The 288,358-nt window shown below is 40.6% G+C and overlaps 2 long non-coding RNA genes across 3 annotated transcripts; one reads left to right on the top strand and one right to left on the bottom strand.

Annotated features, from left to right (window-relative positions):
- Nucleotides 1-68,114: 68,114 nt before the first annotated feature.
- On the bottom strand, nt 68,115-75,998 carry LOC138422489 (uncharacterized). The gene is made up of 4 exons (XR_011249897.1): nt 75,905-75,998; nt 70,696-70,761; nt 70,186-70,556; nt 68,115-69,426 (listed from the first exon to the last, which is right to left on the bottom strand). It is a non-coding gene; the product is annotated as an uncharacterized lncRNA (long non-coding RNA).
- A 65-nt stretch (nt 75,999-76,063) lies between these two features.
- Nucleotides 76,064-273,438, top strand: LOC138422488 (uncharacterized). 2 transcript variants are annotated; one of them, XR_011249895.1, is made up of 5 exons: nt 76,089-76,680; nt 162,874-162,955; nt 178,770-178,849; nt 225,766-225,817; nt 272,894-273,438. It is a non-coding gene; the product is annotated as an uncharacterized lncRNA (long non-coding RNA). The 2 variants fall into 2 exon arrangements; XR_011249896.1 differs by lacking the exon at nt 162,874-162,955 and having other exon boundaries at nt 76,064-76,680.
- Nucleotides 273,439-288,358: the final 14,920 nt, after the last annotated feature.

Here is a 288,358-nt window from a genome sequence, read left to right as displayed (position 1 = left end):
AGTTGCTTTTTTGAGCTTTTAAAGAAATAATTCATGGAAATGCATCATTTTTTTTCTTGGACCTATCTAAAGTTGTGAGTGTGTGTGTGTGTGTGTGTGTGTGTGTGTGAAAAATGTTCCTAGGATCAGCTCTATTTGCATTGGTATTTCCAGTGGAAATGTCAAGTGTGACCTTTTTCTTGTTTGGGTGTCTAATCCTATTTTAAAACCCTGTCACGCCCCTGCTGAGGGTCAGTGCCCTTGTGAATAGAACTTCTGCACCTGCTCCCCCTTTCTTCTCTTCTTCTTCCCCTCTGCGTGGAACCGGAGGATGTGCCGGATGGCAAACAAAACAAAACTATGCTTCAGTGACTGCAGTGGCAGAAAATAACTCCAGACTTGGGAATTTGGTCGAGTAAGTTTTGAAACCATGAGAAAATAAACACAAAAATCAGCAAACCTGAAAAGAAGAAAGAAAAAAAGTGCAGTAGCATTGCATTTCATTGCTACAGACATCAGGGCTAACATGCCCTTGAATGTTTCAATTCATAAGACAGGGGCTCTGATAAAACATCAGCTCTTGCAAAAACAGGATGCTAAAATCAGTGGCACTGACATTTCACTTGTAGGGAAAAAAATTATTAACACGAAAGAACTGAGGGAAATATAACCAAGGAAGCCCCAGCTACCATAGTGATGGGATTTGGTTTGCCTATTTACCAAAGTAGAATTTCAGATAATTATGCTTGGGGATGCCGAATTAAGCACTAAATGAATATAGACAGTTTGAATAGTGTAAGGCTTGTACCTTCAGGCTTATTGTCATTTAAAAATAATGTTCAAAAATCAGCTCTTTTTTCCAGTGCTTGGGTTGAATTATAATTTCCCATCCCAGGAATTACTAGGTGATAAGCAAAGAATTTCTTATTAGATCTTAACCAAAGTTAAATACATAATTTGCCATTATACTGCATTCATTTTAAAGCTAACCAGGAGGGGAAGAAAGTCCCATGGACGGAGGGCCTGGTGGGCTGCAGTCCATGGGGTCGCTAAGAGTTGAACACAACTGAGGGACTTCACTTTCACTTTTCACTTTTCACTTTCATGCATTGGAGAAGGAAATGGCAACCCACTCCAGTGTTCTTGCCTGGAGAATCCCAGGGAAAGGGGAGCCTGGTGGGCTGCTGTCTATGGGGTTGCACAGAGTCAGACACGACTGAAGCGACTTTTCTGCGTATAAGTTAAATAAGCAGGGTGACAATATACAGCCTTGACAGACTCCTTTTCCTATTTGCAACCAGTCTGTTGTACCACGTCCAGTTCTAACTGTTGCTTCCTGACCTGCCTGTAGATAGTTTTTAAAAAAGAATTTTATTCCTTTACTTGTTTTTGGCCATGCTGGGTTTGCGTTGCTGCGTGCAGGCTTTTCTCTAGCTGTGGCGCGGCAAGCGGGGGCTCCTCTCTGGTTTCTGAGCCTGGGGCTTCTCACTGCGATGGCTTCTCTTGTGGAGCACAGGCTCTAGGGCATGTGGGCTTCAGCAGTTGCGCTCGCGGGGTGCAGAGCACAGGCTCAGCAGTGGTGGTGCTCTGGCTCAAATGGTCTGAGGTATGTGGGACCTTCTTGGACTGGGGATCAAACCCATTTCTCCTGAACTGGCAGGCAGATTCTTTACCACTGAGCCACCAGGGTGCGTGCATGCTAAGTCACTTCAGTCATGCTCAGCTCTTTGTGCCTCCATGGACTGTAGCCCACCAGGCTCCTTTGTCCGTGGGATTTTCCAGGCAAGAATGCTGGCGTGGGTTGCCCTGCCCTCCTCCAGGAAATCTTTCCAACCCAGAGATCAAACCCAGGTCTCCGCATTGCAGGCGGATTCTTTACCATCTGAGCTGCTAGGGAAGCCACCAGGGAAAAAGCTCGTCACATACATACAAAACCCCAGATCCTTCTCCTGGCTGCTCTGTTTCTCCTACTCATCGAACTTGAAATCTTAAGAATCATTTTTCAATCTGTTCCCTCGTAACCATTTAATTTCCAAATCCTATCAGTACTTCCTTGCCACTGTCTCTCATATCTGTCTTCACTTTCTTCTTCTCACTGTCTTCACCTAATCAAGGCCTTGACACACACCTAGAACATAGAAGCTATCTCCTAACCAGTTTCTCTGCCTTTAATATTCCACCCCCACCCTATCTATCCCGTACATTTCATGTAAATGAGTCTTGCCATGTGATAATATCAGCCCCCTGCCCAGACATCTTCCATGGCTTCCCCAAACCTGAAGACAAATATCTATAACCTGGGCTTCCCAGCTTATAGATGTCCTTATGGACAGAGAAGCCTGGTGGGCTACTGTCTATGGGGTCGCAAAGAGTTGGACACGACTGAACAACTAAGCACAGCACAACACAATGAGCTTTTTCAGATGTGATGTTTAAAATGACTGTAATTCATTTCATTGTCAATATCTCATCAGTGGTTTGGGAAGCAGGATTTTAATTCCAGAGGGAGTCCTGGCTAGAAATGCACATTTGGAAATGATATTAAGTGCTAGTTGAAGTCTTAGAAAAGAATAAGATTACTCAACAAGGACAAGCTGAGACACCAGGGAAGCCCAAGAATACTGGAGTGGGTAGCCTATTCCTTCTCCAGAAGATCTTCCCAACCCAGGAGTCGAACTGGGGTCTCCTGCATTGCAGGCGGAGTTTTTACCAGCTGAGCTACAAGGGAAGCCCAACAAGGACTAGAGGACTAGATTTGGGAAAGTACTCATTTTCTTTTTTTCTTCGGCCACGCCACGCGACTTGTATGATTTTAATTCCCTGACCATGGATTGAACCTTGGGCCCTTGGCAGTGAGAACACGGACTTCTAACCACTGGACTGTCAGAAAATTTCCAGAAAGTACTTATTTTCTGAGATGGGAAAGAAAAGGAGAAAGTAAGGAAAGAGATTAGACATATGTAGGACCTAGGTGAGCATTGTTCAATAAAGGGGGAAAAAAAAACTGGCAGAAAGGAGGATGGTACAAGTAAAGACCAAGAAAAAAAAGAAAAAAACCCTCAGAGAGGTTTGCTGTAGAGAGAAGGATGCTTGTGAATAGACCATTGCATTCATAAGCTAAAGACCAAGAAAAAAAAGAAAAAAACCCTCAGAGAGGTTCGCTGTGGAGAGAAGGATGCTTGTGAATAGACCATTACATTTATAAGCTGGAAGACCATAACTGGCTTTTCAAAGTATAGGGTTGCTGCTGCTGCTGCTGCTAAGTTGCTTCAGTCGTGTCCAATTCTGTGCGACCCCATAGATGACAGCCCACCAGGCTCCACCATCCCTGGGATTCTCCAGGCAAGAACACTAGAGTGGGGTGCCATTTCCTTCTCCAATGCATGAAAGTGGAAAGTGAAAATTGAAAGTGAAGTCGCTCAGTTGTGTCCAACTCTTTTCGACCTCATGGACTGCAGCCTACCAGGCTCCTCCGTCTATGGGATTTTCCAGGCAAGAGTACTGGAGTGGGGTGCCATTGCCTTCTCCTAAAGTATAGGGTTAGAAGCCACATTATGAATGGCTTAGGAGAGAAAGTAGAGGCAGCAATTGTGAAAACTTAAGAACCATGGTAGGAAACGGAAGAAGACTGGGGTGGACAGGGCACCCAGCTCCTATGGCAGACACTAGATGGGGCAGGCATGTGGCTGTTTGAAATCAGAGCATCAAAAGCCAGGAGACAGAAAGGACTGAAGATGTCAGAGATAACAGCTTGGGGCTGAGAAAGCACGTGTGAATGAGTATTTCCTGTGTATGAGTAATGGAGTGAATGTGATGTGTAACTGGGTAGATGTGAGGTTTGAGGTAACTACTGAAGTTTGTCCCTGCAGGAGCGTGTTTGTGCACACGTGTGTGCATGCAAGTGTTTAGGGGACAATGATGCAGGTGGGAATGAGTGTCACTGCTGAACAAATCAGAGTGGAATGTACAGAGGTGGGTGGAGTGGGTTGTCTCAGCTTGGAAAGGCAGAAGTGTTCATTTGCGCCCACAGGTGCTGACTCCCTGAGCCTTGACAAATGACAGTGAAAGTGTTGGTTGCTTGGTTGTGTTCGACTCTTCGTCACCCCATGGCTCCTCTGTCCATGGAATTTTCCAGGCAAGAATACTGGAGTGGGTAGATATTTCCTTCTCCAGGGGATCTTCCTGACCCAGGGATCAAACCCAGATCTCCTGCATTGTAGGCAGATTGTTTGCCATCTGAGCCAGCAGGGAAACCCCCTCAACACCCCCCACCCCCCACCCCACACTGTGACTTAGGATACTGGCAAATCTGCTGTGTTCCTAAACTGCAAACAGAATCCAGGTGAGTTGACCCTAGAAGGCAGAAGTTTCATTTTTAGGTGGTCTTGTCTTTGGTGTGATAAGATGGAAGGACAGAAAATCATACTGCATTGCTGGCTGGTTTTTTGTTTGGTTGATTTTGTTTTGTTGGTCTCTTAAGTTTCCAGTCCTCCTAATGCAGACCTCATTGTGTTTGCTCAACCATCTCCTCCCAACTAACTCCTCAAGGCAAAGCCTAGGTCTTTTAGCTCTGAATCACTAGGACTGTGGATGTTCCTGGCACAAAATAAGAAGCTGATGATGCCCATTAAACACATTAGGGAGAGAATGGAGGGGTTGGCTCTGGATGGGAGAGATGTGTCTTCCTCCAAGGCAGGAGAGAAATAAGAGAGGAATATAGGAACATAATTTTGAAAGTTTAATCAAAGGAAGACACAACTCATGCAAGATGTTTCTGTTTCCTCAATAAAGTGGTACCCAAGAAGGTTTTTGATGGGAGAGATGGCAGGGCCTGAGGAAAGTCATTGAATGTCTTTAATGTTCTAGGGACTATATAGACACTTCACATACACTTTCATTTAAATTCTACAACAGCACTATAAAGTTATTATTATTCCCATTTTGCTGATAAGGAAATTGAGGCTTAAATGGTAATAAACTCACTTACTAAAATTCAAGTCTCTTGATTGCAAAACCTGTATTTTCTTCCACATACCCATTATTAGAGGAGTTTTAGGAAGCGTGAAAGGATTCACAAGATGAAGCAAAATATTATTGAGCTAGGGTCTAGTGAGGGTGAGTGAACTTGAATTTGCTTATAGTGGAGGTGGAAAAGTTCCAGGACTGAGAAAAACAGAGGACGCAAGAAGCTGTCCTTATACCTAATGTGGTAGAGGAAGTTAAATGAGGAGTATGTGACCAAGGACAGCGCTGAAGGGGCTGTTCAATAATCGGTTCAGGTGATTAAATCTAGTCTCCTAAAGAAGACTGGAAGCCCCTGAAATGTTTTCTCATTGTGCCTTACAGGGTGTTAAGGGCTGACTGAATACTCAGGAGCTGCTTGTGACCTGATCAACATAAAACACTGTGGAAATGGAGATTAAAACGGAGATTGGGCTAAATAAACTGGACATTGTTTAGAGTTGTGTGCCTTGCCTATTAAGGGACAATGAAGCCAAACAGTGATTTTAATAATCATAATAAACAATAAAGCTCTTCATGAAGGTAAAACCAGCTGAATAGACATGCCCAGATCAGACAGACCGACTGCAAGAAATGAAATAACCAGTCTTTGGGGAAAGAAGACTTTGGCTAATGGGTCCCCTCATGTTGTGTTGCTCTAGGAAAGGAGATAATAATAACCAATATTTTTGAATACCTGTTTGTTCCAGGCAGTGTTCTAAGTACTTCACCTACACTAGTTCCTTTAATCCTCATTACTACTCTAGTAGAGTAAACCACTATTCTAGAGGTAAGTAGTGTGATTCTTATTGTACAGATAAGGAAACTGAGGCCACAGAAGTTAAGTGCCCAAGAATACACAGCAAATTAGTAGCAAATTTAGAATTTAAACCTGATGGTTGTCTCCCAAGTCCACATTCCTAACCCACTTTGCCGTTCTCCAGATTCTGACATGTTCTGATTTATGGCACAAGCAGCTTCTTTGTGTTTGATGAGAAACATGAGTAGCCTTGGACAAATGTGAAGTGCGTCCTTCCTTGGCAGTCGGGTAAATTCCATTTTATCCAGCACCTGTTCTGTCAATTGTGTTCAGAAGGAAATCCTCTGTCTTACTCATTTGTGTGACATTTGTATCTCAGTGATTCTTTGGCAAAAACGTCCAAAACCTAGAGAAAACTACTCTGACAAAGGATGCCTTCGTATGTTTCTCCATAAATAGCAGCGTGGTTGAGGGTAGGAGTTGTCAGATGTCTGTCTCCCTTCTCTCAGCTTTGACTGGTTCCCACTCATATGGCTTTAGAAATGGTATTTGAGAAATCTTTTAAAAAGGAAGTTTGTCTGATGACCATGATAAAATAATTCTTTAAAAATTAGGTAATTAATAATTTTCCTAGCTTTATTGAGGGACAATTAGCATAACATTGTGTATTTAGGGTGTTCAGTGTGATGATTTGATACATGTATATATTGCAACATGATTCACAATATGTTAACATTCCCAATGTTAACACATCCAGCTTTTCACAGTTTAATTTTGTGTGTGTGTGTGGTGAGAATATTTAAGTTTTACTCTCCTAGATAGTTTCAAAGTATGTCTTACAGTATTGTTAACTATAGACACCATGCTAAGTATCACATACCCAGAACTTACTATCTTATCACTGGACATTTGTACCCTTTGACCAAGAAGTAATTCTTTATAAATGAATTGTGAAATATGTCATGTTTATCTAAAAGAATTTCAGTTGTGGGGGGAATCATACATTTGGGTTATCTTTATTTGTATGTCCAGGGGATAGATGACATGCTGGGTGGTTCTAAAGGAGAGCTTTTATAGCTTATGTTTATTTTCTTAGAGGAATAAGTAGAAATCAAGGACCAACTCTTGGCTTCTTCCATTCCCACATGTATTACCCAAAGATGATTCAGAGAAATTTAGATTCAGTTTTGTTCAGAGAAATTTAGATTCAGTTTTGAACACTAATGTGAAGTGTGTATTTTGTCACTGTGTCTGTCAAAGTTTGCCTTTATAGACTGGACAGTAGGAGGCATAATATTAATAAAAATTTATATTACAGAATAGTTCTCTCAAGTGATTTAAAGTTATTAAGTTCTTATCAAATACTCTTAAATATCCCACACAGTGTTCGAAATTCAATTTCAAATTAAAGGAAACTTATTTGAGTTGCTCACACTACCTTCTAGAATGATTAATACATATATGTAACAAACTTATTTCCAGTCATAATTTGCTTGTTGAATTTCCAAAGCAGAGCATTATGTCTGACATAAGTAAGGATTTGGTCACAACTGTTATCTACTGAAGAGTTTGTAGAACAAATTACATTCTGTTGGCCAGATCGTTGCCAATGGAAAGTGTCTTTTCATCTTGAAGACCTTTTAAAATTTGTTTGATTTGCATTGCTAAATTTATACCCTTTAGGAACAATTTTATAAGACGGATCCTCTTAACAGTACCAACATACCCACAGCCAGTGTGCCCACATGTGCAAATGTGTTTGTGTTTCTAATAGACCCACGAGCACATGCACAAGTCTCTCATTCTGTATCATTAACACACAAATTTATTGTTTCTATTTGCCTATGTACTTAAACCTTTAAGTATGATTCATAAATAAAAATTACATGCTCAGATTTTTGTCATAAACACTTTTTTTTTTGTCCCAGTGGCATGTGGGATCTTAGTTCCCTGCCCAGGGACTGAACCCATGGCCCCTGCATCAGATGCACAGAATCTTAACCACTGGATAGCCAGGGAAGTCCCTGGAATAAGCACTGAAGTTTAACACATATTTAAGTCTTTTTCCCTAAAACTTCTAAAGACACAAAACATTCGACAAATAGTGCTAAGTAATCGATAAGGTAAACACTGAATCACCTGACAAATAGGATCCCCCCACCCCAAGTTTCTTAATTTTATACTGGAATGATTTTAAACATATGTGGTTATAAGCTTATCAGATTTCCAAAATTGAACCTTCTCTAAAAATCACACTGGGCCCCTCAGCTGTGTTTTCTTTCATTATTTATAGACAAATCGAAAACAAATGTTCTTTAAGAAAAAGTACAATGAACTGAAACCATCTGTCAGGATGACTTTTTCTCTCAAATTCATCTGTAATTCAGACGTGTAAGTGAACCAGAGCCTAAGTCTCATGAAATCATGCCATATTTAATGGTAGTTTTAGTGTCATTTCAGAGACAAAAGTGTTAATGTCTGTTGTAACAAGACCTAAATGGCTCATTTAATTCATGAAGGTTATGATTAAATAAGCTAGAGACATGGGGCAAATGCAAATATTTTCATTTCGAAGGTCTTAATTTCAAATATATTTTGAAAATAAGATACTTTTGGAAACCTCACTTGAAAAATTTAATGAATATTATAAAAATGGTTCTGGATGTTTCCCTCCCACAGATATTGTAGGCTAGTGAATAGACCCTAGCTACTGAATGCTTGATCACAAAACAAAATCACAGAAAGTGCAGTCAACAGAAAACCTCAGAAAATAAATCCATAGCATGTTGGTTTGCTGGCTTGTTCTAAACATAAAAAATTAAGTAAAGAAAACATTTCACTTCATTTAGAAAAAACATATAAATTAGCAGGATATTATTTTTAAATGGAATATTTAGTCTTTTAGGGCACTGTGATTTTTTTTTTTAACTTAAAAAGTATCATCCTTTCTGGATGTGATACCTTGAGAAGAACATAACATCAGTTTCTAAAATTCCTGCCAGAAATGCATAATCTGAGTTTAATCATGAGGAAACACCAGACAATTCTAAATGAAAACCATTCCATTAGGAAAAGTCGAGGAAAAGGGCTTCACTGGTGGCTCGGTGGTTAAGAATCTGCCTGCCAATGCAGGAGCTCGATTGCTAATCCTGGAAGGTTCCACATACCAAGGGAAAACTAAGTCTGTAGGCCTCCACTATTGAGCCTGGGCTCTAGAGCAGGGGAACCACAGCTGCTGAAGCCTGCCTGCCCTAAAGCCCGTGCTCCACGATGAGAGAAGCCGCTGCAGGGAGGAGGCCGTGCACTGCAGCCAGAGGAAAGCCCATGCAGCAGCAAAGAGCTAGCACAGCCAACATACAGATGTGAATACATAAAGTTATACAAGAGGGAGAGTGCATTCTTCAAAAATGCCAACATCATGCAAGACAAAAGCTAAAGGAACTTTCAATCAAACGACTCTAAAGGGACATGACAACTAAATATGACACTTGATCTTAGACTGGATTCCCTTCTGAAGGAAAAAGAAAGGTTATAAAAGACATTTTGGGGTCAAGTGACAAATTTGGAATGCAGATGATAGATTAGCTAGAATATTGCATCAATGTTAAATTTACAAAAGTTGGTAACTGGACTGTGATTGTGTAAGAGAATATCCTTATTCTTAGGAAACACATACTGAAGTGTCTAGGGTAAAGGACTGTGAGATAGGTAAATAAGTCTCAAACAGTTCAGAATGATAAAGGAAATGGGGCAAAATTATAACAATAGGAGAATCTGGGTAAAAGGTGCATGGTGCTCTTTGTGCTATTGCAATTTATTTCCAAATAAAAGTTAAAATTTAAAATTAAAAAGTTACCTGACTTGGGAAAGAATTTCTGAGGAACATGAACTCTTTTTTAGATAACTGCTCTTCTAGAAATACCATGCCTGCAATATGTTTGATAGCATTCAGCCATGTCTGATAACATTAGGTGTTATCAGACATGGCTAAATGAATCTTTGATTGAAGAACACAATTGACATAGTTTGAATTAATAAACAGATTTGGTTTCTAATTCCATGGTAACTGACATGAGAGAAAAAGCAGAATGTATTGACTCAGTCTTTCAGTGACCAAAGAGCTTATTTTACTGTACACCTCCTTTTGTTGTGTCAGAGGTCTCAAAGGATCTCTGTCATTTCACTCATCTGGTCATTAAGTCCTGAAGGAGTGTGCTGCTGCTGCTGCTGCTAAGTCACTTCAGTCGTGTCCGACTCTGTGCAACCCCATAGACGGCAGCCCACCAGGCTCCCCCGTCCCTGGGATTCTCCAGGCAAGAACACTGGAGTGGGTTGCCATTTCCTTCTCCAATGTGTAAAAGTGAAAAGTGAAAGTGAAGTCACTCAGTTGCATCCAACTCGTAGCCACCCCATGGACTGCAGCCTACCAGGCTCCTCCATCCATGGGATTTTCCAGGCAAGAGTACTGGAGTGGCTTGCCATTGCCTTCTCCATGAAGGAGTGTAGTAGCCATCAAATTTCTCTCCAGGAAATAAGCATAGATCCTGTTTCATATGGTCACATCTTCTTTACTATCTTATCAGAAAGTATTTGTCTATAACATAGCTCATGAGTGCAAATTTTAAGTATTTTAAATTACATCAGATTTGCCACCTAAGAAACCCGAAGTCCTTCCCCCAGAAAATAGTAGTTGGGAGTGTTGTCCCTATCACAAGACACTGGAAGTAAAGGACCACTTTACCTACTTTCCTGCTTTATTTTTGTTTCACCAATTGCTGCATGCTCAACTATCTTCCCCGGTGACTCAGTCGATAAAGAATCTGCCTGCAGTGCAGGAGATGCAGCTTTGATCTCAGGTCTAGGAAGATCCCCTGGAGGAGGAAATGGCACCCCACTCCAGTATTTGTGCCTGGGAAATCCAGGCCTGGTGGGCTACAGTGGAAACTCCAAGAGGCAGACACACCATGGCGACTAAATATCAGTTTAAAGGTTCAGAAACATTAAAAAATACATTTTATGCGTGGTATAAAATTGGCTTGTAATTAATGATGAAAGGATTATGGAATGAGAAAACATTGTTGGGTTTGTCCATATGATTTAATTTTGTACATGATTGGATGGGCAGGCTGTATGACAGTTTCTTCTAAAGCTTCCTACACAAAATGTCTACAGATTAACAGTGTCAGCATCATCTGGGACCTTTTTAGAAATGCAGACTCTCCCAGGCCCCAAACCAGAAGTTTAGGTAGGAATCTGCACTTTAGCAAGAGCCCCAGGTCTCCCATATGCAGGAACACTGATAAAACTACAAATACATTCCTTAAAAATGTTCCTGAAGAATCTAGAGGATCCAGTGACCTGCAGTGTTATCAGATGTATCATTACTGGGATCCTTTGAGAAAAATAAAAATAGAGGCTCTTGTATCTCCTTCCTAGAACCTCTCTTTTTAGCTGATTATTTACTATCATTTTTTTTCCTTCTAAGACTTCTCAGTCTTTTTTAGTTCATTTTTCCCTCATAAATTATTTTTGTTGCTCATCCTAATCTTAATGTTTTTTTTTTTTTCCTGGACACAATTATCTTGAATGTTTTTTGATTACCTGTCCACATAAACCCTTGATATTATTTCTTTTCCACTGTGGCCAGAAAACATTTGCTGTAAGATTTAAACATTTGAAAACTGGATGAATTATATGCTGTGACTCAGCATGTGACCTACCTAGGTGGTGATTCCATGTGCTCTAGAAAGCAAATGTGTATTCAGTAGTTGTTTGGGGTAGTGTTCAGTATTTGTTACTTAGGTTAATATGTTTGACTGCAAGGAGAGATAAGAAAGCCTTTCTCAGTGATCAGTGCAAAGAAATAGAAGAAAACAATAGAATGGGAAAGACTAGAGATCTCTTCAAGAAAATTAGAGATACCAAGGGAACATTTCATGCAAAACATAGGCTCAATAAAGGACAGAAATGGTATGGACCTGACAGAAGCAGAAGCTATTAAGAAGAGGTGGCAAGAATACACAGAAGAGCTGTACAAAAAAGATCTTCACGACCCAGTTAGTCATGATGGTGTGGCATCCTGGAATGTGAAGTCAAGTGGGCCTTAGGAAGCATCACTATGAACAAAGCTAGTGGAGGTGATGGAATTCCAGCTGAGCTATTTCAAATCCTGAAAGATGACGCTGTGAAAGTGCTGCACTCAATATGCCAGCAAATATGGAAAACTCAGCAGTGGCCACAGGACTTGAAAAGGTCAATTTTCATCCCAGTCCCAAAGAAAGGCAATGCCAAATAATGCTCAAACTACTGCATAATTGTACTCATCTCACACACTAGTAAAGTAATACTTAAAATTCTCCAAGCCAGGCTTCAGCAATATGTGAACCATGAACTTCCAGATGTTCAAGCTGGTTTTAGGAAAGGCAGAGGAACCAGAGATCAAATAGCCAACATCCGCTGGATCATCGAAAAAGCAAGAGAGTTCCAGAAAAATACATATTTCTGGCTTTATTGACTGTGTCAAAGCCTTTGACTGTGTGGATCACAATAAACTGTGGAAAATTCTGAAAGCGATGAGAATACCAGACCACCTGACCTGCCTCTTGAGAAATCTGTATGCAGGTCAGGAAGCAACAGATAGAACTGGACATGGTACAACAGACTGGTTCCAAATAGGAAAAGGAGTACATCAAGGCTATATATTGTCACCCTGCTTATTTACCTTATATGCAGAATACATCATGAGAAACACTGGGCTGGATGAAGCACAAGCTGGAATCAAGATTGCCAGGAGTAATATCAATAACCTCAGATATGCAGATGACACCACCCTTATGGCAGAGAGCGAAGAAGAACTAAAGAGCCTCTTGATAAAAGTGAAAAAGGAGAGTGAAAAAGTTGGCTTAAAGCTCAACATTCAGAAAACGAAGATCATGGCATCTGGTCCTGTCACTTTGTGACAAATAGATGGGGAAACAGTGGAAACAGTAGCTGGTTTTATTTTTTTGGGCCCCAAAATCACTGCAGATGGAGATTGCAGCCATGAAATTAAAAGACGCTTACTCCTTGGAAGAAAAGTTATGACCAACCTAGATAGCATATTAAAAAGCAGAGACATTACTTTGTCAACAAAGGTCCGTCTAGTCAAGGCTGTGGTTTTTCCAGTAGTCATGTATGGATGTGAGTTGGACTATAAAGAAAGCTGAGCGCCAAAGAATTGATGCTTTAGAACTGTGATGTTGGAGAAGACTCTTGAGAGTCCCTTGGACAGCAAGGAAATTTAACCAGTACATCCTAAAGGAGATCAGTCCTGGGTGTTCATTGGATGGACTGATGCTGAAGCTGAAGCTCTAATACTTTTGGCCACCTGATGCAAAGAACTGACTTCTTGGAAAAGCCCCTGATGCTGGGAAAGATTGAAAGCAGGAGGAGAAGGGGATGATAGAGGATGAGATGGTTGGATGGCATCACCCACTCAATGGACATGAGTTTGGGTAGGCCCTGGGAATTGGTGATGGACAGGGAGGCCTGGTGTGCAGCAGTCCATGAGGTTGCAAAGAGTCGGACACGACTGAGCGACTGAACTGAACTGGTGGTTGGCTGTGTCACTTAGGTAATCTATATCTATCCATCACAAGTTTGCTTATACTAGTTCTATCAAGTACACTGAAAGAGGAGTATTAAAATCTCTGACTCTATGGATTGGTCTGTTTTTCCCTTTGAGTCTGTCAGTTTTTGCTTCATGAATTTTCATGTTCTGGAATTAGGTACACATTAAATATTTTAAATTAAACATAAGAGTTTCTGTAAAGGTTAAATTCATTCTTATATGAATAAAGGAATACTATAATTGAAAGTATATGTATATGTTGCATAATGTTTGCAATTGTGTAAGTTATTGGACTTCTGAGGCCAAAGTATCTAAGAACCTCTCATCAAATTTCTCCATTGTTTCAGGGGGGATTTGCAGCCTCCCTGTGAAAATGGGCGTCTTTAAGAAGCCAGTTCCCCCATGCCTTGCTTCCAGGATTCTCATGTTTCTAAGGAGAACTGAAATACCTGGTGTACGTAACTGGTGTGAGCCTCGTATGATGAGCTCTGAATCTTCATAAATTACTGCCTAACTTTGGCTTCTGACACTAGATTTGAAATAGGGCTATTGCCCAAGCGTCTCTGCAGAGGTTTTACATGCAACTGAAGGTGAAATGAAGTAGGTGGGTGGCTCTGGTTGATACATATTTTCTGGAGGGTGACAGATGAAAAAAAAGTTTTAAAAATGTTTATGTTCAAGAATGTATATCACACAGTTGTTTATAGTAAAGAAAAATCTTAAACAACTGAATGATGGGGATTATTATATTGTCAGAGAATATTAAATAGCATGGGGAAATGCTTCTAATACACCATCTATGTTTTAAGAAATTTGGATCTAAAAACTTTATTTAGCATTAGAATTTTGATAAAATTCAAAATAACAGTTTAGAATATTATATACAGCTCTCCATTAACATGTGTAATGCCAGTCTATCTATCTACGTATCCAACTATCCATCTGTCTATCCATCCATCTACCCACCTATCCATCCATCTATCCATCTATCTACCCACCTATCCACCTATCCATCTATCTATCCACCTGTCCATCTATCTATCCATCTATCTATATCTTTGGATAGATATTTTAAAATCATGGGATTTAAAGAGGATTTGTTTAGTAAGGAATACTCCAAAATATCCAGCACAAATAATAATCCACTTGTGGATCTCTAGGGATGGAAATTCTGTAACTATTTGTAGTGGTTTTTTAACTGAAAAGTCTCTGATGGTTAAGAATGTTTTTTCCTTAAGCTTAACTGAAATCTCTCTGATTTAATTTAAATCCACATCCTCTTGCTCGGTCTGATCTTCAGAGCCATAAAAACATTTTTTTTTCTTATAAAGACACAAATAAAACTGCATTAGACATATCTTTTATCAGATTAAATATCTTAATTATCAAATTTTCTCGTTATTTAGAATTTACCATTTGTAAATGTCTTTCTCCCTTGAACCTGCTTTGATCCTATAAATTCACAGGTAGCCTGTATCTTAAGAAGGATTAGAAATCAGCAGTAAAAGAATTCATTCATTTGTTGTGAACCCCTATCTCTTTGGGGCTTCCCAGTGGCCCTAGTGGTAAAAGAACCCACCTGCCACTGCAGGAGACGTAAGAGATGGGAGTTCAGTCCCTGGGTCGGGAAGATCCCCTGGAGGAGGAAATGGCAACCCACTCCAGTATTCTTGCCTGGAGAATCCCATGGATAGAGGGGTCAAAAAGAGTCAGACATGACTGGACCACTTAGTACACCTATCCCTTCTTACTCCTTCACATTTATTTCCTGCCTTTGCTGGGACATTGAAGACTTTAAGGGGATCTCAGGAATAGTTGCAGTAATGACAATTTGGTTCTTTTAAATTTCTTACTTATTCTGGGTAATTTGACTGTCTGAGGCTGTAAGGGTGAATTGCTGGTTGCTGGAAACATGCTGGAAACACTGTGCAAGATGCTTTCTGTGTGTCGCCTTGAACAATTCTACAGCCACATTGTCGAGTAGGGATGCTCATTCCTATGTGAAGAAAAGGACACTGATACCCACGCAGATAGGTGACTGGCCAGCCAAACAGCAAGTCTACATCAGACTGGATACCATCTCAGTTCTCTCTGAGTTCATGCCACTGCACAATGCAGTTTTGTTATTTTAAAGAATAAAAATGCAACTGATTCTTTCTAGCTTGATCTGGCATATTAAATGAGCATGTTTAGTATATCATTAAAGCTTTCAATTAGACAGAATTTACTTTTTGCCAACTTGGTAAGGAATGAGTTGAAACTCAAACCAATGACAGCTTCCACTTCATTTTTCCATAAGTCTTTCCCTGGTGGTTACATAGAACCTTGAGGTTCATATACAGCTGTCTTCCATGGCAAATGGCAAACTATGAACCAACTAGAAGGATTTGAAATATGACTTCTGGAACAGTCTCATTGTGGATCCCTCAGGAAGATCTTGGTGAAGTTCAAAGTCAGGGATGTCACAGATTTCTCCAAATTGTTCAGAAGGGGGACATAGAGGTGGCAATGGTGGTGAATGATGGGGTCCATCCCAGGCCACAGCATCTCTTCCTTCCCTATCTTTAATAACTGAGAATGACACTAACGCTGCAGAAACAGTACTTTAAAAGTTATTTTGTAAAACTTGTTATTATGAATGAATTATGCATACATAAAAGCATACATGGGGCTTCCCTGGTGACTCACATGGTAAAAGAATCTTCCTGCAACGTGGGAGACCCAGGCTCAATCCCTGGTTTGGGAAGACTCCCTGGAGAAGGAAATGGCAACCCACTCCAGTATTCTTGTTTGGAAAATCCCATGGACAGAGGAACCTGGTGGATACAGTCCACGGGGTCCCAAAGAGTCCCCAACATGACTGAGTGACTAACACTTTCACTTTTTTTCCCCACAAAAACACAGTAATGGAATATTTACTGGCATTCTAGCATTCTATTTAAGAAACAGAGCATTACAAATACAAGTGAAAACTCTTTCTGGGTCCACCCCAATCCTATCCCCATCTTCCCTCTTTTCCCAGGGGTAATATATGTTTAAGATTTAGGCATTATAGCTTTCATTCATTCACTTTCACTGATTTGTAGTGTTCTACTATGTGAATATACTGTAATGTATTTACTTTCAAATTGATGGACAATTAGGAGATGGAGAAGTTTAGTAGGAACGTATCTGATTAGATGTGAGTCACTTTCTAGCTTTCTTTTCGTTTTGGGAGATGGGTTCAACAGACGTTTGCTACATTATTAAAAATAAGTAGATGAGTATAAGCTGAACATGTGTCATGAACCAAGTGAAAGTGAAAGTTGTGTTCAGTTGTGTCCGACTCTTTGTGACTCCATGGACCATATAGTCCATGGAATTTTCCAGGCCAGAATACTGGAGTGGGTAGCCTTTCTCTTCTCCAGGGGATCTTCCCAACCCAGGGATCAAACCCAGGCCTCCTGCATTACATGTGGATTCTTTACCAGTTGAGACACAAGGGAAGCCCATCATGAACCAAGGATCATGATTAATTCAATTAAGATACACCAGATTATGAATAAGAATAACAGCTATATTTGTTTGTTAAGGTTGCCATACTAAGTACCAGGGATGGGTTAACTTAATAGAAATTTATTTTCTTACAATCATGGGGGACTAGAGGTTCAAGATGAAGGTTGGTTTCTTCTGAGGCTTCTCTCCTTGGTTTGTAGAAGCTGTCTTTTCCTTCCTGTGTCCTCCCATGGTCTTTCCTCTGTGTGTGTGTCTGATTCCTATTCTTTTTCTTATACAAATACCAGTCATACAGGGTTTGGGCCCACACCAATGACCTTGTTTTAACTTAGAGGCCTTTAAAGACCCTATCTCCACATACAGCCACATTCTCCAGTACTGGGATTTAGGGCTTCAACTTATGAATTTTGGGGCATGTAATCAAGTCCCTAACAACTGTTACAGACAGTGCTTCAAAGACATTCCCGTAATGTTCTCCCTGTTCTTATACAAGTAAGTGCAAGTCTCCCTGGGAAATCCACTTAAGTATGGAAGGGTGAAGTTGTATTAGGGAGTACTATGAAGTAACCAGATAATGAGGATGTATGCAGGGTGAAACAAGTGAGAGCTGGAACATAAAGAAGGCTGGGTGTCAAAGAATTGATGCTTTTGAACTGTGGTGTTGGAGAAGACTGTTGAGAGTCCCTTGGACTGCAAGATCAAACCAGTCCATCCTAAAGGAAATCAGTCTTCATTGGAAGAACTGATGCTGAAGCTGAAACTCCAATACTATGGCCACCTGATGCAAAGAACTGACTCCTTAGAAAAGACCCTGATGCTGGGAAAGATTGAAGGCAGGAGGAGAAGGGGATAACTGAGGACAAGATGATTGGATGGCTTCACCGACTCAATGGACATAAGTTTGAGCAAGCTCTGGGAGATGGTGAGGGACAGGGAAGCCTGGTGTTCTGCAGTCCATGGGGTCACAACTGAGCAACTCAACAATGCATGGTGAAAGTCTGAAAAAACAGCAATAAGAGTAGCTAGCATTTTTCACCCACTCCAGTGTTCTTGCCTTGAGAATCCTAGGGAAGGGGGAGCCTGGTGGGCTGCTGTCTATGGGGTCACACAGAGTCGGACACAACTGAAGTGACTTAGCAGCAGCAGCAGCAGCAGCATTTTTCAAATGACAATAACTTATTGTTGTTGCTATTCAATCACTAAGTCGTGTCCGATTCTTTGCAACTCCATGGACTGTAGCCCACCAGGCTCCTTTATCCATGGGATTTTCCAGGCCGGAATACTGTAGTGGGCTGCTATTTCCTTTTCCAGGGAATCTTCCCAACTCAAGGATCAAATCTGCATCTCCTGCACTGGCAGGTAGATTCTTTACCACTAAGCCACCAGAAACTTTATTTAATTTTTACAACATCTATTTCAGGTGAATATTATCATTATTCCCATTTTATCGATAAGGAAACTGAGGCTTAAGGAAATGAGGTAATCTTTCTAAGGGTCCAGAGGAGCCAGTGATAAAGCTGGGATTTTAACCCAGGTCTGTTTGATTCCAAAGTCTGTGCTTTGTAGGCTGTAGCTTCATTCGGAGAGCATACACACACACACACACACACACACACACACACACACACACACACACACAACCTCCATGAAGTGTTTCCCTGCAGCACAGTTAGCCACCAGTTCAAAAATCTCTTCATCAAGCTGCACTACACGTGTCTAGAAAATGAATGACAAGCATGTGAAAACAGCCCAGGAAAAGAAAGGAGGTACAAATTCCCTGGAAAACAACTCCCAGAAAGGCCCATCTGTGTTGACTGATAAAAACAGAAAAGGGTAGAGTCCTTGCAGCTGTGGATCCCTTGTCTTTGGAGCAGGGCACAAGCGACAACCTGTGACGCCAAGAGGTGAAGGAAGTGGCTGCGAACAATGGCCATAGATGCCAGCCGAGGAGATGGCGCTGCAGCGTGGGGGCGGTCACCCGCAGCTGCGGGACATGCACAGGAAGGAAGTGCAGGACCGGGGCAGCGTGGCCTCCCTCCAGGGGTTGCTGTGCCCCCAGTGACCTCAGAGATGCAGGGCACCGGGCACATGCCCACTGTCAGCACAGGTGCTTCATCATCATTGTTGTTATTCCCGTCACGTGGCCCGTTTCCCGCAGACACACAAGACAGAAACAGTAGCCTCTTTGAAAGAAGAGATAAGAATTAGATTAATAAGCCTGCCATTAACATCCCAGGCGCGCAGCGGAGGAGTTGAGGGGAGGAGGCAGTTGGGGGAAGGGGTCTGCTCCATCCCCAATGAACACAACCTTCAAATAACACTTGTGCCAATAGTCCCCGGACAACCTTTGGGAGGGAAATGTGCCATTCTTTTTTTCAACTTTTAAACGAAAATCAGAATATGCTGGTCTTGTCACCCTAAAACAAGCTCCCAAAGGGAAATTCAGATCTCACTTGAAGCATAAGCAAAAGTGATCTTCCATAAATGAAGATGCAGTTCTTAGGGTGGGGCTACTAATTACACAAGGTCAAGGGCATGTGGCCGGTGCCCTGCATCTCTGAGGTCACTGGGGCGCACAGCAACCCTGGGAGGGAGGCCACGCTGCCCCTGGTCCTGCACTTCCTTCCTGTGCACGTCCCGCAGCTGAGAGGTGACCACCCCCATGCCGTAGCACCCTTCTAGGCTGGCATCTGTGGCCATTGTTCGTAGCCACTTCCTTCACCTCTTTGAAGGTGAAAAGGCTTTAACTCTTTGTTTTTTTTTTTTTTTCCTCTCCTTCCATCTCCTCAGCCCAATTGGAATTTCTTCCCTTGAAAAGTTCTAAAGGATCATATATAATGAGAGGTACGAATGAACCCTTGTTTGTACTTCGGAGATAGTCCGTTGGTACAATCTGTAATGCTTTTCCTAGTGTGGTTTAGAACAATGTGGCTTTGAGTGGAGCTGGACGCTTGTGCTTCTGTCCAGGGCAGGTATGGCCCAGGGAGGAACGAGGAAGAGACACCTCCTGCACCGGCTGACCTGCTGGCTTGGAACTCAGAAGGGAGGAAGGGTGGTGGGGACTCCACTTTGATGTGGTTTGCTTTTAGGCCAGTTGCTGTATGGTTGTGTGTGTATGTGTGTGTGCTCTGGGGGCAGGGCGAGGGTGATAAATACTGGGGAGAGTTTTGTAACGCATGCCTATCAGCTGAGCGCTGGACAAACATTTTTTACCAGCAGCTCCTTCCCTGGGGCTGCTGACAGTTTGTGCGACTTGTGTAAGACATTCCTGAAAGAGAGGCGCATTTGTTCAACTTATATAACTTCTTTTTCTATCATAAGACTCAAGCAGGCCTTCCGGGCCCATGTCCTGTTGAATGGAGTCCAATTGAAACTCCTTTCCTTTCTGCACTCAGAAACCTGACGACCTGTTTCAGTTCTGCCTGATAGCATGGCTTACCGTTTGCCTGCAGTACTTCTCTGGCCCTCCCATACAGCGTAGATTTCGTAATGACATTCCTTCTTCCTCTTGCAATTCCAATTGTCAAAAAAAACAAAAAAACAAACAAAAAAACACCCCACCAAATCTCTAGATTAACAATCTCTGCAATGTATTCTTAAATTGAGTTTGTGTATGTGAATATATGCAGGTACCTATCTATATACATACATATGTGTATAGATTTTATTAAATAAAGGGCTTTCCTGGTGGCTCAGATGGTAAAGAATCCACCTGCAATGCGGGAGACATGAGTTCGGTCCCTGGGTTGGGACGATCCCTTGGAGAAAGGCATGGCAACCCACTCCAGTATTCTTGCCTGGAGAATCCCCATGGATAGAGGAGCCTGGTGGGCTACAGTCCATACAGTCACAAATAGTCGGACACAACTGAGCAACTAAGCACAGCACATATATAATAAAATATAATATATATTTTAGAATTTTAATTTTGTTGGAGTATAATTGCTTTATAATGTTGTGTTAGTTTCTGCTATACAAGGGATGAATCAGCTATATGAATACATATATCCCATTCATCTTGGGCCTCTCTCCCAAGCCCCCCTCCCACCCCCCAGTCTCACCCATCTAGGCCAGCACAGAGCACCCAGCTGAGCTCCCAGTGCTATATTTTTAAAGCATAGGGGAGACTGTATGATTCTGGAATTGCAAGGAAAGAGTTTAGCTTGTGAAGTTTGTGGGGTATCACCATGTGTACACAGCTGGGCACACTGCTGCTCAGGAATATGGTTTTTTTTTTTTTTACTCATGCACCTCCTGCCCTTGGTTAAAGAGTTTAAATATTTGGTATAGAGTTCCTTATATTTGGTATAGCTTTTATTTTTTTCCCTGTCCATTTCTTTTTTTTTTTTTGACAAAAATGCTGATAAGTTATGCTTTGATTTGTCTTTATTTAGAGGTTTTCAATACAAATTGGTTTAAGGCATTATGATTAAATACAAGTAATCGGATCATCGTTATTCTACCTCAGTGCTTCTCAATACTTCCAATTCTGTGGCCTCGTAAGATTTCCAATTCAGCAAAGCAAGCTTGGCAGGTAGGGGACTGACTGACCCAGGCTGTCTTTTGTTTCGAGGTGTACCGTTTACAGGGCACCTTCACAGAAGTATTGCCTTGCCCGGCAGCCCTTGAGTAAACAGCATGGGTGTTGTTCGAGTTAGCTGACAGATGAGGCCACAGGGCTCCAGCCCAAGTCACAGTTGGTTAAGTCGCATAGCAAGTCTCCTTTCCCCCAAAGCGCTTCTTGCTCAATCAGTGCTGGTTTCCACTTGTGCTGCGGTTGTTCGCAAGTGCCAGTCAGTGTGTGTGGTGCTCCACGTGTGTGAGTCCAGTCTCTACTCACTACTGCTGCAAGAGTGGGCATTAACTGGAACAGAAGAGGGCTGATTTCATGTGGCCCAGTCTTCTCATTTGGAATGAGGTCACCTGATACACGTCTGGTACCCTTTAATTCCAACACTCTCGTGAACATCACCCTGTGTCTCACCAAACATTTCATCCCTTTCTCCTCTCCATCACCCGCTGGGGCTGGGCCAGGCCTTGCTTTAGGGTAATAACGATGAAGGAAAGTGAACGCATGGCACGCACATCGTGGAGGAGCTTCGGCTGTCACACAGATGCACACTGAGGGGCTCTGAACATCTATGCATAGGAAGCCAAGCACGGTAGACACTGGTGCAGCCTGGGATAAGATGTGAGGGAGACATGCGTCATCTGTGGACAGGTACAGCAGTTCCCAAAGGAAAGAGGCCAGTGGGAACCTCAAAAAGTCAGGCTCTCAGTGCTGCACTGCTCTGTATTTATAACACCCTGATGTTCTTAACAGCCTGCCTGGAGAAACCTGTTCCCTAAATCCACAAAAAAAGGGCCAACTTGGGGTAATCTTTAAAAAAAATGCTTTTTTTTTTTTTTCGATATTGTTGCTATTGCTGCCCCCTTGGCATTATCTGTGAGTAATCTTGTGGATTTGGCAGACATGGGGACCAACTTGCCTTGGGAAATGCCAGAAGTGGAAAATTTGTGTAAAAATTTCAGGAAAATACAATAAAATATTCCTGAGAGTTAAAATCATTCACTCAAATATGTGTGCTTATATAAGTTTAAAGTTTCGTTTCAAGGTGTGGTCCCTTAAAGCATTCATATAAAAATTACCATTAGTTTTGAAAGTTTCTGTTTCGAATGACATTGGGATTTTAGTATTATTCCAAAGTAAGGAATGTGATATATTAGAGTTCTTGCTCTCACATGTCTCAGCTTTTCCTATTGTTGTTGTTCAGTCGTTGAGTTGTGTCCTATTCTTCGTGACCCCATGGACTGCAGCATGCCAGGCTTCCCTGTCCTTCACTATCTCCTGGGGTTTACTCAGACTCATCATTGAGCCAGTGATGCCATCCAACGCTCTGGTCCTCTGTCACCCTCTTCTCCTTTGGCTTTTCCTATTAGTGGGATAAAAAGATACCCACTAAAAGATAAGGATATAAGTTATTGGTGATGCCCAACTGAAATCTCGGGCTTCCCAGGTGATGCCGTTTCTAAAGAATCTGACCCCAGTGCAGGAGATGTGGGTGCCGTCCCTGGGTTGGGAAGATCTCCTGGAGAAGGTAATGGCAGCCCACACCAGTATGCTTGCCAGGTAACTCATGGATAGAGGAGCCTGGCGGCTGCAGTCCATGGAGTCACAAAGAGTCCAGCACGACTGAGCAAACACACACACACATCCGCAACTAAAGTATCATCATGAATCAAAGCACATTATCATTCAGAAACGCTGAATGTTTAGGAACCATAACCAGCTTAATATCTCAAATATTAATTGACAGAAAATCAATTATCTTATGTGAAAATAAGTTCTTTTCCCTTTGAGACTGACTTCCTTTTGTGCAAAAGGAAAATCAATCTGGAATCACTGAGATGGAATGTTCCAGAAATACACTGTTCATGTATGTAGGGGCAGGGTAAACTCACACTCCCTAATTGAATGGACAAGTCAGGGTCTGGCCAGGAAAACAGAAGCTGCTCTTTGTGTTCTACATATAAAGAAGTTAATTGAGAATTAGGAACTTAGACAACTTTTAGAAGAACTAGGGTTGGGGATGATGAAGTGGGACGCACCAGTGCCAAGCTTGCAAAGCTACCCTTGAAGGTCAGGGGAATCGACACTGGAGCCCATTGGAGTGGTTTTCAAAAGCTTGTCTGCAAGCTGCCATACTTCTTGGGAATTTCTGAGACACTCTTTAACTGCCTCAGTCTGCTGGGCCAAGTGGGTGGTTCTGAGACTTGCCCATGTGTGCAGGGGCCTCTAGAGAATCAGAGAATTGGATTCACCTTTCACCCTTGCACATCTCTTCCAAGTCCTCTCCAAAACTGCAAGATTCTGGGGCAATTCCTAGGCTTAGGGGCAGTTGGTGGTGGTGCCAACTTGGCAGTGGTCAATTCAGCATACAGCCTACTTCTTTAAACTCTCCCAGGAAAAGAAAATTTGAAAACAAATCACAGGACAAAAATAGACCCTTATAGGCATAAGTTCATTCCTTCCTTCCTTCATTCATTCAACAAAATATGCTTTGAATGGTTAGGGTATGTGCTGTGTCCTGAGAATCCTATTGTATAGAGGGAGACTAATCCTTGCTTCGGAGAAGGCAATAGCAACCCACTCCAGTACTCTTGCCTGGAAAATCCCATGGACCGAGGAGCCTGCAGTCCATGGGTTGCAAAGTTTATGCTAGCCAGGAAGTCCATTGACATGCAAGTAACACCCCCACAAAAAATGATAGGTTTAGATGGTGTGAAGGACATAGTTGCTTTATGGTCTATAAAAGATCATAGATGGTCTTTTATATTGAGAGCTCCTCTGTTGGCACTTTCACATGATGGCTTGTATTAGACTTACCAGGATATATTTCTTATGTCCTCTGTGAGGTTTTAAGCCCTTGGAGGACATGATGGTAGACGACCTATAATTTTACTCTTTTTAAGTCTTGTATAATCCAGGGCTTCCCTTGTGGCTCAGTTGGTAAAGAATCTGCCTGCAATGCAGGGGACCCATGTTCAATCCCTGAGTCAGGAAGATCCCTGGAGAAGAAAATGGCAAGCCACTCCAGTATTCTTGCCTGGAGAATTCCATGGAAAGAGCAGTTTGGCAGGCCACAGTCTATGGCGTTGCAAAAGAGTTAGACACGAATAAGTGACTAACACTTGGTATTACACTTACTTGGATATATTTCTTACTTTCTCTGTGAGGTTTTAAGCCCTTGGAGGACAGGAAAGGTAGCCTAATTATAATTTTACTCTTTATAAGTCTTGTATAGGCACTAAGTAAATACTAGACAAATGTAGGACATGGTTTAGAATTCCATACAGAGTCAGGAGGTTGCAGGCCAATCAGATGGGTGAATGTTTTAGTTTTGTGTGTGATTCACATATTTATGTGGACAACGGGTCATGGTAGGGGTTGGTTACATGTCCCTCTGATTCCTCTGTTGCATACTTGGGCTCTAAGCCTTGGCAGTCTGGTTCTCAGAGTTCTGAGAAAATTCTGTGAGGGGATGGAGTCCTCCAGTCTAACTGCCTGAAGGGGTCAGAGTCAAAGGCAACAGATACTATCAGAAGGTAAGAGACATTGATTAATATATTAGACTAGTATTCCATTACACTGGCATCCGAAAAGATGCACGTGAACATTTAAAGCCCATCACAAGTTCAAGAGAAGAAATATTTCAGTTTGAACTATTCAGATTAAACATCTATATCCGACTATGACATGTTGCTGCTGCTGCTAAGTCGCTTCAGTCTTGTCCAACTCTGTGTGACCCCATAGACGGCAGCCCACCAGGCTCCCCCATCCCTGGGATTCTCCAGGCAAGAACACTGGAGTGGGTTGCCATTTCCTTTTAGTGGACTAATTTTGTACCTCTCAGGAGAATGACCCATAGAGTGAAACTTACAAACAGCATAAATGTAGGTTTGTTTAAGGTTACTTTTTGGGGATAATGTCAAAAGCCCACATCCTGGGACTTTCTGGGTAGTCCAGTGGTTGAGACTCCTAGCACTGAATTCAGAGGGTACAGGTTCAGTCCCCGGTTGGGGAACTAAGATCCCACATGCAGCATGGCAAACACACACACACACACACACACCACATCTTCCTGAAAAGCAGATTATATAATGAATTACCTGTTGAGAATTCTTCTCACCTGTTGTTTGAAAATGTAAATCAGATTTTTAGTCTCTTCTATTTTATCAAAATTGAGCCAATCAGAAGGAGAAATATGCCAAATTAAGTCTCTTGTTTTTTGGGCTATGTCTCCACAGAAACATATCCCAAAGCATCTCTTCTCCATAGGGTCTCAAAGTGTTGAACACGACTGAGCAACTAAGCAGAGCACAGTAAGAAATAAGCAATCTTGGTACCCAAGATTGATTGGGAAGAGAAAGAGAAAGTGAGAAAGTGTTAGTTGCTCAGACGTGTCTAACTCTTGGCCACCGCATGGACTGCAGCCAGCCAGGCTCCTCTGTCCATGGGATTTTCCAGGCAAGCATACTGGGGTGGTTTGCCATTTCCTTTTCCAGGGGATCTTCCCAACCCAGAGATTGAACCTGGGTCTCCTGTACTGCAGGTAGATTCTTTACCAACTGAGCCACCAGGAAGAATAAGTTGTAAATTTTGCTGCTGTCTGTACATAGATTATTAAAAGTGTCTGGTTAGAAGGCAGCTAACTCGGGGGACCTTTCTGTGGCTCACCATTTCCTCTTCTGCTTCCCAATCACCCCAAAACTATTAATGCCACATTTTGCCCCAGCCTGTGTTGCATCCAATGATAAACAGATGAATCCCAGCCACAGTATGAACATGGGAAATCTGTTTGGGACTGTATGTTTCATATTTCTCCCCAGCTGCCTCCTGCTTCAGTCTTCATAAAGTCTGCAAAAAATTTAGGATTTCTCACTGTGATCTATGAAGGAGTGTCCTCCACCCCATCCCCCCTTTTCCTCTTCTGCCACTATAAATTATGTCTTCAGTAGTGATTTATGTAGTGTCTCTAAGAAAGAAAGTCTGTGATAGCAACACAAAGAGAAATATGCTCCAGATGAAAAGTCACCCATGCTCCCCCATCCCACCAGGGAAGTGTCCCAGAGCATTAAACCATAGTTTTCTTTGATTTTTTTGACTGTGAAAGAAAAGAGAAAAACTTACTCCCTCTCCCACATCCTTCTCATCATTTCAGACTGAAGTGCACTTAATTACCTCTCAGTGTCATGTTAAGATGTGCTGATAATTATTATGGAAAAGATGAGCTTAGACACAAGATCAGTGGTACCAGATTAGGCCCATGTATCACAGTCTGCATGTCTCTTTCAAGCATGTGGAAAGAGATGTTCAACATGAACCATTTAACTTATTAATTTGGCTTGACTTAATTTGTCTCTACTAGTTATATTGTGAAAGTAATATGGTAAAGAAATATTTCTGGGGAATTTCAATATTTGAAAATAATGAATTGCTATGTTTTTATTTGCTGTGACAATCAATCAAAATGTTGTTGTGAAATCTACACCATAGTCCGGAATGGCAATCTAAGATAACTCATTGGTTGTCTTGTAGATTCTTATTCTGTAATGTAGAGACCTATCGCCTCCTTCAGATTTAGCATATTGTAAGCAATTGTGATTGGAAGATGTCATATGGGGCACAGAAATAATCTTACTTTCTAGAGATTAACATGAAAAGCTGAATTTCCAGTCCCCATAGTGAATGAACATAGGGTTGGCACAAAGGGAAATAGTTTCAAATAGAAGAGTTCAAATGTGACAAAGCAGAAGAGTTGCTACTTTAAGAAAGTCAGATGGTTGTCTGTCAGGGGGCCTCACAAGGTGGGATTTACTTTCATGAATTTATAATGATGTGAACTTGTAGGGTTGGAAAGTTGACTTTATCATTGTGTTGAAAATGTGTTCTTTCCATGGAAGCTGACTCATCTTCGTCAGTCTCATAGAGACTGATGTAAAATCACAATGTCAGTTTATTAATTTAGATTAAGAAATAATTGGCAGAGAGACCCAGATTCAAATTCATCCATTTAAAGTTGTTCAACATAATGATTTTTAGTAAATTTATTAAACTGTACAAATATCATGATGGTAGTTTTAGAATATTTCTCCTTAAAATATCCTTCTAGCCCACCTGCAGTGATCCCTGTTTCCATCCTTATTGATCTTTGTACTCTTCATCCACCATTTCAGAGAGGTATAAATGTGAAGTGGTGTTGTCAACTTCCCTTTGCAATACTATAAATTTTTGCTTTACATATTTGGTGGTTTAAGTACATACAAACTTAAAATTATTATATTTGGTAGGCAAAAATTTTACTTAACCATTATATAGTATCTATCTCTAAAAATTCCTTTTCTCTTAAAGTCTATTTTGTTGGCTATTAATCTGGCTACAACAACCTTCTTTGGATTAACATTTACTTGATATACCTTTCTCATTGTGCGTGCATGCTAAGTCACCTCAGTTGTGTCCGACTCTTTGCGACCCCAAGGACCGTGGCCCGTCAAGCTCTTCTGTCCATGGGATTCTCCAGGCAAGAATACTGGAATGGATTGCCATTCCTTTCTCCAATCTTTCTCATCACATTAGTTTAAATTTTCATGTTTTAAATTACAGATATGTTTGTTGGAATCAGCATATAATTGAATTTGGTCTTTTTATCTAGTCTATCTTAGTCTTTTAATAGGTTAGCTTAAACTATATACATTCAATGTGATTGTTGGCATATTTGCATTTATTTCTGTGTATTATTTTATGCCTTTTATTTACCATGCATTTTCCTTTCCTCTTGTTTCTTTACTCCCTTCCCCTTTCCTTTTCTGCCTTTTTCACTTGACTGAACTTATCCCCCAGTTCTCTGCCAATTCTGGTTTGGAACTGATTCCTTCTATATGTATACATACATACATGTGCATATATATACTTTGTGTGTGTGTGTGTGTGTGTGTGAGCATATAAATGCATGTGTGTGTATGTGTATATAAAATCCTTGAAAAGTCTTTTATTATAAAAGTTATCATCATGTACCATTTTAGTTCCATCTTGATTTTTAGATTTACACACATTTACCATTTTTGGCATAAAACTATCTCTTGCATCTTATTTTTTCCTTCTGAGTTCAGTCACTTCTTTCTGAAGTACACACTTTAGATGTTTTTCAGTGAGACTGGTATTAGTAAAGATTTTGATTCTTGTGTGTTTGGAAATGTCTATTTCATTCTTACTATTGAATAGAAATTTGGTTGGCAATAGAATCCTGAATTATCTGGTATTTCATCTCAGCATGTTGAAATTATATTCCATTGTCAGTTTATTTCTTTTGCTAAGAAGTCTGATACAAGTCTATTTATCATTCCCCTATCAGGTTTTTAATCTCTGCTTGCTTTCATGATCTCCCTTTACCTAGATTTAATTTATACTTATTTACTCAGCTCAGCACTCACCATGCTTTCTGAATATGAGAATTAATGTCATTTATCTATTCTTGAAAAGCCTTAGCCATTATGACTCTCCCTCGTTCTTTTGTATTTCTGGAAATCCCATGATGAGCTTTTGCATTCTCTATTCTGTGTCTCTTACACTCTCATATTTTAAAATCTTTTTCTCTGTTGAATTCTGAGTAGCTTTTCATAGAGTCTTGTTATTTGAATGTTTTAAATTATTTACTTTATGGCTTTAGTCAATTTAAGTATATTTATTGATAGTAACTTAGAGTTTTCCATTATTTGAATTTTGCTGTTATATTCTGTTGTATGTTGTGTTCGCCGACTCCCAAATGGGATTCCGTAAATTTCTGTCTTTGCAGACTGTGAGATCACTGTTAGTTGGGCTCTCTCTATGTGAATTTTGTGCATCTTGTGTTGAGGGTATATTTCTCCATACTTCCCTTTCAGAGGTTCCAGGCATTTAAAGGCTTGGGGGCAACTTTTATGTTAATTTTATGGTTTAAGATTCTGAGACTGAATCAGTAGTACACAAACCCTAATTTCTAGTTATGTGTGATATAGACTAATGGTTATTAATATATGGAATAGATCGTGAATACTAGTTGAGCTGGTTAGTGGGTTTTCTAGCTGGGTTTTTCCAGCTACTTTAATTATCTTTTTTTTTTCTTCCTGTAACCTTAACTCCCACACTGACTGTTTCTACTGGGAGGCCGAGACCCTTATTCACATTGCCAGCCCAAGAACAATGATGTGTCTGAATGGCCTGTTGCAGTACCCCAGTTGGTTGATTACCATGTAGCTTGTCCTTTCTTCTAGTACTTCCAAATGTGAGGATGCTGTTTAATTCCAGAGTAGTAGCCTCCTGGCCATGTTCTGGAGCATGCTGAAACAACTTAATAGTCATTCCAACTTCAAAGCAAAGGACAAATTATTGCATCTCACAGCTCCCATCACAAAAAAGTAAGCATAATACTAGGTAGTCTTGAATGAGTTTGGAAACATCGTATTTCACGTCTGGCAATTCTACTCTTGTCTGTACTTTAGGTGACCCAAAATTCTTTCAGCTTTGAGTGGGATTTGCAGTAGGTCCAGGTTACAGAACAAGTGGCCTTGCCATTTGGACGACATGGTCCAGCAAATCCTATAACATTGGAGGAATCTGTGGTGGGACTTGCTTGTGGCTGAAACTCCCCAAATGGAGATGCCTGGCTCCCCTGCCATGCCTGTGTGCTCAGTCACTTCAGTTGTGTCTGACTCTTTGTGACCCCATGGACTGCAGCCCACCAGGCTCCTGTGTCCATGGGGAGTCTCCAGGCAAGAATATTGGAGTGGATTGCTGTGCCCTCCTCCAGGGGACCCTCCCTACCTAGGGACTGCATTAGCAGGGGGATTCTTTACCGCTGAGCCACCAGGGAAACCCCCCTTGCCTCAAGACAATTCTGAAGAACCATCTGAGTTTCAGAGCTTCTCCATAGGGTCAGCTGAGGCCTTAGATGACACTAAATGGAAGTCCTACTTTGCCCTCTGCCTAATCCTACAGATGCTGACCCTGAGAGTGCTCCTGATTAACTTTCTATATGCTAGCCTTCATTGCAGAGTCAGCTGCTCGGGGAAACTTGAAACAGGAGTAGATGCTAGCTGCTGCCCAGGAGAACCAGATCTGCCACTGTCCTTGCCAGAAGAGCTGATCTCTGTGTGTATGGCCACTGCCTCACCCTGCTTACTTCTGTATCCAGCTCTCAGGTTGGGGTGACTGCTTGGGGGAACTGTAGTTAAAGAGAGTCTTATAAACTTAGTATTTAGCTCTCCATCCTAGAAGAGTTTGGATGTGTGAAAGTTGGGTGAGACAATGTACAATATCTGGCACAGTCTATCCCTATACTATTCAGCGCCTATTTATCCTCCCATACTTAGACATCCGCATGATAATAGCAAGAGCAATGTGCTCCTGACTGATGAAATGCAATGATTCCTCCTACAAATGCACTCTTACCTTCTCTTCAAAAGAGGGGAGGAAAAAAGCCAATCATCAAATGTTCTCTGAGTAATGTTCATTTCTATTTTAATTCAGTCACAATCCTATTTCTCCCTATAGCATAGGAGCTAAATTATAAAATTATCTATCCAAGATAATGGAGAAAGGGAGCTTGACTAAAAAGTTGGAGAAGATAATGAAGCAAAGCCATTCTTATCTTTTTCTTTGGTTTTAAGTTGGTTATAGAATTTTATACTTTCTTCTACTAAGCATTTCATTTTCTGTGCTTTCATCGTCCCATTTCAGGATTTAATCATCCTCATTTAAATAAGAAAGCCAATTTCAACAGGATTTTCTTCCACCAAGCAATCTAAAATTTCACATCAGAAAACTAATATGAATGTAAATTTCACTTATGTCATAATTCAAAACCCATAAGATCAGACTCTATCTCATTTTTGGTTATGTCAGAATAAAAAATGTGGCTGTCAAGAGATCAGTTGTCTTCAGGGAAATTACAGTAACCTCTTGTTCTCTGACCAGGCCTTCAACTAAGAACTTAAAACCTTGATGTTATCTTCTTCTTTCTTTAAGCATTCTAGTACAATTAGAATTAGTCAATCCACCACACAGACTATTTTGTTCTGTATTAGCAGCATTCCAGTGTGTCTGGCGACTGTGTGCAAATGTTTAGGCATCTTTCACTACTGAGCTCCATCCTCTGATCGTAATTAGATCCTCAGTGTCTTCACATCCAACCAAGTCAGACAACCAATTTCAGCTTTCTACTCCCCTCACCCGAGAAGCCATCCCTGTTACTAATTACTTTATCCATCAGAATTCACTCTAATCAGTTTAAGGAGCTACTAGGTAGTTTAAGGGCTTCCCTGGTGGCTCAGACAGTAAAGAATCCACCTGCAGTGCAGGAGACCTGGGTCAGTCCCTGGGTTGGGAAGATCCCCTGAAGAAGGGCATGGCAATCCACTCCATTATTCTTGCTTAGAGAATTCCATGGACAAGAAGAGCCTAGTAGGCTACAGCTCAGGGGATGCAAAGAGTCGGACATGACTGAGTGACTGAGCATGCACACAGTTAGTCTAAAGAATCTTCAGGAGGGTCAGAGAAATAGGCGTGGGTGACTGCTACATATTGAGGAATGGAACAGCCTTGAGAAATGCGTAACTCCTACATAAACATGCTTTGAAGAAGACACTCCTGGTATTACCTTCTGTCATTTGGAATCTATAACTATAGGAACTATACTCCAGAAACTCTACTATAGCTGGCATGGAAGAACTGAATGTTTCTGCTTTCGGGAGATCAGATCTCTTCATGTCCACTGCTCACAATGCTCATGTTCACCTTTGAGTTCTGAGTGGTCATGTCTGCTTGGCAGAAGTTAGATCTCATGAGGACCCCTGAGCTGCAAGGGAGTCTGGGAAACGTGGAGTTCAGTTTCTGGATTCGAGTACAGGAAGTCAAGCTACAAGGAGGTTATATAAGTGCTTAAGTGCTCAAATCACTGTTTCACGTTTGTTAAAGGAGCTGTGAAACCTCTGACCCTTTTCTCCAGCTGATTAAACTTCACAGATAGCATAGGCAGGTCGGGTGGGAGTCAGGGCAACTGAATTAGCTGTGGGTCATTTCTTCTTAAATATCAGTATTAGGAATTTCAAAGGAGGAGTGGAGCTATCAACAAGATACTAAAACTATGATATAAAGTAGAAAGCAGATATATTAAACATTACAGCAAGGAAAGAAGTCAATATTTACAAAACAAAGAACTAAGGGCATTTTCTTCTCAGTCTTCTAAGGTATGGCAATGGTACAGCCAAGAATAACAAAGAACAGGAACTAGGAAAAATGAATTGAAGTTTCTTTTAATTTTCATTCATATATAAATCCTCTGTTCTTAGATTTTAAAATGAAAACAGCAACAGGAACTTAGCTTTGGGCAAAAACTGGATATAATTCAGGTGGTTATACTTCTTTGGATAAGATTTAATTTTTCAGGTCCAAATAAACATACTTCAGAGTAATGTAATGATAATCTTGTATGAATGATAAGTGGGAGAGCATGATGATAACATTTTAAACTGATAATAAGATAGTAATTATTTCAGGGTGGGGAGGCAAGTTCCTATCTGCTACATCTACAAATTTAGAATCATAAAATCAGGATATGAAAATTAAAAGAAAACTCAAAACCAGTCTAATTGTTCACTGCAAGGCAGAATTCTTTCTACTGTCCCCTGACACATGATTCATCTTCTGTCATCTATTTGAATATTTCTGGAAACAAAGAACAAATTGCTACATTGGTTATCAAATGAGAAATCCCTTTGACTTGGTATAAATTTTTCTTAGTGAAGTCTTACCATTTATTATCCAGTGATTATTGTTTTCTAAGTTCTCATAATCTATGTGATCAGCTCTTTTATATATTCAGGTACTTGACAAATTTATTAAACTTCTCAATAGGGGTGAAAAGATTTTTAAAAATCAATTTCAATGTGTCATATATCTTCTACTTACAATCTAAATTAAACATTTTAAGAGGATTAGCTCCTTGGGTTATTTTCAGCCTTCCCACCTAAACCCCCATTTAGTTCTCCAACATTATTAAACAATTGGCATTGCTGAAAATTTTCAAATCCCCAAAGAAAATAAAAATCCATTCATGTATTTTATTTTAATGCAATATATACTGAAGAAGAAGAAAAAGCATTTTAATGCATTGTATACTAGAGAAGAAAAGGCAATGATTATTTATAAGATTGATTTATACTGATTTACCTGTTACTGAAAGGATTAGGAACTGCACTGATGTCAAAATACCAGATAAATTCAGTTACATAAATACCATCAATTGTAAGATTTATCTCTTCCTGCTGTGACAATCATTCTGGTTAAGATTTTTTTGGCTTGTAAATGACAGAGAATCATTAAACTGGCTTATTCAAAAGAAAGAATTTATTGGCTTTTAAACATAACTGAAAAGGTGATTTGATTCAGACATGACTGAATCCAGGTATTCATAGGATACGATTCATAATCTCTCACTGATTCCATCTCATGCGCCTTTTGCTGACTCTTCCTCATTGATGATGATGATGATAGTCAAGTGCAGCTCCAAATCTGTATGCCAGCATTTAATCATTCCACCAGAAAGTAAGAATGCCTCGTTTCTATAATTCCAGCTAAAGTTCTCTGGCTAACTTTCATAAGCTCAACTCAGTTCTGAAACTCTTTACTGTGGTCTGAGAAGTTGAATGGGCTGATTGGCCAGTGTGAGTAAGTGTACTGCTGCAAATGAGAAGGACTGAGGCTAATCATGAACCATGTAAAACTCCAGCTGACCAGGCAGTGCAGCACGAGTTATTTGCTGGGCAAGCCTGGTGTTCTGCCTGGAGGAAGAGATGTATGACTTAAATTTGCACAAAGGTATCCTATGGACTAGTTGTGGCCTTGCAGCCATATATGTCAATCCCTTGGACAGTGAGTAGGGGAGGGTGATCCTCTGGTTGCAACTCAGGTGGTGTTTTTATGCTAAGGGAAAATGGACACACTGGGCAAACAGAGCTATCAGATGTACTACAGAAAAAATGCCATTACACTACTGCTGTTAGTGCAATTCTGAATGTTTTGTAGGTTCAACTCTATTCAATTTAAATCTACTCAACTCAACTCAATCCAATCCAACAGTTATTGATCTATTACAGGCCAAAAACTCTGTGTATGTGTGTGTGTTGGGAACGTTGGTAAAGAGGCACTACCAAAAACAACAGCAACAACAGAAAAACAAAAGACAGAAGAGATCTGTTCCTTCAGTTCAGTTCCAGCTCTTTGAGACCCCATGGACTGCAGCATGCCAGGCTTCCCTGTCTTTCACTGTCTCCTGGAGTTTGCTCAAACTCATGTTGGATGGTGATGCCATCCAACCATCTCATCCTCTGTCATCCCCTTCTCCCACCTTCAGTCTTTCCCAGCATCAGGGTCTTTTCAAATGAGTCCTTTCTTTGAATCAGGTGGCCAAAGTATCTGTTCCTTAAGGAGTATAAAATATTCTAACTTTATATCAACTTTGAAATCTCTTTTTTTAAAGTCTACTTTGACATAATAATTTGAAAAATTCTCATGTAAAATCAAAGATGGTAGAGTGTAAATGTTCCTTTAGTTGCTTTTTAGAAAAATTATCTGCACTGTTAACTGAATTACACATCTATGGTATGTTCAAATATGATTACACTCTGGTGAATTTATAAAATTAAGGGAAAAATAAGTATTTACTTAATTATATTTGTTGGGTTATATCAATCCTTACTTCCTAATGTTACTGAGTGTTTGTACTGCTTGCCACATGCCAGGCCAATAAATCAAGAGATGAGGTATTGGGGCAAGGAACAGCGACTCTATTTGGAAAGCCAGCAGGCCAAGAAAACAGCCCAAAGAACCATATTAACCAGTTAGAATCCAGGCCTGTTTTATACTAAAAGGGGAGGGGGTGTCCTTGCAAACTTCTTGGTGCAAACTCCTTTGTTCTTGCAGCTGTCCCCATGTGATGCAATGCTTTAAAAACCTCAAACAACACAATCATTATTTTCTGTTCAGCAGCTTTCCCCCTCTGTTATGAAGGGGGAAGTGCTATATCTTGAAATGTCAGAGCCTTGAGAGGGGGCTATCCTGTATATTTCAGCTTATAGGTAATAGCTATTTCAGGAAGGCTCAGAGTCAGCATGACTCAGCACAGAGCTCAATGTTGGGGGTAAGAAAGCAGATCCAACATGGAGTCAGGTTTGTTCTTGGTTACACTTACCAGTCTGAAACAGCAGCTGAATAGGCAGCTGCTAGAAGGTTATTTTATGTTTTCAAGTGATCGTTTACGGTTTAGCTTTAAGATTATTGCTAGTAACTCAGAGTTCGCTTTAAAAATTGAATTAAGCCTTTTATTTCTGTGAAGAAAAAAACTTACCTGTGTTCCCGCCACACGCTGGCCGCCCCCCACCCCCCACCAACACACACAACACAAGTATTAACTTTCAACTTTGGGGAAAGCAAAACAAAAAACACCCAAGCTTAATATTATCTAGTCAAAGTAAAACAATGGACTAGGGGCATGAGGAGAGAGGAAGCAGTAACCAAATGCCAAATGAGATCTGTTTTTATTCCAGCATTTAGGGAGTATCGGTGAGACATACCTCCTTCTAAGCCAAAAACTACCTAGCACCCGAAAAAATTTGTCCAGTTCCTCCTGGATTAAAGAGAACAGGATTTAAGTGAGTACATACTTAAGGTTAAGTGAGTAAATACTTGCGGCGGGGAGGAGGTAACCACCACGGTGGAACTTTGGGGACTTTTGTTTGTTTTTTGCTTTCAACGCAGCAGCCCAGTGCATGTTTCACTTCCTTGGCCAGTAATAGGGAGAACCGGCATTTAAGGCCACGGTCAACCTGGCTGGGTCTGGGAGCGAGGGAGATGAGGATGCGGGAGGATGCGATGACGGTGTGCAGAATGAAAGCGATGACAAAAGCTCCCGAGGCCTGAGCGCCCCGGCAGGTCCCATCCCGCGCCCGCAGAGGCCCCCGGGCGGCCGGGCCACCGCGCGGCGGGGCGGGCGGCCGGGCGCGTCAATGGACCCATTCAGGCCGGCGCGGCGCGGGGGTTGAGAAGTTAAGGGGCGGGAGGTGGCGCGCCGGGGCCGCGGCCGCGGCATTTGCATTTCAATGAAACCCGCCTGTTGACTCAGTGCCCGGCGCTTCCGCAGCTCCCACCAGAATCTGCCTTTGTTGGTTTTAGCTCCGGTCAAGTCCACTTCTTGCAACGGGGGAGTCGCGCGCATTGAGTTTGTGTAGTCAGGCAGAACACTCGACAGGAAGGAAGGAGGAAGGGGTGCTCCGCGCGGCCATTGTCTGGGCAACCGGGCTTAAGCAGCCGAGTGACTATTTAATCTATAAGGTGCACTTGAATCCCTTGCAAATCCTCTCAGTGTGGAGCAGGGAGCACCCAGACAGGGACAGATGGTGCAGAACCCCTTTGTGTAAAAATATGGAAATACGTTTTCTTTCATTTACCTAATGTGGCCCCGCTCTTTTAACTTACTATTCCCCCGTGTTGCATCTTCCAGGAGAGACCCGAAGATGCTCTTAGGTCTGATCAGCCCGGCCTGAGCGTCCCTGCTCTTTTTTTTTTTTTTTTTTTAATTTAATGTAATAGTTAGGAGTGAGTTTGCTGTGTTTGGCAGAATTACAGCAAGGATCCCTCTTACCTTTTCGGTGTCTTCTGAGCTTAGCCAGAGTGCATCCGAGGACGTTTGCTTAAAAGTCTCGCAAGATCTCTTTTCAGAGGCTCCCTTCCTTTCTTTTTTCACAGTAAACATCAAATTCGTAGGCCTCCGGGTGCTTCACCTGCAACTGGGAGTGAATGGAGAATGCTCTGCTCCCGGGGCCACCTGCTGCTTTGCAGCGACTTCTTGGGCCAAGAAGCATAGTGAAGGGTGACCCGCTTGGGTTTCCAGAGCCGGAAGGATGCTGTGGCTCGGGGCCTCACGTGGTTCAGCTTCCACAGCTGTAATTTAGAGGATGTTCAACATCAGCCTGTGGAAAAGTGCACATGCTTGCAGTATCTTAGAAAAGTGAAAGGCTCTGCCTACAGAGCCCTTGAGCTTGCTGACATGTCACCAGACGGATTTTCTGATCATCCTGACGACAGGCAGGACTACACTTTTATCTTGTCTTGGAGCGCACTTGGAAACATTAGAACCAACCCACCTTAGTCTAAAATGAGGTCAACCAACTGTACACACGGGCTTACTCTGGTGGCTCGGTGGTAAAGAACACATCTGCCAATGCAGGCGACCTGGGTTCAATCCCTGGTCCAGGAAGATTCCCTAGATAAGGAAATGGCAACCCACTCCAGTATTCTTGCCTGGGAGATCCCATGATCAGAGGAGCCTGGCAGGCTACAGTCTGTGCTGTGCTGTGCTTAGTTGCTCAGTTGTGTCTGACACTTTTTGACCCCATGGACTGTAGCTGCTAGGCTCCTCTGTCCATGGGATTTTCCAGGCAAGAATATTGGAGTGGGTTGCCATGCTCTTCTCCAGGGGATCTTCCTGATAACAGAGATCACACTGGGGTCTCCTGCATTGCAGGTGGATTCTTTACCATCTACTGCTGCTGCTGCTGCTAAGTCACTTCAGTCGTGTCCGACTCTGTGTGACCCCATAGATGGCAGCCCACCAGGCTCCCCGTCCCTGGGATTCTCCAGGCAAGAACACTGGAGTGGGTTGCCATTTCCTTCTCCAATGCATGAAAGTGAAAAGTGAAAGGGAAGTTGCTCGGTCGTATCTGACTCTTTGCGACTCCATGGACTGCAGCCTACCAGGCTCCTCCATCTGTGAGATTTTCCAGGCAAGAGTACTGGAGTGGGGTGCCATTGCCTTCTCCACTTTACCATCTGAGCTATCAGCAAAGCCCAGGATATAGTCTGTGGGGTTGCAACAGAGTCGGAGGCGACTTAGTGAGTAAGCAACAACAGCAGCAAACTGTCCACATTATGACCTCTTTCTGGCTCTGGCTTTGGTTTAAAAGGTGGCAGTCGGGGTCCTGCTGGACCTTTCTATCTATGGTAATATGAATCAATTAAAGGAAAAGTTTTGAATGGATAGCTGGTAAAAAATCAGATAATTTTCGATTTCAGCACAGATTACACAGGAAGCAGATTATTGGCTTGCGGTTTTGAAGGTAGGATGAAACCGACACATTAGAAAATAGATTATTGAAGTATTTTAATCTTGAGGTGCTTATAAATCTTGGGCATCTTAATACATTTATATAAAGAGACAGATGTCTGTTTGGTCTGTAATTCTAATGCAAACATTTGACTATGTGAAATGCTTACAAGCCAGCTGTTTTTTACCTGCCATATGACTGCAGAATCTTTGCCCTCCAGTTTTTCTGACACGCTCTAAGAATATAGACAACATACATGCAACACCTGGACCTGTGAATTAATTAAATTACTATCTCTGCCACCATCAAGAGGCTTCCTAAGTGGCCAAGTGCAAGGATCTTCTGTTTCTTATCCCAGTATCAAAACCCCAAGTCCATGAATTGATCCTTCACTATGAATTCCTACTTCATTTCTACTTCAGCCATTTTAGAGCAGAAAAGAGCCAGAATAAGGTGTCAGCCAGCAGAATAGCTTACACTTTATATTTTTTGAAGAAAAACCTATCTAAACTGGTTTCAGGTTACCTTGTTAGAAATTAATTAAGACTGTGGGGGGTGGGGTGGGGCAATGTTTTTACACGCCTGAGCATTGCGCAGTAAACAAATTTGTTTAGAATTTTAAAAGTTAAATGAGAGCTTTGCTTGGAGTTTAAAGATTTTCCAGGTTTTTCTTCCAAATGGTGAGAAATAGAATAAAATATTATTATTCCATGGGCAGGTGTGAGCTTGAGCATGTTAAGTTCCTTGGCTTTCTTTTGATTTTATATAATGAGCCTTTTGTTGGACTTCGTTACAGTGATGGTGTCCCTCTCTGATTCTGATTAAACCATGAAACCCCACATACTCACTGATATTTGTCATTTCGTTTTGGTTGGTAAGTGAATTTTGGTGATGAAACTGTGAAGCCACAAGTTCCCCAAAGCATTGGAATGCAGTTAAAAGAAAACTGCCCCATGGAACAAAGAGTTTTGATTTAAGTTGAACCTGTGGCTTCATGCTCACTCATGTAAATGGTGCCCATTCATCTAGATTGGGGATTATCAGGATTCTCTGAAGTCCAATGTGTTGTATTGTGCCTTGGTCGAAGATCAGAGAATGAGACTATGTATTCTCATAGGAAAATGAACTTCAGCAACTGACCCTATTTATAGGAGAGGATTTGGCCAGCTGGGACATGAATTCAGAGGCTTTAGTTATGAATCAACTCCTGTGAGACTATCGTGATCGGCTTGAAGGTGTTCGGATTGAACCTTTAGTTTCTGCATCACTTGGGTTTGTCCGAAGTGAAAGTTCTTATGGTGACCTTCCATCCCAGACAGAGGATTGTTTAGAAGTGTGCACCAAAATTTCTATTCAGGCGTAGACTTAGCTTAGGAAAGTTCAAGTCATAGCTGTTTCCCGCTGCTCGCAGGATACATTCCCAGATCCCAGTGGTATAAGATTGGTGTTGTGTGCTTCGTGATCTCTGCAATGGTTGACAATATTAACTGCTTCCTGTTTGAGAAGCTCGCTTCTTGGCGATAGAACTCTGGGGCTTTTTTCCCTGCCTCCCTGGCCTCTCCTTCTTAGTCTTCTTGCAGACCCTTTGCCCCTTCCTTGCAGGCTCTTTTCCTGTACTGTGCTCTCATGCGGGTTCTGTCTTTGTTCTCATTTCTTCTGTGTATTCTCCTTGGTGAGATTTCTAGGAGACCTTTCTTTTTTTTTTTTTAGGAGACCTTTCTTAAATGCACTGTGTGTCCTCCAGCCTCAGGGCCTTTGCACATGTGGTTCTCTCCACTTAGAATGTTCTTTCCCTGGATTGGGGATACCTGGCTTATTTCTTTATTTGGTTCTCTACTCAAATGTCACCTTTCAAATGAAGCTTCCCTGGTTATCCATAGAAAATAGCTGGTATCCAGCCAGGGTCAGACAAGGATGAGGCAGGCAAGGAAGGTGTCCAGGGCACACAGGAGGCAGGTTCAGGGTCACACCTGAGAATGCGTGCTTCATTACACATTTCCCTGGGAATCTTGCTTGCCTCACCTGTCCTATCAGTACTCAGTCAGTCTCTAGTCTCTTTATCTTTCTTCACAGAATCTATTATAACTAACACATATATCACTGATAATTGTCTTGTCTCTCCACTCTTGACCCACTCACACCATTAGAATGTAGGCCATGTTGGAGCAAGGGCCTTGTCTATTCTGTTTTTTGCTGTATCTTCAGAGCCCAGAACAGAGCTCAGGATGTAGTAGGTTTTCATCGTTTATTTTTAAATGAATATAGTGTATAAATGCCTCCTACTCCTATCATTGAGACTCTCCAGTGCAGAAAACCAGGTTTGTAAATGAACCTCGCCCTTTGGACGTCCCACAAGCTTTTCAAACTCAGTGTGTCCAAAATTGCACTTATCACCTTTCACTCCCAAACCTACCTCCCACTTCAATTTTCTCTTCTGATGAATAGGACCTCCATCCAGCTCAGATGAAAATGCTAGAGATGTGGTAACTCAGGACTATCAAGTGCACTCCCTAAATAGTTCCTCCCTTCCTCCATTTCCCTCCCTGCTGCCCTGCTTTAATTCAGGCTCTCCTCCCTTCCTCCCGGAAAATCTGCCAAGCCCTTTCCAGCTGAACTCGTAGCAAATAGCATGTTCTCTGCTTAAAACTTCTGGCATACTGCTGTAATGTGAACCCTCTAAACCACATACCTGATCATGCCACTTCCTTATCTTCAGATCCTTCCCTGTAGCCCTAGAGTTTTAAAGATACAATTCGGATTTCATAGAAAGAGAGGCGATGGGTTAGCTGACTCTGGCCTGGATCCCTAGAGTCTCTTGCCTGTGCCCACCCTGTCTTCCTGCTCCTGTGATCTTACCCTCTCTCCCCCACACAATGCACACACTTGGTGCTCCAGTCTCAGAGTACTTGAAATTTTGGAGTAATCTATCCTTCTAAATGTTGCTGTACCGTTGCAAGGCTAACCTCTACCTATCCATTCATCCTAGGTGGAACGGGCAATTTGAACTTCCCTCCATCTGTCAGGTTATTTTGTAATTTTCTGTTTACTTACCCTGTTCCCCATCCTACTGTGAGCACCTTAAGGCTGGAACTGGGTCTTTCATTTTTGCACACCAAGCATAGAGTTGGCCCTTCATGCTGTTTGTTGAATGAATGTATGTGTGTGTGTATTCAATCACCAAGTTGACCCCATGGACTGTAGCCCCACCAGGCTCCTCCATCCATGGGATTTTCCAGGCAAGAATACTGGAGTGGGTTGCCATTTTCTCTATAAACTCACTTAAAGGTTATTTTGTTATGTGGGGTAAGGTATGGGTCACAGTGACTCTTTCCTTACTTGATATCTGTTTATTCCAACATTATTTTCAAAAAAATCCTTCCTTACTCCCTTGTGTGAGGAGCTTACTTTGTCATATATTACATTCTTACAAATAGTTGGATGTAATTTCAGTTTTCCGTTGTGTCATCTTGATTTACACATCCATTCCTGCATCAGTAACACACCAGTTTAGACTTCTTCAGCCACTTCTTTACCAGAATGTGTATATGTGTGTGTGCACGCTCGCACACACACACACATGCTCAGTGGTGTCCAGCTCTTCGCGGCCCCATGGACTATAATTCGCCAGGCTCCTCTGTCCATGGAATTTTCTAGGCAAGAATACTGGAGTGGGTTCCCATTTCCTCCTTCATTTACCAGAATATTCTGAGTGTTTTGTCTGTGTTTATTTTCCTATGTACATTTTGGTATCGAGTGTTTTATTGATTTTTCAATACAAAAATCCAGTGAGAGTTTTAATTGGAGTAGTTATCTGAAAATTAATTTTGAAAAAACAGAACTGTTCCTCACTATATTCTCATCATGAAGTTGGTAGTTGCTAGTTTAAGAGTAATCAGATAATAACAAAAAATAATCAGATAAGAAGAACACCACATCAAAAACTAGTGTCAAGGTATAGCTACATTTTTAAGCTACACTCTACTTCCTCATGAGAGAATTCAGGGATTCATGTTTCTCATTTCATTATGTGCTCTTCCTTTCCCAGGAAAAGATGACCTGTCCAACAAGCTAACTTGTTTGTCTTTTAAAACTCCCTCATGGAGATAGGCAGTATCTTTCATATACCATTTCAGTGTTAGATGGACTATTGTGAGTGGAATATTTTTCCCTTTGTTTGATCCTAGTATTTGAAAACAGATTCATCCTATTTTCTTGAGAAACAGCTGGCTACTATACCATTTCCACAGACTTTCCTTATACTTTCAACTGGTAACAGGGAAATATATCTCTAGCTCAGTTTGTCTGAAAATTTATTTTGTGGGACCTTCTAAACATCCATAAATTTTACACAAACCATTCAAGCATTTTGCATGATTAATCTTCTGTTGTTTATCTAATGTGGGACGCTGCACACTACCCCGAACTCTGATTATAAAGAGGGGGCCATAACCTTGGGGGAGTCTGGGCTTAGTGTTCACTGTGTCATCAGCCTTTCTCATCCCCATGTTTGTATTATGGGATTAAAATCATCGTCATTTTGTTTTTGGCCTTGTTCAAGTCTCTAGTGTCTTTTTTTTTTTTTTTTCCTTTTTTACTGGCAATAGAGTCTAAACTTTCTAATTTAAGTGAAGGGGTTTATGAGCCCCTGGGGCAAAGATTTCATTCCATAGCCCTCAAGTTGGAAGCAGGGAGATGATTCGGTTCATTGATTTCTCTTCTGTTTCTTTCCAGTTCTCTAGCCCCTGATCCCTATCTGCTGGGGGAGTAGTTAATAATTTTTACTTCTATCCTCTGGCTTTCAATTAATACTCAGGTGATCTGATTTAAGGCATGCTTTAAGGTTGTTTAGCCCTTCCATGAGCCCTTAGCTACAGTGTGTTTCAGTTAAAGTCATTAATAGTGTATAAGGATGACAAAACTTGTTTTACATTATCATGAAATTATTTAATTTTTAAACCTGGTAAATTTTATAAAAATAGATATGTTTTAAAAAGGTTACCTAGAACCATAGCCATGTAAGTTTATTCTCACTCCAACTGATTTCTGTGCATTTTTTTAAACTGCTGGACACAGCTGAGTTTTAAGCCGCTGTCAATCAAAAACAAACAAACGAACCCAACTTACCCAGTTGGACCATGGTTTTCTTGCTTTTCCTCCGTTTCTCTGGCAGGACAAAACAGCCTCCTATGCAGAAACATGAACAGAGCAGGTCAGTTTTTGAACAGAAAACAACTTTTTAAAACAGCAAATACACTCAGAGTGCACGTCCTGGCCTTCAGAGGTCCAGCCCAGCGCACGTGCAGAGGTTGTAGGAGACAAAAGGTAACATAATATGTTTGTCTTCTACAGAAATGACTTTGGAGAGCTCTACCCTTATTTCAGGGATGCTGCTGTTACTGAGGATTCTTGTGCTTTGGTTTTGGAACTCTTCTTTAGGAAATGCTTTTAAACTGTCTAACCGCATGTGTTTCCCTAGTCTGTCCATTTATTGTCAGCCCTGCATCCTGTGTCCTAAATGTCCTTACTGTCTCTTAATCTTGCCTAGGGAAACATTTTCTCACTAGTTTTATGCCCAGTTATTATACTTCTAAAATTAATTTTTGTATGGTTGCTAAAATTATCTCTTTCTCCCCCCTGACCATATCCGTTAGCATGTCATGACATTCAAGGCTTTCCACAGTCTGGTCATGTTCTACTTTTCTAGCCTTTTCTCCTCTCCGTCCCCTCCATAAATCCTATTCCCAGCCAGTTATTAAAATTTAGACTGACCTTGTATCTCCATTTGTCTGGCACAGTCTAGGTTTCTGTCTGTCCTGGGATCCTGTCTCATTTCACCTTTTTAGCACTTTCAAAGGTGTCCTGCTTTGGATGACAAATTATATGGTTACTCCTTTGTATTTTTAAACCAATTTATTGAGACATAATTACATACCATTAAGTTTACCTGCTTAAAGTGTACAATTCAGTGTACATGTACAGAGTTGTGAGACCATTACTTTGATGCAATTTTCAAATATTTTTATCACCTCCGAAAGAAACGTTGACCCCCATTAGCAGCGATTTCTCATCTTACCCCCATTCTCCCCATCTCACCTCCCAGCCTTAGGCAACCACCAATCTACTTTTTCCTTCTACGCATTTGTCTATTGTGAATATTTAACATACATAGTATTTTATAATATGTGTTTTGTGTGTGTGTGTGGGGGGGGTTTCCTTCGCTTAGCATAATGTTTTTGGTGTAATATGTAGCATGTGTCAGTATTTCATTCGTTTCTATGACCAAATAATGTTTCATTGAATACTCTGTATGACACTTTATTTATCCATTAATTATTTGAAGGACATTTTCGTTGTTTCCAGTTTTTGATCACTATGAATAATGCTGCTATGAACATTAGTGTACAAGCTTTGGTTAGATATATGTTTTAATTTCTCTTGAGCATATCCCTAGGATTGGAATTGCTTGGTCATATGCTATCTATTGGACACGACTGAGCGACTTCCCTTTCACTTTTCACTTTCGTGCATTGGAGAAGGAAATGGCAACCCACTCCAGTGTTCTTGCCTGGAGAATCCCAGGGATGGAGGAGCCTGGTGGGCTGCTGTCTATGGGGTCGCACAGAGTCAGACACGACTGAAGTGACTTAGCAGCAGCATTGTATCTATATGTTTAGCGGTTTGAGGAATTGCCAAACTTTTCCAAAGTATCTGCTGCTCCATTTTACATTCCCACTGGCAATGTGTGAGGATTCCAGTTTCTCCACATCCTCCCTGACTTTTGTTGTTGTGTCTTCTTTATTGTAGCCATCTTACATGTGAAGTAATACCTCACTGTGATTTTGATTTACATTTCCTTAAAAAGTAATGATGTTGAGTATCTTTTCATATGCTCATTAGACATACGTTTACTTTCTTTAGAGAAATGTATATTCAAATTTTTTGCCTATTTTTAAATTGGGTCATTTGTCTTTTAACTGGGGCTTCCCTGGTCGCTCAGAGGTAAAGAATCTGCCTGCAATGCAGGGAGACCTGAGTTTGATCCCTTGGTCAGGAAGATCCCCTGGAGAAGAGAATGGCTACCCACTCTGGTATTCTTGCCTGGAGAATTCCACAAACAGAGGAGCCTGGTGGGCTACAGGCTTCATGGGTCTCATAATTATTGTGTTGTAAGAATTCTTTATGTAGTCTAAGTCCCTTATCAGATATATGGTTTGCAAATATTTTCTTTCAGTCTGTGGGTTGCCTTTTCATTTTCTTGATGGTGTCCTTTGAAATTCAAATGCTTTTCATTTTGGGTTAGTCTGACTTAACAACCTTCTGTTTGACAGTTTGTGCGTTTGGTATCATATCTAAGAAATCATTGCCTAACCCAATATCACAGAAATTTATTGCTGAATTTTCTTCTAAGAGTTTTATAATTTTAGAACTTTCATTTAAGTGTATGATTCACTTTGAGTTAGTTTTTGTGTATGATGTAAAGTTAGGAGTCCAGATTCTTATTTTGCTTGTGGATTTTCAGTTGTTTTAGCCTATTTGTTGAACAGACAATTCTTCTTCCATTAAATTGTCTTGACCTCCTACCTCTATGCATTTTAATAGTTTAATTATTTATATTATTGCCTTGGCTTAGAATTGTTTTATGTTATTCTCTTCCTGTTGACCTCTTAATAATTAACTGCTTCAAGATTTTATATATGCATATATGTGCATCTATATACACACACACACACATATATGCACATCTCCTTTATCCATTCATCCATTGTTAGGTTGTTTCCATATCTTGGCTATTGTAAATTATGCTAATGATGCTACAATAGACATAGGGGTGCGTGTATCTTTTCAAATTAGTGTTTTTGTATTCTTTGAATGGGCTTCCCTGGTGGCTCAATGGTAAAAATATCTGCCTGCCAGTGCGGGAGATGCAGGTTCAAATCCTGGTCCAGGAAGATCCCCAGGAGAAGGAAATGCAACCCACTCTAGTATTCTTGCCAGGAGAACCCCATGGACAGAGGAGCCTGGTGGGCTACAGTCCACAGGGTTGCAAAGAGTCAAACACGACTTAGCGACCGAACAACAACAAATTCGTTGGATAAAAATGCCCAGAAGTGCTAATTTTTGAGAAATCTCCATACTTTTTTCCACTGGGCACTACTCAGTGATAGCACTTTTGAAAGAATTTCTCCAGATTTCCTCACTAAGGAAGACAACATGTAACACCAGGGCAGGGGTTATGACTGAGGGATATTGCAGGGCATCTGTAACTCACCTCATATGGTGCTTCCCTCCCTACTGTTTGGCCCATGAACCCAGGTTTAGTGTCAGGATTCCACGTGGGACACCAGAAGCTGAGGCAGCATCTCTAGGAGGTCACAATTAGAAAACCAAACCACCAGTAGGAAAGCACATTCTTCTGGGGCTGCTCCTTGGTTATTAGCAGAGCTTAGCTGGTTACACTAGGCTGTCATTTCTTAGGTTACTTTGAAGGACAGGAGGAGGCAGAAGTCTGAGGGGACTTTGTGTCCTGTATGGATGTTATACAAAAAAAGAAAATAGACTGCTCTTTTGCAGGCTTCTATGATCTCCCGGTCCACAGCTCTAAAGGCAGACCTAAAGAGCTAATGGTCAGGAAAATCAGGCTCAGCTCTAAGCCAGTGCTTAACCAGGACTTGTCGTATAAGGCAACCAGTGCTGAGACAGTAGAATTCCATTGTGACCTATTGTCCAGAGATGAGAAAACACCCATGTTACTGGGTTCCAGCGTCACAATGAGAGAGCTCACTTTACATGCCTGCAGCCCCTGGGGATGTGATTTAATCTGCAATATTACTGAATCCCTGGAAAAGTCAGTTGTGGTTCTCCTATGGACTTTTACTGTATTTATTCCAAATAAAAGCAACAAAAGTTCATAAGACTTTTATAGATTGTCAAAAGAAGAGGTAGTCAAGTGTCAGTGTTGTATAATCACATTCTTCTCAAAGTATGTATGTGGCCTTTGAACGCTGGAAAGGCAGTGTTACAATGAGGGGGGTGGAGGGGGAGTTTGTTGTTTTGGAAAGAGTGAGTGGAGGCCAGATCATAAATGGTAATGAAAACTTTCAGCTCAGAGATGCACAGATGGGCTTTCTGCTGAAATGATTAACAGCTCTTGTCAGATCAGCAAGTACTAACCACAAAACACATGTTCTGTGTGTTTAAATTCACATTGATTAAGTTAAATAATTGCTAATTTACATAACAAAAATTTAATTCTCATATTTTTCAGAATTGATACAAGGCTTAACATAGTCAAAAACTATAGTCAGTTGAGTAACATATATCTTTATTAAAATTAAATATCAAATGCTAATCATTATCCACAGGTGGAAAGGATAATTGGGCAATTATCAAAATGTTTAGGATTCTCCTGTTCTGATTTACATAAGTTAGGATATCGAAATTGATTAAAAGTGTGTAGTACATAAAAGAAAGCCTGGATGATTTTCACAAATCTTGCTATTTATCCAAGTATGGCATGCTTAGCAAACCTGATCAGGGAACAAGTTCTCATGTAACGAAAGTAAAAATAAAGCAATTCATACATTTCTGTTTACTTAAAGAATAATTTTCTATTTGTTTACTGATATCAAGAAGATCTCGTTAGGCATATAGATACATAGGAAGAAAGACATATCCTGCACATTGGATTACTTTGTGAACTTCCACTATTTACCAGCTGTCCAATATTATTTCACATTTCTTGAATTGTTCTGGAGAGCCAGTGAGGAATGGTCTCTCACTAAATGTATGAAGGTGCCTGCAGGAGACAGGACCTGAGGCTAGACTAGCCAGTCTCAAATGTTGGGATGGAGCTTGTTCAAAACATAGATGTCCTGGCCCCTGAGCATCTGTATTTTGACCAAGCTCACCTAATGATTCCTTCGTGCATCTGTTGTGAATTACTGATACAGGCTATCTATAAGATCTTTTTCAATTCTGAAGTCATATGATCCTGCAAAACAGCAAATAAAATGATCCCTCAGTATTGCAGCAGGGGATGGAGTGGGGGGAATTGGTTCCAGGACCACCCCCTAGCTCTCTCCCTGCCAATCCTGCCCACCCCCCAACCATAAAAATTCCCAGGTGCTCGAGTCCCTTCTATAAAATGCCCTAGAACAGTTGGCCCTCTGCATCAGGGTTCAGCATCTATAGGATCATCCATGGTTGGTTGAATCCAAGGATGTGGAATCTACTAATATGGTGGGCTGGGGGTGGGGGTGGGGGTGTGTGTGGAGGGACGCCCAGCTGTATGTGTCTTGAAATATCTCGAGATATAGAAGCTCAATCCAAGAAAATAACACTTACTTTGAAAGTCTCTTATAAAGGAAACCAACATTTTGCCCTTCTCCTCTCTACTGACTTGGTATCACCTTTCACAGTCTGAGTCCTACTTATATGTAATTCACATGACCCAAAGTTTAAGGGCATATAGGATAAGCGTCATAAAATGGCTCAGTTTAGGGCTCAACTGCCCTCCCCTCCAATGTGTCAACCCACCACCTGGAAAATGTTAGGGTTAGTTGCTCCGTCATGTCTGACTTGTCGCAACTCCATGGACTGTAGCCCTCTAGGCTCCTCTGTGGAATTCAGGAATACTGGCGTGGGTTGCCGTTCCCTTCTCCAGGTGATCTTCCCCACCCAAGGATTGAACCCCGGTCTCCTGCATTGCAGGCAGATTCTCTATCATCTGAGCCACCACCACCACCTGGAAAGGGATAAGGCTAATTCACTGAGAGCTGTTCAGAAGGTTTTTGTGAAACAAAGCAAAAGTGTTCCTTGCTTTTGAAAGTGTTGTTTTCCCCATTCTTAAGACCTCGTTATGGTCATAGCAAACTGCAGGGGATTCAAATCAGAGACCTTAGGTGGTTGAGGGGCCAGGCCTGAGCAAGCCCAGTCTATTCTGCCAAAGCCCACACGGAAGGGGATACCTTTCCTCCGTTTGCTCCTTTCCAGAGCGCTAGGACCTGTTTTCCGTATTAGCGGAAATCAAATCCATAAGAGAGGGCAGTGTAAAATAAAACTCCAAGAGGGAGGGTCAACTTAAAATAATACCCATTTTCTAATTTAACCTTTTATTGCCTGGGCAATAAGGATATAACCCCAGTGAAACCAACAGTGCATCTGGAGTGAAATTCTTTCATGAAGCTTGGAGAAGAGAACCATCCATTTTTAAATGTTGAATATGTCTTTGCCACAGAGGTAAGACTTGCATGGCCTTGCTAGTAAGGAACAACATTGCTGTTAGTTTTTAAATTATTGACATGCAGTGATTGTATGTGGACTTGCTGGCAGAAGATGAGAAATACCTGATTCTGAACAGATCACACTTTGCTCATTCTGTAAAATGGTTAGTTCTCTGGTTTCACTGGTAGAGTTTCAGAATATTATGCCTGTTTTAATTCCTCCTCATCACAGCTTATCTTTCACTTCTTACTGCATTCATCTTAAGATGTTAGAGAATCTCTTACGGCAGAAGTCTTCATGTGGAAAGTCAAGTTTCCAGAAAACAAAATTGTGTGTGTATATGTGTGTGCGCACATAATTCAGAGAGAAGGAGAGAGAAACAAGGCTGAAAGCTGTTGCTAAGAGAGGATTATGCTAGGTTATTATCTCTATTTCTGCACCTATGTCATCAACAAGTTGTACTGATTTGACTTAAAAGAACATTCATTATAGAAAGGAAACAAGTCTAGCCTGTGGCTGCTTAGCTCATGAATAACACAAACAGGATAATTTCAAACTGATGAAAGAAGACTGTATATAGTAAGAATGCTAGACCATATGAAAGAGACATCAGAATCTCTCAGTCCAGTCTACCTAAGACATTACCTTTTTCTTTAATCTTGTATTATGGGACATGATTCTTAGAATGAATGTGCTACTGCATTAAGTAGAGTAAAATTTCATAAATTTAAACTAAGAGTTTAAACTAAGAAGGAAGAGCTTTGATATGAATAGTAAGACCTACTTTAAAACTTTTAATATAAAAAATAGATAAAACTGACTATAAAATGCTTTTAATTGTTGCTAAACAGACATGAGCCAGAACATATTGGACTTAATTTGGGGGCTTTTTGAACCTGACAGTCCTCCACCCTCTTGCACCTGGTTTAGAATCGCTGCCAGGTGAGTGGATTACTGATGGGAGTGTGTCATACCTGCACTTGGGTGGGGCAGGAAACAAGACTTGGAACTACTGACCCAGACTGGAAGGTCTTAAACATCTTCCAGACAGTCTTATTTGTACCATTCACTTTCTTTCTAATGTGGTACAAAAGAAAACCTCAACTGGCTGCTGAATTTAAATGGTTATAAATAGAGTTTTAGTTTAAAATTTCATTTTTGTTTTCAAAGCATATCATATAATATAGAAAATATAGAAAAGTCATATAAAAGAAAACACATTTCACCCATAACCTCATCACCTAGAGTCATTGTTGTCATTTTGGGTGTACATCTTTGGCAGCTAGTCTGAGACTAACTGTCCCAGTTTGTCCAGGACTTAGGAGAGTATCCTGGACATGGACGTCCTGAGCTACAACTGAGAAAGTCCTGAGCACAGCAAGATGAGTTGGTTGCCTGTGCGTGTGTGTGCATGCGTGCATGTTCGGTTGCTCAGTCGTGTCCAGCTCTTTGAGACCCTCTGGAGCCCTGCCAGGCTCCTCTGTCCATGGAATTTTCTAGGTAAGAAAAGTGGGTGTCATTTCCTCCTCCAGGGGATGTAGTATTCTCCAAATTGAGAGTAACACAAGAATTGCTTGTTTAGGCCTGTCATCTCAGGCAACCAATAAAAAGAAACAGAATAAACTAGTTGTTTTGGCTACTAAATTTGGGAGTGGTTTGGTTCTATCTATCTATCCATCCATTCATCCATCTATCATTTATCTAAAATTATTCACAGAGCTCTGTAACAGGATTTTAAAAATAACAGTATATTATGAATATTTTCATGTTTTAAAATTGTTCTCTGTGACATCAGTTTTAACGGCTGCATGGAATTCCACTGAAGGGGCAACCACAATCTATTTGGCAACTACCATATCACTGGACATTTCTGTTTCTTCCTATTTTTCACTCTGGCAAACAGTGCTAACCCAAACATCCTTGTAGTTAAATGTTGGCATACAAACTCCGTGACCACTTTTTAAAGATTCTTCGAAACATAATATCAAAAGATATTATTATGAAGGCTTTTGATGAATATTTCCAAGTTGCTCTTCCTAAATGTGCCAGTTTGCAGACCCACTGACCATATAGGATGCTCATTTTGCAAACAGTGGCTTTGCCACAGCTAAATAAACTCCCGAACTCTGTCAACTTGACAAGTTAATGGGACTTTCTTATATTTTACACTTCATCTCAGACACACCAGAGTGAGATACCTCTGGTCAGTTTAAAACTATGCCACGAGAATATGTGCTGTGCAGCAGGTCCTGATATTTACATAAATCATCACTTAAGCACTCAACATCATCAAATATTTATTTAACGTCCATCGTGGGTTAAGAATTGCAACCATGAGCCCAGATGCAACTTAGAATCTAGAGGAGAGAACAGAGGCACAGTTCATTGTCTTTGCCTTGGGAATATTTTTAGTAATGTACTTCTTTTTCTTTCCTTTTCATAGCTTTATAGAATCAAAATATGGGAAGACAGTCCTGCAGTTTGGAAAATTAAGCAATTTGCAGTGTGAAATATAAAATAACTTTCATGAAAGAGCATAGCACCTATGTATGTGTTAATAAAAGGTGAAAGATTGAATTTCCATGTAACAACCAAACGACTCAAGAAATAGAGCATTACCAACACCTGAACCTCCATCCCACCCTCCTATGGGTCCTTATGGAATTGCAGTCCTCTTCCTGCAACCAAAGGGCAACCACCATTGTAACTTCATGGTAATCATTTCCTTTCTTTTCTTTCTTGCTCTTCCATTGTTTAGTTTGCCTGCTTTTAACTTTGTGTCAAGAATATCACAATGAATTACTATTCTGATTTTCTGTCTTTGCTCAACATTATGTAAGATTCATCTGGTTTTTTTTTTTTTTTGCCAGTAGTTGCATAATATTCCACAGTATAAATATGCCATAAATTTTAATCCATTCTCCTGTTAATGGATTTGGATTGTTACCAATTTGAGGCTTTTGAGCCAGCCGAGGATTCATGATGAAACCATGGAGCAGATGCTGGGATGTAATAGACTTCAGATTAGATACATAGATAAATCTAATTTTTAAAAGATAGTACTTCCTTTGTGATGAATTTTTCTCTTCCAGTGCTTTCAGCTTCGATGACTCACTTAGTATATAGTTCTGACTGGGAATCGTGTGAATTTGATTCTCTTTAGTTATAGCTGTTTAATGAGGGTTGTTGCCTTTGCGCCTATGGCACTGTGTCAGTGCAGGAAATAGTCACGTGGATGGAGACCCCTGCAGACTGCCTGGGTGCCCCACTCCCACGGCAGCTGCCGTTCTTTGTGAAAAGCTTGGAGTCCCTGGAAAAGCTACGAGTTCAGAATTAGGATGGTGTTAAAGGAACTGACCCAGGAAAAGAAAGTAGATCCACCAAGTTAGAGATTTATTTAGATTAGAAAACATTATATTTTAAGGGAGCAGCTGGCTCTTGGACGGTTGGGGCATCGTCTGTATGTAGTCAAAAAGGGATTGTTTTTCCTGATTCAACATGAGTTCAAATCTGTTTCCACCACATAGATGTTATGTGATAATGAGTGATTTTACTCACCTGAGAATTATTCTTCTTTTGTAAAGCCAGGAAGGTAAAAGTTTTTTTAAAATTTAGATGTACTCACACACTATTGTACTCACACACTATTTCACTCCCCATGCTCAAGTTATTGTATAAATACTACCACTGAATTACAAATGTGAAAGATCAACTTGACCATATTTTTAAACTTGAAATAGGTGATTTTACCATATGAAGTATACAGAGCTGCTTTTGGCTTTGTTCTGACTAATATATCGGAAGACTATCTTTCTTACACCTCTTTGGGAAAACCATATAGACTTATTTTTGAAAAAGCATTACGGAAAAAAGTATATGTGGAAAAATCTCACAAGTACCTGAAACAGAAATATACTTTTCTGATTATTAGAGCAGCCATCAAATTGGTATATTGATGTTGATTGAGGCTTGACATAATCATACTAAATTCTGACTGAAGTGGATTTATTTTTCTTCATTGGTTTGTAATTGCAATCCATTTGGTTGTGGCTTAGACCAGGCAGACTTTACTTATTAAGGTATATGCACAATCTAATAAAGCAATATGGGATACACTAGAAAAAAATTAAAGAGTGACTACAAGTGGTTACCTCAGATATGCAGATGACCACCCTTATGGCAGAAAGCAAAGAAGAATAAAGAACCTCTTGATGAAAGTGGAAGAGGACAGTGAAAAAGTTGGCTTAAAACTCAACATTCAGAAAACAAAGATCATGGCATCTGGTCCCATCACTTCATGGCAAATAGATGGGCAAATAATGGAAACAGGGACAGACTTTATTTTGGGGGGCTCCAAAATCACTGCAGATGGTGAGTGCAGCCATGAAATTCAAAGACGCTTACTCCTTGGAAGAAAAGCTATGACCAACCTAGACAGCATATTAAAAAGCAGAGACATTACCTTGCCAACAAAGGTCCATATAGTCAAAGCTATGGTTTTTCCAGTAGTCATGTATGGATGTGAGAGTTGGACTATAAAGAAAGCTGTCAGTCTGTCAGTTCAGTCGCTCAGCTGGTCCAACTCTTTGCGACCCCATGAATCACAGCACGCCAGGCCTCCCTGTCCATCACCAACTCCTGGAGTTCACTCAGACTCACGTCCATTGAGTCAGTGATGCCATCCAGCCATCTTATCCTCTGTCGTCCCCTTCTCCTCCTGCCCCCAATCCCTCCCAGCATCGGAGTCTTTTCCAGTGAGTCAACTCATGGCATGAGGTGGCCAAAGTACTGGAGTTTCAGCTTTAGCATCATTCCTTCCAAAGAAATCCCAGGACTGATCTCCTTCAGAATGGACTGGTTGGATCTCCTTGCAGTCCAAGGGACCCTTAAGAGTCTTCTCCAACACCACAGTTCAAAAGAAAGCTGAGCGCCAAAGAATTGATGCTTTTGAACTGTGGTGTTGGAGAAGACTCTTGAGAGTCCCTTGGACAGCAAGGAAATTTAACCAGCCCATCCTAAAGGAGATCAGTCCTGGGTGTTCATTGGATGGACTGATGCTGAAGCTGAAACTCTAATACTTTTGGCCACTTGATGCAAAGAACTGACTTTTTGGAAAAGCCCCTGATGCTGGGAAAGATTGAAAGCAGGAGGAGAAGGGGATGATAGAGGATGAGATGGTTGAATGACATCACTGGCTCAATGGACATGAGTTTGAGCAGGCTCTGGGAGTTGGTGATGGACAGGGAAGCCTGGCGTGCTGCAGTCCATGGGGTCACAAAGAGTCAGACACAACTGAGTGAGTGACTGAACTGAACTGAACAAATGGTTAAAATGTAGTATTAATATTTCTGACCTGAAATATAGCCTGTTAATAGTCAGAATGGCTGCGATCCAAAAATCTGCAAGCAATAAATGCTGGAGAGGGTGTGGAGAAAAGGGAACCCTCCTACACTGTTGGTGGGAATGCAAACTAGTACAGCCACTATGGAGAACAGTGTGGAGATTCCTTTAAAAATTGCAAATAGAACTACCTTATGACCCAGCAATCCCACTGCTGGGCATACACACCGAGGAAACCAGAATTGAAAGAGACACATGTACCCCAATGTTCATCGCAGCACTGTTTATAATAGCCAGGACATGGAAACAACCTAGATGTCTATCAGCAGATGAATGGATAAGAAAGCTGTGGTACATATACACAATGGAGTATTACTCAGCTGTTAAAAAGAATTCATTTGAATCCGTTCTGATGAGATGGATGAAACTGGAGCTGATTATACAGAGTGAAGTAAGCCAGAAAGAAAAACACCAATACAGTGTACTAACACATATATATGGAATTTAGAAAGATGGCAATGACGACCCTGTATGCAAGACAGCAAAAAAGACACAGATGTGTATAACGGACTTTTGGACTCAGAGGGAGAGGGAGAGGGTGGGATGATTTGGGAGAATGGCATTCTAACATGTATACTATCATGTAAGAATCGAATCGCCAGTCTATGTCTGACGCAGGATGCAGCATGCTTGGGGCTGGTGCATGGGGATGACCCAGAGAGATGTTATGGGGAGGGAGGTGGGAGGGGGGTTCATGTTTGGGAACGCATGTAAGAATTAAAGATTTTAAAATTAAAAAAAAAAACTTTCAAGGCTTAAGGAATTGTAGATATAAAAATGACATAACTGAATTTAGGCTTAGATTCTTCTGATGAGGCATTTGAAAGTACCTTTAAATCTGTCACACTGAAAAGACTATTGCTCTGTGCCTTTTATTTTCATCTCCTTAAGTTGAATATTATACTTATCATTAGGAACTTCAATAATTCAGTGGGCAGATTCTCCACCAGAAAATTGTTAGAATGTAAGATTAAAATACAGCATTAAATACAGATGAAAACTTTGTATATAAGAGATAGTATCCATTTTATTGTACTTGTTTCTTTCCCTGTCTTAAAAATAATACACGTTTGTACAATACACTTAAAACTAATGCAAAGTTAGTGTGGTAATGGGAACATATGAAATATCTCAGATTTAAGCAGTTATATACAAACAGGGTTTCTTCTTTTTCCTTCTTTTTGTGAGATAATTAATATCTGATTAAATGTGTTCACTCCTCTTCAGTTGTTTGGAAAGGTTTGAGAAGGATAGATGTTACTCTACTTTAAATATTTGATATAATTTCCCTGTGAAGCTGTCTGATCTTGGACTTTTGATTTTTTGGGGTTTTTTGACTACTAATTCAATGTAATTACTAGTAATCAGTATGTTCAGCTTTCTATTTTTTTTTTTGATTCAGTCTTGAAAGATTTTTTTTTCTAGAAATTTATTTCTTCTAGGATGTCCAATTTGCTGGCATATCATATCTTTAATGATAGTTTGCATTTTTGTGATATCAGTTGAAACTTCTGTTTCTAACTTTATTTAGTTGAGCCCTCTATCTTTTTAAATTGATGAGTCTGCCTATTTTTGTTCACATTTTATCAATTATGTTTACCTTTTTAAAGAATTAACTCAGTTTCATTGGTCTTTCCTGTTTAATTTATTTCTGCTCTGATCTGTATTATTTCCTTTCCTCTACTAATTCTGAAATTTTGCTTTTGTTGTTTTTTTTTTCTCTAGTTCCTTTGGGTGTAAAGTTAGGTTGCTTATTTGAAATTTTTCATTTCTTGAGGGAAGCTGGTATCACTATAAACTTCCCTCTTAAAACTGCTTTGCTGCATCACATAGGTTCTGGATTATCATGTTTCTTTTCCAAGGTTAGGGAGTTTTTCAGCTACTCTTCCATAAAATATGTTTTCTACCCCTTCTCCTTCTGGGACCCCTATAATGCAAACATTGGTACATTCTTATGTTGTCTCCGAGGTCTCTTAAACCATCTTCAGTTTTAAAAATTTATTTTTCTTTTTGCTCTTTTAATTAGGTGATTTCCACTATCTTGTCTTCCAGGTCACTTATGCATTCTTTTGTATCATCTAATTTGCTATGAATTCCCTCAGTCGGTGTATTTCTATTTTACATATTGCGTCCTTCAGCTCTGATTTTTTAAAATGTTTCCTCTTTGTACCTCCATTGTTCTCCCAAGTTCAGTGAGCATCTTTATGATCATTGGTTTAAAATGTTTATCAGATGAGTTACTTTGTTTCATTAGAGGTTTTTTTTTTTTTTTTTTTCCTGGAGTCTTATCTTCTTCTTTTGTTTGGAGCAGACTGCTCTGTCTTCTCGTTTTGTCTGATTTTGTGTTTGTTTCTATGAACTAGGCAAAACAGTTATCTCTCCTGGTCTTGTGAAGGAAGACGCTGTGTATGCTGGGTGGCTTCAGTGGGAAGCTCCAACTGGAGTGAGCAAGAAAGTGGGGGAAATCTGTTTTCTCTTTTCTTTTTCAAAAAGTTTTTCTTGAGTGGTGTAGCATTAATTCAAGGGCTTTCCCAATGGCTCACCTGCAGCACTGGAGATGCAGGAAACCTGGGTTCAATCCCTGGGTCGGAAAGATACCCTGGAGGAGGGCATGGCAACCCACTCCAGTATTTTGCCTGGAGAATTCCATGGACAGAGGAGCCTGGTGGGCTATGATCCGTGGGGTTGTACAGAGTCAGACACGACTGCAGCGACTGAGCAGAGCACAGCATTGATTCTAAAAGTTGAGAATTCCTATTGCTCTGAGTTTCCTCGAACACCTAAATTGTGAATTAAGTAAGAATTGGGGAGCTAACCCCTAGAACTCCCATGTCACTGAAAAAGCTCTTGTCTCTGTCTGAATTCCCCATGAAAACCAAAAAGTTATCCAGCAGCTCAAAACAGGTCAAACACCATAGTCGATACCATGTTAGGGCAGCATACCCTGTATATGGAGAGGAACAGACTCACTTAATATGCCAGGGTCAGAAATGGACCGCACTTTCAGAATGCTGGGTGCTGTTCAGATGCATGATGAGGGGTGTGGTGAGGGGGTGGGTGAGGGGTGGGCGGGGTTCAGTATGAGGGGAACACATGTATACCTGTGGCTGACTCATGTTGATGTATGGCAGAAACCATCACAATATTGTAATTATCCTCCAATTAAAATAAATAATAAAAAAGATGTGTGACAAACACGCTAGTGAACGTGAATGTGTCTGCATAGGAGAAGCAGCAGAAACTGGCTGGGCCAGCGGGTGTTCACTCAGACTCACAAACTGTGGATCTTGTGTCCCTTTAAAGTGTGGAAGAAATGTCAGTATTTTAGTTCTGGTCCTGTTTTAATTCAGTTTCTTCTGGCTTCTATTCACCTTTAACCATCTGCTCACATCACCATTGGGGGGATTAGAGGAGCATGGGCTTTTAAATCAGGATGCACATAGCATTTTCACCATATTTTTGTGGTTAGGTAGGCTTTTTTGTTTTTAAACTCTCTTTTTCCAAAGATAGGGATAGCAGAGAAAAATTTCGAAATTTTATCACATTCAATTTCCAATACTGGTCGGGATTCTTGATGGAAAATTTGTTGCATGGGATCTATGTCCAATGAACTTGGCAGGAAGATTGACGTGAATTAGCAACTGTTCCCCTGGGACTCGCTAAACTTACTTCAGATGGTTTCCATTATGTGGGGTGTGCCACTAACAGCCCTTGTAAAATGAGGATAGTGGTGTCTGTCCTATTGGAGGCTTAAAGGACATAATGTATGTAGAACACTTAGCACAATGCCTCAAACGAAAAACATTTGTTACTAATATATTTGGGACCTAATAATCTATCTTCACTGTTGGTAAGGATAGGCAGGACTTGTGAATAACTATTAGATAAATAGCTGATAAACCTAGCTTGAAAGCTAGACAGAAGACGTGCAGCTGGACAGCCATGCTGTTGTTTCGCTGGCAGTCTCTCTGGTCCAGTGATGACCTAAGTGGGCTTAGTCTTGCTTGCAGGTCTCCCAGATGTGCAGCAGCAGCTGGCTTTCTGTCCCTTTTTATTCCTTCCTTTCAGAGCTGCTCTTATGTGGCCTTGTAACCAGGCAGGAGTATTTGACAATCCCAGTGGTGGATGAATCTCCTACGTGTGTGTGTAGTGTTCCTATGTGCATGTTGGTGCATGAACTTAGTCTTCGTTATGTCTGTATCCCCTCATCCAGAGCAATATGCTGACTCCTAAAAAAAGGCCAGTGATACCTGAAATGGGCTCCAGCAGAGTATATTTATGTGTGCAGTAAGCCCAGGGTCCTGAGTGACGTGCTCATGAATGTTAGACCATGTTTATAGCTTGAAATGCAAAAGTTTTACAGATGGACTTTTTTTCATGTGCCTTAGACTCCCAGGGAGTCAAACTTTTTCTGCAAATGACTGGATAATAAATACTTCGGACTTCGTGGACTACGTACCGTTTCTGTCACATAGCCTTTCTTCCTCCTCTCTCCTTTCCTTCCTTCCTCCCTCCCTTTGACCTGCTCTTCCTTGCTTCCTTCTTTCTTTTGTAAAAAGACAATGCTGAAAATACATAAAAATCATTCACGGAGGGTGGGGTGGGGAATAGGGAGGTGTCAGGTGAGAAGTCGTGTATAAGACTGAGGCCAGAGGCTCCCAGGATGTTACGTGCCTACCTTTCCCCTGTATGACATCAAAGTAGGACATACTGAAAACATGTGATCTCGTGGGCTTTGGGGAATCAGGCTGATTGATGTCCTCTACTTGAGTCATTCTTTTGCTGATGGGGAGTTGAATTGGTTAAGTCACCACCACCAATTCTTTGTAGCCACATCATTACAGAGTAAACTTGCTGCTGCTGCTGCTGCTGCTAAGTCGCTGCAGTCGTGTCCGACTCTGTGCAACCCCATAAACAGCAGTCCACCAGGCTCCCCCATCCCTGGGATTCTCCAGGCAAGAACACTAGAGTGGGTTGCCATTTCCTTCTCCAAAGCATGAAAGTGAAAAGTGAAAGTGAAGTCGCTCAGTCATATCCGACCCTCAGCGACCCCATGGACTGCAGCCCACCAGGCTCCTCCATCCATGGGATTTTCCAGGCAACAGTACTGGAGTGGGGTGCCATTGCCTTCTCCGGAGTAAACTTGAGGTGGTGGTAAATTTCTCTACTGGACTGAGCAGTACATCATTAGTGAGTGTCATGAGTGCTATGGTAAAACTTTGTGAAGTCCTTTGAGGTGAAAGGCAGAATCATAAATATTAATTATAGCTATTGTTTTGATGAAATGAGGTTTACTGGAGGCACAGAAGTCTCTAAATCTACCTATTAAACTACACTCCAGCTCTTCAGTTCTTGAACGAAGAGGTTAAATTATACTAGAGAAGAAGTCCATGGGATTCTGCAATGGTCTGAAATCTAATAAAAAGTTGATTTTTCATATATGATACTATTTTAGAAATGCCTTCCAAAACCTTTCAGAGTCATTTTGATGAGAAAAAAAATTCAATAAAGAAACATTTTAAGCTATTAGTGCTTTTTATCAGGAATGCAGTAACAAAGTCAAGTTATTGGTGCAAACCCCCAGATAAAACCCCATCTACAGGGTGAAATTTTTAAAGAGGGATAAAACACACTTATGGCCTTTTGAAATATTTATGAAAGAGGAGAAGAAAGCTTGAATAAACATATTTTTCATATTTTATATGTGTTACTATGGAGAAAGATAATTAGAAAGTTATTGAGTATTTCATTTAGATCAAAATGTTTCCTTTGTGCATTGCTGTACTAGCCCCAAAGCCATAAACTATGAAGGTGGAAGGTGCTGATTATTTACCATCCTTATAAATGTCATCTTTTAAAGTCCCAATGTTTGAAAAAGAAACGGGACAATGTGTCACCATGTTAAAGGAAACTTATTTAGAAATAAAGGGACATGGTAAAACTCAAAGTGAATCTGTGGGTGATTGTTTTAATTTGTACATAGACCTGTAAAAAAAAAGAGACCCAAAGGCTTGCTTTTTAGTGTAATATTTCTTATTCTAAAGTAAAAATTATAAGGAAAGCGATTTAAAAGATCATATATCCTAATATTCAGGGAAAAAAAAACCTCTATAAAATGTTATCTTTATTTATCTACCTATTTTGAAAATAATTAGTTGATATTGTGAATTTTTTTTGACAGGTTGTTGATTAGCCATGTTTCAGGTATACAGAAAGGTGATTTAGTTTTATATACATGTAAATATATTCTTTCATATTATAGGTTATTAAAAGATTGAATATAGTTCCCTGTGCTTTACAGTAGGTCCTTGTTGCTTATCTATTTTATCAATATTGTTTTATAACCAGTTTTTTCACTTAATATACCAGATCATCTTTGCATGCCATCTATTCATTTAATTTTTATAGAGTTACACTTTGGTAAGACAATTTTAATGGCCACACAATTTTGAGACTATGGTTTGCTTAACCAATCCTGTTGGACATATAGGTGCATTTGTCAGAATGCCTTGGGTGGCAATGACAGAAACTGATATCAAATATGTTTATCCAAAAAGGGGAATTTGCCATCTCTTGCTATATGGAAAAAAGGGGTGGGGTTGTCCTCAGAATCGTTTGGATCCAGAACTGGGAGTATAAGGACTGTCTTTCCATTTCTCTGCCTCAAGTCTTGGGTTCTTTGGTGCAGTTGCATTCTCTGTCACTTCAGATGGCCCCTTGAATGGAGATGACCGTTAGTAGCACCAGAGTTACAGGACAGTCCCTGGGGAAGGCTTAGCAATGCCAAAGGAGAAAGAACTCTTTCTCTCTGGTTGTGGAGAAAAAGGTTGGGGAGTCTCTGCAAAAGAAAGGCTCCCCTTTGGGCAGTTGCTCACTCCTGGACCAATTGCTAGAGCTAGCAGGCATCGCTCTAGTAGCCTGGTCCTTGGTCATGGACCTCCCTGTGGTCAACGGGACAGGTGGGAGTTATAGGCCTAATCAAATGCGGAAGGTACAGTGTTCCCTTATATGAAGTTGGGGGAGGTTGGTCCCAGGAATCAGAAAGATAAAGTGCTATCAAGATAAATATAAGCCTGGTCTATGTGAAGGGTATATCCCTAGTCTGTGCTGAGCTATTTATTATAAGCAATTGACTCGTGCCTCTAGAGACACAGATCAACGCTCCTGAGATAAGTTCCAGATGCACTCTGTCACAGATCACTCATTCAGTTAAACCTATGGTGAGCAAGGGCAGTGGGGGTGGCCACTGCACCGTTCTCCACCTTCCTAGGGAAAAGAATTGAGCTTGTTCTTTTTATCCTGCTGGAGAAGGGAGTGACTTACCACTCCAGGATTCTTGCCTGGATAATCCCATGGAGAGAGGAGCCTGGCGGGCTATAGTCCCCGGGGTTGCAAAGAGTTGGACAACTATTGAGCAGCTAACACTTTCACTTTCTATTATGTCGGCTGTTACCAGTTCATGCAATTAAATGCTTGTGTTTACAGCTAAACATTAAGCTAAAATTTAAAAATATATGTCAAGTTGTTTTCTTCAGATCTCTGTTGCATTTTTCTCAACAACTTCAGAGGATTAGAACAGATTATTAGATTGATCAGTTCAGGTCAGTTCAGTTGCTCAGTCATGTCCAACTCTTTGCGACCCCATGGACTGCAGAATGCCAGGCTTCCCTGTCCATCACCAACTCCTGGAGCTTACTCAAATTCATACCTGTTGAGTTGGTGATGCCATCCAACCATCTCATCCTCTGTCCTCCCCTTCTCCTGCCTTCAATCTTTCCCAGCATCAGGGGCTTTGCAAATGAGTCAGTTCTTCGCACCAGGTGGCCAAAGTATTGGAGTTTCAGCTTCAGCATCATCCTTCCAATGAATATTCAGGCCTGATTTCCTTTAGGATGGACTGGTTTGATCTTCTTGCTGTCCAAGGGACTCTCAAGAGTCTTCTGCAACATCACAGTTCAAAAGCATCAATTCTTCGGTGCTCAGCTTTCTTTATAGTCCGACTCTCACATCCATACATGACTACTGGAAAAACTATAGCTTTGACTAGATGGACTTTGTTGGCAAAGTAATGTCTCTGCTTTTTAATATGCTATCTAGGTTGGTCACAACTTTTCTTTCAAGGAGCAAGCATCTTTGAATTTTATGGCTGCAATTACCATCTGCAGGGATTTTGGAGCCCCTCAAAATAAAGTCTGTCCCTGTTTCCATTGTTTCCCCATCTATTTGTTATGAAGTGATGGGACCAGATGACATGATCTTAGTTTTCTGAATGTTGAGCTTAAAGCCAACTTTTTCACTCTCCTCTTTCACTTTCATCAAGAGGCTCTTTAGTTCTTCTTCAGTTTCTGCCATAAATGTGGTGTCATCTGCATATCTGAGGTTATTGATATTTCTCCCAGCAATCTTGATTCCAGCTTGTGCTTCATCCAGTCCAGAATTTCTCATGATGTACTCTGCATATAAGTTAAATAAGCAGGGTGACAATATACAGCCTTGAAGTACTCCTTTCCCAATTTGGAACCAGTCTGTTGTTCCATGTCCAGTTCTAACTGTTGGTTCTTGACCTGCATACAGATTTCTCAGGAGGCAGGTCAGGTGGTCTGGTATTCCCATCTCTTTAAGAATTTTCCACAGTTTGTTGTGATCCATACATTCAAAGGCTTTGGCATAGTCAATAAAGCAGAAGTAAATGTTTCTCTGAAACTCTCTTGCTTTTTTGATGATCCAGCAGATGTTGGCAATTTGATCTCTGATTCCTCTGCCTTTTCTAAAACCAGCTTGAACATCTGGAAGTTCATAGTTCACGTACTGTCACAACTGCACTCATCTTACACTCTAGCATTACTTTGCTAGAGTGTGAGATGAGTGCAATTGTGCAGTAGTTTGAGTATTCTTTGGCATTGCCTTTCTTTGGGATTGGAATGAAAACTGACTGTTTCCAGTCCCGTGGCCACTGCTGAGTTTTCCAGATTTGCTGGCATATTGAGTGCAGCACTTTCACAGCATCATCTTTGAGGATTTGAAATAGCTCAGCTGGAATTCCATCACCTCCACTAGCTTTGTTCATAGTGATGCTTCCTAAGGCCTCTGTGACTTCATATTCCAGGATGTCTGGCTCTAGGTGAGTGATCACACCATCATGGTTATCTGGGTCATGAAGATCTTTTTTGTGTAGTTCTTCTGTGTATTCTTGCCACCTCTTCTTAACATCTTTTGCTACTGTGAGGCCCATACCATTTCTGTTCTTTATTGAGCCCATCTTTGCATGAAATGTTCCCTTGTTATCTCTCATTTTCTTGAAGAGATCTCTAGTCTTTCCCATTCTATTGTTTTCCTCTATTTCTTTGCATTGATCACTGAGGAAGGCTTTCTTATCTCTCTATGCTATTCTTTGGAACTCTGCATTCAAATAAGTATATCTTTCCTTTTCTTCTTTGCCTTTAGATTCTCTTCTTTTTACAGCTATTTGTAAAGCCTTCTCAGACAACCATTTTGTCTTTTTGCATTTCTTTTTCTTGGGAATGGTCTTGATCACTGCCTCCTGTACAATGTCATGAACTTCCATGCATAGTTCATCAGGCACTCTGTCTAACAGATCTAATCCTTTGAATCTATTTCTCACTTCCACTGTATAATAAAGGATTTGATTTAGGTCATACCTGAATGATCTAGTGGTTTTCCCTACTTTCTTCAATTTAAGTCTGAATTTGGCAATAAGGAGTTCATGATCTGAGCCACAGTCACCTCCAGATCTTGTTTTTGCTGACTGTATATAACTTCTCCATCTTTGGCTGCAAAGAATATAATCAGTCTGATTTCAGTATTGACCATCTGGTGATGTCCATGTGTAGAGTCTTCTCTTGTGTTGTTGGAAGAGGGTGTTTGCTATGACCAGTGCATTCTCTTGGCAAAAGTCTATTAGCCTTTGCCCTGGTTCATTCTGTACTCCAAGGCCAAATTTGGCTGTTACTCCAGGTATTTCTTGACTTCCTACTTTTGCATTCCAGCCCCCTATAATAAAAGGACATCTTTTTTGGGTGTTAGTTCTAGAAGGTCTTGTAGGTCTTCATAAAACCGTTCAACTTCAGCTTCTTCAGCATTACTGGTTGGGGCATAGACTTGGATTACCGTGATACTGGATGTTTTGCCTTGGAAACGAACAGAGATCATTCTGTCATTTTTGATACTGGATCCAAGTACTGCATTTTGGACTCTGTTGTTGACCGTGATGGCTACTCCATTTCTTCTGAGGGATTCCTGCCCTCAGTAGTAGATATGTCATCTGAGTTAAATTCGCCCATTCCAGTCCATTTTAGTTCGCTGATTCCTAGAATGTTGACGTTCACTCTTGCCATCTCCTGTTTGGCCACTTCCAATTTGCCTTGATTCATGGATCTAACATTCCAGGTTCCTAAGCAATATTGTTCTTTATAGCATCGGACTTTACTTCCATCACCAGTCACATCCACAACTGGGTGTTGTTTTTGCTTTGGCTCCATTTCTTCATTCTTTCTGGGGTTATTTCTCCACTGATCTCCAGTAGCATATTGGGCACCTGCCAACATGGGGAGGTCATCTTTCAGTGTCCTTTTTTGTTTTTTCACCTTTTCATATTGTTCACGGGATTCTCAAGGCAAGAATACTGAAGTGCTTTGCCACCATCAGGGTGATAGTACAGTATGAAAACTGAAGAACTGTAGTGCCCAGGCTATTCTGTTTCAGACCTCAGTACTGAGTGTTCTAGCTTCCAAGTACTTGGCTGTATGTGCTTTTCCTTTTATTTAATACATTGGTTTCAATTTCACTAAGTCCTGATTCCTGAATTAAGAATTTACTGCATGAAGAAGTTCATTATCTAAACTACAACTTGCTATAATTGTTGCACATACAAGCCAGTAACACTTTAAGTTGTCCTGGAGTCTGAGCAAGACTCCTTTCATTTGTTCTTTCAAGAGAACTGAGTTTAAATGTATTGTGCATTACTTGCTCTCATCTTAACCACATTATTAAGCTAAATCTCTTTGAAGATCATGCAAAAGTCTATGAGGAAATTGGGTGAGACCCAGAAAACAAAAAGAAACTGTTGTTGTTGTTCAGTCCCTAAGTTGTGTCCTATTCTTTGTGACCCCATGAACTGCAGCACACCAGACTCCTCTGTCCTCCATTACCTTCCTGAGTTTGCTCAAATTCATGTCCATTAAGTTAGTGATGCTATCTAAAAAAAGCTGTATCTTAGAGAAGAGGCTGGCTGTGATGAAGAATGCCTCATAGACTCCTCACCTTCTTGTAAGTCCAAAAGGCACTGGCAACCACAGACTGACTCCTGTTGCTTGCCACAAACTTTCAAGCAATAGCCATTTCAAAATAGTTATCTTGGTTATTTTGCTGAGTCTTATTTGAACTTTTATGTATCTTTAACCTGTTACCCCATTGTTTATTTAGCTTACAGTGCATGTTTGTGGCAGTGCAGAAGGAAAAACATAACTCATATCTGATTCTGTACAGTATCATTAAATACTGCATACAAATATACCCTCTAATGAGTTCATTAAGTGTTAAATAATTAGATAATTGGTGTTTTTAAATGTTCTGCAGCATGCAGGAATCCTTGATGCATTGTTATGTAGATGTCTAAGAGTGTTTCAGTAACGTTTGGGAAAATTAGTTGGGATTTTCAGAGACACTGGGAACATATTATTTTTCACATTAAAAATAATGGATTTATAGTCTTGGTCATCTAAAAATTAGCTAGTCCATTTTGGGGAAAGGATTAACCTTACTATGCAACATATTTTTCAGAGTCGGCTAATGAGGCATTCCTGTCTAAACTAATTAAAATTGGATATTATTTGGATAAGCCCACAGCAAATGCCTCGTAACTGAAGTATGGTGCAGATGGCATGTGCCGTCACACCCCATCATTCTTTCTCATATAGTATCTGATCCAAAGGAATTTAATGATTTCATTTTTAAATAAATTATTTGAGGGTAAAGCCAACATGCTATTCATCTTTGCACGTGAAGGGGGTCAGAAAATGTCACTCTAAAATATGCCATTTATGCATAAGGACTATTTTTGAGCTTAAGGCAATTAAGAAACAGCAAAGGTAGGAATAGTGTCTGCCCTCCCTCTTTCTGACTAAAAGCAGGGCATAATTTCACTTTTGTGAAGATAATTTCCATTTGTAAAGAAAATCTCCATTTGTATTTTCCTCCTTCATGAATCTCTGGAACCAGCCCTTATCACCTCAGATAATTTGAGTCTGCTTAACAAACCTTTTTAAACAACCCTTATTTATCACATAGTTCTTCATCTTATTTCTAAAACATAGAAAGGCCAGAAGCACAAACCAACCAGCTTCTCCTTTTTTCTGTCTGGCCACTTTACCCCACTTTATCACTCTTTGTTAAAATGGTATATATAAGACCCTGGGTGTAACTAACTCTTTGGGGTTTTCACTTCTTTTCTGTGAGGCCCCTGTGTGTACATGAAATAAACCTTCTTCTCCCATGAATATGTCTTCAGTCAGTTTACTTCTCAGACTCCAGTCGTTGAACCTGAGTGAGTGTAGGAAACGATTTTGCTTTCTCCTACAGACACAGTTTGCAGTGTTCTACATGTAGCATATGCCCAATATATTATTTTTAAAGAGGTAAAATGTGTTTCACTCAGTGTTAATACCAGCTATGTCTCCACAACTCTAAGTGGAAATCTGCAACCTCTGATGTTGATTTTAGTAAACAAATGGTCAAGTTAGATGATTCAGACACTGCAAGTGAATTAGGTTTTGAAATTTTGTTGCCGTATCTCAGACACTACCTGAAACTACCAGTGCCCATAGGCAATTCAGGAAAGCGGGGTCTTGGCTTTACTTAAGGAATGAAATTGGGTCATTTGTAGAGATGTAGATGGACCTAGAATCTGTCATACAAACAGAACTAACTCAGAAAGAGAAAAACAATATTGTATATTGATACAAGTATGTGGAATCTAGAAAAATGGTACAGATGAGCCTATTTCCAGGGCTGGAATATAGATGCAGACGTAGAGAATGGACATGTAGACGCAGTGTGGGGAGGGGGAGGGTGGGACATAGGATTGACATGTGCCCTGCCATGTATAAATAGATAGCTAGTGGGAACCTGCTCTAAAGAACAGGACGTCCATCTCGGTGCTCTGTGCTGAGCTAAAGGGGTGGGATGGAGGAGGGTAGAGGGAGGTCCAGGAAGGAGAAGATGGATACATGCATCAGTTCAGTTCAGTCGCTCAGTCCTGTCTGACTCTGCAGGACGCCAGGCCTCCCTGTCCATCACCAACTCCCGGAGTTCACTCAGACTCACGTCCATCGAGTCAGTGATGCCATCCAGCCATCTCATCCTCTGTCGTCCCCTTTTCCTCCTTCCCCCAATCCCTCCCAGCATCAGAGTCTTTTCCAATGAGCCAACTCTTCGCATGAGGTGGCCAAAGTACTGGAGCTTCAGCTTTAGCATCATTCCCTCCAAAGAACACCCAGGACTGATCTCCTTTAGAATGGACTGGTTGGATCTCCTTGCAGTCCAAGGAACTCTCAAGAGTCTTCTCCAACACCACAGTTCAAATGCATCAATTCTTCAGTGCTCAGCTTTCTTCACAGTCCAACTCTCTCATGTATACATACAGTCAATTCAGTTCAGTGTACAACAGAAACTAACACAACATTGTAAAGCAATTATACTTCAATAAAAAAAATCATGAGATAGAGAATCACCCATCCTTGATTAGTAGTGAAATGTGATTAGTTTTAGTTATGTTTATGCGAATACTGGGCTTCCCTGGTGGCTCAAATGGTAAGGAATCTGCCTGCAATGCAGGAGACCCAGGTGCAGTCCCGGGATTGGGAAGATACCCTGGAAAAGGGCATGGCAACCCACTCCAGTATTCTTGCCTGGAGAATTCCATGGACAGAGGAGCCTGGCAGATTACAGTCTACAGTGTCACAAAGAGCTGGACATGACTGAGCGACTTTCACTTTCATGCTAACATTGTAAAGGGGTTTTAGAAATATTTATATTTATATTGGTAATCAAAAGAGGTGCTTCCCAAAAGTTAGGAAAATGAGTGAGATCAAAACATTAGATAAGGGGTTGGGGCGGGGCAGGGAGAGAGCTAAATTTACCTTGTTGAGCAAGGGAGATGGAACATTGGAACACAGTTTAGTTGAAGATTGCTTGAGCAGGACTTACGTATACATTTCTGAGTGAGTACAGAGGGTTTTGATTAGTCCTAAGAGAAGAGAGAAACCTTTTTATTAACTCTAACAGAATCAGGGAGTAATGTCGATTGGCTGTTGGACCAAAGCTCGGCTGCTGTAACCTACTCAATTTAAAGCTGTTTCATTTTGGTCATATAATCCCTGATAGGATTTCAAAAAGCCAGGATTCTCAAGGGCCATGATTTTTGAAGAATAAGGTTTCTTAGTACTTAGTCCCTGATGCTCACCAGCAGATGCAGTTTTACAGCTTTGAGCATATTTAGTCACACCAGAAAAGAGTTTATATTTTGTGGTCTAACTATGTTTACTGATCAAATTGACTGGAAAATATTGAATCTCTTATTTTATGTTATGAAGACAAATCTTACAGCAAAAGCTAACATTCTTTTGTGCACTAAGAATGGGGAGTATATAGTGGGTTGTGTATGCTAGAAGTAAAAGCCATCAGTTATGGTGTCTGGGCCAGAGGGATTCCAAAGTACGTTAGAACATTCCATTCCGTTTCAGGAACGTTTATGAAGCACTCGATAATCATATCATGCCTACGATTGTTATGGGCGTGTGTGCCTGGGGTTCTATACATGTGACCTCTTACTCTTAACAACTCTGCAAGAAGTTCAGGGTGTCACTATTACCATTTCACAAATGAAAAAATCTGGGGCTTGGATAACCTATCTAAGGTCATCCAAGTGGCAAATGACTGAACAAGTTTAACAAAAGTCTGTCTGTCTCCAGATTCCATGATCAAACCTCTGGACCATGCCACATACCTCTTTCTCTCTCGCCATGTGAATCTATTACTAGTGAGTGCTGAGACTCCCACAGCATGATTATGAGGAGAGCATTCTGAAAAAATAATATATGTATGTGTTTTTGGCTGCAGCGACTCTCTGGTTGCAGTGCATGGGCCTCTCATTGCGGTGGCTTCTCTCGTTGTGGAGTGCAGGCTCCAGGTGCTCCAGCTTCCGTAGTTGAGGCCCCAGAGCTCTAGAGTGCAGGCTCAATAGTTGTGGTGCGTGGCTTAGCTGCTCCAGGGCATGTGGAATCATCTTGGATCAGGGATCGAACTTGCATGCCCTGCGCTGGCAGGCGGATTCTTTACCACTGAGCCACCAGAGAAGGCCCTGAGGAGTGTGCATTTCTGCAAGGACAAGTAATTCACCAAGAAACTATCACTGTCCATCTCAGGCCTCTGTTAGCATGCTTACTGTATCTTCAGTATCCCAGTGGTAGCTCACAGGACAAGTTCATTTCAGCGAATCAATAGGCCACTTTCTTACCATCCATACTTTGGGCTGGGAAGGCGCTGGAATGGGAACACTCTTCAGAATCCATCTGTGGACAGCCTGAAATGTTAGAAAAATGTTTCCTCTCAGAGCTGTGATTCTTTACTCTGACTTTTGTTTTCTCCTTCTCTATGTTCACATCCATCAGCACTTCCAGTATGGGCAAGAATCACCAATTGTCAAAATTCATACCAAGATTTTAGTGCTAAGAGCATCACTAAACATATTTTCTTTTCAAAAGAAAAAATAAGAGAAGACAATGGCTAACACAGAAAGAGCAGCCATTAGCATCATAGATATCTCTTTCTTCTTTTTTTTTTTAAATACTCATTTATTTATTTGGCTGCACCAGGTCTTAACTGTGGCATGAGAACTCTTAGCTGCAGCATGTGGGATCTAGTTCCCCAACCTGGGGAAGAAACCCAGTCGTACTGCATTGGGAGCTCTGAGTCCCAGCCATCGGACCACCAGAGAAGTCCCAGCAGCACAGGTCTTTATGCGTTCGTTAGTCATCAGTATCTAATTCTTTAATGTACTTGGTACTATGGATGGATGGTAGAATGTCCTTCTTCATTTGGGCATGTGGACTATTTTGAGGTAAAAGCACTAAGAAACAGCAGGTGCAGCCAGGACTCTCTGGTCTTCCTTTTTCTTCCCTAGTGAAAGTGAATTTGCTCAGTTGTGTCCGACTCTTTGCAACCCCATGGACTGTAGCCTACCAGGCTCCTCTGTCTATGAGATTTTCCAGGCAAGAATACTGGAGTGGGTTGCCAGAGCAGGAGATAAAATGCCCATGTTGAGGATACCAGGAGGAGAGGAACATTTTTATCACCAGAGACAGGGAGTGGAGGTGAGAGAACTCTGTACAAACAGACCCTGTTAAAATAACTCTGATCTTCCTTTGCTCTCTTGTTAGCTGTTTTGCCACAATTGCCTCTTTGTTCAGCCTAGTGTATATGCACTTTGGTTTTGCCACTTCTTTGGGTCTTCATTTCCTTACGAAGCCTCCTGTGTCCTGCAAAACTTGTATTAAATAAATCTGTATGCTTTTCTCTGGTTAATGTATCTTATGTCAATTTAATTCTCAGACCCTGAATTTTAATTCAGGGACTAAAAGAGGGAAGAAGTAAAATTCCTACTCCTTCCCCTTCAAACTGCCCCACCCCTACCCTGCCACACACACACACACACACACACACACACACACACACAGTGCCTATGCTTAACCCTACCTAGTGAGACTGAGTAAAATCCGCTTCCTGGCCTCAGCGAGTCTGTTTTCCATCACTGGATACAGACGGATCAACATGAGCTTGGCAGAGGAATCGCTGGAGTCACGCCCAGTGCCCAGAGTGCGGATGGAGGTGGCAGGGATGGTGGTGGTGGGGGGTGGGGGCCGGCAGTGGTGTCACAGGCAAGGCATAACTTCCTTTTGTCTAGCCATCACGTTTCTAGAAGACTGGCATTATTTAAACCACGAGTGGATGTGCTAAGTTGCTTCAGTTGCAAAGTGTCTGACTCTTTGCAACCCTATAGACTGTAGCCCACCAGGCTTCTCTGTTCATGGGATTCTCCAGGCAAGAGTAATGGAGTGGGTTGCCATGCCCTCCTCCAGGGAATCTTCCCAACCCAGGGATCTAACCTATGTCTCTTATGCCTCCTGCGTTGGCCGGCAGGTTCTTTATCACTAGTGCTACCTGGGAAGCCCTTAAACCATAAGATGTGAGGGTAAATGGCTCTCAGAGCTTTCAGCTGCATTGTTTAGTTGCTAAGTTGTGTCTGACCCTTGTGATCTCATGAACTATAGCCCACCAGGCTTCTCTGTCCATGGGATTTCACAGGCAAGAACACTGGAGTGGGGTGCCATTTCCTCCTCCAGGGAATCTTCCTGACACAGGGATTGAACCCGTGTCTCCTGTATTGGCAGGCAGGTTCTTTACTGCTGAGCCACCAGGGAAGCCCTTCAGCTACATTGTGAAGTGAAGGGAAGTCGCTCAGTCGTGTCCGACTCTTTGCGACCCCATGGACGGTAGCTACCAGGCTCCGCGTTCCATGGGATTTTCCAGGCAAGAACACTGGAGCGGGCTGCCATTTCCTTCTTCAGGGAATCTTCCCAACCCAGGGATCAAACCTGGGTCTCCTGTGTTGCAGACAGACGCTTTACCGTCTGAGCCACTAGGGAAGCCCTGCTACATTAGGCAACCTCAATCAGGCAGGCTGGTGCATCAGCGTGTCCCTGTTAGCTTTGAGGCACGTGTCCTTGCGTGCAGAACGGGGAGGTGTTGTCCTTGTAAACATCAAGAGAATCATGAGCACTGCAGTGGAGGTTTCCAGAGGTCCCCTAGCGAAGAGTTGACTCATTGGAAAAGACTGATGCTGGGAGGGATTGGGGGCAGGAGAAGAAGGGGACGACAGAGGATGAGATGGCTGGATGGCATCACTGACTCGATGGACGTGAGTCTGAGTGAACTCCAGGAGTTGGTGATGGACAGGGAGGCCTGGCGTGCTGCGATTCATGGGGTTGCAAAGAGTCGGACACGACTGAGCGACTGAACTGAACTGATGCATCCCAGAGTATGGATGTGATGGTCGTAGTGGTTTCTTTACAAGGAACTCTCCAATAAATTAGGATTTGAAGTTAAGGTGAAACTGCTTCTGGCTTCAGAACAGTCATGTTAATGACCCCTGTGGAATTCGGGGGATGTGAAAATGACTTTTGTCAAGTTGTCAATTCCACCTTTTGTGAGGGAACATTTATTGCAGTCCACAGTGTCCACACCTTCTGAAGGTGTTTATTTAGTTTTAATTATTTTGATGGTGTTTCTCTTAATTACTTAGTAGATGAGTTTTAATTTCTTTGAACACAGTTAGAAAGTCTTATTAGTATGTAATTTCATGCATTGTGCAGAGATTCTAAGGATTCAGGGCTTAATCCAAGTGTCAGATATTGTCATTTTCAGGGCCAGAAGCCAGATCTGCATCAAACAGCTTGTAACTATCCAAGGATCTTTCCTTTGAATTAAGACCTCTCTTCTCCCCAGATTTTGGTAAATATTGTTGTTGTTCAGTTGGTCAGTCATGCCTGATTCTTTGCAACCCCATGGACTGCAGCATGCCAGGCTTCCCTGTCCTTCACTATCTCCTGGAGTTTGCACAAACTCTTGTCCATCGAGTCAGTGATGCCATCTAACTTTGTCATCCTGTGCCACCCCCTTCTCCTCCTGCCCTCAATCTTTCCCAGCATCAGGGTCTTAGGCAATGAGTTGGCTCTTCCCATCAGGTGACCAAAATATTGGAGCTTCAGCTTCAGCATCAGTCCTTCCAGTGAATAATCAGGGTTGACTTCCTTTAGGACTGACTGGTTTGATCTCCTTGCAGTCCAAGGGGCTCTCAAGAGTTTCTCCAGCACCACAATTCGAAAGCATCAATTCTTTGGTGCTCAGCATTTTTTATGGCCCAGCTCTCACATCAGTACATGACTACTGGAAAAAACACTTTGTAAATAAATGTTTGTGTAATTTGGCCATTATAACATTAGCTCATTAAGATCCATAGCTAAACAATATAGGATTATAATTTCTTTTCTTTTCTTTTTTTTTTTTTAAATCATAGAACCAGAGAGAAGTCAGAGGGAACATGTGGTGAAGGAAAAACCAGGAAAAGGAAACCTACTGCTAGGAAGCATTGGCCAACTCTTAATAAGGAACTAAGACTAGGGGGCAAACTTTTGCCTGTTTTATGATTTTGCCTCGGGTGAGCCTTTTAAGGCTCCTAGGGTAGATGATTTTATTTGGCTATTGAGCAAGGTCCTAAAGTTACAGTAAAGAGCCACAAATTAAATGCTGGGATGGTCAGAAAGTAAATTTTTTGAGGAGTATTGCCATCCATTCTGGCTCAGATGGTAAAGAATCCACCTGCAAGGCAGTAGACCTGGGTTCAATCCCTGGGTTGAGAAGATCCCCTGGAGAAGGGAATGGCTGGTTACCCACTCCAGTATTCTTGCTTAGAGAATTCAATGGACAGAGGAGCCTGGTAGGCTACAGTCCATGGGGTTGCAAAGAGTCGGACATGATTGAGCGACTAACACACACACACACACACACACACACACACACACACACAAAATCTGTTCTAAAATGTTTTTAATAATAAAAAATGAAATGAAGCAATGCATTTATTGAATAGAATGAATATCTTTAGTTTTCTTTAAAAAAAACAACAACTGTGTAGATCAATTTCTCTTAGGGAAATAACTGAACTGTATTAAATTCCTAGTGCAAGAAGTGTTCAATCTCGCTTTTTATTTTTTGTCCAACCAGAAACTACTCTTAACATAAAACAATGGTTCTCACACCTGGCAGTTGCTCTGAGTACCATGGAGAATTTAGTATAAATTCTCAGGTACTATCCTAGACCTACTCTAGCAACATCCAGAAGCAGGACCCGAGAACGCTGTTATTTTTAAAAGTTATCCAGGAAGTCATAAACAAACAGAGGTTTAAACCTTCCAGTCTTATCTCAGCCCCACTGCATAGCTCCTGCTGCATACACCGCATGTAATGGTTTAAGGTAATAATGACCTTGTTGGAGGCCATTTCCTGTTGATTAATGACCAGCTGGAAGAAGTTGTCTCTAGGATCTTTCAATTCAGACTGCCAATAATTACCCAAGGAAAGGTACGCCTGTAGTTCAAATGTATAAAGTTTTCCTCCACGAGGAACACTGCACTCTTAGGTTGCCTTAATTGCATTCCTTTCCTAATTCATCTCTCAAATGCCAGAGTTGCTCCAAAACAGGGAAGAAACCAAAACAAACAAAACAAAACAAAATAAGAGGATCAAAGTGTATGTCTCTGCTGGGACAAACAAGCAGAGAGGCAGGGGAGATTTAGCTCTTGGGTGGATTTTGCTGAAATGTTCTATTTGTGAGCAGTGATTTGTACCAGGTAATGTGAACTAGGTTGCCCTCAAGTCTCTTTACAGATTACACCCCATTTCCTTTACCTCACTGCTAAGTAATTCTTAGGGAATTATTCCTCATCAAACTTCTCTCCACTAACACTGATCGGCCACACATGCTTCCACTTTATGGACCACTGGACAGCCGGTGGCTTCATAAAGCTGCCTGCCTTTCCAATTGTTCAGGCTGAAGCTGCAGTCTTTCCACCCACCGCTTTCCCGTGAGGTAAAGAGAATGTTCATACCTCAGGTCTTGTTACCAAGCAACAGAGTCCCATTTGCCAATTGCCACCATTTCCTTCTCACAGTATTACAGGCCTTATTATTAACATTTAGTTCAGAGAAATTGCTGTCATTATGTGAAGTAACTTCCTTTAGAGGTTATTCATTAACCTTAGGTATTTTACTGTGTAATTGTAATTGTCAAGTGCCGCAGGCTTGGAAAACCTTTGAACTCCTCAAGGTATGAGGGGATGGCAGAGAGAAGAGTATCTGATTTTTTTCCTCCCTTTTCTAGTTGTTTTAATCTTGAAGGTGTCTCATTTTCCCTGTGGAGGTGGCTGCCTTCCTAGAGAGTAAACTTCCAGATTGCTGACCATAAGCTCAGAAGATAACCACGGAGGCACTGGCCAGGGAGAGTCTGATTTCCTCAAATACTGTAGACTAGAGGGAAATGGTATCCTCTTAAGGAAAAAATCGCGGGGTTATTCATAAGACCTGCCTGGTTGGCACATACTCTGGTGTGAACGTGGGACTCCGCGAAGACGTCGCACAATACCTGGAACTGTGTATTGCGCACAGCCTGTGCTGACACAACGGAAACCGCCATCCTATCGCTCACTCAGTGGCTCCATAAAACCGATTTTTCACTCCCGGGCTTTGCAGCAGCCAGGTGTACTTTCCATAATATGCCTGTTACACAGGCATCCTCACTAGCCATCGCTTACACAATTACCCTTGTGATTTTCTCCATCCCGGCGTGGTTGCCATCGTCTTCGGTCCCCACCCAGTACAACTTCGGGTAAGCATCTCACTTGTATTTGCAGGAGCACGTGGGGCGGGCGAGCACCCCCTTTCTCTCTTTGTTTCAAGACAAACAAAGGTAACTGGCAGGTTTCTTCTCCGAACCACAGGCGCCTGCATCACGGGTGCCCTAAAAAAAATAGGACACGTGTTCCCCTCCTCCCAGGTTTCTGGTTTCTCCACTCAGTCTCCCCACCGTCCTCCACTCCCCGCACCCCAACCCTTCCGGCCTCCACCCAGACTGGGAGAAGCGGGCCTGACATTCCAGGTAACCCGATTCCCCAGACGGGAGGGGGAGGGGCGGGCTCCCCCTACTGCTGGGAAGGCGGCCACGTGACCACGCCTGCGGCCCGGGGAAGGCGCCCTGGTGCCCAAAACTAGGGGACAGGTGAGCCCCGAGTGCTGATTTGAACCTGAATCTCAAGGACGTAGGCATCTTTAAAAGGGTGCTTGCTTCTGGCCTCCGACAGCGTGCACTTTGATCGTGACCCCTGAACAGGCACGGCCAGCCGTGGGGTTTTCTGGCGTGAACCGAGCCCAGACAAAAGCAGCGCGATCGGGAGGAGAGCCCGAACAGGCTGTACAGGAGCCGCAGCACAAGTCTGGACGCAGAGGCTGCGCGCGGGAGCAGGGCTGGCCGCCCTGGCGGGAGCCCGAGCGGCAGGCCTCGGCTGGGAAGTGCGTCCCTCCGTCATTTCCCCTGCCTCCACCGTCCCCACCTTGCCCTTGACAGCTCTCTTCTTTGATCTGTAAAACAGGAGGGAATAGGGGATACTTTGATATTCTTTAAAAGGCCCTGGGATTTGCTGCTTTCTGCCCAAATGAAGGGCTGCTGGAGAGTTTCTGGAAGGAACGTGCTGTCACATGTAATCTAATGAGCTTGGCCTCTTCTTCCAGTGCCCATTAATCAATCAACCAACACTGAATGCATCTAAGTATGGATTCTGTGTGCAGCCCGGACGTAAGGGCATGGTCTCTGCTTTTAAGGTATTTATGGTTTAGTTGGGGAGCTGGGGATATACCTGAGAGTAAAACGTGACAGTAGCTAACACTTAGTACTTTGGCAGCCCGCTCCAGTGCTCTTGCCTGGAGAATCCCAGGGACGGGGGAGCCTGGTGGGCTGCCGTCTGTGGGGTCACACAGAGTTGGATACAACTGAAGTGACTTAGCAGCAGCAGTACTAGGAGAAGGCAATGGCACCCCACTCCAGTGCTCTTGCCTGGAAAATCCCATGGACGGAGGAGCATGGTAGGCTGCAGTCCATGGGGTCGCTAAGAGTGGGACATGACTGAAGTGACTTAGCAGCAGCGCAGCACTGAGTACTAACCAGGTACCAGCTTCTGTGTGGCTCTTTCCTTTATTCCTCAAAACATGCCATCAAATAGGTACTGTAATGCCATCCCCATTTTACAGAGGTTTTAGCCAGAGCCCAGGTCACAGGACATGGGCAGTCAGGCTGTGTGCATCAGGTCTGGCCTGCTTCAGGGGAGGGAGCTGCTTGTGCAGGCCAAGTCTGTTGAACATCCAGTGATGATGAGTGGTCAGTGCCTTTGACCTCATCCTCCCCACTCTGGTTTGGAGGCTGTCCTTGCCCTCTCTCTCTGGAGAGCAGGAACCTTTTTAGCCACTAGTGCCCTTTGGGACCCTTCACACTGTTCTGTTTCTTCTTCTTCCTCTGTCTTTTCTTGCTCAACAATCACAGTCCAGTTCATTTTTCCCTGGGTAACATTAACCTTATACATATGTCTTGTTAGTCCCCTGTGATTGTATTATCCAAGTAGAGAGAAGAGACCTAATTCAAAACAAATAAATGTACAAAGCATGCGAAGCAGAACTTCATCTCAATGTGGCGGGACTCGGCGATGTCTTGGGTTCCTGCCTCTGACTTTGACTCATTCCTTCCCTCTCTGTTTTATGTGGGGTGATGGCCTTCCTTGAACATAGTCAGGTAGACTCAGTATAGCATATTCAACTCAATTTGCCACTCATGGTGAGTAAAGGGCTCAACAGAGTGTGGTTTTCTCAGGAAAGCCAACATCCTGATAATTTTTAATAGTATAAAATACTGGCCAATGGGATTGTATGAGTATCATGGGGAGCCACATCCTTTAGCCTGGTATATAATCCCACATCTCTGGGCACTGGGTTCATTACAGTAGCTCCCTTGGGCATGGGTCTGAGTGGAAACATGAGGTTCAGAAAATTCCAGATTGATTGGAATTAACCTTGTCAGCCCAGTCAGTGGGGATTGAGAAGGCCTAGAAATCCTTGGTTAGTATAATCCCTTCTTCCTTTAACCAGAAATAATAGGTATCTGAAAACTTGGTACACTTAGTTTTGTTTTTATTGAGCATCTTGCGCCTGCCCGGTGGCTCAGTGATAAAGAACTTGCCTGCCAGTGCAGGAGACTCAGGTTCGATCCCTGGGTGGGGAAGATCCCCTGGGGAAGGGAATGGTTACCCACTCTAGTATTCTTGCCTGGGAAGTTCCATGGACAGAGGAGCCTGGTGGGCTGCAATCCATGGGGTTGCAAAGAGTCAGACATGACATAGTGGCTAAACAACAACTAGAAGAGCAGAGTACATGTCTGGAAATCTGGGTTCTAGTTTTGGACCTGTGACTAGCCAGCCTGGGACCCATTATACCTGCTCCCATCCATATGGGCCTCAGTTTCCTCACCTTTAAAAAAATAAAAGCTTGGACCAGGCCAGTGGTGTTCAAATCAGAGCAGCTCTGCTTTTTTCTTATATATTACTGGAGTTGTGTGAAACGAAAATGCAAATAGAGACTCGTGGATAATAGCTGTTATGAACCCACTGCTCTGGAGATTTGCTGAGGTCTTCAGCTCTAATGTTCTATGATTCTCTTGAAGGCCCTTGGTAAAGGCCATGCTCCTTGGGAATCACAGCCATTGAGTTTTGCTGGATTATAAGTTGCATGAAGAAAAGAAGTTGGAAGATAAGATTGGAAATGAAGTTTCACTTCAGATTTGGGTGCTTGGCCAAGAGGGCTGGATATTGCTTCATTGGAATTTGGGGGCCACCAGTGATTTTTGAGAGCAAAATTTTGTCAGTTTTGTTTTGCATGGAGCTTGAGTAACAGAAACCTGAAAAATAGTAGCTGGGCTTCCCTGGTGGCTCAGATAGTAAAGAATCTGCCTGCAGTGTAGGAGATTGGGGTTTGACCCCTGGTTGGGACAATCCTCTGGAGAAGGGAATGGCTACCCTACTCCAGTATTCTTCCCTGGAGAATCCCACGTACAGAGGAGCCTGGTGAGCGACAGTCCATGGGGTTGCAAAGAGTCAGACATGGCTGAATGACTAACACACAAGCACAGAAAAGTTACTTCCTTATGTAATAGGCTTTGGAGATGGACAATTTGGGGCAGGCATGCAAGGTCCATTCATCATCAGGGTCCTAGACCCCTCCTAATGTTTTGATTTTCTGTTCTAGTGAAGCAGGTTTTCCTTCTTACAGTTACCTCATGGCCCAGGATGGCTTCTGGACTCCACCCGCCATGCTTGCGTTGCAGGCTAGAAAGGGCAGTAAAAGGGGAAAGGGGCATGCATCCCAGCTCTCAGCTCACTTTAATCAGCCCTCTCAGCAGTCCCTCACAACCTGTTTTTTTACATCTCATTGGCCAGAACTGAGTTTCATTGCCACACCTAGTTTCATGGAGGCTAAGAAATGTACACTGTATTCTGGACAGGGAAGTGATTAGCTGAAAGCTTGGGTTCTGTTATGAAGAGAGAAGGGAAAATGGATATCAGAAGGCAGCTGATGTATGGTCTTGCTACAGAATGATCAGAGCTGTGTCCTGGATTCAGAGTAGCTGGGCAGTAGCTGGGAAGCTGTGAGCTAGCTGGAGGGAATGAGGCTGTGAACTGGAGTAACCCTAGGAAGGTGGGATGGGGAGCAAGGAGAAGCTCACTCAGGGGAGGGCCAAAAGGACTCTCCAGGTTTGACGGGATTTCATCAGCTGGATGTGAGGACCTGGAAGGATGCAAAGAACACACCCAGTGTTAGAACCATATGAAGCAGTCGCTGGTGATGCCAGTGACTAGAATAAGGAAGTTGGAAGGGGAGTTTGGGGGAAGGAGGCCATGGATTAGATTTTGGACAGGTTGAGTGTGGTGCTGGTGGTGCACCAGGTCTGGAGCTTGAGTGAATTTTGTTGTACATTGCCAAGTAAATATGAAGATCACCTGCTTTTTAAAATCCTAATAGATAAGACATCCTAATATGTCAGATGCTTTCTTAAGCTTCACATGTTGTTATTTAGGGATGTTCTGTTAATCATGATGGAGTAAGGCAATAGGGTTACTTCTCTGCTGAACCTGAGCTCCATAGAGGTGCTTTTCAGTTAGGTATAAGAATCCCAAGGGCTTCCCTGGTGGCTCAGATGGTGAAGAATCCACCTGCTAATTCGGGAGACGTAGGTTCGATGCCTGGGTGGGGAAGATCCCCTGGAGAAGGAAATGGCAACCCACTGCAGTATTCTTGCCTAGGAGATCCCATGGACAGAGGTACCTGGCATGCTATAGTCCTTGGGGTGCAGAGTCGAATACAGCTGAGCGACTAAATAACAACTAAGGATCCTGAGAGTTAGGACAAGAATGATGTTTGGGGCAAATGCACACTCCTTAAAAGAGCTTCTCCCAGAATCTCCATGTGTTCTTCCACCCTAGGGAGCACATATATGGACAAAGCACAAAACTTTCATTGTCATCTAGAAGCCTGTCTTAGTAGTTGATGCCTTTATTCCCTTTTTGTTCTGAGCCTCCGCCTGACCCCACCTGACCTTTCCTGTTTTACGCCCACTGTTGGAGTGGCACAGGCTCAATGGGGGCTGCCCTTGAATTTTAGGAAGAATGTATGGAAAGAGCCATATACAGCGTCTCTGGGTCTTGGAGAAAAGCTTACATTGAAAATGTAGAGGTGAGGGCCAAAATGAGATGGGGCATGGGGACAGACAGCAAGGTTAGGTGGTGGGACTTCCCTGGTGGTCTAGTGACTAGGACTCTGCGCTCCCAATGCAGGGGGCCCAGGTTGGATCCCTGGCTAGGGAACTAGATCCTACAACTTAGAGTTTGTATACCACAACTAAAGATTCTGCATGCTGCAATTGAGGTCTGGCACAGCCAAATAAATAAATAAAATAAATATTAAAAAAAATAGTGAAGGTGGTCGAGAAACTAACAACGAAGACAAGGGGTTGTGAGCTCAGGCAGCGGAATTTAAATCTGCTGAGCATGGGGTTTTATAGCTCTTAGTGGGTCTTGCCTTGGTAAAAGCAGCTCCTTAAGAGAGACAGATGATCCCTAGTTGTCCTTACATAGCTTGATTGGGTCAGACGCTTTGCAACCCCGTGAACTGCAGCTCACCAAGCTTCCCTGTCCTTCACTATCTCCTGGAGTTTGCTCAAAGTTCCTAATGGCCTTAAGAAAGGTATGCTTGATGAGAGAAGAGAGAATAATCCACCCAGCCTGCCTGTCATATAGAGTGTTAGTTACTAGCATGCTTGGTTATATAAGCCTAGACTTTGGATATCCCTCCCTTCACAATTTTGGAGGCATGTTCTGTTGTCTTCTGGGTTAGGGTTATGAGGAGTGTGATAGCAATTCTGACCACCAGTCCTTGATTTCTGCCTTTCCTTCTTTACAGAAGCTTTTAGGATCATCGCAATTTGACACTGAAATGCTTTGCTGTAAATCTTTTATTCACTGTACTTACTTTTTATTTTTGTGTGCTCAGTTGTGTCTGACTCTTTTCGACCCTGTGAACTGTAGCCCGCCAGGCTCCTCTGTTCATGGGATTTCCCAGGAAAGAATACTGGAGTGGATTGCTATTTTCTCCTCCAGGGATCTCCCTGACCCAGAGAGCCAGCCCATGTCTCCTGTGTCTCCTGCATTGGCAGGCAGATTTTTTTACCACTGAGCCATCTGGGAAGTCCATATTATTCAGCGCGCTGCTCCCCTAATGGACCCGCATGTGCATCCTTTGGATATGGGGCATTTTCTCATAGTATTTATTTGATATTTTCTTTGTGATGCCTTCTCTGTTCTCTCTTTCTGGAAATCCTATTAGTCACAAGATGGATCTCCTGGACATCTTTTCTCTCCTGTTTTTCATCCCTTTGTTTTATATTTTGTGGATCTTTGCATTGCCTTCTTTCTAGGGCAGTTGTTTTTTCTATTGTCATCAAAAGGTGGCCATGGTCCAGTGAAGGGAGTTGGGGTGGGAAGGCTTTTTGGCACCGGGACTTTATCTAGTGAGGAAGTGCTCTGAATTTTCCCCTCCCCAGCTGCTAGTCATGAACCACATGGCTCTAGTCTTCCATGTTATTTGGCACAACCAAAATTCGTTGGTTCCTTGGATTTCTGAATGGAGATGAAGGCCTTCTTTGCAGACTCAGTTCTAGCTTTTTGTGTCTCTGTGGCTTAGAACCAATGTTCATGCTTTTGGTCCTTAATGTAACACATAAAGAAGTGGATGGTCACAAGTGGGTCACCTCTTGTTATTAGTATACAGGGAATGCAGGTTCTGATAATTGAGTTGTATGACTCCAGGCAGCCAACTATCTATGTTGCTTGAATGAAACTGCTTTTCTGAAAGAAGTTTGGGTTAACTTGAGTTTTAGAATATTTTCACCCAAACATCATATTGGCATAATACAGTTTTAAGGATGCTTATTTGTTTATTGTATTTTTGAGCAGAATTTGAGCATTTAACAGAGTAAGCCCAAATGACCTAGTTTTTATCTTTGTCTTATAGAGACTTTGTCTTTACAGATAATCAGGTCTTGCTGGAGAGTGAAATGAAATGTCTTTTCCCCACCTTCAGCCCCTTAGCAAACTCTCTTCTCTTTAGATTCTGAACTACTGCTCCACCATCTTGGTTCTTCCATTTTCCAGACTGTCTCTTGCTACCTTCCATGCCTCTCTGTTTGCACCTTTCCCAACACTTCTTCTTCCTCTCATTCTCTAAGCTGGTGTTTTTCAAAGTGTGGCTTATGAATCTGCAGCATCAGAATCACCTGGGACCTGACCAGACCAAATGGATCAGAATTGCTGACAGTAAGCTGGGGGTGGCCGAGGGGTCTGCTGGTTGGTCAAGTGTTCCTGGGGCTTTTCATGTACACCTGAGTTCAAGACACGCTGCTTTCATTCCCAATGCCCACCAGACTCAGCTCCTGACACTACTTTCCCCCTGTGGCCTGTTCTCATGCAGGGTTTGTCCACTGGCAGGCTTCACCCTCCTGGGAGGCACCAGGGGCTCCTCTCCAGGTGTGACCTCTTATCTCACCTCAAATCTTCTGTTTCCGGTTACTCATGGGGACTCTCCCCTGTGCTGGGTGTGACCGCTCAGGCCATCTGTTGGCCCAGCTTCCCCAAGTGTAAGGTATTTTTCTCCCAGGTCATTTTGTAGAGGGGACCCAGAGCCTGAGGGCCATCTACTTGGTGAGATGCACTTTGTTAGAGTGAACCATCATAAATGTGTGTTGAATGTATGGATGAGAGAACAGGTCACCAGCACACACCATCTTTATAGGCTTTATGTGAGGTCTGGGTGTCTTGTTCTTCTCAAATTACTTCTAGAACCCCTGGGAGGTAGAAGGAGTGGGAACTGATGGTAGCGTTCAGCTTTAACAGTCCCGGTACAGAAGCTGTGGGAACCTCCCTGGGCTATGCCAGGGCCAGCCAGGAGTGCCCTATAAAGGAGACTTTACCAGCAGCGTTGTGTCAGGGGTGGGAGGGTGGGGTGGATTGTGCTGTGTTCATTGACTGTTGGTTATTGCAGAACTGGGTCAGTCAGAGGTCAGGGAGCCAAGGAAGGGGAAGCTGTGGGCTTAGAGATGGAACAAGCAGTTCTACCCATCCCTGTGAGATCTTTTGAGAGAACATAGGGCTTCAGAAAGCACACTGGGGGGAGTTTTCTTTACAACATTATCAGAAGAGTAGATGACTGCGCTCTTCAGACTCCGCATATGAAACAATACAAGTGTCCTAGGAAAAAGCCCCATTGTGAGAAAGTGCACGTGAGGGGAGTTGGGTCACTGCTGGCCTAACAGGCAGTGATTTGCATCCATTTTGGTGCTTGAGAGAGGAATGTTTGATCTGACAGAAGGTGGCCTTAGAGGCAGCCCCTCCTCCACCTCGCAGGTTGCTGACGGATCCCCAGGGATTTGCCACTTCCTCCAAGGAGCTCCCACGGCTGCACGAATAGAGGCTTGTTTCCCCAGCTGTTTAACCTTCAGCTTTATCTGTCTTGTTGACCTCTTAGTTTTGTAATGAGTCAGTTTATTTGCCGGTGCAAAAGTTGGTTTTCTTAGAAATAGAGCTAGAAAGAGGCCAGTGCTTTGGTTGTTTTCTCTTAAGAAGCAGCAGCTGGGGAACGGGCACCCCAGAAGCTTCTTGTGCTCTGACAGCCCCCACTGTGAAGTCTAGTGGGCAGTGAAAGATGTCTCTCTTGTCGGAGGTGGAAATACCTGCAGGGTTTACCAGCTCATTACTTCTCGATGCCCTGGGAGCCCAGAGACTTTGCTTAGCAACTGGCCTGGCCAGTCAGTAACCCACCCACCGCCCCCCACCCCTACCCACTCTTGCTACCCGCCCCCCTCCACATTACCGGATTTACTGGTGGGACTGATGGAGCTGTTTTGGAACTAAACAAGGATTAAGCATTTTGTGAAAAACGGTGCCAGTCTTTTCCTCGATGGGACATGAGCCTGTAACGCAGTCCAACAAAACGAGAGCGAACAAGCCAAAAAAAACTTTTTTGAGAAACAACACAGGCAGTAGGAAATCATACTGGTCAGGGCTTGTTTTCCTGGCTCGGGGCCTCATTCCAACCTGTTGCAATCAGCTCTCCCGAGTGTCTGTAGGGACACCCTGATGCAGGGGCCCCTCGGAGGAAAGGAACTTTTACATTTCTGTTTGACTGGGCTCCTTGCCAGGGGCGAAGTTCAAAGTGCAGTTTCCAGTAATTTGCTGGGACTTCTCCGTGGGTTTGATAGGCCAGGACAGAAGCCTGCAAGCCGAAGTAATATTTCCTGATTTCTGTCATTTCTTAAGAAGAGAAGGAAGGTTTGTGGAGGGACTGGGGCTTGGCAGGCTTTTATTGAGAGTGGATGGGGCCTTGGCTGCCTCCTGTCTTCTCCAGCCTTTCTCCCCATCTTGTCTGGGGCCCTGGGCAGCTTGGCACTGGGCTGGCATCCCTCGGGCTCCCTCCTCAAGCAAACATGAGGTGCCTATTCGGTGCAGCCCGTTGCAACCCTCCCTTGATTTACTGCCTGCTGGCGTTGTTCGGGGCCATAAAGTTGTCGCGTAATGGCAACATGTTCTTGTTTTCTCATATCTGTAGGATGAAAGTGAACATTTTTATAATCCTCCCCTCCTCACTACATTGAGTTCCCCTGCGTTAAACATGTGGGCTTGATTAAAGGGGAGAAAGAGCTACAAAGAGAAGTTAGACTTTACACTTCTTCCCTCCACCACCCCCTTCTCGGCACGTTGAGGGCGGGGACCCATCTTTCTGTCATCTCATCTTTGTGTCTCCCGCCTGTGTCTGGCAGAGGACTTGGCACGTCATAATTCTGAATGAATCTTTATTCAATGAAAGGGTGTGTGGGAGCCGTGGAATCTCATTTCAAAGAAGTGTTCGGTAGGACAATGTAATTTCTGTGTCAGGTAGAGGCTCATAGGATTGATGTTTTGTTGATTTGATTACAACTCATTTTCTACAACAAGCAATTGTCTTCCAGAAATGTTTGCTCTGGTCCCTGTTTCAGTCACTCTTTATTTGGAAAGGACCCAGCGGAGCATGGAGTTTGTTAGGAGCAGAGGAGAGAGACTGAGTGGGCAGTAGTGGGAGTCTGAGTTGAACCCTTCAAGATTCTTTAGGGATTAACCTGGCAGTCTGGTGGTTAATACTTCGCTTTCCAGTGTGGCTGGAAGCGGGTTTGATACCTGGTCAGGGAGCTGAGATCCCACATGCTGCCAGCCAAAACACCAAAACGTAAAGCAGAAGCAATATTGTAACAAATTCAATAAAGACTTTGAGAAAAAGATTCTTCAGGCCCAGCACCAAGTGACCGTCACCTTTCAGCCATCCTCCCAGGACCTCAAACACCCTTAAATCTGCAACAGCAAAACCCCAGGAATACTCAAAGGGGTGAGGGGGCAAAAGGGCTTAGAAATCGCCTGTGGGGATTACTTCCTTCTTTCCCCACAAAGTTCCTCCTCACTCCCTTAGTTCTCCTACATCATACTTCTTTTTATTTGCTAATTCACCTCAGAAAACCTAACTCTATGGGCTGCTTTTCCTCTGGTCTGGAAACTTGAATTATAGCAATTTAATGTTATGATATAATTCCCCTGCTGTAAAGCATTTTGGGGCTGGCAGTGATGATGGAGTGAATGTTGGTGGACATGGGGAGCCAAGAATTGATTATCATGGATCTTTTTCTATATTCGTTTAAGAAATATTAATATAAAGCCATGTTAGTGTGAAATCTTATTTAAGTATTTTAATTAGAGCATTGGTGCTAGGTAAAACGATTTAAGTATGGATCTATATGATTTGAAAGAACTAGTTAAAAGTTTAAAAGAAAGTGGGATGGGGAGAGGGAGGGAGGTTCAGGAGAGAGAGGGGAGATTTTATATCTATATATATATATGGCTCATTTGCATTGTTGTATGGCAGAAACCAACACCACATTGTAAAGCAGTTTTCCTCCAATTAAAGATATATATTAAAAAAAAATAGGGGATAGTTTAGTGGTCTGGACTTGTATTTTGCAAATAATGAGTTTGTGTAGTAGTCTCCCTATTTGTTGAATTGATTTTTTTAACTTACATCAACGATTATTTGTTTTTGTATGTAGAATAAAAAGTCTCAAATATTTTAGTTGTCTTTGACTATAAAAAAAAACAAAAAACAAAACCAAAAAAAACAAAATTGTGGTAAATTGTCTAGAAAACCAGGCTCTGTAGGCAGGTCTGTGGGAAATGGAGAACAAATAACTAAATAAGCTTAAAAATTTCCCTTGCCAAATGGCTTCTCACGCCATGTAAGGAGATTGGGTAGTTTAGAATGAGGTCAAGACAACTTTCTTATCATCAGACAGCTCTCTTTAAGGCAGGGCATGGATTATCCAACAGGTATCTATTGCCCATCTCTTCAAAACCAGAGAGATCCCTGCAGAAGATACTAGCTTCAAAGTTGAATTGAAGCATATTTTACTTCCTCTCAGTTGCTGTATGTGCTGGAGTTTGAGGGATGTGATGTAAGTGCATCGTGCCTCCTCTGTCTGTAGCATTTTTGGAGATAATATCGGCAGTTTCACCTACTCATGAGGTATCCTGAAAGCCCATGATGGTCCCATGATAATCCTGGCCAGGCCCAAAGCTTTGAAATCCCATCTTGTGTGTGGGGACAATTGGCCTCTGCCACAAATAAAGTGCCCAGCACCTCAGGGTGATTCTGTGGTTCTTCACACATCCTAATGGACACAACCTGTAATTCTTGTTAAGTGATCAACATTTGGTTCCCTGTGAAAAAAAATAGACCTGCACACAAATCACCTGAAAGACTGATGGTAATGCCAAGTTGGCATCTACAAAAATAAGAGTTCTTAGCCAGGAAATAGTTTAATACAATTTTTGGTCCTGTATTTTTAACATCATTAATCTTTTAAGAAGCCTAAAGAGTCATAGACTTCTCAAATGGACTTTCCTACACGTTATGGAGAATACTGTATGCCATGGTGATATTTAATAATTTAGAATTGGTATGTTAACTGCTTGCCATTGTAGATTTGGTTTTTCATTTTTGCTGTGCTTATGATGTCTTGGAATGTATTTTTTTAGGTTATCATGCTGTTAGAGTTAATAAATGTTTTATTACTTGTTTTGGGACAAGAACTGTCCTAGGTTCATAACAGTTAAATGAACAGTATTGAAATGAGTGACATAAATTATATATGAATGACTAAGTATGCCTTGATTAGAAAGACTTAGAAATTCATGTAGAAAAAGCACTCTGTGCTGCAAGAGAGGGGTGGCTACAGTGATGTGTCGGATGTGGGTGGTGTTTCTTTGACACTTTTATTGAGCTTGTTCTGCCAGGTTAAGTCTAGGCCACTCCTAGGCAGCTCTTTCTTTTCACTCCTATATCCGCCCTTTTTTTTCCCCCCCTTCAAGATTCGTTTCTTCCAATTCGGTTCTTGCAGAGCCAATATAAAAACTGGGTAGGAAGGAGGAAGGAACTAAAATGTAATTGATGTCTTCTTTGGTTTACATACGTCAGGACATTACCTCATTTAATTCTCACATCCTTTGAAGTGAAGTATTACTAACACCCCATTTTGTAGATGAGGTTCAGAAGTGTTAAACAACTTGCTCGAAGTCACACAACAAGAAGGTCAAAGGATTTCCAGGTGAGCTTGTGCAGCTCCAAGGATAGAGCTCCTTGACTCCCTCCAGTAGTAGCCTCCAACCAGGAGGAACTTAGCTTGCTTGTTTTGGGTAAAGGGGCTTCCCTGGTGGCTCGGATGGTAAAGAATCTGCCTGCAATGTGGGAGACCCAGGTTCAATCCCTGGGTTGAGAAGATCCCCTGGAGAAGGGCATGGCAACCCACTCCAGGATTCTTGCCTGGAGAATCCCATGGACAGAGGAGCCCAGGGGACTATAGTCCATGGGATCACAAAGAGTTGGGCATGACTGAGCCAGACCATTTCATGGCCTTGCCCCTCTTCCCCTAAAGGTCTCATCACATCATTTCATTTCTAGTGAGTTTCCCTGATATACTGAAAGATAGGGTTGAATTAAGGAACCTATCTATTATGTAAAGCAATAGATTTCTTTTTTTCCTATGTCTATGAATGTTAGAATTTGTGTCACACTTGTAGTAAATGCATTTCCAGAAAAGCTACTCTTTTAATGCATGTCACCTTATTCTTTATTTTCAAAATAATCCTGGACATTTTAGCCCCAAAGCTATACATTGAGGCTATAATTTTAAATTTATCACTATGCTATCCTTGTGAAAACTTTCAACTCAATTTTTTTCCACCTTGAATATGTCTAATACCACCATTACCTACTAACTGCAGATTGAAATAGCAAGTCATTATGATGTCTGAATTAACATCCAAAACATACTGGTTTTGTTCCAGGGTTCCCATATCTATTATTGTTGAAACATATAACTTTTAAAACTGAAATGGTTTTCCCAAGCCAATTCTCTAATCACTGACATAAATTTCACTCCATTAAGGAAAGGAAACCAGGCACTATGACTAAAGTTAGGAATATGATCAAATTTCAAGGAAGAAAAAAATGATTAGGCTTGGAATTCTTTCTATTTCTTTTGCTTGTGGAACATGGTTAAAATAAAACCCTACTTTTCTGCACACATAGAGCTTGTAGCCCTTTAAAACGAGGGGCTGGATTTAGGTATGGAGGCTGCCGTGCCCTCTCTCTGATTTGTCAGGGCATTTTGCAGAAAGGATATGTCTGAGTGCTGCCAGCTTCTCCATGGAATGGTGGAGAGGTTGGGGACTGGTGAGAGCCACTATGCCTCGCTCTCCTCCTTTCTGCATCTCTGATTGGAAGTCATCTTCCTTCAGGCTGGAAGTTGTTCAGTTGCATTTTGTTCCATGAAATACCTGCTGCATATTTATGAGTCCTTTGAATAATGGCAGTGCCCTAGAACTTAAGATAACCAGATAGGCCTACAAATAAGGAAAGGAGATGTGGTGAGAAAGTCTAGCTTCCCAGGCTATGGATAGTGCATTCAGTGGTATTTTTTTGATGGCTACTTCTGAAGTATCTCAGCCCCGTAAGGTTGCTTTTTTCCCCCAATTTATTTATTTTTAATGGAAAGACAATTGCTTTACAATAATGGTTTGATTTCTGCCATACATCAACATGAATTTACCATCATGCTTTCTAATGTTTATCAAAATTTTTCTTTATGGGAGTCTGTTTTCAACCTACTAGACTTGTTTCCTTGCTATTTAGAGCACAGTTGTGTTTAACTAGCTTAAAAATGTTTACTCTTGCTATCTTCCACCCTCGCCTCACCAGCAAACCCACGTGTTTCCTTTGAGAGTGTTCCCTGAGAGACGTGCATTCTTTCTTTCATAGGAATAGCCATATATATGTACTCAAAGTATACACATAGTGATATAAAAGTACACAAGTTTTAAAAAATGCATAAAGTGATATAAAATCATTTTTGATGTTTCCCTTGCAGCTGATGTACATTTATTTCTCTTGAATTTGAAATAGGTCCGCATACTTTGGCAGAAAAAGAAAAATCTTTAGTGAGTCAAAAATCTTAGTGAGTCAAAAAGGAAGACAAGAGAAGTTTCTTTCTTTTTTTTAAACTCTGTATTTCTGTTGTTAGAAATGACACTTATTGGAAATAAGCGTTTTAGAAAGCAGAGTAGCTATAATTATTAAAGTTAAAAAAAGCACAGATCTTTCAACCCACCAATCTTACATCTGGCAGTCTGTTTCATATAAGCAATACCTGTAATCATCACCAAGTGGCTCTCTATCACATTCCCCTCTTTTAATTCTATGCATATGACTCACAGATATTATCTCCTGTTTTTTCTTGTTCCTTTGTTCATGCATTCATTCATTATCTTCTCCCACAAGAATGTGAGCTCTATGAAAACTAGAACTGTGTCTGTCTCCCTCACCGCTGGAACTATAACATCTGGAATAGTCTCTGGCACAGGGTAGATCCTCATTAAATATTTATTGGATAAAGAAATAAAATACTCATGGATCAGGATAGATGTCCAAGGATATTTATTGAAGTATTATAATAGTGGCAAAAAACTGGAATCAAGAGAATGTCCATTAGCGATGGGCTGGCTGGGGGGCCTCACCATGCCTGGCTCAGTCATATGGTGTGGGGTTAATGTTAATAGCATGGCTGTAGCGTCAGGCTGCCTGGGCTTTAATCCCTATTTTCATCTTAAATGTATGATGAACAGCCTCAGGAATGGTGCTAAGCTTCTCTGTCTCCCTTTCCTCATCCACAAAATGAGGATGACAGTGATACCAATCTCAGAAGATTTTTGTGAGAATTAAAATAAAACTGGCAACATAATATGGAAATAGCCCCTGGCACATAGTAAGTATTCAATAACTATTGTTCTTATCTCATGATATATTAAAAAGAATGAGTTAAATATCACTTAATAGAAGAATTTTCATAATGCACTGTTTAGTGGGAAAAATATGATGCAGAGAAATATTTTTGATGGCTGCTACTTTTATAAATTTATCAGTGGTACCTATATAATTTATGTAATATGTATATGAGAGAATAAAATTGCGGAAGATATATACTAGGTATATAAAGCTAGGTGTCAGAAGGACAGGATTGAGAGAGAAGTGAGAGAAGAAGGAAAATTGAAAGATAACAAGATGACTAAATAATAAGGTAGGTAAACAACACACTATAGATAATCATGATTAAATTACAAAATATGTGTGTTTATGTATTTGTACATGTTGAGGTGCTTAAAAAATGAGTCTCTAAATATTAATGATGGTTGTCTCAGAAGGATTGGGACTCTGGGTGATTTATTTCTTATCTTTGATTTATTTCAATTTTTGACAATAAGTGTGTGTTATTTATATCACCAGGAAAAACAAGAAAATATCTTTACCATAACAGAAAAAGAAAAAAAGCAATGCTTCTCTATTTTTGTAACTCTCTATTAAAGGAAGAGAGATGGCATTTGAGTGGATGAGTCTCTCTTCTTCTAGACATTTGAGAGCTTGAGAAATTGTCACTATCCAATTTAGAAGGAGCGAGTGGCCATGCCATCTGAGTACAAGATGGGTTTAGTTTTCAGCAAATCACATGCCTGCTACCTCAGTCCTCTCCTGTTTTGGAAAGGTGAAAGCAAATCTCAGGGATTATATGAACCGAAGGTGTTGTAAACACAGGCAAATGCACCACAAAATTCTTGAAAATGAGAGAGAAGGGAATCACAAATGCCCGTATCTGCAACTAATTCAGCCATAGGAGGCCCTTTGGACCCCAAATCTAGAAATTTTCTTAAACTACTGCTTTAATCATGTCAAAGTTTTGTTCAAAACCCTTGTTACCTTTGTATCACTCATAAAGGAGAAATTCTTTAGGCTGGTCTCAAAGAGTCTGGCTATCTGTCTGCCGCTATTTCTTTACTCCCGCTCCCTGACTGAGTCCATGTGGTCATCCCAGTGTCCACTCAGAATCTGTCCTTCCCCTTTGTTCATGCCCTTCCCCTTTGTTCATGCCCTTCTTGCTCCTTTTCCCTTTTCTGAATCTCACTCATTCCTTAAGCCTTGGCTCAGGTCCATCTTCTCTAAGCCAGAGATTTTGAATTATCTTGGTTGATAGAGACGTCTCTGCTTTTCCCCACCCCTGTTCTTCCCTTGCAGGTGCTATTACCTTCTGCCCCAGTCACTTACTACTCACAGGTGACCTGTAACCATAACTCATCATCCAGCCTCATGTGCAAATGTTTCTCCTTCTTCAACTGGGAAACTCCCCAAGGATGAGGCTTGTGCCTTTTTCTTCCATGTATTTCCATAGTTCCTACCATGTTAACTTGGGTATAGCTGCAGACAGTGAATATTTGCTGATTGATATATATGTATATATATATTTAGGTATTTTCTGAAAACCAAAGGTATGTAGTCTTCCTATAATTAGTGTTTGTGGTGGACCCTTATGTAGAAACCCACATATTTGCATATAAGCAAATCTTATTTATCTTATCTATCTGGATAAGAATACTGGCATAAATATAGGACAAAATTTTAAGAGCCTTTCAAATTGTCAGAAATGTGTGTGCATCAGTGATTTGAGTCTACATTTGCCATAAACAAGATAACTGAAAAATGAAACTGAATAAGGGATGTTTCATTTTTGAGAACTGGAAACAGTGAAATATTCATTAAGATAATAGCTAACACTTATGTGTCTTTTATTATGAGCTAGTTTGTCTAAATACTTTTCATATATTTACTCATTTAATCCTTAAAACAACTCTGTGAGTTAGGCACATTACTTTGAGCCCCATTTTACAGAGGATGAAACACAATTAATCAAGCTCCTACTTGTACTGAGTTTCTTTAAGCTGTTTAATTGAAATATAAATAGTTTTATGATTTTTGACTTGTAAATTTACTTATGTGACTATATCTGTACAAAGGAGAATGCCCACACACTCAAATACTTTGTAGATGACATGACTGATTCTTTTTAAGGAGAGATTTAAAAGCTGGTTTAAAGAAAAATTAGTAACCGTACCCTAGGGAGAGTTTTGTGAAACAGACATCTTCTGAAGGAGCTATTTACATTTTATCTGAGAATTCAGTCACTGCTTTTCTTTAGGACTGTTTTTAAAAGTTAGTGTATGCTTTCTAATGGAGATTCAATCGCCCTTTAATAGTTGCAAGTGGTTTTCAACCAAAGACAGCCTTATTATCTACCTCATTGAAATCTTCTTGGCTGTGTCTTATTATGATTTTACTCTCAGAGGCTGAAGATTTTGTGTGTCAATGAAGGGACTCAATCCTAAAGGAACTCAACTCTGAATATTCACTGGAAGGACTGATGTTGAAGCTGAAGCTCCAGTACTTTGGCCACCTGATGTGAAGAGCCGAGTCATTGGAAAAGACCCTGATGCTGGGAAAGACTGAAGGCAGGAGGAGAAGAGGGTGACAGAGGATGAGATGGTTGGATGGCATCACCGATTCAATGCACTGAATTTGAGCAAACTGGGAGATTGTGAAGGACAGGGAAGATTGGCGTGCTGCAGTCCATGGGGTGGCAGATTTAGACACGACTGAGCAACTGAACAACAACAAAACGGACTCATAAGAATTTTCTAATAGTCTCCAAAGGGAGCTTCAAGGCAAGAGTTCGAGAAATGCTGGCGACATCTTGTTACCCAGTTCTGGGACCATCAAACCGCTATCCACGGTTACACAGCTATTCAGGGACAGAGACTAGATGAAGATCCAGGGCTTTTGACTAGACTACTGGTTTTCTGCTAAACCATCCACCACTAGAGGGCTCCACGCGGGACTGTGGGCGGGCCTTGGGGGTGGTGCTAGGAGATAAAGACCAGCCAGATGGGAGTTAAGAAGCACTGGCAGCATTGGCCTGAGACCGCTTCTTCTTTGGGAGCAGCAGATAGTGTCCGAGTGGTGAAAACTGAAAGGCTGGTCAGTCTTTTAGTCTGCCTAGTTGTTATGTGGAGGAAAGGAGATTGTTGGATGTATGTTATGCTCCTCAGTAAGAAGAAGAAATAACAGCTTCCCATGAGCCAGTCTTAACCGTTTGAAAGTGAAAGTGAAGTCGCTCAGTTGTGTCCGACTCTTTGTGACCCAGTGGACTGTAGCCTACCAGGCTCCTCTGTCCATGGGATTTTCCAGGCAGTAGTACTGGAATGGATTGCCATTTCCTTCTCCAGGGGACCTTCCCGACCCAGGGATCGAACCTGGGTCTCCTGCATTGTAGGCAGACGCTTTACGGTCTGAGCCACCAGGGAGGTCCATTTAGTGGCCCAGAAACTCTAATAAGCCAAGGTTTCATTCAGTTTTGAGGATCCTAAAAATGGTAATAGCTAGTAGGTGTTTACTGTATATCAGGAATTATTCTAGATGCTTTATATGCATTACATCACTTGGTCCTCATAACAGGCCAGTTTTATTGGATCGGCCAAAAATTTTGGCTGGGTCTGTCCGCAAGGTCTTATGGAAAAACCCGAATGAACTTATTGGCCAACCCAATATCATCCATAATTTACAGATGGGGAAGGTGAGTTATGGAGAGGCTCCACAACTTGCTGTAATTTGCCCAAGATTACGTCTCTATTAAGTAGCTGAATTGGGATTCAAACCCAGGCAGTGTGGCTTCAAAGCTTCATCAATTAAAAAAAATTGATTATGGAAAATTTCAGTCATATGCAAAAGTAGAATGGTGCAATGAACTTCTGTTTACCATCTCCCAGCTGCGGCAACCATTAACTCATGGCCAGTTTTGTTCTATCTATGTCTCGACATCCTTAATGGTCTCCCAGCCCCTTTTCTGGATTATTTTCAAGAAAACACAGATATCCTATAATCCATAAATACCTTAGTATATACCTGCTAAAAAACAATAGCTTAAAAAGCCACACTCTTTTTCATAAGATGCACACTGTCTCTATTTCTGTGATGTTAACTGTCTGGAAAATGATTGTCTAGATCTGTGATATTATTTCATTTCTTCTTCACTTATTTACTGTAATATTTTCCCTATACCAGCAATTTGATTAGCCTGGTGTATAGTTTGCATGAGAAAGGCCAGATAGATGCTAAATTCACAAACACCCTCTTTCTATATATGTTTCTCTGTCTCTCTCTCTTTTTTAAACTAGTTTCAATGAGTTGCTTTTTAACATCAGCCGGAGTTGATCACTTAATTTGTTAAAATTATCTTAGTGAACTTATGGATGTTTGAACATATTTGGTACTTATGTAAAATACTGATGCATTTTTCTTATCAGTGCTGAAAACTGTGCAATTTGGGTCAGTGGAAGCCTCTTCAAGTTTGGCTTACGAGTCCTTCAGTCATCTTCAGCCACTCCATTGTTTTCTGATATGACGATGGTCTAGGCTTATCTTGTATATATTTCTTGCCCTGAGTCTGGAGCTGGCATCCCTTTATGGGAAACAGTTATATTTAGAGACCACACCCTGATTATGAGGGCTGCTTATTGCTTCCCTTCGTTCTTTCTGTCTTTCCTTCCTCTCTCTCCCTCCCACCTTTCCTCCTTATCTTTCTTTTCAAAGAGAAATGAAATAATGAATTCTTACCAATAATTAATTGTTTTCTTTTTCTTTATAAATTTACATGTAACTATAATAAATACTATTTCAGAATAACAATAAAAATATTATTGAAATATAATTGCCAAAACCAGTTTGAATTTATTGTGTGATTTTTTATCTTTAGAGTTTATAACACCAGGGATATATAGTCAAATTATTGTCTTTGAAAGTCGCTTGAATTGTTCTCTGTACAATCTAAAAGCATGCTTAGTAGCTAAGTTTGTTTCACTCTGCTTTAGAGCTGTACTGTAGTTATGTTGAATTTCACTTAATGTTGTTTTAAGGTCACCTAAAACAAGATCTATTCAGAGAAGAATAGATCCATTTTTGTTTCCTTCTCCACCATAAGTATTTTTTTTTAATTCATTGTCTATCATTTTATTTTTTATAGGAGCCAGTATATATAGATGTTGGTATCTCCTCCATCTTCACTTTCCTAGATAAATGCCAGCTTGAGATACATAGTTGTCTCAATCTTGGTCTTCACTTCTTTATACCACTTATCTCAACAGTCACTCCTCAGCATTTGTGCAGATACTTCTCATCTCTTGAGAACTGCAAAGTTTATTTAGCCATTTCCCAAGTGATGGGACAGTCTCACTTAAAGGTCTGTCCATATGTGGGTCAAAGTCTAAAGATATTTAAATGGGGATTAATGTTCCATTCCAGCAAGGGGGCAAATGTGGATAAAATGTGTTCTTTGATTTGCTTCACTCTCCTGGTATCACATATGTATCAGGTAAGAGAATCTTACTTGTTCAACAGTACTGCACTTAGGGAAGTGATAGTAGAATCAGGGTCACGGGGTTTCTTAACTCTCCATGTGGTTCCTAGTCCTGGAGATCCAAATTGGTGCAGTTCTTTTCTGTTAACTTTACATATTTCTACATATTTGCATATGTAAATCATAAATATGATTGGAGCAGCTACTAACTGTTAGGAGATCATATGCACATAGGAATAGACATTACTAGTGTGCTATTCTTGGCCTCCCCATTTTTTCTTTGTCTTTTAAAGAATAAAACTACCGTTGTGTATTCAAATATCACTTCTACTCAAGTGTCCATTTCAGCTCAAGTATTTTTCCACAGACTTCCAACCTAAAGCATCTAAAATTAAATATATCCTCTTGGATATCTTGCATAGGATGTGAAAACATCTGCCCTATTGTCTCTTGCTATTTTCAATGATACAGTGTTTTTTCCAGATTTAATGCCACTGGTTGTATATCTCTATTTAAACTTTATACTACTTAATTTTTTTTGTAAAATGAAATGCTTCCAATTCTGTTTATTTATGGGTGCACTAGGTCTTCACTGTGGCATGTGGGGACTTCTCTAGTCACGGTGTGGGCTTAGTTACCCTTCCGCAGGTGGGATCTTAGTTGCCTTACCAGGGATTGAAACCCACATCCCCCTGTACTGGAAGGTGAATTCCTAACCTCTTTACCACCAAGGAAGTCCCTATACTACCTAATTTGACAAATCTCTTAGATTAGATGTTGATTTACCTGGGATCCTGTGGAAACCTGGACCTGACAGTCGAATCCAAGAGAGACTCCTTGAGGGTCTTCTCCGGCAGTCCAGTGGCTAAGACACTGAGCTTCCAGTGCAGGGGATGCAGGTTCTATCCCTGGTTAGGGGACCGAGAGCCCTGCATATTTGGCCAAAACAAACAAACAAAAGAGAAATACTTGACAGGAGTCTGTAACAGCAGCGATGTGTCCCTGGCACTTTCCCATGCATCAGTGAGTTAGATAACCATGTGAACAGGTACCAGTCAAATGTGACTACTCAGGAAAAACACTGGATGTGTGGAATACAGCGCTTGGAAAAATGGTTCTAAAAACTGAAGTGAAGAGCTTTGATTAAACAAAAGAAACTGATTAAATGCCACGCATGGTCTTAGGACAGAGAGTGATGTGAGGTAAGAGGAGTTGAAACCACATCCCAGCAGAAACCCTGAGGTGTTTGGTGTGACCACCAGAAGGAAGGAGGTTCACAGTGAGAAGTTGCGGTGACCCTCCAGGCCCCGACAGGCTCTCCTGAGAAGGATTAGACCGGCAGTCTGGGGAGGCTCTGGGAAGCATTTCCAGGTCCTGGAGATGATAGATGTGTGTCTTACGGGGTTCCATGGGGAAGCATTGCCCTGAGTGTGCACTGAGGGATTTACTGTAGGAATTAAACCTTACACAGTTGTGGGAGGATCAGGGAAAGCGAGGTCCAGAAAGAGGAGTTGGAGGATCAGAGAAAGAGTCACTCCCTTAAGAAATAAGAGAAGCACTGGCCCAGGGGGCAAGTCAGAGCTTGCGGGGAGACCGGGAGAGAAGCCGTGTGCTGCTCAAGTGGGTCTGTGAGGGGGGAGCCGGTGGAAAGCTTCCCTGGGAAGCTGCTGCCTCCGGTTAGCTGCAGAGGGTAGTCGGTAGTGGGACGCTGGTGGCTGGTGGGTCTCATGATTGGGAAAAAGAACTAAATGTGGCATGGAGGGGAGTGAGGACCCCGGGGACCTACCAGTCTCCCCGGCGCCCTTCTGTCACTGTGTCCCACTGAAGGCTGCATTTGTGTCTCTCAGATCCGCCTGAGGGATTCTTTGGATGATTTCAACCCAGAGCCCTGGCGGGAAGGGAATCTGGGCAGTGTAGCTGCCAGTCTAACCATGTTGACCATGGCCTTCTCAGCACAATAGAGGTAGGTGTTTGCTCAATGAGAGAAAGAAATAAAAGGATGATTTAAAATCTATCCAAGTGTGGGATCCGTCTAGAGATAGTGAGGGAATGCCCAGCGAAAGGGCACCGTGGAAGGATCTACGTGCTGGGAGTGTGGTTTGTCTGGTGGTTAACGAGCACGCCACATGCCACCATCACACCACATCTACCCACTCAACTACAGCGGATGTGTGTGTCACGCACGCTCAGCTGTGTCCGACTCTGTGTGACCGTATGGACTGTAGCCCACCAGGCTCCTTTGTCCATGGGATTCTCCAGGCAAGAAGACTGGAGCGGGTTGCTATTTCCTCCTCCAGGGATCTTTCCGACCCGAGATTCGAACCCGTATCTCCCACACCTCCCGCATTGACAGGCAGGTTCTGATCTGTGCTCTGTACTTGTTGTTCCTCCTCCCTCTCCATTTTCTGTGAACTGTTAGTTAGATTTAGACATTGGCCTCTTTCCAGTTAGATGCTACCATTTTATTTAATTTTTTTTTAGCATAAATAATTCAGAAGCTGTGTCTGGGACACAGTGTTGTCTCTCTGTTGTGATGTTAGCAGTCACCCATGATTAGCCCTTCCTTTGGGGAAAGCCAGATCTCCTACCCTATTTGTGCTTCCTCTTGCATATACGGTAACTAAACCATCACAATCCTGGGCAGAACAGGCGTAGCCTAGAGAAAAAGGATTTTGTACAGGCGTTCTTAGGTCTACCTGCGCCTGCATCCCCACACCCCTATCCTTGTCAAGAGGAGTTATTTCTGTGCTGTTGCCTGAGAAGGCCTAGGTGAACATCTTAGCACCGTTGGATGCTGGCCTGAGGGCAGGTAAGGGGAAGCGCAGGATCTGCAATAAGCAAGTGCAGCATAAACATTCACCACGGGGAGAATCAGCTTGCTTTCCTGTATGCTTTATTTTCATTCCGTGTTTTTGTACTGTGCCTGCTGGGGGATAAAACCAAATCCTTCCATTTAAACTTCCTGGCAAAGCAGGGTTGGGAGGGGTGCGGGGCAGCCAAAAAGGGGATTGGGGAGCAGCTAGGGCCCAGAATTAAGGGATCTTAAATGAAAGCATTTGCTTTCATTGGCCCTGGTGCCAGCCCAGCCTGGGGACCTAGGTGAAGCGTCTTTGATGCTCTCACTTTATGGAAGTCCATAAATACAATTTGGTGGAGATCCTACAGGACTAAACTAGTTTGGGAGCTAAATCACCTGTAATGTCTTGACAGAGATTTTCTTCAACCGAGATGGAACAACCTCCTTTGCTGAGGTGGAAGAACCAGGTATTATAGAGTCTTAAACTGTTTACACTTTGGAAAGCGTTTTTATTGCCTTCACAAGTTAAAAGGTCCTATATATTTTTTCGGATTATTTTCTATGGTTTTGGAGTTATCCTCTGAAAGAAGGCTGGATTTTGCTGCTTTATAGTTTCTCTGAAACAGAACTTCCCAAGGCAGTTAGAGGGACTGACTTTTGACACACAGGTATGGGGGATGGAAGAAGCTTAGAGCTGTCTCTCAGGGAAACATTGAAATCCTCCAGAGAAAGAAAAAATTCTGCTTAAAGCCACCAGGGAAACCCAAAGACAGTTTTGCACACCAGAAACTCTTGAGATTTTTCATTCTATTGGTTTGTATGTATGATACTGCTTTTTTTTCCTTGCATATAAAAATGGTTATTGGCTGTTTCAAATGGTTCAACCTCTCTAATTTAAAGTTAGATCATCAACCATCCTTGGCATTAATGGATACAGACTCTTATGAGTGTGAAATTAAGAGGGAGTACAGTTAAGTAAAACTTGTTCCTCAAATGGGTGAGGAAATACACTCTACTGGGAAAGAAAATTAGAATATCCTAATTTAAATCACAACCCTATGTATGGTCTTCTAATACTCTCTCACTGAGAGTGTTGTATTGCACACAGGTTCCATAAGGTTCTTAGGATATTAATTGGGAGGTGACTTATCCCTTTGTGCTTGAATATTTCCCTGCAACCAGGAGATTTTATTCCACAGAGTACCTTGACAGTGCTTAAGGAAGCAGTAAAATTGAGGCTAGTTCTCTGCCTGGTGGTGCTTAGAATCTTGAGCCTGGGTGGGGGTCACTATTGAGCAGGCTTGGGTATGTGGTTTTATTATTTTTTTAGAGATACGAGGGCAGGGACACATGAATCTTACATAATTTTAAGAGACTAGGTATTACTTTTTAAAAGACCAATTTATAATGCAAAATTTAACTTCTTAATGAGTTGGGTGTTTGAATCAGCTGACCAGTGCTTTCCTGTTTGAGGATCTGGTTTAGAAATATGATAAATACGTTGAAGTTTCATTGGATGGTTTTAGAAGTGTTATTTTCTTCCAGCTACACTATTCTCTGGGATCAGTTTTCTCCACTAAAAACAAATACTCGTCAAGTAGACAATCTAATTTAATTACCCCCGAGTGAATTTGAGAAGGCCACGTTCACACACAGTGTCAACAAAACACCACTACATTTCTTTATTTTCTCCCCCCTTTATATTTAAGGTACTCCTCTTCTTATATTGTTTGACCACCAAAGTGTTTCATTCCAACATGCTATACATGTTGTGATTCTCAAAGGTTTTATATTCAAAAGCAGAGACATTACTTTGCCGACTAAGATCCGTCTAGTCAAGGCTATGGTTTTTCCTGTGGTCATGTATGGATGTGAGAATTGGACTGTGAAGAAGGCTGAGCGCCAAAGAATTGATGCTTTTGAACTGTGGTGTTGGAGATGACTCTTGAGAGTCCCTTGGACTGCAAGGAGATCCAACCAATCCATTCTGAAGATCAGCCCTGGGATTTCTTTGAAAGGAATGATGCTAAAGCTGAAACTCCAGTACTTTGGCCACCTCATGCGAAGAGTTGACTCATTGGAAAAGACTCTGATACTGGGAGGGATTGGGGGCAGGAGGAGAAGGGGATAACCGAGGATGAGATGGCTGGATGGCATTTGAGTAGATGTGAGTCTGAGTGAACTCTGGGAGTTGGTGATGGACAGGGAGGCCTGTTGTGCTGCGATTAATGGGGTCGCAAAGAGTCAGACACGACTGAGCGACTGAACTGAAATTCCTTGAGGGCAAGAGTTTTGCTTCAGGAAGGCAGGTGTGCCCTGGAAGAGGCTTGCATTTTGAGGAAGAGAGGCCTGGATTCAAACTGTGGCTACTTTCAACCATAATTTGTGCATATGTGAGAGTTGTTTAATTATTCTCACCCTCAGTTTCTTAATCTGTAAACATATGAGTAACAATATTAATACATAACTCCAGGGTTTCATGGGGATTGAGTGATGTAGCTACAAAAGAACTTTGGGCTGAATACCTTGTGCCACGAGAAAACAATTATCGTATATTAACGCATATATATAATCTAGAAAAATGGTGCAAATGAACCTGTTGGCAGGGAAGGAACAGAGATGCAGATGTAGAGAATGGACTTGTGGACCCAGGGGGAGAAGGAGAGGGTGGGGCGAACTGGGACGGTAGAATTGACATATACACACTACTGTGTGTGAAATAGCTAGTGGGAGGCTGCTGTATAGCAGAAGAAGCTCAGCTCGATGCTCTGTGATGACCTAGAGGGGTGGGCTGGGAGTTACGTGGGAGGGGGACTCAAGAGGGAGGGCGTATAAGTGTATATAGAGCCGTAATGTTACTCTACAGCAGAAGCTAATGCAACAGTGTGAAAGATTGTAAAGCAATTATACTTCAATTAAATGAAAAAATAAACAAATGAAAAACCAAAATGTTGACCTCTTTGCCTTGCCTTGTCTTCATCTTCTTTGTAAGGCATCACACATAACAAGCCCACAGGACACAGTGGGTAATTGATTGCATTTTAGAGGGGCCCTTTCCTTATCTCTTAGTTGGTGGCAGATTGTCACGAAATCATATGGTAAGATGGGTTGCCTTGGGGAAGTCATCTTGTGAATCAGTGCCTGTCAATATTTTGTATGTAGTAGCTACCATGGGGAAAAAAAGCTCATTTATTTTTCTGAGAGGGGCTGTAGTTGTTATGTTGTCTTTGTTGGCAAGCTTTATGAGCTTAAAAGTTATAGTGGTCTTTGCTAGGATTTCCTCTGCCCACTCAGCAGTTGAGTGGCTCAGAAGTGGATCACTAATGCCAACCATCTCGTGTGGATTTTGGTTAGTTTACATCAGAGGATGGCCCTTTGTCATGTAGCTTTCATGCAAGGGTTGTTTTATGGGCTTGTAGTACTTTATGCATTGAGTTCACCACTCAGTGCCAGCACACTTTTATTATTTGTTTGCTTGTTTCTTGTATTTTTGAGTTTTAAGAGGTTTTTAAAAATATATGTTCTGTATACTATCCCTTTATCAGATGTGTGATTTGCAAGCATTTTCTCCAGTTGCTAGCATACTTTTAAATGGTTAGACCAATGACTTTTTTTTGAAATAAATCTGTCTTGCACAGTATATGGCAACTTCTCTTTGAGTAATAGGTGGTTGAAAATTTGATTAAGTTTACTTTTACTTACCTTTGGAGTCTTTGCTCAAACTTTATAAAGCTAAGAAGTTAAAAAAACATTTAAAGCCTCTTTGAAGATAAAAAATGCAAGATAATATGTGCTTGCAATTGTTTTACCAAGGTTTCAGAAGAAATAAAAACAGAGCAACCAAGAAGTTTCTTTGTCAAAGGTCTGGAAAATACAACTTTTGGATAGATTTTTCGGAGACCTGTTTTGCATTAAAATACCAAATAAAACAAAATGATGGATTGTTTTGGCACTGTTTATGTTGGGCTTATGTGATGAGAACTGTACATAAAAGACAGCCAGTTATTGTCATAGTTGACGGATTTTTGGGTACCATCTACTTGTTCAGTATAGTAAACTCCCAGGGGTGAGGAGCTTTTCCAAAATTCTTATGCCAGGGACCATGCAAACTTCGGTTGTAATAGCCTGACGTTATCTTCCCAGTTCTACAGCTATCTATAAGTTGTAGTCTTGCCTGGCACACCAGATTAGTTCTTGTAACTTTCTGTATGGGTATTATCGTTATTGACATGGTTTCATTTTATTTTTTCCAAGTTGTAACTTGCCTTAAGTAGTGGTCAGATTTTAACAGGAGATGGGTGCAGAGGTTTTCACATGAAGCAAATAGCACAGGCAAGAGAATGAGGCAGAGCATGTCCTAGGAAAGGTTAGGTGATCTGTTCAATTGGAGTATAGGTGATCTCTAGGGGGTTTCTGAGAAAGAATACTGGAAAGGTATTTTGGGGGACATATTTGGAAGGCTTTGAGTGCCAGAATAAGGAGTTGGTGCTTCATTTACATAAGTTTTGGCAATGTGGATCAATTTTACTCTGATGAAACACATGTTGGAAAACTCCTAAGGAGGCCAGTGATCTAGAGGAGAGGTGATGAGGTTTGAGCTGGGTGGAAGTGATGACAGCAAACACAGGGAGACAGATTGCCTTAATTCTGCCATATCACACTTCATGCACATGTAACATGGGAGGACATACGTCACTAAATGAAACTAACTTTGTGCCTGTTAATAGAAATGATGGAAGCCTGACATTAAGTCTAAGGTTAAAATAGGAATAAATATGTTCAATAAATATCCATGCGTGTTAGGTTGCTGGGAGGAGAGGTTGCCACCACAAATTTACATAGGTGATTACTGAAGTCAGTCAAAACCTAATGACACTGTTTTTCAGCACTTCACAATTTTAAACATTATTTCCCTCTTTAGTTTCATTGCATCTTTAGGATAGTTTGGTAGGGCCTTCATTTTTTCCTAGGGTCTTCATTTTAAAGAAACTGAGACACAAAAAGGGTAAATGCTTTGCTCAGAGAATACAAGAGGCAGAAACCAGACTGTGAATCCATGTTTCCAGGACTGTCCATTTCCCACCATTTGTATCTCCTGCCTCAACAGCAGTCGTTGATGACCCATTAATTTGCAACTTAATGAATTTGTTTGTGAATGTGGGCCATTTATTATTTTTATCAAAATAGTGTCAAAAAGGCCCCAGACTTCTTTGTCTACTTCAGCTTCCAAGGGCAGTATGAGAATTTCATCATGAATCACTTGCTCATGGCCCTTGGCACTGAGTAAAGGAGAGAATGTAGGCATGTTTGGATTAAACATTTTTGAATGAACCCCCATAGTACTTCCAGCGACAGGTCAGAACCTTTAAGCGCTAAATAAATGTTGTTGATGAGCAACGTTCCTGGGAATAAGAAAGATGCTTAGGAATGTGCCTTAAATGGAACGTTAAATGATCCCCTAGTGGCTCCAGACTCACTGTGCTTTTCTAAGTGCCTCATTTATAGCCAGGCCCGGGGGAGACCTTAGCTTCTTGAGTTTTATTGTTGGTAATATTTGATATATTATTTGAAGTAAATTGAAAGCATTCCTTGAAATGCTTCTTTCTAGTCTCTTCCATCTCTTTACACAAAATAAAATTCTCAGTTGACTTGTCAGATTAATTCCCGACTTTCACCTGAACTTATAGAAAAAAGGCATAAGGTTTATCGATGCGCTGCCTATAGGAAACATCTGATAAGTACTTGATTTTGATGATGAGATTCTGGACTTCTATTCTGAGCCTAGGCCAGTGTCTGATGCCATCATGGAAGGTTTGGGGAAGGAGTGAGTGTGCTTTTAAGGTGGGAGTTGTGTTAGGATTTGTGACCAGAGGGAAGACTGTGACACTTTAAAAATGTGTCTGCAAATTCACTGAGAGGAGGGAGCTTGTCCCCTCTCTTTGTATCTGGATGCTTTGAGAAACAGAATGTGAGAGAAGTGATGCTGTGAGACTGTTGTGACTCAGTGATTTAAGAGCGGGCAGCTTTGGCTTTGTTCACTGTAACACTTGCTCTGGAACCTTGGATGGCCAAGCAACAGGTGACCACTTTGCCACTATCATCCTGGAGTTGCTTCTCATAAGCGTTCTGGCTGAGAGTTACTGCTGAGTGCAGCCTTTCAGCCATCCCTGTGAAGACGCAAGTTATAGAAGTGAGTCTGTTGTGAATCTTCAGACAAGCCCAGCTGCTAGTTGGGCACCAAATAATTACCTACATTGATATACATGTAACAGAAGAATCACCCAGCTGAGCCCTGCCCAAATTACAGACCTACAAAATCGTGAGAAATAGTAAAATGTTCTATTTTATTTCACAGGCTTTATTTCATTCAGGAAATACATACTGAGTAACTTCTACATGCCCAACTCTGTGTTGGGTACAGAGGTGGGATACAAAGATACAGACAGTCTTCGTCTTCCAGGAAACAAGCTTGCTTGTGAGGCAATTGGTGACGAGTTAAACAGTAAATAAGAACTTAAATACCATTAGAAAAAATGTGATATGATTATGAGTGCTAAGTTCCGAGGGAGTTTGTTATGCAGAAGTGGATAAATGGAGCAGAATTTGGTGTCAGAAGTGAGAAGAATCTAGAGAATGTCTACCTGCTTAAAGAAGTCTAGGGATTAAGTGGTTAAATAGTTGTATCTGTGCTGCCCAGGCACAATGGGAAATTTACCTGCTGGCCTGAAATCACCTGAAAGAATGTATATGTATGTGTGTGTGTGTAGTTATATAGTATTTAAGACCAATCTGAGAGTGAGTCATTATATAAATGAATCATCTTCCTCATTCCTTGCCCTATAGAAGATGATTTTCTAAATTCTTGCTAGTCATAGTATGGTCTGAGCCTTGGTATTACTTGGAAGTTTGTCTGAAATGCAGAATCTCAGGCTCTGCCCTAGATTCTGAATCAGAATCTGCATTTAACAAGATCCCAGGCAGTTCCTGGGAACATTATAGCTGGAGGAACATGAGTCTAAGCTGTATTGCTTACTGTCCCTACTGCTTCTGTTAATGTCACTGCCACTAAAACCCAAAGCAGAACAGCCACTTTTTGCACCATGGACAAGCAATTTATGTACACTGTTGCACATAATTTTATTCTCAGAATAACAATGCAACATAGATACTAACCTCCCTATTACATACAAGTGGAAGTCAAGGATTAGCGACTTCAAGGGACGTGCTTACTTAAAGCTGCACAGCTAGTGAGTAAAAGTGACAGGAGTGGAACCCAGGCCTCTCTGTTTCCAAAGCATGGCCACAGTGAAGCCCAAGGGTTCAGATATGGCTTAATCGGAAGGTGATCCCAGAAGCCACCTGCCCGGAAGTGGGAAAGTGAGACAGAAGAGGGAAGGAGTGAGAGGGATTCCTTACTGAGCCAGTTATGACCCTGGATGACTGGATCTTAATCCCTGAGGAGTTCTGGGAAATGATTTAGAACATATAATATCTCAGGGTTATTCCACCTGAACTACGAGGGAGTTGGGGTGTCTATAGTTATCCATAGAGGCCTCCTTCTGGGGATGCAGTTCCCTGGTGTTTCTGAGGAGCCAAACTAAGAGGGCTTTAGGTGATGACTGAAAGTTCTTAGGGGAAGAAATGCAGGTGCTGGTGATCAGCAGACAGTCAGGTTGAGGGTGGGAGCAGGTGGCTGGGGTTCCAACAGTAACTGCTGCCCTATGCTTGCCTGTATCTTGGAAAGATTCCTCAGAAATACATTTTCCTCTTAATTTTTATTTATTGGACCAACTATTGTTGCAGAATTAAAGGAAATACACCCCAAGTCCTTATTCTTAGGGTACTAGTATGTTTTTTAGGCCTTAAAAAACATACTGGTGTTTTGGTATAACTACTAATGATGATCACATCATCCTTTTACCTTAACAATAAGAAGTTTTCATCTCACTGTGTTGTCTGGCAGTGTTCATCTATATACACACACATTGTGAAATTCTGGTTTTTACATGTGTGCGTCCTTACCACTTTCTACGTGGCCCCTTAGTCTTTAAAAGGGTAATTACATGAGTACAAAACATGCCATTGTGCGGCTACCTCAATACATGGAACAAGTCCTCTATTGCTGTGTGTTTAGGCCAAGAAATATATCTTAAGTGGCACAAATATAGGACTAGATACTTTTTCCCAGCGTGTGAATACAGCTCCGTTTAATTCGTGGTGACTGAGGTACTTCCACTGGCTGTAGTTCATTCAGGAAATATGTATTGAGTAACTTCTACATGCCCAGCTCTGTGTTGGGTATAGCGGTAAAATCCAAAGACACAGACAGTCTTTGTCCTCCAGGAGACAAGCTTACTTGTGAGGCAATCGGTGAGAAGTTAAATAGCAAACAGGAAGTTAAATACCATTAGAAGAAATGCGATGTGCTAATGCGGGCTAAACCTGGGCCATGTTTTAATGAGCTTAGGAGGGTGGGTTATACCAAGGGTCACTGAGTTTGATCTTATTATCTTTTAAGTCTGTTAGGCATGGGCAGAAAATCCATATTGGTTCTAATGAGACTTGTGAATGAAAAGGATCTTGGACCCTTGAGTGCTTATTTAGCACACACGTTTATTGGGAATGAGTGAGGAAGGTGTGAAAGTATATGATGTGGTCTTACAGGTTGCTAAGGGCCTCAGAACTCCCTGGAGATTTGTTTTAACACGCTGCTGTGGTTTGAGCCAAGGGCCTTTGGAGTCCAGAGCCATGCCCTTGACTCCTTTGCTATGCTGCCTGCTAAAAAAAAAATGAGGGTAGACTACTAATGAATGCTTTATGCAGGGACATGAGAATTGATAAAGAGGTTCTTAGAATATAATGCCCATTATGACTCTAAGTATCAAAAAGTGATTTTAACTGACTAAAGTAGGAAAGAAGTTTCTTAAAAAGATACTGAATGGCTCGCAGATTTTCCAAAAGGACCCTAGGCTTGGAGGGCATATATCCAGGAACAATGCCCCCAGTTATAGTGTGGAACGGACCCAGTGAAGACACTTCTTTGACACTGGCCACACCACTGGCCCCTCTGAGGTGGGTCCTGTTGTTTGAGCCCCTGCTCCGGCAGCCTCTGGGTGGGGCAGCCATGCACGGTCCATGAGCATGTTGCATGCTACCTGCTTCTTCCCGACGTAGCACTTGAAGGTGATTCCAAGTCAGGACAGGCGAGAGCCTATGTTATGATGTGGGCTTCCCAGGTAGCACAGTGGTAAAGAATCTGCCTGCCAATGCAGGAGATGTAGGTTCGATCTCTGGGTTGGAAATATCCCCCAGAGAAGGAAATTGCAACCCACTCTAGTATTCTCGCCTGAAGAATCCAATGGACAGAGGAGCCTTGTGGGCCACAGGCCACGCAATTACAAAGAGTTGGACATGAGTTCATGACTAAACAACGACAAACAATGCCATGATGCGCTTTTACCTTCTATGATGAGCAAGGGACATCAGATGTTGGGAAACCAAAGAATGACAAATCCCACAGCTGCCCTTTTGTTTCCTTCTTATTGTTCTCTCTCTCTCTCTTTTTTTTTTTTTTTGAGATGATCTGTAAGCAGGCTTTTATTCAGACAAATTTCTTTTTTTTAAATTTTTATTTTTACTTTATTTTACTTTACAATACTGTATTGGTTTTGCCATACATTGACATGAATCCACCATGGGTGTTGTCTCTCTTTTGTTAAGCAGAATCTATCCATGCTTTAAGGTTCAGCTTTTATCTCACTTCCTTTATGAAATTTTCTCTGACTCCTCTAGTTTTGGTTTTATTCATCTTCTGAAACTCTGCATTAGTTACAGCCAGAATGAACTGTGAAAACCTAATATGAAAAGTTGACTTCATATCGCTAGACCTGAACCTCATTGTCCCAATGAACTGTTGTAAGTAGAATAGTATTTGATGTCAGGCCCCTTTGAATCGTTAGTAGAGAAATAGCTCATCTGTGTAGATAGCTTCCTCTCCTTCTACCCAACTTACTCCTCTTGTTCTGTTTTTGGTCTTTAATAATCAATACTGTTTGATGTTTTTGTGAATATTTGGTGTTATTTTCTTGTCTCCTTAACTAGGAGGCATTCCCACTGAGGGCTGCAACTGTATCTAATAATTTCTCTGTGATGTCCAAAAGATAGTGCAAACAGTATGCACTCGATTAGTTGGCAAGAAATATGCTTAAAAAATGCAACATTTTGTAGCATATGTGGGTCTTTTGACCCAGTAGGTATTCACTCTATGTCAGAACACCTCATTTCTAGAAATAGTAGGAGAATGTCCTCCCCTTCCTATAAAACTTTCCCTTCAACTAGTGATTGACAGTGGAATATTTTATTACAGGGTTGAAGATCCTTTTAGAACAGCAAGTCCATGGCCTTCATGTAAAGACACCCCTATATGTGTCTGCACAGAAAAGTTGAGTGCATAGTCCTTTAGTATTGCTTTTTAATAGTCTGGTTTCAATGGAATGAGGAGCAAGCTTTTAGTACTGAGTGGCTTACCCTTCAGGCTTGTCTTGGTAGAGATATATATATTCTAAGAATTATGAGTGAAGTTATTTGAAAAGCCAATATCTAATTGCTCAGCAAAAATGTGCATAATGTGTATTTTCTATTATATTCTTTAGTCCTTTAACTGTAAATACTTTTTAAAAGTGATTTGGGGGGTGTGGATATCCCTTAGATCAAATCTCCCTGTATGCTATACTTAAATAATTTCCAAGTAGAAATTTAGCTTTGCCACTACCAGCTTTTCTATTACATTATTCTAAGCATCTTGTTGACCTGTCTGGAGAGGGAAAGGTACAACCTGCATCATTTGTAGATTTAAATCTCATAAGTTCTTTTCAAGAGAACTTTTTTTTCTATATGAGATTTCAATGTATTTAGAAGTATTAAAAAGTTATGGGGAAAATATCTACAATTCACATATCTGATGAAAGGCTAATATCAAGACTATAAAAAGGACTCTCAAAATTCAATAATAAGTAAACAAACAACCCTCCAAAATGAACAGTATTTTAATAGACATTTCACCAAAGATGTATGGATAGCACATAAACACATTAAAAGATATCAGTGTTATTAGTTTCATGTTGTTTAGTTGCTAAGTCCTGTCTAACTCTTTGTGACCCCATGGACTGTAGTCTGCCAGGCTCCTCTGCCCATGGGATTTCCTAGGCAAGAATACTGAAATGGGTTGCCATTTCCTTCTTCAGGGGATCTTCCTGACCCAGGGACCCAGGGATCAAACCCAGGTCTCCTGCATTGCAGGCGGGTTCTTTACCATCTGAGCCACCAGGGGAGCCCATTAGTCTCTAGGGGAATGCAGGTTAAGACCACAACGAGATGCTTCTGCACATCTATATGATGGTGAAAATCAAAAGAAATGGTATCAAGTGTTGGTGGGAATGTGGAGAAACTGGAATTCCTATATAGCTGGTGGGAATGTGAAATGAAATTGCCGCTTTGATAAACAGCGAGGCAGTTTCTTATAAAGTAAAATAGACACTTCCTATACAGCCCAACAATCTTATTTCTAATTATTTATCCGAATGAAATAAAACTATGTTCATGCAAAAACCTTAACGTGAATGCTTATAGCTGCTATATTTACGGTTGCCTCAAATGAGAAACAACCCAATGTCCCTTAGCTGATGAATGGGTAAAAAAATCTGTATTTCCATCAGTGGAATACTCTTCAGCAATAAATGGCAGGAGTGAACTACCACAGTAATAACATGGCAGAGTCTCAAATGCATTATGCTAAGTGAGAGAAGCCATACTCAGGAGGCTTTGCTCTGTATGGGTGCATTTGTTGATGTGCAGGACCTCTGTGAAGACACAGGAAACAGTGCTTTCCAGGAGCTGGGAGTGAGGGGAGGGGTTGAGTGTATGAGGAACAGGAGAGTTTTGGGGGCAATGGAGCTACTCTGTACTTTGGTTGTGGTGGTTACATGACTGTGTTTGTCAAAACTCACAGAACTATCCACCAAAAGCGTGCAGTTTACATAGGTTGTTGTTGTTTAGTCGCTAGGTTGTATCTGACTCTTTGTGACCCCATTAAGCCCGCAGCACACCAGGCTTCCTTGTCCTTTACTATCTCCCAGAGTCTGCTCAAACTCATGTCCATCGAGTTGGTGATGCCATCCAATCATCTCATCCTCTGCTGGCCCTTTCTCCTCTTGCCCTCAATCTTTCCCAGCATCAGGGTCTTTTCCAGAGAGCTGGCTGTTCGCATCAGGTGGCTAAAGTATTGGAGCTTCAGCATCAGTCCTTCCAATGAATATTCAGGGTTGATTTCCTTTAGGATTTACATATGTAAATTATACCTAAATTCAGAACTAAAAAATTATTTAGGTTCATCCCACCACTGAGATGAAGAGATTGGCAAGATCAATCTGGCTGAAGGAGATTGGATGGACACAGCTAAATAAAAGACAAATAGACCATGATTTTTAAAATAGAAGTGTAACAGAGTGCTAAGGTAGCATGCAGAAGATTGCCATAAACTCTAATAGTGTCTGTGTATGTGCTCATCTTTGAGGATGAGAGTTTGTAAGTGGGGAAGGTCTCCCAGAGGAAGCCATATGTAATAGATGGGGAAAGTTTTCCCACTAAGACGGGTTGAATGAGGAAGAGGGAGCGAGGTCAGGTACATCCGAATCACAGTGACTAATGTAAACAGGGTATGTGAGGAGTGCTCCAAAAAATATGGGGAAAGGCAAGTGTGAGTTTTTAATACAGAAACCAGTTATATTTTGTTTATGCAAAGGAGAAGAAACACAAACATAATTGGAAACACGCAAGCTGTGTTTCCTCTGGGCTGCAGCTGCTAACCATACAGGCTTTCCCGGCAGAGAGCAGGTTATGCATCCTGTAACTATGAGGACGCACCCTATGTTAGCCCCCAGGCAGAGAGATAATAATAGTATGTACGATGGCAGCCTACACTCTGGAAGGGTTTACGAGGAGGAAGTCCGCAATTACATATTTCTGGGCAAACATTAACCAAGATTGAAACCCAGATTTGAAGAAAAATAACAGGCTGGAAATCTTCAGACATCTTCTGTAGCTGTTCTGTGGATTGAAAACAGTAGTCAAACACTGCTGACACGTAAAGATAAGGTAAAATATGGAGAAGACAGCACATAGGACCTGATAAGAACCCTTATCACACCTGCCACAGCGTGTGTTCCGGAACACACAGAGCATTGTCCACATCTGAATGGTGAGAAGCTGTTCCCATTCATTGTGACAAAGCCAAAGCCACAACATAGGACCTATTGTTCACCTCATAGTGGTGACCGAATCTATTTATCCGAGTGGTTTAAGAGCCCACCGCTGTGCATTGGAAAACCTCTTCTTGGCAACATATCACGAAGAGCATCTCAATCACTGTTCCTACCATCTGAACAATTTTGGTTCTGCGCTGTGGTTTTGTAATTTCCATTTTAAAGACTTCTCAGCCTGAGCCATGATGTGCCCAGTCTAGGTCGGGCATACTTTAAATGAAACTGTTAAGCTAAAATTAGCTTGACATCAAGATGGTGCGTGTTCATTTTCCTTGTATTTATAGCTGACCACAGTCATTATACAGAAGGCATCTAGTCTTTACTGTGCACTCTAGGGAACAGGAGGGGCTGTGGCCATAACCAAAAAAAGAACTAGAAGTTTTTCCGAAGACAGATGGTCGTAACTACTGCCTGAACAGTGTCTGCGTTTTTAGTGAGGCCAGCCATGTGGAGTGGGGGGTGGGGGTGGGGTGTGGGGCGGGAAGGACTTCTCTTGACACAGATGTACTCTTCAGTTCTTTTGTAGTTAATCCAAGAGTGATGGGACCTTTTCTAAAAGTTTCGCTTGGGGGCCCAGAATTTACCTTACATCACTACAGAGGAAGTGTGTGTAGCAAAACTTCTTCTTTGAGTTTCTTCACCAAGAAACTTATTAATATCTACTGACCCATCCAAGAGGTGAAGATAAATTGACCCCATGTGACTAGAGACAGAAGATATGAATTTTATTTCAATTTCTGGCTCTAGCTAGTTATGTGGTTTGGGCTTTAATACAACAGATTCAGAGGGTTGGGTGAAGATTCTTTTAGTTCAAAATTCTGATATTCCCAGCTCTTTTGAGAAAAGGAAGAGAATTTCACCATTCTCATTGAAAGTCACATGGCACAACTGCAGAGGAAAAGAAGAAAACCTTCTATTAAGCCCATATCCTTGACCTTGTCTCACTTGACTTTGATATTCTAAGCAATATATTTTTGTTTGTTTTATGTTATTCTGATTATTTCACCATCAGTTATCATTCATCTGACTGGGACAGTTTAGTTACGGTGAGTGAATACGTGTACTGTGTTCCAACAAAATTATATTTAGAAAAACAGGTGGTGGGCTCAGTTTGGAGCCATCATTTTCTGAATGCTGGTCTAAATTATTGGGATCATCTGCACTATCATCAACATCAATAACCAAGATTTTTGTGCCTCTATTATGCAATTTATTGTAGAGTTAGGGTCAGCATAGAAGTTGAGAAGGAACCTGAGCATCTGTGGACCACAGCTCAGTATCAATCTGCACATCAGAAAAAGACCAGTTTATAAAAGAGAAAATGAATAATATGTAATAATGAAGATCAAAACAGATTATCTTTTGATTCTGCAGGTGTACCTTCAGTTGTGCCTAAAATTTTTTAAGTATCCATAGGGGTTGATAGGGCTTCCCTGGCAGATCAGATCTTTTCCTTTCATTTATTACGCTATGCCTATCCAAAATTGTGCCATTGAAATCAAACCCCTAAGTACTTCCGAAGATTCAAGCTCTTTTGGAGTTACCCAGTTGGTCCTATAGAATGTTTAGAAATTGAAGATGTCAAGTGACAAACATGCTGAGCTAAGCCACAACTCTTATGGTTGATATGTGTTGAAATGAGCAAATGTTTGTAAACAATGAAGATATGTATATTAACTTTTTTCTCTAGCATCATGAGATTGACCCAATGCAAGATAAGGTAAGATTAATTTTATCAGATCCATTTTCCATGTTTCTGCTTTCAAGCCTGAACATCCAGTTTTCCTTGTGATCATAGATGAAATAAACCTCTCATTGTTTTAGACAATTCAGGAGATGGGTGGACCCGTCATCCTAGTATAACTGCTTATTTTTATCTTTCCTTTTGACTCCAATTGTCCTTCATAATAGAAGTCTAAAAAAAACTGTGGTTCATGGATTTGATTATTTTCAACATTTTGGCTGCTAGTGAGGCTCTAATTTTAGGAGTGGTAGACTAACACATAGGGTAAGATTCTAGGGATCGTGAAAGAATCTATTGTACAATATTATCTCTTTTTTTTTAGTGTTTGAAAACTCACTTTCTTGGACTTTGGACTTATTAAAATATATATATTTTGCGTGCTACAGGGATATTATTGGCTGTTAATGTCTCATCACAAATGTGCTTGTATTATGGTATATGGAGTGAGTCCTAAGGGAATGAAGTCCCAGAGAGGTGCTTTTCAAAAGAAGGAGAGTGGTGATTTATTCCCTCTTTTACTATATAATCTTATATCTTAATTTACTTAATCTATAATCTTATATCTTAATTTACTATATAATCACACCAGTTCAGTAACACGGAAAATACAGTCCTCTTTTGGAATCTGCAGTAAATTCAATGTATAATCTCTAGAATATGCTGAGCAATTGAAAAACAAAAAAACCTGCCTCATTTGCTGTGTAATCTTGATGCCAAAGAAACTTCAGTAATGAGAATCACTGACTTACTTGCATCCATTGGATATAAGTTCTATCTTATGGCTGATCAGAACGTACTCAACAGTAGAAATGGTTGGAAAGGTTATATGAATTTTCTTAGACTTTTTGATGTATCTTATTTAAAGATTAAACAATTTTACAGTAAGAAATCACGTCAGTGATTTTGAGGTCTGATTCACCTGTGTGTCTCTTAGCTCTTAAGCTCTTCTGTGCTGAGGAAATTGATACGACAACTAAGAGGAAGAAATTGAAATTGTTATACTGGCAAACCTTGGGACATGTATAAATTGATGTCCTCAAGGGAGGATTCCTCTATGAGGAGTCTTAACCAGACCACATTAACTTTCCCCGAAAGTCAGGAGAATGGCCCCTGGGTAACCCCGAATATAGTCAACCAAGCAAAAGGTTGATTCTTTGAAGAGAAAGCCCCAAAATTTGCCTATGCCAAATTCTGTGGGAAAGGGTCTGTTACAGATTTGGGGTGAAAGATTTTAAGAGGTATCATCAAGTTTGTAGGTTTGTAGAAAGCATTTTTTTTAAAATTTTTTCTTTTTAATTTGAGAAAATTCTTTAGAACAAAGTGATACAGATAAAGATTCTCAAGGAAGGAGACTCAGAGATACTTTTCTGTTGTCAAGGAGGGTTCTCCCTGGAGCAAGGTAGAGAACTACCCATATACTGTGAACATTATATGGAAGTTGTAGTGCCCGCAGAGCAAAGTGGTTTCATGGAAACTGTGCCAAGGATTCTGGGAATGTTTGGCCTCATCAATAAAGAGCAGTTTGGTGAATTAGTGATGTCTGCTGTGGCTGTGCCAGGAGGAAATAATTGTGCACACAGTAAATTTGCTTGAGGTACAGTCTTGTGGCAAGCATTTTGATCTTGTAGATGAGGAAAAAAATATTCTTTCCTTTACCCTTTTAAATTTAGGGAATGGGGCATGTGAATTAAACTGACAGAAGACCTGTTAACAGGAGGAAAGTTCTATTTTGCATGCACTTGGGAGCTTCATAGAAAAGAAGTGAAAACCCAAAGAAGTGGTTATGCTTGAGAGCTTATATATCGTTTAAGAAAGGGCAATAAATTGTGGAGAGGTAGTAAGACTACATTTACTTCTGCTTTATTGACTATGCCAAAGCCTTTGACTGTGTGGATCACAACAAACTATGGAAAATTCTTAAAGAGATGGGAATACCAGACTACCTGACCTGCCTCCTGAGAAATCTGTATGCCGGTCAAGAACTAACAGTGAGAACTGTACAAGGGACAACAGACTGGTTCCAGATTGGGAAAGGAGTACATCAAGGCTGTATATTGTCACCCTGCTTATTTAACTTTTATGCAGAGGACATCATGAGAAATACTGGACTGGATGAAGCACAAGCTGGAATCAAGATCGCTGAGAGAAGTATCAATAACCTCAGATATGCAGATGACACCACCCTTATGGCAGAAAGCAAAGAACTAAAGAGCCTCTTGATGAAAATGAAAGAGGCGAGTGAAAAAGTTGGCTTAAAACTCAACATTCAGAAAATTAAGATCATGGCATGGAAACAGGGACAGACTTTATTTTGGGGGGCTCCAAAATCACTGCAGATGGTGACTGCAGCCATGAAATTAAAAGATGCTTGCTCCTTGGAAGAAAAGTTATGACCAACCTAGACAGTATATTAAAAAGCAGAGACATTACTTAGCCAACAAAGGTCCATCTAGTCAAAGCTTTGGTTTTTCCAGTGGTCGTGTATGGATGTGAGAGTTGGACTATAGAGAAAGCTGAGTGCTGAAGAATTGATGCTTTTGAACTGTGGTGTTGGAGAAGACTCTTGAGAGTTCCTTGGACAGCAAGGAGATCCAACCAGTCCGTCCTAAAAGAAATCAGTCCTGAATATTCATTGGAAGGATTGATGCTGAAGCTGAAACTCCAATACTTTGGCCACCTGATGTGAAGAGCTGACTCATTTGAAAAGACCCTGATGCTGGGAAAGATTGAAGGCGGAAGGAGAAGGGGACAACAGAGGATGAGATTGTTGGATGGCATCACTGACTCAATGGACATGAGTTTGAGTGAACTCCGGGAGTGGCTGATGGACAGGGAGGCCTGGCGTGATGCAGTCCATGGTGTTGTGAAGAGTTGGACACGACTGAGTGACTGAACTGAACTGAACTGAATAAGACATAGGAAATGGGATTTGGGCTTCTAGGGGTGGTAAATTGTAAAGATGGTAAATATCTGGGGAAAACTAATGGAAGATAAGGGTTATTTTAATAAAGTTTGTCATGCAGACTCAAAGGGTGCTATCTGCAGTGACTGAGTCATTCTCTGCTTCCTGGTACAGGGGAAGCGAAAGAGAACACCTTTACGAAGGCAAACTGATGCTCTTCTTTTAGGAAGTAAGGGGGAAGGTGGAGAGTACCTTCTTGTCTGTTGTTTCTTGTGTTCAGCTCAAAATAATCCTTTTGGAAAGGGAGCTATGATGGGGTGGCATATTCAGATCCTCTTTAATCTCTAATTTCTTTATCTGAAATAAAGATGATATCACCTTAAGAACTATTGTGAGAACTGAACGAGATGGTCTCTCTGAACGCATTTTGAGAACTATAAAACATTCTACAAATGTAAGGGTTTATTCCTGTATTTTAAGATGCATTTTTTTTCTCCTCAAATTGAAACGTCAGTTTCATATAAATTCACAGTGAAAGTGACCCAACTGAAGGAAATGGAATGGAGATGAGAAAAAAAAAAAAACTTTATATATCTTTCCAAAAACGTACCAGTTCTTGTCAATAAACAGCCACAGAAAGATAGGAATGGAACTAATTATGTGCAAACATCCCTGACTCCTTTACTTCCCATCTGAATTTAATTCTAAAAAAAGAGACCCTGATGGATTCCTGCCTTCAGGTATAATTACTTCAAAATTGACTGACATTTAAAGCACACATGACACTTTTTAGCTTTAATTAGAGTAAATTGGTGGAATTTATTTGACCGGTAGTTTTGGGGATGGTTGGAGGCCGAGAATATACTTATCATATTATTTCCTGCTGATACTGGTTTAGCCTCTATCAGAGAATTCTATATTTAGGATAAAATCATTTAAGGAATGTAGCCCAATGATTGTCATGACCATGAAGTAATCAGTCGAGTCAGTGAGAAATGCTCTGTGGAAGAAAAAAAAATGCTACTGACAACGGAGGAAACCAAAAATCCACAGAAGTTTTATCTAAACAACCTTGAAGATTTTCTTGATTTAATAATGTAACAATTCTTTTGCTTTGCTGTGACATTTTTTGACATTGATAATAGGAACACCAAAAAGAAATACAATATGTGAGAAATGTTTTAGACCAACTCCAGAAAGTATGAATAAATACATATTCCTTCATCTGAATGTGGTTTCAAACTTCTCCATATTTGTGGCTATTTCTTCTTTCTAATATTGTTAACTTTCTCTTTTTTTGGATTAGGCCAGCTAATGGTTTGTGTCTTCATAAATTATTTCAAAGAATCAGTTATTGGATTTATTTATCCAATAACTAATAGTCTGTTTTCTTTTAGTACTGTAATATTAAGCAATTTAATTTTCATAATCTAATTTTTCTTCCTTTTTACACTTCCTTAATTTTATTTTGTTCTTTTTCTAAGGTATTGACTTGAATGCTTAATTTATTTTCCTTCTTTCTCATTTAACAGTGTGTTTATGATTGTGGTTTAGGCCCTACATCTTCTAGGTTGTTACGTATTTTTTAATGTATAATGTATTTCATTATTATTTTGTAGATATTTCAAAATTTTAGTTTTGCTTTTTTCTTTGACCCAAGTATAGATTCAAAGTAAATTTCTTAATTTTCATTCTTCTTTCTATCCTTCTCTTCTTTTTCTTCTCTTCTTCCTCTTTATTTATAGTATCACTGGAGGTCCCAATCAGATAATGTGTTCTGTGTCATTTCTAGTTTTCTTTTTGGTTTGCTTTATGGTAAGAATTTTATAAATATCCCATTAAATTCTTGTAAAATAGGTGTATTTTTTAAAAAATCAGGATAGTAATTTCTATGTCTATTATGTTCATGTCAGTTATCTAATTGACATACAACATGCTTAATTATTTTTTGTCTTATTGATTTTGTCTTATTGACTACAATTATGATTTAAAGCCACCCAATCTTATGTTAGTCTATTTTTCTTTGCATTTCATATGGCCTGCATGTTATGAATTTAAAATAATTATTTTGTGCATCTGAACTGTTACACTCTCATTGTAGTCTGTATTCTTTATCATAAAGTTCCCTCTTCATTTTGCTTAACATATTTGCTTGAATTTAATCATACCTAACGTTGGTATCGGAGAAGGCAATGGCACCCCGCTCCAGTACTCTTGCCTGGAAAATCCCATGGATGGAGGAGCCTGGAAGGCTGCAGTCCATAGGGTCGCTGAGGGTCGGACACGACTGAGCAACTTCACTTTCACTTTTCACTTTCATGCATCAGAGAAGGAAATGGCAACCCACTCCAGTGTTCTTGCCTGGAGAATCCCAGGGACAGTGGAGCCTGGTGGGCTGCCATCTATGGGGTCGCACAGAATTGGACACGACTGAAGCGACTTAGCAGCAACTTAGCAACATTAGTATAGTGACCAACATTTATGATTGTATTACAAATGCAATAAATTAGATGAACAAAGAAAGCTATGGTTCTTTTATTTTTCACATCTGAGTGATTTTACTTCATAAGCCATTTACCCTGCTAGAAAGGGAGAAAATTGAAACTTGGCTAATTAATGGTATTCCCATCTCCTTGTTTATCCATGCTCTCTTGGGTAAATGCTCAGGCTTCTCAGGCGCCCCTCTCCTCTCCCTGCATCTTCTCGAGCTGGCATCTAGGTATAAAATGCTGTTTTATGTAATGTGGCAGGATCTATCAGCAGTCTCTGGATTCTTAAGGGTCTCTGTTGCAGGGGTCTGTTGAGCTTAGCACTGGTCCTGTCTCGGCAGCTTTCGGGTGTGCTGGCACTGGGTTGAGAAATTTTCACACTCCCTGGCTTCTACTCTTTCTGATACTCCATCCCTATTATTCCATCCCTGTTGCTCCACCAGCCTGTCTGTTCTTCTGTGTGCCCTACTGGAGTCCTTGCAAGCTGTGCATTATGGGTAGTAGCTCAGTCGTGTCCGACTCTTTGCAACCCCATGGACTGTAGCCCACCAGGCTCCTCTGTCCATGGGATTCTCCAGGCAAGAATCCTGGAGTGGGTTCCCATGTTGTGTTGGCATGGCACTAAGCAGTGAGGAGGGTTCTCCTTAGAGGCCTGCAGCCTTCTGTAGATCATAGCAGGGGAAGGTGGCTGCTGGCCCTGATGTTTACTTCTTTTCTCGTACTTGTTAGCATGCTTTTATAGCCTTATCCCTTTTTCTGTCCATTTCAGAAATTTTGACTGTTCAGAGTTGCTTTGTGCTTTAAGTCAGAAATAAATCTCAAGCACAGTTTTAAAAAAGTCCAGTGTTATTTGAACATCTTTTCCCCTTAATAAGTATATTTACCTCAATGACCTGTATTGTTGAACCATCAGCACATCCTGTTGATTTTATCTTCAAAACCTATCCCAGCTCCATCTACGTTGTCTCCACCACTACCATCCTAATACAAGTTATCTTCCTTTCTGTTTGTTTTGTTTGGGTCTGAAGCAAGAGCCTCCAAATTTCTCTTCCTGATTCTAATCTACATCGCAGCCAGAGTGGTTATTTTAAAATATGAATGAGATCATGTGAATTTGCAAGACTCAACACAGGCAGCTCTTCCCACTTGAAATCAAATTCCACTTCTCTCCCTGATTCTACGTGGGCTCTATTCTCCAGCCAACACCTGCCTCTGCAGCGTCCTCTCCTACCCCTTTCCTCCTGCTGATCACACTCCAGCCAAACCACACTGACATTCTTCTGCTCTGAAATTAGACAAGCTCCTTCCTGCCTCAGGCTCTAGGGCTAGTTTTCCCTGTCTGTGGAATGTTCTTCCCCCATGACTTCTTAAGGCTAGCTCCTTCCTGGTCTTGCTTTCAACTGTCACATCCTTAGAGTGTCCTTTGACCATCTAACACAAGTAATCTTCCAATGGCATTTTATCCTACTTCCCTTTTGTGTTCTTCACTATGTATTTACTATCTGATGACTTTTATTGATATATTTCTTTATCAGTCTCAAGTAGTGAGATGTAAGCTGCGTAAGAGTAGGATTATATCTGTCAGTTATCACTAGTAATAATAATAATGTCAGCAAAATAATATAGTGTTTATTATGATTCTTCAGTTTGGTCCTGTTCTGAGCCCTTTCCATGTTATTAGGGCTTTAATTGTCATTATAATCTCTTAGGTTGATGCTGTTGTTATCCTCACTTTGTAGTTGAAAGAACTGAGGCACAGAGAATTTCAGTGACTTATCCAAGGTCACGTGGCTGTTAAATGATTAAGTTGGGATTTGAGCACTGCTCTGTACTAGTCACAGGAGCTGAAGATTCAAGTAAGGCAGAGACACTCCTCTTGAATATTCAATAGCTGGAAATATAGGCAAATGAAAGAAAAATCACAACAAAGTCTAATAAAGTTTATATTCCAGGCATCAAAGGTGAGGCTAGGAAAGCATAAAAGTGGGGCATCTTATTTATCTTAAACTTGTTTTACAAAAATACATTAGAAAAATCTGAAACACCTTCATTAGTATGTTTGTTGGGCCATTTACATTTGCTTCCATAGGTGTATGACATTGTTATGGGCTTCCCAGGTGCTGCTAGTGGTAAGGAATCCGCCTACCAACGCAGGAGATGAGGTTTGAGCCTTGGGTCAGGAAGATCCGCTGGAGTAGGAGATAGCAACCCACTCCAGTATTCTTGCCTGGAAAATCCCATGGACAGAAGAGCTTGGCGTGCTACAGTTCACAGGGTCACAAAGAGGAGGACACAGCTGAGCACAGGGCACAGACAGAATCATTACCGTAGAAAGTAGAAACGGGTAGGCAGCAAAATGAAACCATTTCCAATACAAAACTTACTGTGAAACAGAAGTCTGTTAGACTGGATTTTTTTTTCCGAGGTGATTAGTGGTTTTGACATGGTGGTTTCCTATTCCCTTACCCTGGCTGAGAAAGAGGTGTTTTCAAAGATGAAAGGTGATTTTAGGGAACTGGAAGAAGGTGAGCCCAACCATCAGGAGAAACCATTATCTGCTTGCTTTGAAGAAATCCTTTTGAAATAATGAAGCATAATTAATGTCAGTGTTTAGGAGTATGTGAAAGTTTTGCCAAGATAACCTGGTGTAATGCCAATGGCCAGAAATGACAGTTTGATCACAGGTATGTCAAGTAGCCATCCCATGCCTCACTGGGTTTAGTGGTAAAATAAGATTAACTATACAGATCAAGCAATAAATTAGACTACGATTACCACCAATAATGGCCAGCCTTCATTTCATGCCAGGAGCTAGGTTGAGGGCCTTGCAGTTTATTTTAGCCTCACCACAAACCTGGTGAGGTAGGTATTATTACCCAACCTAGGGATTGCACTCAGGTCTCTTATGTCTCCTCTTCGGTGGACGGGCTCTTTACCCCTTTAATTGTCATTATAATCTCTTAGGTTGGTATTGTTACAGAGAATTTCAGTGACTGGTCCAAGGTCACATGGATATTAAATGATTAAGTTGGGATTTGAACTCTGCTATGTACTAGTCACAGGAGCTGAAGATCCGAATAAGGCAGAGACACTCCTCTTGGATATTCAATAGCTGGAAATATAGGCAAGTGAAAGAAAAATCACAACAAAGTCTAATGAAGTTCGTATTAATAGAGGGGGCTACCCGGGAAGCCCCACTTGGCACGCAGACCTGATGAGGTAGGTATTATTATTATCCCTGGTTTGTGAAGAGGAAATTGAGGCCCAGAGAGGGTAAGCCATTTTCCTAAAATCACACAGCTGCAAAGTGTGAATCTGAACCCAACCATAAAGTTGTGTGACTAAAACAAGCGAATGATTACTGCCATGCATAGTTACTATTGGCCTAGTGTTGTGCTAGGCACTTTCATGCAATTAACCCTTTGAATGAATGGAGTGTTGTGCTCATACTACAGGTAAAGAGACTGAGACTCATACGATTAGGGAGTTTTCCAAAGTGATGTAAAACCAGGCCCGTGTGACTCCAAAGTCTGCCCAAACTGTAAACCAGAAGGTGAAGTGCTGTTTCTTTCTTCATCGTTGTCACCACTACCCCAGGTACTTTTCTTTCATTCCTTGTGCTATTATGATACACAGTTCAACAACGTGCACAATATAAAGCCTGCCAGCATTTTCTGAGTCCGGATTAGGTGCTGAGCAATGTGTTAAAAATCGTTTTCCTTTAATTACCTCCTTCAGTCCTCCCAGCAACCAGATATCACAGGTATTAGCCTCATTTTATATCATTTTATATATGAAGCCACTGAAGGTGTGAAAGAGATGCTCTTGGGCGCTATTTTCCAAGGAGTCTGGTGATGCAATTGTCCTGCTGGAAAATGGAGTGTTTTAAAGCCTCATTGCCGTCCCCTGCATTGGGAATAAATGAATTGGCTTCAGAATTCTTGTAGTTTCTCCAGCATTAAAAAACCAAACCATCCTGTTGTAAAATTTGTTTTTGTTTTTTTGGAAGCAGAGCGGTTTGGAGTTACATTCTTTGTGGTGTGTTTCTTGAAAAGTTCTGTGGGGCTAATCTGGTTAATTCTGGCTGCTTCCTCTCCCCCGTCTTTCTATGACTCTGTGTTTTGTTCTCAGGACAGCCACTGTGGGCTTGTGCCTCCAGAGGGAACAAGTGGAGGGGGGCAGGGTGCTGAGGCTCTGGGAAGCTCATTTGCATACTTCTTGTCACAAAGGCCGACCACATCCTGGTTAAGACAATGTGCTGTCTGATAAACAGACTGCGTCCCCCAGTGTCTGCCTGGAGCGCCGCCAGCGTGTGGCCCGCCTTTGTCACAAGGTGCTGTTTATTCTGCCTGGAAGTCCAAGGACAGGACAAACCAGCTAAATGAACCTTTTATTCCTCCCATTCTCTGGCAGGAATTCCTTGGGTCAAAAACATTTATTAATATTAGATTAAGGGAGAGGCATCAGAACTCTCCAAAAGAAGCTTGTCTCACACTGTGGCAAACCTGTAATATAAAAGGTTTTTATCTTCTTTTCTGGCTGTGAATTCTTTGGGGATTGGGGAAACTAGGGAACTTGGGAAATGCAGTGCAAGGGCGCTAGAACGATCAAGATTTGCCAAGATTTTATGTTGATAAATACGTATTTACACATCTGTTTTCTGTGTGTTCCCTTTCTCTTTCGCTTCTCCCTCCCAACCAACAACACACAGACAAGGGAAGTGGACTTTTAAACAGTTAGCTGGTGACTGCAGCACAGGCTAAGAATCTAGACGATTGAGTCCTAGTTTCTTCATTCTCTCTACACTTTTGTAAATTTTAAAAAAAAATTGTTTTTTGGAGATGCAGTCTCATTTATAGTAATGAAGTTACGAAATCTATGCTACCCTCTATTGATTTTTCTAACGCCCCACAATACAATTCAACATTTCCTGCTTTGCTGAAAGTATTTTGAAATCTAAATGTGGTATGTATTTTAAAGTAGATTTTAACCAGCAATTTTTTTTTTTTTGGTTGTTGACTGTTATCTCTGAAAGGAAGGTACTCTGTGATGCACAAATTGTTTTAATATTTTTAATCGATAATTCCTATAAAGAGACTTTGTCTTCAGGGAATAGAATGTGCAGCAATTTCCATTCTGCATTTACGGTGACCTCTTAAATATATTACAGCCACTCATCTGTAGCTAGTCCAATATGTGTAGTGAAGGTTTTCAGTAAAGTATTGATGGAGATATTCGTGGGGGATGTTACTGAAGGTGACGTTACAAAATGGTTTGAAAAAGATGCCAGGTGGTGTTTTGAAGGATTACCAAAATTTTTGATAAGGCCTCTGAAGAGATTTCTGGCAGCGGAAGAACAATAATGTTATAGAGGTTGATTATTTTGTAGTTTAGAAGCTAAATACTTGCATGTGGTAACTTTTGAGGTCGACTGTGAAGATGAAAATTAGACCTATATAGAAAACCTTGTGAAGAATAGCCTAGGGGGGAGACGGGTTTTCTGAACAACGTCAGCTTTTCTAGATTAAGAAAGATCACTAAACTTTAGTGAATGGGTTTTCATTTTTTCCCATCACACCAGTCCTCAAGATTCAGGGTCAGCCACAGTGGGCAATTTATTTACCAAGGATGGTAAGCTGATTCCTACTCCAAAGAGGCAGCTGTAAAAAGAGCGGCTTCATCAAGGCAGCCTATAATAGTGCCATGAGTTTTTGAATGAACATGTTTTCCCACTGATTGGCTCAGTGATTTGGGGCAAGTTTCCTAATCTCTTTGAGCCTCAATGTCCTCATCTGGTTGTGAGCAGTAGATGTTTATAGTATAAGAAGATCTGAGAGCTCAGAGCTCAGCAAATACCATTTGTTTCCCTTCCTGTCTCCCTTCCCTGCTGCCCTTATTTTGCGCTTGCTTCATACATACTTGATGGCTTCCCTGATGGCACAGCAGGTAAAGAACCTGCCTGCAATGCAGGAGGCTCAGGAGACACAGATTCGATCCCTTGGTTGGGAAGATCCCCCTGGAGAAGGGAAATGTATTCCACTCCAGTATTCTTGCCTGGAGAATTTCATGGACAGAGGAGCCTAATGGGCTGCTACAGTCCATGCGGTCGCAGAGAGTCAGACATGAGTGAAGGGACTCAGCACACACGCGTGCAACACATACTTGCAGTTGTATGTTCACTTCTCTGAGCCTCATTTCTAAAATAAGGATTTAATATTTTTAGGTTTCTCCTGGTTCTGAAGTTGTATCGTATCATGAAATATGAAAATAAATATTTATAATCCACTCTCAGGAGTGTTAATCAACAAAGACATGGTTTTTGCATGCTGAGACATGCACCTGTCACATGGTGCTGTGATGGTCTCTCCTTTTTTCTGTTGAGTAGCATCTTCTTATTGAATTTCACAGAATCTTGGAGCTTGGCCAAAACTCTCTTTGGAGTCATTGAGGATTCATGCTGGGGGATGGTGAACTCTTGGTTGGTAGAATGGTTGTGTATTCTACACCCCTCTCTAGTTTCTGGTTTTGTTCTGGAAGACCTTTCTCATCACAGAGTTGAGGAGGCCCCTGAAGGCAAGAAATAGGCTGTTTATTCTCTAACCCAGGTGTAATCCTGGTAGTCTACAGACTGACCAGTAGGTAGTAGGTGTCCAGTCAGAGCTGTGAAGTGAATGAATCAAGTTCACCTTCCCAAGTCAGAGGCTATGCCAGAGCTCTATATGCATGATTGTATTTATTATGACATGAATCGAGTACATGTCAAGTAGCCATTTTCTTCCTAGACTTTGAAAAAGTAGATGCAAGAAGACTGTCCATTACCTGATTTCTTTACTGTTTCTCCCAGCCTCTGCTTCCCTGTATCCTCAGCCCTAGGGTACTCTGATGACATGCCACACACAGCATGACCTGATATTTGAAAGGACTGTAGGCATTTAGAATGTGTGCCTTCTATTCCTTCAGTATCCAGTACCAGAGGGTGTTTTCCTCCACATGAGGTCTCACATCCTGCCTTAGCTGTAGCTCTGTGGTTCTTGTAGGATCCTGTGGGCTGATGTTCTTGGTGGCTCCCAGACAGAAAGTGTAAGTGGCTCCGTCATGTCCAACTCTTTGCGACTCCAAGGACTGTAGCCTGGCAGGCTCCTCTGTCCATGGGATTCTCCAGGCAAGAATGCTGGAGTGGGTTGCCATTTCCTTCTCCAGGGGAATCTTCCTGACCCAGGGATCGAAGCTGCATCTTCTGCATTGCAGGCAGATTCTTTACCATCTGAGCCACCTGGGTGGCTTCTAGGTTGCCTCTGGAAGCCCCAGTTATTTCTTGATTATCTAAGCAACAAGGTTATTGTCTGGAGATTTTTCTGTTCTTTAGCATTTCTACCAGAGGGTGGGAGAGGCAAAGCAAAAAATGCTGAAACTCAAGCCAGTGCATTTTGCTACTTGGTTACAGTTCTGGTAAATGACTGGACCAAAGGAGAAGAAAATTGAAGTTGTACAGTTTCCATAGCCATTTGGCCCATTTCCCAAAGGTTTTGCTGGCCAGCGGGTTTGAGGCTAGGAAGTGGCTGGGGTGTGGTTTCAGAGCTGAACGTTGCCTCTCTCATCAGAAAAGATGAGATAAAACCTATAGGTCATTCCTATGTTTGAAAAGTGGTTGACCAGATGTATACATATGGTTACTGCTAAAACACCCCATGAGGGGTCTGTGTGCCAACAGTGTGGCTGTGTAAGGTAGAAGGTGGCATGAGGTTTCCTGGTGGTTGTTTTCATCTCAGGTTCTTTGACATTTGGGGACTGGGACAAAAGTATATAGTTTTGGTTTGGCGTTCTATGACTATCCAGCTGGGTTATTTTTTTCTTTCTTTCTCTTTTATGGGGTTGTTTAAGGTTTAGCTTTTCTTTTTTTAACCACAGAATCTGATTTGATTGTGGTATTGTAAAAATTATTTTTTTGTACATGTGCCTGGAGCATTTGGGTTATTGGTAAACTTTAAAAAATACCGCAGTGCATGTAAACATATATAATTTAAGAACCAGTCATGACTGAGGCCTATGACATCCTTTGGAAAATTCTTCCTGGGGAGCAATTCTAATTAACAGGATATTTTATGGTTTCCTTGTTGCATGCTTTATTAATAATAATGCTATTAGATAGAATCTTTTTTCTTCCTAGAATTAAAGATTTTCCTATTCTCTTTCTCAGTAACCAATTCTAATGCAATTATCTTTAATAAAAAATGTGGTAAGCTTACAATAACAAACAACATGATAGAGATAAGAACAATGGGATTCTTAAAAAGTAGGAATATTGGAGATGTTCTTTTATAGTAAACTCAGTGAAAATGAATTACAAGGAAACCTCATTAAACTGCAATTGATATATTCAAAAGAATTTTACAATTTAAAGAATATGCTTTTACCCCAATTAAGTAGATCCCCTGGCCGCTGCTGTTGTTATTTTAAAATAAGGATATTTGGTTTCTCCAGGCAAGAGAGAAACTTGCCTGGCAATCCAGAACTATTTTATTTTTCCTATCATTTGAATTCCAGGTTAAGTTTAATTTTTTTTAAGTAGTAAGGAGACAAATGTCTGACTGAAATGATGATAACATTTACCGCCTATTTCTAACTGTGCTGTGGACTACAGTGAACAAGAATGGTCAGGCTGTGAAATTTTGGTATTCAAAGGAAATGGTGACCTGATTCTTCATTCTTGAATGTGTCAGAGTCTAGGGAAGAAAAAGTTGTTGTGTTTAGGAGAGATGAAGTTGCCTGCTCAGTTCCAAGATCCAAGATGCACACAGTCAGTCTCTGAGAGCAGGCACTGTAGCTGCTGGTTGCCTTTTTAAATTTCGGGTATGGGAATGTATTTGAGTATTTTTTTGCTTTATTTTCTCTGGCAGGGGAATTTGTGTTATAAAATAATATTTATTAGCAAAATTATTCACCTTGGTGTCAACTGATGGCTGAAAACTACCACGTTGATACACTGAACCACCACTTCCGTTAAGTCATCCGGCATCTCCCAGTTGACTGCAGATAAGTCAGAACTCCTAAGGATGGCATGGAAGGACTTGTATAATTTGTCCCCAAACTGCTTTTTCAGAATTCCCTCTTCAGCTCTCCTTTATCTGGACCTGGATCCAGTGTTGTCAGATGGTCTTCCTACATCTCTACCTGGGCCTCAAGCTGTTTCTCCTGCCTTTTCGCTGCTTAATGAACTTGATCATTCTGAGTCCAGTTCAGATTCTGGTTATTTTTTAAAGGTACCCCTGTTAGCTCTGAGATCAAGAGATCATTCCTGCTTAGGCCACCTCTTGTTAAACCCATTGTTTGGCCATAATCGCTTACTATAAGCATGGTGAAGAGAACAGGTTTGCCTGTGACCTGAATAGGTTTTACTTATCGTCTGTGTGACCTTTGGCAGGTCACTTAATATATGAGACTCAGTTTCCTTAAATATAAAATGTGTCAGGGTATGGAACTATCCCCATCTGACCTGCCATGGGCAAGCTTCTTTTCTTCTTTGTGGCTCAGTTCCTAAAGTTGTAACATGGAGATAATGAGTAACTAACAGAATTGGTGTGACAATTAACTGTGTATTAATCAGGATGAGTGAGGTTATGTTAGCGGAAAAACCAAACCCAAGTCTTACTGTTGTAAAAACCGCCACAGCTTATTTCTTGCTCACTCTCCATGTCCATCTCAGGTTGGCAGGAACTCCGCTCTGCAGTGTTCATATTCTGGGACCTTGGCTGTGAGAGCCTCCACTAACTGGAATAACGCAGTCACTGTGGCAGGAGGAAGGGGGTAGAGTTAGTTATGCATTGGTTCTTAAAGCTGCTACTTCCAAGTGGTGTGCTTTTCATTAGCCAGAGCCACTCTTATGTCACGGCTAACTTCAGAGTGAGGAACAATCCCACCGAGTGCGTAGAACAAGGCCCAGAATCACCAGGGAATGGTACTGATGACGGTCTGACCTTGTGTCATGGGGCTGTTTTCTTATGGTCCATTTCATGTTTTACCTGCCCTTCTATGACATAGATTCCTTGGCTTCAGAATGAGGTCTGAGTTTGCTGCCCACCTTTCCCTACAATGGGCTTCCCTGGTGGCTCAGATGGTAAAGCGTCTGCCTGCAATGTGGGAGACCTGGGTTTGATCCCTGGGTCGGGAAGATCCCCTGGAGAAGGAAATGGCAACCCACTCCAGTACTCTTGCCTGGAAAATTCCATGGATGGAGGCACCTGGTAGGCTACAGTCCATGGGATCGCAAAGAGTCGGACACGGCTGAGCAACTTCACTTTCCCTACAATGGTCAGCGTAGATTCTCAGGACATGTGTCACTGAAGAGGTGACTGGAGGATAACCCAACTGGGTTTTCCCCAGTGCTGGGAGGAAGCTTAGGTCTCAAGTCCCAGGATTTGCTTTTGTATGAAGCAGTCTTAGGGCGCATTTGAAAGTAAAGAAAAAAAAAAGTAAAATTGTTAGTTACTCATTTGTGTCTGACTCTCCATGGAATTTTCCAGGCAAGAATACTGGAGTGGGTTGCCATTTCCTTCTCAGGGGCTCTTCCCAACCCAGGGATCAAACTCTGGTCTCCTGAGATCTGAGCCTAATGCTAAACCTCACAGCCTTCTGCTAGCTTTTTTCCTGAGGCCATATGGAAATCCAGGCTATGGACACGGTGCATCAAAGCTTCTCCTTCCTTTTCTAAAGGAGCACAGTCAAAGGCCAGGATTCATTTTGGATTAGTCTTAAGCAATAATATGTTAAATGGATTAGGAAGAGGTAAGTCTATTGCGTCCGAACTTGGGCTTGTTCAGCTTCAGAAACACACCTGAATTCAGCTACTCTAAATCTGCAGGAAGGGCTGGACAAGAGCTTTGGTGTTGAGAGATGAAATTTTCAGGCGACGATCGCCTACCTTCTGGATTGTCTGAAGTCTTATTATCAATATCTTACTTGCTTTTTTTTTTTTTTTGTAATTATGTGAGGCATTTATATTTGTTACAGAAAAGTTAGCAAATATAGACAGACCAAGGAAAAAAATCACCATAAAAGGGAAAATTACCCCAAAGAAAACATTTTATTTCTCATCTTGAGTTAATATCGTTTAAACAAAACACCATATACTCTTTCATTGCTGTAGTGGATGTTTCTTGCAACACTGATCAATTAACATACTGTGTTATAGTTTCTGTCACTACACTGTAAATTTACAGACAGTAAATTTACATCATAAGCTTGGCCTGATGTTTTCAAAGAAATTCCTTTTTATTAAACAAATTTTAAACAATACATAACAACTGTCTTTCTCTGACTTAGAATTACACATCCCAGATGCAAGCATGGCTTTTAAAAAGTCACAAAAACAATCTTTAAGTAAACAAAATGAAGTGGGCCACAAGGAAGTGGTTCCACGAGTCTATGACTTGACGTGCATCGGGGAAGAGTGAGGCCTCATGAAAAATCAAGATGCTCCAAAAGAAATGGTCAAAGGGGAGTCTTCTCTCTTGGGGCCCTTGACAGGATGCCAAGGTTGGAAAATGAGAGTAATTTTATTGCTGTCAGGGCCATGGAGAAGGCTGAGAAATGGGAGTCTGTGTTCTAAACATCCACTGCGTTTGGTCTATTTGATCAGGAACCTCAAACTGTCCAAGAGCTGGCTGGCCGCAGGGAGGAGAACGGGCCAGTGGGCATTTCCTCTGATCTGACCCATGATGCTCTCCTCCGATGGCCAGCCTTAGTTGAAGACAGAGGTGGGTAAATGGTGTGATGTCTTTGGTGGACTGACTGCCTGTTTCTCAGGGCCTCTTCCCCACTCGAGGCCAGTGGGGAGGATTTACTGACTCCAGCTTCTCCCTTTATCTCTTAAAGAGGCCAGGGTTGGGGGCTGGGTTGGGGGTACTACTCTCACTACACAGACATCACAACTTGAGACTGATTAAGCCAACACAGAAACGGTATATGAAATGAAATGTAAGCTGAGGGACCTGGCAGAGAGGACAACCAATATTTGTTTAACGCAGGGGTCCCCATCCTCTGGGATCTAATGCCTGATGATGAGGTGGGGCTGATGTAATAATAATAGAAATAAAGTGTACAATAAATGTAATGTGCTTGAGTCATCCTGAAATGATCTCCCCCCAACCCCGCCCAACCCTGGTCTGTGGAAAAATTGTCTTCCATGAAACTAGTCCCTGGTGCCAAAATGCTTGGGGACCACTGGTTTAATGCATTAGAAGATGGTGTTATTATTATTATTATTATTAACTCCATCTTATATACAAGGAAATTGAGGCAAGCAGAGGTTAAGACTCTTACCCTGAATGACATGAAAATGATGTCTAAGTTTCCTTGAAGCTCAATATTACATGGTGAATGATCTACATTTTTTTTCCTATAAATTCAAATAATGCTATTTCCTGCCTTTCTCTCCTCTGAGGCTTGTATTTTCACCTCCACGCCCTCTGTCTCCCCATTGTCCTATGAATAAACCATAAGTGTTAGTATCTGGGCCCTTTTGCTAATATCTTCTCCTTTCTAGTTCTCATGCCTCTTTATTTGCTTAAATTCTCTTTTTATTAATCCTCCCTGGTCCATCTCATCCACAGAGATCTCTGCTACATAAAAAACTCCTCTGGCGTTTGTTAGCTATAGTACTTCTTTAGGGCTTACTGAATGCCTAGTAGTGGAAGTTATCTTTGTATAAGTTTATGTGTTAAATCCAGTCTGCACTGTAAATTCCTACAAGGCAGAATAACTTTGCGTATAGTAAACTTTAGTAAACACTAATGCTTTATCTCATACTTTATGATGTACTTTTCCTTCTCTATAAATACGCATAGTATACTGTAGATTCCATAACCTCTAAAAGGAATGGCCAAATGATTAATGTTATTATTCATATTGACATAGTCCATGCAGGAAGCAACCAGAGGAGATGCTAAATTGAAAACCTGAAGCTTGGGAAATATTTATCCTAACTTCATGTTATTTAGTATTTCTTTAATAACAGTAAAGGATTTATGGATTTAATGGCATATACCAAGTTTTAGAAGGGCTTCCCTAGAAGCTCAGATGGCAAATAATCTGCCTGCATTGCAGGAGACCCAGATTCGATTCCTGGGTTGGGAAGATCTCCTGGAGAAGAACATGGCAACCCACTCCAGTATTCTTGCCTGAGAATTCCATGGACAGAGGAGCCTGAAGGGATACAGTCCATGGGGTCACAAAGAGCTGGACATGACTGAGCACACACACATGCAATGAGTTTTATAAACTCCTATATCCTTTATTTTGTGCCATGTGCTGAAACGTCAGTGAATTGGCATCAAGGGCCAGAAAACCAAGCAACATACACTGTTCTATTTCCTCGAAATCAGTCTTCTCCCCTGGAGTTGAGCTCCTATTGAATACTAATTCTATGTCCATTTCATCAAAGCCTTCTTCAATCCCTTTTTAGAGTCAAAAATAAAGATCTGGATAAAACCCAACTATCTGTAACCTAATCCTGTTGATTTCAAAACCCTTAGCACAAAAGGAAAATAAGGCCCAATAACTTTATGGCACATGCATTCTGCATATGTTTTCTCCAAAGATACAGGGTCTTGGGTCTTAAAGGGCTTAAGCTTGAAGTTTGCAACTTTGATAATAAAGACTGTTTTGTGTTTCAACAGCATCTGATGTTTAAAGATTAATCTGTCTCTAAATCCATCCTGAGGAGAGCCCAGATGTGGTAAATAGAGATGATTCAACCAACTTTATGGGGAAGGATTGGAATTTTGCCTCAAATCCTACCCTTTGGAGACAAGAATCTCTAGTTTGGCAGCATACATTGATAAAAAATAAGTGAATAATTTTGAAATCTCCATTTCCCTTTGGTTTGTAAAGATAGTTTGTGTGTGTGTGTGTGTGTGTGTGTGTGTGCACGCATGCACGCGTGCACTCAGTTGCTCAGTTCTGTCCAACTCTTTGCAACAGTCTTAATGTTAGTTAATTGCCAGCAGGTAGATGATTAAAAGGTGCTGCGAGAATTTAAATTCATGGATGAAGGGCAGCAAAAGGTAGAAACAGAGCCTGAAGAGCATATGTAGCTGGGGTTTTCTGGCCTTCTTCCTGCAGACATACCAGTTCACAGGATAACCGTCGTCACAGCTGTTTCCATTAACATGATATTTTACCACCTGCTTTCACAGATTTTTATTTCTGCTTGATCAGAGGGCACCTGCATTGTTCTGAGTGCCTTATCTTGAAATAAATAATTTACTAGATGAGGATTAAAACAGGCCTTTTGGATAAAAAAATGCATTACTTATTTTTGAGCACTGATTTCGAAGAATCGTTTTGAAAAAAACTATTGCTGTTGCTTTATATTAGAAATCTGGACTTAATCCCATTTGATTCATTTTTGATTTTATTTTCCAGAGGTTCTAAATCGTATTTGTAAATCCCTCAGGGTCCATTTCCTCCTTGTAAGAGGAAAAACATTTAGGTGTCTGTCAGTACTTACAAACCTTCTGCCACAATTCTCAGTATATTGGGAAAATCAATTTTCTGAAATTAAAACGAGGCAGTAATAATGATAATGCTAATAAAATGTAGGAGTTCTGATTCAATACAGCAGGAGAGAGGAGATTAAAGTCCTTTGATGTCTGCTGTGAAGAGACATCCCAGAAATGGTTCTCACTTTTAGAATGCATTATTCCTCAAGTGTCCTTGATTTATTTATATATTTTTAAACTTAGAGGTTGGGTCTAAGGGTTATTCCCACTAAACTAGTTGCTTCCTGTGTGATCAAATCCCCAAGAATCTAGGAGAAAAGAAAACACAATTGCATGTCAGAGAAATTATTTTTTGAGCTCCTGGGAAGAGAAAGAAAAAAAAAAAGATAATCATTGTTTACTGATTGCTGCAGTAACATTTGCTTTTTAAAATTAAAAATAAAATCACTAGGGGAAGGCTTTTTTCCTCTTGAAAGAAACAAGAAGAAAGAAAAAAAGAAAGAACGAAAGCAGAGGCAGCTTTGCAAGGCTGCTAGTGCCTGAGTAGAATTGCTAACTGGTTCCCTCTCTCTGTGCTGGGCTGTCTGTATTCACTCTATCACAAGCTTGAAGCCAGACCTCATTTGACTGAGCCAAAAAATGGTCCTTTTGTTGCTGTTTTTTTCCCCTAGTGTCATCTCTCATGGTTGCCGGAGCAACCAGTGTGTATCCTTTCAGCATAGGTTACTGGGCCCCAGGAAGGAAGTGCTTCGGAGCTGGCCTGCTATTTTTATAGAACCGTTACATAATACAATCCATTAAAGCTTCCTCTTGGTGTTTTATTGCACAAAGGGGAAATTAAGTTTGATGACTCCTAAATGTTGGATGGAGAATGTCAGGTGACTCGGATTGTTTGGCTCAGGCCACATAGCAACAATATTCCTATATGCAATTTAAGGAGAACTGATATACAATCATGCGCTTGGCAATGATTGCTGCCTGCAGATCACTGGAGGAAACTGAGCCCTCAGCTGCTCAAGGGTGCAAGTTTTGTTGAAGTGCACAATGCTCCCTCTCTGGTAGGATGGCGGTGGACAATGAAACGCTATTCACAGTGAAGGGCAATGGGGATTTTAAAGGTGTAGCACATATGCTTTTAATAGGCAGGATGATTATTGGAAAAGAGAATCGGATTGAAAGGCAGAGGACCAGAGTTCTCTTCCCAGAGCTGCCACTGCAGCCTGGTGTGGATCCCATGCACACTGCTGTCCTGCCAGTGTTGGATATGCCACTGGGTCCCAGGGTGGGGGGGGGGTTCTCAGGAGAGGGAAAGCACAATAGCTATCTGACTCTTTTTTGGAGACCACTAAGGGCCATAGGGCTTCTCAGGTGGCTCAGTGGTAAAGAGCCTGCCTGCTAATGGAGGAGACATGAGTTTGATCCCCGGGTCAGGAAGATCCACTGGAGAAGGAAATGGCAACCCACTCCAATAGTCTTGCCTGGAGAATTCCATGGACAGAGGAGCCTGGTGGGCTACAGTCCATGGGGTCACAAAAGAGTCAGGCACAACTTAGTGACTAAACAACAATTGAGGGCCACAGAGGCTTTTTGCATTTGCAGCATGACTGTAGGAATTCTCTAATTTCTACAGAACTCAGTCTGAATTAAAGAAGGTGCAAGTATACGTGGGATCAGAAAATCTATCCTGGTCTTCCTATTCCTGGAGGAGGAATGAACCCTTTGATTCCTGGGAGTGATTTATGGCCACAAATGACCTGAGATTGGGGTTCCTAGGACTAGAGAGGATCTGAGTTGGCCACAGTTTCCTGTCTCTTCACTGTCTTCCTCTGCAGCTTAATTCACTCCCATCACTTCAACTAAAACGTGAGGCCTCTGGGTCTTAAATCGCTGTCTCTAGCCTGCTTTCCTTCCGGGCTCATCTGTCTTGTATTCCCAGCTGCCTGATGGAGATCTTTTTCTGGGTGTCTCACTTTACCTCAAGCTCAACATAGCTAACATGAGACACAAGTCTTTTGTTTCCCAGCCATGGACGCTTGCTGTCCTCCTGGTTTCGGTGAAGAGCTGATTTCAGAGAATGGAAACGGTTGTGATCATCTGCTCCAGTCTTAATTAGGTGAAGCTGATGAGGCTGAAGAGGTTAGGTGGTTTGCTCAAGGTCATCCAGAGAGCTGAGAACAGAGGGAGGAGCTCTCTCTGCTGGACCACTACTCCCTTCCACCCAGGCTTGATGGCTCCAGGAATTTCGAACCCTCCTTCCTCACCAGGTTTTAGCAATCCTTCTCTCATGATCTCTCATCAAGTTCCGGGAGATGGTGAAGGACAGGAAAGTCGGGCGAGCTGCAGTTCATGGGGTTGCAAAGAGTCAGATGCGACTGAGTGACTGAACAGCAACGATGCTCACCAGGTCTTAGCAGTCCTTCTCTCTCGGTCTCTCATAATCTGGTCTTTATTTCCCATTTCCACTCCTGCCACAATAACTGAGGTTTTTATTTACCTTTTTGTTTGTTATTTGGTCACTATGTCCTACTGTTTGCAACCCCATGGACTGTAGTCCACCAGGCTCCTCTGTCCATGGGATTTTTCAGGCAAAAATACTGGAGTGGGTAGCCATTCGCTTCTCCAGAGGATCTTCCCAAGCCAAGGACTGAACCCACGTCTCCTGTGTCTCCTGCATTGCAGGCGGATTCTTGACCTGCTGAGCCATCCGGGAAGCCCTCTTATTTACTTCAAACTGAAGACTATTTTAGTTTCCTAATTAGTTGCTGCTTTTAACCTCTATCCCTTGAGTCAATATTTTATATGATCTTTGGGTAAATCTCACAGCTTTATCATGTCACTTTATTATGCAGACTTTTCTGCTTATTGATATTCAGGACTGAGTTTAATTCTCCATAGACCTTCTCACCTCCAACTCGCCTTTATCATCCATTCTAATCACTAGAAACCCTCTCTTCTGTTGAGGTTTACTTTATCTGCCTTCATTCTCTCCCACCCCCCACCCCCCGTCAGAGATTCATGGACTGTTTACCTTTATTCATGTTATTGCTTTAGACAGGAAGATGTCTTTTATTAAAATTAATTAATTAATTTTTGGTTGCACTGAGTGTTCACTGCTGCATGTGGGCTTTCTCTAATTGTGGCCAGTGGGGGCTACTCTCTCGTTGTGATGCCTGTGCTCCTCATTGCCGTGGCTTCTCTTGTTGCAGAGCTGAGGGCTCCAGGGCGTGCAGGCTTCAGTGACTGCAGTGTGTGTGTGCTCAGTATTTGGGGCTCCTGGGTTCTACAGCACAGGCTTAGTAGCCGCAGGGCCTGGGCCCTGTTGCTCTCGGGCATTGTGGGATCCTCCCGGACCAGGGATCGAACCTGTGTCTGCTGTATTGGCAGGCAGATTCCCTACCACTGTGCCATCATGGAAGTTCCCACAGGATGATTTCTGATGAAGTATTTCCTATCCTATTCTCCAGGGCTTCTGGAAAATTGAAAAGGTTATGGAGCTGATAGAATTGTAATGAGTATTTTGTGCAAGACATCAGTCACTCATTCAGAACATTTCGCTGAATATTTCTATTATGCTCAAGCAGTAGCCAAGAAAGCTATAGTCCCTGCTGTGTGGGAGCTTATTAAGTATAGGAGGCAGGTGTTACATAAAAATTACATAGCCATTAAATACATGATTACACAAGGAACCAATTTATCACAAATGTTTTAAGGCATCTGAAACCTAAGTGAGAGAGCAGGAGAGCAAAGAATGCGAGGGAATGGAGGTGAGGGCAGGACAGTTTGGGGATGAATATACTAAGAGGCCGGAGAAGGCAATGGCACCCCAATCCAGTACTCTTGCCTGGAAAATCCCATGGATGGAGGAGCCTGGTAGGCTGCAGTCCATGGGGTCTTGAAGAGTCGGACACGACTGAGTGACTTCATTTTCACTTTTCCCTTTCATGCGTTGGAGAAGGAAATGGCACCCCACTCTAGTGTTCTTGCCTGGAGAACCCCAGAGATGGGGGAGCCTGGTGGGCTGCCATCTATGGGGTTGCACAGAGTTGGGCACAACTGAAGTGACTTAGCAGCAGCATCAGCAGCATGCTGAGAGGCAGAGGAGAGGTTCCTGGGACGTGACAGGAGGGCTTGGAGAAACCAAGGGAGTGGTAAGGGAGAAGGGAGGGTCTCTCCAGGCTGAGGGAACGGAGTGGGGAAAGCCTGGAGAAGCAAGCATCTAGAGGTTTTGCAGCCTCTGCCAAAAAGGCTAGAAAACTGTGCCCTGAGACTTTGCGGGACATTATACCACGTGTACAAAATATACTATGTTGTATCTATTATACTGTATATTATATATACAAAAAGTTTTGGGAAGCCCCCCGGGACAGTACCCTATTTCTTTGTAGGCTTTACAGTCTATAGAAAGTCAGATTTCTTTTGTTTTTAGGGGAATCCTACTCTGTGGTAAAATTTCTACTTAGAAAAGTGCGCAAATAATTGTGCATTAATAGCAGTGTTTCTTTGTTTTAAAGATAGCCTTTTAGGGTATTGGGGAGTGGTTTCAGCTTTCCTCAAACCACTGATTTCAGCAGTAAAGTTACATCTATTATGGTTTCTTATCCTAGGAATTTGACCTTATTTTTCCTGTGGGAAGAAGTTTCTTTAAAAGTGTAAACTCCATTTCATTAAATAGATGGTTCACGCTGGAACAGTGATCTCAGGGAACTTCTGATTGTTTAACTTACATTCATTAAAATAAGAAAACATGGCCCCTTAGATAAGGTGATGAAAGCAAATTTTTATTTATATCAATTTAATTGAGTAATGGATGTATGGCATATAGGAAAGGGAAGAGTTTAAAACTTGAAGATATAATTTAAAATTCTTTTTCTTGAAAACTTTGACCTAAAAAAGCTATTCTGTGTGGAGGGGGAACATAATAGAGCTGGAATGCTGTACGTGACTCTGTTCTATTAATGTAAACAGGAAGGATGGAGAACATTTTGATTTTTTCTTTCCCTTTGGCAAGCTCTCAGGCCAGCTTCCTATGGGTGGAAATGGGCAATAAATAGCAGGGTATGCAGTGGCCTCTTTCTAGGCCTCCTGGTTACTAGCACTGGCAAGAACTTCACTCCCTTGTTCTTTCTTCTTATTTTTAGAGTGTTGATTTTTTTTTTTCCCTTTCTCTGGGTTGAGGGTAAAGCAAGGGCCTGTCATTATCAGGGAGTGAGGTGAACCACAGAGGCTGGTTTCCCAAGAATCTGCATCCAGCTGCCAACCTGGTGGGTGAGAGTCATCAAGTTTAGTACCACAGGTGGTTTTCCTGTGAAAGTGAGACTTCCTTTAAAGTAGTGTGCACGCACACACGCACACACACACACACACACACACACAAATGCTATGCATCCCCTCACCCCTCCATCTGTCAATCTGAGAAAATATATCTCTTGTCCTTATTCTCTTCTGCAAAGATTACGGAACTGTGAGCACGATACTAAGTCATTCCTGAAGATGAGAAATCATTGCATTTTCTTCTCATGTTTTATGGTGATCCACCAAATACTTTTCTGTGGCTTTGACTAAAGGACAGAGTTTCCTCTTTTACTAATGAGAAGAAGTCATCTTGGTTTTAAAAAGGCTTTGGAATTCCTAAAACAGAAATGGTTGCAATATTGAACATTTTGTCCAGACTAAGGTATTTGGGGCTAGGGTAGGGGTGGCTAAAGGGGAGAAATGAAAAGAATAATGTTAGTTTTTTAGTTGATGACAATCAACCTTTAACATTCTTCAGGTGTAACAAAGTCACACTTACATATAGTGTTGCTATCAAGAGATGCCAAAAAATATGATGAGTTACAACTCTTTATTCTCATTGGAAGAAAAGAGAACTTTATCTTGGGGGTACTTCTGCATTTGGGGGAGGCACTTTGTCTTCAGGCAAACTGGACAGAACCCTTGTCAATTATTTTTTTCGAATTAAAATGCAAGGGTCCTTTTTAAGTGACCTTGGAACCTGTAACTGAGTACACACCTAGAGATCCTGTCAGCTTGAACTTGATTATCCTAATCTCCAGTCTGGAGGGCCATTGCTTTTTCAATTATGTCTGCCAGCTGCTATTTCAGTCTTAGGAGATATCTGAACATCGTCTGAGAAGCTGCAATAGAGAGCTGTGAAATCATTAAATATTTGGTGTTTTGATGAGCCTAGGGGTGAAGTATGTGCTTTCCTGTCCTGGTAGGAAGATGATTTTTTACATGGAGGTGACAGGATATTGTGCCTCTGCCTTCTAGGGGCAAGAGACGTATTTTAATGGGCATCTGGTATTATGTTTTAGAATACCACTGTCATGTGAGTCCCTCATGTTTTGAAAATGTCTCCTTTTTCATAAGAGAAATTGTGAAGTTGCGTCACTGAATTTGTATGATTGGGGACAGGGCATCATACTTATGTTGGAGTTTCCAGTTTGATTTCGTCTGCGATTACCTCATTCTTCAGAGTAGGGTAAGAATGACTTTGTGTACTTTCTATCTGGCTACTTCTTCCTAGGCTGATGATTAGGACAAACAACAAAGAAAATTTTGTAGAAATTTTGCTTTATTGTCTGTTGGTAACCTTATAAGTTGTCTGAGGCTGACAACACATGATTCTAAGACCAGCATCCAGTTCTCTGAAGCCTCACACTTTACAGACCCCTTTCAGTTTTACAACGATGATGATCAGTGCTTTGGGGCGTTTGCTGAATAAGATGATGTAAGAATTTTGACTACCATTATCTTCATTTTCGGGAATAGGTCTAAGGTCGCAGAACTCCAGGCTTTGACGTTACTTGAAAGGTCTTGTCCCATTTCTTATTGTAGAGATGGGGGACTAGGAAGGTGAAGTACCTCAGGTAGAGCCACATGGTTGCTCTGAGTGTCTGGTTGCAGGCTAGCTGTCATATTGGGGCATGTTTGGATCATGGTGACTGCTTCCTGTACAGACTCATGCACCTGGCCAGGTATTTTATATACGTATGGGCTTTGAGAGAGTACAAGCTGGAATCCTTGTACTAACACTGACCTCCTCAAACCACATTTTTTTAAAATTATAAAATGGTGATAATATTAGTCTCTATTTCTTACAAAGATTAAATCAGATAACCTATGTAAAAATTTAGCCCATAGTAAGCACCGTATGAATGTTGTTGTTCAGTCACTAAGATGTATCTGACTCTTTGGGACTTCATGGACTATAGCACAACAGGCTTTCCTGTTCTTCACTATCTCTGAGTTTGTTCGAACTCATGTTTACTGAGTTGGTGATGGTATCTAACTATTTCATTCTCTGTCAACCCCTTCTCCTCCTGCCCTTGATCTTTCCCAGCATCAGGGTCTTTTCTAGTGAGTCTGCTCTTCATATCAGGTGGCCAAAGGATTAGAGCTTCAGCTTCAGCCTCAGTCCTTCCAATGAATACTCAGGGTTGATTTCCTTTAAGATTGACTGGTTTGATCTCCTTGCTGTTCAAGGGATTGTCAAGAGTCTTCTTCTGCACCACAATTCAAAAGCATCAAGTTTTCAGTGCTCTGTCTTCTTTATGGTCCAAAACTCACATCCGTACACAACTATTGGAAAAACCATAGTTTTGACTAGACGGACCTTTGTTGGCAAAGAGATGTCTCTGCTTTTTAATATGCTGTCTAACCTCTTGATGAAAGTGAAAGTGGAGAGTAAAAAAGTTGGCTTAAAGCTCAACATTCAGAAAACGAAGATCATGGCATCTGGTCCCATCACTTCATGGGAAATAGACGGGGAAACAGTGGAAACAGTGTCAGACTGTATTTTTTTGGGCTCCAAATTCACTGCAGATGGTGACTGTAGCCATGAAATTAAAAGACACTTACTCCTTGGAAGAAAAGTTATGACCAACCTAGATAGCATATTGAAAAGCAGAGACATTACTTTGCCGACAAAGGTCCATCTAGCCAAGGCAATGGTTTTTCCAGTAGTCATGTATGGATATGAGAGCTGGACTGTGAAGTAAGCTGAGTGCTGAAGAATTGCTGCTTTTGAACTGTGGTGTTGGAGAAGACTCTTGAGAGTCCCTTGGACTGCGAGGAGATCCAACCAGTCCATTCTGAAGGAGATCAGCCCTGGGATTTCTTTGGAAGGAATGATGCTAAAGCTGAAACTCCAGTACTCTGGCCACCTCATGCGAAGTGTTGACTTATTGGAAAAGACTCTGATGCTGGGAGGGATTGGGGCAGGAGGAGAAGGGGATGACAGAGGATGAGATGGCTCGATGGCATCACTGACTCGATGGACGTGAGTCTGAGTGAACTCCGGGAGTTGATGATGGACAGGGAGGGCTGGCGTGCTGCAATTCATGGGGTCGCAAAGAGTCAGACACGACTGAGCAACTGAGCTGAGCTGAGGCTTATCATAGCTTTCTTTCCAAGGAGCAAGCATCTTTTAGTTTCATGGCTGCAGTCATGAGTAACTATGAACGTTAGTTATTATTATTATTAGGATCAATTACATGAATCATTTAAAATACTTTCAAACCATTGTGTTATAAATTCTACCTTTTAAAACTAGTAAACTATTATAAGTTCACCCCATTCATCTAATATGCTTATTAAATGTCTGCTGTGTGCAAAACAGTGCTAAGTACTGTGCTATCTTCTGTACATGGAAATATAAATAAGAAATAATCCTTTCCCTCTAAGGGTCTGTGTGTATATGTGTGTACGTGTGTACGGCAGAATGTAAGTAACATGAAATGGGGGTTAAAAAATGGTAGAAGTAAAGTTTGGTGACATCATCTTGCTCTGTGTCTATTCTTCCTATTACTGGCACATCATTTCTATTTATGAGTTTTTCTCCCAGTAACTTCACTCTATTTTTACAACTTCCAATGATTTCTTAAACTCCTGGTCTCCCTTTAAGAGAGGCTAATTCCACTACATTCAGGAAAACTGCTAAGACCATCAGCTGCCCCCCTTCCTACTCCTGTTGGAACAGTCTGCCTTTTTTTTTTTTTTACATGCACATAAGAGCAATATTCTCTAGTGGACTTTAATGTTTATAATATTTCTGAGAACATGATTGTCTGGGGATAAGGGCAGATTTTTCTTACTGAAAACTTACATCAAATTTTTTTCTTAAAGGTTCTCTACCACGGAGTTATAGAGAACAGAAATATCCCTCTTTCTGTGGCATCTTCGTTCATCCACCAGTATTTCCACCCATTCTAGGTCTGTGATTTCTCATTAGTTGGGGGTTATGTAAGTAAATACTGAGTATTTACCCTCTTATCTTGAGTACTGTCTCAATTCTGTTACCTATATTTTCTGTTTCTTGCTGTTAAAAATATCCACGTCTCTTTTGTCTTCAAGTAAGTACCAAGTAGTCTTCTCATGTTTTAAATTTATAATGTCATCTCATTAAGAAAGAAAAAGGCATCTTTATTTCCCTCTAAGCTCATGGAATGCATATATACATTTCGCACCCATACATCTCTTTCCTGCTCACCCTCCACACACCCAGCCCTTACTATTTGCCATTTGGCAGGAGTCCCTTGTAGCATGGCCATCTTTTGTCTGTACCCAAAGTGTTTTTTTGGTTCTGATTTTGTCTTTCAAAATATTAATCACATCTGAGCCAACATTGGTGGTAGCTGAGTTTCATAGTTATCCTCACATGTTACCGATTTCTTTCTCTCTTCTGACCATGAGGATCCCTGGCAGCCCTATGAAATGCAACCTCTGATGTGTCTTCAAGTTGTATACCATGCCTAGGTGACTTGTAAGTCCATACATGCAGCTCTTACTGTAACAGACACAGGTTCAAAGAAACACACCATTATCAGAGACCTCGCTATTTGGATATCTCAAAACTTTTGGTTGCAATGATGCAACCGAAGTAGATTAAAAAAATGGTCAAAGAACTGTTTCATGTGAGTCAACCTAATAGTTATATCCCTGGGCTTCCCAGGTGGCTCAGCGGGTAAAGAATCTGCCTGTAGGGCAGGAGATGCAGTTTCAATCCCTGGGTCAGGAAGATCCTCTGGAGGAGGGCATGGCAACTCACTCCAGTATTCCTGCCTGAAGAATCCCATGGACAGAGGAGCCTGGCGGGCTACAGACAGGACTAAGCCACTGAACACACACACAATAGTACGTCCCCAGACTGAAGTTATTGCTTTCTCCAAACCTTCATTTTCTCCATCCAGCCTCTTACTCCAAGCTCTGGACAGTTGCTTGCCAGGTTAGTTACACTGGAGACAAGAGTAGCTACACCCTCTTTTCTCTGCCTCTCTTGTTTCTCTTCCGTTTCCCCTTATAGCTATTCTCTTGTGTTTTCTTCCTAACCATGTTATCCCTGGAGTGTCATAAGGAAGCTTGCATATCCCTTTGTATAATCTGATCTATCCCCAGGAGCACTGATTCTTAGGTAATATGGGTTTGTTTGGGTTTCCCTGGTGGCTCTAGTGGTAAAGAGTTTGCCTGCCAATGCAGGAGACGTGAGAGTTCCAGATTCGATCCCTTGGTTGGGAAGATCCCCTGGAGGAGGGCATGGCAACCCACTCCAGTATTCTTGTCTGGAGAATCCCATGGACAGAGAAACCTGGCAGGCTCCGGTTCATAGGGCTGCACAGATTTGGACATGACTGAAGTGACTTAGCATGCAGGCATGCATGTGTTTGTTTATCATCACTTCTTTGGAGGGTCTTTTGTATCTCTTGTTTGAACTTAAAAAAATACTTGTGATTAGATACAAGGTTCTTTCCTGCACAATTTTTCATCAGGTAGCTCCTACTCTACCCTGGGTCTTTAAGTTTAATAAACTACTGTTAAATTTCAGTAAGCTTCGATTTTCTCACCTGTAAATTTGGACTAATAATATTAATAGTCTCATAAGGTAGTTGTTGAAAGGAACTTAATGCATATAGATGACTTAGAACAGTGCCTGGGAGGTAGTAAGCTCTTATTAAAGGTTAATTATGCTGAAAAAAAAAAAAACCTGAGAAGATTCATTATCATGTGATGAGGTCAAAGTTCTTTTGTTGTTTTCTTTATTTTTGTTAAATCAAAACCAAACCACACTGAGTATCCACAGCTTTTTAAGGAATCATGTTTAATTCTGGGTCTGTAATAAAGCTTTTGGTTCATTCTTACTTGTCTTGATTTAATTTCACCCTCCTTAGCTATAGTTCTTTTTACTGATGGTTAAAAAAAATGTTTAAAAAAAGTGTTTAAAAAATCATGTACTCTTTAGGAAGTATTTAATATCAAGTATTCCATCAAAGGGTTGCTATGAAGAAAATCTTTCGGTAAAGGTGATTCTCAAACGTTAGTTCACTGAAATGGCCCAAGAAATATAGCAAGGGGATTTGTGCTGCGGTAATAATCTTTGAAGTCTAGTCGCCTGCCTTTAATTTTGCAGTAAGCACCTAATCTCATTAGATTTCATACACTCAGTGTTTGCACTTGCACAAAAGCTGTCCAAACAAAGCCAAAATGTTGACACCACCGTCCTCTGATGGCATTTAGAATGAATATATTAAACACACTTGCACTAGCCTTGCATTAAGCTAAGAAATAAATTTTGAACTTTGAACTCAGCAGGATAAAAAAGCTTTACTTGATAGCTGAGCAATTGTGTGGTGGCATGGTATGGGGAATTCATTGTGTTGTTCAGAGAATCCAAACTGGCAAACATTCTCTACATACAGTAGGCACCGCACAAGTAAAGAATTAAAAGTAAGGAACAGTCTTCAAATCCTGTTGTTAGGGACCTAAATGGAAAGTAAAGTGGGCTGGTGGATTTGCTTTGAAATTCACTGAATAAACTTTGATTAAATTCACTTCAGAGAAGGACTCAAAATGAAAGACTGTCTTTTTAGTTAGTGTGCGAGAGTATGTCTTTATTCCATTCACCTTGCTAATTTACACATTTAGAAATTCTCTTTGAAAATCTGGCAATCTTATCTTTTTATTGAAGGTTTGGAAGCTGACGATTATAAAGAGAGCTCAAATAATAAGAACTGTTTGTCCCTTTTCATAGAATGAAGATAGCAGCAAGGCTGGAATTGAGAATTAACTAAATCTAATGGCTGGGAGTATTTAATGGTTTCTAATGAGATAGTACCTAAAAGAAACAGATTTCCCCATAGAAATGTATAAATGTTTATAAACCTACATACCTGGAGCATGGCCATCGATTAAGAAGTGGGTGCCAGCAACCTTTGATCAAGGTGAATAGTTATTATAAAGTCCACACACACAAATTTGTGCATGTTCCTTACTGAGAATCTCATAGTTGTCAGTCCTATTGCTTTCACTGTTACTTGACATGTTGTTTTGTCTTGGGTATTTGCTTTTGGCTTATATAAACGGAATTTTGGGCTTCTCTTGTGGCTCAGCTGGTAAAGAATCTTGCCTGCAGTGTGGGAGACTGGGTTCGATCCCTGGGTTGGGAAGATCTCCTGGAGAAGGGAAAGGCTACCCACTCCAGTATTCTGGCCTGGAGAGCCCCATGGACTGTATAGTCAGTCTATGGGGTTGCAGAGTCAGACACAACTGAGCGACTTTCACTTTCAAGGGACTTTGAAAAGAAACACTATTCAAAATACATTACACTAGTGATTTTCAGAGCACCATTGAAGACATTATCTGTTGTATCTTACATCATACTTATTAGCAACACCATGGAAGAAAGTCTCTTTGGTTTTCATGTCAAGAGTGGTAGTATTTTTTCCTTTTTTAATAGCTGGCTTGTTTTTACTTTCTGTTCATTGTGAACCTGTAACTAACTGATCACATTTCCATCCTCACTTTTGCTTCCAGGAAGCTTAGAGATCTACGTGCTACCTAGTGCCAGCCATTAAAGGGCAGCAGAGTATGCAGTCTGTGAGTGTGTGACTCTTGACTTTATTATTCGCCTATTCTTATTTTCCTTTTGTTCACATTCATTCAACAGTCATTACCTTTTTCACCCCCCAAGTTATGCAAAGCCACATATCCTTTGTAGAAAGGGATATACATATACACATTCATAAATTCGTAGATTCATACATTCACAAATTCATAGTTATATGGTTTCCCAAATGACAGCAAATTAGAAGCTGGGAATTAGGAGGTGAGGGATGATTGCTAGAGAAAGGGCAGTAGGAATGTCAACTGATAATCTCTGTTGAGGACACGAGGAAGCTGTCAGAAGAGACAAGTGTGGGAACTCTAAAACATAGCTTCCCAAGACTGTTCTAGAAAGGGCTGGAATAACCCACGTGTCTCTCCAATCCAGTAATTGGTAATAGTTTCAATTCTGCATGTGTTGTTAAAAAGTAACATCATTAATAAGATTAGATTATGTTATATTCCACATATTTTTCTTAATAAGGCAGTCTAATAACACTGCCTTTAGAAAGATGTACCTAAAAAAACTGGGTGTCTTCCAAGGACCAAATTTCAGTTGAGAAAATTAACTCAGCCAAAAACCTTTTCTTCTCAGTGGGTTGAATGAAGGTGTTCTTATGAAATTACCAGGGTTTCCCAGGTGGCTCACTGGTAAAGAATCTGCCTGTCAATGCAGAAGTTGTGGGTTTTGATCCCTGAGTTCCCTGGAGAAGGAAATGGCAACCCATTCCAGTATTCTTGCCTGGGAAATCCCATGGACAGAGAAGCCTGGTGGGCTACAGTCTACAGGGTCACAAAAGAGTTGGACATGACTTAGGGACTAAGACAACAGCAACAAAAATATCACCACATGCAAAACAACTATTTCATGACCAGATTTAAAATTAACACCTCATTTCTGAACAAACCACTGTAATAGCATATTCAAGAAACTGGTCTGCACTATGGCATCACCTGAACTGACTTGCCATCAAGGACAGCTTGGGCTAATCAAGAGTGAAAATAGGAGGATGATTCATCACCCATGAAGGGGAAGTTTAGTTCCAAGGGCTCAGTGGGAATTTGGTTTAGATGGAAGCTGGATAATAGCAAGCTAATGTCTCTTTGGCTCAGTCACCTTTTCTTTTCACAAGATGCCAGAAGTTCCTTAGCTCCCTGGCCTGCAGGAAAGGGGTGAGGTGGAGTGTGTTGCAGTGAGAGATGAAGATATTTAATTCTCCTTGTAAATGAACAAAGGCAATAGAGCTATTACCTGAGCCAGCAGGGCACAGTGTTTAAAAGGATGGACTCCTGCAGCAGAATTCCTGGGTTTAAATCTTGGCTCTACTAGTTACTTGCTATGGGGTCTTAGATTTACTTAACTTCACTGTGACTTTGAAGTTTTGTGTCTCTGGCTTCAAAATGAGACTAGTGAAATTCCATACTGCAAGGGGTTGTTGTGAGATTTGCTGTAAGTGAAGTGCTTAAAACAGTAGGGGACTATATTCAATATACTTTGTTATATAAATTCAGATATTAAAATTACTGTTTGTTAATTATTAAATAATACTAAATATTGTCTTTGCATTCAGAAGAAGGCAGAAATTTATTTCACTTCTAAGGTAGAATAAATTGCCCCTTTCTCATAACATGACAGTAAGTTTTCTCTTCACAGTACATTTGCAAATTTTGTGAATGTCTTTATTTTATTCTGTTTACATGCCGCTGAAAACGCTTAAAAAGACAGTGTAGTGTGGAGGTATGGATTTGACTTTTGGCAGAAATAGTTTTTGAGGCTATTAACAATTCCATGTAGCATAGATCTCATTTTTTTTAAAAGGTTTATTTTAAATGTGGCTTTAATCTCATTTAAAAGTTTACAGAACCACATTACAAAAATTTGTCTGTGCTTTACTCAGTTCAATCACATGAACAAAATATTCCACTGCTATGGAATAAACTATATGGTGTATTTCCATCCAGTTTCTTTTGTGTGTATGGGCGTGTGTGGGTATGTATATGTGTTAGTAACAGCGATTCTCAAACAATTTTTTTTCCTGCCATACTTAATGGACTTTACTTAAACATTTTCAAAATATTTCTATAAGCATTTCCTAACATGTTGACTGTGTTCTACCTCTTCACTGAAATAGACATAAAATCATTTGTAAATCTTAACATCTTAATTGATTACTTGCTAGTCAGTATCAACCAGATGGGCAAGTCTGTATTTTGTCTTTTCGCTTATTTATTTTCACTTCGGTATTATTTATTTTAGAAAGTGTTGTTTTGAAGGTATTTCAAGCACACACACACACACACACACACACACACACTAAAGAGGAACGTATAATGGACCCTGCACACCTCTCACCCAGATTAAATAATTATCCACTTTTGTCCACTTGTTTCATCTCTATTTTCTCTTTCTCTCTGGTGGAAGCATTTTAAAACAAATCCCAGACACTGATATTTTGCCATTCTGTCCATAAATATTTCAACATGTGTCTCTAAAATAAGAAATTTTTCATGTAACCACAGCAACTTTATCGAAATTAACAAAATTAACATCTAATACAGGCCATATTCAGATTTTCCCCAAATACTCAGGTCATTCTAAATTGGTTAGTTGGCTTCAGGATCTAACAAAATCTGTACATTGCATATGGTTGAGTGTTTCTTCAATTTTCAAATCTAAAGCTGTGTCATCTAACATGGTAGACACCAACCACAAATGGCTTTTTAAATTTAAATTAAATGATGTTAAGAAATTCAGATCGTAAGTCACTCTGGCCACCTTTCAGTGCTCAACAGTCATGCATATCTAGTGATTACTCTATGAGAACATTGCCATCTTTGCAGAAAGCTCTGTTGGACAGCAGGCTCTGGAAGAATAACCTCTACTCTGCTGACACTCAAAGGCTTCCCTGGTAGCTCAGTGAGTAAAGAATCCACCTGCAATGCAGGAAACCCGGTTTCAATCCCTGAGTGAGGAAGATCCTTTGGAGAAGGAAATGGCAACCCACCCAATATTTTTGCCTGAAAAAATCTCTTGGACAGAGGAATCTAGTGGGTTTCAGTGCATGGAGTTGCAAGAGGTGAACATGACTTAGCAGCTAAACCACCACCACCTGCTTACCCCTAGATCACTGAATTACTGAAGAAACTGGGTCAGTTGTCAATAATTTTGAACTACCTGCTTATGGACAGTTTGCCTTCTCAGCTGGATATTTCCTGTAAATTGGAAATCCTGTCTAAAAACTTGATTAAATTTCAACAATTTGGGGTTGGGGGTCAGGAGTATTTCATACTTACTTCATCGTTCTGTATACTTTAATAACCGTGATTTTATGATCACTTTTTTTCCATTGAGTATATATACAACAACAATGTTACACTTAAGTTGTCTTTTATTATTACACATTTAATGTTTCCATTCTGAACTTTATTTATAGTATTGTGTTAACTATTTCTATGAATAGAGATTTTTCTAATCCTAAGGTATTTAAGATACATGACCAAGAAAGGAAATTCTCTATTAAAGCTAGTAGTAGTTTTATGATTCTTGATAGATATTATTTAATTATTTTTCAAAAGGATTGTCCCAACTGGTGCTGCCCCCAGTAGTATGTGGGTGCTAATTTTACCGCATCTTCACCGTCATTGAGTAGTATCATGGAAATGCTTATCGTTAATTTTTAATTGTGCCCTGCAATTTGAATCTGTTTTTTTCTCCAGTCCTTCTTATTCCCTCATGTCTTGGGCAGGCTCACAGCAAAGAAACCCTTCTTCCAACAGGGTACAGTGTTTAACATTTTAGATTTGAAAGCAAGATACATCAGGAGACTTTGCCCTGGGCCCTTCCTGCCTAGATCCTTTGGGCTAATAATCCCTTTTCTCTCTTTATGATTCATTCTGAGCAGGCTTAGTGGTTAATCTCCTATTTCCAGTTTTATGCTCTGTTCCTCCCCCTCGCCTAGATCTGAAGCATCCTTTCCTTCAACAATTCAAATGTCTTGGCTATTCATTTTCCCCTTTGGTTCAGAAAGCTTTAGCTGTCGATTCTATTCCCTTGTCAGCAACAATTTTTATTCTTACTGGCTTAGTCAGGCTGTCTGCCCTGGCTTTCTTTATAAGTGTTTTTGTGTAGAATTTTTGCCTCCTAGGAAGCCCACTGTAGCATAACATAATTAAGTGACAATATATGAGGTGCCAAGGCTTTACAAGCAGTTAATGACTGGTCGGAAGATTTATAAAGCAAGAGGTGAAATCAAAGGGAACCAAACGCTCAAGCTCTCTCTAAATAAAAAAATAAAAAATTAATGTGGTTTAAATTGTTGTTTAACAGATATTTGAAAAGAACTATGTGAAGACATGCATATTAAGAAATCTTGAAATGCCATTGTGCATCCACTAACACAATTCCATCTGTGCCTTGTATTTCTTTTTCAACCTCCCATATTTGCCTGCCTCCCATAACCGTCTTCTTTAGCATTTGCTTTCCAGTCTACTGACCTCTGGCCCTTCTTTGATTCTTCATTGCTCCCTCTTACATTTTCAGTAAAAATAAAACAAGTGTGACTGAGGTCAGAATCTGACTCTTTATATAAAGCTGTATATATGTACATGCAAGATGCGAACAAGTACAGAAACTGTCTATCATGGGAAAGTTAAAATTACAATGAGAAACTTAACTTTGGAATTTCCTGCCTGATCTGTCTCTTCAGTTCATGTTTTAATTCGATGTCCTTATTTGGCTCTAAATGAAAAGTTAGAGCTGAGATAGAAAAGAACAAATCAACAAACAAACAAAAAATACCTACATGTAACTTATTACAGCTGTGATGAAGACCACACAACAGCAGATAACTCTCAGAGGGTTGTACTGTGTTTACAAAATCTTATAATGCCCAGACTGTATGACCGAACACTTATAAAAATTCTGCTACACATGGACAAAGTGATTTTTGGATTCCTGAGAGCTGTATCCTGTGATACCTTTTCCAAGTCTTATTTTCTATTTTTCAGGATCTCAGAAATAAATATATGGGAAGTTCTGCTTAGAGAGCATTATACACAGAAACAAATATCAAACCAAGAAAATATCCCCAGCCTACCCCAAATAAACTTAAAGTGGTTGAACATGTTATACTAGGTTGAAGAAAAGGGTTTCATGGTTATATAATCATCTATTTTCTTCTAAATGCATCATCTGGCACAAAATTATTAGTTGTAAATGCCTAGTGAGTGAATATAGAATCTGGGTTATTAGAAGAGGTACAACTTATTTATACTATTCTAGCTTCATCCTTTTGTATTTTTGATGGTGAAATTTTAATCAACTCAGAAATGAAACTAAGTTTTTGAGAAAATTTCACGTTTTCTTTTAGAAGGTTGGGAAAGCCAAGCCTTTGACTGTTGGGTGAGGGAACTGGGGTCTGTGACTTTCAAAACTGTGATTAATTGTGTTTAGTGATTAATTGCCTGTTCTTGGCATAACCTCTGAGGCTTTTTATTGCCCTAAGGCTGTTTTCAAGATGGCATTCCAGCAGGCTCCATTTACCTTTCCTTTCCAAAAACTCCTGAGGATCTGTTGTGAAGGACCAGTAAGCCTGATTGCTAAGGATAGATGTGGGTCATTCTGGTGTTATCTTTGCAGATGTTTCTGCAGAAACAGGGACTCTGTTGCTAACTCTACTAGTGATTTACTAAAAAAACAAAACAAAAAAAAAAAACAAAAGACAAAAAAAACCCCACCCAAATCTGACTTTTCTAATATGTAAGTGGAGACACATCTGACCTTGGGGCAAGGTCTTACCTCATACTAAGTGAGGATTTAGCTAGAGCCAAAAACATTAGGGTGTCTTTAGAAGGAGTTACCTTAGTCCAGACTACATGTTCTTCTCACCATAGACGTTCTGTGTACTGAGGAAGCTGGGAAAATCCTCCAGAAGCAGAAACACCTTTTAGTTAGTGTTGAGGATGTTGACCGGTTCCTAGTAGAACACAGTCTGTGTTTTTGCTCTTCAGATATTGAGTCGTGGTAGCTTCCTCCTATTGAAACACTGTGGGACTTCCTTGGTGGTCTAGAGGTTAAGACTACCCTGCTTCCACTTTGAGGGGTGGGGGGCTTCAATCCCTGACCGGGAAGGATCCCTCATGCCTTGCAGTGCAGCCAAAAAAAGAGCAAACAGAATAAAAACCATTGCCTCATCAGTAGCATATGGACAGCTGAGACCTGCCCCCTGCCCCCTAGACTGGATTGGATGGGGCAAGAGCAGATCAGTGGGACAGTGTCATGAGGGCACAGCCAAGGCAGCGGGCTGCCTAGACATCAGTGTCATGATGCCACCTCCTTGGGAAATCCCAGAGACTCAGATGGACATGAGCTCCGTGATGTTCGGGCATTCCAGGGGCAAGCATGGTCCAAGTGTCCTTCTCTCTATCTTTATTCTCCTGTTGAATGCCTGGGGTGGGGGTGGGGTCTCAGCTGCACCATGACCCTAGTGGGGAGTCGACTTCCGTCTGAGACCTTCTGTGCTCCGTCGGCACCCGCTAAACTCTCATGGGCTCCTTTGCACTTTTGTTTATGACCCTCCTTATGGAGTTTGTTTCCCCAGCTTCCCTGGGAAGTTAGGCACACATTTCTTCTTTCTTTCTTAGATTCCCCACACCCCGCCAAAGACTTGTCTGGGGTTTTCATGACCCCCCTCTCCTGGGCACACGGCATCAATATTTTCTGTCATAGAGATTCACCAGTGATCTTCACTCACTGACTCAGGCTACCATCTTCGGATTTGCACCCCTGAATCCTCTCTTCCACCCCTTAGCAGTTACATCAACTGCTCCAGTTTTCTTCATAAATTACATATCATTTTAGTTGTTTCATACAATTCTCATTGTATGTAAGCTCCATGGAAGCAAATAACTTTTATTTTTTTAATTTTTATTTATTTAATTAATTAATTTTTAAAATTTTTATTTTTACTTTATTTTACTTTACAATACTGTATTGGTTTTGCATTACATTGACATGAATCCACCACAGGTATACATGCGTTCCCAAACATTTAAATTTATTCCTGTATCCTCAGAAGTACAGTATATGTACAAAAAAATTGTTGAATGAATTCCTGAATGGATCTTCAATTGTTGAACTTAATATTTTTTTCCTCTTTTATTATACTTTGTGTGGACATCTTTGAAGCTTTTTCTTAGTACCCAATTTAGCTAAGTGTAAACTCCTAGAAAGAATTTGTAAATTAAAATATGTTCATATTGAAAAAAATTGATGTGTATTAACAAATTTCCTTCAAATTTTTACATCAAATTATACTTATATTAATACTATGTGGAAATGCTAATCTGTCTGGTTTCTTGGCAATATTGAGCATGCCCCTTCAAAATTTTACCAATGTGTTACTTGAAAAAAAAAGATGTGATTATTTTCATTTTGGTTGCCATATTTTTGGTGTTCTTAATTCAGAGTAAAATGTCCTGACTCTGTTGTTAGATTCTGGGTGAACTGGGATCATATCATTCACTACAGAATATAAAGGGGAACTGCATTATTGCATATTAGTTAAAAAGATAATAAAAATAAAACAATCACTCCTCCCCAAAGAGAACTTCACCACATCAGTTCTGGAAAGTGCCTCTAAGCGACCCTATACTTCTGTCCATCTGTGAGTTTTGGAAAAGTTTTTGTAGAACTTTATTCACTTAATCCCTCATGCTTTTTTAAAAAAAATACTAATAAGTAATAAAGATATATGTGTTTTACTGTAAGAAAGCTCCATATATGAGCGCCTTAATGCTTCAATTTTGGAGAAAGAGAATAATTATCTTAAAAAGAGTTCCTACACCTAGTAACATGGATCTTAAGGGAAAGAAGAAGTTTATAGACAATGTTTTAATTGTAATGGATATAATGAGGTGAGCCTGGCCTTTGTGATGAGTGTGGGAGCTCTCCTTCCTAGATAGTGAAAAAAAACACATAATTTGTTTTGTAATGGGACAGAGGCATTGTAAGGCATCCTCTTGAGTCTTGCTCTGCAGATTTATGTACTTTGGGCTAATAATTGTGTCCTTATAAACCAATGGATGATTTCCATTTTCTGTGCCTGTAGCTCAGAAGAGGAGAGTGAAGAAGTTAGCTTAAAGCTCAACATTCAGAAAATGAAGATCATGGCATCTGGTTCCCATCACTTCATGGGAAATAGATGGGGAAACAGAGGAAACTGTGTCAGACTTTATTTTTGGGGTGCTCCAAAATCATTGCAGATGGTGATTGCAGCCATGAAATTAAAATACGCTTACTCCTTGGAAGAAAAGTTATGACCAACCTAGATAGTATATTCAAAAGCAGAGACATTACTTTGCCGACTAAGGTCCGTCTAGTCAAGGCTATGGTTTTTCCTGTGGTCATGTATGGATGTGAGAGTTGGACTGTGAAGAAAGCTGAGCACCGAAGAATTGCTGCTTTTGAACTGTGGTGTTGGAGAAGACTCTTGAGAGTCCCTTGGACTGCAAGGAGATCCAACCAGTCCATTCTAAAGGAGATCAGTCCTGAGATTTCTTTGGAAGGAATGATGCTAAAGCTGAAACTCCAGTACTTTGGCCACCACATGCAAAGAGTTGACTCATTTGAAAAGACTCTGATGCTGGGAGGGATTGGGGGGCAGGAGGAGAAGGGAACTACAGAGGATGAGATGGTTGGATGGCATCACGGACTCGATGGACGTGAGTCTGAGTGAACTCTGGGAGTTGATGATGGACAGGGAGGCCTGGCGTGCTGCGATTCGTGGGGTTGCAAAGAGTCGGACACGACTGAGCGACTGAACTGAACTGTGCCTGTAGCTCATGAAGAGAAGTCCTCTGTCTCTAGCTCTATGAGCTTTCAAACCTTTGAAGCAGATGCTAACCTACCACTTTCCTCTCTGTGCTTTGCTGTTCTCTCTAAAAGTTTAAAAAGTAGCCGCTTCAGCTGGCATGGTAGGTATATATGTTTGTGTCTGTAAGATTTAGGTTGGAAAAACTGAAGAGTTCAAGCAAAAAAGACAGCATTTCAACCACATTTTATGGATTAAATGGTTTCTATGAATGACTATACTGAAAACACCTAAACACTGTTGTGATGTTGGTTGCCTATAAACAGTCAGACATTTTCCTGGTTTTATTTGACCAAGAAATAGTTCAGGATTCAATCAACTTGCCCCAGCACCTGTTCATATATCATCAAATTAATAGTTCTTGAAAGAAAGAGCAGGTAATGTAGCTCTCATTTACCTTTTTTGGTTCGTACATGGATTTTCATAGACTGAAGTGGGAATACTGTGAATAAGGATTATCTCTTCAGGCTTAGGTGTAAACACTAGAGCTTACTATAATAACTTGGATCATGCACCATCCTAGGAGCAGGGGTTATTTCCTTGAGACACTCGAGTGGATGGATCAGTTGCCAAGCAACTGGCATTCTTATGGGGCCAGGCTGGGGAACAAAAGGGTGCCAGGTGGTCATACAGAGAAGGAAAATGACAAAGACACATGGAAAAATAAAGCCTCCATCTGGGAACTGTAGTGCATAACCATTTAGAAATTTGGAATATGCTCCCCCTTAATAATTCATTTCAACAGCTATTAATCAATGGTTATATCTTTAATATCTCTGCCTATCTCTCCATCCATCCATTTATCCATCCTGGCAGACTGATTCTGAGATTACAAATTATGAGTAGTCAGTTGAATTGTATATCTTTTTATTGACTGCTTTGCCAGTAATTATTCTTCAAGATTATTTTTCACTCATTCACATAATTTCTCCTGTTCTTTTCCACCTTCTAGTCTTTTACATTTTTACTCTTCATCTCCTTGTCACAGGCCTTCTCTTTCTTTTTTGTCAGGACTGGTTTTATGGATGAGACCATTGCTTCATTGCTAATGGATACTTAGATACTTAACTAAGGTGGAAACACAGATTCCTATAGAAGATTGTCTGAGCAACCTCATGTCTCCACACTGTATGAAGCTTCTTTTCTAGACACTTATGTGCTGGAACTTTGTATTCTGCTGTCCGAGTGGAAAACAATGTTAACAGTCCAAAATGTCAGGAGTTACCATGTACAATCATCCAAGAAATCAGCTTTGTATATTTTAAAATGTAAGTCACTTCTATTTGTTCAAATGCACTATAAAAGCAAACTTTTTCTCATTTTAGAAACTGAAACTAAAGAAAAGTTATAAGTCCTTCTCTTTGTCAGATCTGCCAGGATTATATCACATTGTGCTCCTCAGGCTTTACGTTTTTTTGTTTTTTAAATAAGTTAAGGCTGCTACATCAGGAATCCAGATGTCCTCAACAATTTCAGGGAAAAAAGAGTCTAGTTTGGAGACTCATTTGAAGGAAGGAAGAAACTATTAGTTATTTAGTGCTTGTATGCCTGGCATTGCGCTAGTCATTTCTTAATAGACTTAAAAACAATAAACAAAAATCTTTGTATTATGGATATTATTATCCACATTAAAAATATATAATTAAGGTATGAAGAGGTTAAATAACTTGCACCAGACCACTCAGCTCCCAACCAGAGTTTCTGCTATGCTCCTGAGGAAGTGTTTCCTCTTGAGATGCAAGTAAACCAATAAAACAAGTTTAATGGGATGATATAGTGTGGGCACTTGTTGGACTGGTAGTCCTTCTAAGGTGGAGTGTGTGGGGAGGAGGGGGTGGGCAGGGGTGTGTCTGTAGCTGTTGAAAGGGGAGATGGGAATGTTCTGGACTGTTGAGATCCTCTCTCACTTCCCCTTTGGTCTTGGTCATCTGTTTACCCTAAATTTAGCATTACCTCTTTTAACTTTTTCCTTTCCACCAGACTTTAAATTTAAAGAAAAAAATGTGTTTGGCTGCACCAGGTCTTAGTTGTGGCATGTGGGATCTAGCCCCCTGATCAGGGATGGAACCCAGGCTCTCTGCATTGGGAGATTGGAGTCTTAGCCCCTGGACCACCAGGCAGGTCCTAGACTATTATCCTTTTTAGCTTTTATTGCCCTTTGGCCATTGTCTGCCCATTTAACTACAGTAGTGGCTGTGGTTCCTGTTTCGCCAGAGCCTCTCGGCTGACTGTTATCTTCATCTGTGTACCACCCTCCCTGGCCTGCATGTGTGTTGGCTGTGAACAAGCCATGTCTGCAGCTCTCTGCAGAAGACTGCCACGAAACCCCGACTTCTGGAGAGCCAGAAGTGCCCAGAAGTTTACACTGACCCTCTTACTCCTGCTAAGCAGTGATTGACTGATGTAGGAATATGAAAGACCAGCTCACTCGCCTCCCACCTGGACAACCCACTCTTAGAATTTTCACCTGTTAGATTAGTCCCAGGCTGGGATTCTGCAATTACACATTTCCTCCACTTCTTCCTTTTATTCATTCTACTCTCCCAACCCCTTTGCAGTTCTTTCTAAGGGCACTTTTTACAATTTTTTTTTTCAATTTTTAAAGGTTATTTTCCATTTCAGTTCAGTTCAGTTCAGTTCAGTCACGCAGTCGTGTCTGACTCTTTGCGACCCCATGAATCTCAGCACGCCAGGCCTCCCTGTCCATCACCAACTCCAAGAGTCCACCAAAACCCATGTCCATTGAGTCAGTGATGCCATCCAACCATCTCATCCTCTGTTGTCCCCTTCTCCTCCTGCCCCCAATCCCTCCCAGCATCAGGGTCTTTTCCAATGAGTCAGCTCTTCGCATGAGGTGGCCAAAGTATTGGAGTTTCAGCTTCAACATCAGTCCTTCCAATGAACACCCAGGACTGGTCTCCTTTACAATGGACTGGTTGGATCTCCTTGCAGTCCAAGGGACTCTCAAGAGTCTTCTCCAACACCACACTTCAAAAGCATCAATTCTTTGGTGCTCAGCCTTCTTCACAGTCCAACTCTCACATCTATACATGACCACTGGAAAAACTATAGACTTGACTAGACGGACCTTTGTTGGCAAAGTAATGTCTCTGCTTTTTAATATGCTGTCTAGGTTGGTCATAACTTTCCTTCCACGGAGTAAGCGTCTTTTAATTTCATGGCTGCAGTCACCATCTGCAGTGATTTTGGAGCTCAGAAAAATAAAGTCTGACACTGTTTCTACTGTTTCCCCATCCATTTGCCATGAAGTAATGGGAACCAGATACCATGATCTTAGTTTTCTGAATGTTGAGGTTTGAGCCAACTTTTTCACTCTCCTCTTTCACTTTCATCAAGAGGCTCTTTAGTTCTTCTTCACTTTCTGCCATAAGGGTGGTGTCATTTGCATATCTGAGGTTATTGATATTTCTCCCGGCAATCTTGATTCCAGCTTTTGGTTCTTCTAGCCCAGCGTTTCTCATGATGTACTCTGCATAGAAGTTAAATAAGCAGGGTGACAATATACAACCTTGACGTACTCCTTTTCCTGTTTGGAGCCTTCTGTTGTTCCATGTCCAATTCTATCTGCTGCTTCCTGACCTGCATACAGATTTTTCAGGAGACAGGTCAGGTGGTCTGGTATTCCCATCTATTTCAGAATTTTCCACAGTTTATTGTGATCCACACAGTCAAAGGCTTTGGCTTAGTCAATAAAACAAAAATAGATATTTTTCTGAAACTGTCTTGCTTTTTCGATGATTCAGCAGATGTTGACAATTTGATCTCTGGTTCCTCTGCCTTTTCAAAAACCAGCTTGAACATCTGGAAGTTCATTGTTCATGTATTGCTGAAGGCTGGCTTGGAGAATTTTGAGTATTATTTTACTAGCATGTGAGATGAGTGCAGTTGTGTGGCGATTTGAGCATTCTTTAGCGTTTTCCATTTACAGTTATTACAGCATATTGGCTATATTCCCTGGGTTTTACAAAGTATCTTTGAGTTTGCCTTACACCCAATAGTTTGTGCTTCTCACTCCCCATCCCTTTATCGTCCCCTTTCCCTACTGGTAACCACTAGTTGTTCTCTATATCTGTGAGTCTGCTTCTTTTATGTTATATTCACTAGTTTGTTGTAATTTTTAGATCCCACATATAAATGATATCTATATTTGTCTTTCTCTTTCTGACTTACCTCACTTGGTATGATAATCTCTAGGTTCCATCGTTGTTGCTGCCAATGGTGATATTCATTTTCTTTTATGACTAATATTCCAATTCCATGTTAATATAATGGAATGTTACTCAATCATAAAACAGAATGAAATATTGCCATTTGAAACAACAGGAATGGACCTAGAGATGATCATATATGATATCTATATAATGGAGTATCCATAATATATGTATATGTATATATATGCATACACACTGTATCTTCTTTTTGTTTCTATTTTTTGGCCAATTTTGTGGCATTGTAGCATCTCAATTCCCTAACTAGGGATCAAACACATGTCCCAAGCAGTGGAAGCATGATATCTTCACCAGTGGACCACCAGGGAAGTCCCCACCACGTCTTTATCCATTTTTCTGTCGATGGACATTTTGGCTGTTTCCACGTCTTGGCCATTGTAAATAGTACTGCTTTGAACATTGGTGTGTGTGTATATTTTCAAATTAGTGTTTTGTGTTTTTTTCAGATATACATACCCAGGAGTGGAATCTGAGGGCACTTTCTTAATAGGCTATTTGCTCATGAATGTTTGTTTCAGATTCTGGAGAACACACACATTTTAAAGAGCTGATGGCTAGAGGACCTGATCTGAATGACACGGTTCTTGGGAAAATGGAACACTCTCATGGTTTCTCTGTTAGAGTCTGGGAGAATAAAGGTCAGGTGGTCAATGAAGTTCTGGCTTGGACCCATCTCAGATTGGGTCCAGTGGGCCTCTGAACTCACGTGGTAGTCATTTTCCAATTTCCTGACTGCATAATCAGGGTGGACATATTTAGCGTCTGTCAGAATACTCACATTAACTCCCTAACTTGTGGAGTAAGAGCTATTGAAACAGGAAAGACCAAGGGGAGGTTACTCAGGTCAAGATGCTAAATCAAAAATAATTCGGTCTCCCAACTCCTGTGTGAATGGCAGTGATTAGCACCATCCTCAAAGACTTCAAACCCACCTAGATGGTCAACCCAGTTATATCCCCATGTAATACATCATTTTACTTCTCACATAAATCGGATGAATCATGGCAGGTGACCATAGACTAGCAGAAATATAACTTAGTGGTATTTCCAATGTGGCTAGTCTGCTGCATGAGGTACTTTTACTAGAACAAATTACCATGGCTTCTCATTTGTGGTATGAGGCTATTGAACAAGTGTGTTCTTTTCAGTACCTGTTATGAATGAGGATCAGAAGCAGTTCGCCAGAGTAGATAACAGGATATAGTCACAGATTTTCCCTGGGACCAAGTTAACTCTCCTGTTCTGTTACAATGTAGCTTGAAGGGACCTTGATCTTCTGATCATTCTATAAAATATTAATGTCACTTTGGTCCACTATATTGGTGACAGCATGTTAATCATACATAAGCAAGAAATGGCCAGTACTTTGAATGCCTAGTAAGACCTGTGTACTCCAGAGATTGAGAGAAATTCTACGGAGATTCAGGAGCCTGTTATACCAGTAAAAGTCTTAAGGCTCTGCTAGTCTGGGACATGCTAGATCTTGACTTCACAGCAAACAAAGTTCAGCATTGGGCCCATTTTCATGGAATTCATTGGTCTTACTATGTTCTTTGCCATCTTGTAGCAGTTGGTTTGAAAGAATGATGAAATGGCCTTTTGAAGACTCTATTCCAGCATGAGCTAGGTGACGGTACTTTTCAGGGCTGGGGCAAGGTCCCCTGGAAGGCCATATAAGCACTGAATTAGTATCCAGTATATGTTACTGTTTTCCTAGTAGGCAAGATTCATGGGTCTAGGAATCAGAGTATAAATGAGAGTGGTACCACTTCCTATTATACCTAGTGACCTACTAGCAAAATTTTTGCTTCCTGTTTCTGCAGCTTTATGCTCTGCTGGCCTAGAGTGCTTAGTTCCTGAGAGAGGAATGATTCTAGCAGAAGACAACAATGATTCCATTGAACTGTAAGTTAAGACTCCTGCCCAGCCACCCTAGGCTCCTGATGCCTCTGAATCAACAGGCAAAGAAGGAAGTTACTGTGCTGGCTGGTTACCAGAAGAAATTGGATGACCACTCCACAGTGAAGATGAGGAAGAGTGTGTCTGGGATACAGGGGGTCCCTTAGGACTTCTCTCAGTAATCACATCATGCCTAGTGATTAAGGTCAATGGAAAACTACAGCAACCCAACCCAGGCAGGACTACCAATGGCCCAGATCCTTCAGGAATGATGGTTTGAGTCACCCTACTTGGTAAAGAACTACGATCAGCTCAGGTCATTGCTGAAATCAAAAGGAATACAGAATGGATAGTGGAAGAAGGCAGTTATAAATACCAGCTGCAAGCATTTTTTCCTTCTCTTATTCATTTATTATATAATATGAGATATATCAATTTAATGTCATAGTATTTAAGTATTGTTAATTTTACATCACAACATTTCAGTTACAGGATATCAAGGAAATACTAAACATTACTCAAGGACTTCATGTCTTCTTCTAGCAAAGAGTTTAGTATGTTTTTGGTTGTAAACTTGTCAGCAGGAGAAACCTCTAACGTAATATGATGTGAGCCCCTAATATAATACTGTCCCTCAAGGAGACCAATCAACCACTTACTGGCAAGATAGTTACATTGGACACTCAGTGTCATGGAGAGGGTAGTGATTTGTCCTGATTAGGATTTGCATATATTTCCAGGTATGATGTTCTTTCCTGTTTGCGAGTTACTTAGCTTTTCTGTTGTCTAAGGGCTCACAGAGTATCTGATTTATCAATAAATATCATATTGATATTTATCAATATGATATCATTATCATATTTATCAATATGATCATGACATTTATTTGAACCAAGGGGCCCACCTTACAGCAAAGGAGGTTAGCAAAGGATGAATGGCCATGGGCCCCCTCCTACCACATGCTACACCATCCATCACCCAGAAGCTGTGGCCTGATAAAGCTTTGGAGTCGTCTCTTTTACATTTAACTAAGGCATCAGCTTTGAAATGATACTCTGTAAGTCTGAACCTCTGCCTTTCAGGATGCATTATGTACTTTGTAATGGTTAATTTTAGGTATCAGTTTGTCTAGGTCATGGTTCCAGATATTTAGTCAAACATTTTCTGATTTCTTCTGTGAGGATGTTTTTGAATAAGATGAAAATTTAAATTGGTAGTTTTTTGAGTAAAGCAGATTGCTTTCCATAATATGGGTGGGCCTCATCCAGTCAGCTGAAGGCCTGGGTAGAACAACTCAGCTTTTTGAAAGATTCCAAATCAGTGGACTACATTAGACCCATTCTGTCTGAGCGGCCATGTTCTTTTTTTCGGTCACAGAGCCCTTTAAAAATCTGATGAAAGTGCTAGATGTTCACACTAGTAAATTGTATAGATGAGCCTTACATAGTTTATTTTGCAGATAAATTCAGGATGGATTCTAAGGAAAATCCTTCATTTATTTGCCATGCTAAAAACCCTTTTCTATATCTTCCTTCAGTAAAGGAGGATCTTGGTTTTGTTGTGGAAGCCAAAATGTACATGAGAAAGCAACAGATGAAATTAATTAACAATGTTGGATCAAGCTTTGGACTAAGACATAAGCCTCCCCGCAAGTCACCCTATTCAGTCTTCCAGAAGGCTGAGAGATTCAACATGTACCAGAAATACTTTATTAGACTTTTAAGTAGTCACTGAGAGCCCCAAACAGCATGAGGTTTACCATCGATGGATGCTTCCAGTTTGTTTAGTTTCAGAACTGTTTCCTTATCAAGCAAATCCCTTCTTAAATGTTATTCGGGGAGGGGCCCTTAAACACGAACTATCTGAAGATACTCCTTGATCTCTATTGTAAGAACCTCTTAATTTTCTTTTTATCATATTTGACACTAACAGTTGTATTGCTGGTTGATTTACTTGTGTTTACTGACTGTCTCCCCATAGAATTTAAACTCTTTCAAGGCAAAGACCTTGTTTATCTTGCATATTACTGCATCTCTAGGGTATTATACAGAGCCGCACATAAGTTAGGGGCTGAGAAATATTTGTTAAATGAAGGAATATTATGTTTGCAGAGTTCATGGTAAGACTCATGGTTAAATAATTATCTTGAAAGAGTACTTAGGAAGAGATCCAGGCCATTAATTGTGTTTGCAACCAGTTCTTTTCTTGATGATGAAGAAGACTGTTGTGATGATGAAGATGATGACATCATATGATTTTCCTGCTGCTTAGGGTAACTTAAGTGAGTTGACCAGTGGGTAGACACGCTGAAGTGCCCCTTCAATGACTGCTGGGAAGACCAGCCACAGATAATCCTGTCTGGGGGCCAGGATCTCAGGGCAGCAAACTATGCACAAAGTCAGTTCTTTTTCTTTTTTTTGGCCACACCATGTGGCATGCAGGATCTTTGTTCCTTTACTGGGGATTGAACCCCTGCCACTTGCAGTGGAAATGTGAAGTCCTAACTACTGGACCACCAGGGAAGTCCCACAAAGTCCATTCTCAAAGAAAGAAAGGCCAAGTCACCAATGGCAGCAGGAACTGCAATCAGTGGTCACAGTTGCTACCATTGGATGGACTGGCATCTATTCCAGCTCAAAGTCCTGCTGTCTTCTCCAGGCTCTCCAACTTGTCTTTACAACTGACCTACCTTGGAAAGCAGCTCTTCCAAAGGGGAAGACCATATGTCATCCATACTCATTTCTAGCTCTAGCTTATCAAGGAAGACATACAGAGACATTTATTGCAGTTATCATTAATACCTTTTCCTGCATACTTTAGCATTTGTTTTGTAGAAGTTGAAGTTTGTATCATGTAAACAATCTTTTCACACATCCAATATTATATGGTGAATCTCAGCTTGCTATTTGTTGGCATGTTCATCTTGAGCATTAGGAAATATGCATATTTTCTGCTATTTACAATTTTAAACAGAACCAAACTTGAATTTAAAAAAATGTAGACACGTTTGTGAAGTCTGTCCTACACTTTTGTAAGCAAATAAACATCAGTACCCTTATGAACACTCATACACAAAGAAAAGAAAAAAAAGAAAGCAATTCAGCCTAGAACTTCTTGCTCTATTTCACTGGTACTTGATACTGTTTTCCCTGGTCCACATCTAGAACTGGGGAGTGGTGGCTAAGCTTGTGACTTTTATTTCCTAGTTCCTCTGGAACCAAGATATCCAAAGGGCGTGTTTGAAAGGACTTATGTTTTCACGATTTCTAGTCCAGTGTCTCAGTCACAGAGTATGGAGGAGTTTGGGTCCACTCCAAAAAGTGACTTCAAGGCTGAGAACCTCAAACCATGAGCTCCCATTTATACATAGTTATTTCCGTGGAGGAGGAGGCAAGTTCTTAAGATAATCTTGTTTGTGAGATAGACACAAGTATTTCTAGGACATTTTTATAGCCAGCTCATACAGTAATTAGCTTCAGCATTGGAGTATTCTAGAAATTACTAAGCCATGTTTACTACTAAGCAATGATTAAATTTGGTGTAAAGGAAAGTGCGGCTGGTGTCCACTGTGCAGTTAAAAATAGAAAGTGGGCAACGAGAGAGGACTTTCTCTGCCCTTTCTTCACGCACTGCGTTTTCTTTTCTCTTCCTCTACTCCAGAGCTCTAGTAATGGACTCTAACTTCCCATACTCAACAGAGCTTCATTTGTAGTGATGCGATGGTGAACCTACAGTCTGTCATACAAAGTGAGTGAAAGTGAAGTTGTTCAGTTGTGTCCGACTCTTTGTGACCCGTGGACTGTAGCCCACCAAGCTCCTCCATCCATGGGATTCTCCAGGCAAGAATACTGGAGTGGGTTGCCATTTCCTTCTCCAGGGGATCTTCCTGACCCGGGATCGAACCCAGGTCTCCCACATTGCAGGCAGAAATACAGTCTCTCAGAAAACTTCCTATAGTGACACAGAACTTCAGATCCAAGTACTAACATCAAAGATTTCAAGGGAGGAAAGGAAGCCAGGTTGAAAGAAGAAGGGGGAGGAGGCTGGAGGGGGGCGCAAAAGGGGTGGCCTTACAGACGTCTCCTGCCACCCTCAGATAGCCAGGGGTTATGGGACTTTTCCCTGGGCCTCCAGAGAAGGGAGGACTGGAACTCGGCCCTACCAGAAATCAGACCAGACCAGAACCAGAATTCGAGTTCTCTGCCAAGAGGAGGTGATCAGTCTTCAATCCTCAGCTCGGGCTGAGGGCCCTTCGACCAGATTCCTGCTTTCAGGACCGGGAGACTAGAAAAACAGGGAAGGATAGGAAGGGTTAAGGAGAAGAAAGAGAGAGGGAAGGGAAGAGAGGTCAATAAAGTCTCTTGTTCCTTACTGGTCGGGGCACTCTGGCCAGTTGTCCGCGTCAGGAGGAGAACAGGGACAAAGGGTCCCAGTTGCAGCCGCTGGGTCTGGTCCATTGGCAGGCAAGCTGGCCCCTGAGTACCCCGAGTGGTCAGGATGTCAGTCTCAGAGAAGAAGAGTCCCCGCCAGAGTCGCCATTTGTTGCAGAAAGGCGGACCCCTTCCAGGGCCCAAAACTGGGCTCTTGTCTAACACTCGGAAATTCATACAAAGTGAAGTGAGTCAGAAAGAGACAAACAACTGTTGTATATTAGCACGTATATATGGGATTGAGAAAAATGATACAGATGAACCTATTTGTGGGACAGGGATGGAGAGAATGACTTGTGGATGCAGCGGGGGAAGGTGAGGGTGGAATGAATTGAGAGAGTAGAATTGACATATATACACTGCCGCTGTGCTGTGCGTAGTCACACAGTCGTGTCCACCTCTCTGCGACCCCATGGACTGTAGCCCACCAGGCTCTTCTGTCCATGGGAGTTCTCTAGGCAAGAATACTGGAGTTGGTTGCCATGCCCTCCTCCAGAGGATCTTCCCAATCCAGGGATCAAACTTAGGTCTCCCACATTGCAGGTGGATTCTTTACCATCTGAGCCCCCGGGGAAGCCCATGAATATTGGAGTGGGTAACTTTTCCCTTCTCCAGGGGATCTTCCTGACCCAGGAATTGAACTGGGGTTTACTGCAATGCAGGTGGATTCTTTACCAGCTGAGCTACCAGGGAAGCCCATATATAAACTATCATGTATAAAATCGATAGCTAATGGGAAGCTGCTGTATAACGCAGGGAGCTCAGCCCAGTGCTCTGCGATGACCTAGAGGGGTGGGATGAGGGGTGGGATAGGAGGGAGGCTCAAGAGCGAGGGGATATATGTATACTTATAGCTGATCCTTGGAAGGAAAGTTATGACCAACCTAGACAGCATATTCAAAAGCAGAGACATTACTTTGCCAACAAAGGTCCATCTAGTCAAGTCTATGGTTTTTCCTGTGGTCATGTATGAATGTGAGAGTTGGACTGTGAAGAAAGCTGAGTGTAGAAGAATTGATGCTTTTGAACTGTGGTGTTGGAGAAGACTCTTGAGAGTCCCTTGGACTGCAAGGAGATCCAACCAGTCCATTGTAAAGGAGATCAGTCCTGGGTGTTCATTGGAAGGACTGATGTTAAAGCTGAAACTCCAATACTTTGGCCACCTCATGCGAAGAGCTGACTCATTGGAAAAGACCCTGATGCTGGGAAGGACTGGGAGCAGGAGGAGAAGGGGACAACAGAGGATGAGATGGCTGGATGGCATCACCAACTCGATGGACATGAGTTTGAGTAAACTCTGGGAGTCGGTGATGGACAGGGAGGCTTGGTGTGCTGCAATTCATGGGGTTGCAAAGAGTCAGACACAACTGAGCGACTGAACTGAACTGATAGCTGATTCACATTGATGTACGTTAGAAACCAACACAACATTGTGAAGCGATTATACTTCAGTGAAAAAAATAAGTTAAAAAAATACTCATTCAGAGTATAAAATTGTAGTAGGAATTTGGGGTTTGCTTTTCTTTTAGATTTAACTCGACTTACTAGGTTCAGCGTACTTTGTAATAGATCTCCAAAATCACAGGATCCGGAGGGCAAATTCCCCTGGGGGCAAGCAGCCTTGAGAGCTGATCATTGCTGCTTGCCTGCTTGCTCCCTCCCTTCTGCTCAGGTATTAGTTGTTCAGACGGTGGCATTTGTGCCTGCTTCCCGGGTCCCTTGCTCCATTTTCAGTGATGCAAAGTCCCCAGCTCGGCCTGTCAGAACTTGATAGCTCTGTAAACATTGAAATCTCTGTTGCCATAACAGCAGGAAAAATAATATGGGATCCTGCATATAAATATAGTGGAGGCCTTGGGGAATAGGAGCATTCTAAATGCCTTGAAGCTCTGTCATGGCATAATCTCTTATAAATAAATGTCAGCATCGTCCCTGAATGCAGACTGGATTTTTGCCTGCCTGTGGTGTTCAGGCTTCTAGACAATAGTTATGCTAAGGGATTATCTTTTAACATAGTGCAGTTATCTCCTTTGTTTGTTTTCTTTTTTCATTATTCGCATAAGCCAGGGGAAATGAAAAGCATCTTATTTCAGGCAAAAGGGCCTGTGAATGATTAACTCTGGTTCCATGCACTGGGACTCTGCATAGCAACCCCTTGGCTTACGGCTAGTCAAAAGCTCAAGGCAGTAACAGCAACAGCCTAGGGACCTGAGACCAACACTCTCAGTCGAAGGTGGTGAGGAACGGATTAGGTGTAAGCACTGTGTTATGAGGAGAGTTCTCTGTAGCTGGCTCATTTAATTTTGCATTGGTTTTATTGGACTTTTCTTGCTGGAGTTGTGTGTTGCTGACCTTTTCTTTCACATGCACTCATGCTTTTTGGAGCACACTAGAGGCTCCAAGTGAAACTTGGCTACGAGTACCGCCTAATCTGGTTTATGCCTCCATAGTGTATGTGTTTTCTCCCTAGTACTGTACAAAACTGGGCTAACACTGGCTAAATGTTACATTAAAGAATGGAATTCACAGCTTCATCATGACCTTGAGTTTTAATTTTAGCTCAACAAAAATTTTGTTGGTAAATTTTGGCTCTCTTAGAATTAGATGGAACACAAAGTATTAGGAGAATGAAAGAGAAGCAGATGGCCTGATGACATGGTTCCAATGAAAAGGACATGAGTATACCAAGGACCCACACTGTGCAAATATAGGGACGCGATCAAAACCAATTTCCTATCTTTTATGGACATTTGGTGTTTATAACAGGGTCTATTTTCATGGAAAACAAGACCTAAGTTAAAAGAGTCCCAAGAAAATGAAGTGTAAGCTATGGACCAAAGAAACATTGGAAAATTTAGGAAAATGCAGCATCGTTATAATAGAGCCAAAATATTTAGGACACTTAAATTTAGGCTGCAAGTCAATCCAGATGTTTATTTATTAACGTTAATAATGTTTCCAGTCTTGTTTTAGAACACCAAATCCCGGGGGTTCTGCTTCTGAGTCTAAAGACAAAATGCATGATCTTTATTCTTTTCCAGCTCTGTTTGAATTTCAGAGGTTTTCTATATCTATGATTTTCCTGTAAAAGTGTTTGCAAAATCTTGAGCAGCTCCCGATGCCTAGCAGAAAGTCTGAGTGAAACACAGGTCTCACAAAGCTTTCCCCTTTCTGCATTTCTCTTTTTGCTTCCATGGCAATAAAGAGAGAAACTTGGCATAAGAATATAATCTGTTGCTGCCTGTTTCTCATCTGAAGTCATAAACCTCTGCCATCCCACCCAAGACTAGAATTTCAGCTGGCATGAAGCAGCTGTCTGCTTACAGGTTTTTTCCGGTAGTAACCAAAGACAAAACTATTTTAATTGAAGGCCCTAGGCGGTTCTTCAAATCCTTACAATCCCTGGGTCATCCCCAAGAGGAAGCCATTGAGGAAAAGGTGCAAGTTACCTCCTTTCTTATCGTTTTTTGACACACTGTGTGTTTATGAAGTTTGAAAACATTCTTACCACTCTGATTTCTCTGGGTTGAATGCCCTGGAAAAAAGGAGGGCTGGGGTATCACCAGTTCAAAAGCCCTAGGGATCCAGCACACAAGCTAAGTCAGCCAAGAGTGTGCTATGGTCTCGGGGAGGGAGTGGTCTGTTCAAAAGAGCATCCGCTGCTCAGCTGCCCCCAAAGTTACCACGTGGGAATGTGTAGAGTTGTCAGATATTCTAATTTGTCACTGGAAGTTCCCAGATCCTGATTTTTGTGTGAATTCTACAAGCTTTAACGGTTGGGTTTTTTTTTTTTTTCTAATTTTTATTTGTAATATTATCATTTGGGTTTTATTTTTGGAGAAGGCAATGGCACCCCACTCCAGTACTCTTGCCTGGAAAGTCCCATGGATGGAGGAGCCTGGTGGGCTACAGTCCATGAATACAGTTGCTTTACAATCTCATGTGAGTGCCTACTGTACAGCAAGATGAATCAGCTGTGCATATACATATATCCCCTCTTTGGGGGATTTCCTTTCCAATTAGGTCACCACAGAGCGCTGAGTAGAGAAAGCATAATTTAGAAAGACTCATGTACCTCAGTGTTTATTGCAGCACAATTTTCAAGAGCTGAGACATGGAAGTAACCTAATGTCAACTTGCAGAGGAACGGATAAAGATGTGGTACGTATATGCAATGGAATGTTATTCAGCCTTAAAAAGGAACAAAATTCAGTTATTTGTAGAGACATGGATGTACCTAAATGATGGCAAATTTTAATTTGAATTGAAGTCAAACAGTGTGAAGATCAATAAAAGCATTGCTCTCGAATGTTTGGGTCTGCTAGGATCCAAACCCCAGGCTTTATCCAGGATTTACTATGGGTAGGCTTGGCATTTCTCAGCTTCTTAGGTTCTGAAACTGTCAGGTGGCCTCCTATTTACACATTTTACTTTTTTATTCTAGGAAGTTTGGCAGAAAGAAAAGAACACAGGTTTGGAGCCAGGGAGGTATAGATTGTACTAGTTCCAGATTTTACTAAATTGGGACTTGCAGTAACTTAATGAATCTCTTGAAGTCTCTTTTGTAATCTGTGGAAATGAAAACCTATTTTACAGGGTATTCGAAGAAGTGAATATACCACTAGATACAGCATGTTTAACCTGGTCCAGACAGCTGTCCTTTGCATCGGTGTTCCTATGCTGATCAATACCAGGCGGTAACCCTCTTGGAAGACACAGCAGCTTCATCCCAATGAGTTTCACTCAGGATAGGCAGAAGGGCCTCTTTGAAGATGTACTATGCTCTGCAATACAGAGAAATCATAGCAAGAATCATTTCTCAGGTCTTCATGAAGTTTAGAATTTTAGAACTAGGAGAAACCTTGGGGAAACAAACTAATAGCTAGGAATGATTAAAAATATCAATTTTACCCTACACACCAATATTTTAAACCATACAAATGAATGCTGAATGCTGTCACTGATATGTAGTGAAGAGCATTCTATTTATAAAAAAATAAAAACAAAGACTTTATGTGGAACCATGTTGTGAAACAAAATAATGTAGGTTAACTTTTTTCCTCCCAATTTCTGTGGGATTATTTCCTTGGAGATAAATGGATGAATGCCACTTATATTGATAATATTCCTTCTTTTGTATCCAGGTGGGTCTGCTATTAGGGAGATTTCTTTTCTTCTAACTCTAGGTCCATGATCTGTGGATGATGGTGGCAAGGGATTATTCAGATGGGGTGCACTGACCTGGAGTTTGAGAAGATAACCGATGTCTTCTCACTTTCTGTTCAAAATTAGGTGCAAGTTAAAGTTTCAGCTTTTAAAGGAGGAGGCTTCCTTCCTTCCTTTTCCTGGACAGCTGCAAGTAATAACAGAAAACAAAACAAAGCATTCAGTCTGATGAACAGTTCAGTGTAAAAATAAAACAGGGTAGTCTTGTAAGATGCTTCAGTGTATCTGATGTCTTTTACATGACTTACCCTCTTGCTTGATAAGAGCTCTTTAACAGCATGATAGGAAGTGATGTGGTTGTGTGAAGGATTTTTGAAGTATTCATTGACGAGCCAGGATCCATTTCCTCACAAAACTCTTCTATTCCTAAACTATAATGGCACATGGTGCTGGTCCTGTAGGAGTCTCAAAGATTCTTGCTGACACTTCAGGGTTGTAGAAAATACTAATAATATTGCTATCTATTAAGTACTTTGAGAAAGGAACTTGTTGGACATTAAGGTGCTTAATGGATATTGTGTAAAATTCTCATCACTCTTTATGTGGGTCTTTATCTGCCTTTTTTGGGTAATTTATTATTTTTTAAAATCAGTTTTATTTATCTATTTAAAATTTTGGCCATACCCTGCAGTATTTGGGATCTTATTTCCCCAACCAGGGATCAAACTCACACCCTTCTGCATTGGAAAGCAGAATCTTAACCACTGGACCACTGGGCAAGTCCCTTTACCTGCATTTTATAGAGGGGTCAATTGAGTCTCAAGCACATGGGGCTTCCCTTGGGTCACATAGATGATTAGATGAGGCGAGGATCAAACCAGATTTGTTGTTCTAGGCCTTCCTACCCCATACTTTCTCAAATATTTTAGGGGGTAACTTGTGGGGAATGTAAGTTACCTAGAAATTATTAGCAAATCAGAATCCCCAGGCATCCGACAGCCAAGCTCAAAACAAAACAAGATTACAGACACATTGCAGGCATTGTAAATGAGATCCCTGGTTATTTCTTAAAAGAGAAAGGTCCTCCCTCTTTTGCTTTCTGCATTTACAATGGAGAAAGATATTGATAAAAATGTGTGTGGTAAGGAGTAGAATGAGAAACTCGGCCTGATGAAAACAAAGAAAATAGGTCTCCATTTTCCTTTCTCTCTCATAAACCCAGGTTCCTAAAAATGAGGGCTGGTAAGTCTGATTCTGGAAAATGTCAGGGGCTACCTGTGTCTGACATTTCCTGATGTTTGTGGTTGTGTGCTCAATGTTGTGTTTGACACTTGGGTCTTTGATGACTTTCTTCTCTTGCATTATCTCTGGAGACAAGTGAGGAATACTCATATTCCCCCCAAAACATATTCATTCATGGTTCAGCCATCCCAAGGAATAAGTCCAAAGTCCAGGCTTCCCTGGTGGCCCAGATACTAAAGAATCTGCCTGCAATGTAGGAGACCTGGGTTCAATCCCTCAGTTGGGAAGATCCCCTGGGGAAGGAAATGACAACCCACTCCAGAATTCTTGCCTGGAGAACTGCATGGACTAACGGAGCCTGGCGCGCTATAGTCCATGGGATCGCAAAGAGTCAGACACGACTGAGCAACTAAACACACGCACATACAAGTCCAAGGTCCATCCTGGATGCAGAAAGAAATCCTCATACATCCCAGGAAACGCATTCAGGTGACAAACCCAGTGTAAACATGGAGCATGACCACCCCTCCCTTTTCTTTTCCTTTAGCAAAGGGTAGTAGGTAATTTACTCACATCTAAAAAATTAATTACTTTGGAACGTCAGGATGGGACTTGAAAGGAGTGGGGAAGAAACATGTGAAGTGCATTTCTTAGAAGAGAGGCAGCAGGAGGGCAAAATAGTCACAGGAGGTGCATCTTAGCATTTATGTTAATTCACAGAGACGGAGCACCTTTGCTGTGGCCGCTGATGCTGCTCTCTCAGGCATTGCTTTTGTCAGTGGCTCCAAGTTCCCCAAGGTGCTCCGGAGTGTGAATCCCTGAGAGGAGGGAGAGGCAGAGCCTTTTTATCTTACAAATGACCCGCAGGTAGTTCTGATGCACAAGCCAGGCCAGACAGCAGACTTTGACCCTTTAGGTAACTCCGTCCAGGGTTCCAGGGTTTGTTTGTTTTTCTTTATCCTGGACAAATATGCATGACTACAGTATGTTTATACCAAGTACTCAGATCACAGTAATTAAAGTACAGCAAAGGAATTCTCAGGAAAAATTGCATCAAATATACTTTCCTTCAAAACACTGGGATTTATGAACTAGATGAGATAAAGTGGAAATAGGATCTTTAAAAACATGTGTGTGTGTGTGTGTGTGTGTGTGTGTGTGTGTACCTGCGTGCACACTCAGTCACTCAGCAGTGTCTGACTCTTTGGGACCTCTATAGGCTGTAGTCTGCCAGGCTCCTCTGTCCATGGGATTTTTCAGGCGAGAATACTGGAGTGGGTTGCCACTTCCTCCTCCGAGAGGAATCTTGGAGCTTCCTGACCCAGGGATGGAACTCTCCTGCAGTTAACAGGTGGATTCTTTACCACTGACCCATCAAGGAAGCCTTAAAGAACACGTGTAATTAAGGTCAAAACAGTATTAGTACAGTCAGATTCCTGCTCAGAATTCAGGAGTGGGATTGGTTGAAAGTTCATATGCTAATATGTCTGTTTTGACCCTGGTGACTTTTCACCCAAGAGGTTAGGGAGGATGGCAGCAGAATTGCAAATAAGCATGACGGTTTTAGGAAAAATAAAAATTTGAGGGAGAAGGAACAATCGAAGTGAGAAAGAGAGAGGGATTGCCAGGATGAGCTGATGGAAAGTGAATGTATCTCTTTTGAAAAGAACTAAAGTCAGAAGGGAGCCAGTGTGCACTAACAAATGTGGATGCTCCTACGCGTATATGATCTGAGAAGGACAGTTATGGTCTAAGGCTGAACAAGTGACCTTTACCTCAAGGCAGAAAAGGACCCAACAATTCCAGGGGAATGGCAAGCCCTACAGCAGGGAGTGAACATAGAAGAAACTAGTGGAGATGGTGAGCCCCAAGGATCAGGGCTTAGGAGAGTTGCCTGTGACAAGAAATGGTGTAAACACAGAGAGGGCTTGGAAGAGACGAATGCTGTCAGTCTCTGCCAAGCCGAGACACATGGAACTCTATACTTGTAACTTCACTCATCTGGATATAGTTTGTACCCTAACAGTCCTTTTTATTGTAGTAAAAATAGCTGCACACTTGAAAGGGCTATGCGTGCTGGATCCTAGTGGAGGTGCTGGTTGTGGTGAATGGCCAGAGTGAAAGGGAAAAGGCATGTTTTTTTTTCTAGGAGGAAACTAACCCCATAAATAGGTGTTGTTTGGTGGCTGACTTGAATTTATATAAGACAAAGAGTATCTGAGAACCCTCTATCAGGGGAGGCTGCCTGCAGGCTAGATTGGCAGTTCAAGAGCCCAGGGGACAGAATTATGGGAAAATAAGAGGGTATGTTAGGGCTTCCCAGGTGATGCTAGTGGTAAAGGGCCCACCTGTCAATGCAGGAGACGCAAGAGACGTGAGTTTGATCCCTGAGTCAGGGGGATCCCCTGGAGAAGGGCATTGCAACAACCCACTCCAGTATTCTTAGAGAATCCCATGGATGGAGGAGCCTGGCGGACTATAGTTCATGGGGTCACAAAAAGTCAGACACGACTGAAGCTACTTAGCCCACATTCATGTAAGAAGGCATCTCAGTGAAACCTAGAGGAAGATGCTTGAGAGATGGGGGATCATCCATAATGGAAGGTTGATTATAAACAGAAATCAGAAAAAGGAGGAGGAGGGAAACAGAATTTGGAGGGAGGGAAACAGAATTTGGAGGGAGGGAAACAGAATGTAGGGCTTCGTGCTCAGAAACACATGAAAGATAACTCAGGGAGATGCTGGTTGAGACAGTGGAGGTGAGCTGCTCTGCCACCATTTTGACCTTACGTGAAATGGTAGCCCTGGGGCCAAATGGCTAAAGACCCTTGGCTCACTACCTGTGAAATCTCAGAGTGAAAAAGCAGTCTGGACTTAGGGAAGGAAAGAGATGAGACTAAGTTAGAAGTCTACAAAGAAGAGCCTTTGGGGACATAAAATAAAATAGTACATGAGAGCCCCTTGTGGAACTTCTGAATACTCAAGACTGTTGCCAACTAGGGACTATCTTTCAACTCAGATTTTCTCATAAAATAGAAAGGTTATATGCATGTTAGTTATCTGCCTCTATTGGACTGTGGCTAGGGTAGAGAAGGAGATAATACATGGGAATACCAGAAAGTGGTAAAAGGCCATAACTCTAGGGATGTAATCCCTGGAAGAGAGATTTTTCACTTACTGACCATGAGATGACCATGCTAATTAACTCAGATCTAGTGCAGAGGAAGAACAGGGAAGTCTTTTCCATGGAGTTGAGGGCTTCCCAGTTGGCACTAGTGGTAAAGAATTCACCTGCCAATGCAGGAGATGCAAGAGAAGTAGGTTTGATCCCTGGGTCTGGAAGATCCCCTGAAGGAGGAAATAAATGGTAACCCACTCCAGTACTCTTGCCTGAAAAATTCCATGGACAGAGAAGCCTGATGGGCTACAGTTGATGGTGCCGCAAAAAAGCGGACTATGACCTAGTGTGCACACACATGCACACACACACATACACACATGCAAAGTCTTGACAACAAGAATATTTTAAATGAATCGGTTAAAGAACATAAGAAATTGTGTAATCAGTAAAGAAAGAGAAGTGTGCATCTGGTTAGTTTCATCTAAGGGTATAACATAAAAATATTTTTAAAAATTAGGTCAAAATTAGGTCAAAATTCCCAGAAGTAATATTTGAATACCATGGGGATTGCCAGTAGAAGGAAGAAGTTACGTTGAAAACACCAACTTCACAAAGTGAAGAAAAATTGTTTGGAACTCTTCACTGTCACAGGTAGGTACACTCTGTCAAAGATGGTGTATCCAGAGCAAGAAGAGTTTATGGAAGTTTGAATCAAGAAGACACTGTATCTTGTTCATAAGATGGGCTCAGTATGCATTTATTGAGTAGACAAAATGGTATATGTCAAGTAATTAAACAAATTGATGAATGAATGAAAGATCCAGTTGTATGTTCCATTTGGGAAGTTCTCCAAGATGGGTTAACTGCCCTTCCATTGTCACATAATCCCCTATCTTAGCCTACTGTATACTGTATTCTCCTACTAAACTGTAAGTTACTTGTGGGTAAGAGTTAATTCTTATTCTTCAGGCTAACTCTGGCTCTGACCACAGTACCTTGTACATAGTAGATATTCAAGAATTAGCTGTATTATAAATGAATGACATTATTTATTGGAGTACTTGCTTAGCCAAATGTAAAATGTGTTACCTATGGGAGAGCAAAAGAGGTACTTAAAAAAATACTTAAATAGTATTAGAAAGTCCATTAAAGAGATATAAGTGACAGAAGAACAATTTGAACAGTGTTGTTACCATAATTTGAACATGTGCTTAGGCTAGAAAATGGATTATAACAATGCAGAGTGAACAACTCCTTTCTTGGAAACGAAGGACTAAAGAATTGAGGGTGGAGATGAGATTTTACTGAAAACCCTGGAGAATGTCTTCCCCGCCATGCCCAAATCTAAAAATTTAGACTGTAGATTAAATTTAGATTATTTCTTAAAAAAAAAAAATTTTCAGAGGAAATGCAGCATCTATCTCCCCCTACTGGTGTCATATTAAGGGTGATGTCTAATTTTTTTTTTTTCCTTTTAACAGAAAAACATTGTAATTAAGATGAAAATTTTCATTTGTTGTTTGGAAACAAATGTTATACTTGATATAGTATTTAAGCATCCTACATTGGAGGTTTGTGTTGCAATGAGCTTTACCAAGATTTGGGGTACACATTGGAGTATAGATGGTCTCAACACAGATGAGGATTGGTTAAATATTTCTGCTAATTCATATGTAATTAACAAATTTTATATGACAGTGAATTATAATTGGCTGACATAATGAAAAATTTAAGATTTGAATTATCAAAAATTTCAAACATACAAAGGTAGAGAGAAAAGCATAATGAGCTTCTGTGTACCCATTGCCCAGCTCCAACAAACAAGTCACAACTAATCTTGTTTTATTTATCACTTCCCCAGGTCCCACATCCAGATCATTTGAAGCAAGGTCCAAGCACTCTATCATTTCATCTGTAAGTGCTTTAGGATGTACCTAACAGGTAAGGTTGCTTAAAATATCCCTATTTTTAAGCCTGGCCAAAATTAGCAAATAGTTCCAGAATATCAGGAAGTATCCAGTCAGTGTTCAAATTTCCACAATTGTTTCAAAATTTATCATTATCTATTTTACAGCCTGTTTCAATCAGGCTTTTAATATGAACTATGACTTGTAATTTTGTTTGGTATGTTCCTTACATTTCATGGAATTTATGAGATTTAAGTTGCCTCCTCTGTCAGCTTTCTGACTGTTAATTTTGTTAAGAAAAGTGCTTCGTTTGTTCTGAGCAGTGTTTCACAATCTGGAATTTGCCGACTGGATCCCCATAATGTGGCATAGTCCTCTGTCTCTTGCATTTCCTGTAAATACAGGAAATTGGTAGATCCAGAGGTTTCATTTTATTCTTTTTTTTTTTTTTTTTGGCAAGGTGCTGTTGTGTACGTTTGCTGCTCAGTGTTTGGTAGCGGTTGAAGTTCATTGTCTGGAGTAGAGTTAGACACTTTCTACAATAGTGTTTGCCAGCAGAAATTCCTGTGGTGATAGAGTGTTTTGTATCAGTATATATATATACTCTGTATCTGTATTAAATGTCCCATAGCTGTTCTATATCTTAATATGCTAACCATCAGCCACATGTAGCTCTTAAATGTGAATGATGTGATTGAGAAACTGAATTTTTAATTTTTAAAATTTCAATTACTGTAAATTTAAATGTAAATAGCCACATGTCTAGTGACTACCATATTGGATAGTATAGCTACAGACCCATTAATTCAATAAAAGCTGCAAAATGCTCTTACTCTATTTTTTTCTTATTAGTCAGAATATTTTTATAGAGAGAAACTTCCTCTTGACAACTATGTTGCTACTGTGAGGTTCAGTTTATACAGAAAAGACAAGAAATTTGCTTAATTCTTATTTTCTGTTTGTCAGCTGTCAAAACAATAAGTTAGTTCCTTGGCATTCTTCAAAAGTACGCATCTTCATCTTCATGTTTTTTTATTGTCGTTATGTGGTCATAATTTGCATTTTAGTTTATTGTATTCTTGTATTGTATTCTTGTATTGTTCAAATTGGTCCATCCTTGGCCAGAGAGGGCTTATTCAAACTATCTCCTGAGAGCTCTTGCTCTGATCCTACAAGTCTCTGATAGTTCTCTGGTTTTCTGGTGTGGGATAAGGTATTTCGTAATCACTGTGTAAATATCCTGCCTCGTATCAGAAATGAGCCATTTTCCAAGATGCTCTGGTTCCATTTACTAGTCAGTGGTAGTTTGGAATCATATAATCTGGGTACTAGGGTGATCACTGCTATTTGGTCTGTCATTGTTTCTAGCCTTTATAAAAACAACAGTTAGAAATTGAGGTTAAAAAAAAAACTACATTGTGAATTCGTTGTGATGCATGCAGTTTGAAATCAGGACTATGATACTGCCTCTGATTTTTTGTTTTTAAAAAACGTTGAAAATCTAGTTTCTTCTCAATGGTACCAGTATAACTACCAGTTTCCTTTATTCCACAATACACACATAATAATTTGAGGATGACAATACCTACTTACCAGCAATGAAGTTATTATAGTGAAAAGATATATTTATCTTTGGATTCATTTTTTCATGTTTATTTATCCCTAGAGTCTCCCTCATTGATGATATATTATTGTGTTTCAGGGTTATTTGAAATATTGATAGTTTCTTTGTGTGGTTTTGCCAGAAAAAAATAGATGTAGATTTCTATTTCTTTATTTCCCTTTATTTTTTAGGGATTTCTTTTTTAAACTCTACTTTCATTTTATAATTATGCAAAGTATTTATGTGGTCCTAGAGAGTCATAGCCACAAAACTCAGTAGATCAAAAAATCTAGCTTCTTACCCCATCTCCTGAACCCTATTCCCTTTCTCATTCTCTCATCAGTTTTTCTTTTTTAAAAATTGTAATTTGATCATTCACTTATTATTTCAGAGATATGAATATATTTATATCTACCCTTTCTTAGATGAACTATAATATATTCTATATACTTTTCTCCTTTTTAAAAAATTTTACTTAATAATGTATTCTGGAAATCACTAATAACATGCAGAGATAAACCTCATTGCTTTCTGTAGCTGCATAGTATTTCTTTGAATCGATGGTCCATAGCTATTCAGTAGGTTGTCTACTGATGGACATTTAGTTTGTGGAAAGCTTTCTAAGAACATTTAAAATATCGGGGGAGAATGGATACATGTATATGGATGGCTGAGTCCCTTTGCTGTTCACCTGAAACTATCACAACATTGTTAAGCAGCTATACCCCAGTACAAAATGTTTTTGATGTTAAAAAAATTTTTTTTAAAAAAGAAAGAACATTTAAAGTAATTACAGCAAGAGCATAAACAAATGCATTACATTTCTCTGTAATTTTTCAGTATTCACTAGGTTCTATAGATATTCATAAAGATAACATGAAATTATTCAACTATTCATCAGTAAAAAACTTGAAATTATATTTATGAACTAAGATAAATATCAGGGTGAAATTAAGGTAAATTTACAGAAAGTTGCAGGTATCTCCAAATAAAATATTTTAGTTTTAATTACTTATCTCTTTAGGGGGCTGATGACTATTTTTCTGATCTTCAGATTCTTAGGACAGACCTTAGTAAGGTTGAAAAAGTAGGGAAGATTGAACTTGAGAGCTATGCATGATAGAAGAATCATCTTTTAGGAGGTAAAATGGTAATTGTTTTTGAAGAAAAATTTATTTTACCTTCCACTCTTTACCTATACACTTTGCAGGAAATTTGTGTTATAGTAATGAAATACCAGGTGATTATTATTCCATTATTTGGATTTGTGGTTGAACAAGTGGTTGGAAGATAGCTATTGACAATAATTATATATACTCCAGCCACTTTGTTATTCAACTACCTCTTTTATCATCTACTTTCAGATAATTCAGAAGGTAAAAAGCAAATGGCAACTTAATAAGCATCAATAAATCTATAAATAAAAAGATACAGTGTCTTATTTAGGACATGCTCACTTTCTGTTTTGCTGGGACAGATGTAGGGTTTCAATCCGATCTACTCTAACACTGTTCCCCTTAATTCTCCCTCAAGTCTATTCAGAAATGAAGGTTTCTGTAGATTCTCATACATGCTTGTTTGTTCACCAGAAGCTGTTACAATTTTGATCATAATGCTTTACTGCTTGCAATTCCAATAGGAGTTTATTTTGTTTATGCAATAAGTAAATACTAATTCAAGTTGCTTTCTTTAATTTGAACTGTACATCAGGGCAGTTATACCTATGGTGAAAAAAGTGAAAGTGGAAGTGTTGGTTACTTCATCATGTCTGATTCTTTGTGACCCCATGGACTGTAGCCTGCCAGGCTCCTCTGTCCATGTGAATCTCCAGGCAAGAATACTGGAGTGGGTAACCATTCCCTTCTCCAGGAGATCTTCCTGACTCAGGGGTTGAACCCGGGTCTCCTGCATTGCAGGCAGATTCTTTGCCATGTGAGCCAGCAGGGAAGCCCTATACCTGTGGTAGATGAATTAAAAGCAGGAGATACCAGTGGGTAGGCTACCCACTCCAGTATTCTTGGGCTTCCCTTGTGGCTCAGCTGGTAAAGAATCTGCCTGCAATGCGGGAGACCTAGGCTCAGTCCCTGGGTTGGAAAGATCTCCTGGAGAAGGGAAAGGCTATCCACTCCAGTATTCTGGCCTAGAGAATTCCATGGACTGTATAGTCCATGGGGTCGCAAAGAGTCGGACTGAGTGACTTTCACATTCACATCACATCACATATGTACGTATACGCAGTGTTCTCAAGTGCTCTGTGTCTCATGTCTCATAAACCCCCATGCTTCCACATCCCTCTAGTGCCAACAGGACCCCTCCCTATGTTAGTCCTTACAGTTCATGCCTTACTGGCTTTTAAGGGGCCCAGTTTCCCAGGGATGGCATGTGAGACAGGCCTATGAGGGCAGGAAAGTCAGCTCTGGACAGAAGCAAAACCAGGGAAACCAGGTATTTCTAAGGAAGTCAAGGAAGGATTTGCCTTTTATGAAAGGCCAGAAAGCAGATGGTGACTGCAGCCATGAAATTAAAAGATGCTTACTCCTTGGAAGGAAAGTTATGATCAACTTAGATAGCATATTGAAAAGCAAAGACATTACTTTGCCAACAAAGGTCTGTCTAGTCAAGCCTATGGTTTTTCCAGTGGTTATGTATGGATGTGAGAGTTGGACTGTGAAGAAAACTGAGCACCAAAGAATTAATGCTTTTGAAGTGTGGTGTTGGAGAAGACTCTTGAGAGTCCCTTGGACTGCAAGGAAATCCAATCAGTCCTTTCTAAAGGAGATCAGTTCTGGGTGTTCTTTGGAAGGAATGATGCTAAAGCTGAAAGTCCAGTACTTTGGCCACCTCATGCGAAGAGGTGACTCATTGGAAAAGACTCTGATGCTGGGAGGGATTGAGGGCAGGAGAAGAAGGGGATGACAGAGGATGAGATGGCTGGATGGCATCACTGACTCGACGGACATCAGTTTGGGTAAACTCCGGGAGTTGGTGATGGACAGGGAGGGCTGGCGTGCTGCGATTCATGGGGTCATAGAGTCTGACACGACTAAGCGACTGAACTGAACTGAACTGAACTGAGAAATTCAACTTATGACATACTTGAAGCAATTTGTACCTTTCTAAGCATTCTATTCTCAGCATACTATAAGAAAAAAAAACATAAAACAAGAACCCTAACTAAATAAGGTTGAGAGACCAGAACAAGGAACTCTCACACCCTGTGATGATAGCAGAGCCCAACAAGAAGAAGGTAGACTCCTCTTCTTTCTTGGCAAGGACTAAGCCAATGGAAAGCCATGGACTCTGTTTTACTATAACCCTCCCAACTTCCTTTTTCTCCCCATGAAAGCATTCTCCTGTCCTTGCCATGTGGGGACTTGCATGTGGCTTGCTGTGGTTGCAGACCCTGAATTTCAATTCTCTGCCGATCCCAAGTAAACCCATCTTTCTGGAGCTATATCAACAGTCTCTTTATTTATAAGAAGTAGGTGGAAACCGAGGTGTCTCAGTCTGCATTTTCTAACACTCAAAGATTTGGCTATGAAGTGGAATGGCCAGACTAAACACAGCCCAGTCACACTACAAGGGCAAGAAAACCAAACCCTAGCTTCTGGATTTGTCAGTATTTTATTAATAATTTTTTTTTTCACGTATTACCACCCTGCCTGTAGGGATAATTTTCCCACTTTGAGCTTTTATAGTATTAGTCTACTTGTGGAATTTGTTGTTTAAAATAAAGTGTATATCTATAACCTATTAAAACAACTTGCTGGCCAGTGATTTCAATAATTTATCATGTATGCATTGGATATTTTTCCTGTTATTTTATTTTCAGGCATTGTTAGAGTCTTGAAGGGCTAGATTTAAGGTAAAGTGAGTGAGGTATTCATTTCAGGCACAGAATTTAAGAGAGTTGCAAAAACTTTAGTACTAAAGATAACTGCTATGTTAAAAAAAATCAGAATTAATCCAGAAAACCCCTTGATAAAGACTGTATGGAAACTTTAAATAAAGACAAAATTTGATCTTATATTTGAACAATTCTGCTTCACTCACCTCATCCTAACCCTAGGCCCAATTCCAATAAAACTTTATTTAAAAAATAGGCAGGTAATCTCTGGGGCATAGTTTGTTCATTAAAAAATCACATTAAACAGTTTTATCTTGATTGTAGCATCACTTACATTTTGCCTCCTCGTCCGTGTTTTTGAGCTAGACGTGGAGTTGATTAAATCCCAGTCTATTACTTTTACAAATAAAGCTAATGTGAAGGCCACAGAGGTGGCATGACAAGCCTAAAGTCAAACAGACCAGGGTAACAGGGTTGAGCTCTATCATGGCTTTATATAATCTATCTCTCCAGTTAAATTCTTCGAGTAAAAGATTTTTGACTCCTATTTCTTGTTTATTGTATAGTTCTATGTGGCAAATAGTCTCTCTCACCACTATACTTGCTGTTGTCTTGCTATATGATTTTTATCAGTTATCTGTGTGACTTTAAAAAAGATACTTACTTTTTATTGTCTTAATCTGTGTCTTCATGACACTCAATTCTGGGTCAGTTCAGTGAAAAAGAAAATGAAGAAAAGATAAATGAAGAGAAAATAAAACTTTCTCCTGAAGCCAAAACACATTTGCATGCCACTACATGGATGAAATTGTTGCTGTTGTTGTTGAGTTGCTCAGTTGTATCTGACTCTTTTCGACCCTGTGGACTGCAGCACACCAGGCTTCACTGTCTTTCACTATCTACGGTGTTGCTCAAACTCATGTCCATTGAGTCAATGATGCCATCCAATTATCTCATCCTCTGTCACCCCCTTCTCCTCTTGTCCTCAATCTTTCTCAACATCAGGGTCTTTTCCAATGAGTCAGCTCTTCACATCAGGTGGCCAAAAGATTGTAGCCTCAGCTTCATCATCAGTCCTTGCAATGAATATTTAGGATTGATTTCCTTTAGGATTGGTTGGTTTGACCCCCTTGCTGTCCAAGGGACTCTCAAGAATCTTTAACACCACAGTTCGAAATCGTTTTTAAGTGTTTGAATTTTCTTATTAACTGGTTTGTGGTGTTGTTCAGATACAGGCAAAATTTGCTAATGTTCAAGAAAAAGTAATATCAAGTAGGAGTTGATAGAGTTAATCAATAAAAATTGCATGGTCTCTGCAAAGGATATCCTGCTTTGGAACTGGTCATTATTAGACCAGGTGGTTAGTGCTTCCTTATTTTCTCCAAAGGTGGGAAAGAGGTAAGAATTTTTAGCCTAGTAGCAATCACATAAACCAGCAGGAGTGTTGTGGTCCTGGTAGGCAGGGAAGGGAGGACCTGGAGGGAAGGAGAGCACAGTCATCTAATTTGACTTTTTTGGTTAAAACTAGGAGAGATTTGCGGAGAAGGTGATGGCACCCCACTCCAGTACTCCTGCCTGAAAAATCCCATGGGTGGAGGAGCCTGGTGGGCTGCAGTCCGTGGGGTCATGAAGGGTCGGACATGACTGAGTGACTTCACTTTCACTTTTCACTTTCATGCATTGGAGAAGGAAATGGCAACCCACTCCAGTGTTCTTGCCTGGAGAATCCCAGGGACGGGGGTGCCTGGTGGGCTGCCGTCTATGAGGTCGCACAGAGTCGGACATGACTGAAGCGACTTAGCAGCAGCAGCAGCAGGAGAGATTTGTGAGTTTCACATCAATCAACTTCATTATTCTGGTTCCTGTCATCTTTGATTCACATGATTTCAGTTTCTTTGCAAATGTCTTTGGTTTGAGCTTTACGATCATGAAACAGAGCAATTGAATAATGTTGATAAAAAGTTTTGGAAGCGATCACTGAACTTTGCATAAATTTACCAGCAGCTATTTTTAGTGTGAAAAATGGTACTTCTCCATAATAAATGTGGGTTAGGAAGTTTATGTCATTATTATGTAGCCACTTAGAGAAATAAGACCACAATATTTGCAGAAAATAGAACTTATTGGAAAACTAGATGAAATGAAGTAAGTATATATATTCTTTAAGGTATGGAGGCACATTTCATTATGTGAAAAATAGGATTTGTCTAAACTATTGGAGAGGTAGCTATTTTGCATGCCAATAATCGGCATTTGATATTAGATTTTAAAAACAGTGACTTTTAAAAGTTTAGAATATTTTTGAAGCCTGGGCATAATTTTCATAGTTATATGAAATAGAATAAAGCAGGAAAGGTATTGGGAGATGGTGTTGACTTTTAAAAAATAAACAAAAAGTGTATTTTCTTGTGGAATCATATTTATATGGATAACATAAAATTAATCTTCTGACTTAACCTGTCAATCCATTATAGATAATAAATTCACAATTGAATTCATTTCATGTGTTGTATATACTAACTCATTCAAAGAAAATGAGCTGTCATCATCATCCAGAAGTATTTATGGGGAGACTATAATTTCACAGCGCTGGCTTTACAGTGTTAGTACACAGACTTTCTAGTTCTAGGAATCTTGAACTAAGAAAAAACACAAAATCTGAAGGATAAATAGACAAAAATAATCGTGTAAGACACATAGAGGACACAATAGAAACTAGATAATCAGTTGTTCACAGTTCATTAATAAATGCCTACTGCAGGGAAAAAAGGCAAGAAAATGTATCTAGTGCCCACTATTGCCAGATGCTGTCATAAATACTTTAATTGTATTCTCTCAGTTATGGTCAAATGGAAGGCACGAGGCAGAGGCATCCAGCAGAAACATGTCCATACAAACGAGGACACTGGCTTTCATTCAGGGGGAATGGCGCAAGAAATAGAGAGTAGGTCAAACGGACAGAAGTGGAAGATTTTTAAAAGGCAGTTTTGGAAAGCTGGCCAAGTTGAGGACCCTTTATGGTAGAGGACCTTTTAGGATAAGCTAAGGCATGCTTGCTTTTTCATGTAGGTAAAGAAAACCCAAAATGTTTTTGAGCAGAGAGAGTGACCGAACCAAGAGCTGTGAGCATAGAGCACATGGAACATGAAAAGCAGTGGGGCCACTTGATCAAACAGTGAGAGGCAGAGCTGGCTCAGCTAGCTGTGAAGGTGACATTCTTTTAAGGCTGTATATTACCAAGTTTTCCAGGATAGATCCAAATAGTGGTGATTTTATTGATTTAATCATCAGTGGTTCAGAACCATATTTTCTCAGTTTGCTACCCATCTAAACGCATCTGAAAAAATTGGTATAAACAATCTTATTTACAAAGCAGAAATAGAGACACAGACGCAGAGAATCTTGATAAAAGTGAAAGAGGAGAGTGAAAAAGTTGAAAAAACTCAACATTCTGAAAACTAAGATCATGGCATCTGGTCTTGTCACTTCATGGCAAATAGATGGAGAAACAATGGAAACAGTGACAGACTTTATTTTCTTAGGCTCCAAAATCATTGCAGATGGTGACTGCAGCCATGAAATTGAAAAATGCTTGTACCTTGGAAGAAAAGCTATGACCAACCTAGACAGCGTATTAAAAATCAGAGACATTGCTTTACCGATAAGGTTTGTACAGTCAAAGGTATGGTTTTTCCAGTAGTCATGTACAGATGTGAGAATTGTAACATAAAGGAATCGATGCTTTTGAACTTTGGTGGTGGAGAAGACTCTTGAAAGTCTCTTGGATTGCAAAGAGATTAAACCAATCAATCCTAAAGGCAATCAGTCCTGAATATTCATTGGAATGACTGATGATGAAGCTAAAGCTCCACTATTTCGGCCACCTGATGTGAAGAGCCAACTTATTGGAAAAGACCCTGATGCTGGGAAAGATTGAAGTCAAGAGGAGAAGTGAGACACAGAGGATGAGATGGTTGGATGGCATCACTGACTCGATGGACCTCAGTTTGAGCAAGCTCTAGGAGACAGTGATGCACAGGGAAGCCTGGAGTGCTGCAGTCCATGGGGTTGCAAAGAGTCATGACTCAACTGAACTGAACTGAAAGCAGAGAATAAACGGGGATACCAAGGGGAAAGGGGAAGAAGTGGATGAACCGGGAGATTGGGATTGACATATACACACTACAATGTATGAAATATACAACAATGAGAACCTACTGTATGTCACAGGGAGCTCTACTCAGTGCTCTGTGGTGACCTAAATGGGAAGGAAATCCAAAAAAGAGGGGATATATGTATACATATAGCTAAAGCACTTTGCTGTACAGTAGAAACTAACCCAACATTGTAAAGCAACTCTACTACAATAAAAGTTTAAAAAATAAAAGCATTCTGATTGTGTGAAATAAATATTGAGTAAATAAGATGTTAAATTTTTAGAATATGCTAATGTTTAGTGAGAGTGTGCAGAGAAGGCAATGGCAGTCCACTCCAGTGTTCTTGCCTGGAGAATCCCAGGGACAGGGGAGCCAGGTGGGCTGCTGTCTATGGGGTCGCACAGAGTTGGACACGACTGAAGTGACTTAGCAGCAGCAGCAGCAGTGAGAGCTTGTGATGATGTTTGAGGAAACATAAAGAAGAGTGTTCCTCATGTCTTCTTCCTACTAAAAATAATTTCTTGAAGACAGTAGGATTTTAGGTCATTGAAGTGTGGCAGGGTGAACACGTGCAACAACTTTGCAAGAGTGAAGCTATTTGTTGGCTCCCTCTGTTTCCAGTCCTCCTGAGCCCTTTATAAGCCCTTGCAATTAGATCACCCCTCCACCCTCTTGAAGATCTCCAACACACTCTCTTTTCTGTTTCCTTATTCTTCTTAATCCCCCCTGGAAGCATTTCTTACTCTTATTCACCTCCTCCATCACTCCAGCCACATTTTTCTGTCTCTCTGTATCAACTTCATTATTTTACCTCCTAACAGGGGTCTCAGTCATCAGCCCTCAGCCATTCCCCTGTCATTAACATTTTTGAGGGATAAATAGTTCTAGAACTTTGAGAATCCCTAAATTTGCAAAGATTTCTAAACGACACAAATTTCTCCATGAAGTATAACTTTGGGACTGACTTGGCACTTGCTGAAACATGTTGATGACTGCCTCTTACTTCCATATGGAGTACAGGTCTTGGCTTCATTGTTGCCCATTCAGTTAGGTTTGCTCTGAGCTGCTGGACAATGGCAGGCTCCTTCGTGAAATGGTCCTGAGGCACCACATACTCTTCTTTTTGAAAAGGCATCTTTTTTGGAAATTGATTATTTGTAATTCATTGAATTATGTCTTAAGTATTGACAGCTGTACCCCTAAGACTTATTAGTCCAGTCGTGTATTAGGAACTCAAAGAATGCGTTTTGTTGGTTAATTGATTGAATGATTATAGGCCTGTTCATTTCAAGTTCAACAATATGTACTTTACCTCATATTTCCTCTAAGGAATATCATTTTTTTTTTTTGACTGCATCACACCCATGTGGGATTTTAGTTCCCTGATCAGGGATCAAACCTGCATCCCCTATAATGGAAGTGCAGAGTCTGGGCCAGCAGGGAAGTCCTAGGAACATCATTTTTAAAGATATACTTGCTTTTGGTTTGTTTTCTCATTTACACCTCTAGTTGACTTTCTCTTCTTAAACAAAACAAAACAAAACAAAACATTACACACCTTACTTTTGGCAGAGAAGAAATGTAGGACAATAAAGTTCTGCTGAGGTATGTATGCTAGGCTTGAGGTGAGGCTCACAGACCAGTTAATCTTCCAATCTTAGCAAAATTTCAAAGCACCATGTATCTTGGACCTTCAGATTTATTATCATCTTTTTCACAGTAAATATATCCTATTCACATTTTCTCCTTTGGGAAAGTCAGTGGCTACAGACTTCATTTGGTGCATCTCCGAACGTCTACCTCTAATTCAGTCCTTTCATGTGAGTTCTGTCCTATATCTAACTGCAACAGGAAATCTACTCTGACTTGCCGTATTTAGCACCTAAGGGTAATATAATATAAGCATGGTAAAGGGAGATGAGAGAACTGGGTTCTCAGCTGGTGCTGCCATTAACCCTTGAAGGGAATTTGAGCAGGCTTTCCAGAGAAACCCAGAAGAGCCCCCAAACATAGTTCTAATTAACCTGCTGAAAGAATTTTGAACTCTGCTTAGTATTTTGGCTTGCTTTGTGGTTCTATCCCTACCAATCCAACGTGGTAATAAAACAAAATGTGGATGAAACTTTGGCTCCGGCTAAACCAAACAAAACTGAGATAATTCTCAGATTTATAAAAGCTGGTGCTGCTGCCAGAAACATTCATAACACGTTTCTCTTCAACTCAGGCCTATTGAGAGACTAGGCTAGTCAGACCCATATTAATTGAACACGAGTAAAGGAAAAATGAAACCCAACAGCTCTCTTTTCTAAGCCCACAAAAGAAACAGTAACTGGATCTCTCTGGAGAAGGATAAGGTCCCTCCCAGATGTGCCCAGAAATTGGGTGGAGTTTAGCGACAGCTAGGAGCTTAAGCGGAGACATTACTTTGCCAACAAAGGTCTGTCTAGTTAAGGCTATGGTTTTTCCTATGGTCATATATGGATGCGAGAGTTGGATTGTGAAGAAAGCTGAGTGCTGAAGAATTGATGCTTTTGAACTGTGGTGTTGGAGAAGACTCTTGAGAGTCCCTTGAACTGCAAAGAGATCCAACAAGTCCATTCTAAAGGAGATCAGCCCTGGGTATTTTTTGGAAGGACTGATGCTGAAGCTGAAACTCCAGTACTTTGGCCACCTCATGTGAAGAGTTGACTCATTGGAAAAGACTCTGATGCTGGGAGGGATTGGGGGCAGGAGGAAAAGGGGACGACAGAGAATAAGATGGCTGGATGGCATCAGCGACTCGATGGACGTGAGTTTGAATGAACTCCAGGAGATGGTGATGGACAGGGAGGCCTAGCGTGCTGCAATTCATGGGGTCGCAAAGAGTTGGACACAACTGAGTGACTGAACTGAACTGAACTGAGGAGCTTAAGTGGTCATCTGAGGAATTTTCATTCAAAATGTGGCTTGAGCTTACTAAGGAATCCCTTATAGGAACAGAACTCTGAGGAGAGCTTCAAACACAAAGCTAGTACCACACTGGGCAGTGGAATAACTGTTTTCTTGGTGAAGTATACAAAGCAGAGATTTATGCTGTAGGCAAGTTTCTTCTTTTCATGCTTGGGGGGAAAATCAATATTCCATATTCATGGTCTCTGACATAACACTTTGCTAGGGTGGTCAAAAGGGATTTATACGATTTGTTGCAAAATACCACGATGTTATTTTTATAAGGATCAACCCGAGTGGGGATGGGATTCTTAAGTGCCACCTGGTTTTCACACTTTTGGCAAAGTAAAATTTAATTGAGTTTTCAAAGACAGGAAAATATTCTGTTGCTGGGAAATATAGCATAAAGGATTTCTGCAAGCTTCCTCTGGGTTTTTCTTGCAAGCTTTAAATGAGAATTTTCTGCCAATTTTCTGGCAGAAGCAGAGGAGACATAGCAGTTTTGCTGGTGGTTTTGATTATGGATTGTCTATATGGCATCAATAAAAATAACTAGACCAAGGTCTGATGGGCATTGAACTTGCTTAAGGGCTAATAAAATTATAAGAGACGGGAATAAATCTTAAATTTTGAATATTTTTTCTTATAATACATATGGAAAGACGATTTCTCAGTGTTTTTAATGTGTTAAAAGTACAATAACTGGAGAAGAATATGTTCTCTTCAAAGTGCCAATAAAAATGCAAAATGTCATTTTCCAGTGCAATTCGGCCTGAAATCAACCTGTTTCATGGTAATTATGGGCTCTGGCACCAGAATATAGCAGAGCTTTAGAAAGACTGAATGAGTGATTGAGTCCAGCCTCCTTAAATATGAAACATATGAAATGATTTGTGGAGAGTGAAAACCAGAGAGCGTTGTCACCCTCCTTACTCTGAACTATGCATAAAGCTTCACTAATGCCCTGTGGTGGTCGTATCACATTGAGGGAGTGGGTGAGAAACATAATTTTCAGGACAGTAGAAATAGTGTAGGAACAGCCTCTTATGTGGTAGAAGGGAAGTTTCATACAAAGGCATAAACTGTGAGAAAGAGATGATGGTGCCCAAAGTGGGCGAAAAGTGCCTTTCCTTGGCAAGAGTCTGGCATATCACAATGAAAGGAAAACCATGTATATTTCTCAGAAGCATTGTGGTGTCAGGAGTAGGGCCCCAGCAATGCAGCATCTTATGCTTCATGGCAGTGTGGCAGGAGGGGGCTGCTCAAGCCAAGAGAAAGGTAGCAGCATTCACATTCTCCTCCTTTTTTCCAGGGTGATAAGCTCCTTGTGATACAGGTGTCCCGGCATAGGGGTTGCCTTTGATTGGTTTTATTCTATAAAGTAGAAGAAGAATAAAAGTATTTAAATCTTAGAGTGTTTGGGTGTCCTGTATTACAGGCCCAAATAGAATAGTGGACAAAATCTTGCTGAGTTTTATTTTTTCATCAAAGTTATGAAGCTTAATGCGGAGAAGGAAATGGCAACCCCGTTTCAGTATTCTTGCCTGGGAAATCCCACGGACAGAGAATTCTGGTGGGGTCACAAAAAGTCTGACATGGCAGAGTGACCCAGCACACACACATGATGCTTAAAGAGTCCATTTTTCTATGAATTTTGTTATACAAAACCACTGTCTTCCTGACTTTCTCCCAGTTTTTCTCTGCTCAGAGGTCATTGTTCATTGTTTTCAATAAAGTAAACTGATTCTTTATATTTTTCCCACATCTTCAGATGATACATTTCTAATGCTGCTTCTTAATAGTGAAGGTTTTGATCTTGTTTATTACTTACCTCTAAGAGTAAGAAGACTTTAGCACTCTCTTAGAAACCCCCACCACACACACACATACACACACACTTGGGTCCTGTATTTTTTTCAATACAGTTATAGAAAATTTTGCTTTCGTCAATGTCAGGAGTTTCTTAGGAATATGTAAATACTATTTCTAACTGAGCCATGCAGTGTTTTTTTTTGTTGTTGTTGTTTTTTTTTAATTGCATTCTGTTGCACAACTTTCTGTTTTCTTTGGAGTTAACAATTGTGTTAGTTTTTCTGACTACTTGATTGGTTTTCTGTGTTCTTAGTGACTGCAAACTCGAGACATCTTTCTAATCCCTCTTTCTATGTCATCTAACATATGAATTACTCTGTGGAGTTCATCTTCTTGGCCAGCATCTCTGGACCTATGGCACTGTGCTTATTTGCACTTGCTTACCATCGTGCTGTGGGCTTCCTGGATGGCTCCATGGGTGAAGAATCCATGTGCAATGCAGGAGACACAGGAGATGCAGGTTTAATCCCTGGGTTGCAAAGATTCCCTGGAGGAAGAAATGGCAACCACTCCATTCTTGTCTGAAAAACCCCATGGACAGAGAAGGGTTACAGTCTACAGGGTTGTAAAGAGAGACACAACTGAGCGACTTAGCACAGAGCAAGTGCCATCCTAGTAGCAAACACCATCCTACTGTGAATTCTCTGCTTCTTTATGACATTAGACCTGTTATTTCCTGGAAACCTCATCTTCCTCTTTGTTACTTTACTTTCTTGTTTGGGTTAAAACTGTTTTCAGTAACTATTCAAAAAGAATGCACAAAAGATACATGTTTTGAGGCCCTGTATGTTTGAAAACATTTTTATTCCATCATCATACTTGAGAGTTTAGTATAGACCTCTGTGTGCTATGTGCTAAGTTGCTTCAGTCCTGTCTGACTCTTTGCAACTCTATGGACTGTAGCCTGCCAAACTCCTATGTCCATGGGATTCTCCAGGCAAAAATACTGGAGTGGGTTGCCATTTCCATTTCCAGGGGATCTTCCCAACTCAAAAATTGAACCCAGGTCTCCCCTTTTCAGAAATTTGATGCCATTTTTCCATTTTCTTCTTGCTTTCAATGTTACAGTAGATAATTCTAAAGCTATTAGAATTCTTTGTTTTTGACATGACTTGCCCTCTCTTCTGCCAAATCTTTGTCCTCAGTATGCTGAAATTTTATAACATATGTCTTCATATGTATCTGTTTCATATGTTTTGCTGGGCGCCCAGAAGAATATTTCAATCTGAAGAATCATGTCCTTTCTAGTTTGGTTAACTTCCTTTGTTCTCTACGTCTGAAACTTTATGAGTTGAATGGTGATTCTCTTGGACTGCTTCTGTGATTTTCTTATCTCTCTTTTAAATTTCTGTCTGTCTCTCTCTCCCCACCTGCCCCCTCTTCTTATTTAGTTTAAAAATTTTTAGGCCTCGCTGTGTGACATTTGGGGTCCCTGACTAGGGGTTGAATCCCTGCCCCCTGCATTACTGGGAGTGTGGAAACTTAATCACTGGATTGCCAGGGAAATCCCTCTTTTGCTTGTTTTTAAAAATTTATTTTTCTAAGAGATTTTCTCAATTCTATATTCTAACATAGCTATTGGGATTTTCATTTAGGCTATTAGATTTTAAAATATTCCCCAAGATCTTTTAGGTTCTGTATATGTACCTGTTTAAACTGATACCAATTATCTATTCTCATTCTTATCATTTTAAGTGTGAGTTCATCTCTGAACTGAAAAACTGACTTAATAAGAGACCAAACTTGGAATAATACCATAACCATTAAAGATAAACCAGTAGCTAAAAATCTTTCTACAAATGAATCTCAGGGACAGACTTTTTTTCGCCTTTCAATTTTATTGAAATATAATTGACAGGCAACATTGTTATAGTTTTAAGGTATACAGAATAATGATTGGATTTGCGTGCATCATGAAGTGATCATCACAGTAAGTTTAGTGAATGTCTATGTCATATAAATACAAAATTAAAGAAATAGAAAAAAATTTCCTTATGATGAGAACTCATGTTTTATTCTGAACAACTTTCACGTGTGACATACAGCAGTGTTAATTATATTTATCATGTTGTCCATTACATCCCTAGAATTTACATATAAATGGAAGTTTGCGCCTTTTGACTGTCTTCATTCAATTCCCCTTTGCCTCTAGAAACCACAAATCTGATCTCTTTTTAAATGAGTTTGTTTGTTTTTGAAGTATGATTGACCCACAACACTGAAATATCAGAAAGAAATTAGGAAAATAATCCCACTTAGAATCACATCAAAAAGAAGAAAATACCTAGAAATAAATCTTAGGAGGTATATGACCTGTACTCAGAAAACTATAAGACATTGATGAAAGAAATTGTAGAGAACACAAGTAGATGGAAAGATACACTGTGCTCAAGGATTAGAAAATGTAATATTAAAATGACTGTGTTACGTAATGTACAGATTCCATACAACCTTATCAAAATACACCAAGATAATTTTTCATTGAACTAGAACAAAGACTTATAAAATTTCTGTGGAAACTCAAAAGACTCCAAATAGTCAAAAGAGCCTTGAAAAGAAGAACGAGGCTGAAGGTATCACACGCCCTGACTTCAAACCACATTACAGAGCTACAGTAATCAAAACAGAATGATACCGGCACTAAGATAGACACATAGATCAATGAAACAGAATAGACAGTTCGGAGATGAACTCACACTTAAAATGTAGGAATGAGAACAGAAGACTGCTGTTATTTGAAAATGATTTAATTGTGTATTTAGATGTGTATTTAATTGTGTATTTAAATTCCCAAGAATCCACAGCTGAATTGTAAGTTTATATGAAAGTATTTCAAGATTGCTGCATATAAAATCAATTTAAAGATATATTGCTTTTTAATAAATCAATGATAAGCATTTACTAAATAAAATTTTAAAGTGTCATTTATAATTATGTGAAAGTACCAAGTACCTGGGAATAAGCTGTACAGTCTTTGTGCAATATCTTCGTGGAAATTTTATAAAATTATAAATTTTATAACAGAAACAACTCTCAATAAAATGAGACATTTATCATGCTCAAGATTGGAAGAATCAAGCTTCCAATAGGTTTCTTTTTTTTGAAATTTGACAGGTTGATTTTAATATTTCTATACAAATGTCAAGGTCTAGAATAGCCAAGATATTTTTGATGAAGAATAATGTGCAGTGACTGCCCTACTACATACCAAACTTACCATAGTAGTTAAATCAGTTTGGCCACAGAAATAAGCAGATCAATGGAACAAACAAAAAGAGCTCAGAAACACACATCTATGGGTTCTTGATTTATGCTAACAGTGGATTGGTCCCTATTTTTTTCATAATTATGTAGAGATGGTTGGTTATAAAAATGAAAGAAAAAAGAAATATTACCTCACACCATACACAAAAATCCATTCCAGGTAGATTAAAGATATCAATCTTTATAGCTTTTAGGAGAAAAGGTGGGATAATTCTCAGTCTTTTACTCTCTTTTTCTCATTTTCTTTCTGAATTCTGCATACAGAATTCTGGGTTGGTGGTCTTTTCTTTCATAATTTTGAATCTATTCCATTGTTTCTGTTGAGAATTCAGCTTTCATTCTAATTGTTATTTGAAGGTACTCTTTTCTCTTTTTTTTCCTTTGCTTGCTTTAAATTTTTCTAGGCCTAGGATAATGTTACCTTACTCCTGCTGCTGCTAAGTCACTTTAGTCGTGTCCGACTCTGTGCAACCCCATAGACGGCAGCCCACCAGGCTCCCCCGTCCCTGGGATTCTTCAGGCAAGAACACTGGAGTGGGTTGCCATTTCCTTCTCCAATGCATGAAAGTGAAAAGTGAAAGTGAAGTTGCTCAGTAGCATCTGACTCTTAGCGACCCCATGGATTGCAGCCTACCAGGCTCCTCCATCCATGGGATTTTCCACGTACTGGAAAATTTCCCAGAGTACTGGAGTGGGGTGCCATTGCCTTCTCTGACCTTACTCCTAGAAGTGTTTATTCTTCTTCTAAGCATATGTGGCCAGTAGCACTCCAGGATCACCACAATTCAATTTGTAAATTAAAATTGTCTGAAGTTACTTTCTATGAGGCCCTGTTTACTTCTGATCCACCCTAATTCTCCAGATGAAGTCCTTCAACAGTGAAATCAACAAGAGGGAGGTTCACTGGAATCCATACCCACTTATCACTAAGAATTTGTTAAAGAAGATTGTATTCATTTGTTTATTTGTCTGCATCACATCTTCATTGTGCCATGTGGGATCTTTCATTGTAGGGCACGGCTTGTCTAGTTGTGGCATGCAGGCTCAGTATATGTGGTGCTCAGGCTTAGTTGCTCCATGGCGTGTAGGACCTTAGTTCCCTGAACAGGGATCGCATTTGCAACCCTTGCATTTTGCAAGGCAGATTCTTAACCACTGGACCACCAGGGATGTTCTGATCACTAAGCTTTTGGATCTCTCTTCTTAGCCCTTGAACTGTCAAAAATAGCCCCGTCTCTACATTCTGATTGCTTATTTTAAGTATATCATACTATGGCTATTGTTTATTGTTGTATACTTTACAGGTAAGTCTACAAAACATTTTTTCTCAATTATGACATTCAAGCATATTAATTTGTGATTTTTTTTTGTCTGCATGACATCCCACCTTTTAGTATTTCATTAACTCTTCCCTGATAGTCAAACATTTGCAATGTTAGATTCTTTGTGTTTCACTGAAATAAACAATACTACTTCTAACTTTTAATTTAGAAAAGTCACATATCTCTTTACTATTTTCTTGGATAGACTCTAAGAAACAAAATCACTGAATATTTTTAGGGATCATGAACGCATTGTCAGTTTGCTTTCCAGGCAGATTTTACTAATTTTCGTCCCAAACCAGCATTGCATGGGGGTGCCAATCCCACCACACATATAGCAGCATTTAAACATTTGAAAAGGTTTGGCCAGTCTAAATGGCCAATCTAAGAGGCCCAAAGGCCCCTTGTTTCACTCTATTTGGCTTTTCTTTGATTATTAATGAGGTTGAATCCTTTTTCATAAGTTTATTACTATTTGAATTTCCTTTTCTGTGAATTCTCTTTATGTCCTTTGCTCTTTTTGTTTGGCTTTGTTTGTATTATGATGTTTGTATTTTTCATCTTCTCATTTTCTAATGGGGAATATAGCTACCAGATGGTCTACTAATAATACATCTTCCCTCCCCTACTGGATACACACATTTCATTAAATGGCAGGATACCAGCTATAGGGGAAAAATGGACTATTTTCACTTCCACTGCATATGGTCCTAGGACATTTTTTTCGTGTTTTCTAATTTGCTGTACTACCTAAGTTGCAGGAAGGAGTTTGGATTTTAAGGAGACTTTGAATTTTTAAGGAAAGCTACAGAAGGTGCCCATTAGTCATACTGAGTCTTTCCATCATTAAAAGCCTTCAATTGTTATTCATGTTCTTTGAATGTCCTCTGAACTACTTAGCACATGACCCCAGCCCCCCCCCCTTCCAGTCCCTCTGTATCACCCTCTCTCTTGCTCACCGTGACTCAATAGCACATCCCTTCACTGAGTTCTTAAAGCATACCTCTTTTCAAGCTCACAGCCCTTGTACATACAATTCCTGCTGCCTGCACTGCACTTTTTTACTTACTCTTTGCCCAGCGAGGGGCTTCCCTGGTGGCTCAGATGGTAAAGAATCTGCCTGTAATGCAGGAGACCCAGGTTTGATCCCTGAGTCAGGAAGATCCCCTGGAGAAGGGAATGGTTATCCACTCCAGTACTGCCTGGAGAATTCTATGGACAGGAGGAGCCTGGCAGGCAGACAGGCTGGCTGTAGTCCATGGGATTGCCAAGGGTCTATTTTTATTATTATTATTTTGCCTAACTAACTCCTCATATCAAGTTTCAAATTAAGCATCACTTCTCCTGCCTGCTTTTCTCTTCCTCTTGTCTGTTTTACTGATCAAATATTCATTGATGATACTGTTTGTTTCATATGCACCTCTCTCCCCTCAAACTGTGTGTTGGCTACATCAGAGAGGGGCCGCTTTGGTTTTGTTCTCCAGAATTTCTGTTATTTTGAATGGCGTCACATTTTAGGCATCCAATAAGTGGATAGTTGCATTTCTGACTGACTAGCTGATTGAGTTAAAAGATAAAACCAGTATATCTGGTTAAAGTTCCCAGTTACAGTTCCCAGTATATCTCAAATCATTGTTCTTACCACTAAGAAATTAGTCTTGTTTATGCATAAAATAAAATATTGGGAAATATTTTAAACTGTTCTTTTAACCTTGTACTCCTCTTGGTAACATGCATTGCTGCTGCTGCTGTTAAGTCGCTTCAGTCGTGTCTGACTCTGTGCGACCCCACAGACAGCAGGCCACCAGGCTCCCCCGTCCCTGGGATTCTGCAGGCAAGAACACTGGAGTGGGTTGCCATTTCCTTCTCCAATGCGTGAAAGTGAAAAGTGAAAGTGAAATCGCTCAGTAGAGATGTAAATTTTGATATATATATATATATATATATATATATATATATACTTACCTCTTGAGGATTAGATTCAGGTCTCTTTCTTCTACATTAAGAAATTGTTTTGTTAAAGGCTATAACCAACGTGTTTCTTTTCTTTCTCTCTTTCTTCTCTTTTTTTACTAGCAAAAAGATCTGTGCAGAGAGACACATATCACTCTTGGATGAAATCTCTTGCAGACTAGAAATTGTACTTTTCCACTTTTCTTAGGTCAAAAAAGAAAGAAGAAGTCTGAAGAAAAGGCATGGAATAGAGTAAAATGATGCTCGACCAGGAAGAAAGGAACATAAATTTTAGGCTTACTTCATCTGTCTGGGTACACTTACCAAAAATTCTGAATTCAACATAAACTTGAGAATTTGGGGCTCTAACTGTGTCAGTTGCTTGGCTTGAAATCTCAGTGTCCTCCTAAACTCAATGAAATCATGATGCCAGAAAGTTGTTGGTAAAACATTGATTAAGGAATCCAAAGATTTTGGAGTGTTTATCATGTGTGACCTACTCATTCACTTCCTGACTACATATCCTAGGAGAGCCCAGAGTACACTGTCTATACTAAGCAGTTGAGAAATAGTGTGTTAAGGGCACATAACTGGAGCAGTGGAAGCACTAGCTTTATAGTGACTGCTGTCCAGGAGGGAAGGTGTGAGATGCTGCCATTGAAATGGTTCACCTGACTTTAATGGGAATGAAGGAAGGAATCACCGTGCTAGAGGCTATGAGGCGGTGTGTGGGTTGGAATAGCTAATGGGATGGCTTGATCTGGAGGGTTTTTGGCAATCACTAATTCTGGTACCTATAGTACTGGAACAGATGAACAGCATAGTGAAGTCCAACCTGAATTATACAACCACAAGTAGCCTAGGTTTGGGGAACAGTACTTCACCATAATCAATAGTCATAGCCCCTCACCTATTTCCATACTTGTAACAGTCTGCCCCGAACCACTTTATTCAGAGTCTCTGCAAATGGAAAGGGAGCCAGATATTCTTAAGGCATATTCCTTGATTTTTTTGTATGTGCAAAATTGTTTGTTGCCTTTATCAAATGACACTTTGTCTGGGTGGCAAATCTTAGGGTGATTTGATGATTTTCTAGATGTAGCTACCTTCTAGATGTGGAATAGCTACATCTTTACCATCTTCTGCTGTAAACGAGGGGGAAGGCAATGGCACCCCACTCCAGCACTCTTGCCTGGAAAATCCCATGGATGGAGGAGCCTGGTAGGCTGCAGTCCATGGGGTCGCTAAGAGTAGAACACGACTAAGAGACTTCACTTTCACTTTTCACTTTTACACATTGGAGAAGGAAATGGCAACCCACTCCAGTGTTCTTGCCTGGAGAATCCCAGGGACGGGGGAGTCTGGTGGGCTGCCGTCTATGGGGTCGCACAGAGTCGGACGCGACCAAAGCGACTTAGCAGCAGCAACAGTTGTAAATGAATATCTTTTAGCTGTGTCTTGCTTTTGAGAAATACACCCAGATTGACATTCTTTCCTTTAAAGTCACATGGTATTTTAATCTGGCCTCCCAATGCCTGCTTTTATTTTTTTCTTTAAATTTTACTAGTTGCTATTTACTAATGGACCAGTTTTTCTTGGGATGTATTGTATGTACCCTTTAACACCTTGATTCAAATTCTCTTATTTCAGAAAGGTTTCTTGAATTATATATGTGTGTGTGTGTGTGTGTGTCTGTGTGTGTGATTCCATTATTTTAGTTTTCTTCTTGGGTTTGTGAAACATTTATTTTTGCCATTTAACCATTTTTTTCTAATCATCTTTATTTCTCTGGATCCATTTTTTGGGGGGTTGATTTCCTCTTTTTATCCTCTATGTCCCTAGTGTACTTTAGCAATGTCTGTTTTCCTTTGCATGTCTTCTGATTTCACCTTCATTTTGTGATAATCCTATTTTTTCCTGTATTCCTTGCTTGAGCTCTAGCTCATGTTTCACTTCCTTTAGCAGTCTCACTGCTTTTTGAGTTCTTGCATCTTATATCCACAGCTTTGTATTCTAGCATCATAGATGCCATGACCTCCTTGAGGTTTCCAGATTAATGGTGAAAATGTTTCAGTTCAGTTCAGTTCAGTTCAGTCGCTCAGTCATGTCCGACTTTTTGCGATCCCATGAATTGCAGCACGCCAGGCCTCCCTGTCCATCACCAACTCCTGAGTTCACTCCAACTCAGGTCCATTGAGTTGGTGATGCCATCCAGCCATCTCATCCTCTGTCATCCCCTTCTCCTTCTGCCCCTAATCCCTCGCAGCATCAGTGTCTTTGCCAATGAGTCAACTCTTTGATGAGGTGGCCGAAATACTGGAGTTTCAGCTTTAGCATCATTCCTTCCAAAGAAATCCCAGGGCTGATCTTCAGAATGGATTGGTTGGATCTCCCTGCAGTCCAAGGGACTCTCAAGAGTCTTCTCCAACACCACAGTTCAAAAGCATCAATTCTTCGGTGCTCAGCTTTCTTCACAGTCCAACTCTCACGTCCATACATGATGACTGGAAAAACCATAGCCTTGGCTAGACAGATCTTTGTTGGCAAAGTATTCTGCTTTTGAATATGCTATCTAGGTTGGTCATAACTTTTCTTCCAAGGAGTAAGCGTCTTTTAATTTCATGGCTGCAGTCACCATCTGCAGTGAATTTGGAGCCCCCCAAAATAAAGTCTGATGCTGTTTCCCCATCTATTTCCCATGAAGTTATGGGACCAGATGCCATAATCTGAGTTTTCTGAATTTTGAGCTTAAAGCCAACTTTTTCACTCTCCTCTTTCACTTTCATCAAGAGGCTCTTCAGTTCCTCTTCACTTTCTGCCATAAGGGTGGTGTCATCTGCATATCTGAGGTTATTGTTATTTCTCCCAGCAATCTCAATTCCAGCTTGTGCTTCTTCCATCCCAGAGTTTCTCATGATGTACTCTGCATAGAAGTTAAATAAGCAGGGTGACAATATACAACCTTGATGTACTCCTTTTCCTGTTTGGAGCCAGTCTGTTATTCCATGTCCTGTTCTAACTGTTGCTTCTTGACCTGCATACAAGTTTCTCCAGAGGCAGGTCAGGTGGTCTGGTATTCCCATCTCTTTCAGAATTTTCTCCAGTTTATTGTGATCCACACAGTCAAAGGCTTTGGCATAGTCAATAAAGCAGAAATAGATGTTTTTCTGGAACTCTCTTCCTTTTTCGATGATCCAGCGGATGTTGGCAATTTGATCTCTGGTTCCTCTGCCTTTTCTAAATCCAGCTTGAACATTTGGAAGTTCACGGTTCACGTACTGGTGAAGCCTGGATTGGAGAATTTTGAGCATTACTTTACTAGCGTGTGAGATGAGTGCAATTGTGAGGTAGTATGAGCATTTTTGGCACTGCCTTTCTCTGGGATTGAAATGAAAACTGACCTTTCCAGTGCTGTGGCCACTGCTGAGTTTTCCAAATTTGCTGGCATATTGAGTACAGTACTTTCACAGCATCATCTTTCAGGATTTGAAATAGCTCCACTGGAATTTCATCACCTCCACTAGCTTTGTTTGTAGTGATGCTTTCTAAGGCCCAGTTGACTTCACATTCTAGGATGTCTGGCTCTAGGTGAGTGATCATACCATCATGATTATCTTGGCCGTGAAGATCTTTTTTATACAGTTCTTCTGTGTATTCTTGCCACCTCTTCTTAATATCTTCTGCTTCTGTTAGGTCCATAGCATTTCTGTCCTTTATCGAGCCCATCTTTGCATCAAATGTTCCCCTGGTATCTCTAATTTTCTTGAAGAGATCTCTAGTCTTTCCCATTCTGTTGTTTTCCTCTATTTCTTTGCATTGATTGCTGAGGAAGGCTTTCTTATTTCTTCTTGCTTTTCTTTGGAACTCTGCATTCAGATGCTTGTATCTTTTCTTTTCTCTGTTTCTTTTCGCTTCTTTCGACAGCTATTTGTAAGGCCTCCCCAGACAGCCATTTTGCTTTTTTGCATTTCTTTTCCATGGGGATGGTCTTGATCCCTGTCTCCTGTACAATGTCACCTCATTCCATAGTTCATCAGGCACTCTATCTATCAGATCTAGTCCCTTAAGTCTATTTCTCATTTCCACTGTACAATCATAAGGGATTTGATTTAGGTCATACCTGAATGGTCTAGTGGTTTTCCCTACTTTCTTCAATTTAAATCTGAATTTGGCAGTAAGGAGCTCATATCTGAGCCACAGTCAGCTGCCAGTCTTGTTTTTGTTGACTGTATAGAGCTTCTCCATTTTTGGCTGCATAGAATATAATCTATCTGATTTTGGTGTTGACCATGTGGTGATGTCCATGTGTAGAGTCTTCTCTTGTGTTGTTGGAAGAGGGTGTTTACTATGACCAGTGCGTTCTTTGGCAAAATTCTATTAGCCTTTACCCTGCTTCATTCTGTACTCCAAGGCCAAATTTGCCTGTTACTGCAAGTGTTTCTTGACTTCCTACTTTTGCATTCCAGTCCCCTATAAGAAAAGGACATATTTTTGGGGTGTTAGTTCTAAAAGGTCTTACAGGTCTTCATAGAACCATTCAACTTCAGTTTCTTCAGCGTTACTGGTTGGGGCATAGACTTGGATTACTGTGATATTGAATGTTTTGCCTTGGAAACGAACAGAGATCATTCTGTCATTTTTTAGATTGCATCCAAGTACTGCATTTTGGACTCTTTTGTTGACCATGATGGCTACTCCATTTCTTCTGAGGGATTCCTGCCCGCAATAGTAGATATAATGGTCATCTGAGTTAAATTCACCCATTCCAGTCCATTTTAGTTCGCTGATTCCTAGAATGTCAACGTTCACTCTTGCCATCTACTGTTTGACCACTTCCAATTTGCCTTGATTCATGGACCTAACATTCCAGGTTCTTATGCAATATTTCTCTTTACAGCATCGAACCTTGCTTCTATAACCAGTCATATCCACAACTGAGTGTTGTTTTTGGTTTGGCTCCATCCCTTCATTCTTTCTGGAGTTATTTCTCCACTGACCTCCAGTAGCATATTGGGCACCTACTGACCTGGGGAGTTCCTCTTTCAGTATCCTATCATTTTTGCCTTTTCATACTGTTCATGGGGTTCTCAAGGCAAGAATACTGAAGTGGTTTTCCATTCCCTTCTCCAGTGGACCACATTCTGTCAGACCTCTCCACCATGACCCGTGAAAATGTTTAGCACACTCTTTATCTCCTCAGTGGCAATTTTTTCTGGAGACTGGTCTGTATCTATCATTTGTAATTCCTGCTTCTTTTCTCCTTTTCCGTGAAGTATGTCTGAGTTGATACTGTGAATGTTCTTTTCTGATAAACTGGCTTGGAATGAAGTGAGTTTTCCTGGGGCCAGCTATCTGTAGGAGGCTCCCCTGGAGGAGTGGTCAAGGCTGGTTTTAGGACAACTGAGTCTGTGTTATAACTCAGGTCTTTGTGTACAACTGTGGTTAGCCTTTGCTTTTCTTAGGGAGATAGGAAGCTCTTTGTGGAGGTCCTTTCAGTGTATGTGTGTCTCTGTAGTGCAGTTTCCCTTCTTTTCTTGCTCCTTGCAAATACAGCCTGTTTGTGTGGCTTCTTATTGACCCCCATCTTCTTTGCTTTTCGGAACCAAACCACAGAGAAATTCTAGAGGCCAGACACAACATACTCTTCCAACTCCTGTCAAAAAAAATGGAATTTAGGTTTTTCATGGATGAGTATGCTTCTCACCACTGGAAAGTCTACTTAGTGGGCTCTTCCTGTTACCCTAGAGTTCTGTCAGCATGATTCCTCAACTTCTCTTGCTCCACCACCACACATGGTTTGTGATTTGGGCTTTAGCTATCTCCAAGTGGTACTGAAAATGGATTTTGTATTTTGGATATCATTCTTTTAAAAATCAGTCTTGTGTCTTAGCCTAATTTATCTAGTAATCAGTGATAGTCACTGAGCATTCACTACGTGCCAGGTGCTGGATGCAGGGGCTTTAAAGACAAATTCCTTGTTTTGGAGGACTTTTTAATATAGTGGGGCACTAAAAATAAACATTAACAGTGATTGAAGGGGAAAAAAAAATCACACCAGAAAAGGTAGGGTATAATTGTCAAAGCTGAGGTTCAAAGCGGTGGTTTAGACAAACTTGGGAAACAGGAAAGGGTGTCAGTCTATGACAACACCTGGAGGCTAGGGGCTCAGGACTCAGTATGTGGTCAGTAGGCAAGAAATAGTTAATGGATCTACAAGATTGCTTTTCAATGGAAAGACCAGGGATCTCTAAAAATCCTGATTTTGGTACAATTTTAGGAGGAAGTTGTACACATTAAGATATTCTGGTTCATATAATCATTGCTCATTCTTTCTTTAGCTAGATTTGGTCATCTGTCTCACAGCTGACATTCTTTTCATTAACCCTGAGATAGACTTTGGAGAATAGGTCTAATGTTGACAGATGCATACAGAAGAAAGAATGTTCTACATAAAACAAAGGACAGGGTTAAAACTACATGAATCCGAAATCAGGGCACCAAAGGAAATAAGTCTGGAAAAGTTGTGTGGGGCTATATTATTAAGCATCTAGGATGCCAACCCAAAATACTGTTTAGTTTTTGGATAGAGGAATTTTGTTTCAAATAGGATCAAAGAAAACCAGATAAACTTCCCCTGAAATTCCCCATTTTCTACATCTATCTTGAAAGATAGAGTATGACATATAATTATGTCAATGTATTCCTCAAAATATTGACAATGTAAAGTTTAGTTTTATGAAGCACTAACTTTCTAATAGATAGAAGTGAGCTATTTAGTCATTAATTGTTGGTGTGTGCTGTGTGTTAAGTCACTTCAGTCATGTCTGACTCTTTGTGACCCTACGGTCTGTGGCCTGCTAGGCTCCTCTGTCCGTAGAAGTCTCCAGACAAGAATACTGGGGTGAGTTGCCATGCCCTCCTCCAGGGGATCTTTGCGATCCAGAAATTGAACCTGTGGCTCTTATGTTTCCTGCATTGGCAGGCAGGTTCTTTACCTCTAGCACCGCCTGGGAGGCCCCTTAATTGTTGGCAGTGTTATTTATTCTTTTATCCTTTTCTTGATTAACTATCAGTGATTGAAAATATTACTTGACTGTTTTATAATAATAACCTTTAGTACACTTTCTTTCTTTCCTCCCTTCTATACTCCCTTTCACTCTTTTCTTTTCTCTGCTCAATTGATTAGCCATCAATCAGTTATTCATGTGGGCAGAGCCTAGCAATGATTATTTTTTTCAATGAGGTGTGTGAATTTTTACCAATTTTGGCACAATGCTGTATTTTCATACCATATGGTCTTTGAAATATTTATAATACTTTCTTTTGGTAAAAAATATTTGTTTACAGATGTCATAAAATGAAACATCATTCTTGGCTCATATAATCATGATCATCACCAATACCACCAGAGTAACAGTAACCTTTGGGTTCAATCGATAAATCGATTTTATAATCTGTTAGACTTGTCTTCTGATCTTCACTGTCGTGGCTTGTATGCATTTGTGAAAGAAGTAGAGAATGAAAGCTTAGTAGTTTACATGCTGTAAAAATTAAGAGGACATGATTTAGGATTAAAGGAGGTAGTGATTTAATTTTGGAGTTGCTGAGCCAAGCTCTGGTGGTCTGCAGAACTCTGGGGGAAATCCAGATACTGCAGTGACAGATTTGGGTTGGAATGTTTTGTGAATGCAATAGCAGATGCACTTATGGAAGCCTTTTCATTTCAGGATATTGCCTCATGCGACCTTAGGACATGATGGTTCTCCCAAGGCTCTAGATTTGACCAGAAGTTTTCTGTTCGACCAAACCTTGAAAATGGTTCCCTTTCACAACATTATTTAAAGGGTCATGTAAAATTATATGGTTTGCAAAAACTATAAACAGGATATAAATGTATGGTCTTTAAGCCAGTAAAATCTATTCTGTCTTGGACAGCGTGAATTAAGGTAAATATCCTTTATGATCACTTTCTTGGGGCTATAAATATGGCATATATGTCTCTGTTGTCTTTGCTTCCACTGATGAACTTGAAATAACAGTAACTGGGCCTTTTTGAGACACCCAGAGACTTCTCTGTCTTCTACCTGTATGTTAAAACTGCATACCTTGGAAATTTTCAAGGATTCAGTCAGGCGTTAGTAGTTAGGATTACTACATTCCAAAAGTGTGAAAATTTGTACTTGTCTTTGATCTCTTGAATCCTTGATACTGAGCCACCACTGATTATCTTTGTACACTGTACGTTTGCTTGTACTTTTTTTTTTTTTTTTACTTTCAGGCACTGCTAATAAATAATATATGGCATTTTCATGACCATGTGTTACTTGGCCCCGTCTGGATTAACCTGCGGGAACTCTTGCTATGTGATAAATATAATCAAATACCATGAACATATCTTACTAACCTCTGTCCTCTTTAAAACCATGCAATAAATCATATGACTTGCAAAGATCTTTACATCTCATCCTACACTGTCACTTAAGTCCCTGTTCAATAATGGATTTAAATAACATGACAGTTCTAAACATTAAAAAATTAAGTAGACATTTTGATTATTTGTTTGAATCGTGGGAGCTGTACATTGACAGTGAGTATTCATCCTTTATACCAAGATCCTAATTTGACATGATGGCATGTTTTCATTTTGTTTGGATTTACTGTCAAACCCTAAAAACATTAGTAAATGGTACCCACACTTTTAAATCATAAAAAGAAACCTAGATTTGTTTGCAGTTTTTTAATCTGTTGTTAATATACTTGAAAGAACACAGCCCTGTCTAATAAACACATCAAACTAATGGGTACCAGAGCAGTTCAGAAGACTGCTTGTTGTTTGGTGTTTAGATTTCAGTCAGAATTAATCAACAATGGATGGGGCCTGCTGTATTTATTAGCAACTCAAATCCGTGTGATTTAATGCCAGGTTCCTTTGACTCATTCCAGCAAAAGCTGGCAAGGTTACAACACTGATACATACTTACATCCTCGGGTCTTAAAAAGAAAAGGAAAAATAGAGCCTAAAATCAGACCACAGGATTGGCAAGAATTTCCCGAGAGCCATTTTGAATTTGGCCCTATACAGAGGGCCTGTGAAAAGGAAGCAATTGATTCAAGAACAGTAGAGCTTTTTTTTTTTTTTTTGCCTGAAGAAGCCTTCAGCTGTGCAGATGGCTGGCTGGCATAATCCAGTCGGCTTTTGTCTTTTATTTTACATATTAGGCCACTTTCTTCTCACACTCGATATTGCTTTTATTTTCTCACTTTAAGCCTCCACATTTCTGGGGCAAAGGAAAGGTTGAAGGGGCTTAGTGGGGGTAACTACGTGGTATACACACTACATCTCACTGATTTATGAGTTGCTAGTGCTTTGCTGGCAATGGTGTCTGCTTGTCACAGTCAGCATCAGGGTGTTCTTTGTACAAAAGTGTCAACTTTTGAATGAAGTCCCTGGAAACAGATGTAAAGATTAATCTCGAGACTGCATTTTTTTTTTTTTTCTTCCCAAGGCTCTGAAAATGTGCCACTTTGTGCAATAGTCCTGGTTCTATACATTTTTTCTTTCCAAAGTGATGTTATTTCTCAATTACAAAGGCTTACATTCTTTACTGTTCCTGTTCAAAAATTCCACAGCCTTTAGCCACCCCCTTCTGCTTCCTGTGTCTGGGGGCTGCCTTTCGAGAGCAAATTATTTGTGGGAAGACATTATTTATCTAGAAACTCTTCAGTGCAAACTTGATTGGGTCATCGTTACTCTTGGGGACTCTCTCTCTCCTTTAGAAGGTAAGATTTGCCAGTGCTCCCCTGCTACCACTTCCTACTGGAAGACAGTTGACTTTTGGCCTGATAAACGGTTTAGCTTTGGATGAGGCCTTGCTGTCAGGATGGGCCTCATCCTTACACGTCTGTCCCCCAGAAATGTTCTGTCTTGTTCTACGTCGTATTGTCTTTTTTCCAACACTTGGAGGTGAATCCTGAAGAGAAGAACACATGCCAAAATGAGCATGTGTTCAAGTGTTTCCATGTTAAATGTTAGGATAGATCTCAAAGTGTTCTGAAACGAATCTGTATTAAAAAAAAAAAAAAACCCAACACCCAGAGATGTTAATTACACACCTCCACTGTCGAATGACATTTCCTTTCAGCAAACAGAAGACTGTGTGGGAATAGTATGGGCCCCCTCCCTACCCTGCCCCCCAATTGTCAATGTTCTGCACACAGAGAATAAATACCACGGGATCCATTACTTTGGAATGACTTGACTGTCCTTGTTTTCCCTCCTTAAAAAGTTGTCTCTTCCATATAAATGGGAAACATATGTAGAGTTCTTCCTTTCGTATTGTTAAACAATGTGTATAATGCATTTCAGCTGAAGATTAAAAAAACCTCTGGTTCTTTGAACATTTGCATACAATCAGCAAATGTCCTGACACAGATGAATATTTTTTTCACTTTTGTAATCTTTCTCTATATACTCAGCACCTTCTTTGGGGAGGGACATTTATTTTGGTCCTTTTATACTTGATATTCTTATGGTACCTCTTTAAGATTATGTATCTCAAGGGCATTGCTTGTCAAGAGAAACACGGCTGTCAAGGGAAAAATGTTTAAGACCAAATACAGATTTTTGATGAAAGATGTTAGAGGAAATGTGTTTGTAGCCCAGTTTATTCCTTGAAACATTAAGAAACAACAAGGCAAAACAAACAAGAAACCTTGTGTTTGGTGAAATCAGGCACAGGCCAACTAGACAGCAAAGTATTGGTGCCCTAAACAGTGGAATTAGGAGTGAACTGAGACGGCTTCAGGCTGCTGGCATGGACATCTCTGATCTCTGGTGGTAAATATAGCACTTTATAAGCTGGGGGCCCAGTCCTAAAAGGCCCAACCCAGGATTTTCCCCTGGAATCCCAGAATTTGGGGGTTTGGCTACAGGAAGGTCAGTGAATTCAGGTTTACACAGCCGAAGAGGAGCATGGTCATGGGTAAACAAATTTACCACTTTATCAGACATACCATTTTATTGAGCTTCCCAGGTGGCTCCGTGGTACAGAATCCACCAATGCAGGAGACTCAGGTTTGATCCCTGGGTCGAGATCCCTCGGAGAAGGGAACGGGTACCCACTCCAGTATTTTTGCCTGGATACTCCCATGGACAGTGGAACCTGGCAGGCTACAGTCCTTCGGGTCACAAAGAATCAGACATGACTTAGCAACTGACCAACAACTGCAGCCATTTTATCAGAATCAGGCTGATCTCTAGGAAAAGGGAAGATGTTAGAAGTCCAACAAAGTTTATAGGAAATCACAGGCAGATGAAGACATGTATGGTGTGCTGGAGGCAGCTCATGTCTGCTCTCTACAGACAATTAGTAAATTTTTGAAATTTTGCAAGTCAATTGTTATACATAGTAACTATTAAAAATTAAATTATAAATGTAGAATACATTATATTTAAAAAGTAATAGGTACCCAAAATTTGTCACTACTCAATTACTATAATTTACTATTATCTTTGTTCATAAGGTTATTTACATTGACTGTAGCTGATTGGTGAGAGGATTATATAAGTGTCCTACTGTGCGTTTCTTCCTAACCCTATGGTCAGAGATATCACAGGTATGATGGCTTGAAATTAGCCATAGTGGGAGTAATTATACCATGAAAATCTGCAAATGCTACAGATCAGCCCTTGATTTATAGCCTTATTTATTATTTAGTCTTAAAATGATGGAAAACATTTTAATCACACCGATTAACATTAGCAGTGTTGTGTCTCTAGCACAAAAAATTGAGGATGTATTTTTCTAGTGTTTGAATCTGTTATCTGGTTCAGCAAATAAGTTGCTCAAGTCCTTGACAAAGGAGTGAAGTTCCCCAGATGCATGTCTTTGCTGTTTCACTTTCATTTGAATTATTAACATAAGTGAAAATGTCATTCAACTTTCATGTTGAACTACACTTATTAGTCACCACCATGGGTTGGGGTGGAAGTTTGGCAAACTCAATGAAAGCATTCTGGGAGAATCTGTTGATCTTGAGAAATGATATCAAAGCTCCCTATACACTGTTTGGAACTGAGTAGAGGAATGCTACCATTTTATTTTTGCAAAGCTACCATGCTTTGACTTCCCTGATGGCTCAGATGGTAAAGCGTCTGCCTACAGGTAGACTACTTCAACTACTACTAGTTGAAGGTATACTACGAACTGTTGGATTAAGTGGTGTACAAACTATAGGAATTCTAGTAGAAAGAATAGACCAAGAAGTTATTGTAAAAATCTTAAGTGGATGGCAAAGTTTTGTTGTTAGTTAAGGATTTTGGATTCATGTGTAGTCAAAGTGGTCCTAGACGTGATGTCTATTTTGGTGTATTTTCAAAGATTTGGGTATGTGATATCTGGATATTAAAATTTGTCTTACCTTGCTATGTTTTTCTAGCTGATACCAGCTCTAGAACTCAGATATGTATTATTTGGGGGTCATAAATGACCTTTGGAGCATTTATAAAAGTGGTAAGGAAAATGGAAGACTCCTCTTAGTTTTAGTCTGGGGATGCTTCTGAGGTCCAGGACTCTTTTCCAGCATTCTTGAGCCCTGGCTAATGAAGTGCTAATGGAGTGTTAGTACTGGCTACTAGACCAAGGCGTCCAAGGGATAGGAGAGTAAACACTCTTTGAAGTGTGTGCCTAAAGCTAAGTGTGCATCTACCAGGAAGATACGTACTTTTCCTGTCTTAGAGATTCGTGGTTTGATGTCCTATACCTTATGGTATAGATACATTTGCTCTTTTTAGGTAGAACTTTTTGGAAGAAACTGCATTAGAGGGGTAGTTCTTGGGCTTGGGTGTCTAGTATTTGATCTGGCTAACAGTGCCTCATATGGGAAATCTCTAAATAATTGTTAACTGGTTTTGGTGGCTTTTCTAATTCTATGTTTCCAAGATACAAATAAAAATATAAGGCATGTCAGACCTGGGGAATATAAGCCCAAATGTCACTCTATAGACTTTTTTGCTGTTTGACTTCACCTCACTCTCCCCTCCCCTTTTTGGTACTTTGATCAAATGAGTCAGAACTGTCTGTTACTGTCTTTTTTGTCCCCAGTTTCCAGCACAGTAGTTTCTAAACATACTGAATCTGATTAATACATATGAATGAACTGGTTTATTACATGGACAAAAAACCTGAAGAAGATGCTCTACTACTTGATTCTTAAAGCCAAAAAGATTCTCAACTTGGCAGAAAGCCACATATAAGGAAGCTATATCTAGGACAATATAGTACTTTTTACCCTTTAAGTGTTTAGATCTTGTACATATTTTGTTAGGTTTATACCTAAGCACTTCATTTTCTAGGGGGGGTTGGTAAATGGCATTTTATTTTAAAGTTGAAATCCCATTGTTTCCTGCTATTATACGAGAAAGTGATTGACTTTATTGTATTAACTTTATATCCTTAAACCTTTCTAGTTTCTTTTTAGTTCCAAGAGTTTCTCTGTCAATTCTTTCAGACTTTCTGCATTAATAGTCATGTCATCTGAGGACAAAGACAGTGAATTTCTTTCTTCCACATTTTTTATTTCCTCTTCTTGTCTTATTTCATTAGCTCTAACTTCTAGTATAAAGATGAAAGGAGTGGCAAGAAGGGTCATCTGACTTATTTCTGATAATAGTGGGAAGCTTCCAGTTTCCCTGCTAAATATAATGCTAGCTGTAGGTTTTTTGTAGATGTTCTTTATATCAACTTGAGGAGATTCACTTCTTTTTTTTTTTTTTAATTATTTATTTTAATTGGAAGTTAATTGCTTTACAACAGTGTAGTGGCTTTTGCCATACACTGACATGAATCAGCCATAGGTGTACATGTGTTCCCCAACCTTTACCCGCCTTCCACCTCCCTCCCCATCCCACCCCTCAGGGTCATCCCAGTGCACCGGCCCTGAGTGCCCTGTCTCAGGCATCGAACCTGGACTGGCGACCTATTTCACTTATGGTAATATACATGTTTCAGTGCTGTTCTCTCAAATCATCTCAGCCTTGCCTTCTCCCACAGGGTCCAAACGTCTCTTCTTTATCTCCGCGTCTCTTGCTGTCTAGCATATAGGGTCATCGTTACCATCTTTTTAAATTCCATATATATATGTGTTAATATACTGTATTGTTTTTCTTTCTGACTTACTTCACTCTGTATAATAGGCTCCAGTTTCATCCACCTCATTAGAACTGATTCAAATGCATTCCTTTTAATAGCTGAGTAATATTCCATTGTGTATATATACCACAGCTTTCTTATCCATTCATCTACCAATGGACATCTAGGTTGCTTCCATACCCTGGCTATCGTAAACCGTGCTGTGATGAACACTGGGGTACACATGTCTCTTTCAATTCTGGTTTCCTTGGTGTGTATGCCCAATAGTGGGATTGCTGGGTCATAAGGCAGTTCTATTTCCAGTTTTTTAAGGAATCTCCACACTGTTCTCCATAGTGGCTGGACTAGTTTGCATTTCCACGCACAGTGTAAGGGTTCCCTTTTCTTCGCTTCCTCTCTAGCAGTTATTGTTTGTAGACTTTTTGATAGCAGCCATTCTGACCATTGTGAGATGGTACCTCATTGTGGTTTTGATTTATATTTCTCTGATAATGAGTGATGTTGAACATCTTTTCATGTGTTTGTTAGCCATCTGTATGTTTTTGGAGAAATGTCTGTTTAGTTCTTTGCCCCATTTTTTTTGATTGGGTCGTTTATTTTTTTGGAATTGAGCTGCAGGAGCTGCTTGTATATTTTTGAGGTTAATTTTTTGTCAGTTGCTTCATTTGCTATCATTTTCTTCCATTCTGAAGGCTGGAGGATGTACTGAAGTTTTTATCATGAATGGGTGTTGGATTTTGTCAAACGCACTATCTGTTAATATGATTATGTGATCTTTTTTTCGCTTGTTGATGTGATTGCTTATATTAACTGGTTTTTGGATGTTGTACCAGCTTTGCATACCTGGGATAAATCCCAGTTGGTCACAATGTGTAATTCTTTTTATACATTTTTGAATTCAATTTGCTAGTCTTTGATGAGGAGTTTTGTATCCATATTAGTGAGAGATATTGGTCTGTGGTTTTCTTGCAATGTCTTTGTCTGTTTTTGGTATTAATGTAATGCTGACCTCATAAAATGAGTTAGGAACTATTCCCTTTGCTTATGTTTCCTGGGAGAGATTATAGAGTATTGGTATGTTGGTACAAATGTAATTGTGGCTTCTGATAGTGAATTTTAAATCATTGTAACTAGGCTCAAACACATCTTAATTAAGTAAATAGGAACCATTACAATCAACACATTTTTGCCAAAGATAAATAAGTTTGTTTATTTCTGTAGCATAAAAATTTGTGCTTCAGGATTCAATAAACTCTTAGAAAGCGTTTTCTGCCTACTGCTGTTTATGGAAGTGTTTTTCATGCAAAAAGTTGTCAAGATGCTTGAAGAAGTGGTAGTCCATTGGTGAGAGGTCAGGTGAATTTGGCAGATGAGGCAAAACTCTGTTGTCCAAATTGTTCAACTTTTGAAATGCTAGTTGTGTGATGTGGGTTGGACAGTTGTCATGGTGAAGTATTGGGCCCTTTCTGTTGACCCAATGCCAGCTGCAGTCATTGCAGTTTTTGGTGCATCTCATTGATTTGCTGAGCATACTTCTCAGATGTAATGGTTTCTCTGGGATTCAGAAAGCTATAGTGGATCGGACAGGCAGCAGACCACCAAACAGTGACCATAACCTGTTTTTGGTGCAAGTGTGGCTTTGGGAAGTGCTTTGTAGCTTATTCACAGTCCAACTGTGTCACCAGTTGTCATATAAAATCCACTTTTTGTTGTACATCATAATCTGATTGAGAAATGGTTCATCGTTGTTGTGTAGAATAAGAGAAGACACTTCAAAATGATGATTTTTTAGAAAATTTTTGGTCAGCTTATAAGGCACTCACTTACCAAGCTTTTTCACCTTTCTAGTTTGCTTCAAATGCTGAATGACCATAGAATGGTCGACGTTAAGTTTTACTCAGCAACTTCTCTAGTTGTAAGAGGATCAGCTTCGATGATCTTCTCAATTGATTGTTCTCAATTTCCAATGGCTCACCACTGTGCTCTTCATCTTCAAGGCTCTTGTCTCCCATGCAAAACTTCTCAAATCACTGCTGCTCTGTACATTCGATAGCAGTTCCTGGACCAAATGTGTTGTTGATGTTGTGAGTTTTTGCATTGTTGAAATCTGCCATTTGATATTGGAATACAGTATTTGGGCCTGGTGCTTTCTCTTTTGTAAGGTTATTAATCATTGATTCAATTTATTTAATAGATATAGGCCTATTCAGATTGTCTGTTTCTTCTTACGTAAGTATGGCAGATCATGCCTTTTAAGAAATTGATTCGCTTCAACTAGGTTACCAAATTTATAAGCATAGAATTGTTCATGGTATTTATTTACTAGCCTTTTATTTATTTATTTATTTTTTATTTTTAGTTTTTTATTTTTTACATTTTAAAATCTTTAATTCTTACATGCATTCCCAAACATGAACCCCCCTCCCACCTCCCTCCCCATAACATCTTTCTGGGTCATCCCCATGCACCAGCCCCAAGCATGCTGCATCCTGCGTCAGACATAGACTGGCGATTCAATTCACATGATAGTATACATGTTAGAATGTCATTCTCCCAAATCATCCCACCCTCTCCCTCTCCCTCTGAGTCCAAAAGTCCGTTATACACATCTGTGTCTCTTTCCCTGTCTTGCATACAGGGTCGTCATTGCCATCTTCCTAAATTCCATATATATGTGTTTATTTACTAGCCTTTTAATATCCATAGGATCTGTAATGACACCTCTCTTTCATTTTTGGTATTAGTAATTTTTGTTTTCTCTCTTTTTTCTTAGTTATTCTGATTAGAAGCTTATCGATTTTGTCCTTTCAAAGAACGAGATTTTAGTTTCACTGATTTTCTCTGTTGATTTCCTGCTTTCAATTTCATTCATTTCAGCTCTAACTTTCATTGTTTCATTTTTTTCCTGCTTAATGTAGATTTAATTTGCTTTACTTTTTCTTGTTTCCTAAAGTTGAAGCTTAGTTTATGGATTTTAAGTCTTTATTCTTTTCTTCAATTTCCCTCTAAGTACTGTTTTAACAGTATTCCACGTTTTGTTCTCTGGTGGCTCAGAGGTTAAAGAGTCTGCCTCCAATGCAGGAGACCCGGGTTCGATCCCTGGGTTGGGAAGATTCCCTGGAGAAGGAAATGGCAACCCACTCCAATATTCTTGCCTGGAGAATCTAATGGACGAAGGAGCCTGGTAGGCTACAGTCCACAGGGTCGCAAAGAGTTGGACATGACTGAGCAACTTCACTTTCACGTTTTGATAAGTTGTATTTTCATTTAGTTAAAAATAATTTTAAATTTTCTTGATATTTCTTCCTCGATGTCTGTACTATTTAGGTGTGTGTTGTGTAATTCCGAGTATTTGGAGATTTTCCAGTTGTGTTTCTGTTAAATTTTTAGTATAAACCATAACCAATCTGGATTCTTTTCTCTACTTCCCCATGTACTTTTATGTGGGGAATAGAATATCACCATACAACTTTTCAGGTATCTTTTGAATGAATCCATCTGAACTACCCATGGGTACCTCATAGTTAACAAGCTTTAATCAACTCATTTTCTTCCACCTCAAATATAATACCTCTATTATGCTTAATATATACCTTATTGGCAATTCTGTGCCCCCTTCTCTAAATCAGAAATCTAGAGAGCCTTTCAAGTTCTTCTGGGAGCAAGAAGCCCCACACATGCAATTGATAATCAAGATTTATCAATTAAATATTTGATACATTTTTAAAATCCCTTTCTTTTCACTAAGTTCAAGTCCCCCACATCTCTTACTTGAAATACTGGAGTAGTCTCCTAATTCATCTTCCTGCTTTCAGCTTGATTTCTCCCATCCGTTTTGCACTGATTTGCCAGAGTACTTATGTATATATGTAATTAATTCAACATGAATTATAACACTAATATAGGATTAAATAGAGATAACATAAATATCCATCTGTTTACTGCAAGTATACAAATAAATGTAATATACATACGTATATACATTCATTTTGTTTAAGCTTCTTCAGTAGCTTAATATTCCACCTCATGCCTAGAGGTTAGAGTATGAATCCCTTTATAGGACATATTTAACTCTTTTAATTTGACTCTGTAAACTCTGGCTCTTGCCTTCATTCCAAGAAATTTGGTTACTGTTCTGTAGGAAAAGGGCCAGCGTTCTTCCAGATGCTCCTCAGAGGTCACCCTCCCGTGAGGTCTCCCCGGACTGTTTCTCTCTCCCCTCCATTTAAATGCTCTCTCCCTTGTTTGTCCACAGCACCTTTCCCCACTTCAGTGCCTCGCTCATTCCACTCGTTTTACTTGGTAGAAGCGCATTCCTTAAAGCTAAGGGCTGTGTTTTGTCTCTCTGTTGCTGTTAGCCCAGAGACTTGCCTGTAGTCCCTGTGTGCGCTCAGTCGCCCGGTCTTGTCCAACTCTTTTTTGGCCCCAGTGAACTGTAGCTTGCTAGGCTCCTCTGTCCATGGAATTTTCCAGGCAAGAATACTGGAGTTGGGTACTCATAAATGTTTGTTGAATGAAGGTTGAATATGGTAGAACTTTGTAAGAATAAGGTGAAGGGTTTTTCTGAGTATATGCCTAGGAGGGGGATTGCTGGGTCCTATGCTAGCTCTATTTTTAGATTCGTAAGGAATCTCCATACTATTCTGCATAGTGGCTATACTAATTTATATTCCTACCACCAGTGTAGGAGGTTTCCTTTTTCTGGTACCCTCTTCAGTATTTATTGTTTGGAGATTTTTTGATAATGGCTTTTCTGACTGGTGTGACTTCTCATTGTAGTCTTGATTTTCATTTATATAATAATTAGTGACGTGAAGATCTTTTCATGGGCTTGTTAGCCATCTGCATGTCTTCTTTGGAGAAATGTCTATAATTTGAAAAGATACATGCACCCCAGTATTCATTACAGCACTATTTACAATAGCCAGGGCATGGAAGCAACATAAATGTTCATCAACAGAGGAATAGATAAAGAAGTTGTGGTACATATATATAGTAAAATATTACTAAGCCATAGAAAGAACAAAATATTGCCACGTGCAGCAGCATAGATGGATTTAGATTGTCATACTGAGTGAAGTAAGTTGGACAGAAAAAGACATATATCATATGATATCTCTTCTATATGAAATCTAGAAAAAAAGGGGTACAAATGAACTTATTTACAAAACAGAAGTAAAGTCATAGATACAGAAGTTAAGTCATTGGTACAGAGAACAAGCTTATGATTACTAAGGGGTAAGGGACTAAATTGGGAGATTACACATTACTATGTATAAAATAGGTAACTAATAAGAACATGCTGCATAGCACAGGGAACTGTACTCTGTACTCTGTAATGGCCTATATGGGAAAAGAGTCTAAAGAAAGAGTGGATATATGTATGTGTATAACTGATCCACTTTACTGTACACCTAAAACAAGCACAACTTTGTAAATCAATGTTTTTATAAGTCAAGAAAAATTTTAAAAAAGAGAGAATATAGTGAAGATCTCCTCAGGGCTTAATTAAATTTGAGCCAAAGGAAGGGAGCGTGTAGATTGTTACAATGAGAGGAAATAAGCTAGAGAAAAGTTCCAGTCTCATCCAGGTCCCTGGGGACACATAGTTGCTGTCTGTCAATGAATATTTTTTAAAGCCTGATGTATATAAATCTTTATTATATTTCCCAGGGATTTCCCTCTGAGCTGTAAACACTCAGGTATTGTTAAACGGATTATTATTCCAAAAAAAAAAAAAAAAAGAATGCCAATTTGTATTCTAGTTGTTTGGTCTGTGGTCTCTCTTTACTTCATTCAGTACTTTTTGATCTTTCAGTTAGCTGAATCTCAAAGTATCAATGAAACCTTTCCTTAATGATGTCAACAACTCCTACTCTTTTCCCGCCCCCCACCATCCCCTCTGCCTTTTGTTTTCTCTCTGGTCGGTGCTTCAGTAGCATTTCCTTGTCTGTGTTGGTCTATGTAGGTTTGCATCCACCTCCTCCAGACCCTATGAGTCCCCAGAGGACAGTCATGCTGTCGTTTCATAAGTTTTCTACCACAGGACCTAGCAAAGTGACGAGCGTAATATAGATGCTCAGTAAGTACTGAGTAAATATATAATTTAATAATGACAGTGGCCTAATCAAGTTTTTGTAGGTGTACACTTGGTGACTTCAAAAACAATTCAGTGACTTCCCTGGCAGCCCAGTGATCAAGACTTTGCCTTCCAATGCAGGGGGTGCAAGTTTGATCCCTGGTTGGGAAGCTAAGATCCCACATGCCTCATGGCTGAAAAAACAAACTATAAAAGCAGAAGCAGTGCTATAGGAAATTCAGTAGAGACCTTAAAAACAAATGCTCCATATAAATTAAAAAAAAATCTTTAAAAAATAAAGACAATTCAGGAATATCTTTGTTTGGAAAGATTTGAGGAGGTAATGTTGTTTAGAGATTATATCATCTAAAGACTCAATTTTCTATGGCACCCATGTAAACTGAGGAGGGCGTTCTGTGTGGTTCAGCCACTTGAGGGAAACCACAGCTGGAAAAAGGAAGGGAACCAGTGTTTGGAGGGGGCAGTGGAACAAGATAGGAAATCCTCAAACGTAGCTGCCCACTTGTACTCCTGGAAAGAACAGGGCAATGGAGGAGAGGTGGGAGGAAGGCAAAGAACTCAACTCGCCGGCCACTCAGAGCTAGCCACAGTGTTTGTGTAGGAAGGGTGATTTCTGATAAAAATAGAGGAGGACTTTTTAAGTTCCAGCACTTTAAAAGCAACTGTGGGCAGTTTGAATCATAGGGTGATTCTTTCTTTTCTGGAAGAAGAAAAAGATGTTTCAGTTTTAAAGTCAGGGGGTTGAAATGATTGTGTCATTTCAGTGAGAGTAGAACATGTCAACAAGTGGACATGTTTTCATTGTGGAAAAGATGACTTGAAATTTGAAATTAAAAAAAGCAAATAGTTTCTGTCGTGGGTTTTCTTCCTCTGCAGGAACACTTAGAACTTTGCTGCATTTAGAAATAGAAAGTAAAAATATCAGGTGTCATATTCACCACTGTTTTAGAAATAGAAATCTTATTATGTGGGCTGGGTTTCTTAATATGGTTGAGATACACCGAAAAGAGAACAAAGGTTATCCACAGGAAAGATATTGTGAAAGATTAGCCTACAGGCTTATTTAAATATTCATGGTGTGATTATGGAAGCTAGTAGATAAAAAGAGGTGCTGACTACATGATAAAGTCCTTGATTTCCAGTTCAGTGCCTTGTTGCTCACTTAACACCCTCCATTGTACCTATTAGATATTTGACAGACTTGAATGAATCTTAAGAAGTTTGGAATATAAGTATCCGTTAATCATTTTATGATATCATCAGCCACCAACAAGTATTAACAGTGATAATAAAGGTATTGTTCATTAAAAGGATTAATACAGACATTGTTGCTGTTCGTTGTTCATCACTAAGTTGTGTCTGAACTCTTGTGACCCCATGAACTGCAGCATGCCAGGCTTCTCTGACTTTCACTATCTCCCTGAGTTTGCTCAAACTAATATCCACTGAATCAGTGATGCCATCCAACCATCTCATCCTTTGTCACCCCCTTCTCCTCTTGCCCTCAATCTTTCCTTTCCATCAGGGTCCTTCCCAATGAATTGGTTCTTTGCATCAGGTGGCCAAAGTATTGGAGCTTCCCCTCAGCATCAGTCTTTCCAATGAATAATCAGGGTTGATTTCCTTTAGGATTGACTAGTTTGATCTTGCTGTTATAGACATTAGAAGTGTAAAAATAATAATTTAGGGACTTTTCTTACAGTCAACATTGTTGCATGTTTGAAATAAACAGTTGGTGTAATATAGTAGTATTCATGACGTTGTCCTTTTATAGAGAAATCAGACCAGATGAACTCTGCTCAGATATGATTAACATTCAGAAACATGAAGCTGTAGGGGTTATCAGCTGTGAATGAAGAGTATTGAATAAATAAGCTCCTGGTCAGGGTAATTGGTTACTCTCTCTATTTAACTAATTGCAGATAAAGCTAATTAGATATTTATTTTACTGTCTAGAGATCTTCTCCAAAGTGATTTTTTTCACTTGCTTTGTCATAACTTTAGGCAAATTCTTCTCTTTGTACCAGACTTCACATGCATGCCATTTTTTTTTTTTTCACATGAGAGGATATGTCTGTGAGCATAAAGAAAAAAGAAGTGTATAGCTTCTTTCTAGATATACAAAATTGTTTTTTTCCCCCGTGGAATTTTTGTTTACAAACCAAGATGGTTTGTTATTAGTAACAAGTTATTTATGCTTCATAACTGATGGTAGTACGTAGGTTTGGAGCATGGTGGAAAACAGCACAGATGTCAATGTTTTTTATTGTAGATATTCTGAAAAGAATTAAAACTAGCTTTTTTATTTTTCATAGCATGTTTAGGGAAGCCTTTTGGGGGGTTATTATTTGGGGTTAAATTGCTTCAGTGAATCCATGGTTTCTACCTGGAGTTTTTCTCCTTGGTAGAGCAATCCCTCTCCACTTAGGGGGCCTGCATTCTGACCCCTAGTTTCCAACTCCAGTCCTGCCATTTATTTCTAGCACTACTTTCATTTAGTGACTCTGCTACTCAGCCTTTCTGAGCCTCAGTCTCCTCATTCATAAAATGGGGCAAATAGCAGTAAGGTTATTTGTTTGAAGATTTAATGAGATGCAATTAAGACCCTTAGCAGGGTGCGCTGAGTAGCCCATTGTAACATTCACTGGAGACGCTTGAGTATTGTAGTTGGAGTTGGTGTTTCTACTCTTGCGTTCAGCCATCCTTCTTCTTATGTTTTTCTTTTTCTCAGATCAACCTGTCACTCAACTTTCTCAAGTGCACTTGTCTGTCCTTTTCTGGTTAATTTATTTTTTATACATGGCTATAGAGCATGGCCTATAAAATAGTGGGGCTGGTTTCCATGTGAAGATTTTGGAATAGATCTCATAATAATTACACCTCCTACAATATGTACATAAATCACTTATTTAAGCATGAAAACATTATTTTATGTGTGGAGCAAACTCTCTTAGCATAATTTGAATGTTCACCTATGTGTTCCTGAATATTCACCATCTCATACCTGCACATTTTGACACATGCTTGCTCCTATATATTCTTGTTTAATCATTTTTCCTCTGGTTTCTAGCTGTTGATATATTTTCTCCTTGTATTGTATTAGAATTAATATTTCTTCTAATATTGCTTATTTGTGATGCTCATTATTTTTTATTGTGTCCCCAATACGCTTTGATCCAATGAGGTACAAAGGGAAGAGAGTTAACATTAATTCAGAGATGGCAGCAGAAAGAGAAAGAACAAACTGGTACCTCTCCTCCCCTCCCCTGCTGCCCATGCTTTCTGAGGTGATGGATTGAAGACTGTCCTGTGTGCTGGTGACCGGGGAGGGACAATGAAGGGACTGGAGGAGCTTTGTTTTCCAAGTGCTTCCCAATTGTTGTTCAGTCGCTAAATTGTGTCCGACTCTTTGCGACCCCATGGACTGCAGCATGCCAGGCTTCCCTGTCCTTCGCCATCTCCCAGAACTTGCTCAAACTCATGTCCATTGAGTCAATGATGCCATCCAACCATCTCATCCTCTGTTGTCCCTGTTCCCGCTCCCTTCAATATTTCCTAGCATCACGGTCTTTTCCAGTGTGTGGACTCTTCACATCAGGTGGCCAAAGTATTAGAGCTTCAGCTTCCCAATACCCACTGGATAATATCAAAGCTCCTCAGAGTGGGTCGCATATTCTCTGAGGCCTGGGTCCTTGCACCCTCTTCAACCTTAACTTTTAAAATACCTGCTATATTTTAAATTTGTACCCTGGTACCCTGGTTGTAGTTGTCCACACATCTCCGCCCCCGCACCGCCCCCCACTTAGAAAGTATGTATCTTTTTTCACACTCTTTGTGACTTGTACTGTTCCCCTGCTCTTCTTCACCTTGCTGACTGCACATCTCCAGCCCATCTTTCAGAGCTCAGTCTAGCGGTTGTCTCCTCCAGGAAGCCTCCCTGAATAGCCTTTCCCTTCTTCATACTGGACCAAGTGCCTGCCTTTTGCACGGATGCCACTGCACACTGGAAATGACTATCACTGTGTCCTCCCTTACTTTGGAATGGTCTGTTCATGGGTCTCTTTTCTCTGATGGACTAAAGTCTATGACTGCTGGGACCAGAGCATATTCATTTGTCTCCCCACTGTGTAGCTCAGTGCTTGGTGCAGTATACCCAAGCCAGAGTTATTAATATGCATAGAACTTTTAACACTGACCTCACTGGGGTCTCGGGGGATGGAGAGACAGTGATGTGCTAACCCATATATTCTTTTCATGGGGCTGCCTGACTGTGGCCTCAACATTGGAATTCCTTCCAAACAACCAAACTGGCTGGATAACCCAATCCTTCTCCGATCTGTGGTATTACTCCAGCAGTGACTGTTTTCCTAACTTTGAATTCATATCTTTACATTATTTGTAGACTTTCTTCTTTATGTTGTAACATAGCTTGTTTGCTGACAACATGTATTTCCCATTTAGTCATTTCTTTTCCCAGATGCTTATTAAGATGACGGACTTTCTAAACACAGGAGACAATTCCCGATGAAATACCTGAAAGAAAATGAGCCACGCAGCAGATTTTCTCCTAGAAGAAGCCCGTAGGCACATGGTAGCATGCCTCTCAGTACAAACACAAACAAGCAATTACCTGAGCTGCTTCCTGTGGGAAACTCAGCATCCTACCACCCAGGGTGATGACTCCTGGGATTTTTTTGGAGGGGTTGCATCATTGTAAAGAAATTCATTCCTATGTTTCTCAACAAATGCAGATTTTCTTTTCATCTAGACAAACGGTGTGTCTTTGTTTGAGTTTATTTTCGTCTTTCTACTTTGCTTCTTTTGTTTTTTAAAAATAAATATTAAGTGTGCAATTTGAAAGGCAGTGCAAAAGACTGAGTGGTGGTTGTCACAGGCTTGATAAGTGGGGAGAGAATCGTGGCTTCCAGAAACATCTGGAATGTTTGTGATATGGCAGTTGCCTGCATTGTCTTCTGGGCTTCATCATTAATCAGTGACTTCTAGAATTTAATTGATACAGGATACATTTAAATTGCAGATAGTTATGTTAGTCTGGTTCAAATAATATTTAATAAATATACTCTTGTTTCTTTCTCTTTGTATTACAAAGAAAATTATATTAAACTAGCATTTTTAAGGATATTGTAAGAATGGAACTTTGGAATAAATCATGTTTGGAAATATTAGTGAGACTAGGTCTTACCAATTCATCTAGTGAAATAATGGTATATCTAGTCCTAGCAGATAAAAATCTACCCTATGAATTGGTAACTCATTATAATTTTTAGAGTATTGAGAATCCTGAGTTTGTATTTTCCACTTTATATTAGATAAAATACTAGTCATTCTTTTGTCGTTTGTATCTGGAAGTTCAGATTCAAATTTTGACATTAGCTGCTTCATGTAAGAGAATTATCAATTCATCTTGAGCTTTTTGTAAAAAAAGTTATTTGACTTAAAAATCCTCAAGTTGTACTTTTCCCTGAAAACTGGTAATGTTTTTTATTTTAGTTATTGTTGTTCTGCACTCAGTCATGATAACTCTATTATTTTAGTGATGGCAGTGCAATCAATAGTTTCATGAAATTTGAAGTTTAAGAAAGAATTGCTAACTTCAAAATGTAGATGTATGTAAAAATTTATATACATGGATTAGAGAAAAATGATAAAATGTTATTTTTCCATCCTGAAGTAACAGATTTTAATAGAAAGTCTTTATTTCATTTCATAAATAATGTGTGTTTTTTTTTTCAGGTAGTTACAGAAAACTTGTTGTCCTAATGCTCAGAAGCAAACACTTTAAGAGGTTTGTGATTATTATTATTCTCTAGTATAAAGTTTGTTTCTCATCCCTTTCTGAAGTTTCATGGTGGAAATAAGGTGTTTCTTTGCATATGAATATGTTAATCATCTATACCCCAATATAAAATATAAAGCTTAAAAAAGAGAGACAACAGTTTGCTTGGAGAATTAGTGTCTAATACACATGGGGTGTTTGAAAATAGACACTTCGAATTTAAAATTGAAGATTGTTGGATTGGCATTTCTGTCCCCTTTGGTTGAGTATCTACAAGCAGTTCCACATTTCTTCATCAGGAAGTCAGGCTGACTTGTGATGAAAGATGATGAAGACAAATCCTAAACAGGGCTTCCTGTTTGTTTAAACCTCCAACCCAAGAGAAAATCGCTTCCAGTTTCCCTGTACAATCATGGTAATATATTTTCTTTTTAGATCGTTAGCAGACTGTTTAGCTTGTACTTGGCATTTCAATCATAGTGAAAGAGGTGAAACCCAAAAGACTCAGTGAATTCTCGTTATAAATCTAAAATTGGATGACCTTTACAATTAACCTCTGCTTCTTGTCCCGTTCTCATTCCTAACATATTATTCATTAATTCATATGTATTGATTATCTGCTCTGTGACAGGTTTGAAATAGTTACTAGGACGTATATAAAAGAAGCTAAAGCTTCTGTCTTCAGAGCTCATGCTTACAAAAATAATCATGTTAGAATATAGATATAAATTTAAAGATGGTAACTCCTCTGAAAGAATGATTAGATTATTCTCCTTGTAAGATGAGTGCTTGTGCAAAGTGAGATTTTAAATTTTGTGAATGATCTTTTCAAAACAAAACAGTACGAAAGAAAAGAAGTTGGGGAAGAATATAAACATATTTTGGAGGAAGACTTAGTTGTTTTTCTTAGAATCCTGGGACATCCAAATCACATTTAGGCAGGGGATTAAAAAATAGGAAATTGACCTCGGCATTATTTATACAGGAAAAATTTTATTTAAAGTTAGCTAAAGATCATTATTATATCTTAGGAACATATTTGACTGTTACTAATTTTTTCTAATATTCTTTACATTATAAACTTTATGATCAGTATTAAACAATTTTTAAAAAAGGGAGGAATGGCAAGATTTGACACCTAGAACAATTAATTATTAGATGAAATCATGCTAAAATAGTAATGTAAGTTCTGTGAATAATAAAAAAGGTCATGATACTCTTAATGTGAATTACTTTAACTCATGCTAATTGCTGGGCTTTCCTGGTGCCTTAGACGGTAAAGAATCCACCTGCAATGCAGGAGACCTGGGTTTGATCCCTGGGTGGGGAAGATCTCCTGAGGAAGGGAATGGCTACCCACTCCAGTATTCTGGCCTGGAGAATTCCATGGCCTAAAGGAGCCCGTATGGATGTGAGACTTGGACTGTGAAGAAGGCTGAGCACCAAAAAATTGATGCGTTTGAACTGTGGTGTTGGAGAAGACTCTTGAGGGTCCCTTGGACTGCAAGGAGATCCAACCAGTCCATTCAGAAGGAGATCAACCCTGGGATTTCTTTGGAAGGAATGATGCTGAAGCTGAAGCTCCAGTACTTTGGCCACCTCATGCGAAGAGTTGACTCATTGGAGAAGACTCTGATGCTGGGAGGGATTGGGGGCAGGAGGAGAAGGGGACGACCCAGGATGAGATGGCTGGATGGCATCACGGACTTGATGGACGTGAGTCTGAGTGAACTCTGGGAGATGGTGATGGACAGGGAGGCCTGGCGTGCTGCGATTCATGGGGTCGCAAAGAGTTGGACATGACTGAGCAACTGAACTGAACTGAACTGAACTGAACTGGAAGGAGCCTGGTGGGCTACAGTCCTTGGGGTCACAAAGACTCAGACACAACTGAGTGACTAACACTTACTTAGTGTGAAAGTGTTAGCCTTTCAGTCATGTCTGACTCTTTGATATTCTATGGATTGTAGCCCACCAGGCTCCTATGTCCATGGGATTCTCCAGGCAAGAATACTGGAGTGGGTTGCCATTCCTTTCTCCAGGGGATACATACTAATAGCTAATATATACTAATAGAATATGCTGACAAAGGTCTGTCTAGTCAAAGCTATGGTTTTTCCAGTATTCATATATGGATGCGAGAGAGCTGGACCATAAAGAAAGCTGAGGGCTGAAGAATTGATGCTTTTGATGCTCCAATTTATGGTATTGGAGAAAACTCTTGAGAGTGCCTTGGGCTTCAAGGAGATCAAACCAGCCCATCCTAAAGGAAATCAGTCCCGAATATTCATTGGAAGGACTGATACTGAAGCTGAAGCTCCAATACTTTGGTCACCTGATGCGAAGAACTGACTCATTGGAAAAGACCTTGATGCTGGGAAAGATTGAAGGCAGAAAGAGAAGGGGGAGACAGAGAATGAGATGGTTGGGTGGCATCACTGACTCAATGGACATGGTTTGAGCAAGCTCCAGGAGTTGGTGATGGACAGGGAAGCCTGGTGTGCTGCAGTCCATGGGGTTGCAAAGAGTTGGACTGGACTGAGCGACTGACTGAACTGAACTGAATTGAACATCTACTTCACTTTATTTTGTTAAATGCTGTACCTGCATTTTCTCATTTACCCCTGGGAATGACTCTATAGTATAAGTCGGATGCATTTTATAGAAGAAGAAATTGGGATAAAGGTTATGCAGTTTTTCCATTATCAGCCTCATTCTCTATGTGTTAAACTTCTGCTCAAGGGACATTTTGATTTCATCCTTATTTTACAAATTTTCATCTGATTTTATTTCTTTTTCCTTTCTAAAAAGAGGGCAGAAATGCCAACCCAACAATCTCCAACTTTAAATTCAAAGTGACTATTTTCAAACATCCCATCTCCATCAGACCCCAATTCTCCAAGTAATTAGAAATTTTTATCTAATTTACTCCCTTGATTTCTTCAGTCTCCTTTCGCTGTCACATAACACATCTCTGATCTATCATATATTTTCTCATTTGACAGATGGTTCACCAAATATTTCTATTTATATTTTACTCAAAGTCAAATGCACAGATGATAGCATTTTTCACTTTTGCAGTCTAATGTAGACTTGAATATGCTGGGTACATGTGTTTTGTTTGATTAGAAATTTAAGTAAATATCAACAGAAGTCTGACACATTTTTTGTCCTTCAAGGGGACAAAAAAGATGTGAAGAAATAAGACATTTATTGCTCAAAGCATTTGTCTGTACACACACACACACACACATACACATGCGCACGCACACACACACACACGTCTGTTTTTTTTGGAAACAAATCATAGAAGTTCTCTGCATTAAAGGTGGGCAGCATGTTTGGTCATATTGTAAAGAAGCTCAGCAAATTCTACCTACCGCAAGCTGTCTGTTAAAACAAAAAGGTTCCATGTTCTTTTCTATCAACTTGTGTCAAGTCTGACTTCTGTTGTGGCAGAAATCATCTGAATTCTTAGCTTACAGAGATGTACATAAATTCTATCAGAAAAATCTCTTTAGAACATGGCACTGTCTTTGCAATTTGGAGTACTGATGTAAGTTGGCCATTAGCCAGTTACTCAGACTTTTAAACTAAGATGTTCTATAGGAAAGCCATTGTTACTTACGATGGTCTTTATTTTCAAATGGAACCATGATCAGGATGAAGGGCAGGCTGCCATTGGAGCAAATGTGCCAAGTTACAATTTCACTGGGAAATTGTGCTCTGCAAGGTGGTCGCACAGGTAATTCAAAACATGAATTGCCCTGATGAGACAAAAGAAAATCTCAAAATGTATCTTAAAAAATTGCTCTAATTATTTCCTAGTGCTTCTAAAGGCTTGTTATTTTAATGATTACATAACAATTTGGCATACGTGAATTTTCTGACAAGGTCCAGGATCTCAAATTGTAAAAATACTTTTGCTCAGACTCCTCCATGAAACAGATTGGCAGAACAAGTATTTTCACATCATGCCTGACCCTGGCCACTTAGTCATTAATGACTTTGCTCACTATGGAATTCGGAGCCTAATGATTTTCCTCTTGAAAATATGAATAATCTACCTAAAGAGGTTAAAAAAAGAAGTACAAGACTTTTTTTTTTACAAGAATATTTTTAAATTGAACAGTTCAGTTCAGTTCAGTTCAGTTGTTCAGTCGTGTCTGACTCTTTGCAATCCCATGAATCGCAGCACACCAGGCCTCCCTGTCCATCACCAACTCCCGGAGTTCACTCAGACTCATGTCCATCAAGTCGGTGATGCCATGCAGCCATGTCATCCTCTGTCGTCCTCTTCTCCTCCTGCCCCCAATCCCTCCCAGCATCAGAGTCTTTTCCAATGAGTCAACCCTTCGCATGAGGTGGCCAAAGTATTGGAGTTTCAGCTTCAGCATCAGTCCTTCCAATGAACACCCAGGACTGATCTCCTTTAGGATGGACTGATTGAATCTTCTTGCAGTCCAAGGGACTCTCAAGAGTCTTCTCCAACACAACACTTCAAAAGCATAAATTCTTTGGAGCTCAGCTTTCTTCACAGTCCAACTTTCACATCCATACCTGACCATTGGAAAAACCATAGCCTTGACTAGATGGACCTTTGTTGGCAAAGTAATATCTCTGCTTTCCAATATGCTGTCTAGGTTGGTCATAACTTTCCTTCCAATGAGTAAGCATCTTTTAATTTCATTGCTACAATCACCATCTGCATGACCAAGATAATCACGATGGTGTGATCACTCACTCTAGTCAGACATCCTGGAATGTGAAGTCAAGTGGGTCTTAGAAAGCATCACTACGAACAAAGCTAGTGGAGGTGATGGAATTCCAGTTGAGCTATTTCCAATCCTGAAAGATGATGCTATGAAAGTGCTGCACTTAATATGCCAGCAAGTTAACTCAGCAGTGGCCAGAGGACTGGAAAAGGTCAGTTTTCATCCCATCCCAAAGGAGGCAATCACTCATTATCAGAGAAATGCAAATCAAAACCACAATGAAGAACCATTTCATGCCAGTCAGAATGGCTGTGATCCAAAAGTCTACAAGCAATAAATGCTGGAGAGGGTGTGGAGAAAAGGGAACCCTCTTACACTATTGGTGGGAATGCAAACTAGTACAGCCACTATGGAGAACAGTGTGGAGATTCCTTAAAAAACTGGAAATAGAACTGCCTTATGACCCAGCAATCCCACTACTGGGCATACACACTGAGGAAACCAGAATTGAAAGAGACGTGTACCCCAATGTTCATCACAGCACTGTTCGTAATAGTCAGGACATGGAAGAAACCTAGATGTCCATCAGCAGATGAATGGATAAGAAAGCTGTGGTACATATACACAATGGAGTATTACTCAGCCATTAAAAAGAACACATTTGAATCAGTTCTAATGAGGTAGATGAAACTGGAGCTGATTATACAGAGTGAAGTAAACCAGAAAGAAAAACACCAATACAGTATACTAATGCATATATATGAAATTTAGAAAGATGGTAACGATAACTCTGTATGTGAGACAGCAAAAGAGACACAGATGTATAGAACAGTCTTTTGGACTCTGTGGGAGAGGGAGAGGACAGGATGATTTGGGAGAATGGCATTGAAACAGATATAATATCATATAAGAAATGAATCGCCAGTCTAGGTTCCATGCAGGATACAGGATGCTTGGGGCTGGTGCACTGGGATGACCCAGAGAGATGATATGGGGAGGGAGATGGGAGGGGGGTTCAGGATTGGGAACACATGTACACCTGTGGTGGATCCATGTTGATATATGGCAAAACCAGTACAATATTGTAAAGTTAAAAAATAATAAAAAAATAAAATATGGATAAAAAAAGAAAGGCAATGCCAAAGAATGCTCAAACTAACACATAATCGTGCTCATCTCACACGCTACTAAAGTATTGCTCAAAATTATCTAAGCCAGGCTTCAGCAATACGTGAACTGTGAACTTCCAGATGTTCAAGCTAGTTTTAGAAAAGGCAGAGGAACCAGAGATCAAATTGCCAACATCCACTGGATCATGGAAAAAGCAAGAGAGTTCCAGAAAAACATCTATTTCTGCTTTATTGACTATGCCAAAGCCTTTGACTGTGTGGATCACAATAAACTGTGGAAAAATTGAACAGTAAACAATGTTTAATGCCATACATTTTGCAGCAGAAGGTTTTTTTTTTTCTTTATTAACCTATGTTCTGTTGTCTTTCCTGGACTGTATATGAATTAAGGATAGAGCAGAACCCCATATGTGGGATTATAAAACATAGGCATGATGTTATTGGGGCTTCCCAGGTGGTGCTACTAATAAAGAATCTGCCTACCAACGCAGGAGATGCAAGAGACGTGGGTTCGACCCCTGGGTTGGGAAAATCCCCTGGAGTAGGAAATGGTGCCCTACTCCAGTATTCTTGCCTGGAAAATTCCATGGGCAGAGGAGCTTGGTGAGCTAAAGTCCATGGGGCTGCAAAGTGTAGGACAACTGAGCAACTAAACACATACTTGATGTTATTAGAATATGGCTAAGTTCTTACTATTTTTTTATATTCTGGGGTCCACATACATTTTGGTTGAAAAAATAATCCTATTGCCAAAATGATTTAAAAAATTACTATAGTAAATGAATATTTGATACCATGGGAAGTGTCCATTTTATATAACCTGAAGAAAACCTGATTATAAAACTAGAAGTTAAAATTATTTCTGTAAAAGAGAAAAAAAAAGTGAAGCAAAACAAAGGAAACAAAAAAGCTAAACAGCTGACTGTATTTACAAGATTTTTTTGTGTGTAAGTTAAAAACTGAAAAACTAGACACAAAAAAATGTGAGTAATATGTTTGTACTGCTCCATTTGGCAAGTTCTTAAAGGTTACAGGAAGAGAGTGTATTATTGCTTAAGATGATGATAATTTATATTAAAAAATAAATCCAGCATGTGAACAGGAAGGGGAAATTGCTTCATTAATTACCTGGTTATCTTATCAAGGCTCTCACTCTGGTTTTCCGGAATGCAGAGCAGCTTTCATGAACATTGCTCAGAGTGGCTGGGGCAGCAGTTCTCCAAGCTGAGAGATTTTACACTCTTTGTTCCCTCTGCATTTATATTTTATGCAGCAAGCAGCTGCCTGGGTGGGTTTGGTGTCAGAGTGAGAGCCCAATTTTTTCTGTAGAGGTCCATCCAAGAAGAAGAGAGCTAGGCTTCTTCCCTCTGTGCTTTCAGTTAGCTCAGTGGGGCCAGCTTCCATCTTTAGGATTAGAGCAGTGCCTGACTCCATCCTATGCCAGCAGGCAAGCTCTTGAATCCAGAGAAACTGAAGGGGAATGTAGGAATGTGGATGAGATGAAATTGGCCAAAACCATTTTCCTCAAAAGATCTTTTTTTTGGGGGGGGTTAATAAGTGGTAAGTATAATATTGAGAATATGTAACAAACAGTTAATCCTGATACAGATTATTCATGATTTTTCAGGTATTTCATATATATTTTGAGTAAATTCAGTTCAGTTCAGATCAGTCGCTCAGTTTTGTCCGACTCTTTGCAACCCCATGGACCACAGCACGCCAGGCCTCCCCGTCCATCACCAACTCCCAGAGTCCACCCAAACCCATGTCCATCGAGTCGGTGATGCCATCCAACCATCTCATTCTCCGTTGTCCCCTTCTCCTCCTGCCTTCAATCTTTTCCAGTATCAGGGTCTTTTCAAATGAGTCAGTTCTTCGCATCTGATGGCCAAAGTATTGGAGTTTCAGCTTCAATGTCAGTCCTTCTCAGCGTCAGTCCTTCCAATGAACACTCAGGACTGAAAAAGGTCATTTTGAATGCTGTAAGTTCTAAGCGTTCAAGGGCACTTCCTTCTGTCCAAAGAGTTAGACAGTGGTTCCCTCTCAGGGGTAGATTTTATTCTGTTTGTTTATCCTTAGTGGAAATAAGCAAGTAGAAATTTATAATTCTAGTAAAAAGTCCACAGAATCTGTATTTAAAAAGAGAAGCAAATAATGCTAAAATGCAATTCCCTGTAAGTAATTTAACATATTTCTATTCCTTGGAACTTGAAGAAAGTAAATTATTGTGTGGCGAATTTTTTCCCCCTAATTTTTCTGCATATTTGAACCTTAATTTCATCATTTTTCCCCCTGAAATCTCTGTGTTCAAATAGAATTACTGTTTCTTGATTTTTCAAGTTCATGATATTTATGGGCACAATTTGTATAACTTCTGAATGATGCAACTGGTAGCCCAAACTAATATAATAAATTATGACAATTATTTTGATGTCTTGTAAATCTTCCCTTGATCTTAAAGGATGAGGCTTTAGATCATTTAGGTTAATGGCCAAAAAGGAAAATAATCTGTATATCACAATGAAAATAATCAGCATAATAATAAAAATAGTAACAATATCATATATAATTATAATAGTAATAACAATAATACTACTAAAAAATACTCCAAATTTTGTGTTCTTTGAATAAGATATGAGAGGATTACTGTATTTCTAATTCTACCCTTCCATGTGAGTTTCATAAAAAACACATTTCTTATGAATTTCTATGATGTTGATTTAGCCTAATGTTGATTTAGGCTACCTGCACCAATATTTTAACACAAAATGACAAATGCAATCAGATATCACCCACAGGCATTATATAGGATCATCTGTACTTTCCAAAATGTTTGTGCTTTAGAAAACTGATGTAAAATTGATGTTAGACAATCCTGGTATGATTGATTTGTGGTCCATTTAGTAAAATCTATGCTGGATGAAGTGTTTACACTGGATGTCTCCTTGATGTTACTGACCAATAAAGTAGGAGGGATCACCTGATAATAAATTGTATATATTTTGTATAACCATTTTACATGACTTCACATATATGACCTGATTGCAATCACCTGTGAGATGGATGGAGCCAAAAAATTACCCATTTTTATACAGATCAGTAAAATGAGACCTACATGAGTTAGGCAGTTTGACTAAGGTCAGCATTCTAGGAGTTATGTAGAGCTGGGATTTGGACAAGGTTATTAGACTTCAGTCCAGAGCACGGTGGTGCCCAGCTTCCTTTCACTGAGCTGATGGGGCTCCGTCTGCCCCCCTGTCCTGTTCTCAGTAGCTGTGATGTTACCTGCTGCCCCTGGCCAGCACTGTGTCCTTCTCTTCTCTGTCCAATAGTCTCAAATTTGATGGGAGGTGGTTTTTTTTTTTTTTAATAAATTGAAGTTTAGTTGATTTATAATGTGCTAGTTTCAGGTGTACAGCACAGTAATTCAGTTATTCATCCTTCCATATATATATTATCTATCTATTCGTTTTTGGAGTCTTTTCCATTGTAGAAGGAAATGGAAACCCACTCCAGTGTTCTTGCCTGGAGAATCCCATGGACAGAGGAACCTGGCAGGCTGCAGTCCAAGGGGTCGCAAAGAGTCGGACACGACTGAGTGACTTCACTTTTTTTCACTTTTCATTATATGTTATTACAAGATAGTGAATACAGTTCACTGTGCTATATAGTAGGTCCTTGTTGTTTCCCTGTTATATAGATAGTAGTATGTATCTGTTCACCTCAAACTCATCTATCTCTCCTCCCCTTTCCCTTTTGGTAACCATAAGGCTTTTTTTTTTTTTTTTTTCTGTGTCTTTTAATGGGAGCCTATAAAGAAGCTTCTCCCTGTGACTAAGTTCAGAATCCATTCTTTTCTGAGACCTTTCTTCTTCAACTCGGAAACAGATCCAGATGCAAAAGCAGGACTGGGCATCAGACCAAATGCTCTTTCTGCCCCACCGCATTAGTTGACATCAATGAGGCAAAGAAAAAAAAATGTTGCTTAAAAATACAGCTGATTACAGCTCCATCTTCCCTAAAGAAGGGAAGCACTGACTGACAGGAGGTGGTGACTTTTTATTTAGAAAATGTCCTTGTTGTGTCCTTTGAATGAACATGGCCAGCCCTCCATCCCCGTCTCCCCTGATGGTGCTGGTGCTGGGAGGTTTGGTTAGTAAGGCATCTGGAAAGGGGTTGCTGGGATCTGGCTCCCACTGAGGATGTTCATGGACTGGATGGTGGAGTACCTGTAAGTCATGTTGTCCTTGTTAGTAGCTAAGTCATGTCTGACTCTTTTGCGACCTCTTGGACTGTAGCTACCCAGGTTCCTCTGTCCATGGGATTTCCCAGGCAAGAATATTGGAATGGATTGCCATTTACTTCTCCAGGGGATCTTCCCAACCCAAGGATCAAACCTGGGTCTCCTACGTTGGCAGATGGATTCCTTACCATTGAGCCACCCAGGAGCCTTGTAAGTCATAATGGAAATTAATTTAAAACACTGTGATGCCAACTTCTTTGTTAGAACTTAAGCTTCATTAAAATTCTTCCACATATACATTCCAGTACTTTCCAGTCTGGTGGGGAGAGGCATGGAAGTGGTACAGTGGCTGACATCTGAGTCTTCATTGAAAAACGGAAGTAATAGCTGTTAGAGGTCATAGTGAAACCGAGATTTTGATGGAAGCAAGAACACTGATGCAAACCATAGGGCATAAGACACAGATCTGCGGAGATTATGTACAGGTCAACAGCCTTCCTCTTCTATGTGAATTTGCCAGTTGATGGAAATCTCAAAAGTTATGCAGACTTCTTGCCTACAGAAAGAAAAGGCAAAAGCCATTACTGATTATTCTCAAGAAACTCGAGAAGAGGCCACGCCAGTCAGGTGTCTTGGGAAGGCTCTAGGATTTCTGGAACTATGGAAACTAAGACTGTAAACATCAACGGATTGAACCCTCCTCAACCTTCCTTTTTTTGCAATAAAGGAATCTAAACTCAGATACCTTATCCAGGTACTCAAGGCTAGACGGTGTGTGAGCAGTCACAAATACAGGACTGACTACAATCTGACTGAAGAGTCAGGGCCAGAAGCCCTGGGTTCTGGTTCCTACCTCATTTCCTTGTTTTTCTGACCTTCTTGAATCTCAGTTACGTCTCTGTAAATCAGAGTCAAGTAGGAGGACCAGATACATTTATGTAGGATTTGAAAACTGTCAAAGAATGTTAAAACATTTATTGGTTTGTTTTAGGAAGTTAGGTATGGTGCCAACAATTATATGGAGAGGATTATCTTGGCTTTCCTGAAAAAGTCTGAGAACTGTAGCCATGACTTCACTGTTCCCTGTGTACACACAGGTGTGGATCGAGGCAAGGGGACAGGCAGTGACATTTATAGGGTGCCTTCTGGAATAATGATCTTTTGTCTTCTTGGTACACCTTCTAAATAATACATATATATATATTTAATTCTTTTTTTTTCTGCAAGAATTAAATCTAAATATTCTCAGAGGGAAGTTAGGAATACTTCTTAGTAAATCAAGAAGTTTAATCATACCATCTATAGAAATGACGTAAATACGTGTTATGTTTATTTTTTTTAAGATTTTTTTAATATGGAACATCTTTAGTCTTTATTGAATTTGTTACAATATTGCTTCTGTTTTATGTTTTGGTTTATTGGCCACGAAGAATGCGAGATCTTAGCTCCCCAAGGAGAGATTGAACCACACCTCTACAACCATCCCCAGCTTGCCCCCACCCTTGCCCTCACATTGGAAAGTGAAAGTGTTAGTCGCTCAGTTGTGTCCAACTCTTTGCAACTCCATTGACTGTATCCCACCTGAATCTTCTGTCCATGGGATTCTTCAGGCAAGAATACTGGAGTGGGTTGCCATTCCCTTCTCCAGGGGATCTTCCAGACCCATGGATTGAACCAGGGTCTCCTGAATTGCAGGCATGTTGTTTAGCATCTGAGCCAGCAGGGAACCCATTGGTAGGCACAGTCTTAACCAGTGCATCACCAGGGAAGTCCCCAACTGTGCTTTTTAAGTGTCAAGGTCCAGGGGACACTTGATGGAATGACTCATGACGAAAACCACGGGTGCTGCATGCTCCCAGCCATTGGCACTGTGACTGCCTCCTACTGCCTGATCTCTCCTTGCCTTCATTCTGGCTGAGCAGTACCTGTGGGAGAAAAGTCTGGGGGTGGGGGTGGGGAAGGAGAAGAAGGTTAGGGAATATCAGCCAATATGGTATCATTCAGGGAGAGAACAACCAGATTCACTTTCATCTTCCCTAAGTAGTTTTGTATTTAGTGGGGAAAAAAAGAAAAAAAAGAAGAAAGTTAAAGACACTATTTATAATGATCATTCTTCAGATTTTATCTTACATTTTTGGTTTCCAAAACTCTTCTAAAGTAGTCAGTCTTTTTAAGCCTGAGTGTTTTAATAGAAGGAAAGGTTTTTTTGTTTTTTTCTGTGAGAGGGATACTCCCTACACATGTTTGCCTCTAGGGCTTGAAAAGAAAGGAATCTGTTTTACACCCCACAGCACAGCCTCCCCTGGCTCCCTTCCGCTTAGCCTGGTGTAGGGAGAAGGATCTACTCCTTTAATCTCAGAGGTAAGAAAATACCAAAGCAGATGACTTTGGCAGGTTTGCTGGAGGCTGGCGCTTCCAGAGTTCAGCCTGACAGGAAGCTGGGGGCTGTTGCTCTGTCTGGTCATTAGGAAGGGCCGGCGTTGTTGATTAGTCCTTGCAGTGCTGAAGAATGTACACTTATCTGGCTCAGGAGACAGAGAGGTCCCAGAACAGCCTAGACGTTTGGTCATCAGCCTCTTCATACCCCATCACTCAGGAGGTTAGAAAGAAAATAAAAACAAATTAAACATTTTACCAAGGACCCAAGTTGTTTCTTTCATTTCCCATTTGCTTTTTCAACATAAGTTTTCAGTGTTCTAATGAAATGCTCAGTCACAGATATGAGGGTGTCGAGAAGTATAATTGCGTGTTCCACACAAACCTTAGCCTCCCTTGTCTGGCAGAAAATCAGGAAATGAATTATATTCTGATTCAACCTTCTCAATAAAATGAATAATATTAAGAAAATATCAGTGACTTCTTAGAGTTCTCAGAAAGGTGAAGAAAAGCTGTGATAGCGTTATTTTGCAATGCTAGGGAGAACAGTTGGTAGGGGTGGTGGCTATAGGCCTCTGGGTTTTGAGAAGGAGCAACAGGACATCAGCACAGAAATAAGGGTCAGGACACCAGCCTCCTGCACTAGCGGCCACTTCCTTCTGCTGTCTGCTCAGCTGTGCCCCTCAGACACACAATAATCACCCCAGCGGGTCTAGGGATCGAATGACAGCACTGCTGAAGGATTAAGAGCAATTCTATCCTCTTGGCTTGGACTTTGGAATTTTCATTAAAATGACCTTGGGTGTGGTGAGAAAGGAATTCAGGCAATGGGGATCAAGTCTTATGCATTTTACCTGGGAAAACAACTACAGGGCCCATTTCAGAAGGAGTCTTCTCTCTGGGCCTCAAGCAGAGCCGTCACACTTGTTTGTCTAAGTGTTTCTCACATGGGATTAGCCTCCAGATATGTGAAAAGTGAGGAGTTGAAGGGTCTTAGGTAGGCATAAAGAGGGACAAAAACAAACTATAGTAAGCTGGTGGCAGGCCAAATCTCTTGTCTTTTCCAGGCCCTGTACTGGTTGACTTGTCTGGAGGCTGATTTTCTACCTCCTCTCTGGATCTCTTGGCCTTTGAGGCAGAACTGCTGATCCATCTATGCTTCATGACCCAATTTTGTGAGGAGCCCAGTCTACACCTGTTGCAGGAAGGGTGACACCTTCCAGGGCCCAAAAGGGAGCTTTTGTCTAACATTTTGAAATGAACTGTCTGAAGAGACAAATGTGCCGACAATGCAACCGATACTTCATTGGGAAGGGGCACCTGGGCAGAGAGCAGTAGGGTAAGCGAACCCAGGAGAGCTACTCTGCCAAGTGGCTCAGGCTTTATGGTGATGGGCTTAGCTTCTGGGTTGTCTCTGGCCAATCATTCTGACTCAGGGCCCTTCCTGGTGGCCCACGCTTTGCTCAGCCAAGATGGATGCCAGTGAAAAGGATTCTGGGAGGTGGTAGGACACACGGTGTCTCCTTTTGACCTTTCCCTAACTCTTCCCATTGGTGGTGACTTATTCGTTTTGTGTTCCTTACTGGGACCTCCCGGTAAGAATAACTCACACAAATGGTTTCTATGATGCCTGCCTGGCCAGTGTAGGCAGTTTCAGTCAGTCTGTTTCCCCTAACGCACTCAGGGACTCCACTGGTCTTGCAGAGGCATTTCAGCAGATGTGGATGCTTGGCTGCAGGCCTGAGACTTAGCATGGTAAATTACAGAAAAGGTAGCAGCCTCAGGAATCAAATGATACTCCAAATGGGAGGACTTGGGGAAAGAAAGCACGCTGGTGATGACTAACAAAAGTTAGTGAAAAGAAAATGAATTTGTTCAGAGTGGCTCATGGGTCATGAGCTGGTGGGGTGAGATAAGCTGCAGGGGGCTAAATCACAGCTGAATCAGAAAAAAAGAACAACCATCTTTTGTAGAATGTTTATACATTTTTGCACATTTTAATTTCCACTTAAATTTTTTAAGGCTGTAATTGGCTCTATAAAATAAGTTTGTGCTTTTCGTGAAATATACAATATCTTTCCTTATTCTTATTACAAGCATTTTATAATTTTGTATAAATGTCTATTTTTTCTGAATATTTTGCTTTCAGTAAAGTGCTTTACAACTCTTTTCACTGTATTACCAGTGGATTAGCAGAATTGCTTTTTATTGACTAGTAAAACTTATTGCCTATGCTTTTTACTTTAGGTTTTTCAAATTAAATAATAATTGTTTACTTATAAAATAAATAATAGGTCCTCTTATAGGGTCACTAAGGAAGTCAGCAGACTTGGGCTGGGGAGTAGTGATGACTAGAAACTGGATTAGGGCTAGTCAGTAGAGGCCTGCTAGACAGAACCACAAGGAAGGTTTGCTGGGTTTTGTCCACACCCACTGTCTTAGTCAGCTCAGGCTGCCATCACAAACTTCTACAGATGGGGAGACTTCAATGACAGAAATTTATTTTGCTCAGTTCTAGAGGACAAAAGTCTAAGGTCAAGGTTCTGGTTGATTTTTTACCAATGAGAGCTCTCTTCCTGGCTCGAAGATGGCTGCTTTCTCACTATGCCCTCACATGTCTTTTCTGTAGTACATGTGCAGGAGGGAGGGGGTTGGGGGCGAGGGACTGGGTCTTTTTTTTTCTGTTCTTATAAAGTTCCTAATCTTATCAGATCAGGGCCACACCCTTATAATCTTATTTAACCTTAATTACCTTCTAAAGGCCCTATTCCAAATATAGTCACTTGGGAGGTTAGGGCTTTAACATCAATTTTGAGGAGATACAATCAGTACATAGCACTCACCAAGATGTAGATTTTGACATCTACTTGTCTAGGCTCTACCATGCTCCTTCTTAACCAATGTGGCCCAGCTTGATCATGTGAAAAATTGTCTTTTCCCATCAATGGCTGGGGTGGTGAGAGAGTGGGACCTGGTCCTATACTGGTCATCTGAGTGCCAGCAATTAAATTTGACCCTTGAGATAATGAATAACTATGAGCTGTTATTGCCTGTTCCTATCTAATCATTGCTGTCATCATCATCATAATATCTACTTATGTGTTAAATTCTATGCTGCATGAAAATATATATTATTTATAAAATTTTCTGATTTGGGAGACCATAGAAATGAAAGTTCCTCAGATGACTGAAGCTCTAGCTCAAGAGTTTTGAGGCCAGATTTTCAGCTGTGTGCTTCAGAAAACTAGAAAAAGTATTTCGTAGAGTATGAGAGAGAAGAAAGCAAATTATAGAGACAGGGAAAAATGGCCAGAGAGTGGAGGGTATTCTGAGCCACAGCCCCAATATTTCCCATGGTTTTATGAGATACCGTTTTCCTTATAATAAAATTTCTTTTTTGTTTAAGCTACTTAGATGTTTAAGACTTAAAGGAGTCTGAGCTAATAATATACATTAATTAAGCCAAGTCTTTTTGTAAAGACTTGAATGATCTCTGTTCATTTCCAAGGCAAACCATTCAATATCACAATCCAAGTATATGCCCCAAACAGTAACACTGAAGAAGCTGAAGTTGAACAGTTCTATGAAGACCTACAAGACCTTTTAGAACTAACACCCAAAAAAGATGTCCTTTTCATTACAGGGGACTGGAATGCAAAAGTAGGAAGTCAAGAAACACCTGGAATAACAGGCAAATTTGGCCCCGGAGTACAGAATGAAGCAGGACAAAGGCTAATAGAGTTCTGCCAAAAGAATGCACTGATCACAGCAAACACCCTCTTCCAGTAACACAAGAGAAGACTCTACATTTGGACGTCACCAGATGGTCAACATCGAATCAGATTGATTATGTTCTTTGCAGCCAAAGATGGAGAAGCTCTATACAGTCAGCAAAAACAAGACTGGGAGCTGACTATGGCTCGGATCATGAACACCTTACCACCAAATTCAGACTGAAGTTGAAGAAAGTAGAGAAAACCATTAGACCATTCAGGTATGACCTAAATCAAATCCCTTATGACTATACAGTGGAAGTGAGAAATAGATTTAAGGGACTAGATCTGATAGACAGAGTGCCTGATGAACTATAGATGGAGGTTCATGATATTGTATAGGAGACAGGAATGAAGACCATCCCCAAGAAAAAAAAGTGCAAAAAAGCAAAATGGTTGTCTGAGGAGGCTATACAAATAGCTGTGAAAAGAAGGGAGGTGAAAACCAGAGGAGAAAGGAAAGATATACCCATTTGAATGCAGAGTTCCAAATAACAGCAAGGAGAGATAAGAAAGACTTCCTCAGCGATTGATGCAAAGAAATAGAAGAAAACAATAGAATGGGAAAGACTAGAGAACTCTTCAGGAAAATTAAAGATACCAAGGGAACATTTCATGCAAAGATGGGCTCAATAAAGGACAGAAATGCTATGGACCTAACAGAAGCAAAATATATTAAGAAGAGGTGGCAAGAATACACAGAACTGTACAAAAAAGATCTTCATGACCAAGATAATCACGATGGTGTGATCACTCACCTAGAGCCAGACATCCTGGAATGTGAAGTCAACTGGGCCTTAGGAAGCATCACTACAAACAAAGCTAGTGGAGGTGATGGAATTCCAGTGGAGCTATTTCAAATCCTGAAAGATGATGCTGTGAAAGTACTGCACTCAATATGCCAGCAAATATGGAAAACTCAGCAGTGGCCACAGGACTGGAAAATGTCAGTTTTCATTCCAATCTCAAAGATAGGCAATTCCAAAGAATGCTCAAACTACTGCACAATTGCACTCATCTCATATGCTAGTAAAATAATGCTCAAAATTCTCCAAGCCAGGCTTCAGCAATATGTGAACTGTGAACTTCCAGATGTCCAACCTGGATTTAGAAAAGGCAGAGGAAACAGAGATCAAATTGCCAACATCTGCTGGATCATCAAAAAAGCAAGAGAGTTCCAGAAAAACCTCTATTTCTGCTTTATTGACTATGCCAAAGCCTTTGACTGTGTGGATCACAATAAACTGTGGAAAATTCTGAGAGAGATGGGACTACCAGACCACCTGACCTGCCTCCTGAGAAATCTGTATGCAGGTCAGGAAGCAACAGTTAGAACTGGACATGGAACAACAGACTGGTTCCAAATAGGAAAAGGAGTACGTCAAGGCTGTATATTGTCACTCTGCTTATTTAACTTCTATGCAGAGTACATCATGAGAAACGCTGGGCTGGAGGAAGCACAAGCTGGAATCAAGATTGCCGGGAGAAATATCAATAACCTCAGATATGCAAATGATACCACCCTTATGGCAGAAAGTGAAGAAGAACTAAAGAGCCTCTTGATGAAAGTGAAAGAGGAGACTGAAAAATTGGCTTAAAGCTCAACACTCAAAAAAAAAAAAGCTCAACACTCAGAAAACTAAAATCATGGCATCTGGTCCCATCACTTCATGGCAGATAGATGGGGAAACAGTGCAAACAGTGTCAGACTTTATTTTTTTGGGCTCCAAAATCACTGCAGATGGTGACTGCAGCCATGAAATTAAAAGACACTTACTCCTTGGAAGGAAAGTTATGACCAGCCTAGACAGCATATTAAGAAGCAGAGACATTACCTTGCCAACATGGTCCATCTCTAGTCAAGGCTATGGTTTTCCCAGTGGTCATATATGGATGTGAGAGTTGAAGTATAAAGAAAGCTGAGTGCTGAAGAATTGATGCTTTTGAACTGTGGTGTTGGAGAAGACTCTTGAGAGTCCCTTAGGCTGCAAGGAGATCCGACCAGTCCATCCTAAAGGAAATCAGTCCTGAATATTCATTGGAAGGACTGATGCTGAAGCTGAAACTCCAATACTTTGGCCACCTGATGTGAAGAGCTGACTCCTTGGAAAAGACGCTGATGCTGGTAAAAATTTAGGGCAGTAGAAGAAGGGGACGACAGAGGATGAGATAGTTGGATGGCATCACCGACTCCATGGACATGTGTTTGGGTGAACTCTGGGAGTTGGTGATGGATAGGGAAGCCTGGCATGCTGCAGTTCATGGGGTGCAAAGAGTCGGACATGACTGGGCAACTGAACTGAAATGAAGCCAAGTCTTTTTGTAAAGAAAAATTTACAAAGAAAGAGTAAGGTGATGGTAAAAATGGTTAGTAAGAGGATAAGAATAAGAGAAAAGAATGGCTTACCATTTCATTCTTACTTAGAGCATTTTCCCAATCTGTGTTGGGATGAGATAATTTTATCACCAATTGGATATCAAGTTAAGAAGAAACAGGCCTACACCAATGTCCTATGACATAGGTAACACTGGAGTGTAGTGAGGAAAGGGTGATCTTTTCAACAAATGGTGCTGCCTTAATTGGGTAGCTCAAATGGTAAAGCGTCTGCCTGCAATGCAGGAAACCCAGGTTCAATCCCTGGGTCGGGAAGATCCCCTGGAGAAGGAAATGACAACCCACTCTTGCCTGGAAAATTCCATTGATGGAGGAGCCTAGTAGGCTACAGTCCATGGGGTCGCAAAGAGTAGGACACGACTGAGCTACTTCACTTTCTTTCTCTTTCTTATGGAAAAAATGTATCGAATACAATATACTAAAAAAATGTGATTCCAGATGGACTGTAAATCTAAATGTAAAAGATGAAAAAAAACCCATTAGAGAAAAAAAATACATGAACATCTTTCTGACTTTGCAGCAGTCAAAATTATTAAGGCAGGAATCAAAAACCCTAACATGGAAGAAAATAGTATATAAGAGAGTATAATACAAGTAAGAACTATTTATTCAAAGACACGATTAGAGATTGAAACAGTTCTTGTAGTACTTGTATCTGACAAAGGACTTATCCTCATATGAAAGGCAAGCTCATAAATTAGTTAGAAAGACAACAACTCAGTTTGAGTGTGGGCAAAAACATCACAGAAAAGACTAGTGAAGTGTACACTAAGCATATGAAAATGTGTGAAATGTGAAAGTCACTCAGTCGTATCCAACTCTTTGTGACCCCATGGGCTATATGGAATTCTCCAGGCCAGAATACTGGAATGGGTATCTGTTCCTTTCTCCAGGGGAATCTTCCCAACCCAGGGATCAAATCCAGGTCTCCCTCATTGCAGGTGGGCTCTTTACCAGATGAGCCACCAGGAAAGCCTTAAACATATTACAAGGTGTTCAATTATATTAAATATAAGGAGATTTCAAGTAAAACCACGATGGGCTACCGCTACAGTGGCTAAATGAAAATGATGGAAAAAATCCAGTGTTGGTGAGGAAACTAGATATCTTATCCACTTCAAATTGAATAATTAATTTGGTATAAACTGCTGAGCAGTGCTCAGTGCTCAGTAAAGGTGAGCTTATGCCTATCCCATGAACTGGTAATTCCCTCCTAGATATATACCCAACAAAAATGCATTCATATGATCACCAAAAGATATGTGCTAAAAAATCATTGCAGTCTAAGTGAAGTCACTCAGTCGTGTCCAACTCTTTGCGACCCCGTGGACTGTAGGCCACCAGACTCCTGTGTCCATGTTATTTCCCAGGCAAGAATACTGGAGTGGGTTGCCATTTCCTTCTCTGGAGGATCTTCCTGACCCAGGGATCGAACCTGGGTTTCCCGCATTGCAGGCAGACTCTTTAACCTCTGAGCCACCAGGGAAGCCCCCTGGTGCATTGCAGTCTAGTCATAGGCAAAATTTACAAAAAAAAAAAAAAAAACAATGTCCATCACCAGTAACATGAATAAGTAACTTGAGTTATATTCAAATCATAGGTTAATAGGTAGAATGAGTGGTGTACACTATACGCAGCTATACAGGTGAGTTATATAGTGTTGAATGAAATCATAAAAGAATATAAATTGAATGACTTATAAAGTATGAAAATAGGTAAAACCAATCTATGGTCTTAGAAGTTAGACTAGTGATACTATAGTTTGGAGAGGAATAGGCACTGGGGAGAAGCATGGGGATAATGAAGATTTTGCGATGCTAGTAATGATTTGAAAGCTACTTGCAAACCTTGTTTTTAATTAAAAAGTCACATAAATTTTAAAAAAGAGGCATGAAGGAAGAAAAATGAATCAATCATATTTCTTTACTTAAAGGAAATGATTGAGTGAAATCCAAGTGTTATTTTAGTTATTCTTTGTAAAATTTTTCAAAAAAAAATAGTTGCAATCATATTGCAAATGCAATTTTAAATCATCTATTTTTTCACTTAATATTGTATTCTGACACTTTTTCATATTATTACAGTCTTAGAGATATAATTTTTAGGTAGCAGAACTCATAACCCTTAAGGGAATTAAACACAGTTCTTAATATTTTCTTGGATTTGTTTGATTTTGATAATTTTGATAAATTGATTCCAATTACTTATAAAATAGGAAGTTGTCATTCAAAAGCCCTGTGAAAAATTTCTTCAATCTATGTGAAATATTTAATGTCTTGAGTATAAATTTTGTGCCACTAATAGAAAAAAAAATAAAGAAATACGGGGTGCCTTCTGCAACACTCTACCACTACTGTTCTAGGGGAACAGACTGACTTCCTTCTTTCGTGTGCTCCTTGCCACTGCAGAGGTTAAGGAAAAATTACAGCCATTATAATTCCTAGATGGAAGTGATGTCACATTTCCAATCATCCTTCTCCTGTTTGTCATTTCTCTTTTTGTGGTCTTAAATCTCAGTACCCTATTCCATTATGATTCTTGTCTCAGCTATCACCCAGGGTCAGGACTTGAGCCAGACTAGAGAGGTGCTTAGGGTACGAAAGTTAAGGAGGTATCCTTTCTCTGGGGCATGGTAATGCAAGGTCAACACCTGAGACTAAGTGTGTCTACATTTTGTGCTCTCTGTACCTCCCTTGCCATGATCTCCCTTATTTAGAGATGTGAAATCCCTGGGGAGCAAGATGATGTTAACCTGACCCCTGACCATGAGTAATTGTCTGAACTTAGACTTTTGCTACTGAAAGTGTGGATTGTGAATCAGCAGTACCACCTGGGAGCTTGTTAGAAATACAGAATCTAGGGCCCCATTTCAGACTCACAAAACAAAAAATCTGCATTTTAGGAAGATATTGGTAATTCCCATACATGTTATATGTTGAAAAGTATTGCTCTCAGGAATTGTCATTGTGACCGAAGTTGCTGTCACAGACAGATGTCTTGGGTGTGTGGATATCCCTGGCCCTTTTTGGGTGGTAGCAATTGTGATGGGCTTCCCTGGTGGTTCAGACAGTACAAAATCTGCCTGCAATGCAGAAGACCTGGGTTTGATCCCTGGGTTGGGAAGATCCCCTGGAGAAGGGAATGGCAACCCACTCCAGTATTCTGGCCTGGAGAATCCCATGGACAGAGATGCCTGGCAGGCTACAGTCCATGAGGTCACAAAGAGTCAAACACAACTGAGCAACTAACACTTTGACTTTCACTTCATTTGTGATGGAAAAGGGGATCCAAAAAGTTTAGAATGTTTGCACATTTTCCCTGGGTTCATGTATGTCCTTCATGGAAACAAAACTGGAAGTAGGCCACTCTTCAGCATTAAATACATCCAGCTTTTGGAAATGACTCCATTTACCAAGGTGATTTTTTTTTTCTTTTTTCAAATATTTTAGTTTTCTGCTCCCACACGGTGGACAGTGATGTATAGAATGGTTATCAAAGATATGTAAAAAGCTTATTTTTACCTGTAATTTCCAATCACAATGAGGATAGATTCCCTTTCACCACCAGAATTCACCACCAGAATTCACCACCAGAATGAATTATGTATTCATAATAAGCACACACGCACTCACATAATTCATAAGAAGCACACACGCACTCACATAATTCATAAGAAGCACACACGCACTCACATAATTCATAAGAAGCACACACGCACTCACATAACTGTGCATGTAAAAAAACATTCAGAGAGTCAAGGTAGGATAGATGTTGCTGATTTCCAAATGACATTTAGTTAGCTCCAATGTCAGGGGTTTTATCTTTTCCTTTCTCTTGTTCCCATGTAGATTTGTAGTAAATAAATAGTATAGCTTTAGTTATAGTGTTAGTCCCATCTCTGGCAATGTTGATTATATTAGGTTGCTTCGTCCACTTTATAGATCGCAGATGGGAAGATGTTCACTTCCTTGTTTCATTTTTTATTTCCATTTATTTGTGATGCAGATGCTTTGATAATTATTTTCTTTGGTGTTTTAAGTAAGAATGGAGTTGAGCTTCAACCCCAGTGATGGTGAAGTAGCTTGTATCAGACTTACTATCCTACAGAAAACAATCATAAACTCTACACAATATAAAAAAGAAAAAAAATCTCATTATTTGAAAACACTAAAGAGTCACCCAAAGCAAGCAGAAATCAAAGGGAATTTCCCCTGAAAGAAGGGCATGTCACTGAGAGAGATCTACATTTTGTGTGTTTTTTGTTGGCTGTTCATGAGTACACAACCCAGGCTATGGAATCTTGTCTGGGTAACTCGACATTATTCAAGCAGTAAGGTATAGTCTCATTGGCTTGAAGTGTAAGAGGATAGAATTTAGGGCTGTATAAGTGACAAGAAATTTTAAGAGGAGATTTTGTAAATAATATGTTTATAAAATTTCATAAAAAGTTATTGATATGTACTCTGTTCTACCCTTCTCCTCCCAGATAATTGTCTCAGGTTATATATAATATAGCTTTCTCCGTTCTTGCTGTCAATTCCTTGACATTTGCAACTCTGTCTGCTTGAGTTCCAACCTTTATTTATGCCCTCCTCTGCACTCACTGATCTGCGAGTTGGGAAACATCTCAGGTATCCAGGCTAATTGTGGAATGCTAATTCATTGAGTAGAGTCCAAGTTCAGTGTAAAGGGGCGGGGGTGGGATGTAAAGTTCAGAAGAGGGTAGGAAGAAAAAGAAATTAAGTTCAATTATAGGAAAGATCCTTTCTAAAATTTGTATTAAGGAAAAAAAAGATGTCCCCAGATTTTGCAGTTGTCCTTCTGTATCTGCTAGGGGTTGATTCCAGGACCCTCTTGCATGCCAAGTTTCACAGTGGTTTCTTGGAATCCCAGGTTCTGCATCAATGGATTTACTCAACCTTGGATGGTGTAGTACTGTAGTATTACTATTGAAAAAACATCCGTGTGTAAATAGAACTGTATAGTTCAAATTCATGTTTTCAAGGGTCAACTGTACTTAAAAATTTCAAACTTAGAGGCTTTCTAAGTTTTTCTTTTTTTACCTTTTTCTTTTTTGCTTCCAAGTTGCTGGATAATGTTGAACATGTTTCTAAGTCTTTGTCAACTGCACTGTCATCTCTAAATCAGTACAAACATACCACGTATTTAAAAAATATAATATAGTGATTATGACAAAGTGAAACCAAATACTTGTGAAATCATGGAGTTAATTTTAAAAGGTTGCAAATTGAGATGATGATAATAAGTGACTCTTTACTTTTATTTTTGAAATAATTTGGATAATAACCAGTGGAAATTTATACATCCATCAGAAAAAGGACCGATTTGTCAAGCTGTCTTGGTTACTTCAGGACTTAGAACTCCTAAAAAAGATATCTGGGTCTTATTCCTTAGAATTATAAACTTTAGGATACTATGGAAATCTTTGGAAAGGCTTGTGTTCTTGTGGTTTCATGCAGAGAAATGAGGTGATTGTAGTGATAAATAGTGATTGATTTTAATACCAGGTTCTTTGAATTATCTCATGAAAGTCTTGCAGGTAAAGAAATAGCAGTGTCTGTGTAAATTTTAAAAAAAGAAAATGTTCCTCCAGTATTATTGATTCCAATTCTCTAATGTCACACGTGGCTCAGAGATATGACATGCAGATATGTACTAATGCTTACAGGTTGCCTTCTGTATAATTGTTATGTTGACAGTTACAGCAAGGAGGAAAGGGGTATTGACATAAACAGAAGCAGAGTATTAAGGAGCACAAACAAGTGGTACAACTCAGCTAAGAGTCTGAAAATTTTTTCCCAGAGGCTTTGATAAGTGCAATGTGTTGAAGTCAGGTGAGGAGAAAGAGGAAGGGCAGAGTGCTTTTGTTAGACGAGCCAGCATGGCCTTGGGTGCACAAAAGCCCAGTGTCTCAGATTCACTACCTTTCCACTCTTTTTATTTTCTTATTTTTATTTTATTTTCTTGTGGTAAGAACATTTAATGTAAGATCTATCCTCTTAACAGAAGTTTCAGTGTGTAAAAGAGTATTTTTAATTACAGGGGTAACACACAGCAGTTTTTGAAAACTTCTTCATTCTGCATGATTGAGTCTCCTATCTATTAAAAAAATTTTTTTTAATTGGCGTATAGTTGATTTACAATGTTGTGTTAGTTTCAGGTATACTGTAAAGTAAATCAGTTATACATGTACATATATCCTTTTTTTTAAGATATTTTTTCCCATGTAGAGCATTACATGGGAATTCCCCTACTGAATTCCTTGTACTATTCAGTAGGTCCTTATTTGTTACCTATTTTATATATAGTAATATGTATATGTCAATCCCAATCTCCCAATTTATCCCTCCCCACTCACTTACCCCATGGTATCTCTTCTATTTTTAACTTCATTTCTTCTCTTCCGAGTATCTCCTAGGTTCCATGCATAGGCACCTTAACCATCTCATTGATCCTTGGTTTTGAAGTGCTTTTGGGGGTATCTTGCTCTTAACATTTTTTATTCTTGGATCTATTTTACTACTTGGCTTCCAGCTCCATGTATTGATACTTGCTACCCATCCTAGCAGTGAAATCTTGACTCAAAGAGCCAGTCTGTTTAGGCAGAGTCAGGAGGTAAGCCTGGAGAAATAGTCACCATTGTGGTTATTAAAGTCCCTAGATATTATGATACCATGTTTGAAAGTTATTGACAAGTTTATGGGAACAAGTGAAGTACTTGTAACATTATTGGGTTTATGCTATGTGGAGATTGTTATGGGAAGGTTGGAGTTGAAGGGTCAAGTATGATGGCAGAGAAAATAAGCATGAGGCTGTAATTATCCAGATAAGAAGTCCTGAAGGAAGGCCTGAACTAAGGCTGCAGTAGTTGGGAATAGAGAGAAAAGGATGGATGTTAAACTTTTTTTAGGTAGAACAGAGGGAACCTAGTCACTGATAACTACCACAGAAGGAATATTTCAATTTGTTTGATGAGTTTAGAGTGACCATTTTGTTTCTGTTCTTTCATTCTTGGTCAGTTAACATAAGATTTCCGTTCTAGCAGTGATGAAACTAAAAGAGCCTAGCACGAATCTTGGCATCAGCTCAGTTCAGTTCAGTCGCTCAGTTGTGTCCGACTCTTTGCTACGTCATGAACTGCAGCATGCCAGGCCTCCCTGTCCATCACCAACTCCAGGAGTTCACTCAAACTCACATCGATCGAGTCAGTGATACCATCCAGCCATCTCATCCTCGGTCGTCCCCTTTTCCTCCTGCCCCCAATCCCTCCCAGCATCAGAGTCTTTTCCAATGAGTCAACTCTTCGCATGAGGTGGCCAAAGTACTGGAGTTTCAGCTTTAGCATCATTCCTTCTAAAGAACATCCAGGACTGATCTCCTTTAGAATGGTCTGGTTGGATCTTCCTTCAATCCAAGGGACTCTCAAGAGTCCTTTCCAACACCACAGTTCAAAAGCATCAATTCTTCAGCACTCAGCTTTCTTCACAGTCCAACTCTCACATCCATACATGACCACTGGAAAAACCATAGCCTTGACATACCCTTTAGTAAATGTTAGCTGTGCAACTGAAGAGGTAGGACAGTCTAATATTTTTATCACACACTTGACTACCTTTGGGAATAATCCCATTTCCTGTCAATTGCAGCCAGAAGATTGTCCAGTTTTAATAACTTCAGATAGCCTAGATTCTGTTGTATGAAGCTCTTTGTATGACTACATGGAAGATCATATTTCATCTTTGAGAAGCACTAAATCTGGAAGAGAGATGTTCTGAATCTTTCTCATCTATGTTCTTTTTACGAACAGCTCTTATGTTGTTAGAATTGCTTCTCAGCTTTCCTGAATGCGAAAGAGGCAAGATGCTTGATTAGTAGAAGGGACGTGTATTCCTTTGTCCAAGGTGAACTTGACTTAGGTTCTTAATACTTAGCTCAGTACCTCTACCTCTCTGTTTTGTTTTCTCCATAGTAAAAATAATTAGGCTCTATTCAGAGGAGTTTGGTACATGTTTCAGAGGAAGCATTTTCATTTGGGAGAGTAGTTTTAAAAGTAAAATACTTGACTCTTGTAGCTGTCCTGATATACTTTTATTATGTTGTTAATGGTTAAAAAAAAGGCTTTTTGTTCTATGGTCAGTCACAGTGCTAAAAACAAAGCTGAAGAAAAACCGCAGAGGCACAGAGCCAGCTTTGAAAATGGGAACCCACTGCAAACCCACTGATGATGCTCTGCAGGTGGATACCACATGGGAGGATGAAAGAATGTGATTGTGAGGGCCCTGTTGACAGCTCCATGTCCATAATCTATTCCCCTTAAATTTGATCTGTGCATCTGGTCCATATTTATGCATGTATTTTTTTTTTTTTTTAACTGTAGGAGCTTAGAGTTCTTTAAGTAGGTCAAGAGTGTCTGTGCTACAGAATCTCCTGCTGGGGAGAGACGGTGAGGTGGTGTGAATGGCTGGCAAGCACTGATGGCCTTGGATTCTGCAGGGTGCTGGAAGAGTATTGGGGGTGCTTGAGGACCCCACTTCTGAGAAGAGGATTACTGAGAACTATACATATTGTATATACTATATGCTTTTGAACTGTGGTGCTGGAGAAGACTCTTGAGAGTCCCTTGGACAGCAAGGAGATCAAACCATTCAATCCTAAAAGAAATCAGTCCTGAATAATCATTGGAAGGACTGATGCTAAAACTGAAACTCCAATACTTTGGCCACCAGATGCACAGAGACAACCCATTGGAAAAGACCCTGATGCTGGGAAAGATTGAAGGCAAGAGGAGAAGTGGGGACAGAGTATAAGATGGTTGGATGGCATCACTGACTCAGTGGACATAAGTGTGAGCAAACTCAGGGAAATAATGAAGAGCAGGGAAGCCTGGCGTGCTTCAGTTCATGGGGTCGCAAAGAGTCAGACATGACTTAGCAACTGAACAACAACAACAATACATACTCCAAAAAGGACAAGGCATGACCTACTTCCTAGCAGCTGTAAAAGTCAAGGAAAGTTTCACTGATACAGACTTGGTTCAGGACATGAGCTGAAAACCACACTGTTAATACTGAGCTGAAGGTCCTCCACTATGACTGCCTATAACAAACCAAGAAGTAAATGGAGACGCATGAACTGGATAACTGTTGCTTGCAGAGTGGAATAAGCTCTAATTGAGGACATATTTTAGCATTAGAGTCTTAGTCTGTATAACTCACGTCTCAACAAGTGCATCATGTTAGTAACCTCTCAAGAGCATGACGATTACAGACCTGTCCATAGTTTCATCTTCCCGTATGGTGAAGAAGCCCCTTAGGAGAGCTGCTACATTTGTTATATTTCATAGTAGGAATTATGGTTTAGAGTGTTATGGCAGGAGATGTGGCTTGGGTTTAGATAGTGTGACCCAGAGCAAGAGGAGTACATAATGGTTCTTCAACTCAGGTTGGACCGCCATCTGAATTTCAAGGAAGGGATTGGATTGTTTCAACAGGTTTTAAGTTCCTTTCCTCACACTGAGTCCTTTCAACATTCTACTGTCACCATCCAGATACACTGATGGGGGCCTGCTTTGTGTTAGAATAATCATGAGTTACTCTCTTGTCTTCGTCTGTGTTTTCTTTCAGTGACAAGCTCTCTAAAGTTGTAGTTCGGGATTCTTTAAACCGTTTGTCACTCAGTTCTGCCATTTTGTGACTATTCTCCAAGCCAGGCTTCAGCAATACATGAACCGTGAACTTCCAGATGTTCAAGCTGGTTTTAGAAAAGGCAGAGGAACCAGAGATCAAATTGCCAACATCCGCTGGATCATCGAAAAAGCAAGAGAGTTCCAGAAAAACATCTATTTCTGCTTTCTTGACTATGCCAAAGCCTTTGACTGTGTGGATCACAATATATTGTGGAAAATTCTGAAAGAGATGGGAATACCAGACCACCTCACCTGTCTCTTGAGAAACCTGTATGCAGGTCAGGAAGCAACAGTTAGAACTGGACATGGAACAACAGGCTGGTTCCAAATAGGAAAAGGAGTACATCGAGGCTGTGTATTGTCACCCTGCTTATTTAACTTCTATAGACAGTACATCATGAGAAAACCAGGCTGGAGGAAGCACAAGCTGGAATCAAGATTGCTGGGAGAAATATCAATAACCTCAGATATGCAGATGATACCACCCTTATGGCAGAAAGTGAAAAAGAACTAAAGAGCCTCTTGATGAAAGTGAGAGAGGAGAGTGAAAAAGTTGGCTTAAAGCTCAACATTCAGAAAACGAAGATCATGGCATCCGGTCCCATCACTTCATGGTAAATAGATGGGGAAACAGTGGAAACAGTGGCTGACTTTATTTTTCTGGGCTCCAAAATCACTGCAGATGGCAGTTGCAGCCATGAAATTAAAAGACGCTTACTCCTTGGAAGAAAAGTTATGACCAACCTAGACAGCATATTAAAAAAGCAGAGACATTACTTTGCCAACAAAGGTCCATCCTGTCAAGGCTATGGTTTTTCCAGTGGTCTTATATGGATGTGAGAGTTGTACTATAAAGACAGCTGAGCGACAAAGAATTGATGCTTTTGAACTGTGGTGTTGGAGAAGACTCTCGCGAGTCCCGTGGACTGCAAGAAGATCCAACCAGTCTATTCTAAAGGAGATCAGTCCTGGGTGTTCATTGGAAGGACTGATGCTGAAGCTGAAACTACAATACTTTGTGGCCACCTGATGCGAAGAGCTGACTCACTGGAAAAGACCCTGATGCTGGTAAAGATTGAAGGCAGGAGGAGAAGGGGATGACAGAGGATGAGATGGTTGGATGGCCTCATCAACTTGATGGACATGGGTTTGGGTGAACTCTGGGAGTTGGTGATGGACAGGGAGGCCTGGCGTGCTGCAGTTCATGGGGTCGCAGAGTCGGACATGACTGAGCAACTGAACTGGTGAACTGAACCTCAGGGAATTTACTAATGTCTTTTGTGTCTTGATTTTCTCATCTGAGACATGGGGAAAATAAATGCCTTGTCATTCTGTTTTGAGGGTTACATGAGCAAATATATGCAGTGCCTTAGAATAGCACCTGAACATATTGCTGTATAGTTATTACCTCATGTTCCTCCTTCTCCTGTTGAACTGAAAAGCTATGTTGCTCTTTTGTATCAACAAATTTGTTGTGGCTCTTCTATGATTTCCCGCAAGGTTTTGGTTTTACTACCTTGGAACAGCCAAGCCCAAGAGCAGATATAATTTCAAGCTGTTAATTCAGTTCAATTCAGTTCAGTCGCTCAGTTGTGTCCAACTCTTTGCAACCCCATAGACTGCAGCACACCAGGCTTCCCTGTCCGATACCAACTCTTGGAGCTTGCTCAAACTCATGTCCATCAAGTTGGTGATGCCATCCAGCCATCTCATCTTCTGTCTTCCCCTTCTCCTGCCTTCAATCTTTCCCAGCATCAGGGTCTTTTCCAACGAGTCAGTTCTTCACATCAGGTGACCAAAGTATTGGACTTTCATCATCAGTAGTTCCAATAAATATTTAGGACTGATTTCCTTTAGGATTGACTGGTTGGACTAATAGGGTTTAATTAGTCATCTGCCATCTGTGCTACAGAACCATGAGATACGCAGAACTTTCTCAAAATAAGATTTACACCTATGTACCCAGTGGTTCCAGGTGGACATATGAAGATAATTGTTTTGATGTAGCCAAGTCTTCTGGTTTCTGGAACTTGAAGGTTGCCTGGTAGTCCTGATTGGTGATTTCCTACCTTATGGAGTCAAGCCTCACTCAGACTTGAGGGTGTATCAGTGCCCTGTGAGCACCACCACAGCTAAGTCCTGGATGAAATTGGGAGTGGAAAGTGTGTCCCTGGCATTGTGAGGTACGGACTTACACCCCTCTCGTCACCCTGGTGGCCATAAGCAAACACCTCCAAAGTGCCTGATAGTCCCTGGGCTGCCACTAGAGGGCGCAGTACGGACATAGCTATAAATTGTGCTCAGACTGTGTGACGGTGATCTAAGGCTGGATTTGGAAGCTCTTTGAGGAACTTCCAATCATTCCCCAGTCATTCCTGTGAAGAATAGTAATGACTGGCAACCTAGATGGAAAATTCTTCGAGAGAAATAATAGTGATAGCAACTACCATTTATTGAGCACTTATTAAGAGGTAGATGTGATTCAGTTCAGTTCAGCTCAGTCGCTCAGTCATGTCCGACTCTTTGCGACCCCATGAATCGCAGCACACCAGGCCTCCCTGTCCATCACCAACTCCTGGAGTTCACTCAGACTCACGTCCATTGAGTCAGTGATGCCATCCAGCCATCTCATCCTGGGTCGTCCCCTTCTCCTCCAGCCCCCAATCCTCCCAGCATCAGAGTCTTTTCCAATGAGTCAACTCTTCGCATGAGGTGTCCAAAGTACTGGAGCTTCAGCTTTAGCATCATTCCTTCCAAAGAACACCCAGGGCTGATCTCCTTCAGAATGGACTGGTTGGATCTCCTTGCAGTTCAAGGGACTCTCAAGAGTCTTCTCCAACACCACAGTTCAAAAGCATCAATTCTTTGGCGCTCAGCTTTCTTCATAGATGTGATTAAATCCTCACAATTCCCAGTGAGGGGCTCTAGTGTTTCCTTCATTGGCCAGATGAGGAAATGGAGGAACTTGATCAGAGTCATGCAGACTTTCTGTGGAGGGTCTGGTGTCTAATCCAAACTTTTGTGAACCTATAGGCTCCCCTGGTGGTTCAGATGTAAAGAGTCCACCTGCAATGCAGGAGACCTGGGTTCGATCCCTGGGTCAGGAAGATCTCTTGGAGAAGAGAATGGCTACCCACTTAAGTATTCTTGCCTGGAAAAATCCCTTGGACAGAGGAGCTTGGTGGGCTACACTCCACAGGGTTGCAAAGAGTTGGACACGATTGAGCAACGAACACTTTCATGTGTATCCAAAGACTTCTTTGCTTGCGTATTAAATCTTAACCCTGGTATGTAAGTGAGGAACAGCTACAGTTGTTCTTGAAGCAGAGCAACAAATAATAGCAAGCTGGCTGTTGGGAAGGGCTTCAAAAGCCATACAACTCTGGAATGTGTCAGCCCTCCTATTCCTGGTGGTTTAAGCAACAGGCTTGGGTTAGTTACCTCTCTCCACTTTTGGTCTTCCCTGGTGGCTCAGATGGTAAAGAGTCTGCCTGCAATGCAGGAGACCTGGGTTCACTCCTTGGATTGGGAAGGACATGGCAACCCACTCCAGTATTCTGGCCTGGGAAATCCCATGGACAGAGGAGACTGGTAGGCTACCGTCCATGGGGTCACAAAGAGTCAAACACGACTGAGTAACACTGTGTTACCAACTCTGACACTGAATCTGTGGTTGCAGAATGGGTTTCTGTGGAAGCATCCATATGTCAAAAAGGTCTTTGCTGGGAGAAATAAGTTAAACCAAAAACCTAAGAGAGTTTAGCTCCCTGTCTTCTTATCACTGAGTTTTCATAGACCTGGCAGCAAGGGGAGTGCTTCTGTTGATGGTCACCTCTCTAGGCTTGAGGTTGTAGCCCGTACACTCACCTGAGGACCCTTGATTGAGGGCAGCATTGTCTCCACTTTGGGATCTTAAGGACCATTCCTTTTTGGAGTTTCAGGGTTGAGAACCCGAGAACTATTTCTCTGTGTTGCCTACCATGAAGCCTCTGGAAGAGCTGAAGTAGGGCATTAGACAAAAGAAAGGATTTCCTCACTCAATTTCTGATGCAGATAATGTTGTTACACTGAGCAGGTTTATATCTTTTGGGTCAAGTTTCTATCAAGATACTTATCCGTTTTGACTGAAACCATTACGATCGGTTAAGACTGCTAGCAACCTCCCTTAGACCCCCTGCCCCCAGTTCAGTACTAATGGTGTGCTCTGACAACCAGAAGTAAAAGTAAGGCTCTACAAAGGACATGAACAGGCACTTCCCAAAGCCAGAATGAACTTTGTCTTTTTAATCAGATGGCAATGATTGTTGTCGATAGAAGTGTGGGGAAATGGTCACTCATGTTTTGATGGTGCAGATTGAAATAGCAGAACCTTTTTGGGAGGTTATTTCTGTAGTGTCTATTAAAAATGTTCATTCTCTATTGCTCAGTTATTCCACTTCTAGAAATTAACTTTTTATTTCTTTTCCTTTACTTGTTCCTGATTTTAATGGGAATACTTCTGATGTTTCATCATTCAGTATAACTTTTGCTGATTTTTAAAGAAAATTTTTTACTGGGTACTCATATCTCTTTAAGGAAATATTCTTCCATTATAAATACCTCTGATGAATCAAATATGAACTTCATTTAATGTCTTTCCAGTATTTTTTGAGATGGTCATACTTTTCTCCCCTTAAATCTATTAAAGTAATGAATTTTGTTGATAGAATTTCTAATGACAAATCATTCCAGCACTTCTGGGGTAAACTAAACAGTATAGCATATCATTTTTATTAATTACTGAATTTGGCTTGCTAATATTTGGTTAGCATTTTGCATCGATGTTCATACATGGGATTAACATGTCACATTCTTCTCTGTATGTCCTTCTTTAGTTTTGGAATCAAGAGTGTACCAGTTTCATAAAATGAGTTGAAATTTTTGTTTCTGAATTATTTTTGAATGAGTTTGTATGATATTGGAATTATTTGTTTCTTGAATGTTTTGATAGAACTTACACATAAAATACTCAGATCTCAGTTATTTTATTTTTCCTTCATGGAAAATTTTTACCTACTTTTTAGTTTTTTTTTTTTTTGCTTAATTTATTTAATGTGATAGGACTATTTAGGTTTTTTCTTTAAACGTAAAGCAATTCTGGTAAACTATGCTTTTCTATGAATTTGTTTATTTTAAGTAACAGGCTTTTTTCTTAGTATTCTATGTAATTTCTGCTGTACCCAATAATGTTGTCCACTTTTCATTCTTAATGTTGTTTATATGGGGTTCTTTCTCTCTTTTCTCTACTTCTGTCTCTCATTTTCATCTTGTTTAGTATTACCAAATAATTTTCACACTTCAGAACTTCACTGCTGTTTGTGGGTCCCATTATGAAAGCAATGAATGGTGAGCCACATATCATATGTCTAAATATTTTGAAATTGTAAGTTAAAGTAATAGATTTTTAAATAAAATATGTTCTATCCTCCTCCTTTGACAAATGTACCTTCATAATGGTCAAGAAAGGACATTGGAATTTAGAATTCTTGGAATCTTTAAAGTTCTGTGCAGGAATATGGCAGCACAGGATTTGGCCCCTGGCTTTCCCATCCCCAGCTCTGTTAAAAGTTATTTATAAACTAAAAGACATAAATAAGAAATGTTTAAATTTGTTGTTAAATTGCTAAGTTGTGTCTGACTCTGTGACCTCATGGACTGCAGCACGCCAGGCTTCCCATCACTTCACTATCTCCCAGAGTTTGCTCAGACTCATGACCAGCAAGCCGGTGATGCCATCCAGCAATCTCATCCTCTGTTGTCTCCTTCTCCTCCTGTCCTCAGTCTTTCCCAGCATCAGGGTCTTTTCCAGTGAGTCAGCTCTTTACATCAGGTGGCCAAAATATTGGAGCTTCAGCTTCATTATCAGTCCTTCCAATGAATTTTCAGGGTTGATTTCCTTTCGGATTGACTGGTTTGAATTTATGATACATCTATACTGTAGAAGTGTATTAGTCTGTCTTAAAAAAGATGAGTCAAATCTATAAATACTGACCTGGAAATACATTCATGACATATTATATGAATAACCATATTGAAGACTGATATGTATTGCATAATCCCATTTTGTTAAAAACAGAATTTTATAGGGGGTTTATATGTAAAATTATGAAATATATACATAGGTAAAAATTGAGGAAAATATCACGCTGTTCGTATTACTTTCCTCTGGAGAGCAGATTTTAAAGGACAAAGGAGATTTATACTATTCACATTTTAAGTCAAAAATTCTGGATGGGGAAAGTAGGAGAAACATTTATTTATTCAATGATTCAAACATTAGGAGTTTTGCAATGGGCATGTATAACATAATCAGAAGGAAATCCAAGATTTTATACATACATTTATATTTATATCTGCATAGTATAAATATGTGTTTGCATATATGTATATCATATATATGAATAGCATATGCCTTTGTTATTCTAAGTCACTGAATCTCCTCAGCAGTGATAAGATTTGCAGGTAGGTTCCTAGAATGCATAGAGAGAGAAGGGAGATGAGCTTCAGCAGTAATAGTCTTTCCGATGTTGTACATCTTCCCTTTATGTCCATGGAAACACAGCTTTTCAAGTTAGATGAGTAAAAGGGATGTTTTAGCTTGATTACATTATAAGACTGTCCTGGAAGGAGTTATCCCTGGAGCAGTAGGGCCGTGTAGCACTGGAAGCAAATGTATTAACCAGATAGGTTCTTCAGGGCAAAAGCATGAAAAGAGGAAGACACCCTAAGGCAGTCTTTTTGAAAAATGACCACTCATCAAAGACACAGTCTCTCATACAAACTTGCATAAGAATGGCAAAATAAATTGTCCATTATTTTATTTTCTCTCTTTTTTGTTTGACAATATTTCACTTTATTTCAAATTTCCCCAAACAGTCTTTGAGCGTGTACCAAAGGTCAGGCATGTTGCCATGTGCTTGCATGTAGAAGCAAACACATTGAACCCCTTTCTGCAAGGGGGTTCAGCCGGGGTGGTCATGGGAAACAAGCCAGGACAACACAGTGCGGACAGTACCCTGATAGCTCTGTGTCCAGGTCCTGTGGAAGCACTGCTGTAGGTAGTCCACACCATGGGGCAGGGCTCAGTCCCTGTGTAGCTCTGGACATCTGCTGGTGACCTAGAATTACCCACCAGTGGCACCTCCCCAGAGCCCATGTGAATGGTGCTTTCTGGAGTTGGGTGATCAGACGGCCTGGACTGTAGGTCATTTAGAATAGGTAATAAATGAGTACTAAAAAATGAGTAGAAAATCATCAGGTAAGGGACTGCGTGGAGGAAAGGACTTTCTACATGAGCGACTCTGCACAAATGTTTCCATGAATCAAAGAAAGCTCTAATCAGTTCATGAAGGTTCCCATGTGTGGTATTGAATGGGCTTAGATTTTGACCTCACAGTGAAGGGGAGATTTTTGTTGTTGTTCTTTAGTTGCTAGGTCTAGGTCCAACTCTTTTGCAACCCCATGGACCTAGCCCAGCAGGCTCCTCTGTCCATGGGATTTTGCAGGCAAGAGTACTGGAGTGGGTTGCCATTTCCTTCTCCAGGGCATCTTCCCAACCCAGGGTTCAAACCCACGTCTCCTACATTGAAGACAGATCTTTCACCACTGAGCCGACAGGGAAGACAGAAGGGAAGATTGTGAGGGATATTTAGCGTGGGAGCGACAGGAATCCAATTTACATTTTAGGAGACTGGATGGTGTAATTGGTGAGAAATAAATATTTATGCTATTGCTTAGCTACCGTGAAATTATGAGACTTCAAGGGAACACACGTGTGTTGCAGAGGAGAGGAAGGAGATGGGCAGGACCAGGAAGACTTACCCTCAGACTTAGCTTAATGTGACTTCCTCAAAGCCTGAAGTAGCTTTCCTTACTTCATACCATACTTCTACCTCAGTAAATTTATAACAATCTATAATACAAACACATTTGTGTGGGAGTTTATTTAACCTCTGTTTTATCACTGCGGTAGGGAATTTATTTGTTTTGCTCACTATCCTATCCAGGTATGTTGCATTGTGTTAAAATAGGGGAGATGCAAATATAGAGAGTTTTTGAGTGAATGAATGTGTGAATAAAAAAGAGGCAGGCATTCTCAGATTTCTAGCTTGAGAATCTGGGTAAATGCTGTGTCATTTGCTACAAAGGATGCCTTATAACCTTATGAAACATGAAGTTCTGAACATGTTGAGTTTTAATAGTGGGTGCAACTTCTAGCAGGGGTTGCAAAAGAGGAACTGAAAGTTATGGGGAAGAGCTAAGCCAAAGACATTAGTCTAATTCTCATTGGGATATGAGCATGGCTAATAGTACAAGCTGAAGAATTGATGCTTTTGAACTGTGGTGTTGGAGAAAACTCTTGAGAGTCCCTTGGACTACAAGGAGATCAATCCTAAAGGAAACCCTAAAGGAAGTCAGTCCTGAATATTCTTTGGAAGGACTGATGCTGAAGCTGAAGCTCCAATACTTTGGCCACCTCATGTGAAGGACTGACACCTTGGAAAAGACCCTGATGCTGGGAAAGATTGAAGGCAGGAGGAGAAGGGGGCGACAGAGAATGAGATGGTTGGATGGCATCACCAACTCAATGGACATGAGTTTGAGCAAGCTTTGGGAGTTGGTGATGGACAGGGAAGCCTGGTGTGCTGCAGTCCATGGGACTGCAAAGAATCAGACACGACTGACTGAACTGAACTGAATAATATGGGAGGGAGAGGGCTGGCCTAGGGAGGGCAGGGAGCTGGGATGAAGAGAAGAGAGGGCTGCCTGGACAGGAATTTTGGGGATCATGAATATTTAAAAGGCAGGCAAGGAGATCCCTTGAAGGAAATCTGGAAGGTGCTTCCTGAGAAGTGGAAGAATAAGTGATGTTACCAGATAGAAGAAAGCATGGTAGTCGAACAAGGCCAAGAAGTTTGCTGAGATATGAATCAAAAACTGTTCATTAGATTTGTCAGCTCAGGTTATGGCAAGAACAGTTCTAATTGTGTGAACAACAGCCAGATTATCCTGGGTTGAGGTGGCAGGTAGGGTAAGGAAATGATGAGTATAGATGGCTTTTTACAGGAACTGTGGGTATGTAGTGTGAGAATATGTATGTTGAGAGCAGAGTACCTCTTGAAGGTTTTACAGCTAAATTTTGTAGGCGTTTCCCAGATGGCTCAGTGATAAAGGATCCACCTACCAATGCAGGAGATATGGCTTAGATTCCTTGGTCAGGAAGATCCCCTGGAGAAGGAAATGGCAACTCACTCCAGTATTCTTGCCTGGGAAATCCCATGGACCGAGGAGCCTGGCAGGCTTCTGCAGTTCATAGGGTCGCAAAGAGCCAGTCACGATTGAGCACACACTTATAACTCATATGTCTCCAAAACTGGGGTAGAAGAAGGTTATGAAGTGTTCCTGTCTATGTTCTATCCAGCTTAGGACCTCACTGTTTATAAAAAGAACTTGGGAATTGTTCTGAGGAGAGAAGCACACAGATGGTTATTTGGTCATAAAATAAGACCTTGAAAATATTAAGTGGGACAGCTATCTTAAATAGGAGGAGTGCTGTTACTCAGAATAGGGATTATTTGTAATTTATCATCCCCGAGGAGAAAACATGGAAAAGGACTTTGGCTGCAACCTGAGGAATTTAATTTAGAAATCACAGTGATGTGACATTGTGGTTAAATGTTCCAACAGGTTAGAGAAGCTGCAGTGATATCTCTTCTTAGAGGTCTCAGAAATGTGACGTTAAATAGTTTTGAAATAAGACCTTGAGGAGGAAACATTGGTGATTGTGAGGGAATCATTTCTGAGAAGCGCTGGCCGAGGGTTCCAGTAGGCAGAGGACCGACTCGTATGTGCCTCCCTACAGCTGCAGGGTGAGACTCTTGCCAGCTTTGTCGAGCTGACTAGATGCAAAGCGATCGTTTGTCATCCCCCTGAGGGCCCTCTCAGCATCTCAGGCCCTGAGCCTGCCCCCAGTGCTTCCTGCGGGCTTCAGGTTCAGATCTCTGGAAACTTGAAGCATCCATCTGGTGTTGGCTGAGTCTAGAATTCTGGAATGTAAGATAATTTGGACAAAAGCAGGAGCTAAGTGGAAATCTCAGAGTACTATAAGTCCTCGTGAAGTTTGGAAGCCTAAAACCCTCATTTCCCCCGCTCAAATGGAGCTGAATGGATAACAGCTCATTGTGGGTGGTTTGTGTGGTTTATACACTATTAGTCATATTGAAGTGCTCTGAGACCCAGGCCACTCCCACCAACAATTATATTTTTTTGGTGGGAAAAGAATATAAACCAACCACCCTATCTTCACTCAATCTTCTGTTTATTTCTCTTAAAAATGTATCCTTATGAAAAAAACAAAAAACAAAAAACAAAAAAAAATGTATCCTTATGGAAGAAACATTTTGTTACTTTTTTAAAGGCAGGATTTAATAAACTATCTTTACAATGACATTGACATCATATTTTAAAGCTTTCATTGGTATTATGACTATCGTGTCCATAAAGATCTGTGTGAAGAATGTATTGACATAAAGGTTATTAAAGTCAAAACAAGAAAAAGAGAGAAACTTTTCCTTCTTGTGTGTTTTGGTATCATGATGGTCCCCAAGTTTAAAATTACTGTCCTTTTAGAAAGAATGTTGATTTTTCTTTTACCTAATATAAATTGTTATTTAGCCAGTAATAAACAAGATAAGTAGCTATTTCCACGGCTAATTATGTTTATGTGTTTATCTTTGTATATGTTTTCTATTCCAGTTCCCTTTTTAGATTGATTGGATGTGTGCTTAAATTAGTTACGTTAGAACCTAAAACAGTTGACCAATGGCCAGAGTGAAAATATAGGATGCCGCTGAATAGAATAAGTACTTATTAGTGTAGATTAATTAGTTCATGTTATATTCACTTAACTCATTCATTTCCTCATTTATTTATTCATTTAAAGGCTACTCTGTGCCAGGAATCTTGCTTTGCACTGGGGATAAACAACACATATCCCATGCATTCCAGAAGCTTGCAGTCTGTTCAAGGGAAACAGACATATGAAAAAAAAAAATAAGGACAATTATTGAGTTAGAACTCTCTGGGTGACATGTGCCATACATTGGCCTACAGAGTCCAGTGAAGTTCTGAACAAAGCATGAAAGACAAGGATGACCCTAGGGACGACTGGCAGTGGTAACTTCCCCAAGCACTGGATTTCTCTCTTCTACCTGTGTTTGTCTTCACAGTGACACCCTTGCTATCCCTCACTGCAGGCCAGATTCATTCCCTGTGGCGGTGTCTCACTACTGCAACTCTCGGCCATCCACTCTATGCTTTCCTCCAAGAAGACGGATCAGTTAACTTCCACAGCTTCCGTTTAGTTCAGTTGCTCAGTCGTGTCTGACTCTTTGCGATCCCATCGACTAAAGCACGCCAGGCTTCCCTGTCCATCACCAACTCCCAGAGCTTGCTCAAACTCATGTCCATCAAATTGGTGATGCCATCCAACTATCTCATCCTCTGTTGTCCCCTTTTCCTCCTGCCTTCAATCTTTCCTGACATCAGAGTCTTTTCCAATGAGTTCAAAGCTTTGGTGTAAAAAAAAAAAATTATTGAGAAGTTCTCTGGTCATCCTGGCTTAGACCATGGACCCAATTCTAGATCAGTCAAGTGTGGCCTTTGGGAGAGAGTCAGGTAAAAATGTGGCAGCTCTGGAAATAGATACATGGATTGAGATGGTGAGGACAATTGTGGAAGAAGAGTTAGTTCCAGAATGTCAAACCGTATGTATCCTGGTTATTATAAGTGCTGTTATAGAAATCTGATCAGATATCAGTGAGGGCACAAAACAGGGCTTATTCTACTCAGGGGAATCAGTCAGCTTTGATCTGTGATCCATGAAAATGTGATCCCTGAGTTTGGCTTTGAAACATATATATTTATTTTTTAAGTAATTTATAAGGTTTGGGTTCGGAGAGTGGACATGGGCATAGGTTTGGTGAAAAAGAAAGTCTGGAGAGATAGGTTGGGGCCAGAACATGGATAATCATATATTTCATGTTCTGTCCTATAGACAAATACTAAGTGATATTTTTTTAAAAGAAACATCTAAAAGTTCCTTTAGAGTGTTTTCCAGCTGAGAGAACAAAACCATACATCTCACTGTTTTTTCTTCTCAATATGGATATAAAAGATACTTTTCTAAGACTCACATTTTGAAAGAAGACTTATGTATGTGTACTTAAAAGAAGTATATGTGGAATTTTATAGATTTTTAATAAGGTATATTAGTGTATAAACTTTGTAATGTTGGTGAGTACCCTGAAAGATACTAGAAATGTGGTCTTGATTGTAGTTTCTGACCTTTGGGGGAGAGAGGAGAAGGATTGAAAGAATGGACTAGAAGGTGGGGAAAGTAGGAAAAGTAAGTTAGATTGAGAGGGGAGTTGGAAAAGATGGGCAGAAGATAAAGATCCAGCATTAAACTGGAAATGGAAGCTACTTTCAGGAAGAAGTGGTTCTAGGAACAGAAAGAATGGTTCCACAGGTAGGTAGAAATTTTGAATAGTAACAGTAAGGTATATCAATATAAGCCAATACAGTAATTTTAGAATCACATTTTTTGAATCAATTGAACTTGAGAACTTGAATGGATAGTCAGTGGTATTCAAAATTTTATTTTGGCTATACCACGTGGCATGTGGGATCTTAGTTCCCCAACCAGGGATCGAACTTGCTCCCCCTGCCTTGGAAGCTCAGAGTCTTAACCACGGGACCTGCAGGGAAGTCCCTGAATTATTTCATTCTTACTAAGCTTTTAGAGTTGGGGTTTGAAAACATTAATAACTGCTCAATTAATTAGGCAGCAATCATGAAAACAGGAGGTTTGACTTTTATGTCTTTCAGTGTGGCTGTCTCAGTGGTAAGTACGTAGGAAAAGTGACCTTTTGATTGATTTCTAGCAATTTGGCAAGTATATCTTACAGGGCACAGTAGGTGTGTACTTAGCTAAGATATATTCAAAGTAACTTCTCAACTGGAAAACTAAATTTAAATAGCCAGGATTTTCTCCAAATAGTGGACTGATTTCTTACCTTTACGATCAGTGCAGTGAACCAAGACCAATAACAGTGTGTGATTAGATATTTGTTTCTGGTTTGGGGAAGATTTGCTTAAAGTAGAACAGATTTCAGAATGACAAAACAAGTTTCCCTGGCAAGTTTGGTATCAAGCTTTTGTTTTGTTATACTTGATTATGTACTTTGGCCGCATAAACCAAACATATGTTCCAATCCAATTTAGTCTCTGTTCAGAGTGATTCTCCTTATTTGTCCAAAAGTTTCAGAACTAATTTTTTTTTTTTCCCCTCACTCTGAGCATTTAGTCCCTCATGTAGTTCAGGAACAACAGGCTCCCCAGGGATCTGGGTTTGACTCATGACTTTTATAGTTAAGAAACAAGACATGCTATTTTAGCCATTTTCAATGGTGGCAAGTTGGATCCCAGATATTTAAAAGAATAAAGTATCCTACTCTTGCGCTTTGCAGGTGGCTCAGTGGTAAAGAACCCATCTGCAAAGCTGAAGACTTCAGTTTGATCCCTGGTCTGGGAAGATCCCCTGGAGAAGGAAATGGCAGTATTCTTGCCTGGGAAATCCCATGGACAGAGGAGCCTGGGCGGGCTACTGTTCATGGATCAAATATGAAATGACTAAACAACAGCAACAATCCTACTCTTAAGGGAGCCGCACTGATGGCTTTCCAACGCTGATGAAAGAAAAGCCACTCAGACTCCTGTATGCTATAGTTGAAGCAAAATGCTTCTTGTTTATTGTCTGTGCTTCCAAAAATCATCTTGTCTCTAATGTGAAAGTCTTTAGCATATTCGATGTTTTGCCAAAGAGAAAAATGGGTTTTAAATCTCAAGTTATATATTTATGGAAATGGAAAAACGACCCAGTCTTTCCCTCCTGCTGTAGGGAAAAGCCCTGTTCTTCCCTCCTATGTTTTTATTCCTGGTGTGTCCCTTTTTCTACTCACAAAACACTTCACTCCTGACACCTCTGTTCACCAAATGTGTGGAGGTTTTTTTTTTTTTCCCCATGACAAGCAATTGTGACACCAGCTGGGTGTCTTAGAACTTAAGTAGATTCTAATATAATCTATCTGGAGACACTGTCAGACTCTGCAGGCCAAGGGTTCAGTCCCACAAGATCGACTTCCTCCTTCGCTCCATCAGATGCCAGTCAGAAACTCAAGTCATCATCTGTTCTTCTCACCAATTGGCCACAGATGAGAGGTTCCAATGACCCCTTCCTTGGGTTGGACGAATTTGCTAGAGTGGCTCACAGAACTTAGGGAAACACGTGTACCAGTTTATTAAAATACATGATATGAGATACAAAGAAACAAACAGATGAAGAGATGCACAGGGTGCGGTCTGGGAGGGTCCTGAGCATAGGTGCTTCTGCCCTGGTGGAGTTAGGGTGCATTGCCTCTCCAGGATGATGTGTAGACCTGGAAGCTCTCTGAACTCTGTGTATTTGGAATTTATGGATGCTTCACATAGGCATGATTGAGTAATAATTCTGTTTTCAGTCCTTCTCTCTTCTCAAGAGAATGAGGTCAGGGCTGAGAATTCTAAGCTTCTAATCATGGCTTAATCTTTCCTGTGAGCACCCGTCATCCAGGAGCCAGCCAGGAGATCCCCTCCCTCGCCAGAGCTGCCTCATTAAAACAGAAGACACTTCTTCCCCCAGCAAATTCAGGAACCCTGTAAGGAACCAAGGTCCAAGATCAAATATTAGAACAAAAGGTGCTCCCAGCCTCTTTATCACTTAAAAAATTACAAAAATTTTAGGAGCTGAGTGCCAGGAACCTGGGACATAGACCATTATACATATTTTCTGTTATCGCACACATTTAATATAGCTCATGGGTTCAAATGTTTGACATAGTGACATGGTAAGTTCAAAGTAATTTTCACAAAAGAGAATTGCATTTATGCTTAATTTATAAAACTATTTCAGAGAATCATACCATTAAAGTAACAATTTTTTGGCATGAATTCCTTCTGCATTTGTTAAACGGTTTTCTTAATACTCCTGCTGGTTATATGAATCATGGGATTCCCAATTATTTGATGTTTGTGGAACATGAAGTTGAGTATATTTAGACTTGACAAAAGTCATCCAACAAGTGAGTCACAAGTGAGAAATATCCAATACAAATATACAGTTTCCCCTAAATTCTGATTAAGAAAAAAAGAAACATGTTTACCATTTTTTGCAATTGTTTTAACGAAAGGTCATAATGCCATGGTAATTGAATATGAGTTGGACAAGTTGGACAGACAGTTTCTAGAAATTCTTTGGTCTAAGTCTTTAATTTTCAGATGAGAAAATCAGAACTAGAGATTGACCTTATATGTGCCTACTCATCTTTCCAGGGACATCAGCTACTTGTGTCCCAGAGCAGCCCTGTTACAGCCCATCACCAGAACTCATAGCCACAGCCACACCCATAGCCACCAGCCACTGGGTGTTGTCATGTTGCCATCACTATATGTGTGATTCAGTCATATCAGTTGTGTCCAACTCTGCAACCCCACGGGCTGTAGCCCTCTGCAAGCTCCTCTGTCCATGGGATTTTTCCAGGCAAGAATACTGGAGTGGGGTGCCATGCCCTCCTCCAGGGGATTTTCCCCAACCAGGGATTGAACCTGTGTCTCTGACCTCTTATGCATCGACAGGTAGGTTCTTTACCACTAGTGTCACGTGGAAGCCCTCCAGACAACATGCTAGTGTCTTATTTCATCCTTGTAATAATCCAACAAAGTCCTTATCAATACTATCATCTCAGTTTCATAGGAAAAGAGAGAGAGAAAGTTAGAGGGTGAATTCATTTCCTCAACTGAGTGATGAAAGAGCTTTGTACCCTTGTTTCCCTGACTTCAAGAGCCAGTCTCTTTTCAACCATTTCACCATTAAATCGTGGTGGTATGGTAAACCAGTTGCCAAGTATGGGCGGTTTAAAGCAAGTGAGTGACAAGATCAATGCAGAATTTTTGGTGGAAAAAAAATCTAAACTGGGTGTGCGATTCTGGAGGGGAAGACACTATGTTCATGTCTGCTGGAGTTCCTCTGAGTGGAAAATGGAAACCATCTCCTACTTGATTAAGTGCCTCCCCTGATGCCTGTCCTCAGAGTCTTTCTCATTCTCTTCCCTGCTGTGAAGCCAGGTTTAGGAGGAGATGGAAGAGATAAGCAGATGAATAAAAATAAGCAGACCAGATAATGTTGGCTGATTCATTCTATAAATAGTTGTTGAGTAAATATATGTACCAGATCATCTTCCTCTTTCCAACCTCATAAAGCTCACACTTTTCACAGGAGTAGCTCATATGAGTGAACATGTTTGGGGATTACTGATTAATATTTAGATGTATTTAGAACTTTTTTTTTTTCAATAAGTTTCTAATGCTAAGTTCCAAGGCTGAGCATTTTATCCCAGAAGATACCAATGCTGATCTCTGAACTCTCAGTTGATCAGTGGCCTTGCAGTCCTGAAATGGCTGTTTTCAAAGTTCTCTGAGGCTCTGTGAACACCTCAGTTTTTGTATGTGTTGTAATTATTTGCTGGGGGAAAAAAAAAAACAAAACACCCATCCTATGGATGGTTAAAAACTCCACGGTATAGACTGGGTGAGAAAACTGAAATAGGATGTGGTATGAGAGCAACTGGCAAAACAAGGGAGAAGAAAAAAAACTCCCTAGTTTTTCTTCTGCTTGGAAATAAATATGCAGGAAACTGTTAGGTCAATGGCAGCCTTTGATTTTATTTTTTTGCCTTTTTTTTTTTTAAAGCTATGGAGATACTTAAAAAACAAAAACAAACCGCATCTGGAAACATTTCTAGCTGAGGCACTGTAAAAAATGTGTTGGATGATATATTGGGAGGAAAGTTGGTTTAAAGTAACACTAAAACTCAAAACGAGATAGTTTATGTCTCTGTTGTATGTCTGGAGAAAAGAAGTTCAATGCTATTAGCAAGGCTGTGCTCCCTGAAGCCTTCAGGGATCTAGCTTAATGTTTCATCACCTGTGACCTCTCTTCACAAGGTCACCCCATGGTCTAAGAATGCTGCTTAAGCTCCAGCCGTGTTGCCACTCTGCAGGTAGCAGGTGGAAGGAGAAGAAAGGAGAGAAGTCCACCTTCTCCCTTTAGGGATATTTATCATAAGATCCACACATTACTTTTATTAAGATCCCTCAGGCAAGAATTTTTTTAAAAATGGCTACACCTAAATGCACAATGGCTGGGAAAAAGAGTCTTTATTCCAGGGGCCCAGATGCCCAACTAGCTCAGGAATTCTATGACGATAGAAAACAAAAGATTAGCAAGGGATAACTATACCTGTTTCTGTCACAAGATGACTGTTGCTCTTTTCTCTGCCCCAGGTTCCACATAGCTATAATTTTAAATCCACAATGAGCATGCTTTCAATGAAATCAGTTCTTTCCCAATTCCTTCTGAAATGTAAAAGTGAAGTTGTTCAGTCTTTGCGACCCCATGGACGGTAGCCTACCAGGCTCCCCTGTGCATGGGATTTTCCAGGCAAGAGTAGTGGAGTGGGTTGCCATTTCCTTCTCCAGGGGATCTTCCCAACCCAAGGACTGAATCCAGGTCTCCTGCATTGCAGGCAGACGCTTTACCGTCTGAGCCACCAGGGAAGTCTGACATGTGAAAAGCATCTTTTAATGCCCTGAGATACACAGTGTGGGCTGTGGCTGGTATTAGGAGAAAAGGAATGCCAAATGGATTTGCAGCAGGCTCTGGGCCCCACTTGGGCTTCCCAGGTAGCACAGTGGTAAAGAATCCACCTGCCAATGCAGGAGACGTGGGTTCAATTCCTGGGTTGGGAAGACCTCTTGGAGTAGAAAATGGCAATCCACTCCAGTATTCTTGCCTGGAGAATCCCATGGAGAGTGGAGCCTGGCAAGCTATCATCCATGGGGTTGCAAAGAGTTGAACCAAATTTCTCGGAAACAGTAGCATCATCTCTGCATGACCCCTCTTTTCAGTTGGATACCTTTAAAGTTGCAAAACAATTCATGTTCCTTCAGGCACCTGGAACCCTGGTGCGCCGTTGCCAGACTCAGTTCAGATTGAGAAATAGTGGGGACCTGGGACCGAAACGCCTGCTGCCTGACCTCTAGAGGATTTTCCTTTTTGGAGTTTTAATAGGTGTCATCAGCCCAGTAGGAGAGACTCTTGGCAAACTCGAGATTTTCTCCTTCCAGAAGCTCACTGATCCTGCCTCTGTGACAGGGCCAAATTTGTCAGTAGGAAAAGAATTTTAAGAAGTATCATGAAGTAAACTATTTTGCCATGCTCTGGATATTGACCCTCACTAATAAAGCTTCTTAGATTTTCAAACACAGCACTGAACCCTCTCTTTAAATAATTAGTGAGTAGGGAGACAAGAGGCAGGAGTTCACTTAGCTCTTTGAAAGGGAAAAGTCGAGTAGACTTTAAGGCACATTGGGAAAAAGTGAATCAAATGGAGTTGCTTTCATGTTTGCAGAGTTAAATACTGGGATTTTTTTTTTCAAAGATTTTTATTTGTGGCGGTCCACATAGAGGAGATTTATTCTTAGGCCTCTTTCAAGTTAGATATTTGTTACCTTTAGAGAGTAAACCCTCTCTTCAATTATTTTCTTTTTCAGTCTCTTCCCTCATCCACTTCAAAAATGATCCAAACCTTCCACTCACTGAGTGTGGGACAGCACAGAGCAGAAGCAAGGAAAGAATGACAGAAACTCAGTGAAGGCCATCAGAAAGTTCTGCCAAGAAACATTTTGAAAAGGTTAATAATGCTTAGATGTCAATAACGCTTTTACCTTGAAGTCATCCGGCTACTCTGTGGAGTTTAAATTATCTATCTGAAAATGGCGATTCAGAGTTTAATTGTCTACTTGTAATACACAGAAATATTTGGGTGGACCAAGTTCATTCGTGAATGTTGGTCAGTCTTCTGAGTTCTAAAAAGTGTTGCTCATTATACCGTGTGGAGCCTGTGTTCTTCATCCTTGCCAGCCAGAGTTATATCAGTTTCCAAATTCAGAACTGTGACAACATTCCAGCAAAAGTTGTTTTTACGGTCTTTGACCGAGGAGAAAAGAAAACGTATTGGATAAAGTATGGGAGAATTCTTCTCCTAAAGTTCCTCCCACCAGAAAGAAACAAAATGAAAAAAAAAAAAAAAAAAAAAGGGAATCAGAAAACAAATGGGTGTCTGGGAATCCAAAGGATACATTTCCTCATAATATACCTGTCTCAGGGAAAGCTTGCAGCAGAAATGTTTGCCTGTTCCTCAAATGTCATAGCTTTCCTTTGGTCTCTCTTGGTGGATCTTATTTCTCAGCCATACAAGGTATTCTGAGTTGTTTCTAGTATTTTCAGTGGACAAGAATCATCTGGTACATAATCCATGGCTGGGTCAGAGGCTGAGTGCAGCTGGCCACAGCTGTGCTGGGGTAGCCTGAGAACCGAGCTGCTCATAGAAGGTGGTTTAAGAAGGCATTTGCAAGCGGACCAGACGGCGGGCTCTGTGCCAGTCTCAGCTGGCGGTGGGGCTCAACCTTCTGAGGGAATAACACTGGTTATTGGTGGTCACAGATATGGAGCTAAACAGAAAGTGGGGGCCTTTGCTACCCTGAAGGCTGCTGTCACAGCTGACTGTCCATCTCTGTGGGGTCAAGTCACAGGCCTCATAGAATGAAAGCCCGTGCCCTTTTCATTCCCACCCTTTAAGGCTTTTTTTCACCATGAATTCTTCTCTGGAGAAATCTCAGCAGTGGCACTGCATTTTCTTTAAAATCTAAGTGTGTATTTATAGGGACTCTTTAAATAATTTGTGTGTGATGAATTCTGAAAAGCATGTAATGCCTTGTTCAGGGAGTGCTGGTCCTCAGAGTGTGCAGACTGGTGCCAAATTGTCACCCCAGGGCAGCAGTGGGTCAGCAAGTAGGAAGAGGAACAGGAGGAAGAGTCCTGAATTGGCGGGAGGGGCTTGATTGGGTTTTACTCTCTGAGTTGGGACTCAGAGAGTAAGATACCCCTGAATATCATAGATTAGAATGAGCAAAGGTCAAACCCAGAGAAAAAGTATCAATAGCAAGAATTTTTCATTCCTGAGGTATCAAAATAGATGGTGTCCAGGCTTTAGGAGGTGTTGGGGTTACAGCGCACGGAGGAGATGCTGAGACAGACTTCTGGCAAAACAGAGGCTGTTTCACTTTTTCCTTCTATGTACTTCTGACTACATGTGGGCGCTTGTTGCCAAAGGGAGACTCGTGGGCTGTCCCCTCCTGATTTAGCAATGCCAGAGGTAGTCAACCTTCTGGGAATCACTAACACACATGTATCTGAAATTAGTCATGGCTTTGTGACCATCACTTATTTTGAAAGTTCACTGCCAAGTGAAGTTACTTTGGAAATGAAAATCCTTTCTCAATATAAGCAGGGGACAATTGAAAATCATTTTACAAATTCAAAGAAATAGTGAAATTGTTACCCTATTCACTGCTTCAGGGGGGATTGAATAAGAAAACGTCATGATAAAAATGAAGGACCTAAATGTTGGAGGACTTTGCAGGAAGTTTAATGTCTTCTGTGGTATGGTAACATAGCATTTTCCTGAGACAGCTGAATAAATCATGCAGAATTGGTATGTGAAATAAAAAAAGTAACAGGATATTGTAGTTAAGGAAAAAAAGCCATGAAGATAAAGGCTGCCTAAGGTTGAAATTTCTTGGTGGCATTAATGAAGACGGTGCAGTGTCAGCAAAATCTCACACCAAATGGGGAGATCTGGGCTGTGCTATTTGTGTGCATGGGAGGGATGGAGGCCAGCTGCTTCCTTTTTTTCCCATGCATGTGTTTATCCATATTTTCAGGGCTATTGGCAAATGAGTACAATGCACATGAGCTGAAACTTGCTCTGTGGTTCTGGGGGCCTAAGGAGAGGGATGCCAACCCAGGTACAGCTTTCAGCCTCTTTCCCATCTAGGTTAAAGTCAACAGAGGTAAGAGCCAAGGCTACCACTCCTCTACTGAGGGCTGCCTGGAGGGCTGAGGGCCTCAGGTAGCTCAGCCCAGAATTTCCTCTCTGTATCCCTCATGCATATACATGTAGTTAGATGCTGTGGGCTGGCCCTGCTGTCCACTGGTAGCAGTGTTTTTATGCTTCACCATACTTTATCCTCCATCTCCACCCAAAGAACAATTGAACCTTCCTTTTCAGTTCCTGCTACAAACGATTGGAGAGTTTCATGCATTTTAATAAATGAGTACTCACCGAGGGCTTTTTGTGTACGTTGTACCAAACTTGAAGCTGTGGAAATAGGGAGAGTTTATTAATTATTTTTTAAACTGAAGTATAGTTGAGTTACAATGCTGTGTTAGTTTCAGATGTAGAGCAAAGTACACACTTTCAGTTCAGTTCAGTTCAGTTACTCAGTTGTGTCCAACTTTTTGCAACCCCCATGGACTGCAGCACGCCAGTCTTCCCTGTCCATCATCTACTTCCAGAACTTGCTCAAACTCATGTCCATCGAGTCTGTGATGCCATCCAACAATCTCATCCTCTGTCGTCCCTTTCTCCTCCTGCCTTCAGTCTTTCCCAGCATCAAGGTCTTTTCCAAGGAGTCAGTTCTTCGCATCAGGTGACCAAAGTATTGGTGTTTCAGCTTCAGCATCAGTCCTTCCAATGAATATTCAGGACTGATTGCCTTTAGGATGGACTGGTTGGATCTCCTTGCAGTCCAAAGGACTCTCAAGAGTATTCTCTAACACCACAGTTTAGAAGCATCAATTATTCATTGTTCAGCTTTCTTTATGGTCCAACTCTCATATCCATACATGACCACTGGAAAAACCATAGTTTTAACTAGACAAACCTTTGTCGGCACAGTAATGTCTCTACTTTTCAATATGCTGTCTAGGTTGGTCATAGCTTTTCTTCCAAGGAGCAAGTATCTTTTAATTTCATGGATGCAGTCACCATCTGCAGTGATTTTGGAGCCCCCAAAATAATGTCTGTCACATTTCCATTGTTTCCCCGACTATTTGCCATGAAGTGATGGGACCAGATGCCATGGTCTTAGTTTTTTAAATGTTGAGTTTTAAGCCAGCTTTTTCACTCTCTTCTTTCAACTTCATCGAGAGGCTCTTCAGTTCCTCTTCACTTTCTGCCATAAAGGTGGTGTCATTTGCAAATCTGAGGTTATTGATATTTCTCCCACCAATCTTGATTCCAGCTTGTGCTTCATCCAGCCCGGCATTTAGAATGATGTACTCTGCATAAAAGTTAAATAAGTATATATTCTTGATATACTCCTTTCCCCATTTAGAACCAATCTGTTGCATGTCTGGTTCTAACTGTTGCTTCTTGACCTACATACAGATTTCTCAGGAGGCAGATAAGGTGGTCTGGTATTCCCATCTCTAAGAATTTTCCAGTTTGTTGTGATCTACACATACAAAGATTTTAATGTAATCAATAAGGCAGAAGTATATGTTTTTCTGGAATTCTCCTGCTTTTTTAAAAAATTTTTTTAAAAAATTTTAAAATCTTTAATTCTTACATGCGTTCCCAAACATGAACCCCCCTCCCACCTCCCTCCCTATAACATCTCTCTGGGTCATCCCCATGCACCAGCCCCAAGCATGCTGTATCCTGCGTCAGACATAGACTGGCGATTCAATTCTTACATGATAGTATACATGTTAGAATGCCATTCTCCCAAATCATCCCACCCTCTCCCTCTCCCTCTGAGTCCAAAAGTCCGTTATACACCTCTATGTCTTTTTTCCTGTCTTGCATACAGGGTCGTCATTGCCATCTTTCTAAATTCCATATATATGTGTTAGTATACTGTATTGGTGTTTTTCTTTCTGGCTTCCTTCACTCTGTATGATCGGCTCCAGTTTCATCCATCTCATCAGAACGGATTCAAATGAATTCTTTTTAACGGCTGAGTAATACTCCATTGTGTATACGTACCACAGCTCTCTTATCCATTCGTCTGTCTCCTGCTTTTTTGATGATCCACCAGATGTTGACAACTCGATCATTGGCTCCTCTGCTTTTTCTAAATCCGGCTTGAACATCTGGAAGTTCACTGTTACGTATTGTTGAAGCCTGGCTTGGAGAAGTTTGATCATTACATTGCTAACATGTGAGATAAAGGCAGAGGGACAGTGAAAATATTAGTCACTCAGTTGTGTCCGACTCTTTGTGACCCCCTGGACTGTGGCCTGCTAGGCTCCTCTGTCCATGGAATTCTCCAGGCAAGAATACTGGAATGGGTTGCCTTTCCCTTCTTCAGAGGATCTTCCTGACCCAGGGATTGAATCTGGGTCTCCCGCATTACAGGCAGATTCTTTAGTGTATGAGCTGCCAGGTAAATCCCACATAAATATTAGGAAGAGTTTAAAAGACACTATCCTTGCCCAGTGAATGCCCACTGACTGTCCTTACACGTAACACTCGAATAGGGTGTGGAGGAGGAGTATTGTAGTGAGCTAGAGTTAGGGAAATGACAAAGAAATTTGTATGAGAACCAAACATTACACAGATCAAATTTTCGTGGCTTCCAGTACCTGTGTTCTTCTGTAAACCTTTCCTGATATTTTTGTAAACCTTAGGAATGCAGGCATGTTTTGACATACACCCTTATTCCTTTCCCACAGTTGTTTTTTCTTAATTTCATGAGGACACCAGTTAGTGGGAAAAGGCCAATGAGGAAATTTTGGTGTGTATGGGGGAGAACCCACACATGATATTTGCATTTCAAATGAGAAAACCCAAAGGGAACAAAGGTACTCGATACACAGGATGCTGGCAAAATATTTTACCAGGATGTGGTTTTGACCAGGTTGCTATTTCTGCTGGGATAGAATGTGCTTTACTTTTTGAAAATTATCTCTTGATCTCTCTTAAACACTCTTCATTATGGCCCCTTTTCTGTTCATTGAAAACTTATGTAGAATTATACACTACCTGCTATTCTGCATTCATTCTAGGCTAGCTTGCAGAATTTCCGGGAGAAGACATGCAATTCTTCAACCAGGCTTAGCAATTGAGATCACAGGAATTCTTTTTATTTGCCCCCACTGTGAGTCTGAAGGTTAGAACCCTGACTGTTGGCACATGACTAGCTTTCATGGCCGAAATAGTCCCTAGAAATGAAAGAAATTCCTTCCCGTAGTCCCATGAATCAAACAGGACTGGGTTCTATTCCTTACTTTGGAATAACTTAACAATTTTTCATCCTAGGTGATGTGGTGACTTATATGTAGTGCCAGTGCATTCATTTTCACCTCTCATCCTCATTTTTCTACTTGCCTAAGTATAAAAGGGACATAATAAAATGATATGTTAGTGGCTATAGGTAACAAGTTTCTCTCTGTGTATCTTTGCCATGGGAAGGCCTGCTAAAGAATTAGGCTTGGTGTTTTTTTGTCATTTGGAGCAATTATGTTGAATGGCCCTTAGCTTTAGTTTTGGCTTTGTAATGAAATGCATAGCCAAGGTGTCAATACGGCAATATGAGTTTAGGTATCATTCTGCCGTAATGACTATCCCATGGGGTGAATGTGGAAACCAGAAAGTTCAGTTTTGAAGTCTGAAAGCAGCAGAGAACAGATGAGGGTAACAGAGCAAAACTTACTTCCAGCCTTGACTGTTTCTGCCAGTACATTCTTGTCTCATTACTTCACACGGACCAGATAGAAAACAAGGTGTTCTGCAGATACCCCCAGGATTCCTGCTAATCAAAAGAGCAAGAGATCTGCTTATACACCACAGGCAACCACACATCACCTGCTCAAGACTTGCTGGCCATGTTCAGCTCTTAGATTACAGCAGTTCCTCAAACTTTACCTGTCTGCATATCTTTGGGGATTCTGTGGGTCTGAGATATGACAAAGCCTTTGACTATGTGGATCACAAGAAACTGTGGAAAATTCTGAAAGAGATGGGAATACCAGACCACTTGACCTGGCTTTTGAGAAATCTGTATGAAGGTCAGGAAGCAACAGTTAGAACTGGGCATGGAACAAAAGACTGGTTTCAAATAGGAAAAGGAGTACGTCAAGGCTGTATATTGTCACCCTGCTTATTTAACTTATATGCAGAGCACATCATGAGAAATGCTGGACTGGAAGAAACATAAGCTGGAATCAAGATTGCCGGGAGAACTATCAATAACCTCAGATATGCAGATGACACCACCCTTATGGCAGAAAGTGAAGAGAAACTAAATAGCCTCTTGATGAAAGTGAAAGTGGAGAGTGAAAAAGTTGCCTTAAAGCTCAATGTTCAGAAAATGAAGATCATGGCATTTGGTCCCATCACTTGATGGGAAATAGATGGGGAAACAGTGGAAACAGTGTCAGAGTTTATTTTTTTGGGCTCCAAAATCACTGCAAATAATGATTGCAGCCATGAAATTAAAAGATGCTTACTCCTTGGAAGAAAAATTATGACCAAACTAGATAGCATATTGAAAGGCAGAGACATTACTTTGCCGATTTAGGTCCGTCTAGTCAAAGCTATGGTTTTTCCAGTGGTCATGTATGGATGTAAGAGTTGACATGTGAAGAAGGCTGAGCGCTGAAGAATTGATGCTTTTGAACTGTGGCTGTTGGAGAAGACTCTTGAGAGTCCCTTGGACTGCGAGGATATCCAACCAGTCCATTCTGAAGGAGATCAACCCTGGGATTTTTTTGGAAGGAATGATGCTAAGGCTGAAACTCCAGTACTTTGGCCACCTCGTGCAGAGTTGACTCATTGGAAAAGACTCTGATGCTGGGAGGGATTGGGGGCAGGAGGAGAAGGATGACATGGCTGGATGGCATCACTGACTTGATGGATGTGAGTTTGAGTGAACTCCGGGAGTTGATGATGGACAGGGAGGCCTGGTGTGCTGCGATTCATGGGGTTGCAAAGAATCAGACACGACTGAGTGACTGAAATGAGATGGAGCCAGCTATTTCTCATATTTAATACGATTCCAGGGGATGCTAATGCTGCTGGTCTGTGGACCACACTTGGGTACCAAGGCCCTAGGGCATGAGGCTGAAGTGGCCTAGAGGTCAGGTCTGATAGCAATACCAACAGTTTAATTTATCTCTAACCCACGAATTGACTGCACTCTGAGCCTTAGTTAACCTCCTTTTAACTATTTGCTGTTGGTCAGGAAGAGAATTGAGTGTTGGCAGAAGAATGACAGACCTAGGGGTGGAGGGTCTATGGAATGGTCTCAGGATACTGGGAGCCCTCATACCCCCATTCTCCTCTAATTGCTTAAGCTCTACCTGTTAGAGGGTCATTTGTGTTAACAACTAGTGCCTTTAAAATGTTAGATCTCAGTATGAGTTAGTTTCACTAACTGGTTTATTTCCAACTGGAAATTGCTGATGGGAGAGATGGGTCACTGAGGGAAACCTGGGATAAGAATAGAAGTTTAAAGATTTGTACGGTCTTTAACACTCTTGTGTGTTTCCTTAGTGCTGTGCTGTGCTAAGCTGCTTCATTCGTGTCTGACTCCGTGTGACTCTATGGACTGCAGCCCGTCAGGCTCTTCTGTCCATGGGATTCTCCAGGCAAGAATACTGGAGTGGGTTGAAGTGCCTCATCAAGGGATCTTCCCCACTCAGGGATCGAACCCACATCTCTAATGCCTCCTGCGTTGGTGGCGGGTTCTTTACCGCTAGTGCCCCCTGGGAAGCCCGTGTTTCCTTGTTTGCTTTACTTTCACCTCGCTGCCAGATTTCACTTTATTTCTGATACTTATGGTCACCAAATTTGGGGTATTTTCTCCCCCTTGTTGTTCAGTTGCTCAGTTGTGTCCAGCTCTTTGCGACCCCACAGACTGCAATGCCAGACTTCTCTGTCCCTCACCATCTCCCGGAGCTTGCTCAAACTTACGTCCATGGAGTCGGTAATGCCATCCAAGCATCTTGTCCTGTGTCATCCTCTTCTTCTCCTGCCTTCAGTCTTCCCAGCATCAGTCTAGGTTAAAAAACAAAACAGAAACTCTGAAGGAAACATTCTCCACCTTTTTTTTTTTTTCAGATGTATTTCTCCAGGTTTGGCTACAAAAAAAAAGATTTCTTACAGTGTTTATACCTGCTAGGAAATCAGGATATTCCAGAAATCTCACAGTGTCCAGGCCAGTTTTCTTTTCAAATCTGGGGTGAAGCACTCTCTTTTCAAATTTAGAAAGGTCAGTTATCAGATGTGTGCATTTATACTGGTTTTCTGTCAGTAATACCAGTGTGACTGGAATGCTGGAAAAGAATGCTCTTCCCTAGAAACTTCTGAAAGAAAAACACTTAAAAATATTTTGACCTCTGTATGGTTGGGATTTTTAGCCTCAGTGGCTCTGGTGTACTTAATGGGCATGGAATTATTTCAATTGCATCATAATCTTCCACTTCAAATTAAGTTGATTTTTGCTGTTTAGCAAATTGTGAGAAGGAGAATCTTGGGAGGGACAGTAGGGAAATGACAGGTGCTGTGAGTCTCTCTCTTTTTTTTAACATATTATGTTTAATAATTATAATTACATTAGTATATAACTCCCTTAGGGTCAAAGATTAGGCAATCTAATGGAATAAGATTTAGGAAATCAGGCCCCTGATGACTACAGTAAGTCCCCTACATACGAATGAGTTCCCTTCTGATAGCACGTTCATAAGCCAACAAAGTAAGCCGAGGTACCTATACAATCAGCTATCTAGTACTGTGCTGTAATAGATTTATAATACTTTTCACATAAATAATACATAAAATACAAGCAAACACAAACATTTTGAATATTACAGTACAGTACCATGAAAAGTGCAGCTGGCATGCAGGGACTGGTAGCAATACCAGCTACATTACCACTGCTTATGGGCTTGCCTCCGAACACCTTCGTCTTGAAATAAGACTCTACAGCTCTATACAGGAAAGTTCACAAAAGCACAACCACCTGTAGAGAATGCACGCACATGACAATGTATGCCAGATACATGAACTAACTTATGTGATTGGACATGCAAATGCACGTTTGCATCTTTGAACGTTTAAAACTTGAAGGTTTGTATGTAGGGGTCTTACTGTACAGGATTTTAATTTCTACAATTTAATTACACCAACTGTGTCATAAGACATTAATCCTTGGTGAACATGATCCATAATCCTTAGTTCAGTTCAGTTGCTCAGTCATGTCTGACTCTTTGCAACCCCATGGACTGCAGCACGCCAGCGTTCGCTGTCCATCACTAACTCCTGGATCTTGCTCAAACTCATGTCCATGGAGTTGGTGATGCCAACTCCCAACCTGGGGACCCAGCAAAGGGACTGAGAACCCTGAGGGAATTTGACTTTGGAGGCCATTGGAATTTGTGTGCAGAACTTCCACAGGTCTGGAGAAACAGACTCTTGGGAGGACACAACCAAAACCTTCTGTGCATCGGAGACGGAAGAAAGGAGCAGCGTCCCCGCAAGAGCCTGAGTCACATGCCTGTGAGTGTCCAGGAGTCTCCAGCGGAGGGGAATGTCGACAGTCTGGCCTCAGGCTAAACAACAGGGAGGGAACACAGTCCCACCCATCAACAGAAGATTGGATTAAAGATTTACTGAGCTTGAAGTGAAGTGAAGTGAAGTGTAGTCACTCAGTTGTGTCTGTAGCCTACCAGGCTCCTCTGTCCATGGGATTTTCCAGGCAATAGTACTGGAGTGGATTGCCATTTCCTTCTCCAGGGGATCTTCCTAACCCAGGGATCGAAACTGGGTCTCCCGCATGTTAGACAGACGCTTTCCAGGGAAGTTACTGAGCATGGCCCCACCCATCAGAACAAGACCCAGTTTCCCCCACAGTCAGTCTCTCCCATCAGGAAGCTTCCATAAACCTCTTATTCTTATCCATCAGAGGGCACACAGAATGAAAACCATAATCACAGAAAACTAACCAAACTGATCACATGGACCACAGCTTTGTTTAACTCAATGAAACTATGAGCCATGCCCTGCAGGACCACCCAAGATGGACAGGTCATAGTGGAGAGTTCTGACAAAACGTGGTCCACTGGAGAAGGGAATGGCAAAGCACTTCAGGATTCTTGCCTTGAGAACCCCATGGACAGTATGAAAAGGCAAAGAGATAATCCTTAGTAGCTGTGTTTTAATAAATAGTGATTTCAAAGTAACAGGTACTGTTTATTGAAGATAAACTATAGGGCTAACACTCCTCTAGGTACATTACAATCTTAGCTCATTTAGACTTTGTTGATTATCTTTTCCTGGTAAATTGATAACGATGACTATTGGTTATAGCCTACATGTATGTAGTGTTTTATGACAGTTATGAAATAATTCTAATTTCCTGATACAAAATTTTGCTGAGATTTCATAGATGATTGTGTGTGTGTGTATGTGTGTGTGTATGTGTGTGTGTATGTGTGTGTATGTGTGTGTGTGTATGTGTGTGTATGTGTGTATATGTGTGTGTATATGTGTGTGTATGTGTGTGTATGTGTGTGTATGTGTGTGTATGTGTATGTGTGTGTATGTGTGTGTGTGTGTGTGCGCACGTGCACTCAGTCGTGTTCGACTCTTTGCAACCCCATGGGCTGTAGTCTGGCAGGCTTCTCTGTCCATGGGATTCTCCAGGCAAGAATGCTGGCTGCCATTTCTTACTCCAGGGGATCTTGCCAACCCAGGGTTTGAACCCATCCCTCCTGCATTGGCAGGAGGATTTTTTTTTAGCCCTGTGCCATCTGGGAAGTCCATAGAGAATATTGACTGTGAATAAAAACTTTGCATCTCAGGTGGAGAGAAAATGGAGAGAGCAGTTTTTCCTTTCTCTCCAATTCCAACTGTGAAGAGTGAGACAGGGGTGTCTGTGTGGAGCTGCTGGACTGAAGAATTTCATCTACAAACCAGGTGTTTGGATTTCCTTCCATGTTTCCTCTGTGTCTGCTCTGCCTATGAACTTAAGTTTCCCTCTCTCTATTGTAATACCTTTCTTCTTTCATCTTGTCTTTTTAAATTTAAGTCATGCTGGTTTAGATCGGCTGGTAGTTGGCTTATCTTGATGCTGACTTTGGCCAGCTTTTAAAAACTCTCCTAATATTGAAGGCAAATGCGGTTACCATTTAGATGATAAATGGAAGAATGTTTCACATAAGGAGGCCTGGTAGATATCCGTTATTGAAAATTTAATAAAATTACCTGTAATCATATTGGCAAAGTAATTCCTTAGGGCCATCTGCTCATTTATTAAAGTGATTTTTTAAAAATATATTGAACCAGATGATGGTTTTCTAGTAGCATTTCACCCATATTGGCCTTCTTTTTTTTTTTTAACTCTAAGGTATACTTTTTATTACCTCCTGTATATCCCATCCCATTATCAGCCTATGATAGGATCCCCCAGAGTAAACATGTTTGTTTTTTTTTAACTAAATCACTCTGTTCAACTTTCTATGCCATTTATGAGTTATCCTTCACATAAATGGCAGAGTGGCATTGCTTATGGGCTACCTCTGTCCTCATGAGATGCCTGAACCTTCTCTTCCAATCTTTTTCCTACAGTTTTTCTTTCATTAGGTTAATACCAAGAATTGCAAGCACCCTGGTAGGCTTATGATCTGGTGCCATTTAAACCAACTGTCTGTCCATCATTCATTTATTTCACGGTTTGAAAAGAACCAGATTATGCTTTAATAAAAATCATGCGAAATGCTATGTGGCATCCTGGAGATCTTGGAATAGTAAACAGGCATTAGTGGAAAAACTGGTGATTTGAATAAAGTCTGTGGTTTGGTTAATAGTATTGTACGTATGTCCATCTTCAGTATTGACAAATGTAACATGGTTCTGCCAATGTTAACATTCGGGTAAAGTGGATGAGGTTATAAAGGAATTCTCTCTACTCTCTTTGTAATTTATCTGTAAATCTATAATTATTCCAAAATAAAACATTAAAAAAAATCCAGCCCCTAAATTATATGCCTTTTCTTCCTTCTTTTTGTAATTTTATTTATTTATTTCGCGTTGATTGTGCTAGGTCTTCACTGCTCTATGCTTCTCTCGCTTCTTTTGCTCACAGAGAGCAGGGTCTACTCTCCAGTTGCTCGGGCGTGTCCTTGCAGTGGCCTCTCTTGTTGCAGAGTGTGGGCTCTATCACGCATGTGCTTCAGTAGCTGCAGCCCGTGGGCTCGATAGTTGCAGTTCCCCGGCTCTAGAGCACAGTCTCAATAGTTGCGGCGCACAGGTTTCTTTGCTCTGCCTCATGTGGGATCTTCCTGGACCAGGGCTGAAATCCATGTCTCCTGAATTGGTAGGTGGATTCTTTACCACTGAGCCACCAGGAAAGCCCCTGTATGCCTTTTCTTCACTTTCAAAATCAGAGATTTTATTATATGTGTTGAACACAACATAACATTTTAACATCCTTGGAATTTTATTTCACATTTTTTCTGTCATGTATTATGAGAGAATATTCACCAAGGACACTCATTAAATATAGGTGTAGCTTACATGGATCTAATGAGAGTCTTGCAGAAAATACCCACGAAGGCTTTCCCCCTATGCCTGGATTATGTCAGCTAAACATTTGCAACATCTTGGCATTTCTTACTCTAGTTTTCTTTTGTGTAATATTCCAATATCTCAGAAAATGTGTTAAAGAATTGAACACAAGTAATAGATGAAAAGATATGGGTTGCACATGCAGAAAATTTTAGAAAATATTATAAATGGGTGAAAGCATGGGTTGCAGAGGAGAACCCTAGTCAGCGTGATCCCTAGTAATTGACAGTATTGCTGGGTTTAGGTAATGTGCACCCAGCATCTGCATCCGTGGTACCTGCTGAGGGGTTAGGAAATTTTGGAACTGTGTAAATTGAAGTTCACAATTTTACTTTGTTCTCCTACGAAAAAACAATGTGTTTCCTGGTTGGCTCAAGATGATAATTATGAGACTTCAAATTTTAACAAACCAATGAGTTAGATATTTATTTTGGTGAGGAGATTTTGAGGTCTTCAAAGCACACCCCTAGGTGATCTCTCATCCAGATGGAGTCTTTACGGAAGACACTGAGTGACAAGTGTAGAGAGACCCAGCACTGGTTTTTGTCTGTGGGAGAGACATCTCTTTCCACACTGTGGAGAGTTGTGACTAGATACACAAAGGTAGGAAGACTCAGACATAACTGCCCATACCACTGTCACTAGTTAAGAGGGGAAGGCGGTGTTCTCCAGCCAGGCAATCCTGGATGCAGCTGTCACTGTGTTAAGAACTCACCCAATGACAGCTACACATATGAAATCTTTACTGTCACATACTCTATTTATGAAATAGAATTTTATATTCATACCAAAAATATAAACTAGAATGACTGACAAGAGCAGTTATGATATCTGTAATTAACACTGGTCATTCTTCAATTGTGAACAAAGACTTCCGAGTCAAAAAGAACTGGACTTTCATCCTGGCTCTACCATTTGCTCTCTCTAGGACTTTGGGCAAGTGGCTTATCCCTCTGTACTTCAGATTCCTTGCTATATAAATTGGAGATAAAAATAATGTCTGTTTTATAGGATTGTTTTGTGGGCTTCTGTGAGTAAAGTGCCACAATCAGCACAGAAGACCCCGTGAGAACTGCTTACATGTTCACCCACCCCGCTCGCTCCAAGCTTTCTCTAGTGTGACTGAGGGACGAGAGGGCTCCCTATACACATGAACACATGTGCATGCACAGACAGTGTCCCCAAGCTCTGGCCACACATGGCGTTTCCATTCCACTTCTGATCTTCTCTAGGACCATATTCGTTCTCCTCCTCCTCTGACTTCCTTCCTCCTCCGTTGCCAGTACCTTCTTTTTCTCCTTTTTCCTTCTTCCTTTTCCCCCTCCTTTCTCCTTCCCAACATTTTTCTTCTCTCCTCCTCCAGGGGTTCCTCCTCTCTTACTCCCATTTCTCTCCCCAAGGTTTTCAGACTTCTTAACAGCAGGTACAATGGGCAATGTTCACATGTACAAAGGAACCAAGATCAAACCTCAGTGTTGAATTGCATTGTTGAGAATCCCAGACCTTTCTTTTTCTATAAAAGCTGTCTAATGCTGCATTAGAGGCAAACTTAGTCCTGAAGCAGTCCACTGACTGTAAGTAACACAAAAGCAAACAGAACTCTTCTTTCCTCTAAGCAAAGTGGTCATTCAAAAGAGGGAGATGGCTAAAAGAAAAAAAATACACACACACACACACATATATATATATATCAATCAAAATACCACTCAGTTAAGTCTGACTCTTTGCAACCCCATGGACTGTAGCCCACCAGGCTTCTCTGTCCATGGGGATTCTCCAGGCAAGAATGTTGGAGTGGGTAGCCATTTCCTTCTCCAGGGAACTTCCCAACCCAGGAATCAAACTGGGGTCTCTTGCATTGGAGGTGAATTCTTTACCAGCTGAAATCCCTGGGAAGCCATATATACATAGCATATATATATATATATATATATATATATATATATATATGGATATATAACTTAATCACTTTGCTGTACACCTGAAGCTAACATAGCATTGTAAATTCTACTTCAATTTAAAAAATGGTTAAAAAACTGTTGGGTAGGTAGAATAGGGAAAAGGAGTCCAAAATGGTGGTGGCTAAAATACAAGGAAGGTCAAAGGAAGGTCCAAGGACCAGAGTGAAGACTTCAGGTAGAACAAACAACACTCCTGGCTAAGCCCAATTTGCATAGGGCAGGCCCAGGTGGAGGAAAAAAACATATAAAAGGAGGAGCCAAAGCGCGCTCTCTCTCTTTCTCTCCTGCGTGCGTGTGCTCTTTCTCTCTCTCTCCCTCTCACTCTCTCCTCCACTCTGTTCCCTTCAAGTCTTTGGGTTGGCATGCCCTCATGCTTTGAGGATGGATTCTCCTGCTATCTTCTAAATAAAATAGAGCTGTAACACTGATTTGCCTAAGAGCTATAACATGGTTTGTCCCGAGAGCTGTGACACGCTGAGGGCTTTAATGTCCGTCGCTCCAAATCTTTGTTGTGACTAGAGAATCGAGGAACATACACTCGCGTGACAAAAACAAAGGAAGAAGATGTCATGTCATTACTA

This window comes from Ovis canadensis, chromosome 17 (assembly GCF_042477335.2).
Source record: "Ovis canadensis isolate MfBH-ARS-UI-01 breed Bighorn chromosome 17, ARS-UI_OviCan_v2, whole genome shotgun sequence".
Lineage (NCBI taxonomy): Eukaryota > Metazoa > Chordata > Mammalia > Artiodactyla > Bovidae > Ovis > Ovis canadensis.
The sequence above is the reverse complement of the archived record's forward strand: the minus strand, read 5'-3'. Positions and strand labels throughout refer to the sequence as shown.